The 226,461-nt window shown below is 42.4% G+C and overlaps 12 protein-coding genes and 2 non-coding genes across 21 annotated transcripts; 9 read left to right on the forward strand and 5 right to left on the reverse strand.

Moving 5' to 3' along the window:
• Positions 1 to 1,506: 1,506 nt before the first annotated feature.
• Positions 1,507 to 9,834, reverse strand: LOC139366390 (protein ATP1B4-like). Its single transcript, XM_071103829.1, has 9 exons — positions 9,659 to 9,834; positions 9,334 to 9,403; positions 8,274 to 8,499; positions 6,389 to 6,517; positions 6,149 to 6,256; positions 5,327 to 5,526; positions 4,403 to 4,459; positions 4,198 to 4,290; positions 1,507 to 4,079 (listed from the first exon to the last, which is right to left on the reverse strand). Exons 2-9 carry the CDS (start codon positions 9,397 to 9,399, stop codon positions 3,918 to 3,920), a joined length of 1,041 nt encoding a protein of 346 aa, XP_070959930.1. The 5' UTR covers positions 9,400 to 9,403; positions 9,659 to 9,834; the 3' UTR covers positions 1,507 to 3,917.
• A 1,308-nt stretch (positions 9,835 to 11,142) lies between these two features.
• Positions 11,143 to 32,044, forward strand: LOC139366391 (transmembrane protein 255A). 2 transcript variants are annotated; one of them, XM_071103830.1, is made up of 10 exons: positions 11,143 to 11,480; positions 15,036 to 15,178; positions 17,124 to 17,186; positions 26,425 to 26,514; positions 27,169 to 27,240; positions 27,437 to 27,525; positions 27,762 to 27,833; positions 28,276 to 28,438; positions 30,117 to 30,266; positions 30,503 to 32,044. In XM_071103830.1, exons 1-10 carry the CDS (start codon positions 11,426 to 11,428, stop codon positions 30,647 to 30,649), a joined length of 1,044 nt encoding a protein of 347 aa, XP_070959931.1. In that variant the 5' UTR covers positions 11,143 to 11,425; the 3' UTR covers positions 30,650 to 32,044. The 2 variants fall into 2 exon arrangements, with proteins under 2 accessions (XP_070959931.1, XP_070959932.1); XM_071103831.1 differs by lacking the exon at positions 27,762 to 27,833 and having other exon boundaries at positions 11,305 to 11,480; positions 30,503 to 30,842.
• A 7,009-nt stretch (positions 32,045 to 39,053) lies between these two features.
• LOC139366399 (zinc finger and BTB domain containing 33) lies at positions 39,054 to 43,586 on the reverse strand. Its single transcript, XM_071103846.1, has 2 exons — positions 42,929 to 43,586; positions 39,054 to 42,202 (listed from the first exon to the last, which is right to left on the reverse strand). The coding sequence occupies exon 2, from the start codon at positions 42,198 to 42,200 to the stop codon at positions 40,290 to 40,292; it is 1,911 nt and encodes a 636-aa protein (XP_070959947.1). The 5' UTR covers positions 42,201 to 42,202; positions 42,929 to 43,586; the 3' UTR covers positions 39,054 to 40,289.
• Positions 43,491 to 48,540, forward strand: LOC139366401 (NF-kappa-B-activating protein-like). Its single transcript, XM_071103849.1, has 4 exons — positions 43,491 to 43,723; positions 46,258 to 46,447; positions 46,931 to 47,057; positions 47,167 to 48,540. Exons 1-3 carry the CDS (start codon positions 43,614 to 43,616, stop codon positions 46,958 to 46,960), a joined length of 330 nt encoding a protein of 109 aa, XP_070959950.1. The 5' UTR covers positions 43,491 to 43,613; the 3' UTR covers positions 46,961 to 47,057; positions 47,167 to 48,540.
• A 1,480-nt stretch (positions 48,541 to 50,020) lies between these two features.
• Positions 50,021 to 50,845, reverse strand: LOC139366402 (NADH:ubiquinone oxidoreductase subunit A1). Its single transcript, XM_071103850.1, has 4 exons — positions 50,673 to 50,845; positions 50,460 to 50,563; positions 50,229 to 50,318; positions 50,021 to 50,117 (listed from the first exon to the last, which is right to left on the reverse strand). Exons 1-4 carry the CDS (start codon positions 50,689 to 50,691, stop codon positions 50,097 to 50,099), a joined length of 234 nt encoding a protein of 77 aa, XP_070959951.1. The 5' UTR covers positions 50,692 to 50,845; the 3' UTR covers positions 50,021 to 50,096.
• Positions 50,846 to 51,047: 202 nt separating this feature from the next.
• On the forward strand, positions 51,048 to 59,632 carry LOC139366400 (UPF3B regulator of nonsense mediated mRNA decay). The gene is made up of 10 exons (XM_071103848.1): positions 51,048 to 51,452; positions 52,533 to 52,639; positions 52,728 to 52,834; positions 53,412 to 53,510; positions 55,894 to 56,004; positions 56,158 to 56,201; positions 56,306 to 56,494; positions 56,620 to 56,783; positions 57,487 to 57,853; positions 58,061 to 59,632. Exons 1-10 carry the CDS (start codon positions 51,339 to 51,341, stop codon positions 58,196 to 58,198), a joined length of 1,440 nt encoding a protein of 479 aa, XP_070959949.1. The 5' UTR covers positions 51,048 to 51,338; the 3' UTR covers positions 58,199 to 59,632.
• Positions 59,633 to 59,733: 101 nt separating this feature from the next.
• Positions 59,734 to 61,270, forward strand: LOC139366395 (large ribosomal subunit protein eL39-like). The gene is made up of 3 exons (XM_071103841.1): positions 59,734 to 59,896; positions 60,313 to 60,416; positions 61,076 to 61,270. Exons 1-3 carry the CDS (start codon positions 59,765 to 59,767, stop codon positions 61,122 to 61,124), a joined length of 285 nt encoding a protein of 94 aa, XP_070959942.1. The 5' UTR covers positions 59,734 to 59,764; the 3' UTR covers positions 61,125 to 61,270.
• LOC139366615 (small nucleolar RNA SNORA69) lies at positions 60,479 to 60,607 on the forward strand. The gene has a single exon (XR_011626783.1). It is a non-coding gene; the product is annotated as a small nucleolar RNA SNORA69 (small nucleolar RNA).
• LOC139366394 (sosondowah ankyrin repeat domain family d) lies at positions 60,922 to 71,021 on the reverse strand. 3 transcript variants are annotated; one of them, XM_071103837.1, is made up of 2 exons: positions 63,898 to 64,177; positions 60,922 to 63,481 (listed from the first exon to the last, which is right to left on the reverse strand). In XM_071103837.1, the coding sequence occupies exon 2, from the start codon at positions 63,366 to 63,368 to the stop codon at positions 62,355 to 62,357; it is 1,014 nt and encodes a 337-aa protein (XP_070959938.1). In that variant the 5' UTR covers positions 63,369 to 63,481; positions 63,898 to 64,177; the 3' UTR covers positions 60,922 to 62,354. The 3 variants fall into 3 exon arrangements, with proteins under 3 accessions (XP_070959938.1, XP_070959941.1, XP_070959940.1); XM_071103840.1 differs by lacking the exon at positions 63,898 to 64,177 and adding an exon at positions 70,642 to 71,021 and having other exon boundaries at positions 61,764 to 63,481; XM_071103839.1 differs by lacking the exon at positions 63,898 to 64,177 and adding an exon at positions 70,378 to 70,626 and having other exon boundaries at positions 61,764 to 63,481.
• Positions 71,022 to 72,438: 1,417 nt separating this feature from the next.
• Positions 72,439 to 116,332, forward strand: LOC139366393 (septin-6-like). Of its 3 annotated transcripts, none has more exons than XM_071103835.1 (10): positions 72,439 to 72,498; positions 75,752 to 75,862; positions 89,974 to 90,170; positions 91,497 to 91,683; positions 96,766 to 96,927; positions 97,891 to 97,987; positions 98,895 to 99,063; positions 106,779 to 106,911; positions 107,099 to 107,289; positions 114,953 to 116,332. In XM_071103835.1, exons 2-10 carry the CDS (start codon positions 75,800 to 75,802, stop codon positions 114,960 to 114,962), a joined length of 1,209 nt encoding a protein of 402 aa, XP_070959936.1. In that variant the 5' UTR covers positions 72,439 to 72,498; positions 75,752 to 75,799; the 3' UTR covers positions 114,963 to 116,332. The 3 variants fall into 3 exon arrangements, with proteins under 3 accessions (XP_070959936.1, XP_070959935.1, XP_070959937.1); XM_071103834.1 differs by lacking the exon at positions 72,439 to 72,498 and adding an exon at positions 75,708 to 75,723 and having other exon boundaries at positions 75,772 to 75,862; positions 112,574 to 116,332; XM_071103836.1 differs by lacking the exons at positions 72,439 to 72,498; positions 75,752 to 75,862; positions 89,974 to 90,170 and adding an exon at positions 90,258 to 90,332 and having other exon boundaries at positions 112,574 to 116,332.
• A 786-nt stretch (positions 116,333 to 117,118) lies between these two features.
• On the forward strand, positions 117,119 to 122,219 carry LOC139366392 (NF-kappa-B-repressing factor-like). Its single transcript, XM_071103832.1, has 3 exons — positions 117,119 to 117,474; positions 119,024 to 119,148; positions 119,290 to 122,219. The coding sequence occupies exons 2-3, from the start codon at positions 119,058 to 119,060 to the stop codon at positions 121,530 to 121,532; spliced, it is 2,334 nt and encodes a 777-aa protein (XP_070959933.1). The 5' UTR covers positions 117,119 to 117,474; positions 119,024 to 119,057; the 3' UTR covers positions 121,533 to 122,219.
• A 139-nt stretch (positions 122,220 to 122,358) lies between these two features.
• On the reverse strand, positions 122,359 to 127,800 carry LOC139366396 (ubiquitin-conjugating enzyme E2 A). Its single transcript, XM_071103842.1, has 6 exons — positions 127,503 to 127,800; positions 127,096 to 127,176; positions 126,839 to 126,864; positions 123,814 to 123,903; positions 123,578 to 123,666; positions 122,359 to 123,403 (listed from the first exon to the last, which is right to left on the reverse strand). The coding sequence occupies exons 1-6, from the start codon at positions 127,544 to 127,546 to the stop codon at positions 123,275 to 123,277; spliced, it is 459 nt and encodes a 152-aa protein (XP_070959943.1). The 5' UTR covers positions 127,547 to 127,800; the 3' UTR covers positions 122,359 to 123,274.
• Positions 127,801 to 131,804: 4,004 nt separating this feature from the next.
• trnae-uuc (transfer RNA glutamic acid (anticodon UUC)) lies at positions 131,805 to 131,876 on the forward strand. Its single transcript has one exon. It is a non-coding gene; the product is annotated as a tRNA-Glu (tRNA).
• Positions 131,877 to 132,574: 698 nt separating this feature from the next.
• On the forward strand, positions 132,575 to 217,142 carry LOC139366398 (E74-like ETS transcription factor 1). 3 transcript variants are annotated; one of them, XM_071103845.1, is made up of 9 exons: positions 132,575 to 132,837; positions 189,637 to 190,030; positions 208,397 to 208,568; positions 208,759 to 208,863; positions 209,360 to 209,515; positions 212,834 to 212,917; positions 213,813 to 214,005; positions 215,145 to 215,510; positions 216,062 to 217,142. In XM_071103845.1, the coding sequence occupies exons 2-9, from the start codon at positions 189,959 to 189,961 to the stop codon at positions 216,849 to 216,851; spliced, it is 1,938 nt and encodes a 645-aa protein (XP_070959946.1). In that variant the 5' UTR covers positions 132,575 to 132,837; positions 189,637 to 189,958; the 3' UTR covers positions 216,852 to 217,142. The 3 variants fall into 3 exon arrangements, with proteins under 3 accessions (XP_070959946.1, XP_070959945.1, XP_070959944.1); XM_071103844.1 differs by lacking the exon at positions 132,575 to 132,837 and adding an exon at positions 155,115 to 155,402; XM_071103843.1 differs by lacking the exon at positions 132,575 to 132,837 and having other exon boundaries at positions 189,720 to 190,030; positions 208,756 to 208,863.
• Positions 217,143 to 226,461: the final 9,319 nt, after the last annotated feature.

The raw sequence follows: 226,461 nt of genomic DNA on the forward strand, positions 1-226,461 counted from the left end.
AATTGCTTAGCCAATTTTTCTGCAGTATTTAATGGCTTGTTGCAAACAGGATGCATGTTTTGGAATATTTGTATTCTGTAGAGGCTTCCTTATTTTCACTCTTTCAATTAGGTTAGTATTGTGGAGTAACTACAATGTTCTTAATCCATCCTCAGTTTTCTCCTATGAATACTTATTAACTCAAGACATTTCAGAGATTTCAAAAAGATTTCAAAAAACATAATTTCACTTTGAAATGGAGTGTTGTGTGTAGGCCAATGACCAACCAATCTCAATTTAATCCATTTTAAATTCAGACTGTAACACAACAAAATGTGGACAAAGTCAAGGGGTGTGAATACTTTATGAAGGAACTGTATTCTGTATAGGCCCTGTTCAAAAGTAGTGCACGATAAAGGGAATAGAGTGTCCATTATGGACGTCCCAGTGCTATGTTATGGGTGCAGTCATCACTGGTATATTAGTAGGTGCCCAAATTTTGTCTCCTTTTAAGGTCATATGAGCCTTTTTCTATGGAAGTTCAATGTGTTGCAGAGAACAATGGATAGATCTACAGTTAATCTCTCCAATGGATTGGTTGGATTCCCATATTGTTTAGTGTTTTGCGCATCAATAAGCCTCAAATTAACAATGTCATTTAATCTGACTTGATACGTTGTGGTTTTATACTTGATGTGTCAAATCATGTCATTTTTTTCAGGATTTTGTGTGAATTCCTTAATGTTTATAGTACATGACAGATACACATTGTTCAATTAGTCAATATAATTGAATGTTTATTGTTAACATTTGCTACAGTGGTTTTATTAAACAATATGGCATAACGCTCACCATTTTAATATTTCTTAGGCAGTTTTGATCATTGACTGTACCATATCAACATAATGAATAAAATTAATAAATCATTCTGCAATGCCTTTAAATATACACACCACTACTTATTTATTTGGATAGTGAAGCTAAAACTTTTAATGTGGCACTCTACTCCAGCATTTTGGATTTGAGATCAATTATTTGACATGAGGCGACAGTACAGAATGTCACCTTTTATTTGAGGGTATTTTCAAATCTGTTTTACCATTTAGAAATTAAAGCACTTTATTTATCTAGTCCCCATATTTCAATGTGTCATAAGCATTTGGACTAATTCACGTATAGAGTTGGTTTCCTGGAAACAGACTAAGTCTAGTACTAGACTAAAAAGCTTGTAGAGAATCTCCATTAAAATAGCTTTTTAGTACAAGACTAGGCTTAGTCTATTTCCCGGAAACCAACCCTTAGTGTATCACTTTTTGTCTAAAGTTTAGTATTTGGTCCCATATTCCTATCACGCAATGCGTGCATCAAACTTTTGACTCTTCACATTTGTTGGATGGCAATGGGTGCATTTGCAGTTTGTTTTGGTTGTGTTTCCTACCGTGATTACGGATAATCATGAATGAATCGTGAATAATGATGAGTGAGATGTTTTGCGCAATAGAAATGAATGGAAAATAATGTATTGTGTAATTTTGTAGCCACTTTTATTGTAAATAAGAATAGAATATGTTCCTGAACACTTCAACATTTAATGTGGCTGCTACCGTGATTACGGATAATGAATCGTGAATAATGATGAGTGAGAATTACAAAAGCATAAATAGCTTACATAGAGGCACAAGCTTGATGTAGTCATTGCGTGCTATGAATATGGGACCAAATACTTAACGTTTAACTAAATGTAATACACTATAAGTGAATTTATCCAAATACTTATGACACCATCGAATGGGGGGACTAGATACATAAAGTGCTTTAATTTCTAAATGGTAAAACCAATATATATATGAAAATACCCTCAAATAAAAGGTGACATTCTGTTCTGTCGCCTCATACAAAAAAAAACATTTGATCTCAAATCCAAAATGATTGAGAAATTTTAGGTTCACTGTCCAAATAAATACGTAGGGAAGTGTATATCTGGGCAAAGTAGACCTTCAGAGAATGATGGCTAAAGGATAGTCATTACTTCATCTTGTTTGTGCATGTGTAATAAGATATGTTTAATATACTGTGCTTGACAACCTTCAACGTAAGAAAAGAGTTGCATGTAAAAAATATATAATACATTCCTATGGGAAAAAAAGCATTGTTCTTATCAACATTGTATTTATTATAGTATATATCAGAATAAATACATGGATACCAGGTTTAGTAGAATCATAGCAAAGGTACAGTAACAAGGATTAATTATAGGCCTAAATCAAAATAGCCTGTTATTTCATGAAGAGTGTGCAAGACTGGCGTACAAGTTTAGCAACAATGTGACCTCTGTCGGTTTCCACAGTAGATCTTACTTTCCATCAGCTAATATAGAGATCAAAGTCAGCCTGCAGTATTACAGTCTCAGTAGCAGTCTTGTGTTCATACAAAATAAAACAAAATGGCAGCATACACTGAGTATACAAAACATTAAGAACACCGGCTCTTTCCACGACAGACTGACCAGGTAAATCCAGGTGAAAGCTATGATCCCTTGTTAAATCCACTTCAATCCGTGTAGATGAAGGGGATGAGACAGGTTAAATATGGATTTTTAAGCCTTGAGACAATTGAGACATGGATTGTGTATGTGTGCCATTCAAAGGGTGAATGGGCAAGACACAAGATTTCAGTGCCTTTGAACAGGGTATGGTAGTAGGTGCCAGGCACACCGGTTTGTGTCAAGAACTGCAACGCTGCTGGGTTTTTCACACTCAATAGTTTCCCATGTGTATCAACAATGGCCCACTACCTAAAGGACATCCAGCCAACTTGACACAATTGTGGGAAGCATTGGAGCAACATGGGCCAGCATCCCTGTGGAATGCTTTCGACACCTTGTAGAGCCCATGCCCCAACAAATTGAGGCTGTTATGAGAGCAAACGGGGGTGCAACTCAATATTAATGTTTTGTACACTCAATGTATATTATCAATAAATGTAGAATAAGGAGCTATCAAAAAACAATATAACCTGAAATGTAACCTAGTCATTTACTGTTTATCTTACTGAAATGTAACCTAGTCATTTACTGTTTATCTTACTGAAATGTAACCTAGTCATTTACTGTTAATCTTATTGAAATTTAACCTAGTCATTTACTGTTTATCTTACTGAAATGTAACCTAGTCATTTACTGTTTATCTTATTGAAATTTAACCTAGTCATTTACTGTTTATCTTACTGAAATGTAACCTAGTCATTTACTGTTTATCTTATTGAAATTTAACCTAGTCATTTACTGTTTATCTTATTGAAATTTAACCTAGTCATTTACTGTTTAGCTTACTATGTAAAACCTGAAATGTAACCTAGTCATTTACTGTTTATCTTACTGTGTAAGTAAAAGTGTCCTGCCTTCACCATTCTTCATATTGTAGCCCTTGGAGTCTACAAAACACAATAGATATGCTGTTGAAAAGTACAAACTCAAAAGAAATTAGTACACAATTTGATTTAAAATCAAAATGTGCTTAACATGTTCCTCTTATATCCTTATTGTACAGTGGGTATTTATGTCTATTAATAATGTCTTAAATTATAAATTGCATAGCTACAGAGACGAACTACCTGTGAGATGAGCCTTGTGTTTCATAAACCTAGCTAGTGGCATTAATCTAGCTAAGTATTCAATGGTAATATTCAGTTTCTATACTTAGCTTGTGCTCAAGACTATCGGTGAGGTGTCTGTCGTGTGTGTGTGTGCTTATGATCCATTAACATTCCAAATGATTGCTTTTTTCAGCAAAAGGCACAAGAGTACATGAGGAAATGGGAGAAGAGAGAAGCTGGTCAACTATTTTATGCAAAACAAGGATTCAACATAATGAGATTTTTTCCTATATTCTCTTGTCTCCTGGTTGTCATGGGGACAGCATTCAGCATGGGGAATACTACTATGCGCCCACATCGAAGGAGAAGGACACACTGCCTAGGAAGCGATCGGTAGGCGAATCATTGATGATGCCCTTGCCATTGAGTTTGCATTTTACAACAATGTGGGTGTCATACTGCAGCCCATTGAAACGCACGGCCACCACCGGTGCTGTGTAGTTCACCTGGGAGAAGGGATATGGGACACAAGCAACTTGAGTGGCTATTGTCACTATGATCATGCATATAATCTAGATCATGAGAGCAACAGTGGAAGTCATGATGCTGAAAATCCTCACTTACATGTCTCAGCTTCCCATAGTAAGGGTAGTACATCAGGTTGAAAATGCTTTTTGGGAAGAACTGAAGTTCTCCTAAGCTTTCTGGCGCACCTTTCTGAAAGAGTGAGAGGTCACCTAGTGAGTTATATTTTGGTGACTAAAGCAGTTATTATATTCAGTTACGAAGAGATGATGTTTGGAGGAAGGAATGCTGATCGTTACTGTACCTTGACTCCGCAGGTCACGTTTACAGGAGTGCCATGGCCAGGTAAATAGCCCAGTATCTACAGGGAAAGAAATGAGAGCAAAGAAATGACCCTTGTATTGTTATAACGTCATTTTGATGAGAAACCATGTAAATCTGTGCATATTTATAATTCACAGTGGTTATCTTCCGTTTTCTACCTAGCGATAATATTAATTTTGGATATCCCCACCAGGTTTCACTCTAAAACGTTAAAAATGGGGACAATAAAACTATATGCTACAGTATATAATGGTAACAATAACATTGATTTGATTCACAGGAATGCTGTAATCATATAACAAGACAGTTTTTATCTGCTCCTCACAATGGCCACAAGATGTCACTGAAATCTATCTATCTGAGATTACCTCAATGGCATCCTCCATTTCATCGATAAACTCTACTTTACGTCTATAACACAGATAACACTATCTGTTAGCAAACACTGATTATATATATGCAGCTTTAGGATGAAGTTCATGTTAGGTGACTGATGCTGTAGAGGGATAGTGTGGTCCTGGATCTGTTTGTGCTGGGAGAATGACTCCTGTGATCGTTGTCATGCCAAACGTGCTTGGCACGCTCATAGAAGTTGGCAAAGACAGTCCAAACAGATCTGGGATCAGGCTATCCCTCTATAGCATCATATTGTGGCCATTGTGAGGAGCAGATAAAAACGGTCTTGTGATATGATTACAGCGTTCCTGTGACTCTACTGTAGCATATAGTTTTATTGTCCCCATTATGAACTTTTTAATATTATCGCTAGGTAAAAAAATGAAGATAACCACTGTGAATTTTAAATATGCATAGATTTACAACATTGTTTCTCATCAAAATTATATTAAAACAATGGGTCCTCCATGGGGGAGATCTCTACGATCTGATCTGAGCTGTGTCTTACCCGGTTCATTCGGAGGAGGATGCAGGGTTTCCCCTGGGAGAATCCAAAGTGGGGGTCCTGGAGCCCCGAGCACTCGCCCAGCCAGGACCTCTTGAACTGGCACGCCTTCCTCTCTGCGCTTTCCCCTTGTTCATCCTGCATGAAGTACGCGTCCTGCGGACACTGGATGTTCCTCTGCTCCTGCACGGCGTCATTGTATGCTGAAAGAGATACATAAAAGAAAATGGTCCTTTTTTCATGGGGGGTTCATGGTTAGCACTGAAACACCATTGATAATTTAAAGAATGGTATATGCTACTGTATGTCAAGGAGTGTGACTGGTTGAAAAAATAGGGACATGAGGTGGATGGGGAGGGGTGGGCTCCCATAAATAAACCAATTGTTCCGCCAGGCCTCTGATTCAGGCAGCCTGACCAAAGCGGGGAACTGAAGAAGGGGGAAAATGTAGCAGAACTCAATGGATACGCTCTGCCCACAAAGAGGCTTCCCTTCCCAGCATGCAGTTCTGCCAGTGGCGGTTTGGGCATGGGACAAAGGTAGGGAAGGTGGGGAAGGTGGGGGGAGAGGATTAACTTACTGTGTGCCTGTTCTGCTTCAATATCATACCCCCAACATTCCCCAACATGTCCCCAACATTTGAATCCCATTGAACCCAACACAAACAAACACTATCCTCAGCTAACTTTCAGCCCACACTCCCGCATTTTTGTACAGCTAAAAGTAGCATTGGAATCAACATGGTAATGTCATGTTCACGGTGGAATTCATGTTTCTATTCAAGTTTGGCCAAATGCCAACTATTCCATCATGCATCTGACTCACGTCTTAGTTGTTCTTCCATTAGCTTTGCATACTTCTTCCAAGACTTGCGGTCAGATGCATTGAAGGCGATCTCATAGTGCCCATCCAGTTGTGGGGACATCGTCATACCTGCCAAAGGAAACCCATAGACAGTCAACTGTGCTTACGTTCAGATAGAATGGACAGATAGAAGGATGGAGGAGTGATAGAGGGATAGAATGACAGAGAAATAGGGAGTTGTGGGTTAGAGTTTATATTTACCTGGTGGCATCACCCTGTCGTTGTGGGTTGGATGGTAGGGGCTGATAGACAGCATGAGGCACCACATACAGGCACCAAACATGGCCGCCAGGAATGCATACAGTGCCGTGTAGAAGAGGATGATCAGAACTAGAAGGAGGTAACATGGATGGCAGATAAAGAGAATGAATTCAAACCAGTCATTATAACTCAATTTCATGGAGATGATGAGAAGAACGGCGAGGGTAACAGTGGTTATGGCTATCAGCGTGATTTGGAAAGACACAAGCACAGCATCAGAACAGAAAGTCATTGATTTGAATTGCCTATATAATGAAGTATAATGAATCCCCTGTTATTATGTTGGAAGTTGGAATTGTCTGGGCTGTCTAGACACTCCTAATGGCTTTGCTCAGGATGCTCACTATTGTGTTAATTAAACCAATACAAAAGAGTTGTCTCTCCAAGTCTGCAAATGGGAATCACTCCAATCAGTTTGTATTTTGTTACAAAATATATTTGTTAACAAACTCATTCACATTATCTGAACTATATGAAAAAAAGAAAACCCTGGGAACTGCCATTGTTCTCCCCCGATTGCAATTAACAGTCCATTAGCAACTAATCAAACCCAAACGTGCCCTAAACTAATGGCTTTTACTGCGCAGGCAATTTCACAGGAGACTAGTTGCAGCCAGCCTTGCGTCCCCTGAGCCCACAAAGGCCTTACTGTTTGAGCTCAGTGAGAATTCACCCAGCAGTCCTTTCACTCAGGAACACAGTGAACCTCCGGTTGCCATCGTAGTGACAGTCTTTTGCAGCCATAGAACCATGGCCAGCTCCAAGTAGCCCCAATCACCCCACTCTGTTAATGTGTCCCCCTCTCACACTCCTCTCACACAGGAGACACATCACAGACTTCAAACTCAGTCCCCTCTCCTTTCTTGCCAGGGGGCACATGGGGCCCCATTCCTTCACAAGTGTGCATACATTGCTTTCTGAAACTATCGCTCCTTTTCCTGAGCCTGGCCTTTTGTCTTCTGTATTACTGGGCACAATGATGAAAAAACAGCAAGTTTTCAGCTTCTGACGTTTTCAGGAGGAACATGCTCTTTCTTGAGACATTTTTCAAAGCTTGGCTCCTTGGACTGCTCTCGTATGGTAGAGTTCAAACCCAAACGCGTCACATAGCAACAAGGCTGTCGGATCAAGAGCCCTGCTCTATCATCACTGATTCAACAAGCCCCAGGAAACAGCCTCTGAAACCCCAGGAAACAGCCTCTGCCAAGAAAGTTTGTCTGACGACTGCGCCGAACAGTCACTTGTCTACTCCCTATGTGTTCGCCTGTGACCGTGAGGCCGCGAGCACGCTAGGGTCAAATGCAGAGTTCACGGGAGCTTTGGGAAAGAGGCAGTGGAAAGCCAGGTGAGGGGTATGAGGAATGTGATTCCTGGCCAGTGCGCTGCCCGGAACAGCGCACTCCCGCCGGGAATCCGTCCCCAGGCAGCCTTGTTTTTGTCCACATCGGGACAGAGTTGTCTGTGCACCTATGTAAACATGAAGCTCGGGGACACACACACTCACAGTCCAGTGAGCAGAGGCGAGGAACGAGCCCCCCCCCCCCCAGCTACAGCCCATCCCAGCCCATCATCCAAAAACAATAAGCCACGAAACGACCACTTTTGCTTCAACCATTGGCGATTAACATTGTAATGATTACAAATGAGAGAGGTTAATGGCTCTATAAAGAGGTTAAGTACCAATGTGTCAGTAGACCTAATGTTGCAGTTTTGAACACTGCATAATGTACACGCTTTAGCTGTTATCTTGGGGGTGGAATATTTTGTGTGATATGATATGTAAGCGCAACATGCAGTTCTGCTACTACTGAGCACTTCTACTTACACCAGCTATGCCCAGTGCGGCCCATGAACTCTCTGGTCTCTGCGTTCCATAGATATGTCTTCACATCGCCTGCTTTCTCGTGGAGCGTTCTCTTAGGTTTGGGCTTGGGCTTCCATTTCTCAAAGTTCAGATCTTCCTGCTCCAGAGGTTGATGTTCTATCAACTCCTCCTGCACCTCTTCCAAGGCCTCTGACACTGCGTGCTTTCCAGACGGCGCCTCTGCAGACTGGCACAAGGAATAAATAGAGGGAGAAAAGGAAGGTAAGAATCACCCCAGTCCGACTTTGCCTTGCCACGATGTTGTCAATCAATATATATTGGTTCTAACTCATTATAGAAAGCCATTTTTGGATTATTATAATCAGCCATGTTTTTTAGGTTAAGCGCCATGAATATTTTTACATAAAGACTATTATTCCCTATTTATCGAGTAAATGCAATTTTCCAAAACAGCATGACATCCGCTGTAGCAACGCTCCTCCGCGATGGTCCTGTCCCATCATGTTTCGTAGTCCTCTTTGGGAGGGCTCTCCTCCTCGAGATTGACCTTCCTGCTTGGAGCAACAGCTGCATCCGAGCTGGAGGGTCACGACGACAGCCAGATGTAAAACACTGATTCTCAGCATAGAGAGGCCACAGAAAGATCTCCAGTGGTCAGTGAAACCCCCTGGGGTTTTAAGAATGTCACTTTCTTAATGAAGTGGAGTTTTTAAGAACTTTTTCTATGGCTTTGTTGTAAGATCAAATGCACTTTTAAAAAAGCATCTTGTTATTTGCAGATGGATCAATTACTGGTAGGCCTTCTGGATGTTTAAAGAATCCAAATCAGAACTCGATCTGATATATGGCATGCAGGTTTGATGGGTTAACAGTTACAGGCAGATAGGGATTTAATTGTATTATATTCTGACATAAATGGGTAAGAACTGAATTAATTATTAATTAAATCCATGAGGTACGGTACCCCAATCCTCTTGCAAGGTGCACTTGTAGACAGCAGAATGAGTCCCAGAAATCAATTAGTTTTCATGTCATCCTCTGTTTTCTAAAGTGGACTTACTGGATTTGGTGAGTAGTTTCCATGGTGCTCTTCCTCAGCCCCTCCCGCCGTAGAAATGGGCTCCATGATTCTTCACAGAGAGAAAGGTACTTGTTAAACCAATCACATCTACTACCTTCTCCAAGGAATTAAAGCGGCACATCCTAACATCCTTGGAAAGTAATACAAATCCATTGCACCCACTGTTTCCGACATTTTTGCGTGAGGTCTACCAAATAACTTTGAAAAACCATTACAAATATTTTTATCCACAATTGATTTTGGCACAGCTCCAGGGTGTGATTTCCCAAAAAGATATATATGTTTTAAACGAATCTTGACATACCTGAGTTTTCTTTAGCAGGGAAAGTTCTTTGAGTGTCTTGAATCCCTCTTGACCCTAAGTAGAACGAATTCTAAATTGGTCAAAAATAAATTTGGGATTTCATTAGAAAGTTTTACGCACACAAGGGGAGCCGGGCACAAGAAGCTCCTCACAGCTAGGCGAGCATCATAGTGAATGAGTGCATACTGAAAAGAGGAACACGGGGGAGGGGGGGGGGGGGGGGGGGGGGGGCTCGGGGGAGGGGGGGGGGGGGGGGGGCTCGTGGGAGAGAGGGAGCAATGTCTTTTTTTAATCCCAGACGAACTTTTGGCAACAGTTTAGGGGCCGATGTACGGCATTCTGCACACGCACACCAGTCACATTGTCTGTTGAGCTGAACTGAGACTCAGGCATAGACGCAGCACCGAAAATACTATTTATATGTTATTCCCAACATGCTACTGTCTGTCAATCACTGTCGTGCTTAAAGCTGCATTAACTGGTTTTTTTAAATTAATAATGTATCTATTTTTGTGCTTTTTAAATGGCCACTGCTTGATGTAGGCTATGCTAAATGTAACGCAACGAGTAAATTCCAATAGTGTGATCCTCTGGGCCTAATATGGTAATCTATTCGTTCTTCCAGGTTTCCTCAAACTGCTCCCTTTCATTGTGATCTGCGCTAATAGGTCCTATATGCGTCATGATTAGGTTTATGCAGATAGCTCTTGATGACTAAGACTACTTGAACTTCACAGAACAACAGTTTTATGGCGAGCAGCCGATTGTGGTCGGTTGCAAACATGCACACGTTGGGTCTGTCACTGTCAGAGAGAGGTGCAGACTTCATTCACGATCAGACCCAACGTGTGCAAGTTTGCAACCGACCACCATCGGCTGCTTGCCATAAAACTGTTGTTCTGTGAAGTTCAAGTAGTCTTAGTCATCAAGAGCTATCTGCATAAACCTAATCATGACGCATATAGGACCTATTAGCGCAGATCACAATGAAAGGGAGCAGTTTAAGGAAACCTGGAAGAACGAATAGATTACTCAGAGGTTAGGCCATGAAGATTATAGCAGTTGATGGTAACAATTTTGAATGTTGACATTGGGTGGCGCTCGAACGTCTCCAAATTCCTAGCCTATGTAACGGATGTGAAACGGCTAGCTTAGTTAGCGGTGTGCGCTAAATAGCGTTTCAATCAGTGACGTCACTTGCTCTGAGCCCTTGAAGTAGTTGTTCCCCTTGCTCCACTCTTGCTTATTATGAGCCTTTTTATCAGCTAATGTCTCCCTGTCTGATCAAAATAACGGTTATATTCTAATGACAGTATATAACAATAATAAAGACGAATGCAAAAAAGCAGAAACTAAATACATATATATATTTTGGCTATAAGTAGGCTATATGAAAATGTTCAGCTAATAAATTGAGATAAAATAAGCCTACGATTATTTTGGACTGATTTAAATTAGTTAATGTCCTGAGTGTGACTGTGACTGAAGCGTGGTGCATGCGTAAAACTGTGCACCTATTGACGCTCCGCGGTTCACGACGGATGAAAACAGTAGAGAGTGGACATGTCAATAGACACTAATGTAAAAGAGACAGCCACGGACGTGGCGCGGGGAGGTCTGCTATTAGAGAATGCCACTAAAATCAAATGTCACGCGTGCATTAGCTCTTAGCAGTAAACACGTTTTTGTTCCGCTTGTTTTGTGTCTAGTTTTTAACCTTGAATCATAATTTTGGGCCTATATTCAGCTCCCGCGGTTAATTAGAAAATGCCTCTTGTACAGAATCAACAAGCCGGAATCATTTTGACAGAAACTCCTATAGGTACAGTATGTGCGAGGTCAACCGCATGGTTACAGCAAAAATGATAGGCTACTTGGTGCAATATATTTTTGTCTGTAGCCTACTCGCTAGTATGGCTAATGTAGGTTACATTGGACTGGCTGACTGTTTTTCTTTTTTGTGGGTTTGTCAAAATCCTGAAGAAAGGTACAATTTGTCACATTGTCAGGATAAATAGATAGGATGTAATACTAACTCTGTGGGAATTAAATGTGTTTGACACAAGCAGGGCAGTTCTTGATTAATATGGGAAAGCCGTTAGTTTACATTAGATAGAGACAGTACATTTCTGTTCTTTTTGCTCGGGCCACTGCAGGTGCAGCCATGCAGCATTAGATACAGCGATTAGGTATTTGTTACTTTGCCAACAACATTCACACACCCACGGCACGTTACATCGTATTTGTGATTCTTACAAAGTAGTTCTATAAGATGTTATTACCATGCAATTATTCATTAATTACACGGTTATAACAACACGTGCACCTGATTCGACATCAGACAATTCGAGCGCTTAGGACACATATACATTTTTTGTCGAAATTTAGTTCTTTAAATAGTCTTGTTATGTTCAATTCTCTAACTATATAGCATTCTAAATACCCCAAATCATGTTGTTAAAGACAAAATAATACTAGATAAAGCCAGTATTATCAAAAATGTATGCTACCGTGAATCGTCACATTGAATCGATAATGTTAATAATGAGAAACAAATTATCAATGTCTAGATGATAATATATTTTAACTACACATGCATGCATTTTGAATGGAATGGAGCAAGGGGAACGACATTGTTAGTTTAATCAAGGCTTTAGATTCCTTGGTTTATTACACAGCTAACCATAATACACTCCTATTGCTATTGCCCTATCAGTTGAAGAGGAGTGTAATTATGACTTACACAGGAATACTACTGTCAAAAACTATATTAGTACAATCCCCAAAAAGTGGTATATTGAGGGTACATACAGGTATATTGAGGGTATCTAGAGGTATATTGAGGCGATATAGAGGTTTGTTGAGGGTATATATAGGTACACTACATTACCAAAAGTATGTGGATACCTGCTCAACAAACATCTCATTCCAAAATCATGGGCATTAACATGGAGTTGGTCGCCCCTTTGCTGCTATAACAGCCTCCACACTTCTGGGAAAGCTTTCCACTAGATGTTGGAACATTGCTTCTGGGAGTTTCTTCCATTCAGTCACAAGAGCATTAGTGAGGTCGGGCACTGATGTTGGGCTTTTAGGCCTGGCTTGCAGTCAGCGTTCCAATTCATTCCCAAGGTGTTAGATGGAGTTGAGGTCAGGGCTCTGTGCAGGCCAGTCAAGTTCTTCCACACCAATCTCAACAAACCATTTCTGTCACTTTGTGCAAATGTAACAGTATAGACTTTACATCCGTCCCCTCGCCCCGAACCAGGGACGCTCTGCACACGTCAACAGTCACCCTCGAAGCATCGTTACCCATCGCTCCACAAAAGCCACGGCTCTTGCAGAGCAAGGGGAACCACTACTTCAAGGTCTCAGAGCAAGTGACGTCACCGATTGAAACGCCACTAGTGCGCACCACCGCTAACTAGCTAGCCATTTCACATCGGCTACACAAAGGGCATTGTCATGCTGAAACAGGAAAGGGCCTTCCTCAAACTGCCACTAAGTTGGAAGCACAGAAGCATCTAGAATGTATTGAATGCTGTAGCATTAATATTTCCCTTCACTGGAACTAAGGGGCCTAGCCCGTACCATGAAAAACAGTGTCAGACCATCATTCCTCTACCACCAAACTTTACAGTTGACACTGCATTCGGGCAGGTAGCGTTCTCCTGGCATCCGCCAAACCCAGATTAGTCCGTCGGACTACCAGATGGTGAAGTGTGACTCCAGGTAACGCGTTTCCACTGCTCCAGAGTCTAATGGCGCCGAGCTTTAAACCACTCCAGCCGACCCTTGGTATTGCTCAGGGTGGTCTTAGGCTTGTGTGCGGCTGCTCGGCCATTGAACCCCATTTCATGAAGCTCCCGACGAACAGTTCATGTGCTGACGTTGCTTCCAGAGGCAGTTTGGAACTCGATAGTGAATGTTGCAACCGAGGACAGAAGATTTTTACGAGCTATGCACTTCAGCCATCGGCGGTCCCATTCTACGAGCATGTGTGGCCTACCACTTCGCAGCTGAGCTGTTGTTGCTCCTGACGTTTCCACTTCACAATAACAGCACTTACAGTTGACGGGGGCAGCTCTAGCAGGGCAGAAATTTGACAAACTGACTTGTTGAAAAGGTGACATCCAATGACGGTGCCACATTGAAAGTCACTGAGCTCTTCAGTAAATCCATTCTACTGCCAATGTTTGTCTATGGAGATTGCATGTTTGTGTACTCAATTTATACATCTGTCAGCAACGGGTGTGGCTGAAATAGCCAAATCAACTAATTTGAAAGGGTGTCCATATAGTTTTGTATATATAGTGTGTATTGAGGGTATATATAGGTATAGTGAGGGTATATACAGGTATATTGGCGGTATATACAGATATATTGATGGTATATAGAGGTATATTGACAGTGTATACAGGTATATTGAGGGTATATAGAGGTATATTGAAGGTATATACAGGTATATTGTGGTTATATAGAGGTGTATATACAGGTATATTGAGGGTATATACAGGTACAGTGCATTCGGAAAGTATTAAGACCCCTTGTATTTTTCCATTTTTTTTTATATTACAGCCTTATTCTAAAAGTGATTAAATTAAAAAAATTCCTCATCAATGTACACACAAAGCCCCATAATGACAAAGACATTTTTGTAAATGTATAAAAACAAAAAAACAGAAATACATTATTTACGTAAGTATTCAGACCCTTTGCTACGAGACTCGAAATTGAGTTCAAGTGCATCCTGTTTCCATTGATCATCCTTGAGATGTTTCTACAACTTGATTGGACACCACCTGTGGTAAATTCAATTGATTGGACATGATTTGGAAAGGCACACACCTGTCTATACAAGGTCCCACATTTGACAGTAATAGCAAAAACAAAGTAATGAGGTCGAAGGAATTGTCCATAGAGCTCCGAGATAGGATTGTGTCAAGGCACAGATCTGGGGAAGGGTACCAATTATTATTGTTAATTAGATTTTTTTAGGTGGTGCTTTGTTTGTAAATTATGTCTGAGTGTTGGAGAGTGCCCCTAGCTATCCATAAATAAATCAAAAAGAAAACTGTGCCGTCTGGTTTGCTTAATATAAGGAATTTGAAATGATTTATTATTTTACTTTTGAACCTTAAGTATATTTTAGCATTTACATTTACTTTTGATACTTAAGTATATTTAAAACCAAATATTTTTAGACTTTTAGTAGTATTTTACTAGGTGACTTTCACTTTTACATGAGTCATTTTGTATTAAGGTATCTTTACTTTTACTCAAGTATGACAATTAGGTACTTTTTCCACCACTGTGTATTGATGGTATATACAGGTATATTGAGGGTATATTGTCTAACTCTGTGTTTGTCTTCCAGGATCATTCAAACAGAGGAAACGGAAGTCCATCATGGTCACTATGATGTTGCTCATTGTGTCTGTACTCATCCTTATCTTTGGACTGGCAGCCACCACCAGGACACAGAACATCACAGTCGGTGGCTACTACCCTGGAGTCATTGTAAGTAGGTCTAACAATTTACTGTCTTAGCGATATGTCATACCTCAACGAGAAGAGGGTAACACTATAATGCATCACAAGACTTGTCATGAGTATATGACCCTCTTGTAATGGCTTATCATCCTCTCGATCCTGACTAAATACCAGCCATTTTGAGAAAGTTGAAATGTTGTTACACAGAGCAAAATAACATATTAAAAGCTGGATTCTTATAATACATTATACATATTTTATACATGCTTATACATGCTTCTATAATAGCATTATTATTGTTATTGTTATTATTATTATTATAATAATTAGTGATAAACAAGAAATTCCGTCACAGATTTACTATTCTACTCTATTCTATACCATTGTATTCTATTATACTCTATTCTGTTCTACTCTATTCTTTTCTACTCTAAAGCGCGTTATGCCTGCAGACTTTAATTAACTTTAAGTGTTTCTGAAAAGAGTATACCATCCAGGGTAATATGCTCTGGCTGATGTAAGCTCTCTTTTAGCTGCTTTTGAGTGATCATTTATGATGGTCTCTCAGGGGGTGGCATTTCCCCCACATTCATTATTTAGCATGTTTGTCATTAGAGGAGGAAACATGTACTCATCATCCATAAATTGGCTTCATAATCCCCATCTATACAACCCTCAGCATTCTGCCTCAGAAGAAAGCAACAGTGGTGGTCCTATAGAGCTTATACTAATATATTGTAAGCCTTATTCTAAGCCATTATAAAAAGTCATACATGCTTTTAAAGAAGAAGCTTCCTAACAGTAAAAATACATGTCCTTTGTTCTATTCTATTCAGTGTGGATTATCAAGGCACAAGGCGAGGCCCAGATGCAGACACAGGAGGCAGATGGTTAGATTCTTTGATATTTATTGACAATCCAAAAGGGGTAGGCAAGAGAATGGTCGTGGTCAGGGAAAAGGTCAAAACCAGTTCAGAGTCCAGGAGATACAGAGTGACAGGTGGGCTCGAGGTCAGGGCAGGCAGAATGGTCAGGCAGGCGGGTATGAAGTCCAGAAAACAGGCAAGGGTCAAAACCGGGAGGACTAGCAAAAGAGAAAGCAGGAGCACGGGAAAACACGCTGGTTGACTTGAAAAACATACAAGACGATCTGGCACAGAGAGACAGGAATAACAGGATAAATACACTGGGGAAAATAAGCGACACCTGGAGGGGGTGGAGGCAAACACAAGAAACAGGTCAGGGCGTGACAGTGGATGTTGATTAGGCTGTCTATAAGAATAAATCAACTATGGTCATTCTTCTGAAGAAATACCAGTGAATCAAATTTCAGATACAATAATAAGCCAGATATTTAAGAACAGCATTGGCTAGGATAGATCAAGATAAATGTTATTGTGAACTTGTGTGAATAGAGCTGAGACTGGCTGTACTTTCACCAGATGTATCTTACTGAGTGATCAATGTCACGATCATAGATATGGGCCCTGTTCGAATACTTCAGAAATGCATCCTTCCTTACCTTCCTACCAGTGATGTTGTGGTAAAAAATAGGTGGGTAAACGCTGATCACCGATCGTGGTGAAAAAAGTAACGCACCCTATACTTTCAATGCCTTTTTCAGCAAAAGGTGGGTAAACTGTTACAGACCTGTGATTACTTCCATGAAGTAATCACAGATCTGAATTTGTTTGATTGATGAAAGTAATAAGGTGGTGATCTTGGACACTTATGCAATCATTTATAGATTTTGACTTACCTCAAGGAAACAAGGAAGGGAGGATGCATTTGTACAGTATTTGAACAGGGCCATTTGATTATTTCTCGGGAAAGGTCATTTGGGTGAACCGAATGGAAAGGCCATTTCCTGATCCTCAGGGAATCAGTGTTGTGTTGTAATTGCTGATTCAAATGAATTTCCTATTTATTCCAGTTCCACTGGCGCCCTATCAACAGTCTGCTCTTTTTTCAGCTGGGCTTTGGCTCCTTTCTGGGAATCATCGGAGCCCATCTGATAGAAAACAAGAGGCAGATGGTAAGAGGAATTATATTACGCCTGCACTTCCGTATCAGTTTCTATGCCACGGCTCTATATCTCTCTGCAGACATACACCACCAATAACCCAATCCTATTCTTTAAGCTGCATTCACTTGACACAGACTACATCCAAATTGCGGTCTTCATGTGGCATGGGCACACAACCACAGCTACCTTCTCTAGCAGAATGACACAGTTGGCTCACGGGGGTTTTAGCGTGGCTATCAGAAAATAGCTCCTAGCGCTTCTTGTGAGATGCACCCAGAAATAGATATGTGTAAGAGGAGGAGGACAGATGTCCACGCAGGAATGTACAGAAGGAACTGCAGATGAAGGGTGTTGCCAGGGGCATAGCCACTCTCCATAGCTCCCAAAATAAATAATGAGTGTGTAGCATGACAGCCTTAACGCACAGAAACTACAGACAGGCTGGATGAGGAGCAAATAGCAGTAAACAACTTACATCCAAAGCACCCTAGTGCATTCCTCCCACATAATACAGTGGAGCTGTTGCCACCCTAGTGCATTCCTCCCACATAATACAGTGGAGCTGTTGCCACCCTAGTGCATTCCTCCCACGTAATACAGTGGAGCTGTTGCCACCATAGTGCATTCCTCCCACATAATACAGTGGAGCTGTTGCCACCCTAGTGCATTCCTCCCACATAATACAATGGAGTTGTTGCCACCCTAGTGCATTTCTCCCACATAATACAGTGGAGTTGTTGCCTCCCTAGTGCATTCCTCCCACATAATACAGTGTAGTTGTATCCACCCTAGTGCATTCCTCCCACATAATACAGTGGAGCTGTTGCCACCCTAGTGCATTCCTCCCACATAATACAGTGGAGCTGTTGCCACCCTAGTGCATTCCTCCCACATAATACAGTGGAGCTGTTGCCACCCTAGTGCATTCCTCCCACATAATACAGTGGAGCTGTTGCCACCCTAGTGCATTCCTCCCACATAATACAGTGGAGCTGTTGCCACCCTAGTGCATTCCTCCCACATAATACAGTGGAGCTGTTGCCACCCTAGTGCATTCCTCCCACATAATACAGTGGAGCTGTTGCCACCCTAGTGCATTCCTCCCACGTAATACTGTGGAGCTGTTGCCACCCTAGTGCATTCCTCCCACGTAATACAGTGGAGCTGTTGCCACCCTAGTGCATTCCTCCCACGTAATACAGTGGAGCTGTTGCCACCCTAGTGCATTCCTCCCACGTAATACAGTGGAGCTGTTGCCACCCTAGTGCATTCCTCCCACATAATACAGTGGAGCTGTTGCCACCCTAGTGCATTCCTCCCACATAATACAGTGGAGTTATTGCCACCCTAGTGCATTCCTCCCACATAATACAGTGGAGCTGTTGCCACCCTAGTGCATTCCTCCCACATAATACAGTGGAGCTGTTGCCACCCTAGTGCATTCCTCCCACATAATACAGTGGAGCTGTTGCCACCCTAGTGCATTCCTCCCACGTAATACAGTGGAGCTGTTGCCACCCTAGTGCATTCCTCCCACGTAATACAGTGGATCTGTTGCCACCCTAGTGCATTCCTCCCACATAATACAATGGAGTTGTTGCCACCCTAGTGCATTTCTCCCACATAATACAGTGGAGTTGTTGCCTCCCTAGTGCATTCCTCCCACATAACACAGTGGAGCTGTTGCCACCCTAGTGCATTCCTTCCACATAATACAGTGGAGCTGTTGCCACCCTAGTGCATTCCTCCCACATAATACAGTGGAGCTGTTGCCACCCTAGTGCATTCCTCCCACATAATACAGTGGAGCTGTTGCCACCCTAGTGCATTCCTCCCACATAATACATTGGAGCTGTTGCCACCCTAGTGCATTCCTCCCACATAATACAGTGGAGCTGTTGCCACCCTAGTGCATTCCTCCCACATAATACAGTGGAGCTGTTGCCACCCTAGTGCATTCCTCCCACATAATACAGTGGAGCTGTTGCCACCCTAGTGCATTCCTCCCACATAATACAGTGGAGCTGTTGCCACCCTAGTGCTTTCCTCCCACATAATACAGTGGAGCTGTTAACACCCTAGTGCATTCCTCCCACATAATACAGTGGAGCTGTTGCCACCCTAGTGCATTCCTCCCACGTAATACTGTGGAGCTGTTGCCACCCTAGTGCATTCCTCCCACGTAATACAGTGGAGCTGTTGCCACCCTAGTGCATTCCTCCCACGTAATACAGTGGAGCTGTTGCCACCCTAGTGCATTCCTCCCACGTAATACAGTGGAGCTGTTGCCACCCTAGTGCATTCCTCCCACATAATACAGTGGAGCTGTTGCCACCCTAGTGCATTCCTCCCACATAATACAGTGGAGTTATTGCCACCCTAGTGCATTCCTCCCACATAATACAGTGGAGCTGTTGCCACCCTAGTGCATTCCTCCCACGTAATACAGTGGAGCTGCTGCCACCCTAGTGCATTCCTCCCACGTAATACAGTGGATCTGTTGCCACCCTAGTGCATTCCTCCCACATAATACAGTGGAGCTGTTGCCACCCTAGTGCATTCCTCCCACATAATACAGTGGAGCTGTTGCCACCCTAGTGCATTCCTCCCACATAATACAGTGGAGCTGTTGCCACCCTAGTAAATTCCTCCCACATAATACAGTGGAGCTGTTGCCACCCTAGTGCATTCCTCCCACATAATACAGTGGAGCTGTTGCCACCCTACTGCATTCCTCCCACATAATACAGTGGAGTTGTTGCCACCCTAGTGCATTCCTCCCACATAATACAGTGTAGTTGTATCCACCCTAGTGCATTCCTCCCACATAATACAGTGGAGCTGTTGCCACCCTAGTGCATTCCTCCCACATAATACAGTGGAGCTGTTGCCACCCTAGTGCATTCCTCCCACATAATACAGTGGAGCTGTTGCCACCCTAGTGCATTCCTCCCACATAATACAGTGGAGCTGTTGCCACCCTAGTGCATTCCTCCCACATAATACAGTGGAGCTGTTGCCACCCTAGTGCATTCCTCCCACATAATACAGTGGAGTTGTATCCACCCTAGTGCATTCCTCCCACATAATACAGTGGAGCTGTTGCCACCCTAGTGCATTCCTCCCACATAATACAGTGGAGCTGTTGCCACCCTAGTGCATTCCTCCCACATAATACAGTGGAGCTGTTGCCACCCTAGTGCATTCCTCCCACATAATACAGTGGAGCTGTTGCCACCCTAGTGCATTCCTCCCACATAATACAGTGGAGCTGTTGCCACCCTAGTGCATTCCTCCCACATAATACAGTGGAGTTGTTGCCACCCTAGTGCATTCCTCCCACATAATACAGTGGACAACATATGGATATATCCGGCACCATCCACACATGTATACATGATGTCAAAATGTGGAAATATTGTTGTTGTTGATGTTGCCAAACATAAATGGAATATATTCCCATGAAATGAATCTTGGCTCAGACCCAAGTCCCTACAGTTGCTGGTTGCTTTTGAATGTGTGTTGTCCCTGGCTACTGCTTCCTTCCTCTCCTCTCCTCCCAGGGAGGGCTGTAGAGTGTTGTAGAAAGGGTGGGGTGATGTGTCATTGAATACATGCTGTCTTTCTTTGAGCAGTAAAAGGACTTGAGGGTGAGGGTAGCGGTGCCTGAAAAGAGCTGGGCACTGTGCCACGTGGGGCGGGCACCGCTGGACCGAGGTGACAGTCAGAGCACTCTATCACAGTTGTCCTGTGCCCACTCCCAATATACACCCCCACCCCCTCTCCTCACCGGGAACATTCATACTCACGCACCCAATGTTGCATTCTCAGTGACTTGGTTTACACGTGTCCTCACACACTCATACAGTGGGGCAAAAAAGTATTTAGTCAGCCACCAATTGTGCAAGTTCTCCCACTTAAAAAGATGGGAGAGGCCTGTAATTTTCATCATAGGTACACTTCAACTATGACAGACAAAATGAGAAGAAAAATCACATTGTAGGATTTTTAATGAATTTATTTGCAAATTATGGTGGAAAATAATACTGTAGTAGATAATATTGTAGTAGATAATACTGTAGTAGATAATACTGTAGTAGATAATATTGTAGTAGATAATACTGTAGTAGATAATACATAATATAGTAGATAATACAAAATGTAGTAGATAATACATCATGTAGTAGATAATGCTGTTGTAGATGATACATAATGTAGTAGATAATACTGTAGTAGATAATATTGTAGTAGATAATACATAATGTAGTAGATAATACATATTGCAGTAGATGATACATAATGTAGTAGATAATACTGTAGTAGATAATATTGTAGTAGATAATACATAATGTAGTAGATAATACATATTGCAGTAGATGATACATAATGTAGTAGATAATACTGTAGTAGATAATATTGTAGTAGATAATACATAATGTAGTAGATAATACATAATACAGTAGATGATACATAATGTAGTAGATAACACTGTAGTAGATAATACATACTGTAGTAGATAATGCATAATGTAGTAGATCATTCATAATATAGTAGATCATTAATAATATAGTAAATAATACATAATGTTGTAGATAATACATCATGTAATAGATAATACATACTGTAGTAGATAATACATAATGTAGTAGATAATACATAATGTAATAGATAATACATAATGTAGTAGATAATACATAATGTAATAGATAATACATACTGTAGTAGATAATGCATACGGTAATGTAATAGATAATACATACTGTAGTAGATCATTCATAATGTAGTAGATAATACATAATGTAGTAGATAATGCATGATGTAGTAGATAATAATATAGTAGATAATACGTCATGTAATAGATAATACTGTAGTAGATAATACATAATGTAGTAGATAATACGTCATGTAATAGATAATACATACTGTAGTAGATAATAATATAGTAGATAATACGTCATGTAATAGATAATACTGTAGTAGATCATTCATAATGTAGTAGATAATACATAATGTAGTAGATAATGCATGATGTAGTAGATAATAATATAGTAGATAATACGTCATGTAATAGATAATACTGTAGTAGATAATACATAATGTAGTAGATAATACGTCATGTAATAGATAATACTGTAGTAGATCATTCATAATGTAGTAGATCATTCATAATGTAGTAGATAATACATAATGTAGTAGATAATAATATAGTAGATAATACGTCATGTAATAGATAATACTGTAGTAGATAATACATAATATGTAGTAGATAATCGAGAGCATCCAACATTGAGAGCATCACTGCCTGGTACGGCAATTGCTCGGCCTCTGACCGCAAGGTACTACAGAGGGTAGTGCGTATGGCCCAGTGCATCACTGGGGCTAAGCTGCCTGCCATCCAGGACCTCTACACCAGGCGGTGTCAGATGAAGGCCCTAAAAATTGTCAAAGACCCCAGCCACCCCAGTCATAGACTGTTCTCTCTACTACTGCATGGCAAGCGGTACCGGAGTGCCAAGTCTAGGACAAAAAGGCTTCTCAACAGTTTTTACCCCCAAGCCATAAGACTCCTGAACAGGTAATCAAATGGCTACCTGGACTATTTGCATTGTGTGCCCCCCCAACCCCTCTTTTTACGCAGCTGCTACCCTCTGTTTATCATATATGCATAGTCACTTTAACTATACATTCATGTACATACTACCTCAATTGGGCCTACCAACCAGTGCTCCCGCACATTGGTTAACTGGGCTATCTGTATTGTGTCCCGCCACCCACCACCCACTCTTTTACGCTACTGCAACTCTCTGTTCATCGTATATGCATAGTCACTTTAACCATATCTACATGTCCATACTACCTCAATCAGCCTAACAAACCGGTGTTTGTATATAGCCTCGCTACTTTTATAGCCTTGTCTACTGTATATAGCCTGTCTTTTTACTGTTGTTTTATTTCTTTACCTACCTATTGTTCACCTAATACCTTTTTTGCACTATTGGTTAGAGCCTGTAAGTAAGCATTTCACTGTAAGGTCTACACACCTGTTGTATTCAGCATTTCACTGTAAGGTCTACTACACCTGTTGTATTCAGCATTTCACTGTAATGTCTACTACACCTGTTGTATTCAGCATTTCACTGTAAGGTCTACTATACCTGTTGTATTCAGCATTTCACTGTAAGGTCTACTACACCTGTTGTATTCAGAATTTCACTGTAAGGTCTACTACACCTGTTGTATTCAGCATTTCACTGTAAGGTCTACTACACCTGTTGTATTCAGCATTTCACTATAAGGTCTACTACACCTGTTGTATTCAGCATTTCACTGTAAGGTCTACTACACCTGTTGTATTCAGCATTTCACTGTAATGTCTACTACACCTGTTGTATTCAGCATTTCACTGTAAGGTCTACTACACCTGTTGTGTTCAGCATTTCACTGTAAGGTCTACTACACCTGTTGTATTCAGCATTTCACTGTAATGTCTACTACACCTGTTGTATTCAGCATTTCACTGTAAGGTCTACTACACCTGTTGTATTCAGCATTTCACTGTAAGGTCTACTACACCTGTTGTATTCAGCATTTCACTGTAAGGTCTACTACACCTGTTGTATTCAGCATTTCACTGTAAGGTCTACTACACCTGTTGTATTCAGCATTTCACTGTAAGGTCTACTACACCTGTTGTATTCAGCATTTCACTGTAAGGTCTACTACACCTGTTGTATTCAGCATTTCACTGTAAGGTCTACTACACCTGTTGTATTCAGCATTTCACTGTAAGGTCTACTACACCTGTTGTATTCAGCATTTCACTGTAAGGTCTACTACACCTGTTGTATTCAGCATTTCACTGTAAGGTCTACTACACCTGTTGTAATCAGCATTTCACTGTAAGGTCTACTACACCTGTTGTATTCAGCATTTCACTGTAAGGTCTACTACACCTGTTGTATTCAGCATTTCACTGTAAGGTCTACTACACCTGTTGTATTCAGCATTTCACTGTAAGGTCTACTACACCTGTTGTATTCAGCATTTCACTGTAAGGTCTACTACACCTGTTGTATTCAGCATTTCACTGTAAGGTCTACTACACCTGTTGTATTCAGCATTTCACTGTAAGGTCTACTACACCTGTTGCACGTGACAAATACGATTTGATTTGAATACTGTAGTAGATAATACATCATGTGGTAGATAATACATAATGTAATAGATACATTTAAGCAATAAGGTGTGAGGGGGTGTGGTATATGGCCACGGCTAAGGGTTGTTCTTAGAACGACGCAACACGGAGTGCCTGGATACAGGCCTTAGCCATGGTATGTTGGCCTAATACCACAAATAAATGTCAATTGAAAAAAGGTCAAACGAAACAAAGTGCAACTAGTTTGCAGTCTTTCCAGCTTCAGTTTGAAGTGATTGTGTTAGCTGTGTTGTTGGCCAGCTCCTCTGAACAACAGTGTCCTGACAAGTGAGCACATTTTCTATGCCAGGCGAAATCTCGCCTCATTACCTCATTGTTATTGATGTATCCAAATAAATGTCACTAGAAAACAGCTTAAACAAATGCAAATGCAGCTTCTTTGCCATTATTCTGGCTGCACTTTTTGACGTGACTGTAAGTTAGCTGTAGTTGGCTAGCTAGCAAGCAAGGGATAAGAATGTTGCCAGTCAGTCTGGCAATGGAACATTTAGAACGACTGGGTCGCGTCCATAGCTAGGGTAGCAATCCTAGATTTGTGTCGAGACTATATCTTGTGGAAGGATGAAATAATATGAATAAACTTATCAAAATAACGTTTTTCATGAAAATATGTCAATCATTATTTGAATATGTTGGTAACCCGTAAAAGTGATAATGCCCTCAAAGCTGGTGTTTGGAGGATATACACCCATGCCAATATATCCTCCAAACACTGGCTTCTCAGGAATTATAATGTAGTAGATAATACATCATGTAGTAGATAATACATCATGTAGTGGATAATACATCATGTAGTAATACATCATGTAGTGGATAATACATCATGTAGTAGATAATACATCATGTAGTAGATAATACATCATGTAGTGGATAATACATCATGTAGTAGATAATACATCATGTAGTGGATAATACATCATGTAGTAGATAATACATCATGTAGTGGATAATACATCATGTAGTAGATAATACATCATGTAGTGGATAATACATCATGTAGTGGATAATACATCATGTAGTAGATAATACATCATGTAGTGGATAATACATCATGTAGTGGATAATACATCATGTAGTAGATAATACATCATGTAGTAGATAATACATCATGTAGTGGATAATACATCATGTAGTAGATAATACATCATGTAGTAGATAATACATCATGTAGTAGATAATATTGTAGTAGATAATACATCATGTAGTAGATAATATTGTAGTAGATAATACATCATGTAGTAGATAATATTGTAGTAGATAATACATCATGTAGTAGATAATATTGTAGTAGATAATACATCATGTAGTAGATAATATTGTAGTAGATAATACATCATGTAGTAGATAATACATCATGTAGTAGATAATACATCATGTAGTAGATAATACATCATGTAGTAGATAATACATCATGTAGTAGATAATACATCATGTAGTGGATAATACATCATGTAGTGGATAATACATCATGTAGTAGATAATACATCATGTAGTAGATAATACATCATGTAGTGGATAATACATCATGTAGTAGATAATACATCATGTAGTAGATAATACATCATGTAGTGGATAATACATCATGTAGTAGATAATACATCATGTAGTGGATAATACATCATGTAGTGGATAATACATCATGTAGTGGATAATACATCATGTAGTAGATAATACATCATGTAGTGGATAATACATCATGTAGTAGATAATACATCATGTAGTAGATAATACATCATGTAGTGGATAATACATCATGTAGTAGATAATACATCATGTAGTGGATAATACATCATGTAGTAGATAATACATCATGTAGTAGATAATACATCATGTAGTGGATAATACATCATGTAGTAGATAATACATCATGTAGTGGATAATACATCATGTCCAACATTAGATGCAGAACAACAAACACAATAATTTATTCATGGAATGAGAATATTTCCCCTGAGGTGATGGAAGGTAATAAGACTAAGGTCTGAGTGGATAACTCTTTGTTTCTCTCCTCACTCTTTGTTTCTCTTACAGCTGGTGGCGTCCATTGTGTTCATCAGTTTTGGAGTGGTGGCTGCCTTCTGCTGTGCCATTGTGGACGGGGTGTTTGCAGCCAGACACATAGTGAGTAGCAGTACCAAGCAGAGGCAATAAGCCAAGCTCTAATGCAGTTAACATGCAGTCATATGGAATATCAATGTTTTGGTGTTATTACACAGTAACCACACTAGTAACTGATTTCATATATAATATGACCATTGTCAATTATTTTCAATTATAAACTGTGTGGTTCAAGCCCTGAATGCTGATTGACTGACAGTCATGGTATATCAGACCTTATACCACAGGTATGACCAAAACATGTATTTTTACTCCTCTAATTACGTTGGTAACCAGTTTATAATAGCAATAAGGCACCTCAGGGGTTTGTGATATATGGCCGATATACCACGACTAAGGGCTGTGTACAGGCACTCCGCGTTGCATTGTGCTTAAGAACAGCCCTTAGCCATGGTATACTGGCTATATACCACACCCCCTCGTGCTTTATTGCTTAATTATATCATTGTTTTTGTACCTTTTCTGTATTTTCCATGAGAAAGTATTAATTACATACTGGTTACTTACATATAGAGTAACTAAAAGACATAAGTTAATTTGAATCTAGTGTTGTTGCAGTGTATCCTGCTGGTGTGGTTGATGCTGTTGTTTCTTCTCTAGTGATGTGTAAAACCTAAACAGTAGGATGAAATGTTTGTATGTTTTGTTACGCCCCAGGACCTTAGACCTTACTATGCCGGCCGCTGTGATTTCTACACCAATTCAAAATCTTCTGTGGATTATGAGGACGTAAGTGCACACTCATATCACCACTTTGTTGAAAGGTTGCCTTGAAGTTGTTTATATGTTGCCTTAAAGTTAAAAAGTTGCCTTAAAGTGGTTTAAACATTGCCTTAGAGTTGAAAATCCATCAGTTTCCCAATATAGAGAGCATGATCCATATGCTTTACTGTGTGATAACAGTGACTACCTGTGTGAAATCTAGGTTCACTGCCAGACAGCATCCCGTGCAACCTGTAACCTACGTGTGAAATCTAATACCTGCTACTGCTGTGACCTCTACAACTGTGGCAAGTGAGTTTCCCAAGCCTCTTTCACCAACTTCTGTCATCACAGGATTATTTTGATATTATCTTGCAGTCTGTGAGGCAGCTTAACTCATCTCAATTTGATTGTTTTCTTAGTTGGATTATTTCCTTGTTTACCTCATGTATTTACCCTTGTGCTGTTTTAGTGTATTTTTTGTTGCTGTAAGGTCAGCACCGGTAGAAAAATGAAATTGTAAAAACTTTTTTGGGCTTATGTTTCAGAGAACATCCTCTTTTGGGACATGCGAATAAAGATGTTTTGAAAAAGTTTAGGAAAACGTCCATGATTTGGAAGTAGGTCCCTTTCTTTTAGCCCCTTGAGACTCATTAACAACCCATTTTCTGTTGTTGTGGTTGATTTTAACAGTAGCTGTGTAGAAGTCTTCTTGCTTGGAACACACCATGGGAATGAGTGTATGAAGACCATGGGAATGAGTGTATCACTCCTGCATGAAGACCAGTCCACCTACCTGTCTCCCAGCTCTTACTCTCTAGTAGTTGTAGCTAGTTCCTCCATTTCTGCTCCATTTGACAGCCAAAGGCCAACTTATGTTCATGTATTTATATTCTGTTGTCATTTTCAATCAAATAATTAAATACACAGTGAATGTGGTACAAATGACACTTTTCTCTGTAGCCTTGCGTCTCAAGTAGGTGGTTCTTACTTACTTCTGTATGTATTTACTCTTTGTCCTTCCTGATCTCGTACACCCACCTCTCCCACACACTGGCCCAGCCGTGTGGAGCTGATGGGGGGCTACCACGAGTACACGGAGGTGGGGAGCTGCGAGGATGTGGTACACCTTTATCACCTGCTGTGGTCCGTCACCATCCTCAACATCATCGCTCTTTTCCTGGGCATCATCACCGCCGCCGTGCTGGGAGGCTTCAAGGACATGGTGAGATGAACAGCAGGACATATCTGGGTTGTATTATTTAGGGCACATCCTTGCATTAAGTTTTAAAGTGTTTTTCAACAGAAACCTAAAGAAAGTGGTTCTTATTGGACTAGTTCAGGTATTCCCTCCCAGTTTTAGTCCGCTTTCTTCCGTTTGGTGCCTAATGAATATGACCCTGGGACGTATATAGTGTACTTAGTTCAAGAAAGAAAGGGGGATACCTAGTCAGTTGTACAACTGAATGCATTCAACTGAACTGTGTCTTCCGCATTTAACCCAACCCCTCTGAATCAGAGAGGTGAGGACAGATGCCTTAATCGAAATCCACGGCGCCTGGGGAACAGTGTGTTAACGACAGATTTTTGCCTTGTCAGCTCGGGAATTCGATCCAGCAACCTTTCGCCAGGCTACCTGTCGCCCCTACCTAGTTATGTCAAATAGTTTGAAATACTTGAGCTGCGATTGATTGAGTTTAACGCGGTATAATGGAAGCAATGGAATAGTCCCAAATGTGCAAACCTCAAGCTGAATCAATTTAAATGGATTTATTGGATTTATTTGACCCAGAGATGGAGGAGCAGACATGATATAAGACACTGACCCAGAGATGGAGGAGGAGACATGATATAAGACACTGACCCAGAGATGGAGGAACAAACATGGTATAAGACACTGACCCAGAGATGGAGGAGCAGACATGATATAAGACACTGACCCAGAGATGGAGGAACAAACATGGTATAAGACACTGACCCAGAGATGGAGGAGCAGACATGATATAAGACACTGACCCGGAGATGGAGGAACAAACATGGTATAAGACACTGACCCAGAGATGGAGGAGCAGACATGATATAAGACACTGACCCGGAGATGGAGGAACAAACATGGTATAAGACACTGACCCAGAGATGGAGGAGGAGACATGATATAAGACACTGACCCAGAGATGGAGGAACAAACATGGTATAAGACACTGATCCAGAGATGGAGGAGCAGACATGATATAAGACACTGACCCAGAGATGGAGGAACAAACATGGTATAAGACACTGACCCAGAGATGGAGGAGGAGACATGATATAAGACACTGACCCAGAGATGGAGGAACAAACATGGTATAAGACACTGACCCGGAGATGGGAGGAGGAGACATGATATAAGACACTGACCCGGAGATGGAGGAACAAACATGGTATAAGACACTGACCCGGAGATGGAGGAGCAGACATGATATAAGACACTGACCCGGAGATGGAGGAACAAACATGGTATAGGACACTGACCCGGAGATGGAGGAACAAACATGGTATAAGACACTGACCCGGAGATGGAGGAGACATGATATAAGACACTGACCCAGAGATGGAGGAGACATAATATAAGACACTGACCCAGAGATGGAGGAGCAGACATGATATAAGATAGTAACCCGGTAGGCAGAAACTAACCATTCTTAAAAGGTTGAATGATGTTAATTAGGCATTTTAGGCATTTGATTTACTTAGGGTTTGCTCAAGATGAAAACTTAGCACCTCGGCCCTTAGTGTGACCCTTAGCGTGGCCCTTCGTCAATCATTGTTGTGTGTGTGCGCGTGTGTGTGCGTGAGAGTGTGTGTGCACACCATGAACCACAGGTATCAGTATTGCTCATTCTATCTGTATGTGTTTTGGACAGACGCCCATGCTGACCCCTGACTCGTGTGAGTCAGAGCCCCTCCCAGCAGCCCCTGTCTCCACAGAGCTTCCAGCTCCCAGCACCTCCTCCTTCAACTGCTACTACAGCAATGCCCCCTACCTGCCACCCTATACTGCCTACGACCTGCAGGTAATAAACTACTAATACCCATCATTCATTAGCCCCGAGAAAGCCACAACTAACAGGAATATTTCATTAGGACTGAAGATTCATTTAAACTATGTGTGGGTAGCTCAAACTCTTGAGGAGATCACGAGTTTATGTCAATGGTGTTATGATTCTGTCCTCACTGCTTGACCATAGGATGAGTACTGTACAAACTCAAGTCGCCTGTCTTGTTTTAACCCCGGCTCATGTCTCTTCAGGGCTCCAGTATGATGTTCCCAGACTCTTCTGGCCTGTCTGATGAGTCCCAGTCGGGGGCCAGCCACATGTGGTCCTCCCTGGTCCCCCCGTGCTACTCTCCACCTTACTGCCCACCCGATGAGAAGCCCCCGCCATACAGCCCCTAGGAGAGAGGCTGGAACTGGGAAAGAACAGGGGAGGACATACGGTATCGTCTCCTCTTTTGCCAGCTACATTGGCAACAAAGGGCAATGGGTATTGATGGGTGTTAGTGGACCTTGAATATTAACCTGTTTGAACGCGAGCTGCTGCTGCATCTGGTGCTCCAAACTGTTCCTGAGCAGCCAAGCCTGCCTGAGCTGTGTGGAATATAAAGATACAAGGAGTTAGTGGAAGAAAGAAAGATCATGAGTCACTGATGTGACTAGAAGCCAGTGCGGTGAGGTTTAATTCATCCCCCAGTAAGTATAGCCTGTTAGGATTCAGCCAAACCTGGATGGAGCGTATAGCAAGACCCTGCTTGGCCTACACCCCCTTTTCTCAGCAGACTCTCTCAGTTGGTGCTAGTTTGCTCCCTAACTCTTCCCCTTGGCCCTAACTCTTCCATGTCTGCATTTCTAAGGGGTCTGGATAACTATAAGCAGCATAGTGGGGGAGGCAACATCCTATCGTTTACACCTTACAGGTCTGCAAACATCAAAGGGTTATTTGATTTGATGTCATTAGGATCCCCATTAGCCGACACCAATGGTGACATCTAGTCTACCTGGGGTCTGATACACAACGAAAAAATACATTACAGACAAAAATACTATAATTTACATCTAAAAATATTAACACTAGCTCGGTTTCCATCCCATTGAGGACAGATTTTCATGCAAATATTCTAGAATCCGCATTAAGAAAACATGCGCATTTTCCCACCAGAGGTGTGTTTCCACCAAACAGACTTGTTGCCGATAAAAATCAGTGCGTGATGACAATTTACTTTTTCACATGAGTTTTCATGTACAGAATACATTTTTTAAGTTCAATGTGTTTCCATCGCATTTTTAACTTTACTTACTACTAACACTGTTGCGTTAATGTGCCTACTCTGGTCTTGGCAGTGTGCTCTAGCCAACAACTCACAGATACAGTGCGGGTAGGCTATGCAGGTAGTAAAAAATGATAAGATTATTATGGATAAGAGCAAGAATATTTTTATTTGTCAAATGGCAGTCAAGCATCGATCATCATGACACCAGAAAAGGACCCTCAATAGTTATTGGAAAGGAGCAACAAGATCACTTTGCACTTTCAGCACCCTGTGAAGTTCATCATAACATATTTCATCTGTAGCCTAATAAACTGCATGGTTTCCCGAGTTGTAGTGGGAGGATCACACACCATATCATCGCATGACTTCAAGTTTACTTTGATACATTTGCGCATAAAGGTGTTTCCACTGCCATTTCTTGCCTAATTAATTGTACAGACACAAAAAGATCCCACCATGTCGAACAAACAAATGATCTGTCGGCGTTTATAAAATTGTACTGAAACATCCTGTTTCCTTCACAGCTGTCATGATTGTTTTTTGTACGGTATGACTTTATCCGCATAAAAACTGTGGATGGAAACGTGGTTAGTGACATTACAGACTTAAATATAAACTACAACTAAGGACACATTTAATAAAACTTAAGAATAATAATGTGTGTGTGTGTGTGTGTGTGTGTGTGTGTGTGTGTGTGTGTGTGTGTGTGTGTGTGTGTGTGTGTGTGTGTGTGTGTGTGTGTGTGTGTGTGCGTGCGTGCGTGCGTGCGTGCGTGCGTGTGTGTGTGCGTGCATGTGCATCGATCAGTTACACATACATGTCAGTACATACACACAACAAGTAGGTCACATGGGGGAGAGGTGTTGCTTTATTTGTTTTTTGATATCAAGTTTGCGGTTCAATTTAGCAATATGAGAGGGAAGAGAGTTCCATGCAATCGTGGCTCTATATAATACTGTACGTTTCCTTGAATTTGTTCTGGACCTGGGAACTGTGAAGAGACCCCTGGTGGCATGTCTGGTGGGGTAAGTATTTCTGTCAGAGCTATATGTACGTTGATTATGCAGACAATTTAGGATTTTCAACACATTAATATTTCTGACAAAAACAAGAATTGATGCAGTCAATCTCTCCTCTATTTTGAGCAAAGAGAGACTGACGTGCATACTGTAGACAATTGCCCTCAGAGTACATTGAAGGGTAAGACGTGCTGCAGGGGCCAGCTGCAACTTTTCTAGGTTCTTCTTTGCAGCACTTGACCATATCACGGCGCAATAGTCAAAAGATTAGATAAAACTGGGCTTTTGGTTGACTGTGATGTTAATAATTCTGAGCATCTCTTTATCACAGACAGACCTCTCCCCATCTTTACAACAATTGAATCAATATGTCTTGACCATGACAATTTATAATCTAGGGCGACACCGAGAAGTTTAGTTTCCTCAACTTGTTCAACAGCCACATCATTCATTACCAGATTCAGCTGAGGTCTAGAACTTAGGGAATGATTTGCACCAAATATGTGTTATGGCTTTACATCCTATGGTAAAGAATGTAAAGCCATAACACATACGTTTATCCAACAACAGGCTATGGTCAATAATATTAAAGGTTGTTCTGAAGTCTAACAATACAGCTCCCACCATCTTTTTATTATCAATTTCATTCAGCCAATCATCAGTCATTTGTGTCAGTGCAGTACATGTTGAGTGCCCTTCTCTGTTGTTAATTAGATTACAGAGAAATAGCATTGTATTTGGTCAAACACCATTTTTTCCTGAAGTTTGCTAAGAGCTGGCAGAAAGCTTATTAGTCAGCTGTTAGAACCAGTAAAGACTGATTTACCATTCTTGGGTAGCGGAATGACTTTGGCTTCCCTCCAGACCTGAGGACAAACACATTTCTCCAGGCTCAGACTAAAGATATGACAGATAGGAGTGGCTATAGAGTCAGCTACCATCCTCAGTAGCTTTCCATCTAATTTGTCAATGCCAGGTGATTTCTCATTATTGATGGATAACAATTTTTCAACCATAAATATGATGGCTCACAGTTTGTTTTGGGCATGAGTTTGTCAACTTTGCCAATGAAATAGTCATTCAAATAATTGTAAATTTCAAAAGGTTACAGCCAAGGGGAAGGGGTAGGAGCGAATTGGGATTGGCTGTAGTGTATCAAAAACAAGCTGACCTTTCTTAAGATGCCTTATCCATATCTGTCAACTCAAGAGAAGCACTAGTTATCCTGGTTAGATGAGAAGCTCTCCTCAAACAATGTGCTCTCCACCTTGGACAATGTGGTGTCTTCCTTGGACAATGTGCTCTCCTCCTTGGACAATGTGCTCTCCTCCATGGACAATGTGCTCTCCTTGGACAATGTACTCTCCTCCTTGGACAATGTGCTCTCCTCCTTGGACAATGTGCTCTCCTGTGATGTACTCTACAACATCATTATCACCCCAGTACAAGATATATCAGCTGTAACGGTGCTTGGATTTATGTAAAGGTACACAATTTTCTCTAGTAGTGCAATTGAAAATTAAGGTATTGAAGAATCGATACTGAAGTTCACCCTATTAATCTAGCTCACAATATTGTTGTTATAGATGGGCCACAGTTCACCCTATTAATCTAGCTCACAATATTGTTGTTATAGATGGGCCACAGTTCACCCTATTAATCTAGCTCACAGTATTGTTGTTATAGATAGGTCACAGTTCACCCTATTAATCTAGCTCACACTATTGTTGTTATAGATAGGTCACAGTTCATCCTATTAATCTAGCTCACAATATTGTTGTTATAGATAGGTCACAGTTCATCCTATTAATCTAGCTCACAATATTGTTGTTATAGATAGGTCACAGTTCACCCTATTAATCTAGCTCACAGTATTGTTGTTATAGATAGTTCACCTTAATACTATACCTCGCATTATTGTTGTTATAGATTGTGAACAGGGTTATAGCAGAGCAAATAATGAGAACATACTCTAAGTCTGTTTGTTGTAAGGGGTGGATTAGGGGGAATCTGAAACATAAATTATCACTCCGAACGTTATGTAATGTATTTTATAAATTGCAAAGGGACTGGCTAAACACGAACCTATTCTGTTTCTTTCTAGGTGTGATATAACAGGCTTTTACACTTGAATATAGCAAAAAACAGCGTTGTGTGTTGTATCTTAATCACAATATGCATAGACCTCAGAGTAAAGAGCAGCGTCTTGAGATCATCGATTAAAGTAATCAGCTTTGTTTTTGCATAATTTTTTTGAACAACACTTTCTCAACAGCTGAAGATGTACTTCTGCTGACTGGAGTGGATTGATTGTCTCGCCATTAAAAATACTTTTTGTGAAAAAATGCATGTACAGTGTTACTTTCCATAGACAACGTACACTGATTATAGAAAACATTAGGAACACCTTCCTAATATTGAGTTGCACCCCCTTTTGCCCCCAGAACAGCCTCAATTCGTCGGGGCATGGTCTATACAAGGTATCGAAAGCGTTCCACAGGGATGCTGGCCCATGTTGACTCCAATGTTTCCCACAGTAGTGTCAAGTTGCCTGGATTTCCTTTGGATGGTAGACCATTCTTGATACACACGGGAAACTGTTGAGCATGAAATCACCAGCAGCATTGCAGTTCTTGACACGAACAGGGGAGCCTGGCACCGACTACTATACCTTGTTCAAAGGCACTTAAATATTTTGTATTGACAATTCACCCTTTGAATGGCACACTTACACAATCCATGTCTCAATTGCCTCAAGGCTTAAAAATAATTTTTTAACCTGTCTCCTACCCTTCTTCTACACTGATTTAGTGGATTTAACAAGTGACATCAATAAGGGGTGGATTTCACCTGGATTCACCTGGTCAGTCTGTCATTGGAAAGAGCAGACGTTCCTGATGTATTGTACAGTCAGTGTATACTATCAGTATAGGGTAAATAAAGTCAACAAACATCATACGGTGTTGAATACACAACTCACAAGGAGCATTGGATTTTAGTTTCTTTAAATAAAAGAATCAACTGGGGATGAGGGAATGCCAATGGAGGGGCCTTCATTAATATGAGAGTTAGGGCAACAACCATACAACAATATTTACCTTCCTTCATTACTATGGGTGTTAGAACAACTACCAGATTAATCCTCCTTAATTACTACGGTAGTCAGGACAACTACCAGATGTATCCTCCTTCAGTACTATAGGAGTTAGGACAACTACCAGATCTATCGTCATTTGTTTCTTTGGGAGTTAGGAAAACTACCAGATTCATTCTCCTTCATTACTACGAGAGTTAGGACCACTGTCATGTCTTTGGCTATGCCGGATTAAGTGATATGACATGCTATTCTATTCATTACTATGAGAGTTGGGACAACTACCAGATTAATTCTCCTCCATTACTATGGGAGTAAGGACAACTAACAGATATAACCTCCTCCATTACTATGGGAGTTAGGACAACTACCAGATTTATCCTCCTTCATTACTATGGGAGTCAGGAAAACTACCAGATTTATCCTCCTCCATTACTATGGGAGTCAGGACAACTACCAGATTTATCCTCCTTCATTACTATGGGAGTCAGGACAACTACCAGATTTATCCTCCTCCATTACTATGGGAGTCAGGACAACTACCAGATTTATCCTCCTCCATTACTATGGGAGTCAGGACAACTACCAGATGTATCCTCTTTCATTACTATGGGAGTTAGGACAACTACCAGATGTATCCTCTTTCATTACTATGGGAGTTAGGACAACTACCAGATTCATCTTCCTTCGTTACTACGGGAGTCAAGAAAACTACCAGATTCATCGTCCTGCATTACTATGAGAGTCAGGACAACTACCAGATTAATTCTCCTCCATTACTTTGGGAGTTAAGACAACTACCAGATGATTTATCCACCTACGTTACTATGGGAGTCAGGACAACTACCAGATTTATCCTCCGTCATCACCATGGGAATCAGGACAACTTCCAGATTCATTCTCCTCCATTACTATGGGAGTCAGGACAACTCCCAGAATGATCCTCCTTCATTTCTACGGGAGTTAAGACAACTACCAGATGTATCCTCCTTTGTTACTACGGGAGTCAGGACAACTACCAGATTAATTTTCCTCTATTACTATGGGAGTCAGGACAACTACTTGATGTATCCTCCTTCGTTACTACGGGAGTCATGACAACTACCAGATTCGTTGTCCTCCATTACTATGGGAGTTGGGACAACTACCAGATTTATCCTCCTTCATTACTACGGGAGTCAGGACCACTACCAGATGTATCCTCCTTCATTACTATGGGAATCAGGACAACTACCATATTCATTCTCCTCCAATACTATGGGAATCAGGACAACTACCAGATTCATTCTCCTCCAATACTATGGGAGTCAGGAAAACCATCAGATTCATCCTCCTCTATTACTATGGGAGTTAGGACAACTACCAGATTTATCCTCCTTCGTTACTACGGGAGTCAGGAAAACTACCAGATTCATTGTCCTGCATTACTACGGGAGTCAGGACAACTACCAGATTAATTTTCCTCCATTACTTTGGTAGTCAGGACAACTACCAGATGTATCTTCCTTCATTACTATGGGAGTCAGGACAACAACCAGAATTATCTTCTTTCATTACTATGGGAGTGAGGACAACAACCAGATGTATCTTCCTTCATTACTTTGGTAGTCAGGACAACTACCAGATGTATCTTCCTTCATTACTATGGGAGTCAGGACAACTACCAGATGTATCTTCCTTCATTACTATGGGAGTCAGGACAACTACCAGATGTATCTTCCTTCATTACTTTGGTAGTCAGGACAACTACCAGATGTATCTTCCTTCATTACTTTGGTAGTCAGGACAAGTACCAGATGTATCTTCCTTCATTACTTTGGTAGTCAGGACAACTACCAGATGTATCTTCCTTCATTACTATGGGAGTCAGGACAACTACCAGATGTATCTTCCTTCATTACTATGGGAGTCAGGACAACTACCAGATGTATCTTCCTTCATTACTATGGGAGTCAGGACAACTACCAGATGTATCTTCCTTCATTACTATGGGAGTCAGGACAACTACCAGATGTATCTTCCTTCATTACTATGGGAGTCAGGACAACTACCAGATGTATCTTCCTTCATTACTATGGGAGTGAGGACAACTACCAGATGTATCTTCCTTCATTACTATGGGAGTCAGGACAACTACCAGATTTATCTTCCTTCATTACTATGGGAGTCAGGACAACTACCAGATGTATCTTCCTTCATTACTATGGGAGTCAGGACAACTACCAGATGTATCTTCCTTCATTACTATGGGAGTCAGGACAACTACCAGATGTATCTTCCTTCATTACTATGGGAGTCAGGACAACTACCAGATGTATCTTCCTTCATTACTATGGGAGTCAGGACAACTACCAGATTTATCCTCCTCCATTACTATGGGAGTCAGGACAACTACCAGATGTATCTTCCTTCATTACTATGGGAGTCAGGACAACTACCAGATGTATCTTCCTTCATTACTATGGGAGTTAGGACAACTACCAGATGTATCTTCCTTCATTACTATGGGAGTCAGGACAACTACCAGATGTATCTTCCTTCATTACTATGGGAGTCAGGACAACTACCAGATGTATCTTCCTTCATTACTATGGGAGTCAGGACAACTACCAGATGTATCTTCCTTCATTACTATGGGAGTCAGGACAACTACCAGATGTATCTTCCTTCATTACTATGGGAGTCAGGACAACTACCAGATGTATCTTCCTTCATTACTATGGGAGTCAGGACAACTACCAGATGTATCTTCCTTCATTACTATGGGAGTCAGGACAACTACCAGATGTATCTTCCTTCATTACTATGGGAGTCAGGACAACTACCAGATGTATCTTCCTTCATTACTTTGGTAGTCAGGACAACTACCAGATGTATCTTCCTTCATTACTTTGGTAGTCAGGACAACTACCAGATGTATCTTCCTTCATTACTATGGGAGTCAGGACAACTACCAGATGTATCTTCCTTCATTACTTTGGTAGTCAGGACAACTACCAGATGTATCTTCCTTCATTACTATGGGAGTGAGGACAACTACCAGATGTATCTTCCTTCATTACTACGGGAGTGAGGACAACTACCAGATGTATCTTCCTTCATTACTACGGGAGTGAGGACAACTACCAGATGTATCTTCCTTCATTACTACGGGAGTGAGGACAACTACCAGATGTATCTTCCTTCATTACTACGGGAGTGAGGACAACTACCAGATGTATCTTCCTTCATTACTACGGGAGTGAGGACAACTACCAGATGTATCTTCCTTCATTACTATGGGAGTGAGGACAACTACCAGATGTATCTTCCTTCATTACTATGGGAGTGAGGACAACTACCAGAATTATCCTTCTTCATACAAAAAGGACAGTCATCTCAAGCTAAAGATTTCTTCCCTTCTGTGAAATGAGACACACTTTGGTTTTATTTACTTTATTAACAGTTGTTCAGCACTAAGACCTAATAAATACATTATTTAAACAAAGAACATTTTAAAATTAAAAAGGTGTTTAGCACAATTATGTAGAAGACACCACTGTTAATTTAGTAATTTTTGCTTTAAACCATAAAAGCTGGAAGTGCCCTTATTGAAGGACATACTGAAGCAGTATAAAATGTCAAGTTAGCTCTACAGTCCAACTCTATTCAACTACATACTGACAAGACAAGAATGGGAAGAAAAAGGAACATGATTCCAATGAGTTACATGAGTACTATGATACACTACATAGGCTAACTTTATACATACAGAGTAGCAGGCAGCTTCATCCTTGACAGAACATGACTTTTAGAAAGACTGCAAAATATATGGCCAGCATATGAAAATAAAAAAAAAGGACCCAACAAAATAGTAGACCATGTAAGGTAAGTCATGATCAAACCATTTGCAAGGACTTCAATATTTAATGGACATAATTAAATCTTAAATTATAGGTTTGTGCAACCAATTCAACTACTAAATAATTATTGCAATTGCGTTTCCCTTCAACGTTGGGCAGAAGTGTTATAATCAACCATTAATTAAACACAGCAAAACCAGTCATTTGTGCTCATTGCCTCTTCATTTGTGGCACAAAAATAATCCAATAGAAATTTGAACAATCCAGATTTTAATCAACACATATGGTATTTGAAGCAATGTATCCCATCAATGAGCTGGTATCTGAATCCCTGTGTGCAGAAAGAGCATTGTTTCAGTATCAATTAATTCCATCAATATCCCACATCCTGATCCAATATCTGTGGTTTGAAAATAAACTGTACATTATCTTCTCAAAGGCATAACATACTTTGCCTCTATAAAAAAAAAATCATAATAAAAATATGTACTAACAATAAATACATTTATATGACTAGATTGAGGGTCCTTCTGTTGAACAGCATGAGCACTCCAAAGTTCTTGGAAATATTTACCATTAAAAAGCGTCAGTAGAAATACAATGAGGCAATAGACAGTTCAATGACGAGCTTGATAAGAACAAAAAAGTCATACTACACTCCAGATGGGTTAGCTAGTGCACATAGGATCTTCCTACAGAACAACTGTTGAACATTTGAAAAAGACAACATGGATGATATTTGACATGGACCTAGGAAACATAATTCGAAAAGGGGACCCCACTGACAAGGCACAGATCGGTGAGCCACCCTGCTCAGTAGGTCTCTGGTATGACAAACTCAAACTCAGACGAGCCTGGGGGAGGTTGGATGGGGTGGCTCCCTGGTCGGTGGGCGTGCGCAGCTGGTCGAGGCTGTGCCTCAGGCGCCACAAATATGTCATCCCAGTTTAACATCTTGCCCTGGGTGGACCGTAACGGTAGTGGGTTGGGCTGCCCCCTTCCAGGGTTAATGTGCTGGACGCTCCCATCCTCTTGGATAATAGGGACCCCTCCTGGATCTGAACCGTCCGTCTCATATGAGTAGGTTTTGAACTGCACCGTTTTGCAAGGGAGCAGGCGGTACAAGTTGTTGTCGGTGTCATCCTTCTGTTTCCTCCCAGACGGGTCTTGGTTGTGGGCCTGTTTGCAGTGAGTTGACAGTAGCTGGTAGTTGATTAACATCTCGTTGCACAGTAGGCACTGGTACCTCCGCTCACCCGTGTGGTGGATCTCGTGTTTTGTCCGGTACTCAGCCAGGGCGAACACCTTGTCACAGTAGTGGCATGGGTACTTCTTCTCCCAAGAGTGGGTGTTGAAGTGGCGCCGGAGGCTCGTCAGGCACACGTAGGGACGCTTACAGACCACGCACACAAAGAAGGTCTTCCCGTCCATGATGAGCTCATAGTGATCTTCCTGCTCGCTTTTGGCCTTCTTCTTGCTCGAAGCACCCTGTGGCAGTTGAGAGGTGTTGAAAGGTTGAAGAGGTGTGGCCATCAGAGACCTCTTTGCCCCTCTACTGTTTTTAGAATCTCCCTCCCCGGGATCGTCCTTCATAGGGACAATGTCATATGTGTTCTCCCCGATATTGGCATACACCTTGCAGCCTGGTGAAAGTGAGCCGAGCTCTGAGGCCTTATCTAGTGTGATTGTCTTTTTTGCAGCTGCAGCCGCTTGGGGAATGCTAATGCCTGCCTCATTGATGAATCCGCCTGGTGACGTCACATCCGAGAGCTTGATTTTTAAGTTGCCCTTTCGAGCTAGTGTGACCTGCTTCTTATGGATCCCTATTATCTCTGGGGTTTCTGAGGGCAGGGAGGTGCTGTGGAGTTTGGGGATGAAAGTGCCAATTCTAGCTGGCGTTGTGGATGTGCTGCAAGACGAGGCTACAGCAGGTGAAGATGGAATATTGGAACTGGTGTCAGGGGACACCATAGGGATGTTCAGAGGACTGTGGTCTCGCAGGGTCTGAGAGGAGCTGTTAAGGTGCAGGGCTGCTTTGACCGTTTTCTCTTGGTCCTTAGTCAAAGCAGGGGGTCTGTCCTCTCCCGGTTGCTTTGTCACAGAGGCTTCCTCTGTTTCGGGTGCATCCAAATCAATGATTTCAGAGGGCTTGCATTTTTTGATGGCGTCCGTTTTGGACACAAACATAATGTCATCGTCTGAGTCCTGATCCGTACTTCGGTCAGTCTGGTTGAACTCCTCTGCAGACAGTGAAAAGGACTCGGTGATAATGGGCATCGTTGGCTCTGTACTGTTTTTGTCCACAGAGCTCACCTCATTGTTTTCCGTGTCTTTGGACAGGCCAGGTAGGCCCTTGACTTGTGAGAGCGGTACGCCTAGATTCGCAATGAACTTCACCCCCAACATCTGCCCAGCATTGATAAGCTCCTTGAGCATGTCAGAGCGAACGCGGACAATCTTGGAACTGTAAATGTAATTCAGGATTTCCTCAAAGATTTCCGCCTTTATGAAATTCAACTCAATCACCTGTCCAGCCACTGAGAAGAGTTGGTGGAAATAAGTACTCGACGCTGACAATATGTTTTTGTGCGCTCGAAATTTACGGTCCTGTATAATTATGGTGACGTCGCAGAACAATCCGTTATTTCGTTGTCTATTCATCGACTTCAGCACCGTTCCTGAATATCGGGTGTCAGTTGCAGAGATCAGCTTTAGGCCCGACATCCCTGTGGGGTGAAGACAAGAGCAGCGAATAAATGCATTCACTTGACAGTCTATTATATCAATATACAAAAATGTCCTCCATCCCAGGTCTTACAGTTCCTTTACTGCCCTATTAGCTGTAAATTGCAAATCACCTTTCACTTCTTGTTGGATGACCTCATCATGCATTCATAGTAACTCATTGTTTTAAAGGCAGAGGGCGTCAGCAAGCTACCCATTATGCTGGCTGTTGGGGGTGAATAAAATAGTTGGCAAACTAGCTACATTGCTAGCTAGCTAACGAGCTAAAGCCATAATTGATCAATAAAAGTCAAGGTCTGTACAAATATTGTTGGGGAGGAGAGAGCGAAAACCAATATGCATTGTTTGTAACTTGCCATCTAGCTAACGTTAGCTAGTTAGCCTAACACCATTCACAAATAGAAGGCCGGTCTACACAATAGTCTTGCATGCCAAAACATCTAATATATTTTTCAAATAAAAAGCTATTATGGTAGTGATTTAAGGTAGCCTTGTACAATGTATTATTTTACATTAGGGAAATACGGCTTCATATTGATTGATTATATGAAGAGGATCTAGTTTAGCTAGCTATTAACATAGGTACGGATGTTCCCTTCCTGGTTCGCGGCCTTTTGGTGAGAGTTGATCTTCCATCATTACAAATTTATTGTATGAGGCCAATATACGATGTTGGTTTCTACAAGTAGCTAACACTTGGTATTTACCTGCAACGCCAAGCCGTATGATTGATGTTCTTTCCAAACGAAGTATCGGTAGATGGTTGTAGACAACAAAACGTCAATCTCCTTGTTACCGTCGGTGTGACCTACTGCTAGTTCATGCATAGCCAACAGGAGTCGCAACAACTCTGTGTCAAAATAGTTCCATGTAGCGAGAGCACATTGGCTGCAGTTCAAACGTTTGAAACTAGATATGCTAAATGGCATTATTTGAGATAATTAATACAGACCAAAATTATTATTTTTTAAGCCAGCGACATTGCTTAAGCGACTGCTAAAAGTCAGTTCCAGTCTAATGTACTATGCGGAACAAAGAACATCGTGCTGCGTGTTTCAAGGGAGACCTGTTTACACTCGCACCCCATCATGTACTGTTTCTGAAGCTCGTATATAAACAACGCAGAATGACCAAAACAGCAGATTAGGTAGTCATTCTTGTTTATTCTTTACCAAGCTCTCTAATTTAGGATGTTAGCATAAAAAACGTTATTTAGGATGTTAGCATAAAGAACGCTGTCCGATCAAGACCAGAGAAGCCCCAGAAGACGACGGAACCGATCTGGCAGCGGCAGTCGATCTCGCGACTCCAGTCCAGTCTTTGGTCCCATGCCCAAGGCCCCCCAAAATGAAGAAGAGCATAAACCTCCTCGAATATTCGAGATAGAGAGAAATGACAAAGGGTTTCGTACGGAAAAAAAAAACCCGCGAGAGGTACAGCAATCAGCGATGTGGCGGCAGGAATGATGATCAACGCCAGAGACAAAACGCCTTCATCTCGGGGTAAATGTAGTTCGCTTGCGCAAGTTAATTAGTTACCACCTGGTCTCACAGCTGTGTTTACTCACAGCCAGCTAGTTAGCGTTATATGACTCGCACAATCTAACGACAAAATTGTTTCAGGGGTTTGTGAAGTCACTTGATCCCCTACATACTCAACTTTCGGGGGAGGTTCTCTTCTGCACTGTTCAACCAATCCAGTAAATGTGGAGGAGGAGTTAATTAATCTATAAGGCCTAATGGGGTGTGGTATATGGCCAATATACCATGGCTCGGGGCTGTTCTTATGTGCAGCGCAGAGTTCCTAGATTTTGGCCTTAACTACAAACCCTTGAGGTGCCTTATTGCTATTCTAAACTGGTTGCCAATGTAATTAAATACATGTTTTGTCACACCTGTGGTATACGGTCTGATATACCACAGCTGTCAGCCAATCAGCATCTCCTGATTACATGCCGTTACTTTTAGATTACTTTCCCCTTAGGAGGCATTAGACAAAGACACACATGTATGTTAACAATTGAACGAAATCTGTTACAGGATAAATCAATGTTAAAGTTTACATAGCTGGCCATATATGGGTGTTACATTTTACTTTATGGGTTGGTTATGTAGGCTTCTTCTCACCCATCTCAAAAGAAATGTTGTGCTCATGGAATGGCATGCTTTGAGCACTACTGAATAGCGCTATTTACATGTGAAAAATGAATGCCATATGCAGCATTTGCTGTAGGCCTATTGTTTAAATGTTTTGTTGGTGACACTTTGATATCTTGACAATCCACTTTTTTTGTAAAAAGCTGAGGGATGGGCCTGGAGAAATGTAACCACTCAGATTAATAGACAGAGCTATGGATGCAAGGACTGACCATCCATGATATCAACATTATTGTTTTAACCATGTTATGAGGATATACAGTGGTTGTTTACATTTACAATGTTTACAAACATTGGAGAAAAACAAGCTTATATTTTGGGTTCTCATGGAGTGTCACAGTTGAACTAAGCTCATGAGGCATTTATAAGTTATATTCTTCAAGAATCAATGGATATACAGTACGAGTCAAACATTTGGACAAAGCTACTCATTCAAGGGTTTATCTTAATTTTTAAACTTTTCTACATTGTAGAAAAGTAGTGAAGACATCAAAACTATGAAATAACATATGGAATCATGTAGTAACCAAAAAGTGTTAAACAAATCAAAATATATATTATATTTGAGAATCTTCAAATAGCCACCCTTTGCCTTGATGATAGCTTTGCACACTCTTGGAATTCTCTCAACCTGCTTCACCTGGAATGCTTTTCCAACAGCCTTGAAGGAGTTCCCACATATGCTAAGCACTTGCTTTTCCTTCACTCTGCGGTCCAACTCATCCCAAACCATCTCAATTGGGTTGAGGTCGGGTGATTGTGGAGGCCAGGTCATCTGTTGCAGCACTCCATCACTCTCCTTCTCAGTCAAATAGCCATAACACAACATGAAGGTGTGTTGGGTCATTGCCCTGTTGAAAAACAAATGATAGTCCCACTAAGCGCAAACCAGATGGGATGGCATATCGCTGCAGAATGCTGTAGTATTTAATTTTTTAATTTAACCTTTATTTAACTAGGCAAGTCAGTTAACTAGGCCTACCAAAAGGTTAAAAAAAACCTGCGAGGATGGGGGCTGGGATTAAAATAAATAAAAAAAAACATATAAATATAGGACAAAACACACATCACGACAAGAGAGACAACACAACACTACATAAAGAGAGACCTAAGACAACAACATTCCAAACCATCTCAATTGGGTTGAGGTCGGGTGATTTGTGGAGGCCAGGTAATCTGATGCAGCACTCCATCACTCTCCATGCTGGTTAAGTGTGCCTTGAATTCTAAATAAATCACTGACAGTGTCACCAGCAAAGCACCATCACACCTCCTCCATGCTTCACGGTGGGAACCACACATGCGCAGATCATCAGTTCACCTACTCTGCGTCTCACAAAGACACAACGGTTGGAACAAAAAATCTCAAATTTGGACTCATCAGACCAACTTGGATGACCTGAGGTCTGGGGCTATTCACCAAGAGTAATGGCGCCAGAGTAACTTATTCTTATGCATATTATTGAACTAATCAAGTACAAGATTATGAAGAGTTGGGCTATACACACCAACTATCAAATTATCTAAATTTAGATAATTTTGTGACCTTTTCCAATAAGCTCTGAGGACCATTCACCAGTTGAAGAGTATGTGGAAAACAGAGGCTCAGATTCAAGCTCATCGGGTGAGTGTGCTGAATTAGCTACTGTAGTAGTCTTTATAATAATTTTTCTATGAAAGTCTGCCCTGAGTTAGCCTATATCTGACTGAATGACATGCATCGACTAGTCAAGAACAAAGTGGAAACTGGGCATTCTATATTAGAGCAAAAAGTAAATGATTCTACAATCTACCTCTAGTCAACCGTCCATAACATAAATACATGACATACCTATACACTACAGCATTTTCCTTAACCGTGTTTTGTCTTCTCTTCACAGGTCAAAGAAGTTCAAGAAGAAGAAGACTATGAAGAACCGCAAGCAGTCAGCGAGCGACTCCAGAAGCGACGGGTCAGAGGAGGAGGACACCAACGGGGATCTGTGGGTGGAGAGGACCTGCATTGACAAACACATGGTGGGCCCAGAGGCCCCATTCACCCACCTGTCCCAGGACGACAAAGCCTCTCGAGTAAGTATGCATAGAGTAATCTTTCTTACATTTAATAATCTACCTTGTGCTGTGGCTGGGGTTATGCAATAGCAAAGTTATGGAAACATTTTGAAATTCCTCTCAGATGTTGTTATGAAATTATAATAACTTTATTACCACGTTTTATTATAACTTTAGAGATGTTAATAGCTTACTATTGTTAACATTATAAGGGAAACTCCACACTGTCTACAACTCTTGACAGTAGTTAATCACATTGTAATTATATGGCATTAAGTAGAAAACAAAGCCAGGGTCATATTTGTTAGTGCACACTGTAGCAAAATGTTTTGCACTTTGATAGAATAGTTTGCGATTGAAAACGAAAACCAGCATTTCTTATTGGACACATTCAAGTAGCCCAGTTTATTTCTTAGTGACTATGACCCAAGCGCCTTAATTTTAGTGTGCTACTATCATTTTTCTCTTTCCCCCTAATTTTGGTCATGCCCTGCTTGCCAGGTGAGGGTGCCGCTATGGCAGAATATGTGAAAGCAAGCAAGCGTATCCCAAGAAGAGGTGAAATCGGGTTGACTAGTGACGAAATCACAACCATTGAGATGTCTGGCTTCGTGATGAGCGGTAGCAGGTACATTACTACTCTTCTGTTTTCATTTGGACATTTCCAATATTTCATCATATTTTACACATTTGGTCGACTGCTTTGTAACGCTCATTGCAATTTTGTTACCCTCCAGACATCGTCGTATGGAGGCTGTGCGTCTAAGAAAGGAAAACCAGATCGACAGTGTGGATGAAAAGAGAGCCTTGGCATCATTCAACCAGGAGGAAAGAGGGAGAGCAAAATCCTCTCCAGCTTCAGAGAAATGGTGTACAGGAAAACTAAAGGCAAAGAGGACAAATTAGCCTTTTTGTTCCTCCCCTTTCGGGAACTTTCAGCTTCGGATAACTTTTTCTCCCAGCATTATCTTTCGTTGTTTTTTTTTCTCATCGTTTCATGATTTGAGAATGTTATTTCTTTCCTCTTTTTATTGGGAATTAGGCTTATATTACTTATATTTTAAAACCTCTCTGACACAGTGGACTATTTTGTTTATTTAGAAAGTAGTCAATTGAATATTGGAAAGTGCTTGTTTGTCACAAAGCAAACGTTTTCAAAGATGAGCACAAGACTGGACCATGCAGATGTATGGTGTATAGATTTGGAGACCCATCCGGAAAGCCATTTTGTATTGGGCTATTACAATACTGTGCATCTGTAACAGTATAACTTTAGACCGTCCCCTCGCCCATACCTGGGTGCGAACCAGGGACCCTCTGCACACATCAACAACAGTCACCCACGAAGCATCGTTACCCATCGCTCCACAAAAGCCACTTAGTCTACAAAACATTAGGAACACCTGCTCTTTCCATGACATAGACTGACCAGGTGAAGGCTATGATCACTTATTGATGTCACTTGTTAAATCCACTTCAATCAGTGTAGAGGAAGAGACCGGTTAAAGAAGGATTTTTAAGCCTTGAGAGAATTGAGTTATGGAATGTGTATGTGTGCCATTCAGAGGGTGTATTGGCAAGACAAAAGATTGCTGTGCCTTTGAACGGGGAATGGTAGTAGGTGCCAACCGCACTGGTTTTCGTGTCAAGAACTGCAACGCTGATGGGTTTTTCACACTCAACAGTGTATCAACACCCGTTGAATATGGCCGCCACCCAAAGGACATCCAGCCAACTTGACACAACTGTGGGAAGCATTGGAGTCAACATGGGCCAGCATCCCTGTGGTACGCGTTCGACACCTTGTAGAGTCCATGCCCCAATGAATTGAGGCTGTTCTTTGGGCAAATGGGGGCGCAACTCAATATGAGTAAGGTGTTCCTAATGTTTTGTACACTCATTGTAATTCAAATCCAATCCATCCAAGAACCTTCTACCTATGTAACGTTTAACGTAGGAAACGTGTATGTAATATCACATATTCAGAATGAATAAATAATTTAAAAATAGTGGGGCTTTATGCAATAGGTGAATTTAGTTGATGTTTAAAATTAGGTTGGATCTTTCTCTGGGAAATGTATTAAATACTGAACAAAAATATAAATGCAAAATGCAACAATTTCAACAGTTTTACTGAGTTACAGTTCATATAAGGATATTGAAATAAACTAATATGGGTGGGCATAGACCCACCCACTTGGGAGCCAGGCCCACCCAATCAGAATTAGTTTTTCCCACAAAAGGGCTTTATTACAGACAGAAATACTCCTGTTTCATCAGCTGTCCGGCTGGCTGGTCTGACGATCCTGCAGGTGAAGAAGCCAGATGTGGTGTTCCTGGGCTGGCGTGGTTACACATGGTCTGCGGTTGTAAGGCCGGTTGGACGTATTGCAAAATTCTCTAAAATGACGTTGGAGGTCAATACAAATAGTCTGTCTAGACTGGAAGAATTGTAATTCTTTGGCACGATGTGCTTGTGCAGCCTTATGATGTCCTTGAAATTCAATACCACCAGTCTCTTATGTACAGAGATGGCACAATGCTGAGTGTATGGTAGATTTGTAGATCAGTGAGTCTGTGGAGCAGGTTACTTAGGGTGAGTTTGTAAATTGAATCTGGAGTGCAAGATTGCAACTCAGAGTGCGCTCATAAATTCAGAGTGTTGTCAGATTGTCCGTTATTCAGAGCGTTTCACTCGGAGCGTTCAGAGTGTGCACTGGACGCTCTGGTGGAGGAGTAGGGTTGAGCCGAGCGTTCTGACCTCACAACAGCAGTCAAGCATCCAAGCTGTCTAGTTAGATAGCTACTTCCAGTCAAATTAGAGAAAATCTCACTGACCAGTTGACTACCCCTAGCAGAGCTGGTTAAGTTGTTTTTATGTTATCCAGAGCACTGGTGACTGTAACGGTGCTGCTGGCAACAATTTAATGCCGACGTTTACTGACGCCGGCCATATTCAACGGGTGTTGAGCGTTCGTAAATTAATCAGTTATTCTGTGCTCTAGCACACTCAAAAGCGCTCTGAAATCAGAGTAGATAGCCAGAGTGAATTTATGAACGCACCCTCAGGCCAATCCTTGAACGCAATGATAGGCTGTGTTCCAGGCCATCGTTGATGCAGTCTTGTTACACATATTTTCAGATATCATTATGCTCTGAGATTACTAAATGTGATTCGTTTCAAGTGTTTAACATCTCAGGAACCACATGATATATGTGCAGCATGACTGCAGTAAAGACGACCTGGTACGTGCCCAGTCAAGCAACTAGGGTCATCTAGAACCATACATCAGACAGACATAACATGTTATGAATATCAGTCACAGGAGGTTGGTGCACCTTAGTTGAGACTTGTGGTAATGGCTGGAGTGGAATGGTATCAAATACATGGTTTGCATGTGTTTGATGCCATTCGCTCCAGCCATTATTATTAGCTGTTCTCCCCTGATATCAGTGAATAGGAGCAATTCCTTAGGAGCCATAGAAAGTAGTTACAAATTGTCTATTGAATACATTCAAAACTCTGTAAACCTGACGTGTTATTTCATACGGTTTTCAACATAATCAGCAGTAACTACACAAAGAAACTGGTTAATTCAGACAATACATAACTTTTAATGTACAACGAATTCTTGACAGAAATCCATTCCATAGGTGAGATCTGGGATCAGTGGATATTCTCAAGTCCCTGTAAAGAAGAGAAAGATTTAGGTAGACCCAAGCAATGCCTGACAGACACTAGTAATATAACGTTACAGTACTTCGTTATTGCAAAAACGTGAATTCATTGCCTGTTTACCTTCGATTTGTAATACAAATCCACTCCTGACACACGTCTGTCTCTCTCCATCAGATACCACTGATATGGAACCCGGGCGATTCTCTTTTCCTAAAAGTCAAAGAGAAGAAGTGTTAGCATAGCTAATTTAGTATATAGAACTAGCTAATGGTATTACTTCAACCAGTTCAAAACTTTTAGCTAGCTAGCGATTGCTGTCATTCAACACATCGGTAAGCAAATATCTCTCACCTTCCCCCCGTTGGTGAGTTTGTGGATCTGTGCAGTGAAAACCCCAGGAAGGATGAGACAAACAGTCATGACTCCGAGACCGGGAAGAATTTCATACCACATAGCTGCAATGTGGGTGACGCAAGTGACAAAGGCGTTTATTTGTCAGACACGCGAAATGCGACAGTTTATTTTGCTAACTTGCTAAGAAAGGCTAACAAAATGTCGACCAACCTGAATAGTTCACGGTCATCCGTTCACTTCCGGAAGTTTCACATTGAGGAAGCGGAAGAGAGAGGCCCAACTCCGCGGATATCTGTCTCGCTCGAAGCAGGTGACGTTTTTTCGATGTTTCGCCCACCAACCAAGGAGTGTTTCAATGCAAGTCAATGAGTGTCGAATTTGCCCCCCCCCAAAAAAATAATAATAATAATAATGGTTTATTTGCTTCGTGAGGTTGATCGAATATAAGTTTCGTAATGCTTAAGTTGTTACGAGTGTACTGGTATAAGTAGGACACGTAACATCCAGGAAATTGAGAAAAACAATTTATATCAGAGATGTCTCAAAATGGCTATGCATATTCATGTCACGAGGTTAGTAGCATCGCATTTCAATTGAATACAGGCAGTTGACGTCAACAACCCTCGTCAAATATTAAAGCATGATTACAATAATGAGCTCTATCCACCAATCCAAAGAAAGGATAGGCGGGAGCTAGATAGCCCGTCGTGCAGCTTTGTGGACAACGGCTCCAATTGTTAGGGCGTAGAGAGATGTATCTCGTCCGTATATCCATAATCTTTGGTCTCCCAAAAGCCAATCAACAATCGTTAGCAAACAAGCAAGTAAAAAAAGTTGATACAGGGCTGTTGATTGCAACAGGTTTATAGCATAACGATGAAAGAGGACAAGGAAAACACTCGTCCGATTGAGAAAATGATGGAGATAAAATGCGAAAATACTGAAAAAACGGAGAAGCCAAAGCCGGAGAAGAAAGAAGCAATGACGAAGGTACGCCAGCTAACAACATTAGCTAGCTAAGCCAAATAGCTAACGTTAGCTAGCTACATGGATTTCACTAGGATAGCTACTCCTGTATTGCTGGCAAGCTAGCTAGCTAGTAGAGCAGGCGTGATTAACCTTTTATAATTGAACTTGGTTAACGTTAGCTAGCTTTTGAATGTTGCATATTGAAGAGATATATTTAAGTTATACTAAAAAAAAAGAAACGCAACAATGTAATTGATTTTCCTGAGTTACAGTTCATATGAGGAAATCGGTCAAGTTAAATGAATTCATTAGGCCCTAATGGATTGCACATGACTGGGAATATAGATATGTATTTGTTGGACACATACCTTATGGGCCTCGATCTCCCAACGGTATTTTGTGCATTAAGATTGCCATCAATAAAATGCAATTGTGTTTGTTGTCCGTAGCTTATGCCTGCCCATACCATAACCCCACCGCCATTATGGGGCACTATTAACAACGTTGACATGAAACCGATTGCCCACACAACGCCATACACGTGGTCTGCGGTTGTGAGGCTGGTTGGACATAAATGCCAAATTCTCTAAAACAACTTTGGAGGCAGCTTATGGTAGATAATTTAATATTCATTTATCTGTCAAAAGCTCTGGTGGACTTTCCTGCAGTCGCATGCCAATTGCATGCTCCCTCAATTTGAGAAATCTGTGGTGTTGTGACATCTGCACATTTTAGTGGCCTTTTGTCCCAAGCACAAGGTGCACCTGTGTAATGATCATGCTATTTAGTCAGTTTCTTGATATGCCACACCTGTCAGGTTGATGGATTATTTTGTCAAAGCAGAAATGCTCACTTAAAGGGATGTAAATACATTTGTGCGCAAACTTTGAGAGAAATGTTTTTTTTGTGTGTATGGACCATTTCTGGGATCTTTTTCAGCTCATGAAACATGATACCAACACTTTACGTGTTGCGTTTTATATTTTTGTTCAGTGTATTTAGCTAGTGAGACTTAACTAATACTTTTAACCATCTGGCTTTGAGGGCTCGGATATTCAATTGATAAGTTGGTTAACATTTGAGTGTCTTGTTTTTCGACAGATCATTATCCGACGTCTGCCTCCTAGCATAACCAAGGAGGAACTGGAGGATCAATTGCAGCCACTTCCAGAAGTGGACTACCTCGAATTTTTCTCCAATGACAGCAGGTGCATATAGTCTGTTGTTGATTACCATTGTCTGTCAGAATCACATATTTGGTACCCTGGTTACTTACTTAGCTTTTCTCTTGTACAGCATGTACCCCCACGTCTTCGCCAGAGCATACATCAACTTCAAGAATCAGGAAGATATTGTCCTTTTCAGAGACCGGTTTGATGGATATGTGTTCATTGATAATAGAGGTGTGATTCATTTCAGTTCATTAAAAGATTGACGGTTAAGGCCTCCCGAGTGGCGCTGTGTTCTAAGGTACTGCATCGCAGTGCCAGCTGTGCCACTAGAGATCCTGGTTCCAGTCCAGGCTCTGTCGCAGCCGGCCACGACCGGGAGACCCATGGGGCCCAGCATCGTCTGGGTTAGGGGAGGTGGAGGTTCTTGTCCCATCGCGCACTAGCGACTCCTGTGGCGGCCCGGGCGCAATGCACGCTGACACTGTCGCCAGGTGCACAGTGTTGCCATACAACACATTGGTGCGGCTGGCTTCTGGGTTAAGCGGGCACTGTGTCAAGAAGCAGTGCGGCTCTGCTGGGTTGTGTTTCGGTGGACGCGCGGCTCTCGACCTTCGACTCTCCCGAGTCTGTACGGGAGTTGCAGCGATGGGACAAGACTAACTACCAATTGGATACCACGAAATTGGGGAGAAAAGGGGGTAAAAAAATAAATAAGATTGACATCTAATAAGAACCACACAATATAAGCATACATTGCAGCAACTTCTGAGTGAATTGTGTATTAGTGTTGCCGCTTTGTTTTCAACAGGGCAGGAGTATCCAGCCATTGTTGAATTTGCTCCCTTTCAAAAGATTGCCAAAAAAAGGAGTAAGAAAAAGGATGCCAAAAGTGGAACAATCGACGAAGGTGAAAATGTTACATTAGTCATTATATGATTGGTTGCAATTGCACACCATGTACAATGCATTTGGATACAGACCCCTTGACTTTTGGCACATTTTGTTATGTTACAGCCTTATTCTAAAATGTGTTAAAATAAAAATATATAATCAACAACACACCATACCCATAATGACAAAGCGAAAGCAGGTTTTTAGTAATGTTTGCAAATACCTTATATACATAAGTATTCAGACCCTTTGCTATGAGACTTGAACTTGAGCTCAGGTGCATCCTGTTTCCATTGATCATCCTTGAGATGTTTTAACAACTTGATTGGAGTCCACCTGTGGTAAATTCAATTGATTGGACATGATTTAGAAAGGAACATACCTGTCTACATAATGTCCCACAGTTGGAAGTGCATGTCAGATCAAAAACCAAGCCATGAGGTTGAAGGATTTATCTGTAGAGCTCAGAGACAAGATTGTGTCGAGGCACAGATCTGGGGAAGGGTACAAAAATTCCTACAAAATTGAAGGTCCCCAAGAACACAGTGGCGTCCATCATTCTTAAATGGAAGAAATTTGGAACCATCAAGACTCTTCCTAGAGCAATCGTAGGAGAAGGGCCTTGGTCAGGGAGGTGACCAAAAACCCAATGGTTACTCTGACAGAGCTCTAGAGTTCCTCTGTGGCGATGGTTGTCCTTCTGGAAGGTTCTTCCGTCTCGGCAGCACTCCACCAATCAGGCCTTTATGGTGGAGTGGCCAGACAGAAGCCAGTAAAAGGCACATGACAGCCCGCTTGGAGTTTGCCAAAAGGCACCTAAAGGACTCTGACCATGAGAAACAAGATTCTCTGGTCTGATGAAACCAAGATTGTACTCTTTGGCCTAAATGCCAAGAATCATGTCTGGAGGAAACCTGGCACCATCCCTATGGTGGTGGCAGCATCATGCTGTGGGGATGTTTTTTGGGTGCAGAGAAAGATGAATGGAGCAAAGTACAGAGATCCTTGATGAAAACCTGCTCAGGATCTCAGAATGGGGCAAAGGTTCACCTTCCAACACAACGACCCTAAGCACACAGCGAAGACAATGCAGGCTTCGGGACAAGTCCTTGAGTGACCCAGCCAGAACCTGGACTTGAACCAGATGGAACATCTCTGGAGAGACCTGAAAATAGCTGTTCAACCTTAGAGCTTGAGAGGATCTGCAGAGAAGAATGGGAGCAACTCCCCAAATACAGATGTGCAAAGCCGCTGCCAAAGGTGCTTCAACAAAGTACTGAGTAAAGGTTCTGAATACTTATGTAAATGTGATATTTCTGTTTTATATTAATTTGATAAAATTTCTAGACATGTTTTTGGTGTGTCATTACGGGGTATTGTGTGTAGATTGGTGAGGAAAAAATGTATGTCATAAATTTTAGACTAAGGCTGTAACGTAACAAAATGTGGAAAAAGTCAAAGGGTCTAAATACTTTCCAAATGCACTGAACAAAAATATATATGTAAGGTGTTGTTCCCGTGTTTTTATGGGCTGAAATAAAAGATCCCAGAAATGTTCCGTACACGCACAAAATTTATTTCGCTCATATTTTGTGCACACATTTGTTTACATCCCCATTACTGAGCATTTCTCCTTTGCCAAGATAATCCATCCACCTGATGTGTAGCATATCAAGAAGCTAACCACGCCAGCCCATGCATGACCTTCACATCCGGTTTCTTCATCTGCGAGATCGTCTGAGACCAGCCACCCGGATAGATGATGAAACTGTGTTTGCACAACTGAAGAATTTCTGCACAAGTTGTCAAACTGTCTCAGGGAAGCTCATCTGTGTGCTCGTCATCCTCACCAGGGTCCTTAACTGACTGCAGCTCGGCATCGTAACCATCCGCAGTGGACAAATTCTCACCTTCAATGGCACGTTTGAGAAGTGTGATTTCATAGGAGAATCCTCAATGTCACCCATTGAGCATTTTTGGGATGCTCTGGATCGACGTGTACGACAGTGTGTTCCAGTTCCTGACAATATCTTGCAACTTCGCACAGCCATTGACGAGTGGTACAACATTCCACAGGCCACAATCAGCCTGATCAACTCTATGCAAAGGAGATGTGTCATGCAGCATGAGGCAAATGGTGGTCACACCAGATACTGACTGGTTTTCTGATCTACACCCCTACCGTTTTTTTTAAAGGTATCTGTGACCAACAGATGCGTATCTGTATTCCCAGTCATGTGAAAATCATAGATTATGGCCTAATGGATTTATTTCAATTCACTGATTTCCTTATGAACTGTAACTCAATTCAAATCTTTGAAATTGTTGCGTTTTAATATTTTTGTTCAGTGTAGATCCTCTAGCTGTAATGTCCCACTGAGACACTGTTTGTTCATTAGATGCTGACTACAAGAAATTCCTGGAGATTTATAATGGTGATGATGAAAAGTTTACATCCACTCCTGAGACTCTACTGGAGGAAATAGAGGCTAAAACAAAGGAACTAGTGGGTATGTAAACATGGCGATAAACATTTTCTGGTTCCATTTGGTTGAAACCCAAGTCAGTTGAAACACGCTAGATGAGTGTTAATGTGAGATGAATTAGTCTGCCAAAGGGGTATTTCAGTAATGGAGGATTTTGCTTATTTTCTCCGCCTTTAGCTAAGAAAACGACTCCCCTCTTGGACTTCTTGAAAAACAAACAGGTATGTATAGCCAGTTTGGAATCTATGTATTTTAGCTGTGCTTCTCTTGCATAGTATATGAGGCTGGACAGACTATTCATGTGGCGTTGACTGCTGATGGTCAGAGAATCCGTGAGGAAAAGAAAGAGGAGAGGAGGAGACGAGAGCTAGAACGGAAGCGCCAGCGGGATGAGGAACGTCGGAAGTGGAGGGAGGAGGACAGGAGGAAGCGCAAAGAAGCCGAGAAGTTTAAGAAAGGGGACAAAACTGCAGAGAAAGATAAAGACCAGGCAAAGGAGGAGCCAAAAATCAAGGTAAGGAAAGGAGGAATCCTTTCAAACTACTCAACTGCATGATGATACAGGGGATCCCAAAGCGATTGTAGCAGAATAACACAGACTGCTTTTTTCATGTTGGTAATGCGTTTGTCTCTGTTCAGCTCCTGAGAAAACCAGACCGGGGAGATGACGTGGATGTGGAAAAGCCTAAAGAGAAGTCAAAGAAACCTGAGAAGGACAAGATGAAAGACGACAGAGCTCCAGGGGGTTCTGATATGAAGAAGCGCCAAAACCATGAAAGCAGGGAGGATAGGGGATCACGGAAGTAAGTTGTCACTGCCATTTTTATTTTACAGATGTTACAGGTCTTTAAAACCTCTACAGGATAGCCCCCCCCACCACACAACGGTTGAGCTAATGTGATTAGCATGAGGTTGTAGGTAACAAAATACATTTCCAGGACGTAGACATATCTGATATGGGCAGAAAGATTAACAAGAATTTAAGCTAAAGGCACTGTCCAATTTACAGTAGCTATTACAGTGAAAGAATACCATGCTATTGTTTGAGAAGAGTGCACAATTATGAACTTAAATGTATTAGTTAACCTTTTAGGCACATTTTGGCAGTCATGATAAAACATTTTGAACAGATATCAAATGGTTCATTGGATCAGTCTAAAGCTTTTCACATACACTGCTTCCATCTAGTGGCCAAAATTGAAATTTCGCCTGTGCTGGAATAATACATTATGGCCTTTCTCTTGCATTTGAAAGATGGTACAAAGAAAACGCATGTTTGAATGATCTTTTACCAGATCTAATGTGTTATTCTCCTACATTAATTTCACATTTCCACAAACTTCAGTGTTTCCTTTCAAATGGAATCAAGAATATGCATATCCTTGCTTCAGGTCCGAAGCTACAGGCCGTTAGCCAAATCTATTTCATTTTAGGCAAAAATTGAAAAAAAGGGTACGATCCTTAAGGCTTATATTGTATTCATGTTAATGTGTTTGTCTTTCACAGAGCTGAGGAAGATGGACACAAAGAGGGACATAGAGATGGACACAAAGACTTCAGAGAGCGAGACATAGAAAGATACAGGGATCGCGAACGAGACAGGGAGAGGGAACGGCGGCAGAAAGAGAAGGAGCGCATCAGACGACAGGATGAGGATCGACGAAGGAGGAGGGAACGGCACGATGGAGAGAACTCGTACAGAAAGCGAGAGGACGAAGGGAAAAAGGAGAAAGGAGATCGTGTCTGGGAAAAGAGAAAGGGCGAGAATGCAGGAGACTCTGTAAGCCATACTTCAAGCCATACCGATAAGCCTAAAAAGTCAGAAGAAACCCTGAGGGAGGAGAAAGCTAAAAGAGATCGTTTAAGAAACAAGGTGAGAAGAGAAGACTTCAGTCTTTTTTGGAAAGTAGTCAAATATACATTTTTCTGTATCAATCAATTCTGTCCTGATGTTTTGACTTGGGGTAATCGGGATACTTTTTATTATATTTATAAAATGTTCTCCCGATCACATTCCTGAATACTTTTGTCAATTTTTTTTGTCTCTTAACCATAGTCATGTTGTTCCCTTGTGCATCAGGATCGGCCTGCCATTCAGCTTTACCAGCCAGGTGCTAGGAACCGAGGAGCTCGAGGTGGTGGAGGAGGAGAATCTCATGCTGGGGAGAGAAAGTCAGAGAGTGAGAGCAAGCGATCCCAAGAGAAGGGAGATGAATGATAAAAAAATGACCACAAATAAAGAATGATAAAACGAGTGAGGAGAGGGAGAGAGATTTGCTCTGAGCCAAGCAAACTGGTGCCAGAGAGGCGCCTACAATGATAATCTTGCAGAGCCACATCCCATCCTCCCACTCACAACCAGAGGCAGGGATGTGACCATGGTGCCCCCCTCAGTGCCTGAATGTGCCCCTCTTAGTTTTGTTTCTGAAGAAAATCAAGGGAAAATTAGCACTTCCTTTTAATGTTTGTGAGAGTTTGATTATAGGGTACAACGAGACAAAGCCAAAGCTTTCTAGGACCACATGAATTTTAAGTGACCTTACTACAGTATTGGTACACAGTCTGTGCTACACAGTTGCAAAGCACGGTTCTTATATTGAATAGGCTTTCACCCTGATTGGTTGTGTATTCTCTTTTTATCACATAAAATAGAACATTCTCTACTTTCGGAACAGTATAGGAGATTACTGATTTAAAGATATCCTGTTGCATCTATTAAAATCTATTTTGTTAACTTTTAGGCATATTTTAGGTTTATACTCTGTACATTTAAGGAGCGACTGCCTTTAAAAAGCAACAAATCCCTTTGAAGATGGCCAATGTGGCATCGATATGAGTCAAACTGCTATTCTAGTGTCAAAATGGACAAAGTGTAAATTGGATACATTTGGTCATAAAGTCAGTCTCGTCTATAACGGAGTTTGGAACATCCGTGCGTCACAACGGGTAAATTAAGGTTTGTGTTTTGATTTGACGATGACCATTTGCCCACTAACATGGGGTGAACAGCTGCAGTGATTGCGCTTTATCCAATAGCATCGACAGTGAGTCAGACCTGCCCAGCACCGCCGACGTTGTTTACGTAAGACAACACCTTGTGGATTTTGTTAGTTTTTTAAACTTGAGAAATACTACCAAACACCTTAGATGTAAAATCGCGCAACTAAAACATCCTCGGCAAAAACTCTGAAAATCTGTTATTAATTTAAGTTATGTTAGATTCATTCTGGGGATATTGAGGGAGTGAAATAGGCATCCGCGTCTACAGTCATGGGGACAAAACCAAACACGTATACAAGACTGATATCTAGTTTTTTAAATAAGCAACAGAAATAGTCTACAGGTAACAAAACAATAATACAATATTAAGTTATGTTATTTCACCGATTCGGGAGAATGAAATAGCCATTTAATTGAACATATTAAACTGAGCTATGCCTTGATTTGAGACTACATGTAACCCCAATGGGTGACTATTAACCTTAACTTGTGGCCTTCCCCGTCATACATATATGCATCTTCATACGTAAACAATGCTACTGTATGGTTAACAAAATTCTAATTGGAATAAACATTTTGTGTTTCTTTCATAATTGATGTAGCCTTGCTAAACAATGACAAATGACTGCAATAAATAATGTTTTGTTCTAAATTGTGTATGGGATTTATTCATTACTCCATATTGGTATGTACTGTAAATAGTTTCAAGAAAGAAAAAACATAACTCGAACTTTTTACAAGTGGTACACAGACATCATGATGCAATGCGGAAGGGATCCTCGTGATGGCGCTGTGGGCGCGTAGCGCAAGAATTTTCTCCACTCTGATTGGTTCGGATTGCATACATCACCACCGCTTCCCCTCCTTCTTTCTCTTCGGCCTCCGCCATTGTGGTGTAAGGACTGTACACGAAATGGTAAGTTGAAATCTTATAACATCCTTGTCCAGTTAAGTGAAATGCGTACTTGTTCATATCATTCGCAAAGTGTTTTTTTACGGCCACACCGAAAGCCTTTATATTGTCTCCGATAGTAGTATTCAGTCCTTAGAAAAGTACATTTTAGTATTGTGTAAACCAAGACGGTTTCTACTGAAAAATGACATGTTATGTAAGCAGAGCTGCCTACAGTAACAGTTGTCACACTAACAATATTTTCATAAATGTAATGTCAAAATTGTGACGTTTCTACTTACACTCGTCTACCGGTAACATAAGTGCAAAACACTAAGCTAGCTAGCAGGCTTAGCAAGAAAAACACGTCAGTTACGCCTGGCACGTGATTAAATAAATGCAGGTTTAGCTAGATAACATGGCTCATCTCTTCATTTCAGTCGTCCCACAAGACTTTCAGGATCAAACGCTTTCTCGCCAAGAAGCAGAAGCAGAACAGGCCAATTCCACAGTGGATCAGAATGAAGACTGGCAACAAGATCAGGTATGCTGCCTAGCCTCCCTCTGTACGGTGTAACTGGTGCTGAATGCACGATATGTCGGTCTAAAGCAGGTCTGCAATTGCAGTGCTTCCATTCAGTGGGAGTGGTGTCATTAATCCTGCTGAGAGTAATCTAATCTATATCAAATTGTATTTGTCACGTGCCAAATACAAAAGGTGTAGATCTTACAGTGAAATGCTTACTTACAAGCCCTTAACCAAAAAGTAGTTAATGATTAAATGTGCCATCCACTTTGGAGTTCACAGCACCTGTGACGTATTCTCTTTCAGTAGAGCAATGGAGAAGTATCATAGCTGTCTACTGAAGTAATGTGGTTCTTATCCATTAGTAAGGTTGAACGTCTTTCAATCATATTGTGGCTGACATCCCCATTGTGGATGTAATCTATTGGCCTACCTCAACCTCATTTCCTTGCTTTTGGGCATATGGAAATGACTAATTGGATGTCTGCCAAGTTATTGTATAGAAACATATAGAAACAAGCTAGTGTTAACAAGCCTAAGTACAACCTGTCTTAATACCAAGGAACGTTAATGATTTAAAAAAATATATATATATATATTTTTTTACTAACGCCACCATGGAGACTGCTTGGTAGTTCTTTTATCAGTCCAACTCATTCCTTGTTTCAATGTTCCAGGTACAACTCCAAGAGGAGACACTGGAGGAGGACCAAGTTGGGCTTGTAAATGCACAGGTCTTCAGATCTCCAGCATCTTCTACCTGCTGGGCCCTGATCTGGAGGGGAAGCCATACTATCTGGAACAGTGGTCTTTTTGTACAGATACTCTGGTTATGCTTGTGTTTGACAATTAAAGATTTGTGATAAATTAGATTTGGTTGTGCCATGTGAGTGTATTCAAAACTCAATAAATCAGTGTTTCCCAAACTGTCCTGCAGACCCCAAGGGGTGCACATATAGTTTTGTCATAGCACCAAACTGCTGACTCAAAGCTTCATGATTAGTTGGGACAAAAAAAACAAATTGTGCTCCATCGAGGGTCCTCGGGACTGAGTTTGGGGAAACTGCAATACATCCTTCACTCAGGAAATGCTTGTATGAAAATGTAGAAAGCTTCCAGTTAATGTCGCTTACCCAATATTTGCCAGCCATGTTTCATTGGTGTTATTTACTTTGATAGCGTGGGCATTAGTGCAAAGCTCTACATCTGATAAAGGCATTACACTCTAGGGTCACAGGGCATATGATAAGTTTACTAAATAACGGGCTTGTGACCCTGTCACTTCAGAATTGTTTGCTCAAACCAAAATGAAATATGGAATGGTAAGATTATTCTACTTTTAGCCACCAGGGGGAGAATGGTGCCCTTTCTGCCGGCGCAATGATGTTTGTCCACTAAAAAACCTACAAATGCACTACACTTAAATGAGGCTTATGCATCGATCAGTGATTCGGACTTGAACAGAAACATTACTATTGAAAGTTTATTTAGGAACGGGTTTACATGGGCGCAAGTCTAAAATGTTCAATCCAAATAAACCAGTGTGTAATTGAAGCGAAGACTAGTGTTCGTTTTTATAATGACCATAAAATCCTAAGCAGAATTGTTACTTTACAATTTTTAGAATGATAGGCTGTATTTGAGAATATAACATGTATCTGGTTCTGTAGCAATTGCTATACCTATGCTTACACAATTTGCAGGAAGTGTCAAAATTAGTGTTGACAACTCTTAGAAAACAAGAGCACGCGCGAATGCCTTCAAATAGAAGTGTATTTAATGTCAATATTGTTGAATACAGAACATTCTGAAGATTAACGTAAAACTGTTCCACTGCAACCCATAATCTTTTTTTCGCCAAGCCTTGGGGTGCGTAAAGGTCTTTACAAACGATGCTCAATGAGTCGTGATGAAAACGCTTGATTTCGCGTGGGAAAACATGTGGCCATCTGACCTTTAATTTTTGTTCACAAATGACAAGAATGGAGCCAACAACTTTTTAAATGAGCCGCGCCAGCTGCCATTCCTTCGAGTCCGATCAAAGTAGACTGGATCGTCTCTCTCCTCATCACTCAATTCTGACTTGGGCACTAGTGTGGCACTGTTGTTAGTGTTCTGCTGACCCACGCTACGGTGCTCATCATCCCAAGTGCCAAGAAGCTCCTTCATCTCCTCAGGAGCGTTGCCCTTCAGATATTGCCAAGCTTTCCTTCCATTGTAATCCATGGCATCGATATTGGCACCGAACGCACCGACTAGAATTTTAATTACCATGTATCGACTGTGCATAGCTGCTACGTGGAGTGGGGTGAGCCCCCCACTGCCCTTCAAATTCACGTTGACTGGAATCCCCTCCTTTTCAGCATGCCTTAGCAATTGTATTAGTGTCTCATCCTGGCCACTTTTGGCTAACCAGTGTAGCACTGTAAACCCACTGACAAAATCTTTCCTGGTTAGTAGACTAGAATCTTCGGAAAGAAAGTCCATGATGGTTTCATAGTTTCCATCTACAACAGACAACATCCATGCATGCTCCATGGGGCACAGAGCCCAACCTTCCACCACCTCCTCGCCAATCTCCCTTGAAGATGCACCGGAACCTGTCGAAGATCGAACACTTGCAAATCCACCGGACGAGTTCAAAAATAAGTCCTTCAAATATATTTTACGCATGGCGGGTGTGAGCGAGCCTCTCTCGGATGAGCTATTGTTGGTGTCACACACCACTGGCTGTCTCTGCAGTCTTGATCTGCGTGCCGAAGCATAAGTAGTGACACTGGCAGGGAATGCCCGTACACCAGCTCTAGACAAACGGTCCAAGACGTTGGCCTGTCCAGATTGCTTGACATGGGAATCTTGCCCATTATTAGTTTGTTCAGATCCAGACTCCAATGCGCCTTCGTCTTGCAGGGGTTGGAAATGTGTCACCGAGTTGTCTGTCGGCTCTCTGATGCTGGTGCCGTTATACATGTTGCCTGACTTAGTTGCCTTTTCTCGTTTCCTCAATTTAGATAAGTATTTTGGATAGCATTAAACAAGGAAATGCTTGTCTCCATTGCGCATTGGACCTTCAATACTTGTCTCTGAAAAAAACAACAAAATGTTTATTAGCCTATAGGCCACTCATTTTGTATTTTATTATTTAGTAAAAAAATACATGTTATAGGCTAAAACGTTTAATTCTATTCGGTCTTTGAAAATAAGAAAATGGTAGTGTAGACGTACTTCTCCCCAATAAAGTTATAGCATATAAGCCTACATTTTTGTGAAACTTAAACATGTTTTTTTTTTATTTATAATCCTTCATTGCTCGTTTAAAAACCAAATTAGACCTTTCCTTTCCTGTTTCCAGTAGCCCAATTACACAGGCTTGTAGACATTGGCTACATCGTGATAAGCAGACAGTTTAGTGACATCTCTTGTAGACTCACATGTAAACAAAGTAAAAAATGCTGTTTTTCTTTATATTGGATAGGTCATAAATAACAGTTCCGCTCACCTGTAGTCAGTCTACTTGGTGCCAAGAAGCATTTACGTATATCCTCTTAGCGCGAGTCATTTTAACTTTCCCTTTAACCAGCGATTCAAGCTTAAACCTATTTTGTCAACAGCAACCACCCCTCTACACCGATAGGCTCTCTGTAACTAATTTAAAGTTGAAGTTCGCCCTCCAAAAAAATGTTAAATCATTTTAACTTCCTAGTCTCTCCTCTCTCCCCTAGCCTCAACAGTAACTGACAAAGTTCAATTCTAATTCGTGATTAAACCAACAGCACTACAACCACAAGCACACGTGACCACTAGTGGACTTCTCAAAGGGAGGGAAGTAAAAACTGTTGACTCACTCCCAATTCATCACTTATTAATACACAGAGATAAGGAGTTACTGTTAGGTGTGGACTATACCATGTAGCCTACATGCAGGTAGAGAGTACATGCAATTACATTATCTAGCTTGTATTTTCATGCTGTCTCTGGAATCAGGTCTCCTGGCCCCAGATGTTTCTGCAGTCATGCCAACTCCTATGGCCATTGGGGCATTACAATTACCATATGAGTTGACAAGACAGCAGCACAGACAGGTCTTGGACCAGGCAAGGAATCACTGACAGCACTGCTCACACATATCCTAAAGGATTAGCCTTGATTAGGTATAGGCAACACTGACTTGTGAGACTACCAAGGGATCCTTTCAGCATGATCATATTGCAAGTGTCCTAGATTTCTGGCAGCCAATGTGACAAAAATAAAATTAAACTATAGAAAACTATTCAGGCTAAAACTTTATTCATAAAAAAAAAAACTATTATACAGATTAAGTTTTCAACTGTACAAAGCTATAGACTCATACATTCATCTCTGGGGGCAGGTCAATGGTCAGCTCGTTGCTAGTTTCAAGGAAGGCACCCAATTCCGTAGTGCAATTGTCAGAAAAAAAGGAGAGAAATTGAAATATGACTGACAATATACTGACAATCTCACAATGGAATTTAACCCCAAATCCTATGCAGGTTCTTCAATGGAGACAAACGTGTGTATGTCTCGAGCACTTCGAAGTCCTCTTCAGGCAAACATGGCATTTGTGGAAGATATACCAGTCCTGCCAGCACAAGATGACTCATAATGAGAACATTATGATCACTACACAGATATCAAATCAAATCAAATAAAATGTATTTATATAGCCCTTCGTACATCAGCTGATATCTCAAAGTGCTGTACAGAAACCCAGCCTAAAACCCCAAACAGCAAGCAATGCAGGTGTAGAAGCACGGTGGCTAGGAAAAACTCCCTAGAAAGGCCAAAACCTAGGAAGAAACCTAGAGAGGAACCAGGCTATGTGGGGTGGCCAGTCCTCTTCTGGCTGTGCCGGGTGGAGATTATAACAAAACATGGTCAAGATGTTCAAATGTTCATAAATGACCAGCATGGTCAAATTATAATAAGGCAGAATAGTTGAAACTGGAGCAGCAGCACAGTCAGGTGGACTGGGGACAGCAAGGAGTCATCATGTCAGGTATTCCTGGGGCATGGTCCTATGGCTCAGGTCAGTTGAAACTGGAGCAGCAGCACAGCCAGGTGGACTGGGGACAGCAAGGAGTCATCATGTCAGGTAGTCCTGGGGCATGGTCCTAGGGCTCAGGTCCTCCGAGAGAGAGAAAGAGAGAAGGAGAGAATTAGAGAACGCACACTTAGATTCACACAGGACACCGAATAGGACAGGAGAAGTACTCCAGATATAACAAACTGACCCTAGCCCCCCGACACATAAACTACTGCAGCATAAATACTGGAGGCTGAGACAGGAGGGGTCAGGAGACACTGTGGCCCCATCCGAGGACACCCCCGGACAGGGCCAAACAGGAAGGATATAACCCCACCCACTTTGCCAAAGCACAGCCCCCACAACACTAGAGGGATATCTTCAACCACCAACTTACCATCCTGAGACAAGGCTGAGTATAGCCCACAAAGACCTCCGCCACGGCACAACCCAAGGGGGGGGGTGCCAACCCAGACAGGATGACCACATCAGTGACTCAACCCACTCAGGTGACGCACCCCCTCCAGGGACGGCATGAGAGAGCCCCAGTAAAGCCAGTGACTCAGCCCCTGTAATAGGGTTAGAGGCAGAGAATCCCAGTGGAAAGAGGGGAACCGGCCAGGCAGAGACAGCAAGGGCGGTTCGTTGCTCCAGAGCCTTTCCGTTCACCCTCCCACTCCTGGGCCAGACTACACTCAATCATATGACCCACTGAAGAGATGAGTCTTCAGTAGAGACTTAAAGGTTGAGACCGAGTTTGCGTCTCTGACATGGGTAGGCAGACCGTTCCATAAAAATGGAGCTCTATAGGAGAAAGCCCTGCCTCCAGCTGTTTGCTTAAAAATTCTAGGGACAATTAGGAGGCCTGCGTCTTGTGACCGTAGCGTACGTGTAGGTATGTACGGCAGGACCAAATCAGAGAGATAGGTAGGAGCAAGCCCATGTAATGCTTTGTAGGTTAGCAGTAAAACCTTGAAATCAGCCCTTGCTTTGACAGGAAGCCAGTGTAGAGAGGCTAGCACTGGAGTAATATGATCAAATTTTTTGGTTCTAGTCAGGATTCTAGCAGCCGTATTTAGCACTAACTGAAGTTTATTTAGTGCTTTATCCGGGTAGCCGGAAAGTAGAGCATTGCAGTAGTCTAACCTGGAAGTGACAAAAGCATGGATTAATTTTTCTGCATCATTTTTGGACAGAAAGTTTCTGATTTTTGCAATGTTACGTAGATGGAAAAAAGCTGTCCTTGAAATGGTCTTGATATGTTCTTCAAAAGAGAGATCAGGGTCCAGAGTAACGCCGAGGTCCTTCACAGTTTTATTTGAGACGACTGTACAACCATTAAGATTAATTGTCAGATTCAACAGAAGATCTCTTTGTTTCTTGGGACCTAGAACAAGCATCTCTGTTTTGTCCGAGTTTAAAAGTAGAAAGTTTGCAGCCATCCACTTCCTTATGTCTGAAACACATTCTTCTAGCAAGGGCAATTTTGGGGCTTCACCATGTTTAATTGAAATGTACAGCTGTGTGTCATCCGCATAGCAGTGAAAGTTAACATTATGTTTTCGAATGACATCCCCAAGAGGTAAAATATATTGTGAAAACAATAGTGGTCCTAAAACGGAACCTTGAGGAACACCGAAATTTACAGTTGATTTGTCAGAGGACAAACCATTCACAGAGACAAACTGATATCTTTCCGACAGATAAGATCTAAACCAGGCCAGAACTTGTCCGTGTAGACCAATTTGGGTTTCCAATCTCTCCAAAAGAATGTGGTGATCGATGGTATCAAAAGCAGCACTAAGGTCTAGGAGCACGAGGACAGATGCAGAGCCTCGGTCCGATGCCATTAAAATGTCATTTACCACCTTCACAAGTGCCGTCTCAGTGCTATGATGGGGTCTAAAACCAGACTGAAGCATTTCGTATACATTGTTTGTCTTCAGGAAGGCAGTGAGTTGTTGCGCAACAGCCTTTTCTAAAATTTTTGAGAGGAATGGAAGATTCGATATAGGCCGATAGTTTTTTATATTTTCTGGGTCAAGGTTTGGCTTTTTCAAGAGAAGCTTTATTACTGCCACTTTTAGTGAGTTTGGTACACATCCGGTGGATAGAGAGCCGTTTATTATGTTCAACATAGGAGGGCCAAGCACAGGAAGCAGCTCTTTCAGTAGTTTAGTTGGAATAGGGTCCAGTATGCAGCTTGAAGGTTTAGAGGCCATGATTATTTTCATCATTGTGTCAAGAGATATAGTACTAAAACACTTGAGCGTCTCTCTTGATCCTAGGTCCTGGCAGAGTTGTGCAGACTCAGGACAACTGAGCTTTGAAGGAATACACAGATTTAAGGAGGAGTCCGTAATTTGCTTTCTAATAATCAAAATCTTTTCCTCAAAGAAGTTCATGAATTTATCACTGCTAAAGTGAAAGTCATCCTCTCTTGGGGAATGCTGCTTTTTAGTTAGCTTTGCGACAGTATCAAAAAGGAATTTCGGATTGTTCTTATTTTCCTCAATTAAGTTAGAAAAATAGGATGATCGAGCAGCAGTAAGGGCTCTTCGGTACTGCACAGTACTGTCTTTCCAAGCTAGTCGGAAGACTTCCAGTTTGGTGTGGCGCCATTTCCGTTCCAATTTTCTGGAAGCTTGCTTCAGAGCTCGGGTATTTTCTGTGTACCAGGGAGCTAGTTTCTTATGAGAAATGTTTTTAGTTTTTAGGGGTGCAACTGCATCAAGGGTATTGCGCAAGGTTAAGTTGAGTTCCTCAGTTAGGTGGTTAACTGATTTTTGTCCTCTGGCGTCCTTGGGTAGACAGAGGGAATCTGGAAGGACATCAAGGAATCTTTGTGTTGTCTGTGAATTTATAGCACGACTTTTGATGATCCTTGGTTGGGGTCTGAGCAGATTATTTGTTGCAATTGCAAACGTAATAAAATGGTGGTCCGATAGTCCAGGATTATGAGGAAAAACATTAAGATCCACAACATTTATTCCATGGGACAAAACTAGGTCCAGCGTATGACTGTGACAGTGAGTGGGTCCAGAGACATGTTGGACAAAACCCACTGAGTCGATGATGGCTCCGAAAGCCTTTTGGAGTGGGTCTGTGGACTTTTCCATGTGAATATTAAAGTCACCAAAGATTAGAATATTATCCGCTATGACTACAAGGTCCGATAGGAATTCAGGGAACTCAGTGAGGAACACTGTATATGGCCCAGGAGGCCTGTAAACAGTAGCTATAAAAAGTGATTGAGTAGGCTGCATAGATTTCATGACTAGAAGCTCAAAAGACGAAAACGTCATTTTTTTTTTGTAAATTGAAATTTGCTATCGTAAATGTTAGCAACACCTCCGCCTTTGTGGGATGCACGTGGGATATGGTCACTAGTGTAGCCAGGAGGTGAGGCCTCATTTAACACAGTAAATTCATCAGGCTTAAGCCATGTTTCAGTCAGGCCAATCACATCAAGATTATGATCAGTGATTAGTTCATTGACTATAATTGCCTTTGAAGTAAGGGATCTAACATTAAGTAGCCCTATTTTGAGATGTGAGGTATCATGATCTCTTTCAATAATGACAGGAATGGAGGTGGTCTTTATCCTAGTGAGATTGCTAAGGCGAACACCGCCATGTTTAGTTTTGCCCAACCCAGGTCGAGGCACAGACATGGTCTCAATGGTGATAGCTGAGCTGACTACACTGACTGTGCTAGTGGCAGACTCCACTATGCTGGCAGGCTGGCTAACAGCCTGCTGCCTGGCCTGCACCCTATTTCATTGTGGAGCTAGAGGAGTTAGAGCCCTGTCTATGTTGGTAGATAAAATGAGAGCACCCCTCCAGCTAGGATGGAGTCCGTCACTCCTCAGCAGGTCAGGCTTGGTCCTGTTTGTGGGTGAGTCCCAGAAAGAGGGCCAATTATCTACAAATTCTATCTTTTGGGAGGGGCAGAAAACAGTTTTCAACCAGCGATTGAGTTGTGAGACTCTGCTGTAGAGCTCATCACTCCCCCTAACTGGGAGGGGGCCAGAGACAATTACTCGATGCCGACACATCTTTCTAGCTGATTTACACGCAGAAGCTATGTTGCGCTTGGTGATCTCTGACTGTTTCATCCTAACATCGTTGGTGCCGACGTGGATAACAATATCTCTATACTCTCTACACTCGCCAGTTTTAGCTTTAGCCAGCACCATCTTCAGATTAGCCTTAACGTCGGTAGCCCTGCCCCCCGGTAAACAGTGTATGATCGCTGGATGATTCGTTTTAAGTCTAATACTGCGGGTAATGGAGTCGCCAATGACTAGAGTTTTCAATTTGTCAGAGCTAATGGTGGGAAGCTTCGGCGTCTCAGACCCCGTAACGGGAGGAGGAGAGACCAGAGAAGACTCGGCCTCTGACTCCGACCCGCTGCTTAATGGGGAAAACCGGTTGAAGGTTTCTGTCGGCTGAATGAGCGACACCGGTTGAGCGTTCCTACAGCATTTCCTTCCAGAAACCGTGAGAAAGTTGTCCGGCTGCGGGGACTGTGCCAGGGGATTTATACTACTATCTGTACTTACTGGTGGCACAGACGCGGTTTCATCCTTTCCTACACTGAAATTACCCTTGCCTAGCGATTGCGTCTGAAGCTGGGCTTGTAGCACAGCTATCCTCGCCGTAAGGCGAGTACAGCGACTGCAATTAGAAGGCATCATGTTAATGTTACTACTTAGCTTCGGCTGTTGGAGGTCCTGACGAACCGTGTCCAGATAAAGCGTCCGGAGTGAAAAAGTTGAGTAGGAAAAAACAAAAATATAAACGGTAATTAAAAAGTAAAAACCGTAAATTTGTCAGGTAGCAAAACAGGTTGGCAACAAAACGCACAGCAACTCAAAAACCAGATATAAGCACATCACCTGGCTAACATGATTTGTGAAATTGAGTTTCTGACCTGTGTCTCAAGGAGTTTATTTTGTCCATTTACAGTTGGAGTTGAGGTGATCTTGTTCACTACCCCCAAAGCCTTACGACCAGACTAAAGGAACATGCAACTTTTTTCCTGTCAGCAGAGTCTTCAAGAGGATGGTATAGTGCATGCGAGTTCTCATTGGAATTAACTCAACCAATGTAGGTTATGAAGCATCGCAGAGAACTCTAGTAAGGTAGACAAACAGGTCAATGATTGACAATTGTGAGTAGGTATAGGGCAGACTACCTGGAGCAGATATCAACCGCTGGCGCGTCTTTAGCACAGGTGTATGTATGTATGTAGGGTGGCATTTTCTCTCTCTGCGAAGATTATTGAAGCCATTTCCTGTTTGGGTAAAGTATTAGCTAATTAGTAAAATATTGTTACCTAGCTATCTCAGACAATTACCTAGGCTATGTATTGTAATGAAACAACAGGGAGCAGGTCTCGAACCCTCGAGCCCGAGGTCCGGCGCGCTATCGACTGTGCCGTAAAAGCATGCTCGTGCGGCAGACTCGATTTCCACGGTTATAAACCCAGGGTCGTCCTTTTCAAAGAGCGCGTCCTCGCGCTAGCTTGCTGCTCTACGTCTTACGCGCTCACCGGACAAGCACACGCACTGTCGTGGATGCAAGGTCCAACCACTTCTGACACCAATGTAATGAAACAGCAGGGAGCAGGTCACGTACCCTCGACCTTCGAGCCCGAGGTCCGGCGCGCTATCGACTGTGCCGCAAAAGCATGCTCGTGCGGCAGAGTCGATTTCCGCGCTTATAAAGCCAGGGTCGTTACAGTATTATCAACTACCAGGGTATCAAAATACGCTTGAGTTTTGTGACAACCCAGAAAACCCCGAGAGTAACATTTGTGAAGACAGGGTCCAAGTATGTTCAGAAAACCTTTGGTTTGGTTGGTGGCTAGCAGTTTCTTAACTTCACGATTTAACTACATTGCATCGATTTGCTACATTGCATCGTGAGAAACTCTGCTAGTTGGTGGCATGCTAACGTTGGCTAGAGCTAGTTAGCTACAGTCATGCATACTTTTGTTATGCAAAACTTAAGCGCCAGTTACCTTGCTTATAATGTGCTAAATTATACCGTGTCAAGGACTTGCCGTTTGGTGGCTAGTGGTCATATGAGTGCATTTTATCGTATTCGTGTCCGGTATCATGGGCTTGTCCGTTTGTTTTGATTTGTATAAGCAGAAACGTCTTCGCGGCTTCCTTTTCATCCCATTGCATTGGTTTACGTGCGCACGGGGGAGCCAGTCGCACGGTTAGTGCATTACGGGACCCTTGGGACATCCATACCCTAATAACCACAACCCTCACTTAACCGTATCTTCACCACGTCAACGGGGTAAAGTCTGAGTTGGAACGTCCCAAGGACCCCGAATAGCAAGGATAACAGTTAACTACCAAACACCAAACTTGCATTGTAACAATGACACTTCCATGACACTAGTGATTGTCATTCACCTCTACTGCAGACAGTGTGTTTAATGTGTTTTTTAGTTCTGATATTAAACTTGCTCTGTAATATCATAAATCAATTGTTCACTTTTTAAAACAGCTTGATGTTATCACTTATGTAAAATATTTGCACTGATATAAAATTCCCTCTCTCTTTTATTTGTTTCCCTCTTGATAAATCGTACTCTAAAGCTTATTATTTGATGGAAAGGCTATTGGCTTTGATAAAAATGGCACACGTATTTTACCATTTCAGCAAAAAGATGAGCATTTCATGGCATCTTACTGGTCCAGCCGGTCCAGCCTACTCAGAAGGTTCCAATAAAAATAGGGGTATACCATATAATTAAGGTGTATGTTATGTATGTAATTAATTGGTTATGCAAACGTTATTTTATCAGCTTAACATGGTGTATAATGATATGCTACCACCCGTTTTCAAAAGTTTATATTTTAATTAATGCTCTTACCATTTTGGATATTTTATTTTGTTTATATAAATATCTGCGGACAAGTGGTACATTCTCTCGTGTATGAAGCCAACTCTTCTCGTATGCAGCTTCCTGCATAAGGGTCTTCATCCCAAACAATAACCATGGCGGCCACTGAAATAGCTAGGCAAGCGGTGAGTACTATAATTAAGGATGCTTTTCCTGCTCTTTTGGCTAGGGCACCGATGTAACTTGCTAAAATTAATACATTTGAGTAATGGGTGAATTTAACTCAAACAGCATAGATACATGTAGGTGGAAAGCCCATCTCCCCATGGTTGTTGTACTGTTTTTACAAGCTAGCTCCATATCAAATTACCTCTTTATTACAACGTTAATATCGCATTGATACAATATATCTAGATAAATATCGCTCATTACGAAACCGCATGGTTTATGGGGGAAAAAATGATCGCGAACATTCAATTGTCTGATTTAGGCTATTGCCCGCGTGCGTTCCCTTACTTGGTTATCGTTGCGATCCAGTATCCTCATCCTTTCTCCATTTCGCAGTTAAAACTATTTATACATAACATTGATATGGTATTATTGATTTGATATCATGACTGTATTTATTTCTGGACATTGCAACTTGCATGCATATCCGCCGTCTCTCGTGAGTTCGATTATGTTAGTAGACTATCACATTGTTTCTGGTCCTCAGTCCCGTTACTTCGCTGGGCGTTGTCTGGTGTGCATAACGAATCATATAGGTTAACCGCTTGGGGATGATTCATATTATTGATATACAACTAAATAATAATGAGGCTAATAATGTGGATTCATCAAAAGGGATTTACTTAATTTCAGAATGTGTCAGCTTGAAAAATCACTGGGTGAAAGATTGGTAGGCTAAACTAAATAGGTTTTCCGGTTATGTTCACCTACATCAACGCTTTTTTGTGCAATTAATTCAACCCAAATGTCTCAAAAAATGGAAGTCAACAACATGCCTTATGTCATTGTGACCCCAAGTAGGCCTTGGGTTTGGGAATGCTGCACATGTAGGCCAGCTGAGGAGTGTGTTGAGTCAAGAAATACTGTCTGTTTAACCAAGAAATACTGTCTGTTTAACCAATAGCCTTTCAGCTTTTATAACCAATTCGAACTATCCAAATAATTGACAACTGTTTACCCAAGTCTGTGTAACTATTTTCAACCTCCCCTTTTAGCTGAGCGGATTTTGCTGTCTGCCTCAAAATATTTTAAAAGCACATTTTTGTTACATTTAGTCATTTTAGTGGTGGCGTTACAGTGTTTCAGTTGATTCACTATTGATGGCACACATGTCAGTTCCATGTCATCTAAATTCCTTGTTTTACTACCGACACCACCACCCTGTGCAGTTCTCGAAACAGGATGTCTGATGATGCTAGCTTTCTACTCTCTCTCTCACAGACACACACACACACATCCATATTAGGCCCTTATGGATTTGGGGTAAGGCCTACAACATTTCCTATTGGATTTGTAGGATCCATGTCCTCCTGTATCAAGTTGGGTCATCTGATATAATACATGTGTTACTCTCACATAACAATGCCCTTGTTCTACAGTACCCCTCAAAATGTAATGTTTTACCTGCCATATATGGACATTGTGATTTCAACAGTAGGCTGTGCTTTAAGCAAATATGTCAGCATACAGGAAACAGGAAGTGTATTACAACTAGAGCACAGATCAAATCAAACTTTATTTGTCACATGCGCCAAAACAAACAAGTGTAGACCTTACCGTGAAATGCTTACTTACAAGCCCTTAACCAACAGTGCAGTTCAAGAAGAGTTAAGAAAATATTTACCAAATAGACTAAAGTAAAAAATTGACACAATAAGAATAATAAGGCTATATACAGGGTGTACCGGTACCGAGTGAGTGTGCGGGGGTACAGGTTAGTTGAAGTAATTTGTACATGTAGGTAAGGGTGAAGTGACTATGCATAGATAATAAACAATGAGTAGCAGTAGTGTACAAAAGGGAGCGGGTGGGGGGGGGTCAATGTAAAGAGTCCAGTGGCGATTTTATTAATTGTTCAGCAGTTTAATGGCTTGTGGGTGGAAGTTGTTGAGGAGCCTTTTGGCCCTAGACTTGGCGCTCCAGTACCGCTTGCAGTGCGGTAGCAGAGAAAACAGTCTTTAACTTGGGTGACTGACATTTTATGGGCTTTCCTCTGACACCGCCTATTATATAGGTCCTGGATGGCAGGAAGTTTGGCTCCAGTAATGTACTGGGCCGTATGCACTACCCTCTGACCTCCTCCCTATAGGCCGTCTCATTGTTGTCGGTCAGCAAACTTAATGATGGTGTTGGAGTCGTGTTTGGCCATTCAGTCGTGGGTGAACAGGGAGGACAGGAGGGTACTAAGCACACACCCCTGAGGGGCCCCAGTGTTAAGGATCTGCGTGGCAGACGTGTTTTTGCCTACTCTTACAACTTGGGGGCAGCCCGTCAGGAAGTCCAGTTGCAGAGGGAGTTTCTTAACCTGAGAATTGAGCTGACATGCGTTATCTTGCTAGAATACAATGGAATGTGTGAAACTAGTCTGGCAAAAATACCGAAATTGTATCTTAAACCATAGATTGTAGCTGTGGTTAACACTTCAACAGTTTGAATTTAGAATTTACACCAGCAGTAGTTGTGGGAGGGAATGTTTGACATGTCATATTGCTGTGTAGTCATGTTCTACATGAAATGTGTAAACTGAGGTGAAATAAGAATGTTATTATGATCAGCCTTATGTTAACCTAAATTACGATAGCCTAATCCGTACCACCCCTGTTTCATATGTATCTGTGATTATACCTGGTGTTAATGATTAATTACACATCTTTACTCAGTGTTCCTAATCTCAAAATCATTCTCTTGTCTTTATATTGCTGTGTAGTCATTGTACACAGTGTTCAGAGCAGCATATATGAGATGAGTATGTAAACAAAGTGGCATGAAATCGATGATATAGAGTACAGTATATACGTATGCCTATGAGATGAATAATGTAGGGTAAGTAACATTATATAAGGTAGCATTGTTTAAAGTGGCTAGTGATATATTTACATCATTTCCCATCAATTCCCATTATTAAAGTGTAAATGCACCTGTACTGACCTCGCTGAGGTGAAATAAGAATGTTATTATGATCAGCCTTATGTTAACCTAAATTACGATAGCCTAATCCGTACCACCCCTGTTTCATATGTATCTGTGATTATACCTGGTGTTAATGATTAATTACACATCTTTACTCAGTGTTCCTAATCTCAAAATCATTCTCTTGTCTTTTTTCGTTGCAGGCCGTGTCAGTGGCACTGTATTGTCCTCAAAGCGGGCAAAAAAGTTATTTAGAGAAGGTGCTCGCGCCGTCCCGTTCTAATGAACTCGCACACCGAATCAGCGTATTCGTCAATGTTGTTGTCTCGCCGGCCATGTCGGTTTCGACAGCATGCCTGACCAGCTGGTCAACAAGTCTGTCAACCACGGCTTTTGCTTCAACATCCTCTGCATTAAATGGTTTCCAGTTTGCAAAGAGTCAAATAAAGTTCATTCAGAGCCAACGATGTGTCTGCTTGGGGGGGGATATATACGGCTGTGATTATAATCGAAGAGAATTCTCTTGGTAGATAATGCGGTCTACATTTGATTGTGAGGAATTCTAAATCAGGTGAACAGAAGGATTTGAGTTCCTGTATGTTTCTTTCATCACACCATGTCACGTTAGTCATAAGGCATGCCCCCGGAAAGATGTTTTTTCCTGTCTGCGCGATGCGTGGAGAAACCTGTTGGCTGCACCGCTTCGGATAGCGTCTCTCCAGTAAGCCACGTTTCCGTGAAGCAAAGAACGTTACAGTCTCTGATGTCCCTCTGGAATGCTACCCTTGCTCGGATTTCATCAACCTTGTTGTCAAGAGACTGGACATTGGCAAAAGAATGCCTAATTCATTCTGTCTTTGACCCACTTTGGTTGTTTCTCACTGGTCAATAGTAGGGCTGGGCGGTATACCGTATTTTACTATATACTGGTATTTATGCACAGACCGTTTTGGGTTTTTACTTTACCTTCTATAACGGTATTTTAATGTTTGGTTTGTTAAATGTGAAACGCCGTGTGTAACGTCCATTTTTATAGTTTACTCCGCTACTTTAGTCATCCCTCTCCGCTCTCTCTCTCTCCATGCTGCTTTCCACACAGACTTAGTTCCACCTCCTGTCACTCAAGGAGCGCATTTGTTGTTGCTTGACCACAAGACACTTTCGTTCAGTCTGCATGGTCAATGCAGCAAATGCAGTAATGTTGATGACAACGATGTTGTTTCCACTTTGATCTTAATATAATTCCACAAGTATTCTATAATTACACTATTAGTTTGTGTTTCTTACATCTGCAAACAGCTAGTTTGTATTTTCTTAGCAAGTTAAGCTAAATCGTTTTAGCCACTGATGTAAGGTGACCAGATTTCTGAAATGAAAACCGGGGACATTTCCAGCTCGGCAGTCAATATATCATTAAAATATCCAATGTTATTATCTATGAAATAAAAAATGGAGACAATTCCGGTTTCATGTATTTAGTCTAACAGGCCCACTGTGATAGAGAAAACAACTATATTACAGAAACACTACAGACAAGACAGAACTGTCAGATCTGAACAGTGGTCCTGGTAGTCTGGGTAGAATAAGAGCAGAAGAGAACATTAGCAAAATTGAGAAAACAGACAATAGTATATGTGAAATACTTAACAACATAATAAAGAAATAAGACGATGAGGTTGGTGCCTACATTGTATACTGATACCAACCATATCTGTATATTTCTCAGAAGAATGTATCTTCTTCAGGATTGCTCTGTCTTTGGCCAGCTTCTCCATGAACTCCTGGCAGGGGAGGTTGAAGTTTGTCTTCACAATAAGCATGGCCTTGATGGTAGGAACAGTGAACATATTTCTTGCTGCTGTCCATAGATCATTCATTTGGGAGAACACTCTCTCGACTGGTGCATTACTTCCAGGTAAGCACATGACAACAGACGCTAATCTAGCCAGGTTGTGTGGGATGTCGTTCTCTTCGAAGTGGGTAACCACCGTGCTCCATCTCTGACTAAGCTGTGTCTCAGATGTTTTCCATTCTTCAAGCGATCCCCCCTTTAGGAACTCTTGCAGGCCAGTAACCTCGTCAAACAATGCATCCTCATTGATGGTCACATTGGGGGATTTTTCCTGCAGTGTGCCTGCTGCCTTCAGGATCTCTTCACACTGAGGTTGCCTTTTTAAAAGGAGACAATGTAAATCTTTTAGATTATCTGTGTGCTTTCCCCATGCTTGCAAGTAGTTCCCAGCCGTAGTGAAGAATGATTGGGATGTTTTGAGAAAGCTCTCTTTAGACATGGCTCCATTATCCTCTAGCTCTCTCAGAAGTCCTCAAACCAAAACTGAAATGAAGTTGTCATCAGGTCTTGCAGTCAATTTTGCCTGAACGTTTCTCAGGATTGCAGAGGACTCCACAGCACAGCGGTCCTGGCCTTCAAGCATCTTGATCGTGTCACTGAATACGGTCAAGTTTCCATGGACAAATGACAGCCAAAGTTCAGTCAGTGGATCTTTGAACATTGTTCGCAGGACAACAGGGCATTTGTATTCAGAAATAAAAATGGATTTCAATGGCACATACATTTTCAGCACTCTTTCTAGAGCAGGGAGCATGGACAGCCAGCGAACATTGCTGTGTCCTAAAATGTTATGGTACTCCTGGCCAACAAAATCGCAAAAGCTCTTCAGTCTTTCTACTCTGACGGTGAAAATATGAAAATATACAAAATATCTTTGTGAGCAGGTACTCAACATCAAGGGGAATCATATCCGAAGCTGTTCTGGCAGTGTTATGAATGATGTGAGCAGGACAACCTAAGCCAATCACCTCCCGCTGCAGAGCATTTTTAACTTTGGTATGGACATTGACCCTCCCCAGCCTATTCAGTCCACCAAAGTTGGTATTTGTGTTGTCGGCAGAGAATGCCACGACTTTGTTTTCCAGGTTACATTTTTGGATGACCACCAGGACCTCAGCTGCAATTTCCTCTGCTGTTTTCTCCTTTCAATTCAACAAAATCAGGCAGTTTTGTTTCCACAGATGTGCTGCCATCATATATCTTACAATATCTGACTACTATTGGCAGCAGCTTTACATGTCCATGATTGGACGCATCAATGGACAGGGACACAAATTCAACCTGGTCTAGGTCCTGTGTTACCAATGTAGTTGCCCATGGTGCTAACACGTTACTCACTATGGCTTCACATTTTGTCCTAGCACATGTAAACTTTGGCTCATAAAGCTTCCGTGCGAGTTGTGCTGTGCAGTCCATAGATCTGTAACTATGATTGTGTCGCATAGTGTGGTATGCAAAGACACCCTCCTGCACAGCTAAATCATATTCTTCTTGGGAAGGCTCTACCTTCTTGAAGAATGTGGTGACAGAGGGCATACCAACACGGCCAATCAGACAAGCTTTATGCTTTTTCGTCTGTTGATGTTCTACCACTGCCGTTCTTCCCCCGCTGCCAATTGAAAAAGAGGAATTACAAAGGGTGCAGTTAACCATTCTATAGTCTTGACCTGAGCGTATAAATGGTCTACATTTAGAAAGTTTGCATAGAAAATAAATTAGACAGTTGCCTGCTACGGTGCATTTTCATTTAACTTCTATCGATAAATACAGCTGGACGTAATACGTAATGTCACACACAACAATGTCAATTAAGAACACATTCTTATTTACAATGACAACCTACCAAGAGGCAAAAGCCCTAGTGTGGGGACGGCTGGGGGCTGAGACACCACAACACTACATAAACAGAGACACCACAACACTACATAAACAGAGACACCACAACACTACATAAAGAGAGACACCACAACACTACATAAAGAGAGACACCACAACACTACATAAAGAGAGACACCACAACACTACATAAACAGAGACACCACATCACTACATAAACAGAGACACCACAACACTACATAAACAGAGACACCACAACACTACATAAACAGACACCACAACACTACATAAACAGACACCACAACACTACATAAAGAGATACACCACAACACTACATAAACAGAGACACCACAACACTACATAAACAGAGACACCACAACACTACATAAACCAGGGGTGTCAAAGTCAAATGGACGGAGGGCCAAATAAAAAAATCAGCTACAAGACGAGGGCCGGACTGTTCGAATGTTCATTGAAAATTTTTTAAATGACGCATATAGTCTAGTGAACCTAATTGAACCTACTGAAAACCTAACAAATATATTACAATATGATCAGATAAATAAAGCAATATTTTCTTATGGCTCTGTCAGTAATCTTTAATTTTCAACAGACACAAAAGACAAATTTCCTTTATATAAATATCCCCATAACATGAACATTAAATGAAAGAAACCGGTATTCAAGGCACCATCAGTAGACTATATTTTCTATTTTAGCAAAAGTGGGCTAAATTTACTTCAAAGAAAAAACAATAATAGCAATTTTCTATCATCCACTCAACTGAAATATTTTTAAAATATAATTGGATTGAAATACAAAAAAATAAAGTGCAAAAATCTATTAATCAAAAACAACACTTTGTTTAAGGAGAAGTAACATGCAGTGAAAACAAATATTAAATTTTAACTTTTAAACTTGAACTGAGTAAAAACTCTAAATATGTGATTGCACAGTAATGTTCACTTGTTTGAGGTTGAGGGTGATACTTGGTGGTGTCCCATCTTTTCCACAAGTTCATCAATGTTCGGGGTAAGGCTCTGAGCTGAAGAAATCCTCAGAATTGAGTGGAGGTGTTCAGCAGTAAGTCGACTTCTGTGTGATGTTTTGTTCAGGTTCATCAAAGAAAACAGTTGTTCACACAGGTATGTGCTGCCAAACATAGACAACGTTTGAGCAGCCTGGATGCGCAGCTGGGGCATTGTGCCGGGGAGGAAACGGGCGAACTCCGCAGCACCCACTGCCGCATATTTTGCCCTCAGTGCATCATTGCATTGGAGGTCAATCAACTCCATTTGGAGGTTTGGTGGTGAGCTTTCCACGTCAACAGCAAATGGGTTACCGAGCAGTTCCAACCTGCTTTTTTGTGCTTCAAAGTCAGCAAATCGGCGTCGAAAGTCAGCGGCAAGCATACCTATTTTATCAGCCAACTGTGTGCTCGGGAACGCACTGGTAGAGAGCTTCTCTTTCATGGTCTGGCAGCTGGGAAAGTGGCTCAAATTTTCTTTCCGCATCTGCGTCTCCCACAGAGTCAGTTTGGTTTTAAATGCCTTCACTGTACTGTACATATCAGAGATGACACGATCCCGACCCTGCAGCTGCAAGTTTATTGCATTCAGATGACTCGTAATGTCACACAGAAAAGCCATTTCACACAGAAACATTTCGTCTCGGAGTTGTGTTGTGTCTTTCCCTTTGCTGTCCAAGAACAGACAAATCTCCTCACGAAGCTCGAAACATCTTTGAAGCACCTTTCCCTGGCTTAGCCATCGCACCTCTGTGTGATAAGGCAAATCACCATGCTCCGTTTCTAACTCCGTCAGAAATGCCTTGAACTGGCGGTGATTCAAACCTTTGGCTCTGATAAAGTTAACTGTGCGCGTGATGATGCTCATTACATGCTCCATTTTCAAGGCTTTACCGCACAACGCTTCCTGGTGTATGATACAATGATAAGCTGTCAGCTCACCTGTCGCGTTTTCCTCTTGCATCTTTTCCCGTATCTTCGCCACCAGTCCGCTCCTGTGTCCACACATCGCAGGTGCTCCGTCGGTTGTCAAACCCACGAGTTTTTCCCAAGGCAGCTCCATCTCATTTACACATCTTGACACCTCTTCATACAAATCATGCCCCGTAGTTGTGCCATGCATAGGACGTAAAGCCAAAAACTCCTCTGTCACGCTTAGGTTGGAGTCCACTCCGCGGATGAAAATTGACAACTGGGCAATGTCAGAAATGTCGGTGCTCTCATCCACAGCCAAGGAATATGCAATAAAATCTTTTCCCTTTTTCACAAGCTGCTCTTTTAGATTGATGGACAACTGGTCTACTCTCTCGGCAATGGTGTTTCTGCTCAGACTCACATTTAAAAAGAGTTGCCTTTTTTCTGGGCAAACTTCGTCACAAACTTTAATCATGCAGTTTTTGATGAAATCCCCCTCCGTAAATGGCCGGGCTGATTTAGCGATCTCTTCTGCCAAAATAAAACTGGCCTTGACAGTTGCGTCCGCGTGTGTGTCCGCGTGTTTCGTTTCATAATGTCGTCTCAGATTATACTCTTTCAGTACCGCCACACTTTCTCCACACAGAAGACACACAGGTTTTCCAGCTACCTTCGTGAACATATACTCCGACTCCCACCTTGTTTGAAACCCCCGGTTCTCAGTATCCACCTTCCGTTTTGCCATTTTTGATGGGTATCTGAAAGTTAATTTTACTGTGATGCTGACGACTGCTGTGCCAATAAATATTGAAATGAAGCAGCCTACTGCTCGGTGCGTCACCTTTGCATTGTGGGAAATGTAGTATTGGTGCGTGTAAAAGATCTGCGGGCTGCCGGCTTGCTGCGGGCCGGTTCTAATAATAAATCAAGATCATCCCAGGGGCCGTAAAAAACCTTCTTGCGGGCCGGATGTGGCCCGCGGGCCTTGACTCTGACATATGTGACATAAACAGAGACACCACAACACTACATAAACAGAGACACCACACCACAACACTACATAAACAGAGACACCACAACACTACATAAACAGCGACACCACACCACAACACTACATAAAGAGAGACACCACAACACTACATAAAGAGAGACACCACAACACTACATAAACAGAGACACCACAACACCACATAAACAGAGACACCACAACACTACATAAACAGAGACACCACAACACTACATAAACAGAGACACCACAACACTACATAAAGAGATACACCACAACACTACATAAACAGAGACACCACAACACTACATAAACAGAGACACCACAACACTACATAAACAGAGACACCACAACACTACATAAACAGAGACACCACACCACAACACTACATAAACAGAGACACCACAACACTACATAAACAGCGACACCACACCACAACACTACATAAAGAGAGACACCACAACACTACATAAAGAGAGACACCACAACACTACATAAACAGAGACACCACAACACCACATAAACAGAGACACCACAACACTACATAAACAGAGACACCACAACACTACATAAACAGAGACACCACAACACTACATAAACAGAGACACCACAACACTACATAAACAGCAACACCACACCACAACACCACATAAAGAGAGACACCACAACACTATATAGAATTCCATTGTAGATTTTGCTTTATGTTTTGGATCATTGTCTTGTTGGAAGACAAATCTCCGTCCCAGTCTCAGGTCTTTTGCAGACTCCATCAGGTTTTCTTCCAGAATGGTCCTGTATTTGGCTCCATCCATCTTCCCATCAATTTTAACCATCTTCCCTGTCCCTGCTGAAGAAAAGCAGGCCCAAACCATGATGCTGCCACCACCATGTTTGACAGTGGGGATGGTGTGTTGCTTTTACGCCAAACATAACGTTTTGCATTGTTGCCAAAAAGTTCAATTTTGGTTTCATCTGACCAGAGCACCTTCTTCCACATGTTTGGTGTGTCTCCCAGGTGGCGTGTGGCAAACTTTAAACAACACTTTTTATGGATATCTTTAAGAAATGTCTTTCTTCTTGCCACTCTTCCATAAAGGCCAGATTTGTGCAATATACGACTGATTATTGTCCTATGGACAGAGTCTCCCACCTCAGCTGTAGATCTCTGCAGTTCATCCAGAGTGATCATGGGCCTCTTGGCTGCATCTCTGATCAGTCTTCTCCTTGTATGAGCTGAAAGTTTAGAGGGACGGCCAGGTCTTGGTAGATTTGCAGTGGTCTGATACTCCTTCCATTTCAATATTATCGCTTGCACAGTGCTCCTTGGGATGTTTAAAGCTTGGGAAATCTTTTTGTATCCAAATCCGGCTTTAAAACTTCTTCACAACAGTATCTCGGACCTGCCTGGTGTGTTCCTTGTTCTTCATGATGCTCTCTGCGCTTTTAACGGACCTCTGAGACTATCACAGTGCAGGTGCATTTATACGGAGGCTTGATTACGCATTTATACGGAGGCTTGATAATTTTGCACGCCCAATTTTTCAGTTTTTGATTTGTTAAAAAAGTTTGAAATATCCAATAAATGTCGTTCCACTTCATGATTGTGTCCCACTTGTTGTTGATTCTTCACAAAAAAATACAGTTTTATATCTTTATGTTTGAAGCCTGAAATGTGGCAAAAGGTCGCAAAGTTCAAGGGGGCCGAATACTTTCGCAAGGTACTGTACCTAGCAGCACAAATTCAGACTTAGTGGGGCCAGGAGAGAGCTTAGGGCAGGTAGGATACAGGTCAGTGTTGATGGTGGATGATAACACCCAGCAACAGTCAACAAAGAGCTATTTGCTTAATGCTTAAAACCAGCAAATCAAATTGTGGAGACAACTGAGCACTGACCGGGTTCCTTGGTAAAGATTGACGTTCCACCAGCTTTGGAAGATCTGTCTTGCCGAAAAAGGTAATAACTAGAAAGGTTAACATCCGTGTTCAGAATACTCTTTCTTAACCATGGCTCAGTAATGACCAACACATCTGGCTGGATAAGAGCTGTGAACCCACACTTTCAATTGATACATTTGAGGTAATAAGCTTCTAGTGTTATCGTGCAGAAAACCCAGGCTTTAATGAGAGCAGAAATCAGTGAAGTAGAAATCATCAGAGCACAAGTCAGAATTGGGCTAGCAACAGTAGACGGACCAGGGTGTACATGCACATTTCCAGATATCATCAGCAGTAATACAATCAGGGCATGGCAGAGGACAAAGAGAGCTCTGCAGTGTTGATTTGTTATGACATTTAAACGTGCATCAGATGGCAACAAGATCATATTGTACAGCAAAGCCGGCGAGAGAGGGTTAGATTAGGATGGGAGTCCAATAATCTTTGTAACCAATAGAGTCAGAGTCGCAAGTGTGGGAACCAACATTGTCTGTCCCACGGTCTGTTAAACAAGTAATTTTATAGTCAACAAAGTTCGCAGGAGTCATGGAAAGAGCACCACAAAGCACAAGAAGAAATGGGACTAGCCATTGTAAGTTCAAAGAGTCACTCTCCCCAACAAAATAACTTGAGAGAGTAGCTCTCTAAGAGTCCAGTAGGCTATACAAGTCTGAGATAAAATAAATAAATAGTATACTATACTAATTAATTAAAGCATTTCTGAGTAAAGCTCTCATAAGATTCACAAGTTAATTAGCCTGTGTGTGCGTCACAGGAGGTTGGTTGCACCTTAATTGGGGGGAGGCTCGTGGTAATGCCAGGAGCGGAATGAGTAGAATGGTATCAAATACATCAAACACAGTTTCCATGTGGTTGATGCCCTTCCATTCGCTCCATTCCAGCCGTAATTATGAGCCATCTTCCCCTCCTCCTCCGCTGCCTCCACGTGTGCCTGTGTGCCTGTGTGCCTCTGTGTCTTTGTCCCTGTGTCCCTGTGTTTTTCAAGATGAGTGATGAGAATGAATCGTCCAGCCCATTGGGTATCTCACTACAAGCCCATATGCCATGTCTTCAAATATGTAGACGGAAGGATTAAAAGTCATTTTACATATTTAAATTTTTTTCATGTGCTAACATTTCGCCACTGTCCGTGCCATGTTGAAACTTCCTACCTGCCCTAAGATCTCTCCTGGCCCCATACACTAAGTCTGAATTTGTTCTGCTAGATGACCTAAACTGGGACATGCTTAAACCACCTGACCAAGTCTTAAAGCAATGGGACTCCCTAAATCTTTCTTAGATTATTACCAAAAGCAATGGGACTCCCTAAATCTTTCTTAGATTATCACCAATCCCACAAGGTATGACTCCAAACACCCAGAAAAGGCTACTCTCCTCGATGTTATCCTCACAAATAATCCTGATAGGTATCAGTCTGGTGTTTTCTGTAATGACCTTAGTGATCACTGTTATACAGCCTGTGTTCGTAATGGCTGCTCCGTGAAATGACCTGTCCTGATTTGTCATAAATGCTTGCTAAAAAACGTTAATGAGCATGGTATAGAATCAGCTTGATACCCTCTATCGAAGATGCTTGGAACATTCTTTTTTAATATTTTCAGTGGTATTGTTAACAAACACGCCCCCATAAAGAAAATTTGAATTAAAAACAGGTTCAGCCCCTGGTTCAACCGTGATCTTGCAAAGTTACTCCATCTCAAGAATTGCATTTGGCGAAAGGCTCGGCACACGCATACTCAGGCTGACTGGCTCTCGTTCAGGCAAATGAGAAATAAGTACACTCAGGCAATCCGAAAGGCCAAAGTTAGTTACTTTAAGGAGCAGTTCTCTCTCTGTGGGTCTAACCCCAAGAAGTTCTGGAAAACGGTTAAAGACCTGGAGAATAAACCCTCCTCCTCACGGCTGCCCATGTCCCTCAATGTTGTTGATGTGGTTTTTACTGACAAGACAAGAAGCACATTGCTGAACTCTTTAATTACCACTTCATTAAGTCAGGATTCCTATTGGACTCAGCCATGCCTCCTTGCCCGTCCAACATTTCCTCATCTCTCACCCCTTCTAATGCGACGCTCCTCCCGCTTTTTCCCCTGCCCGCTACAAAGTTTCTCCCTGCAGGCGGTCACTGAGTCCGAGGTGCTAAAGGAGCTCCTTTAACTTGACCCCCAAAAAACATCTGGGTCAGACGGTTTAGACCCTTTCTTCTTTAAAGTTGCTGCCCCTATCATCGCCACGCCCATCTCCAACCTTTTTTTCTCTCCTCGCTGGGGAGTTCCCCATTGCTTGGAAGGCAGCCACGGTTCGTCCTTTATTTAAAGGGGGAGATCAAGCTGATCCTAACTGTTATAGGCCAATGTCTATTTAGCCCTGTTTATCAAAAGTGTTGGAAAAAGTTGTCAATAATCAACTGACTGGCTTTCTTGATGTCTATAGTATTCGCTCTGGTATGCAATCTGGTTTCCGCTAAGGTTATGGATGTGTCACTGCAACCTTAAAGGTCCTCAATGATGTCACCATTGCCCTTGATTCTAAGCAATGTTGTGCTGCTATTTTTATTGACTTGGCTAAAGCTTTAGATTCTGTAGACCATTCCATTCTTGTGGGCTGGCTAATGAGTATTGGTGTCTCTGAGGGGTCTTTGGCTTGGTTTGCTAACTAACGCTCTCAAAGAGTGCAGTGTATAAAGCCAGAAAATCTGCTGTCTCAGCCATTGCCTGTCACAAAGAGAGTACCCCAAGGCTTGATCCTAGGCCCCACGCTCTTCTAAATTTACATCAACAACATAGCTCAGGCAGCAGTAAGCTCACTCATCCATTTATATGCAGATGATGCCATTTTATACTCAGCTGGCCCCTCCCCAGATTTTGTGTTAAACACTCTACAACAAAGCTTTCTTAATATCCAGCAAGTTTTCTCTTTAACCTTATTCTGAACACCTCCAAAACAAAGGTCATGTGGTTGGGTAAGAAGAAGGACCCTCTCCCCATTGGTGTGATTACCTCCTCTGAGAGTTTAGAGCTTGAAGTAGTCACCTCAATATAAGTACTTGGGAGTATGGCTAGACGGTACACTGTCCTACTCTCAGCACATATCAAAGCTGCAGGTTAAAGTTAAATCTAGACTTGGTTTCCTCTATCGTAATGGCTCCTCTTTCATCCCAATTGCCAAACTAACCATGGTTCAGATGACCAACCTACCCATGCTAGATTACGGAGACTAAATGTATAGATCGTCAGGTAATGGTGCTCTCGAGCGGCTAGATGTCCTTTACCATTCGGCCATCAGATTTGCCACCAGTGCTCCTTATAGGACACATCTCTGCACTCCCCCCTATCTGAGATATATACTGCAGCCCTCATCCTCCACATACAACACCCGTTCTGCCAGTCACATTCTGTTAAAGGTCCCCGAAGCACACACATCCCTCGGTCGCTCGTCTATTCAGTTCGCTGCAGCTAGTGACTGGAACTAGCTGCAATAAACACTCAAACTGGACAGTTTTATCGCAATATCTTCATTCAAAGACTCAATCATGGACACTCTTACTGACAGTTGTGGCTGCTTTGCGTGATGTATTGTTGTCTCTATACCTTCTTGCCCATTGTGCTGTTGTCTGTGCCCAGTAATGTTAGTACAATGTTTTGTGCTGCTACCATGTCGTGCTGCTACCATATTGTTGTCATGTTGTGTTGCTACCATGCTGTGTTGTCATGTGTTGCTGACTGGCTATGTTGTCTTAGGTCTCTCTTTATGTAGTGTTGTGTTGTCTCTCTTGTCGTGATGTGTTTTGTCCTATATTTTTTATCCCATATCATTAACATGATATCCAAAAGGTCAGACTTCGTAACCTAATATATCCGGTAATGAGCACCAAGCTCTGTTTACAGAGCGGCGCAGCTTTCTCAAAAAAAAACGGGTTCGCAAAAATCTAAATTAGCATGATGAGCTGAATTGAATGTAAAAGACTGAAAATAAAGCGTTTCTGTAAGAAGTCTTCGGAAAAAGAACACAAACTTTGCTTTAATATGAACAGTGTATACTAAACTATGATAATGTCATGTCTCAAAATCGATATAGATCTTACCTCTATATTGTTTTATGTCATCCGGATTGGAGAAGAAAGATGTCAGTTAGCCTTAATTCTCACACTTTTTCTCTGGCCTCCGTTTATTTATTCGCCCTAATTTTGGCCATCCTACAAGGGTAAAACGGCCAATAAGTTTTGAACATATTTTGAAAGAGATGAGGTTTGGACCATGGGTTTTCTTAGAGTATTATCTACACAATGAACATATAATTTTCCTCATTGGTCAAAAGACGCGTTTTTGATTGGACAGCTGTTTCCATTACACATGTCGCAAACATTCTTTTGGTGACATTGCTTTTGTCTAAATAAACCTGGCTCAATGGAAACCTGCCTATTGACAGATATAGTTTTCATATATTAGCCTTATTTTAAAGCAAATGGTCAATTTTGTCAATTTTGTTGAATGTAGGAAACAGATAATATAATTCTCTCAATTTTCCATACTCTAAATTACTTGAAAGTTATCCGTGGCACTCAAAACATTCAAAAGCAATGGCAGAAGCCCTAGAACCTCTATTATTACAGTCTACTCTATGAAGTCTGGTGTGTGTGGATCCCAGAAAGCAAAGCTGTTGTAAAATTGCACAGGCCTGCCTACAGCTCAAGCCCCAGAAATGTGATCCGGAGGCATGTGGCAAGAACTTAATTGAGAGCAAAACATTTTGTCTTCACGAGACTTAGATTTCTTATGCTTTTTGCTGGTACATTCAAATGGAAACCTTTGGATGTCAGGGCCCCATCTTTAGCATGGGGTTCAGCTTGGGTCCCTGCCAAGCGAGATGCTTATCCAGCCCTGCCAAATTTCTATGAGGATGATGAGAGACCATGGAAACATCTTGACGATGACCTGAGGTGGACTTAACCTCAGATGCAGGAAATGGGAGGGGAGAATCTGGCACTGTGCTGTTCCATTCTAACCCCCCTCCCCCTACACTATTTAGTGTGCACTCAGAGTGAAAGCCTGATGCCTTGTGAAAGGAAGACTAATATATCGTTGGCAGTGTAGAGCTCTGCGTGCTCTGAGTGTAGATGTGGTGTCTGATGAACAGAAGTAAGCCTAGGGTAGCATCCCAAATGGCACCCTATTCCCTATATAGTACACTACTTAGTGAATACGGTGCCATTTGGGATGTACAACTAGATTTTCTTGCACTGGGAAAGGAAGGTGCCTTCACACTCGACTGACAGCTTTGAACAGTGTGAGTTTGTCAGAACGCATCAGGACATCCGTGACTCAGACCCATGCAGCCATTTTTATGATGGTCTGCTCTAGATATCAACTCTGGTGGACATAGGATTAGCTTGTTGTGCTGCGCCGCTGCAAGATGTCCCATTCAATGGAGTCCCTCCTAAAGGCACCCAACTTATTAGACATTTCTGCAGCGCATCTTTTTTATTCCATTAAAAAGCGCCTCCTGCCAAAAGCAGCGGAGGAGCCAGAGGGAGGGGCTCACATAGCTAAATGTATAGGGAAGTGACAAATGGGAAGAGTCCATATAATTAACATTCTGGTGGCATTAGAGAGATCTGCTCTGCAGCCCGAGTCCAAATTGTAAAACTGAAGTATTTTCAACAGGATGTACTAAATCCTGTAATGTACAGTATGGGAGAATATTTTAAGGCCACATTTATTCTGACAATGGCCCAATCTGGAATATTCCCTGCTGTTCAATGCTAATTTCCATTAATGATATACTGTAACCTATACCCATTGACTCTAGAAGAATATAGCTTATGAATGCCTAATGAGCTTAGTACAACTATCTCACACAAATCAAAACTCCAGATAGTAGAGTCCACAAATAAATTACACAATGGTGAATGAACTGAAAGGTATGTGTGTATTTTAGGGGAGACGGGCCTGGGCAAGTCCACTCTCATGGACACCCTGTTCAACACCAAGTTCGAGGGCGAACCCACCCAGCACAACCAGCCGGGCGTGCAGCTCAAGTCCAACACCTACGAGCTCCAGGAGAGCAATGTGCGCCTCAAGCTGACCGTGGTCAACACTGTGGGCTTTGGAGACCAGATCAACAAAGAGGACAGGTGAGAGACAATGATGTAGATAAACATGAATATACTGTATGTCTGTCTGTCTATCTGTCTGTTTTTGGGATTAGAGCCCCAGATTCCGCTTCATGTGTCTGAGATGCCCCCTATGAAGTGTGGACTTGAGGTCATCCCCTTTGGAGTCTGGTGGAACTTTAGGTACTACTCTTATGATGCCTCTCCCATACCTTATGAAAACAGTGAGTCACTGATAGATTTATTGTTAGACAATATGGATAACAGTAGTCTGACACTTGAGCATGAGTCTCAAGGGCTAAATTCTCCCTCCCTCCTGTCATGTGAACCTCATTCCTCGTCATGAGAGATCAGAGAGAGGATGGATGATGTCATGTGAGCACCAGGCAGCTCTCTCTAATCTCAGTCCTCAGTCTGTCCCAGACCTCTCTAGCTGCTCTGGTTAGGGCCCCGAGGGGGAGGCTGTGCTAGTTACAGGAACCCTCATGTAGGTCAGCGCTCCAGGTTCAAACTGCTTCACATCACTATCAAATGGTGGCTGGATGAGGGTGAGCTAAGGGCTAGCAGTTTACCTCGGATGAGTTTCTTATGAGGGGGAGTGGAGGTGGGAAGAGGTGTGTGGGAAGAGGTGTGTGTGTGTGTGTGTGTGTGTGTCTGTGCACTCACACGTGTGTGTGTGTTGAAGGGCAGAGGTAAAACCTGTGCTTAATCAGAGGTTCCTATCCGCCTTCGGCTGTGCGGTGAATCTTCCCCTTCCTTGGCGATGGTATGCCTCTCCTCTGCTCCCTGATCCGTGCGTTCCCACGTCTCTTCCCCACCGTGTTCTGCCTGATGACTCCCAGCTAATGAGACCCAGCTCAGCTGAATGATGGATCAGCAGATCACTATTATGGAGCTGAGCTGTACTCACTTAGCATCTAGCTACCTCCCACTGACAACACTCTGGGATTAAAGTACAAACTGGCTTAAATCTCTTACTTAAAGGGATACTTCTGGATTTTGGCATTGCAGCCCTTTATCTACTCCCCCAGAGTCAGATTAACCATGTGTGTGTCAGCTGGCATACTGGATGCAGAGACATAAAAATGGTATCCATAAGTTCGTCTGACTCTGGGGAAATAGGTAAAGGGCTTCATTGCCAAAATCTCTTTAAGAGAGGCTTTACAACACCCTCTCGTATTCTATGGTGGTGTAAAGGTAAAGGTATACCCTACCCGTAATCCTATATGACTATAGTAAGACACATTTTCTCTTTTTGGTGCACAGCAACATCTTCATTCCGGTTTCCTTATCAGCTGTTTATGGTGTGTTTATAACACCTTGAAACACATGCTTTTCTCTCCTCAGCTACAAGTCTATTGTGGAGTTTATCGACACCCAGTTTGAGGCCTATCTGCAGGAGGAGCTGAAAATCAAGCGCACGTTACACAGCTACCATGACACACGCATCCATGCCTGTCTGTACTTCATCGCGCCCACCGGACACTCCCTCAAGTCCCTGGACCTGGTCACTATGAAGAAACTGGACAGCAAGGTGGGCTGCAAGGCTAGCTAATGACACTATGATTCCAATGGTTCACTGAGTTCAAATCCTGCGTGGGACAGATATAGTACACTGAGTTGACCTATATGTGTCACTGTCAAGGTTGGCTTCTCTGTAAGCCGCTTTGGAAAAAGATATCTGCTAAATTACCATATTATGCAATTCATTCATTAAACTCTGCTGATTTGAAGTGCCACTTGAAAAGCAGCTTCCCTAGTATGATAACCTCGGGTTGAAGAGTTAAAATTTTTTCATAGCTATTTATAAAATGCAGGGGGAAAGCTCTCTAGCCTCAAGATAATGTCACCATGTAGATGCAGGGCATCATTGATGTCATCACAGAGCATCGTGGCTCATAAACTCTTCTACACCATTTGCACGCTCAAAGATGGGCTCCTGTCCCGTGACGGTGTAGGTCAGCCGTGAAACGGTCCTTGGTCGTCATGGTGACACTAGCTCTATTTTTCTAAGGCCAACCCAAAAGGCCCTATTTGCATAGAAACTTCCTGACTTTCGAGTGTTTGCCAGAGCAGCTGTACCCTAGCCACCTTCCAGCCTCTGTGATCCAAAGCCAAAGCCTCCCTGTGTAGGCAGGCAGCTACAATGAAACAAAGCCTGTTGCGTAGATAGGAGTGCAGTGTCTCTTGAGTTTATGGGTGAGAAGTGGTGGTGGGTGTTGTTTGACAAAGACTCCCCTGCATCCTCAGGCCTCCTCTTTCGTCCTATGCCTCCATTGAAGCAGATATTCCTGCATATCCCTTCCCTATCTCTTCATGTTCTGATTTTGACACCAAGCATGGGGGCTGGAGGATGTGTTTCTTCTAAACCAGCTGGATCAGTAGGCTCTCATCATTAACATTGTGTTTGGAGATTTCTTCACGAGATAGATCCTGCGTTAGAGATGAACTAGTACTACCCTCTCTGGTAAATGCTCTTACTGCTCTGCTGTCAATTTTTCTATCTTTGCTTCGTTCCAAGCTCTGATTATGGCGGAAATGCACATAGATATGCCCAAATCAAACATCCCTGAAGCTAGTAGAGGCTAGAGGTGTTCAGATATAAAAATACATGTTACATTTCTAGCTTTTGTATCCGTCTGCCTGATATCCCTGCTGTAGACCAAGGCACAAGGCATCCAGAGAAGCATAAGAAAGGGAGGTGTAGGCCCAGATCTCAAGGTCTATTTATATCCTGTCTTGGCCAGATGTTCCCCATTTGTCTCAGGGGGTTTAGCTAGCTAGCTGTGATGTAATGACCTGGCTGCATAGGAGATGCTCACATCATCCGGCCCCGCTCTGCTACCTTCCAGCTGAGGTCTCCCCAGCAAACACAGAACGTACCTGTAATGTTCCCAGAAGGTTCTCCTTTGGTTATTTTCTAGCTGGGTACACTCTCCAATCAGAACACCAGCTTGATGCTGCTGCACAATATAGGCTAAACCCAGCAGCTTGGGTACAACTTTGGTTTGATATGGGTTTAGTAGCCCATACAGAAAAAGTATATAATAACCTAGATTTTAACAACCAACATATATGTACATGTATTTAAGTGTATGTAAATTACAGATATAAATATATGTTTAAGCCATTAAAAAAAATTATGTTTTCATATATTTCTACATATGTTTCTGTATTTAAATATATACTGTGGAAATAGATTTTGACAGTATGCTGTGGTTGGTTGTAAAATATATTCGCAAATATATTTCAGAATTATAAACTGGGTGGTTTGCCGTGGTATATCAGACCGTATACCGTGGGTATGACTAAACATTTGTTTTTACTGCTCTAATTATGTTGGTAACTAGTTTATAATAGCAATGATGCACTTCTGGGTTTGTCATATATGGTCAATATACCACGGCTAAGGGCTGTGTCCTAGCAATGTGTTGCGTCGTGGATATGAACAGCTCTTAGCCGTGGTATATTGGCAATATACCACACCCCTCTCGGGCGTCATTGCTTAAATAGACACTGAGTGTACAAAACATTAGGACCCATTTCCATGACATAGACTGATCAGGTGAATCCAGGTGAAAGCTATGCTCCCTTAATGATGTCATTTGTTAAATATACTTCAATCAGTGTAGATGAAGGGGAGGAAACAGGTTAAAGAAGGCCTTGAGACATAGTTGTGTGGTTGTGTGCCATTCAGAAGGTGAATGGGCAAAATATTTAAGTGCCTTTGAACGGGGTATGGTAATATGTGTCAGACGCACCGGTTTGAGTGTGTCAAGAACTGCAACGCTGCTGGGTTTTTCACACTCAACAGTTTCCCGCGTGTATCAAGAATGGTCCACCACCCAAAGGACATCCAGCCAACTTGACACAACTGTAGGAAGCATTGGAGTCAACATGAACCTGTGGAACACTTTCGACACATTGTAGAGTCCATCCCCCGACGAATTGAGGCTATTCCGAGGGCAAAATGGGGTGCAACTCAATATTAGGAAGGTGTCCCTTATGTTTTGTACATTGAATGTTGCCATGTATTTTACGAATGGAACATTTAGCTTTTTATACCACGTACTGTAGCTAGCCTACATTAAAATTAAATGCATAGAACTACATAGTTCAGCACTAAATCACAACAGCATGCCCTAGGGAGTTTTTCCTAGCCACCGTGCTTCTACACCTGCATTGCTTGCTGTTTGGGGTTTTAGGCTGGGTTTCTGTACAGCACTTTGTGACATCAGCTGATGTAAGAAGGGCTTTATAAATAAATGTGATTGTATACTTTGAAAAGTTTGAATGACCAACTAAAAGAGTGCTTTCAAAATGTTTTTTGCTCAAATAACTTGGTCTATTGTTGAATTGTGGCATGGGAGTCACAGGTTGAATCTGAAACACAAAATATAATGTACAAATGACCACTTTGCACTTAACATCTTTATTTGAACATAATGTCTCTGAATATCAAATGTGGATTCCTTCATCTCCAATGTACATTTTCAGACTTACAAGTTGACAGTTACCCTGCGGATAATGCAGAGATGGAGTCGGCTAAAAAATTGCTGCACCCCCCAGCTTCAAACATCTTCCCGTGGCTATGGAGACAAAGTCATTGAAACAATCCCACACAAGATGAAGAATAAATTGCTCATGTTCATGAACACATTTTAATTTAATTGGGAACTAGCTAGCCCTTACACACCTCCAGGCTGTGTAAGGGCTATTTTACCTAGAAGGAGAGTGATGGAGTGCTGTATCAGATGACCTGGCCTCCAAAATCCCCTGACCTCAACCAAATTGAGATGGTTTGGGATGAGTCGGGCCGCAGAGTGAAGGAGAAGCAGCCAACAAGTGCTCAGCATATGTGGGAACTCCAGACCAACTCCAGACCAAAGGACACATTTTCACCAGTCTAATTGATCTTGTTTCTTGGCTCAAGTAAGTTTCTTCTTATTGGTGTCCTTTAGTAGTGGCTTCGTTACAGCAATTTGACCATGAAGGCCTGATTCACACAGTCTCCTCCTCTGAACAGTTAATGTTGACATGTGTCTGTTACTTGAACACTGTGATGCATTTATTTGGGCTGAAATTTATGAGGCTGGTAACTCTAATGAACTTGTCCTCTGCAGCAGAGGAGTCTTCCATTCCTTTGGTGGTCCTCATAAGAGCCAGTTTCATCATAGCGCTTGATGGTTTCTGCGACTGCACTTGAAGAAACTTTCAATGTTCTTGACATTTTCCTTATTGACTGGAAGATATGATATGAAGATGTCTTAAAGTAATGATGGACTGTCATTTCCCTTTGCTTATTTGAGCTGTTTTTGCCATAATATTGACTTGTTTTTTTACCAAATAGAGCTATCTTCTGTATACCCCCCAACTTGTCACAACACAACTGATTGGCTCAAGCACATTAAGAAGGAAATTCCGCAAATTAACTTTTAACAAGGCACACCTGTTAATTGAAATCCATTCCAGGTGACTACCTCATGAAGCTGGTTGAGAGAATGCCAAGCGTGTGCAAAGCTGTCATCAAGGCAAAGGGTGGCTATTTGAAGATTCTCAAATATAAAATATATAGTTTGATTTGTTTAACACTTTTTTGGTTACTACATGATTCCATATGTGTTATTTCATAGTTTTGATGTCTTCACTATTATTCTACAATATAGAAAATTGTAAGAATAAAGAAAAACCCTTGAATGAGAAGGTGTTCTAAAACTTTTGACCGGTAGTGTATATATTTTATTGAAATGTACTCCATTTTATTATTTTTCGTATGGGAGTGTTTTGTATGTGTTTATTATAGATTAAGTTTAGTCTTGTACTTACAAATTATCAATGCAGAAGCTCCAGGGAAAGGGCTTTTTAATCCAGGACTAGGCTTAATCTGTATCTGGGAAACAAACCCTTAATGTGTGGAGCGGAGAGGTTTTGGATCAAATGATTATAGGATTATCTTGATCTACATTGTTTTCGTGGGCTCTGATTTGAAAGTACAGCCAATTTAGTTTCAGTAGTTTTTTTTGTCCTGCTGAAAGCGGAGGGTTGTAAAATTGCATTTGACATGAGCCTCAAAGCTGTTCCTTATTTAGCTACATCCCAATTTGTGGGCATTATTTGTTCACACCTTGTCACTGTCAGCCCATCATAACAATCCTTCATCTGCTCTGCTCCCTAGCTGCTAGCATGCATTTTGTACTCAATATTGTAATCCTGATTTTAAAACTTGATGCAAGTCTGTAAAAAACAAACAAATCAATGCCTGTGTTTTAGTATGTATTTTGAATGACTGTTTTGTCTATGTGCCTGTGTAACCGATGTGAAATGGCTACCTAGTTAGCGGTGGTGCGCACTAATAGCGTTTCAATCGGCGACGTCACTCGCTCTGAGACCTGAAGTAGTTGTTCCCCAAGCTCTGCAAGGGCCGTGGCTTTTGTGGAGCGATGGGTAACGATGCTTTGTGGGTGACTGTTGTTGATGTGTGCAGAGGGTCCCTGGTTCGAGCCCGGGTCGGGCGAGGGGACGGAAGCTAATACTGTTACACCTGCACATATCTTTTCCTCATTAGCGGATAGCCTAATAACATTTTCTGATCTAATTTCATCTCCTCAAACAACAGGTCAACATCATCCCCATCATCGCCAAATCAGACGCCATCTCCAAAAGCGAGCTGACCAAGTTCAAGATCAAGATCACCAGTGAGCTGGTCAGCAACGGTGTTCTGATCTACCAATTCCCCATCGACGATGAGACGGTGGCAGAGATCAACTCCACCATGAACGTATGATAACCCTTCTATGATGCTGCTCATTTTAGTTCAGCAGAATTTCAGAAAGCATTTCAGAAAGTTATACAGACTTACTAGTTATAGTTGAGAAGTATGAGAGTGACTGACAAGGTTTGGTTAGGAAGAAATATCAAGTGAATACGATAGTTGATGTTTTCATGGATTTTTTTTTTTGTGAGGCCAAGTAATACAATATACGTACATCTACAGGAGTAGATGTAGTTGTGTATCTGTACCCCTCGAGTGAGTTTCCTTTCACTATGAGTTGTGAGTCATTTATTCTGTTCATTCTCAGAACATTGAAACAGCAGCACTAGAGCAGGATACGAGCACCATCTGTGTCCTCCTCCTCCACCAGTCAAGTACAGTGTATGACAATCAGCTAGCTCTTGCTACAGGAAGCTCTGTGTGGGAAAGGGCCCCTGGCCGCTGACTAACGGGCCGGGGTTAAATGAGTGGACCATGAGGAGTGACATAAGCGAGTGGAGAATGCCAATGCTTCTGACTGAGCAGAACCCAGCTGATTTGCGTTAGTCAATTAGCTCTCAAGACTCTCGCCCTCCGATCTCACGAAGACGCCACCACTCTGGCAGAAAGGCCGCCCACTCCCATCACTGCAGTCAGAAGCCCTTGCTGTTGGATGAATGGAACTTGTATTAACTTGCAATATAGACCTAACATGATTCACATCACTTGCAATTAACTTTGTGTTAGGTTCACTCTGCCAATTGTTTTGCCTGTCAAGAGATGTGCTCCAATTGATCCAAATCTAAACTAATAAATAATCAAGTTGTGTAATGGAGTGATAACATGGGATGATAATTGCAGGAAGTGTCAATAGTGTGTGTGCTTGCATGATGTGTGTGTATTTGTGTGTTGTGTTTGATAAAAAGAGAGAAAGGCAGAAAGATGGACTCAGGTGTCACTGCACTAACGAGAATCCCTTCTGCTCCGCAGGCCCATTTGCCGTTCGCCGTGGTGGGAAGCACGGAGGAAGTGAAGATCGGCAACAAGATGGTGAAAGCGCGGCAGTACCCCTGGGGGACGGTACAGGGTAAGCTAGGTCACGTACAACAGGGGAAATGAGAGGGGGGGTGTCCTTCCATTTTTGGCCAACATTTCCCTCCCACTCATTCCGCCCCAACTCCCTTAACAACTACATTCATACCGCCAAGAGGGAAGCTATCACTGCTGCTTATGTAATCTCATTCAAGTTTGTCTATTTAACAATGCATGCGCCCACTCTTCCATAACTGTATGAGCTACAGCAGCGGTTGCTTGAGTCATGTCACAAATGTCGGAGGTTTCTATGGGATTGATTTATTTCAAACGAGTCAATAATGCTTGAAAAGTGGTAGGTCATGAAACCTGTGAGCATTATCAGGGTAAGTCACTGATTTACCATAGGAATACAAATGTGAAACATCTCGTATTCTCAGTATATCAAATTACAAGATATTCAAATTATATAACACTTCCTCCGTATTCCCACACCTTATCACCTGTCAATTTGTTATTTGGCCATCTTACGTGGCCCTCCGCTAGATTCTAAAACCAGAAATGAACCCTCCATAGGGCATGAATGGAGCTGTGTACATTTGTTATTAGTGTTCACTGAGTATTACACATGCCTGCACATTTCAATCACACTTTAATCAGAAATGTGTTTAAAACAAGCAATTATGTGTGTTGTGAATGTGTGGTTCTGGTCTTTTACAATGGCTGTTGTTTGTTCAATCTGTAGTGGTTAATGGATTGACCCACGTTGTCAACCAGTGGTAGTGTTTTAATCAAACGCTGTTGAGTAGTAGCTGTCTGACGTGTGTGTGTGTGGTGTGTGTGGTGTGTGTGGTGTGTGTGGTGTGTGTGGTGTGTGTGGTGTGTGTGTGTGTGTGTGTGTGTGTGTGTGTGTGTGTGTGTGTGTGTGTGTGTGTGTGTGTGTGTGTGTGTGTCGTCGGCAGTGGAGAATGAAAACCACTGTGACTTTGTGAAGCTGAGAGAGATGCTAATCAGGGTGAACATGGAGGATCTTAGAGAGCAGACTCACACCAGACACTATGAGCTCTACCGTCGCTGCAAGCTGGAGGAGATGGGCTTCAAGGACACAGACCCCGACTGCAAACCCTTCAGGTGAAGCTGCTTCTCTTCATATTTCCTCCTTACTTCCTGTTTCCTCTTAACTCCCTACATCCCTCAGAGACTGCGTCCCGATTCTCCACCCTGCTGCACACTCCTTGTCGTGGATTTTACAATGGTGTAAACTGCCTCCACAGGGAAAACTTTTGTCTGGTTATTTATTTTCTTTAGCCACAAAACCCCTAGCAACAATAATTAGAGCTCATGGCTCAATCCGGGGCATAGAGATTGGTGGAGATCAACATGTGACATCATTGTATGCAGATTACATTTTACTTTATTGATCTGAACCAGAATATTCTCTGACATGCCTTTTATTACTGTTGGACACATGGTGCTGTGTCCATATTCAAAGTAAATTGGGAGAACTGAAATAATGCCCATTTGTAATCATGACTTTTCAAGCTTAGAAAATACATCTAAGTGGAAATAGACAAAGACATATGACATCCCTGGGTGTACTGATACCATGCAGTCTGGAGGAGGCATATAAAATCAATTACTCTCCTTTAATAGATAGGTTGAATCCGATGTTCAGAGATGGAGATCTCTCCCTTTCTCTATGATGCATAGGGTCAACATAATCAAAATGAATATATAGGTTGATGTATTTATTCCAGGCCCTGTCAGTTTCAATTCCATCCAACTTTTTAAAATAAAATGGCCTGCTCTCCAACTTTAATTGGAATGGAAAGACCTCAAGAGTCAAATTGACTGTTTAATACTTCCTCTAGAAAGCTGGAGGTCTTGGACTGCCTCATAGGAAGATGTATTACTGGGCTGTACAACTGCTTTCACTTAAACAATGGAAATCAGTCTATCCTCCTATCCATGGAGGACTATTGAAGCCGTACATGTAATACGTTGTGATCTAAAATATATTCACTACTAAAAACAGACAGTCCATGATTCTCAATGTCATTAATGTTTTGGAAAATGTACATTAATTCATGAGGTGGAAAGAACAAATATCGCCAGGCACCCCTATTTGGAATAACCTCACTTTACCTTAAGTCCTTGTTCCAAAGTGGCATTATGAATTTTGAACATGGATCTCTACTAATTCAATCAATTACAAGAAAGCCTTGGATTATCCAAGGCCGATTTCTTTTTAATTATTCCATTCAGAAAGCTTATTCAATCACTTCAACAGAATCTGGATGAACCGACGGCTTCTAGCATAGAAAAAATACGGAAAGAGGCTGCTACGCTAAAGAAGTTGATTGCCAAGTTATATCAAGGGTTGATTTAAACTCTACCAGATGGTTCAGAACCTAGATGGAAACCATGGGAAACAGATCTAAAGGAAGAAATTGAGGAGAACTATTGGTCACAGATATGTTCCAAGATGGCATAGCAGTCGGATGTCTATTTGTTCTGTCCCGTCCCATGTATATATAGTTTTCTTCGTATATATTTTTTATATTTTTAATCTCAATTTCCATCTACGGACTGAACATCCTCTCCTGCAACCCTCCTCACCCAATGTAGTACGGATCTGCAATTATTTTACACTTTGGAACTGGAACCTCCATTAGAAGCTAGCCAGCTAACTAGCTACTAGCTAGTAGTCAGTTAGCCAGTGCTAGCGGTCATCACCATTAACTCGGACATCAGCCAGCCTCAGCCCGGTCAATTCCTGCCAGTCTGCACAGCGCGATATCAACCCAGAGCATATCGGACTGCTTTTTCCATACCACATCTCTGGATTCCAGCAAGCTCTGAACCTTTACACCAGATTATCGCAGCTAGCTAGCTGCTACCCGAGTGCCTACTCCTGGCTAACGTCTCTGTCCCGAAGCAAGCACCAGTTAGCCTGGAGCTAGCCTTGAGCTAGGCCCATCTCCCGGCTAGCCAAAGAGGTCCTTCAGCCAATTCTTGGGTTACAATAACTATTTTGCCAATTGGCCTGGACCCTTTTACTGCCGACATGGAGCCCCACCGATCCATCACAACCGGTCTACCGACGTAACTGTCCGAGGGGGTCTCAACAGGCTATTCTGTTACGATGTCGCCGAAGAATTATCTACTAGCCCCGGCCCGCTAGCTTTTCTGAACGATGTGTCCCCTGCTCGCCTAGCGTAGTAGTGACTACAGAACTGCACCTGACTCACCTATTGCTGCTCCTTTGACCTTTTGACCCAATGATCACTCAGCTACACAGCTGATGCCCTCTGGACTGTTTCAATAACACGGTACCTCTTTTTGTTTACTTGTCGGCCCCAGCCTCAAACTCAGGTCCTGTATGTACCTAATTAACCCGCCTGCCCATTTATCGCCAATTACCCGTTGTTGTCTTAGCTCTCCTGATCAACACCTGTGTTTGCTTTATGTCTCTCTCTAATGTCAATATGCCTTGTCTACTGCTGCCTTGGCTAGTTCTTACTGTTTTATTTCACTGTAGAGCCCTCAGTCCCGCTCAAAATGCCTTAGAGAGCTCTTTTGTCCCACCACATGCACATGCGGAGACCTCACCTGGCTTAAAGGGTGCCTCCAGAGATGAAACCTCTCTAATTTTCACTCAATGCCTAGGTTTACCTCCACTATACTCACATCTTACCTTACCATTGTCTGTACTTTATGCCCTGAATCTATTCTACCATGCCCAGAAATCTTCTCCTTTTATTCTCTGTCCCCAACGCATTAGACAACCAGTTCTTATAGCCTTTAGCCTTACCCTTATCCTTATCTTTTCCTCTGGTGATGTAGAGGTTAACCCAGGCCCTGTTGTCCCCAGTTCCACTCCTATTCCCCAGGCGCTATCTTTTGTTGACTTCTGTAACTGTAAAAGCCTTGGTTTCATGCATGTTAACATTAGAAGCCTCCTCCCTAAGTTTGTTTTATTCACTGCTTTAGCACACTCCACCAACCCTGATGTCCTAGCCGTGTCTGAATCCTGGCCTAGGAAGGCCACCAAAAATTCTGAAATTTCCATTCCCAACTACAACATTTTCTGCCAAGATAGAACTGCAATCTACTGCAGAGATAGCCTGCAGAGTTCTGTCATGCTATCCAGGTCTGTGCCCAAACAGTTCGAGCTTCTACTTTTAAAAATCCACCTTTCCAGAAATAAGTCTCTCACTGTTGCCGCTTGTTATTGACCTCCCTCAGCCCCCAGCTGTGCCCTGGACACCATATGTGAATGATTTGCCCCCCATTAATCTTCAGAGTTTGTAATGTTACGTGACCTAAACTGGGATATGCTTAACACCCCGGCCTTCCTACAATCTAAGCTGGATGCCCTCAATCTCACACAAATAATCAAAGAACCTACCAGGTACAACCCTAAGTCCGTAAACACGGTCCGTAAACTCCGTAAGTCCGTAAACTCTTAGATATCATCCTGACCAACCTGCCCTCTAAATACACCTCTGCTGTCATCAACCAGGATCTCAGAGATCACTGCCTCGTTGCCTGCGTTCGCGGTCAAACGACCACCCTTCATCACTGTCAAACGCTCCCTAAAACACTTCAGCGAGCATTCCTTTCTAATCAACCTGGCCCGGGAATCCTGGAAGGATATTGACCTCATCCCATCAGTAGAGGATGCCTTTGTTATTCTTTAAAATTGCTTTCCTCACCATCTTAAATAAGCATTCCCCGTTCAAAAAATTTACAACTAAGAACAGATATAGCCCTTGGTTCACTCCAGACTTGACTGCCCTTGACCAGCACAAAAATATCCTGTGGCGTACTGCATTAGCATCGAATAGCCTCTGCGATATGTAACTTTTCAGGGAAGTTAGGAACCAATTTACACAGGCAGTTAGGAAAGCAAAGGCTAGCTTTTTCAAACAGAAATTTGCATCCTGTAGCACAAACTCCCAAAAGTTCTGGGACACTGTAAAGTCCATGGAGAATAAGAGCACCTCCTCCCAGCTGCCCACTGCACTGAGGATAGGAAACACTGTCACCACTGATAAATCTATGATAATCGATCATTTCAATAAGAATTTTTCAATGGCTGGCCTTGCTTTCCACCTGGCTACCCCTGCCCCGGTCAACAGCTCTGCACCCACCACAGCAACTTGCCCAAACCTACCCCATTTCTTCACCCAAATCCAGATAGCTGATGTTCTGAAAGAGCTGTATAATCTGGACCCCTACAAATCAGCTGGGCTAGACAATCTGGACCCTCTCTTTCTAAAAGTATCTGCCGCAATTGTTGCAATCCCTATTACAAGCCTGTTCAACCTCTCTTTTGTATCGTCTGAGATCCGTGGTCATCCCCCTCTTCAAAAGGGCGACACTCTAGGCCCAAACTGTTACAGTCTTACAATCTATCCTACCCTGCCTTTCTAAAGTCTTTGAAAGCCAAGTTAACAAACAGATCACCGACCATTTCGAATCCCACCGTACCTTTTCCGCTATGCAATCTGGTTTCCGAGCGGGTCATGGGTGCACCTCAGCCATGCTCAAGGTCCTAAACGATATCATAACCGCCATCAATGAAAGACAATACTGTGCAGCTGTCTTCCTCGACCTGGCCGAGGCTTTCGACTCTGTCAATCACCGCATTCTTATCGGCAGACTCAACAGCCTTGGTTTCTCAAATGACTGCCTCGCCTGGTTCACCAACTACTTCTCAGATAGAGTTCAGTGTGTCAAATCGGAGGGCCTGTTGTCCGGACCTCTGGCAGTCTCTATGGGGGTGCAACAGGGTTCAATTCTCGACTCTTTTCTCTGTATACATCAATGATGTCGCTCTTGCTGCTGATGATTCTCTGATCCACCTCTACGCAGACGACACCATTCTGTATAATTCTGGCCCTTCTTTGGACACTGTGTTAACTTCTTGCGGATCAGTGGAACGCTAGTGTCCCATTTCGAAAACTTACGGTGAAATTGCAGAGTGCCTAATTCAAATTAAATTACTACAAATATTAAACTTTCCTGAAATCACAAGTGCAATACATCAAAATAAAGCTAAACTTGTTGTTAATCCATCTGCCGTGTCAGATTTCAAAAAGGCTTTACGCTGAAAGCAAATCATGTGATTATCTGAGGACAGCGCCCAGCACACAAATGCATAACAAATCATTTTCAACCAGGGAGTTGCGACACGAAAGTCAGATATAATATATGCCTTATCTTTGAAGATCTTCTTCTGTTGGCACTCCAAAAGGTCCCAGTTACATTACAAATGGTCCTTTTGTTCGATAATGTCTTTCTTTATATCCATAAAAACTCAGTTTAGCTGGCACGCTTCAGTCAATGATCCACTCGGTTTCCTCCTTCAAAATGCATACAAAATGAATCCCAAGCGTTAGCAGTAAACTTAATAAACGTATCCAAACAAGTCAATCAATGTTTATAATCAAACCGTAGGTGCCCTAATACGCAAATAAACAATACAATTTAAGACAGAGAATCGTTATTGTCTTTACCGGAGAAAAATACCAAAGAACGCGCTCTCATTCACGCGACTGGAAACACTACAGCCAAAATGGGAGCCACCTAGAAAAACTACAATTTCTGGCTAATTTTTCCAAAAACCAGCCTGAAACCCTTTCTAAAGACTGTTGACATCAAGTGGAAGCCCTAGGAACTGCAATCAGGCACGATTTCACCCTATTATAAAAGTGCCAGCCATTGAAATCAGTGGGGGATGGTTTGTCCTCGGGGTGGGATGGTTTGTCCTCGGGGTTGTGCCTGCTATTTCAGTTCTGTTATACTCACAGGCATTATTTTAACAGTTTTAGAAACTATAGATGCATATCCTAGCTTCTGGGCCTGAGTAGCAGGCAGTTTACTTTGGGCACGCTTTTCATCAGGACGTCACAATACCGCCCCCTATCCCAAGGAAGTTAACAAACTTCTAGATGCGCTTCAATGCCATGCATCACTCCTTCCAAGGTCTCCAACTGCTCTTAAATGCAAGTAAAACTAAATGCATGCTCTTCAACCGATCGCTGCCCGCACCTGCCCGCCCATCCAGCATCACTGCTCTGGACGGTTCTGACTTAGAAGATGTGGACAACCTCGTAAAAGGTTGTCCACAAGGTTGTCCTTTACCCTCGTAAAACTGACTATCCTACCGAGCCCTGACATTCAGCGATGTCATTTACAAAATAGCCTCCAACACTCTACTCAGCAAATTGGATGTAGTCTATCACAGTGCCATCCGTTTTGTCACCAAAGCCCCATATACTACCCACCACTGCGACCTGTATGCTATCGTTAGCTAGCCCTCGCTTCATATTCGTCGCCAAACCCACTGGCTCCAGGTCATCTATAAGTCTTTGCTAGGTAAATTCCTGCCTTATCTCAGCTCACTGGTCACCATAGCAGCACCCACCTGTAGCACGCGCTCCAGCAGGTATATTTCACTGGTCATCCCCAAAGCCAACTCCTCCTTTGGCCACCTTTCCTTCCAGTTATCTGCTGCCAATGCAAAAATCACTGAAGCTGGAGACTCATATCTCCCTCACTAACTTTAAGCATCAGCTGTCAGAGCAGCTTACCGATCATTGCACCTGTACACAGCCCATCTGTAAATAGCCCACCCAACTACCTCATCCCTATATTGTAATTGTTTTTTTTGGCACCTTTGCACCCTAGTATCTCTACTTGCACATTCATCTTCTGCACATCTATCACTCCAGTGTTTAATTGCTAAATTGTAATTATTTCGCCACTATGGCCTATTTATTGCCTTACTTCCCTAATCCTACCTCATTTTCACACACTGTATATAGACTTTTCTATTGTGTTATTGACTGTACGTTTGTTTATTCCATGTGTAACTCTGTTGTTGTTTGTGTCGCATTGCTTTGCTTTATCTTGGCCAGGTTGCAGTTGTAAATGAGAACTTGTTCTCAACTAGCCTACCTGGTTAAATAAAGGTGAAATAAAAAATATTCTGTGAAATCGTTTATACCTGCTCCTACAACGGTAGACAGAAACTACTGCAATTTAATATAATTCATAGGACTTACTACACTCCTGCCAGAATGCATCTAATGCGCCCAGAAATGTCACATCTCTGTTGGAGATGCAAAAAGCACAAAGGAACCCTATTACATATGCTGTGGTCCTGTGGTAAATTGACAATGTATGTGCTATCGTTTCATTGTGTTTAGTCATTTATATCCATCCATCGCCAAGATTATGTCTGTTGGGAAATGTAAATATTGGTGATTAATATCAGAGGACGTTTTGTAATCTATGTCTAATTGCTGCAAAAAATGGAACCCCATCAATTGGAAAGCCTTATATTCACCTCCAATAACAAACAGGAGGACTGAACTATCTAGCTACAATCCCATAAGACTATATATTATAAAATGAAACATAAACCAGGCATGTTTGACCGAATTTGGAAAATATATGTTGACCACCTTAAAGAATGCTTTGTATAGTGTGCATTTTATTTTTGTGTTGTAGTCATGTAGAAAACCCTTTTTTAATTTTTTTAAAATAGTTTTAAAAAATAAAGGAACTCCCTTCAGTCAATTCCTAACATAATTCCAATGCTTTGAACTCCATGGCGAGGAGTGTGCCAGAGCACTCTTTAGGAGAAGGGTGAAGGAACGGTATGCACCACTTTCCACTTTCTACCACCCCCTTAGTTAATCACAACCACTTGTATCATTTTGATTTAAATGGCAGTCTGCTCTATTCCACTGTAATGATAGACATAGTACTAACATATATGACTCATTAGTATGACATAATTTATGTCTTTCCTCTTTCTGTGTGGACCCCAGTCTGCAGGAGACGTACGAGGCCAAGAGGAACGAGTTCATGGGAGAGCTGCAGAAGAAAGAGGAAGAGATGAGGCAGATGTTCGTCCAGAGAGTCAAGGAAAAGGAGGCTGAGCTGAAGGAGGCCGAGAAAGAGGTTTGTGTATGTGTGTATACAGGAAGGTATCTCTGTTACTAGTTAACGCTTTAATTCTGCCATCTCATCACCAATCCTACCAACCTAAGAAGAACTAGGGTTACATGTGCGACATCTCTGTTTGCTACAGATATCACACCTAAATTAGTTTCTATCTGAGATGTAAGTCTTCTCCCTCGCAACACAGCTGCACGAGAAGTTTGACCGGCTCAAGAAGCTGCACCAGGATGAGAAGAAGAAGCTGGAAGACAAGAAGAAATCCCTGGATGACGAGCTCAACGGGTTCAAGCAGAAAAAGATGGCCGCTGAGCTCCTCCAGTCCCAGGCTCTGCAGGCAGGGGGCTCCACCACACTCAAGAGGGACAAGGAGAGGAAAAAGTAAGTGTCTCCGGCGTTCACCTCCCTACTACTCACACAGCAGGCAGTGTTCAGGGTCGTGTTCATTAGGCACCCAGAACAGAATAGAACAGACTGAAACAGGGAGGGACTCCCTGGACCTGTCAAATGAGAAACGCTCATTTTCATGTTTAGTTCGAAACGCTTTAACATGGTTCATGTTGCCTGCCTTAATGAACACGACCCAGCTATACTTGAGGATTCCTTAGGGATACTAGACTGGAGCAGTCTGATCTAGGAGGATCAAATACCAACTGGATAAATTGTGACTATAGTGTTTCCCCTAGATTGTTTCCCAGGCTGAGCGCAAAGGCCCCCAAATCAACATTCAGGGCCTCAAACAAATGAGGGGTGCCCCGCCTATACAATAATAGGGGAACACTGGGTCATTCATTCCACTTAGAATAGGTGCCATCCAAAATGATGTAATACTGTCCTTCCCTATCCACGCATGTGTATTTGGTGATACAGAGAGTGGGATGGACTGATCAAAATAGAAATGTGATGTAATTCTGTGCTGTATGTATGTGGACCACTGTATGCTGTTGTTGCATCACTGCACCTCAGATATAAAGAAGTCTGGCACACACCACACCTAGAAAAACGACAAACTCCTTATCGAAGCTTTCATTTGCCTTGTGTCGATGCATTTCCAGGAACGCTTTGCCTGACCGTTAATGTCACTGAGCACTGAGTGGTTTCTCTCCACAGTCTAAGTGATAATCAACGGAACTGACTGATTACTTTGAAATGGAGGAGCAATAGATGTTGTGATGCTTAGCTTAACAGTCTAGCAAGCCTTTGCTCTTATTCCTTTATAACTATGGTATAGAGGTGGATCTGCTATTCTTCTACAGAGTAGAGTACTATATCTAGTAATATCCTAAACCAGATTCATCTAAATTAGACTTGGTATTACAGGAATCTGATTGTATTGACCCTAGACTAGGGACACTGCTGGTATAGGCCTATATCCCATAGGAATGTTGGTTGTCATTTTTACAGCTTGTTTTATCTGTAGTATAGGGCTGCAGTATTAGGGCCATGGTGACAGAGTTGTTGTCGTGGGTCCCTTCATGTTGGTAATCACTCCTGGTTGTGTATTCAAGCTGATGTGAGCCCTGTCACCGGCCCCGTTAGAAAGAAAGAAGACACTTGCACTGAGAAAGGTTTTTTTAAATTCTAAATGATTTTCTTTACAGTTCTTCTGTCCTTTCTCTCCACTATCTCTGAACTCTGGACTTTTCCCCCCTGCCAGGCAGCTGTTTTTCCACCTCACATGGTTCACTTTACTCTACTCCCCATTCACTTCATGTCTCTGGGTTACTGATCAAAACATTATTAGCCAGTTTCCTGGACACAGATTAAGGCTTGACCTAGACTAAAAAGCCTAGCTTAATCTTGTCTGAGAAACTGGTCGTATGAATGATAGTTAAATACTTCCTCGTTTGATAAACCTATGGATCCCAAACTTGGAGCCTTTCTATTTCCTTATCTAGTGCAAAATATAAGCCTGTAGATAGCTTATGCTACAAATTAATGTTTTGTTCAGGAACCAAAGGACATGAGCATGGCATGTTTTAGTGAGTGGTGTAGATGTGACATGTGTATGTGTTGCCGCGTTCAAAACAACTCGGAAACTGACATTTCCGACTTATAAACTGGTTGTAGAAAGATGAGGCCCAAGTTTCCCACTTTGAAAATATCTGAATCAGCCAATAGAAAGCTCTACACAAAAAAAACATATTTAACTCTGAGGTTCCTAGTTTCCAAGTTGTCTTGAATGCACCATATTTCTCCTGTGAGTGCATGTGTCACCTATGTTCATCCATGCTGTTTTACAGTTAACTCCTCCACTTGCTGCATGCTGCATGAGGCATCTTGTCCTGGTAAGGCTTGCATACTCAACTGTTCCCCTGGTAACCAATGACAAAAAGCACATAAATCAATGTTTAAATACATGTTAATCAGATGTGAGTTCTACACATATTTGAACTTAAATGAGAAGGGAGTCCTCAAATTATAATTAGAAATGTATTTCAATAAGTATTTTAACTTCTAGCAGCTGGTAGAAATGCAGGCAACAATATGTCTACTATCAACACCACAACAATCTGCATTTGTGGCCCAGCCACTACACAAAGAGACATTCAGAGTCCTGCAGAAACTGCAGGGTCACGCTAGTGCGCTGTTCAGCTATAGTGCCAATCCTTGTGTACAAGGATTTTCTATAGCAATGTTTTTGTTGTTGATCCTTCAGCTATTTGACACCCACCTCTTTGTTGATACAAAAGAAAAACCCACTGAGAGATACGCTATTCATACAGCCTCAGCCATACACTCATCAACAGAAAGGGTTCCAAAATAGTTATTCGGCTGTCCCCAACTGTGGTAGTCCATAAAGTAAGGAGCCTTGCACAAGCCCAAACGGCAGGAGCCTATCTCCTGTTTCTGTAGCGTTGGTCAGCTTGATGTACAAGTAAACCACCTGGACAACACTAGTCTATCACAGGACCTTACCCCCAATCCTTGATGCTGAATGCCAAGCAGAGACACATCAGGTCCCATTTTTATAGTCTTTGGTATGACCTGGCCGGGATGGAACTCCCAACCTTCCAATCCCAGGGCGGACACTCTAACCACAAGGCCACTGAGTTGGTGTGGTGTCTATTAGCATACCAAGTCAATTTAGTTTCAACAGATACTCTAAATCTCCCCACCCCCATTCACTCATAAGTCCTATAAACAGTAACAACCTAAGTGCATGTTCCTTTTAACATTACATTTTACCACTAACATGAAGAATGTGATTCTGTCATTTGATTAAAAAGTATGTCTATCACAGGAAGTTGGTGGCACCTTCATTGGCGAGGACAGGCTCGTGGTAATGGCTGGTTTCCATGTGTTTGATGCCATTCCATTAGTGCCGTTTCGGCCATTATTATGAGCCGTCCTCCCTTCAGCAGCCTCCTGTGGTATCTACCAGTGTTAGCGTTAACCCCTAGAAAGCAGTAATGGTCCTTCTCTCTCGTTTCCAGTTAAGGATTCCTGTAGGAATGATTTTTCACCCCATCCCTGGCAGTGCCATGCTGTTCTCTGTGCCCTCCAGCCCTCCCCCTCTCCCCCATTCCAAACCCCACACAGGCCGCTGCACTGTGGAAGATTCCAGCCATTACTGTGAATGGGAATCCTTGACTCAAACACATCCTTTTTGCGCTAAAGATGCTTGTTTTTGTACGTTCTTTTTGTTACGAGCCATCATCCTCTGTTTGCCTGTTTGCTTTCTGTTGGAAAGTAGATTTATTTTCTTGTTGTTTTTGTTGTTGACCTGTTCTGCATGACTGAGTGTGCTTTTTACTTTTACATGCACAACTACTGCACAACTACTGTTGTGACAGGCAGGAGTTTGTGGAGGCTAAGGTGAAATGTATATCAGCTGTGGTCTGACCAGGCCAGTGGAGTGGGTGTGTTTGTGTGTGTGTGGACACATGTTTACTATACTTGTAAGTACCAGAAGTCCTCTCAAGAATAGTAAACCAACTAAAATTCAGAGAAGTGAGGACATTTTGTTGGTCCTCACTTGTAATATGACTATTTTAGGGTTAGATTTTGGGTTAGAATTAGGGTTAGACGTTAAGATTAGGTTAAGAGTTGAGGTTAGGGAAAATTTGATTTTGAATGGAAATCAGTTGTTGGTCCCCCAAAAGACCTCACTAGTATAGTAAGACATAGCTGTCTGTGTGCGTGCTCATTAGCATCTTCCGGTCCATGTTTCAGACCACCACTATTCTACTCACTACCAGGGTATAATCAACCACTCCAATAGTATGACATTATGACGATGTGCGCTGATATCGTGTTGCAATATAATGTGTAATTATTGAAAATTAAGATACTATTATTGTATGTTTTGAATGAGGGCATGTTGTCCACCACCTATCAAGAGAGTAGCCTAGTTCCAGATCTGTTTGTGCTTTTTCCTGCTCGTAACATGGCATGAATAATGAGCGACAGGGAGTTGGCATGATAGCACAAACAGACTGGCACTCAGGCTACGGAGAGAGTGAGTGTTAGTCAACTGCTGATGTTATTTCATCTTAGCCTGGTGCATGTGCAAATATGAATGATTTCTTGTCATGTCTTTGCCCATTCCTCATTGTTTTTCATATACTGTACGCTATCTGCATACTTGTTAGCTTTTCACGTTTGCACATTTTACACACATGTGATTTTGTATATTTCCAGTGCAATTGTGACTTTTAGATTTTTTTCTACATATAACATCATATTTGAAGCCTTTTAACCAAATAACAATAATGTAGGGATCAGTATTGCACTTGTATCAGTGTTACACAAAAAATACTTCATCTCCAAGGGAAATAAAGAGGGAATTTCACCAAATATTTCAACTGTGGCCACGATTATTGTGTATGAAATATTTAATGAAGCAGTAACATAGTATGTAAGTGGGTTCTGCATGTGAGGATATTAGGGTTTCACATTCTGATTACAGTTGAAAACACTAGCTTTGGTCTACATATTTAACTCTCATTCAAGGGTTTTGAGATATCACACCATTGTTATTGTCAAAACAACTCTCCTTACAGAGCTTTTTACAGAGCAAAATTGTCTGCTAACCTGAATTCATAGGGCTGGATCCTAACTTGGGATATGCGCACGTAACTTGGAATTTCACATAAATCCTGAATTGAATTCAGTGGGAGACTTGCATGAGCATTTTAGCATTCAGCCTTATACTACTGCACTGCTTTTGTCTGAACAAACTGAGCCAGCAGTCATTCTCCCTCCCTCCTGGAGAAACAGGATAGGAACACTCCTTTATTTGGCAGATAAGTGTCAGTGCCAATGAGATTGTTGGGTTTTATTTTCTAATCCACTTCCTTCACATCTGTATCTTGAGGACAGGGTGTTGTTTATCAGAAAAACATTTCCACCCTCCAAAAACATGTCTGTGTGTCCTTGCTCAATATAATCATGTGGGATAGTTGGTCTGACGAGTGTCCACAGATGTAGGTATTTTGTTTCCATCTAAATGCATGGAAAAACATTCTTGTACAAGGGTGTAGTAGGTATGGTTTACAACTTCTCACAATCCCTTCTCAAGTTGCTCTTTGTCTCAACATTTCTGGGGAACTGTTGTCCTCAGCTCTTTGGGGTGGCAGGGTGTGCCTTGGTGTGTGGTGTCATTCACACCCTGTTTCAGTCCTGCTGTTCACTGCTCTATGTATTTACCTTTCCTTTGCAGTAATCCCTGGCTCTGCACTGAGTAGGTGCTTCCACCCTCAAGCTTTGCTAAGGGACCAGGCTTTGTGGGTAGCCGGTACCCCAAGGCTGAGGAGAGGCATTGTGGACCCTGGTTTAAAAAAACATGAATCTGCTCTATGTACTAACTAAAAGATACCCCTATACAGTTGAAGTCGGAAGTTTACATACACTTAGTTTGGAGTCATTAAAACTTGTTTTCAACCACTCCACAAATTTCTTGTTAACAAACTATAGTTTTGGCAAGTCGGTTAGCACATCTACTTTGTGCATGACACAATTCATTTTTCCAACAATTGTTTACAGACAGATTAGTTCACTGTATCACAATTCCAGTGGGTCAGAAGTTTACATACACTAAGTTGACTGTGCCTTTAAACAGCTTTGAAAATTCCAGAAAATGATGTCATGGCTTTAGAAGCTTCTGATAGGCTAATTGACATAATTTGAGTCAATTGGAGGTGTACCTGTGGATGTATTTCAAGGCCTACCTTCAAACTCAGTGCCTCTTTGCTTGACATCATGGGGAAATCAAAAGAAATCAGCCAAGACCTCAGATTTTTTTTTTTAGTCTGGTTCATCCTTGGGAGCAATTTCCAAACGCCTGAAGGTACCACGTTCATCTGTACAAACAATAGTACGCAAGTATAAACACCATGGGACCACGTAGCCGTCATATTGCTCAGGAAGGAGACGCATTCTGTCTCCTAGAGATGAATGTACTTTGGTGCGAAAAGTGCAAATCAATCCCAGAACAACAGCAAAGGACCTTGTGAAAATGCTGGAGGAAACAGGTACAAAAGTATCTATATCCACAGTAAAATGAGTCCTATATCAACATAACCTGAAAGGCTGCTCAGCAAGGAAGAAGCCACTGCTCAAAAACCGCCATAAAAAAGCCAGTCTACGGTTTGCAACTGCACATGGGGACAAAGATCGTACTTTTTGGAGAAATGTCCTCTGGTCTGATGAAACAAAAATGGCCATAATGACCGTCGTTATGTTTGGAGGAAAAAGGGGGAGGCTTGCAAGCCAAAGAACACCATCCCAACCGTGAAGCACGGGGGAGGCAGCATCATGTTGTGGGGGTGCTTTGCTGCAGGAGGGTCTGGTGCACTTCACAAAACAGATGTCATCATGAGGGAAGACAATTCTGTGGATATATTGAAGCAACATCTCAAGACATCAGTCAGGAAGTTAAAGTGGGTCTTCCAAATGGACAATGACCCCAAGCATACTTCCAAATGTGTTGCAAAATGGCTTAAGGACAACAAGTCAAGGTATTGGAGTGGCCATCGCAAAGCCCTGACCTCAATCCCATAGAACATTTGTGGGAAGAACTGAAAAAGCCTGTACAAGCAAGGAGGTCTACAAACCTGACTCAGTTACACCAGCTCTGTCAGGAGGAATAGGCCAAAATTCACCAAACTTATTGTGGGAAGCTTGTGGAAGCTACCTGAAACATTTGACCCAAGTTAAACCATTTTTAAAGGCAATGCTACCAAATACTTAATTGACTGTATGTAAACTTCTGACCCACTGGGAATGTGATGAAAGAAATAAAAGCTGAAATAAATCATTTTCTACTATTATTCTGCCATTTCACATTCTTAAAATAAAGTGGTGATCCTAACTGACCTAAGACAGGGAATTTTTACTATGATTAAATGTCAGGAATTGTGAAAAACTGAGTTTAAATGTATTTGGCTAAGGTGTATGTACACTTTCGACTTCAACTGTATGTATATCACTGCTGCTCTAACTATATGTGCTCACTATGTGGCTTAATCTTAATATCTTGTCTATGGCTATGCCTTTTGTCATGTCGTGTGTTTTTGCTGTGCTGACTTTGATGACTAATATCAGCATTTGCTCTTTGTTTCTGTAAGATTGACATTTCTGGACTATGTTGTTGTGCACGTCTTGGTAGTTTTTCCATCATATTAGGTTTATTAAAATTGTCCATGTTTGATTTATTAAATGACATTGAATACCCTTTTGGGATTTTCAGAGGACGTAATATCTGCTGCGAGCAGTTAATTAGACTTGTCTCGATGAAGGGATTAAGCTATTTATTAAATGTTTTAAATCAGTATTATGCTCAAATCGAATTAGTCAGCTATAGTATGGTATTATATTAGTAGTTTTTTTTACGACACTGGCCGTACATTTGTAATGTAGTTTGTGTAATTTGAAGTACAGTAGCAACTATACATGCCTTAGGAAAACCCAAATACTTTCTGTCTTTCCTCCCAAAATGTCAGTAATCCTTGTTTCTTATTTATCTTGAACCTTGCCTTCTGGTAAGCACTGTTGCCTGGGCCTCTCTTGTAACTTTGCATTTGTCTCTTCCTCTCTCTAGCTTCTTTTAATCTGTCTTGCCCACCTGTCTGAAGAGGGGATTGCAGCTTCAACGAGAACTAAGCACCCGTTTCCTCTTCCTGTCTTTTCTCTCTGCGTCAACCTTTTTTAACTTCTATCTCATCTGCTTTGTTGACCATGGCCTAATGTGGGCTTCACATGGTATTTTTTGGATAGTTTACGTTTTGTCACCTAATCAAGGTACACTTTGGCTAGTGGGAGTCCTTCACACTTAATATTTTGCAGCTCCGTCTTGGTGTATGAATGAACAAAGCTTTGCTCAGGTAGGATTCTAAACGCTTGTTCAAGAGAAACACATCTAATCAATAGTTTCATCCTACCAATTGTAACAGAGCCAAGGCTCTGGATTAATTTATATTTTTCACAAAACTATCTGAATTTCATTGACAGTTCATTTTAAGGAAGTCTTTATGTAATAACATTCAATCATATATTACATCCATTTTGAGAAGGGCTTATTCTGTTTGAAATAACCGATACTATTACAAATAACCTATATGATTAATGTGCTCCTCATTCAAAGGGGGAGTTAGTTTTGAATACAAATAGCATAACCCAGATCTCAATAAAACACTGATACAACCAAAATACATTCATTTGGTGATTGATAGAGCAAAGTGTGACATCTAACCTTACATGTGTGACTAGTAGATACTTTTGTCAGTTAAAAACCAAAAGACAACTGCGATCCAAAACAGTGTTCTTTATGTTCACTGCATAGGTTGTTTCATTGCAACTTAGAAGAGCCAGAGCCGTATTCATGTCAAGCACTTATTTAGTGAAAACACCTTTTCCGTTCTGAAATACCATGTAGGTCACATTTAATGCCCTTTACACATTGTGCTTTAACTACCATCACCCTATTCTGTATTTTGCATGTCTAATGCTCTTTTATTTCATCACTTCTGTGATCTTGACCTTTTGCTCCCATAGCTGTTTTCTCACCTAACAGTTCCGTCTTGCACTATTTCACATTTGGTGCTCTATATTGTTTGGATCAGTTTTATCTTGTGTATTACTCCTTGTTATACCCTTCTCCACAATTTTCAGCATCTATATTGCCAAATATTACAATGAGATGGAGTTGAATCCTAGGTACAGATGGAAATATTTGTATAATTTATAAGGATATATTTTGTGTATTGAAGTGGAGACCTGTTTATGAGATATGATCTTTGGATGTGACTCTTCTCTCTGTGTAGTTACATTTTGGTGTAAGAAATTGTCATACATTTTTCTAGCATCTGCCATAATCACCCCTCCTAGTGAATTATCTGTCCACGCCACAAAGTAATTATGAAATATTTTATTGTAGTTTGATTCCATTGATGTACTTTTTCAATAAAATTATGAAAATAAAGTGTGCATTTGTTTTGTTAAGCCAAATTACTTAGTTGTGCAAATAAACATTGGTGTTGTATAAATATTCACACATTGAAATTTGTTTTGTTATGCCAAATTACTTAGTTGTGCAAATAAACATTGGTGTTATAGAAATATTCACACATTGAAATAAGCCCACATTTTTGGTGCACTTTGAAAGTAAAGAGGAAGACTGACACCTTCTGGTTCTCAGGTGGAGCGCATGCATGCGGAAACATTCCAGACGCCATGATTTTAGATGGACTAGAAAATGGAGGGTTGTAAAAGCAAAGATTTTTATAACTAACCCCAGAAAGACCACCACACGTCATTTTCAATGGGAACAAATGAGGTAGTGGGCAGAAGATTCAAGTAGGGAGGCAGAGCCAAGCACCAGGCAACGATATCCTATTGGCGCGTTGTAGCATGTATTTGCATATTTCTGTTAGGGAACGCCTGCTTTGTAGAGTGCGCGTGTGCAATAGTTCAATTCGCCCTTGCACTCCTAAACAACCAACATTTTTTTTTACAACTTTGGCAAAGGGTAAAATCTACAAAACGCAGTCCACTCCGTTTGTATCATATAGTTTTGGGAGCAGAAAACGGTATTGAAATCAAATGTTTCATCGATGAGAAAATGTCCATAATGTTGGAAAAAATGAATCCGCTCAATATTCTCCCACTGTCGACTATTGGGCTTCCTCTCACCACCATATGTGGCAGTGAGTGGATACGCCAACCGAATGCTTCATACTTATACATTCGCTGAAATATCTGTCTCATTGTTCTATCTGTGGTTATATGGGACGTTGACGGGTTGTCACTAGTTACTACAGCTACAAAGTCAATATTGGCTATATCGTAAAAATGAATGAAAACAAAAAATAGCTTTTTGATCTTAATTTGGGGTTAGCAGTGTGGTTAAGATTAGGTTTAAAATCAGATTTTAAGGAAATAAATAGGCGATGTTGGTGTTTATCCATAATTATGACTTTGTGACTGTGATGACTACTGACGACCCCCCCCCGGATGTTATGGTGATGACCAAAGGCGAAGCCGCTCGCTAGACATTGAACTATGTTAGTGGAAGACTGACACTAAGGCCACAAAGAAACATCGGACTAATTACTTTGCATTGAGGTAAGTGGCTAATATATTAATTTGAGCTAAAAACAATTCGACAATTAGCTATCTGTCTCGTGCTCCATATCACATTCCCGTGCAAGATGATGCATCAATCTTTTTTCAATGAGCTAGCTAGCTAGCCATCTTTGCTCGTTTACTGCGTCACTTGTTTCGTCTGCTAAAATCTGGTTTACTTTAAAATAGATTGTTAGTTATACCATTTAATCTGTAGACAACTCAAATTAGCAAACGAAGACTTAATTGTGTGCGTCAATGATAACGTAGTTAGCTGTTATGCTAAAGTTAGCTAGCTAGTTGCTATGTAGCGTGCTAGTTAACTCGGTAATGTTATACCAAAGACAGTACAGTATGAAGATAGGCCAAAACTGCTTCTCCAATAGAAATCCCAGATCTCACTTGTTGGCGATGTCATGGCGACGTTGGCTAGTTAAGCTCATGCGTAGAAACACGTCATCGGTGCTAACGGTCGTCTCTTGCATAACTGCGCATGTACAGGCTGTTAAATTATAGGCTCTCCGTCAATGTAAAGTTGTTTTTGACGAAAATGAAATCGTGTCAGTTTGTCACTTTCACGAGGTTGGAGTAATAACATCTTCAACTGCTTAAGACATTGGCTTGAATCTAGGTTGTGTCTTTAGATTTTGAGAAAATTAACTAAGGAATAATTGTTCACTTCTCAAACCCTGGTCTGTTTCGCAAGCGTTCCGGCGATGTTGCCCCTCTGGGTTTAGAAATTCTGTGGTCATACTTCGTAGGAAATACGGTTTTGAGAAGTCGTGCACACAAAGGATTCATAATTAATCAGAAATGTAGTTAATGTTGCCATAAATAATAGCATTTTTATCCACATCAGTCTGCCTATTCTTAGCTAGTTATCTAACGTTAGCCACAACATTCATTCTTAGCGACTCATGATGGTGGCCTTTCTGTCAGCTGGGGCGTATTCATTATGCTGTCTCAGTTGCAAAACGTTTCTCAAACGAAATGGGGAGGGGCCTACTTGACTTTGTCCAATAGAAACATGTCTGGGTAATGATTGCACTCCTGGTAACGTTCGCTAATCTTCTTTGTTGCAGTCTGTAAACTGATCTTGTTAGCGAGCACTAGTTATTTTTTGCCATCATTCCAATAATGACCTTTACAGAGCCAAGTCACTGTCAATGCGTTTCGAAAGTGAGAAACGGTGGTTGGCCATAAAATAATTTATTGTGAAACAAATGCAAATTGAAAATTGAGCAGCCTCAGTAGTTCTCGTTGTTCATGTGGTGCAGGATGGTCTTCTCTGCCCACAAGGCCTTTCCTGACACCTGGATAAGGACATAGCATTGTCGGAATCATGGCCTAATATGAACCTGTGTTCATATGTAGCCTACAGATTTGTTTTTAGCCCTCAGTTTGATGTGGGAATTATGTGGGAACAAAGGTTCTTTCCCTAATAGAGTATTTCCTGTAGTAGAGCCACGTTAACTGTTTTACTGTGCTAGCATAGAAATACACATTATGCTTGTTTACCTTTTTTATATAGCTCTGTTTTCTTTTAAAGGTATGGCTCTGATCTGAGGTGAGAGGTGCTGGACATGGCTGAAAGGATTAACATTGGCGAAATGCCCTCCTTTGACCTGGTTCCAAGTGCTGAAGCAAAGAAGCGACCTAATTCATCAGATGGCAGTGAGTGATTTTGGTTCTTCAAATTGAACTCCTTGCCACTGTTTTAAAGTATTTTTCTAATTTACTGGAAGATGAAAAATTACTCATTGATTGTTATACGCTTGTCATTGATTGATTCACTGTTTTGTTCTTTAATGTTAGGAGAAGAGCCAATGAGGAAAATGCCGGTGTCCAAATTTGGTTCCAGACCACGATTTGAGCCTGTGCACTTTGTTAGTGGTGGCAGCAGTGGCAGGTCTGGCAATGATGAGAAGGAGAATGACAAGGAACGCCGTAGGAGTGAGGTGAACAGTGTGAGACAGTGGGACTCAGACTCTGACCGTCCCTCTTATGGCAGCAACCGAGCTCCAGACTCCTCTGCAGCTAGGCCTGTGTTCGACAGAGTTTCATCATATGGTTCTTCAGACTCTTGGCGGGATAGAGAAAGAGATAGAGACATACCCTCAGGTAGTACAAGTGGTTTAGGTCATGGAAGCCAAGGATCCACCTCAAATTATATGACTAAAATGCAGCAGGACTACTCGGCCAGATACGAGTTCCACAGCACTAGGCATCCGGACACATACGCTCAGGCCCCTAGATTTGATGGATATGGAGGGGGCAGTCGATCAGGGGGCTGGGGGGCTTCAGGACGCCAAGGCCTTGGCTTCAGGCAGCAGGACAGACCCACATCCAGCAGACCATTCAGCAGAGTCTACAGCAGCCCAGGGAGGAGCAGCCCCTCATCTGTCTCTGGGTCTTCTTCACAACCCATCCCCATATCTCAAGCCGTGCTGGATGAAAAGCAAAGGCTGATCAATAGTGTGGCATCCGCCATAGCTGTCACTTTAAGAGACCCTGCGTTCATGTGTGGAGCTGAATCTCCTAACTACAATTTCATGCTGAGCCGTAGCATCCAGGCCTGTAAAACCAATCCGGAGTATGTCTATGTCAACCTCAAGGATATCCCTCCAGCAGACCTACCCAAGAACAGGAAAGTACCGACTGATGGCTATGCCTGTGAGCTGAGATGCCAGTGTGTTTACCTTGCTACTGGCTACTCTGGCAGCAAAAACGGGGCCAGGGACCGTGCTTCTGAGCAGGCTATGAAGCTATTCTTTAAACTGGTGGAGGTCCGTGTAGTGCAGCGCAAATTCAAACACTCCTTGGTCAATGATATTGTGGTCTGCCAAACGCACTGCCCTACCCCTGCGTTTCTACCGGCACTGCGTAACCCAGAGGACAAGCCTACGCCTAGCTCCAAGGGTCAATATGAGCCTGACAAACGCAAGCACTGGACAGATTTTGTCGTTGTTGACAACGCTCATGATGCCATCTGCATTCTTAACAACTCTGCCGCCTTCAACCGCATGAAGATTGACTACAAGTTCGACGTGGTCCCCAACAGCAGTGCATGGCAATGTAGTGTGTACTTGCAGGATGCACTGGTGGCACAGGCCAGGGGAAGTAAGAAGACGTCTAAACATACAGCAGCTGAAGAGGCAGTGAGGAAACTACGCATGAACCAGGCAGCCCGGCAGCAGCAGCAACAACAACAACCACAGCAGTTCTCTCGAGGGAACCATCACTCTGACCCGTCGGGTGGTCGTTTTGGTAACCAGGGTGGTAGGAAGAAACACTTGAGCGAACTGGTCATCCTGGAGAACTCGGACAATGCCATCTGCATCATCAATGACACTGCCCAGTTCAACAAGGTATCTGCCGATTACAAGTTCACAGTGCTACCAGACCACCGCTGGAGGTGTGAGGTGTTCCTGGAGGGTCAATACGTAGCGGCAGGCATCGGACCCAAGAAAACGGTGAAGCACATTGCAGCAGAGGAGGCCCTGGCCACACTCCGGCAAACACAGGCTGTGGTGAAATCCAACCTCAGGAAGGAGGGTAATGCTGACGCCCTCTCTCGCCACCAGATTCTGACTCGCTCTGGTGAAGAGTCCTCGAGACAGGAGATCAAGGAGGACAATATCGGGAATCAGCTACTCCGCAAGATGGGCTGGAAGGGTGGCGGATTGGGCCGGGAAGGGGAGGGCATCTCTGAACCCATCAAGGTCAAAGAGCAATTCTCCAGAGAGGGACTGGGTATGGACATGGACAAGTCTGGGAATCAGCTCACCAAACGGAACATCGAGGACATCATCCGTAACTATGCCAGTTCAGACCGCCAGGACGACCTGCGCTTCTCCACTGAGCTCAACAATGATGAACGCAAGCAGATCCACCAGATATCCCAGAAGTATGGCCTGCGCAGTAAGTCATACGGCCAGGGCAGGCTGCGCTTCCTCATCGTCAGCCGCAAAGTGCACAAAGACCAGCTCATTGGCCAGCTCCTGCAGGAAGGGCAGGTGGGACGCTATGAGCTGGTGAAACCTCAGGCCTCACACTGACTGGATATGTCATAGCTCCAACAATACTTACCACAAAAAAAAATCACACCTGATCTGAGAAAAGTTTCTGAATGTAAAATGTTTCAATCTTCTAGGCTTGTCTTTCGGAGAAACACTTGTGGTTTCTGCATTCCTTTTCATACAATTGCATATTTTCTGACATTGTATCAACGCTTCTTGTGTCATTCCACTATTTTGTCTTCTGTCAGCTTCAAATTTGCACAATCTGCTAGTCTTGAACTGCTTTGTGCTGTTACGGTTGATTAGTGTTGTATCTTTTGACAGAAATCCTCAATTTCTAGCAAATGTTTTTCATGGCTACAGAAATAGCCTTAACCAGCAGAATGCCTGCCATTTCACCTTCACAAAAGTTTCATTAGAAATGTATATACTGTTGGCATCACCTCAGGTGATGACGGGTGTAAACATCTGTAACTATGTGCTGACATTGAAACATCCTTGTCACAATACTTGTAATGTCCCCCCCCCCTCAGATAGTTGAGAAGATTTACAAATAAACTGCTTCCATGACTTGAATTTGATCTTTGTCACATGGTAAAAGTGCAAGCTGTGATCCCTTTGGAATGTCAGATGTATAAGCCTGTGTGAATACAGTTCACTCGTCTGCTTGTTTTCACAGCTGTAATAACGCTAATTAATAAATTAAGTCTACTGTCTGGACTTCAATATGTGAGTTGACTGGTGTTATTACAAAAATGTTTTCTTAATTAACTGCTATATAACAGTGGCAATTTGAACCATACCCCTCCACTGTTTCCAGCTGGAAACTTAGTAAATCATGTCACTCCATCATCCCTCAAGAAAAGCATGTTGAATGTATCATTTTTATTTACAAGACAATGTACAGTTTGAATGGTGTTAAGGACACTGCAACATTCCCATGTGGTATTCGTAATTATGTAATGATACAAATAAATGAAACTCCAAGTAATTTGGGCATCTAAACCATAAGATTTGAGCATTAAGTACAGACAACCTTTGCCTTGATACATTGAGTTCTGTGCATGAGAAAACGTTTACCACAAATTCTCAGAGCAGGCAATTTGTCAATCATCATAAATATGCTTTTGCACTAGTGTTACAGGACTTGCATTTAAAAGTGCACCAAGTATGTGCCTTTCCAAAACACTTGAGTCCTGTTGGAGATATCATTCAAAGAGCCATTCAATTCATAAAACAAAGCCCCAACAAGAACATGGGTTGTGCATGTAAAAAGGTAGGGTTTTGAAATTGACATTGGTTGGAAAAAAGTCCATGACAGGTGTTCATCAAATTGTTTCTTAGTTGGAATACTATCATGCTATAGCTTCAAAAAGGCAACCATGTGAAAGCTAGAAACAAAAAAGTCAAACCACAGCGAAAACCCTCAAACTTCTGGACATACACAATTATCTGAATCAATACAGCAAAATCACACTACAAGCCAAAGACTTAAAACACTAAAATGACAAGAGTAACTCAACCCCCCCCCCCCACAGTACCTTTATGTGCCAGGATAATAATACAAAAAAATGGGGATAAATTACATTGTAAGTAACCTAGATATAACAAGGTACATTTACTTTGATGTGCTCTTGTCCAGGAGGAGCATTATGCATGAAGAGAAACAAACATACTGCGGAGAAAGATTCAAACCATGTGTATTTCATTTCCTTTGAGATATGTTTCTTCTGTTCTCTTTTTGACTTGAGGCTGGATATTGTTCATACTTTGTGAGGGGGTCAACAATCACGCCAACTCTGTTCCACGATGGCAGACACCCGCTTCTCGTACTCCCGCTTGTTCTCCTGATATAGCTGAGCCGCCTGGCTGTTGGCTGGGCTGTTGGGATTCGGCTCATCCAGTAAAGACTAAGACGATGAATAGTAGACACTTCAGTAGCAATAGTATTCTGGCACCCTTGACTAGATTTTTTAAATTCAAAGTTTATAACACTGTTATTTGAGAGAAAAAAATGTAAGCACAAAAGGAGCTTTATACAATTCAAGTATTTCATGACGATTCATGGTTAATGCTGTGTATACCTGTATTGAAGTTAGAATTGAAGAAACATCATAAGTTGGACTCCAGCGGTTCTGAAGAATGTCCAAGCATATACTACCATCTGCGTAGACTGCACAACACAGAACATACATTTACTCCATAACAAAGACTGGTGGATTGTCTTGTTGACAAATATTCAGCTGTTCCACTATAAAATGATCCTGTAAGCAATAAGCATGTTTCTAAAAAAATATATATATATATTTTTTAAACGTACCGTTTGGATGAAACATTTTGGAGACAAAACGCACAGTTGGAGGCTTATTAGGGTATTCCTCTGTGAATTCTATTGTGAGTTTGAAAGTTCCTGAAAATAAAGGATATGAGAATATTAATTATCAAGTGGCCACTAAAACAATCAATCACACAATGGTAACCGGTTAGCTTGACAATCACCACAAATGGATCTGGGACCAGGCCAAAACAGAATGGCTTAGAACAAATTCAAAGTTGTCTTGCTGCAAAATGTTTTGAGCAACCAAATAGCATATTGTAATTCGCCACTAAATTGTTACCATTTCAATAAAATAACATATACACATCCTAAAGCACAAATGTACATAAATGCAACTCAATTAGGGACATTTGCTAGAATGGAGGATTACTGGTGGGTCTGATATGCATATTCGTTGACAGATGATGTCAAACAGATACAATCCCCTGGTTTTGACCAACAGTTAACCCATATTTTACAGGATTCATTCACTTTCTGGCAGGCAGTAATCTCATCTCAGCAATTTAACAGGTCAGCTGGATTATTGTAGTAGTTCTGATAAGACACCACCTGGTCTACAATGTCAAATCAAAAAGGTTTATTGGTTGTGTACACAGTTTAGCAGTTGTTATAGTGGGTACAGCAAAATGTTTGCATTACTAGCTCCTAACAATGCAGTACAATGTCAAACAAGTACACAAATAATTAAAACAAATATTTAGAAAGAATCCAATCAAATTGTATTTGTCACATACACAAGGTTAGCAGATGTTAATGGGAGTGTAGCAAAATGCTTGTGCTTCTAGTTCCGATAGTGCAGTAATATCTAACAAGTAATCGAACAATTCCACAACAACTACCTAATACACACAAATCTAAAGGGGTGAATGAGAATATGTACATGTAAGTATATGGATGAACCATGGCCGAGCGGCATATGCAAGGTGCAATAGATGGTAAAAAAAATACATTGTATGTATTTTTATGTAAACACTATTAAAGTGGCATTATTTAGACTGCATTGTATAAAGTGACTACTGTTTGTGTCTCAATGTAGGCAGCAGCCTCTGAGTTAGTGACTGCCGTTTAGCAGTCTGATGGCCTTGAGACAGAAGCTGTTCTTCAGGCTCTTGGTCCCAGCTTTGATGCACTGACCTCGCCTTCTGGATGGTAGCAGTGTGAACAGGCAGTGGCTCGGGTGGTTGATGTCTTTGATATTTTTGGCCTTCCTGTGACATCGGGTGCTATAGGTGTCATGGAAGGCAGGTAATTTGCCCCCGGTGCTGCGTTGTGCAGACCACACCACCCTCTGGAAAGCCTTGCGGTTGAGGGTGGTGCAGTACCAAGCTGTAATACAGCCCGACAGGATGCTCTCAATTGTGCATCTGTAAAAGTTTGTGAGGGTTTTGGGTGACAAGACAAATTTCTTCAGCCTCCTGAGGTTGAAGAGGTGCTATTGCAGGAGCAAGATGACGTCGTTGTCGGATTTGCCGACGGGAGGGCGGGAGAGGGCTTTGTATGCATCACGGAAGTTAGAGTAGCAGTGGTCAAGGGTATTGCGCATGCGCAATCAATATGCTGATAGAATTTAGGTAGCCTTGTTCTTAAATTTGCTTTGTTAAAATCCCCAGCTACAATAAATGCAGCCTCAGGATGTATGGTTTCCAGTTTCCATATAGTGAAGTTCCTTGATGGCTGTCTTGGTGTCTGCTTGAGGGGGAATGTACACAGATGTGACTATAACTGACGAGAATTCTCTTGGTAGGTAAAATGGCCGGCACTTGATTGGAAGGAATTCTAGATCGGGTGAGCAGAAGGACTTGAGTTCCTGTATGTTGTTATGATTACACCATGAGTTGTTAATCATAAAGCATACACCCCACCCTTCCTTTTCCCAGATAAGTGTTTATCTCTGGGAGAAGCCCGATGGCTGAACTGATTCTGACAACATATCAAGAGAGAGCCATGTTTCCGTGAAACAGAGAATGTTAGTCTCTGATGTCTCTCTGGAAAGAAACCGTTGCTCGAATTTCATCTACCTTGTTGTCAAGAGACCGGACATTGGCGAGTACTATACTCGAGAGCAGTGTGCACGTCTGCGAAGCCTGGCCAGGTGGCCGCTTCGTCTGCGGCGTTGTTGTTTTGGATCGCCTACTGGAATTAGCACCATTGTCCTGGCTGGTGGTCCGAACAGAGGACCTGCGTCGGGAAAGTCCTATTCCTGGTCGTAATGTTGGTAAATTGATGTTGCTCTTAAATCCAATAGTGCTTCCCGGCTGTATGTAATAAAACTTAAGATTTCCTGGGGTAACAATGTAAGAAATAATACATAAAAATATATATACTGAATAGTTTCCTAAGAACTCAGTGCCATGCTGTACTGTCAGAACAAATCCAATTAATACTGTAAAAGTAATCCAACTGCAATCTATACATATACACTGGGTGAATTTAAACAAAATATATTTTAAAAAAATGGCACACACAGCAGTAGATATACAGTGAGCTATGTCAAGCATTCAGTATATAAATAAATGTGATGTGTATAAACAGTAACTAAAATGCAATGTACAGTAGTAGAAATATTAGTATAAACTGTCAAGAATACAGTATTTAAATACAGCAAAAGGCAACATTGATAAAATGCAGGAAATGAGCTTCCAGACTAGAGACCGGAATATAAATATATGTGAAGGGTGTGTACAGCCAGTATGGACAGTATATGAATAGAAAAGGTGTGTAAAAGCAGTAGTTATATAGGATGATCATGAGCCATGACTAGAATACAGAGTATACACAAAGTGAGTAAAACAGTATGTAAACATTAAAGTGACCAGTGTTCAATGGCTATGTACATATGGCAGTAGTACTAGTACTGCTACTCTACGTACTGTTCCAACTAACAGATCTCCCATGCAATTAAATAGTCCATATCATGGTACTGATCACTTCCGTTTGAGTTGTCAAACACATGCACAAGAATGTACCAGCTACAAAAAAGGAAACGCATAGCTAGCGAGCTATTTACCATCTTCAAAAGGTGTTCCCTCTGGGCTGGGGAAGAGAGAAAACAGTTCACTTTAGATATCAAACTAACATTAGTTTGATAACTTTAATATGCTAGAGACAAGAGGTTCAATGTTAATTTCTTGAAAATTAACAGATAATTCATTATACCCTACTTTGGATACATGTTACGACATGTCATTGATTTTGCGGGTAACGTTAATCATATATTTCTAGCTATCTAACGTTAGCTACTACTTTTATAGTCCAGTCACTTACCCAAAAATTACGGCATTCCATACCATTATATTGTTTTCCGACGGGGCTCCACTAACTCCTGCAGGAGGGTCCTCTTGAAGCCTGAGAAATAATATTATTTTCGATGCTTAATTAGTAAACGTTAGTAGTTCGCAAGTTAGGTAATTAAAATAGGCTAACGTTAGCAGTAGTAGCCAGGCCAGTTAACTACAACTTCCAAATATTCAACTGTAATGTTATCTTTACGTTAACAATCCATGTGTTAGTAACTTATTTATCACGTAGCTAGTAACTTATGCTATCCAGTAACTGTTAACAGATGTTTGATAACATTTCGCAACAAAAAAAACAATTCAGCTAGCTAGCAAGTCAGACAAACGCTTCACCTAGACTTCCAAGCGAGCTAGCAAGCTGCTCCTCACACATACCGCTTAAAATCTCTCATTAAACGTCGTCTTGCTGGAGTTGACATCTTATTCAGTTGAACTAAAACGTACGCATATGGTTGCAAGTCACACGTTTTGAAACAAACGATTTTCACAGTAATGATTATATTTCCCACGAGTCTTTCTCCCCCTCAGACAGGAGCTGGCTGGGCTAGCCACTACTAACATTACCACTCACAAGGAAAAGAGAGGTGAGTATTGGTATGGTTCTTTTTTTCTTTATTTGTTTCTTCTTCTTCTTCTTCTTCTTCTTCTTCTTCTTCTTCAAGATTTGTATGGCGGATCGGATCCAACTTTTAGGTGCATACACCGCCACCTACTGTACTGGTGTGGGAGGTAATTCACGGATTACCTACATTACATTCTTGATACGGTGATACAAATTGGGGAAAAGGAAAATTGCCAGTTTTGGAAAAAGTACCCACTTGTCATACTTGAGTAAAAGTAAATATACCTTAATAGAAAATTACTCAAGTAGAAGTGAAAGTCACCCAGTAAAATACTACTTGAGTAAAAGTATTTGGTTTAAAATATAGTTCATGTCATGGTTCCACCTGTCACCAGAGGGCGGCAGAGACCGTCCTAGAGACGGTTGTCCTTTGCAGAAGCTTGAATTGTTAACCATGTGCGTTTGTTTCCTGAGTGAGTTTTCGAGACTTAGTGTTTGTTGGTTTTTCAAGTTTACTGTGATCCTGTGGCTACCGTTTCTCAGTAAAGTATTATTTTTATCCTTAACCACTGATTCCTCGTCTGGTCTCTTCTCTGCACCTGGGTCCAATCTTACCACGTCACAGCAAGCTTCTGCCTCAACATGGACCCAGCAGAGATCACCCAAATCCAGAATGCTATAACCCAACAAGGAGCACTGCTGGGGCGGCAGCAAGAACAACTCACACAAATATCAGAGACCCTCCGGGCACTTACCGATTCCCTCCAACAATGGCCTAACCCAGGAAGAGCCAATGCCCAAGTCTCATCACCCAGTTTTACAAGCGTCGCCGTAGTTACCCCAGGGAACCTGCACCGAGAATCCAAGATCCCAGTCCCCGAGCGGCATGACGGCCACCCGGGAGGATACAAGGGGTTCCTCACTCAGTGCTCTCTGGTGTTCGAGCTACAGTCCTCCTCGTTTCACACCGATTGGGCCATGATCGCCTACATCTCTCTACGCTCGGGCAAGGCCCTAGTGTGGGCAACGGCACACCCAGTCTATGGACGAGAAGCGGCAAGCCATTTGTTCAACCTCTGCCAAGGGGCCAGACCAGTGGCTTCGTATTTGAGTTCCGCACCCTCGCCGCACAGAGTAGGTGGAACACTGAGGCACTGGTCACCGCTTTCCAGCAGGATCTGTTTAACTCCATCAAGGATGAACTAGCCGCTCTGGAAATGAGAGAGGACCTCGAGTCCCTGATAACTTTGGCCATCAATTTCGACAACCGCATCCGAGAATGTGTGAGACAGTGCTTTTCTCTCCAAGCGGTTCTCGCCAACGGAACGCAAATACGATGTAGGCAACCGGGAGCTCTTGGCAGTTAAGTGGGCCCTTGGGGGGTGGAGACACTGGTTGGAGAGAGCACCTCATCCTTTTCGTGAAATGGACAAACCATAAGAATTTGGTCTCCATTCAAGAAGCCAAGAAGTTGAACGCTCGCCAGGCTAGGTGGGCTGTGATCTTTAATAGGTTCAACTTCACACTAGCCTATCGCTCGAGATCCAAGAATCAGAAAGCAGACACCCTGTCCTGCCAACATGATGTCTCTAACAAGGAGAGGGTGTCACGCCCTGACCTTAGAGAGCCGTTTTATTTCTCTATTTGGTTAGGTCAGGGTGTGATATGGGGGTGGGCATTCTATGTTTTGTATTTCTATGTTTTGGCCGGGTATGGTTCTCAATCAGGGACAGCTGTCTATCGTTGTCTCTGATTGGGAATCATACTTAGGCAGACTGTTTTTCCACCTTAGTTGTGGCTAGTTGTCTTTGTTAGTGGCCTGTATAGACGAAGTAAGCTTCACAGTCGTTTCCTTATTCTTTGTTTTGTTGGCAACATTTTTATAATAAAAATAAATGTACGCTCACCATGCTGCACCTTGGTCTGGTCATTTCCACCTTGACGACGGTCGTGACAGAGGGACTCAAAGCCCATCATCCCCAGCTCCCGCATTGTGGCCCCCGTGATATGGATTATTGAGACCACAGTCCGACAAACCCAGACCCGAGAACCTGACCCCGGCAGGGGTCCCACTAACAGACTTTATGTTCCGCGATCAGCCCGTTCCTGAGTACTACACTCCTCTAAATTAACTGGGTATCCAGGGGTTAATCGGACACTGGAGTTCCTGAGACGGAAATTCTGGTGGCCCAACATGATTAAAGATGTGAGATCCTTTGTTACGGCCTGCTCCACCTGTGTCCAAAGCAAGTCCTCACGACTGTGACTGGCTGGGTTACTCCAACCCCTGCCCATCCCCAGCCAGCCCTGGTCCCACCTGTCTGTAAACTTTATCACAGGGTTACCCACATCCCAAGGGCTTACCACTATACTGGTGGTCAACAATCGGTTTTCCAAGTTGCCCTCAGCGAAGGAGACCGCTGATCTCATGATTACCCATGTCTTTCGACTATACAGACTTCCCCAATACATTGTCTAGGATTGTTGGCCCCAGTTCGTCGCACGATATTGGAAAGCCTTGTCGGTGAGTCTCTCCTTGGGGTCGAATCCAAACCCACAGTCGAATGGGCAAACGGAGTGGGCCAACCAGGAGTTGTAGGAGTTTCTCCTCTGTTTTGTCTCCATCCCAGGCCAGCAACTGGAGCAAGTTCCTCGTCTGGGCAGAGTATGCTCACAACACACTGCCGAACTCGTCCACTGGACTGTTCGCCGCTCAAGTGTCAGTTCTGGTTCGACCCCGCCTCCCTATTTCCTGAATAAATAGGCCGAAGCGGGGGTGCCATCAGCCGAGGCGTTCATTAGACAATAGCGCGATCCTCCTTGCTCCACTCCTCTGCCCGAGACCAAGGCAAACCGTTACCGAAGGCCTTTTCGGGCTCCTCTGACCGGGGCAACGGGTGTGGCTGTCCACCCGTGATCTTCCCTTACAGGTGGACTCACGGAAGCTCGCTCCACGCTACATAGGACCATTCAAGATCCTGAGTCGCATCAACCCTATCGTCTCCAGCTTCCCAGGTCTATGAGGGTCTGTCCATCCTTCCATGTCTCCCGTTTCAAGCTGGTAAGGACCAGTCCCTTCTCTCCCCCCACAACTGCACCTCCGCCTGCTCGACTTGTTGATGGTCCCCCGGCCTACACGGTCCGGCGTCTGTTGGAGGCTGGTCGGGTCCAAGAAACCCTGCAGTACCTGAATTTGTTCTTAACTGACTTGCCTAGTTAAATAAAGGTAAAATAAAAAAACTGGGAGGGCTACAGCCCTGATGGGTGGGTGGGTGTGGGTGCGGGTGCCTGCCCGGGACATCCTGGAGGAAGGAATGATTTTTAAAATGGACCACCCTTGGCCGGAAATTCGTCACTCCTTCATCATGCCATGATTGTGTTTTCAGCCACCGGTAACTTGTGGGTGCTTCATATGCACTACAGTCAATTATGATTGCATGTCTACATATATTAAAAATATAATTATTAATAGATGCCTACTGTATGATAGCTAGCAAATTAATTAGCTAACTAATGTTAGCCTTCCTAGCTGGAACGTCTGAATAAGGAAAATGTTTTATTTCTACAATTTCCAAAAGATAACCAAACAAAAACATTTACTTAGACCGCTGCGCTACTCGGGAGCCCATATAAAGTGTTTTTTTCTCATCGTTTCCGGGATGTTACGTGTCCTACTTATAGTTACTTAAATTCGACACTCATTGACCTCCATACAACAACAACTCGTTTGGTGATCGAAAAAACGCAACCTGCAGGAGAAGACAGATGTTGGGCTCCCTCTTTCTTCGCCTCTTCCTCTCTGTTTATAGCTACTGTTTTTTAGTACTTGGCACAAGTTACATGAAGTCGACACTAGGTGGGGTTGAATTGACATGGATAGCAGAAATGTGGAGATGTGTTAAATTCAGACTTTTTTAAAACAAGGTTACCTACAGGCTACCTATCTGTAATAATCTAGAACATTATAATGGTAGAACTCTTTATACAATGACCCTAAGGGGCTATGTAGGCCAGTTTAGGAGAGTCAGCTAACTATAACTGACGTATTTACAAGTATTACTATTCCTCTACAGGTCAGATATAAATCTATACGTTTGCCTTTATGACGTATCTATTCCCATATGGTCTAGCGGTTAGGATTCCTGGTTTTCACCCAGGCGGCCCGGGTTCGACTCCCGGTATGGGAATTAATTGTTTTTAATATGGTCTCGTTCATGAAAAGCAACATGTAGTTGTTTCACAATAAATTGTAAAACTCCTCACAGAGAGCAGGACCAGTGTTTTTATCAGTAATATGCTAAACACTCTGCAACAACATCTGAAGTCTGGAATGTATATTTTTCAACTGGACAACACAGTTGTTTATAAGATTAAGTACATTCCCGAAGAAGGAAATGTACCGAAAATGCGATCCCGCTGAAGTGGGCGTGATTCAAAATGTACTGTTATTTTGATATTCTAAGGGACAGTGTGCATTTATCTGTTTCAATGTATCAATCTGAGCCACATGCTAGGCGTTCTATATTTAATGTTTTTTTAATAGGCATGGAATTCCATAATGTTCGCGATTGTAAATCTAGTTGGTGATAACACAATCTGCTATAGAGAATAATTCAAATTATAAAAACGAAGTGTCTATATCATTTTCAGTTCAGTTGAAATTCAGATAGGCCTAGTTTATTCTAGTCTATACCGGTAAGTTTTTAGTCTTCTCAATAAGAGTAACCAACATAACATTATGTTTTCATAACGTCCTGTTTCTCCATAGTTTTTAATGCTAAACAATCATGTTTTATGGTTTCTTTTACGCCTGTTACGTCAGGTTAGGGAAAATGTGACCGGTAGGAATTCCCCACGCATCAGCTTTCCGTAAGAAAAAAATAAGAAAAAAAACTGTGTAACCTTTCGTCAAGCACGAGAAAGTAGTGAAACTGGAGTTGCCTCAGTCGTTGTACTGTACCGATGATGTCGAGCTTTTATCTCACATTTGAAGAATTACATATTTTTTGGGGAATATTACCAAGATGTTGATAAGTGCCTAATGAAGATATTTGGCTACTGTCCGATGTTGATGAAGCCATCATTCATGAGGCGTAAGACATTGGAATTTTAAACGTCTGACTCTAGGCTATAAGATAAGGACTAAAGGTGAGTCTTCGCTACTCGAATAGCTAATGATGTACTTCTGTTTTTTTAACGCTGTCTTGACGATTAGTCTGGAATGTGTATTAATCTAACAGTTGTGTTACCATCTCCCAAGCAGTCCCTGCCAAGCAGTCCCTTATTTTCTAGAACCCTCCCTTTCAATACGTTTATGAGAGTTATTTAGTAACGTGTTATATTTATTAAATTTATTTTCATATAGCATACATCAGGTATTTATTTATGTAAATCCACAACAAAGTAAATAAGAAGTTTATACTGTAGTTTATACTGTATATTCACCTAGGCTACTACAGATATGGACTACTTTAATTTCTCAACTTCAAGATTTCTATTAAACCAATGTTCTGCCACTGACCCCACATTTGATGTGAAAAGCCTCCAGTCTGAATGACCTACTGTTTTGCTTTATTAACCCTCCTCTTACGGAGAAGCTGTGTCATTGTGCCACTACCATGCCTGCCTTGTGACAGGGGTGCTGTGTGGTAAATGTGTGAAGCTGTTGTGTGCTGCTGACAGAGCTAGCCTGTCTCCAGTGTCTCCTGGGTCCAGTGGCCATTTGTGCTTCATGTGAGTGTGAGGGATCAATTATACAGTCCTGAAAGAAATGGATTGTTAATGTTTTCTCTGTTATGTAAAGAGGAGTTCAACTACACCCTATTGTTGCCATCAGAAGTATTAGACATCACATTAATAAGCATAACCAATAGCTCTTCAGACTCTGAATTTACTATTGGAGAATAGTCTGTCATTGCACCAGTGCTTCTAATTTCCTCTGATTATTAGAAATGGCATGCGGTACCATTAACAATGTTCCACTACTCTATCTTGAAGTTTGTCATTCAGTTCAAGAGATTGAGAAAGACCCCCTCTTTCTGGGGCAATTGTCTGAACCATGTCTGCTCATCATGGTCATCTAACATGTTCATGCTTATTTTCATGTAATAAACGACCTTCACCCTCCAAAAAATGTGATGCTTGGATCTCCACTAAACCGTGTTTTCTCAAATGACTTGAGCTCCTCAACATATCTGTGGCCAATATAAATGTTTGCCAGATGTTTACATTTTTCGGTTAAGATGCTGGCCTCAGGGACATTGCAAGCTGAGAAATCTCATTGGCCTTCCGTGCCTGCTGTTGTCTGGAGAAAGGGAGGGGCGAGACAGGGGAATACTTGTGCTCTTGTTATCCGGTGGGGGGGTGGGTGGGGGGGGGGTTCTTGTGGTTCTCAGCTCAGCCCGTCAGCAACAGATATCAGCTGGTCCCTCTGACCCCACCTCTCCTCCACTGCCACCCCCCCTCCCTGCAACACAGCCAGCCTATCCCAGAGGCCTGGCAGATAATTGGAAATCTCAGTCTTCTGAAACCAATTATCTCCAACAAGAGCTCCTAAATATGCTTGTCTGCAGTGTAGTGGTCTCTAGCATATGTTGCATGCACAGACTTTATGAATAGTTTTTTAAAAATCCCATGGTGCCTGCCTCACTCCACACTCCTCACTCCCACCCTCTTTCCCTTCTTCCCTCTCTCTCTCGGCCTTGATAGTCATGTGCATCAATGACCCTGCCTTCTCTGCCTTTGAACTTTGTTGCTGAAGGGATTTCTCCCGCACAACGGGACTTTGAGGGACTAACTTCCCTCACCTTTCATGAGACAGTGCTTGGATTAACCTGATGAGAACAGGCCAGGCATCAGGTTGCAGTTGATAGTGTGTTTATACACACTGACTTGGAACACTAGCCTCTGTGACTGCCTGGCTGGGGAAAATGGTATCCCTGGTACTTATGGTGTGACCGTTATGTCACCATCAGCAGGGCACAGAAGCCCTAGCCGCTGAGGAGTGACTGGGTGACGATGACTCCAGACAATGGGTGAGCTGTGCTCCTTTGTACTCCATACTATTGAGGGTTCCTGTCATTGTCCCGGCCTCAGTCTTGAGGTTTTTCTTAACCGGCAGAGAGCTGCCCTAATGGGCTCCTGGATATCGATCTTACCAGCTCACTTGTATCAGACTTTTATGCTGTGTCTGAAGCACCACTATAGCCTCACAAAGGACAGATACCTTACATAGTGGCCTTGACAGAGACAGGTGAGTGAATGAAATTACTCTTGTGTTTGTCATATCCTTTTTGGTCAGTGTTCAAGTCAGATGATGTGGGAAACATATGCTCTATCGCATCCTCTGAAAAAGCTTTAGATTAGAAGCCCCTGTAATGTCTCTTGAGATGCCTGGTTTGATGTCTTCTTTCCAATCAAGTCCAGTGATCAGTCTCTCTGAGGTAAATTAGTGTCATTTGACACCTCTCAAGTAACCACAAGGTGGCAATGTTTATATGTTTCTCAGTCTATGTAAACAAGTATGTAAGTTGACCAAAATGTGAAGTGACTCACTCAAATAAAGGAACCAAATTTACACAGAAAACCTGAAACAAAATCGTCATACTTCCCTATTTCACACCGAAGATATCCAACTGTGGCCGCCCGTTTCTGTTGAAAGACAGTGGGGGAACTTGCTTTGTAAAGTTCCTTATTTCACAGTGATTTGGTTTCAACAGCTCTGTCACCTGAGTTCTTCGTCCTCTGATATCTCAGTAGGCAGCGCTACAGCCAAGCGGCAGAAGTGACGTCAAAGAGAAATGGGAGCCAGGGGAAATTCCACCTGTAACCCCATCCAGCCTGCATGTTGCCTCACACAATATGAAGCATTTGACTCCATTCCAGACAATAAAAATGGACTCCATATCTCCATATGTACTGTCATCAGGTTAACCTCAGTGTTGATGTCTTGTAAACTACATAACGTGTCTTGTTTGGCCAAGATATACTGATGTTAGAGGTCATATATGTTAACCAGCTCCAAAATAACAATGCAATGTCTCAGCAGTAGCTTTAATTAAGACTTGGTAAACTTTGCTATGACCAGAATATATAGCTTTTCTTCCCATGAAACATATAGGCTATTACCAAAGAAGGTACAGCATGAAGATAAGCAGAAACTGCTTCTCCAATTGAAATCCCCGATCATACTTGTAGGCAATGTCATAGCGACATTGGCTAGCTAAGCTCATGCATAAAAACACGCCATCGGGTCTCATGCCAAACTGCGCATGTGCAGGCTGTCAAATCAATGTGAAGTTATTTTTGATGAAAATGTAAACGTGTCAATTTGTCAGTTTCACGAGGCTGAAGTAATAAGATGTTCAACTACTCAAGGCATTGGTTCGAATTTAGGTTGTGTTGTGCCTTATATATTTCAAAAACTAATGAAGAATGTTTCACTTCTCTCATTGACTTCTCAAACCCCTGTTTCGCAAGCGTTCCCAGCGCCTCTGGGTTTAGAAACTGTGCCATTACTCAGTTATTACTCTGTTAAAACATTATGGTGGCAAAAGATGACCAACCACAATAGTGATTGACAATCAGTCTGGACTGATGCAGAGGTTTTTCTGCTGTCTCGTTTCTGGCACGTCATCGTCTGTTGGCACCATCTGATTGGTGCAAATTCAAGGTTGCACCTCTCAGTCCGGGTACTTTTTGTTGAGACTGTTGTGTATGTATCTTGGGTATTTTTAGTCAGCACGCTATGTATCCGATGCTTGATTAAATTGGGCGGGGGTGGCTGGGTTGTGGTTTGACTACTAGTGTGATGCTCAAACAATAGCCAGCTAAGCTAACCACATACATAGCAGCCTATCACCACAAGGAGCATCACGTTCTCTCTCTCTCTCTCTCTCTGCTTACACTGTCATTTGAATTGGTGCTTTGTGTTGTTGCCATGTGTTAGGATGCATGTCGGTCAGTGGAGTGCTACTAATGTCTGTCATGAAAGCTTGTGCAAAGTCATGTCAGTGTGTGCCTGTGACCATGTGTCTGATGATCTCACCTCGTTCAGCTGATCCACAGCGTCAAACAAGTTCACGTGTGAAATGCAACGGCGTCTTAAAGAGTGAGCTGGACAACATGTGTTAGCCAGTTAGCAGCTCGTCACGTACACAGAGAAGCCGTTACTATCCTATATCGGCCACCACATTATATAGGCTAAATGACTGTCCTATATCTGTCACCACATTATATAGGCTAAGTTACTGTCCTATATCTGTCACCACATTATATAGGCTAAGTTACTGTCCTATATCTGTCACCACACTATATAGGCTAAGTTACTGTCCTATATCTGTCACCACATTATATAGGCTAAGTTACTGTCCTTTATCTGTCACCACACTATATAGGCTATGCAGAACGTTTTTTTCTGAGGGGAGTTCTATAGTGACAGACTGTCCCTCGTTCATGCCTGATATTTGAATTATTTAATAACTACATTCTACTATTGGGTGTTCATTCAACAGTACGCTTCCAAAGCCCGTGGACATTATATACACTGCATGTGAACAAAATACTTTGTTATGAAATGGCAAAGCTGTATACTAGACCAAACTTGAGTCCTTTCAGCTGTTGTGTTAGCAGCTCTTAAGCCATTAAAAAGGAGAGTTCTTCCACAGACACAAAGTCAGTCAATTAGCCTCGGTGGTGGTAGCTCTGGTCTTTGTCCAGACTGCAGGTAAGCGCATACTGTTCACAGAGGTTTGATGCGGACTGTCTGGAATGTTGGCCTTGCCGTGTGTGTTTAATGTTTAATGGGATGCATTTTATGTGAAGGGTGTGTGTTTGTGTGGCTCGGCTGGAAGGCTCCTCCTTCCTGCCGAATATTCTGCTCTTAACTACTGAAAATATGCCCAGCTATAAACTGCAGGTTTAGTTGAGTGCTCGCATTATTTGTGTAAGGATGTACTACCACACAAAATGGGCTGCAGTCTTACAAAATAACATATAATCATCACCAGGAAGTTCCAGGACGTGTTAAATGTTATCACATGAGCGGAATATTCGGATGCCGCAATAACCTGGATACTTATAACCTATTCTGTGCTGTGCTGTACTGTACTGAACTATACTGTACTGTGCGCTCAATTTCTATCCTGGTTGAGATTTAACTTAATCTGCATCCAGGTGCAATGGTTGTCATGTCAGGTTAGTAGTTGAAACATGAAACCATCTGCAGATTATAATCCAGTGCATCATCCCATGGTCAGTGCATCATCCCATGGTCAGTGCATCATCCCATGGTCAGCGCATCATCACCTCATTTGGCAGATCTATGAGAGTGACTCAGCTGTAGGCAATGTGCATTGGATGCATTTCCATTCAGCTATACGCCTACACCTCTCTCTTTGTTAGTTCTGTGTGGCTGCAGTCAATGCAGTCATCCACAGTCATTGCTGTGAGTCAGAGTTGTGGGCAATTCCAAACGGAATTGCGCTGAGACTCAGATTTTTTACTTAAAATGTATGCCAAACAAGAATATAGTAGAGTTCAGTCGAGTTTAGTACAGTAGAGTAGAGTACTGTAGAGTAGAGTACAGTAGAGTTCAGTAGAGTACAGTACAGTAGAGTAAAGTTCAGTAGAGTAAAGTTCAGTAGAGTTCAGTAGAGTACAGTAGAGTTCAGTACAGTAGAGTACAGTAGAGTACAGTATATTCAGTAGTCAGTTATTGTTCAGTGCAGTACAGTACATTATAGTGTACTCAACTTTAGTGTGTTCTCCTGTGGACTGTACTGAACTACTACTCTACTTTTCTTTACTGTACTGTACTCTCCTGTGCTGTGCTCTACTGTACTGTACTGAACTATACTGTACTGTACTATTCTGTGCCGTGCTGTGCTGTACTGAACTATACTGTGCTGTGTACTATTCTGTGCCATGCTGTGCTGTACTGAACTATACTGTACTGTACTATTCTGTGCCGTGCTGTGCTGTACTGAACTATACTGTACTGTGCTGTCCAAACTTGTGAACCCAACTGTGGTTTGTGATTACTATGAATTCCCATTGTAGCCAATTCAAGTGCAGAAATTCTGTTACTGATTTTTCAGCAATTCCATGATATAAACAACATTTATATCTGTAAAAACACTATAACTAATTAATAGGTCTACCTTTACTCGTGAAATTAAATTATCCTCCCTCCTCATGGGGGGGAGAAATTAGAAAATATCTTAAAGATTGGGCGGCAGGGTAGCCTAGTGGTTAGAGCGTTGGACTAGTAACCGGAAGGTTGCAAGTTCATATCCCCAAGCTAACAAGGAACAAATCTGTCTTTCTGCCCCTGAACAGGCAGTTAACCCACTGTTCCTAGGCCATCATTGAAAATAAGAAATTGTTCTTAACTGACTTGCCTAGTTAAATAAAGGTAAATAAATAAAAAAAGATATGTGGGTTTTTGGTAAAGGAATGCACAAGGCAATATTTCTTTAACTGGCAGAATTATATGTCCCAAAGTAAATATAAGTGTTGATATTAGTTGGCAGGGGTCTTTACTTCAACATTATGTAAGGGATAATCAATGGGGGGCTATGCGTTCTATGGAAATGAATGAACAACGTGGAAGGTGTGTTTCACCACACGCTAGCGGAGTGGAACTAACCTTCCCTGGAGTCACACTGTTTTACAGAGAACGCATAGGTGATTATCCCTTTCATACCATGGCTATCACTTTATAATTTGCAGGTAGAAATGTGTTCAACATCCACTGAAGCTGGTAGCAAGTTTACCAGACAGCTAAAGTAGTTGCCTTGGTAACCAAACCAACAGAGTTGCTAGTTTAGCTAACCAAACCATCAGTCCTAGCCTGCTATTATGAAAATCGAATTCAACAATGCCAATGTTTTCAATTTGACTATTGCTTTCAATAGCAGCTCAAACCAATAATATGTAAGAATTAGCTATAGCCTATGAATTCTACCTTGCTGATATACTATGCGTTCTAGGGAAATAATGCACGCTCTAGAATGCCTTTCAAGCCAATCAGAAACGAGTATTCAACAATTACATGGTCTAATGTGTTTTCATGTATTTCTAATATCTTTTTTTTTTTTTACATTCTGGTTGATGATTTCAATGACCCCTTTTCCATCTGTTTGACCAGAAATCATAGCCTTTGCTTATTTCACATTTTTAGGATGGAAAATGGTTGAAAAATTAATATATGCCTTAATACATATATATATTTGAAATCTGACCTTTCATATGACACCCAATTTGACATGCTCCTATGAACTTCACATGTTGAAGCTTATGGGTCCTTCTACATTGAAATAACCTTGACCAATTCCTCAGTCCTGCTGGTCACAGTCACGTAACATAACACTGACCAAAGCGGCATAATCTTCCTGACCATTCATTGTCTGCCAATTAACTAAAGGTTGAAAGGGTTTGAGTTAGTGAACTAGAAAATATTTTCTCCCCTAAGGATCATTGAAATAAACTATGTTGGCCTTTTTATTTTATCACCCATTGTTCGAAGTAAGTCTGCCCTGAGTAACATTGACAAGTTTTCCATTGTCATTTCAAAGTGTTTCATGGTGTTTAGTTGTACCTCTTTGTCCATATCAGTGGGGCTCATTAGAATGCCTCGCTGACCCTTTCTCCCGCTTCACCCCAATCTGCATGAGGGATGCTATTGGCCCAGTTAGCCCTGGCTGAGGACTTTCCTTGGTTGCGTCCCAAATAGCACTATTCCTTATGTAGTGCACTACTTTTGACCAGGGCCCATAGGGGACGCACACCTCTAGCTCTGAGTCACTCAGGGAACAGCCATCAGCTGACCTTGGAGCTGCACAAACAGCACTGCCTGTCCTTCACAAGGCTCCACATCTCATGCCCTCAAGGTTTGTCTTATTTAGGGAGTGAACGTTATTTATAATAAGGGTTACATGGAGAAAATCGGACCTCTCCCAAATGAAAATGGATGGCCCTCCCTTCAGCAAAATATATTTTAGGCAAACCCTCCCTGTACCCAAAATAATAATGAAAACAAAGTGGATATTAGAGAGCATGTCTACCATTTACCCTCACTTCTTGGAGAGATCAGAGCCTTAAATATGCAGTTTTAGAAACTGTTATTCGTCCTGTAAGCATTACATGGCAATGCAGGAATTTTGATAGCGGGCAGGGCTGCGGGCCAGAAGGTTTTTGGTTCACAGGTCACCATGGACAAGAGTAGGGGTGGAAAGATCTCCTTTATAGTAAAAGCATTGAATTAATCATCATCGTATTTGCAGGTCTGAAAAAAAATAGCCTTTTATAAACATTTCATGCAGTTCTACTTCACTTTACATATTTTGTTTATTTTTTAATTTTTAATTTCACCTTTATTTAACCAGGTAGGCAAGTTGAGAACAAGTTCTCATTTACAATTGCGACTTGGCCAAGATAAAGCAAAGCAGTTCGACACATACAACGACACAGAGTTACACATGGAGTGAAACAAACATACAGTCAATAATACAGTAGAAACAAATCTATATACGATGTGAGCAAATGAGGTGAGATAAGGGAGGTAAAGGCAAAAAAAGGCCATGGTGGCAAAGTAAATACAATATAGCAAGTAAAACACTGAAATGGTAGATTTGCAGTGGAAGAATGTGCAAAGTATAAATAAAAATAATGGGGTGCAATGGAGCAAAATAAATAAATAAAATAAAATAAATTCAGTAGGGAAAGAGGTAGTTGTTTGGGCTAAATTATAGGTGGGCTATGTACAGGTGCAGTAATCTGTGAGCTGCTCTGACAGCTGGTGCTTAAAGCTAGTGAGGGAGATAAGTGTTTCCAGTTTCAGAGATTTTTGTAGTTCGTTCCAGTCATTGGCAGCAGAGAACTGGAAGGAGAGGCGGCCAAAGAAAGAATTGGTTTTGGGGGTGACCAGAGAGATATACCTGCTGGAGCGCGTGCTACAGGTGGGTGATGCTATGGTGACCATAGAGCTGAGATAAGGGGGGACTTTACCTAGCAGGGTCTTGTAGATGACATGGAGCCAGTAGGTTTGGCGACGAGTATGAAGCGAGAGCCAGCCAACGAGAGTGTACAGGTTGCAATGGTGGGTAGTATATGGGGCTTTAGTGACAAAACGGATGGCACTGTGATAGACTGCATCCAATTTGTTGAGTAGGGTATTGGAGGCTATTTTGTAAATGACATCTCCGAAGTCGACGATTGGTAGGATGGTCAGTTTTACAAGGGTATGTTTGGCAGCATGAGTGAAGGATGCTTTGTTGCGAAATAGGATGCCAATTCTAGATTTAACTTTGGATTGGAGATGTTTGATGTGTGTCTGGAAGGAGAGTTTACAGTCTAACCAGACACCTAGGTATTTGTAGTTGTCCACGTATTCTAAGTCAGAGTCGTCCAGAGTAGTGATGTTGGACAGGCAGGCAGGTGCAGGCAGCGATCGGTTGAAGAGCATGTATTTAGTTTTATTTGTATTTAAGAGCAATTGGAGACCATGGAAGGAGAGTTGTATGGCATTGAAGCTTGCCTGGAGGGTTGTTAACACAGTGTCCAAAGAAGGGCCAGAAGTATACAGAATGGTGTCGTCTGCGTAGAGGTGGATCAGAGACTCACCAGCAGCAAGAGCGACATCATTGATGTATACAGAGAAGAGAGTCGGTCCAAGAATTGAACCCTGTGGCACCCCCATAGAAACTGCCAGAGGTCCGGACAGCAGACCCTCCGATTTGACACACTGAACTCTATCAGAGAAGTGGTTGGTGAACCAGGCGAGGCAATCATTTGAGAAACCAAGGCTGTCGAGTCTGCCGATGAGGATGTGGTGATTGACAGAGTCGAAAGCCTTGGCCAGATCAATGAATACGGCTGCACAGTAATGTTTCTTATCGATGGCGGTTAAGATATCGTTTAGGACCTTGAGCGTGGCTGAGGTGCACCCATGACCAGCTCTGAAACCAGATTCCATAGCAGAGAGGGTATGGTGAGATTCGAAATGGTCGGTAATCTGTTTGTTGACTTGGCTTTCGAAGACCTTAGAAAGGATGGATATAGGTCTGTAGCAGTTTGGGTCAAGAGTGTCCCCCCCTTTGAAGAGGGGGATGACCGCAGCTGCTTTCCAATCTTTGGGAATCTCAGACGACACGAAAGAGAGGTTGAACAGGCTAGTAATAGGGGTGGCAACAATTTCTGCAGCAAATTTTAGAAAGAAAGGGTCCAGATTGTCTAGCCCGGCTGATTTGTAGGGGTCCAGATTTTGTAGCTCTTTCAGAACATCAGCTGACTATTTGGGAGAAGGAGAAATGGGGAAGGCTTGGGCGAGTTGCTGTGGAGTGTGCAGTGCTGTTGACCGTGGTAGGGGTAGCCAGGTAGAAGCATGGCCAGCCGTAGAAAAATGCTTATTGAAATTCTCAATTATAGTGGATTTATCAGTGGTGACAGTGTTTCCTGTCTTCAGTGTAGTGGGCAGCTGGGAGGAGGTGTTCTTGTTCTCCATGGACTTTACAGTGTCCCAGAACTTTTTTGAGTTAGTGTTGCAGGAGGCAAATTTCTGCTTGAAAAAGCTAGCCTTGGCTTTTCTAACTGCCTGTGTGTAATGGTTTCTAGCTTCCCTGAAAAGCTGCATATCGCGGGGGCTTTTCGATGCTAATGCAGAACGCCATAGGATGTTTTTGTGTTGGTTAAGGGGAGAACCAAGGGCTATATCTGTTCCTGGTTCTAAATTTCTTGAATGGGGCATGCTTATTTAAGATGGTTACGAAGGCATTTAAAAAAAATAACCAGGCATCCTCTACTGACGGGATGAGATCAATATCCTTCCAGGATACCCCGGCCAGGTCGATTAGAAAGGCCTGCTCGCTGAAGTGTTTCAGGGAGCGTTTGACAGTGATGAGTGGTGGCCGTTTGACCGCTGACCCATTACGGATGCAGGCAATGAGGCAGTGATCGCTGAGATCTTGGTTGAAGACAGCAGAGGTGTTTTTAGAGGGCAAGTTGGTTAGGATGATATCTATGAGGGTGCCCGTGTTTACGGCTTTGGGGAGGTACCTGGTAGATTCATTGATAATTTGTGTGAGATTGAGGGCATCAAGCTTAGATTGTAGGATGGCTGGGGTGTTAAGCATGTTCCAGTTTAGGTCGCCTAGCAGCACGAGCTCTGAAGATAGATGGGGGGCAATCAGTTCACATATGGTGTCCAGAGCACAGCTGGGGGCAGAGGGTGGTCTATAGCAGGCGGCAACGGTGAGAGACTTGTTTTTAGAGAGGTGGATTTTTAAAAGTAGTCGGTTATTGTTATTATGTCCGTTGGTCCTGTGAGTACCTGTGTTTCGGCTTTCGTGCTGCGTGTCCTGTGCAATTGTTATTACGGGTCCTCGTGCCTTTCATGGCATGTTGTGTAAATTGGGTGGAGTATTAAAAAACCCTATTACGGATTCCTGTGCCTGTCTCCGATCCTTATACAACGTGACAAACATTTTTGTTTTTAATAAAATCTATTCTAGTAGTAGCAAGCTATCAAAGTTGACATCCGGTCCTCATCTTCACGCGCTCCTTCTCAAACTGAACAGAACACAGGCTATAGGCTAGTCCACTCGCAAGATAGTGAATTTTTGGGACTAGGCCTAATCAACAATTATTTTCTGAAGAAGCCTACGCAGCACAGCCATTGGTTAGGCAGCACACAATAGTTTTGGATCAGCAAGAGCAGAGCAGGCCGGGGCTCAAGGTTGGAATATCCAGTTTTTTTTTTCATGGGACCTCCAATGTGTGCACATTTTTTTAAATGGGTTTTTATAGTAAAATGTATTACATTTCAATGTGGCATAAACACCAGTCATGATACTTTCATCTGATTCCCAAACAAATCACTCAATAGGTGATGCGCGAGTTTCAAGTTTGGGGAAGCTTACAATTTAAAACCATTTATGCCGATCTGTGTGCCAGTTATGATTTTCATATGCATATTTTCGTGGAACAGTTTCATTTCAAAACTAACATATTATTTTCTCAATCGTTGTCATTCACTTAATAGTAAAAGTCTGAATTAAAATGCTAAAAATCTAAAAGGTAAAATTCAACTAATGCCATATGGACACATTGATACATCGTGATCCATTGGCAGTTCAAGACTCAGATTGCCTATAGGCCAATGCAGGAGTAGGCCTATCACTTTTATTGTCAACTAAGTAAAAATACATAAAGTTGACAAATATCCTGATGAAAATTCAGGTTCTTGTAATCGCATTCATCTCTATACTCCACCTGTCTGCCTCCCTTTCTATAGGTCTTGAACTATCGTGCACATGGTATCAAATCAATCAACTGGGTCTGACCTGAAGTTGCTGCTAGTGAACCTGCAACATTGTATCAACTAGCCTATTCCAGGCCCTACCCTGAGAGTTTCCCATGTCAGTGAGCTTGGGACAGACAGCTGTTTTGGGGAAAAGTTTTCAGGTATTTTACTATGTTTCCACTTGATATATGGGATAATCAGATCATGATATTTTGCTCATTCACTCCGAGGCTTGGTGATTATTGAGGGGGAGAGTGTTGGAAAGATTTTGAATATAGGATTGAGGAACTAGTATAGTATGCAATGGATGTTAATAAAACAGACTTCGTTGACTTACTGTGTGAGGTGAAGAAAAAATTACTGAGAAATTCAGCTTATTAGTGGTGGATGCGGATGAGCAGGGACCCTGACAAAAAGAACCCAGCCATCCCTAAATGGGCACTTTCCTACATTTGCGTGCAGCAGGCCAGGTACTTCTATGCGTGCTCAGGTGCGCATGCTCCCAGGACAGAGAAATATGCTCATTGCTCACATGGACCACTCCAAACAACACAAAAATGTAAAAATTGACAAAACTCGTAAATGATGGTCATGAAATGAACCAAAACTTGTTTGTCGCAAGTGTAGCAGGTTTTGAAGTCTACTCTGAGAATTAGAACGGTAAATGACTAAAATGAATATATGTATTTACAGAAATTAATGTAACCAAATTATGGAGATTAACGGTACATTTACTACTGTTCACATATGTAATGGGGAATTGATCAAAATAAACAAAGGGCAATCAATTCACACATTGAAACAATGAATGTGCAAGAATTGGTGCGAGACAGCTGAGTCATTCTGGAGAGCTGAGCACATGCATTCTGAAGAGAGACACACCCATATCTTCGCCACACCCCTCTTCTTGAGTCAACATTTTTTATTATACTCAAGACCAGTGGCGTCCCATCATTCAGGGCAGAGCCTCACCTGTGTTGAGCCACACATTTTTAGCCCCCCCCCCCAAAAAAGATATATATATATATTTATTTATTTATTTATTTATATACTACTGTTCAAAAGGTTGGAGTCACAATTTCCTCGTTTTTGAAAGAAAAGTACATTTTTTTGTCCATTAAAATAATATAAAATACAGTGTAGACATTGTTAATGTTGTAAATGATGATTGTAGCTGAAAACAGCTGATTTATTTTATAGAATATCTACAGGCGTACAGAGGCCCATTATCAGCAACCATCACTTCTGTGTTCCAATGGCACGTTGTGTTAGCTAATCCAAGTTTATCATTTTAGAAGGCTAATTGATCATTAAAAAACCCTTTTGCAATTATGTTAGCACAGCTGAAAACTGCTGTACTGATTAAAGATGCAAAAAAACTGGCCTTCTTTAGATTAGTTGAGTATCTGGAGCATAAACATTTGTGGGTTTGATTATAGGCTCAAAATGTCTAGAAACAAATAACTTTCTTCTGAAACTCATCAGTCTATTATTGTTCTGAGAAATGAAGGCTATTCCATGTGAGAAATTGCCAAGAAACTGAAGATCTTGTACAACGCTGTGTCCTACTCCTTTCACAGAACAGCGCAAACTGTCTCTAATCAAAATAGAAAGAGGAGTGTGAGGCCCTGGTGCACAACTGAGCAAGAGGACAAGTACATTAGAGTGTCTAGTTTGAGAAACAGACTCCTCACAAGTCCTCAACTGCTTCATTAAATAGTACCCGCAAAACACCAGTCTCAACGTCAACAGTGAAGAGGCGGCTCCGGGATGCTGGCCTTCTAGGCAGAGTTCTTCTGTCCAGTGTCTGTGTTCTTTTGCCCATCTTAATCTTTTCTTTTTATTGGTCAGTCTGAGATATGGCTTTTTCTTTGCAACTTTGCCTAGAAGGCCAGCATCCCGAGGCTGAATGAACTGTTTCGCTGCCAGACAAGGCTCCGCTGATAGCCAGGTGTAGCAGTGGTAAGGTGTTGGGACTGCTGTTGGGACTCTGCTGTTGGGACAGCTTTATCTAGGCTCTAATAGTCTGCGGGCACTGTTTGTCACCATTATAGTGCAATTAATGTATTTTTGTTTGTATTTTTGTTGTGTAGTGGCTTTTCTGGCATGCATCGCACATTTATTTTTTTGCCCAACCAAAATTTACAAACTAAAATCTCCACTGCTCAAGACACATTATCTTCACACATATTTTAGATGCTTTTCACTGACAGCAGCAAACTCAATAATCAGCTGGGCCTATTCCCACGTTCTGCCCAAATTGCAGGCTTCCCAAATCGGAATAGGCCTATGCACTTGTGTTTGAAACAATCCACAGCAAACATTTTTAGAAGCCAATGATCCTCTGCGGATAAGTCATGCTCTCTGGTGAAGTATTTCAATGATTTTATTTAGACAGGAGTAATTATATAATTTGGGCAAAATATAATTTTACTTTAGGGGAAGCCAGTATCCGCCAACCTTCCTTTCCAATTCACAAGTAGCTGAAACCAGACATCTGTATATAATGACGAGATGCTCATGTCAACTGTAAGCGGGCTGTCATGTTCCTTTCACTGAGGAGTGACTTCCGTCTGGCCACTCTACCATAATAAAGGCGTGATTGGTGGAGTGCTGCAGAGATGGTTGTCCTTCTGGAAGATTCTCCCATCTCCACAGAGGAACTCTGGAGCTCTGTCAGAATGACCATCGGGTTGTTTGTCACCTCCCTGACCAAGGCCCTTCTCCCCCGATTGCTCAGTTTGGCTTGGCAGCCAGCTCTAGGAAGAGTCTTGGTGGATCCACACTTCTTCCATTTAAGAATGATGAAGGCCTTGGGAACCTTCAATGCTGCAGAAATGTTTTGGTACCCTTCCCTAGATCTGTGCCTCAACACAATCTTGTCTCTGAGATTTACGGACAATTCCTTCGACCTCATGACTTGGTTTTTGCTCTTTAGAACCTTATATAGACAGGTGTGTGCCTTTCCAAATCATGTCCAATCAATTGAATTTACCACAGGTGTACTCCAATCAAGTTGTAGAAACATCTCAAGGATGATCAATGGAAACAGGATGCACCTGAGCTCAATTTCAAGCCTCATAGCAACAGGTCTGAATACTTATGTAAATAAGGTATTTATTTTTTAAATTGTAAATACATTTGCAAAAATGTCTAAAAACCTATTTTTTCTTTGTCATTATGGGGCATTGTGTGTGGATTGATGAGGGAAGAAAACAATGTAATACATTTTTGAATAAGTCTGTAACGTAACAAAATGTCTACAAAGTCAAGGGGTCTGAATACTTTCCGAATGCACTCTATATGACTCTTAGCTGTCTTTATTTTTAGGCTATAAAGTAAAGGTGTGTCTCTTCACTTAGTCAGCGAGGTCACATGGTTGAGTTCTGCAAACATCAAGGTTGCAGCTCTCTCTCTAACCCTCCACAAGGGTAGGGTGTGAGAGAGCCCTTTTCTGTCTTGACTTGATGGCCGTTTTGGCTTACTTTTACCCCAAAATAGTTTCTTTGGACTTTGAAACTTTTTATTTAATTTGTAGCTTTTCTGTTTGTCGCTTTTCCCCTATGGCCTTTCTGTTTCTGTATCTATTTCAAGTCCTTTATTAAATGATTGTGCTCGTTTAGCCACTTAAATATAAAATATGGCACACATCTCTTTCACACGCTAATAAGATAACAAACACTCACAGGCTTGATATTGTGGCCCCATATCAACCTTTGATACTTTTCTCCCCTCCAAGGCGAAAGTACAGGCAGATCCTAGATTTGGTCCATGTAATAATGGCCTACAGCTGAACATTGAGGAAAATAACCACCAGAGACAGTGACAGCGACCCATAAGTCCTCTAAGTTGTAGAGATGGAATGTCATAGTTTCTGAGGCCTATATCCGCCGAGCTGTCATCTTATTCCCTCTGCAGATAAAAGGGACTGCAGTGGGGGATGAGGTGGTCTTCAGCATGGGCACTGGCAGAAAGTGGAACAAAATGTGCTCCTTAGTATTCCTTAATGAAACAGCTGGAGAGGATAATGGAGTGCTGCTATCTGTGTCAACCACAAGTGTCTATTGAACCTGCCCTCTCATCTGTTTGCTTTTCTCTCCTTTTGACATTTTTGTCAGCAAAGTCAATGATCCTGCCACCCGTTACTAGTGTGTTGATTTGTTTTTTGCAAATGACTGCAATTAACAGCCGATTAAAAGTCGAGGCAATTTTCTGCTCTCTGAACTGGGGTCTTTGTTGGGGGGCTGTTAATAGGAAACGGAGAGCTGGGACTCCCAGAAGTACTTCAGATACCAATCAAAGCTGTAGTATCAAGCCCCAGGAAAAGCGATGTTGCCATCAAAAAGCCTCATTGAAAAGGTTCTTGTGGACCCGTGGGAGAAAAAAAATCTTAATTGACATGATTACACTGGCCATGTGGTCTGAATATACTGCCATTCTGCCTCTCCTCACCAGAAAGAGCCACACAACCAGGCTCTGAGAAGAAAAAAACATGCACCACCACACACTATTTAGGAGTAAATAATCAGCACATCCACACTATTTACAGGTCAATAATCAGCACATCCACACTATTTACAGGTAAATAATCAGCACATCCACACTATTTACAGGTCAATAGTCAGCACATCCACACTATTTACTGGTCAATAGTCAGCACATCCACACTATTTAACTGGTCAATAATCAGCACATCCACACTATTTACAGGTCAATAATCAGCACATCCACACTATTTACCTGGTCAATAATCAGCACATCCACACTATTTAGGACTAAATAATCAGCACATCCACACTATTTAGGAGTAAATAATCAGCACATCCACACTATTTACAGGTCAATAATCAGCACATCCACAATAGGATCAGCACATCCACACTATTTAGGAGTAAATAATCAGCACATCCACACTATTTAGGAGTAAATAATCAGCACATCCACACTATTTAGGAGTAAATAATCAGCACATCCACACTATTTAGGAGTAAATAATCAGCACATCCACACTATTTAGGAGTAAATAATCAGCACATCCACACTATTTACAGGTCAATAATCAGCACATCCACACTATTTAGGACTAAATAATAAGCACATCCACACTATTTAGGAGTAAATAATCAGCACATCCACACTATTTACAGTCAATAATCAGCACATCCACACTATTTAGGAGTAAATAATCAGCACATCCACACTATTTAGCACATCCACACTATTTACAGGTCAATAATCAGGGTCAATAATCAGCACATCCACACTATTTACCTGGTCAATAATCAACACATCCACACTATTTACAGGTCAATAATCAGCACATCCACACTATTTAGGAGTAAATAATCAGCACATCCACACTATTTACAGGTCAATAATCAACACATCCACACTATTTACTGGTCAATAATCAGGGAGTAAATAATCAATAATCAATAATCAGCACATCCACACTATTTCCACACTATTTACAGGTCAATAATCAGCACATCCACACTATTTACAGGTCAATAATCAGCACATCCACACTATTTACTGGTCAATAATCAGCACATCCAAACTATTTACAGGTCAATAATCAGCACATCCACACTATTTACAGGTCAATAATCAGCACATCCACACTATTTACAGGTCAATAATCAGCACATCCACACTATTTAGGAGTAAATAATCAGCACATCCACACTATTTACTGGTCAATAGTCAGCACATCCACACTATTTAACTGGTCAATCCACACTATTTACAGGGCACATCAATAGTCAGCACATCCACACTATTTACTGGTCAATAATCAGCACATCCACACTATTTACAGGTCAATAATCAACACATCCACACTATTTACTGGTCAATAGCACATCCACACTATTTACAGGTCACATCCACACTATTTACTGGTCAATAATCAGCACATCCACACTATTTACTGGTCAATAAATCCAAACTATTTACAGCAATATCCACACACTATTTAGGAGTAAATAATCAGCACATCCACACTATTTAGGAGTAAATAATCAGCACATACACACTATTTACAGGTCAATAATCAGCACATCCAATAATCAACACATCCACACTATTTACAGGTCAATAATCAGCACATCCACACTATTTAGGAGTAAATAGTCTGCACATCCACACTATTTACTGGTCAATAACAGCACATCCAAACTATTTACAGGTCAATAATCAGCACATCCACACTATTTACAGGTCAATAATCAGCACATCCACACTATTTACAGGTCAATAATCAGCACATCCACACTATTTAGGAGTAAATAATCAGCACATCCACACTATTTACTGGTCAATAGTCAGCACATCCACACTATTTACAGGTCAATAATCAGCACATCCACACTATTTACAGGTCAATAGTCAGCACATTCACACTATTTACTGGTCAATAGTCAGCACATCCACACTATTTACTGGTCAATAGTCTGCACATCCACACTATTTACTGGTCAATAGTCAGCACATCCACACTATTTAGGAGTAAATAATCAGCACATCCACACTATTTACTGGTCAATAATCAGCACATCCACACTATTTACAGGTCAATAATCAGCACATCCACACTATTTACAGGTCAATAATCAGCACATCCAAACTATTTACAGGTCAATAATCAGCACATCCACACTATTTACTGGTCAATAATCAGCACATCCACACTATTTACTGGTCAATAATCAGCACATCCACACTATTTACAGGTCAATAGTCAGCACATCCACACTATTTACTGGTCAATAATCAGCACATCCACACTATTTACAGGTCAATAATCAGCACATCCACACTATTTACAGGTCAATAATCAGCACATCCACACTATTTACTGGTCAATAATCAGCACATCCACACTATTTACTGGTCAATAATCAGCACATCCACACTATTTACTGGTCAATAATCAGCACATCCACACTATTGACTGGTCAATAATCAGCACATCCACACTATTTACAGGTCAATAGTCAGCACATCCACACTATTTACTGGTCAATAATCAGCACATCCACACTATTTACAGGTCAATAATCAACACATCCACACTATTTACTGGTAAATAGTCTGCACATCCACACTATTTACTGGTCAATAATCAGCACATCCACACTATTTACTGGTCAATAATCAGCACATCCACACTATTTACTGGTCAATAATCAGCACATCCACACTATTTACAGGTCAATAGTCAGCACATCCACACTATTTACAGGTCAATAGTCAGCACATCCACACTATTTACTGGTCAATAATCAGCACATCCACACTATTTACAGGTCAATAGTCAGCACATCCACACTATTTACAGGTCAATAGTCAGCACATCCACACTATTTACTGGTCAATAATCAGCACATCCACACTATTTACAGGTCAATAATCAGCACATCCACACTATTTACAGGTCAATAGTCAGCACATCCACAGTATTTAATGGTCAATATTCAGCACATCCACACTATTTACTGGTCAATAATCAGCACATCCACACTATTTACAGGTCAATAGTCAGCACATCCACACTATTTACAGGTCAATAATCAGCACATCCACACTATTTACTGGTCAATAATCAGCACATCCACACTATTTACAGGTCAATAATCAGCACATCCACACTATTTACAGGTCAATAATCAGCACATCCACACTATTTACAGGTCAATAGTCAGCACATCCACACTATTTACTGGTCAATAGTCTGCACATCCACACTATTTACAGGTCAATAATCAGCACATCCACACTATTTACTGGTCAATAATCAGCACATCCACACTATTTACTGGTCAATAGTCTGCAGATCCACACTATTTACAGGTCAATAATCAACACATCCACACTATTTACTGGTCAATAATCAGCACATCCACACTATTTACAGGTCAATAATCAACACATCCACGCTATTTACTGGTCAATAGTCAGCACATTCACACTATTTACTGGTCAATAGTCAGCACATCCACACTTTTTACTGGTCAATAATCAGCACATCCACACTATTTACTGGTCAATAATCAGCACATCCACACTATTTACTGGTAAATAATCAGCACATCCACACTATTTACTGGTCAATAATCAGCACATCCACACTATTTACTGGTCAATAATCAACACATCCACACTATTTACTGGTCAATAATCAGCACATCCACGCTATTTACTGGTCAATAGTCTGCACATCCACACTATTTACAGGTTAATAATCAGCTCATCCACACTATGAATGAGTTACCAGTGTGTGTGTGTGTGTGTGTGTATGTGCGTACGTGTGCGTGTGTGTGTATGTGTGTGGTCTTGTGTGTGACTTGGTGTGTACAAATCTCTCACCATCTAACAACCCTGGGTCTTTAAGACTGGAGTCAGACGGTGTAGAGGACTAGAGGGCTGCTTGGACTTCTCCTGAATGCGTCTGATCTGGGGCTGTGTAGTGGACACGCAGTATTTCCAGGGGTGGTGATAAATGGGGGTTGTTTGGTTTACTTGCTCTGTTCGAAGCAATTTCTCTCTTCTGTGCCGAAGTGGTCCTAACCTGGGCCAGCCTGAGTAAAAACTGCCATTCGTGATTGGTCTCAGATTGGGGTTAGTGAAAAGGTGACCACATCAAATGCAACTCCTTTTACTGAAAATGTAGCTGAGATGTCACACACAAACACACACACACACACACACACACACACACACACACACACACACACACACACACACACACACACATACACATACACATACACACCAGTGGAGGCTGGTGGGAGGAGCTTTAGGACTATAGGCTCATTGTAACGGCTGGAATGGAATAAATGAAACGGTATCAAACAGATAAAACATATGGAAACCACATTTGACTCCATTCCATTTACTCCATTCCAGCCATTACAATGAGCCTGTACTCCTATAGCTCCTCCCACCAGCCTTCACTGACACACACACACACACACAGCTACGCCACAGAACTACTCAGCTTCCTGTTTGTCAGTCGAATTGTGTCGATAAAGATGCTATCTAAAGACACGTGATGTAACAGCCCTGAACACAGGATGAGGTGGGGGATGGTGCTGCCCCAGTGGCAGATTTACATTAATTGGCTCTTCAGGCCTTTTCAGCTGAATGGGCAGGAATGGGCAGGTGTGTGTGTGTCTTTGTCTCTGTCTGTGTGTGAATATGCACATTATCAGGCAAACAGGAGAAGCTAACATGGATAATCCTGCTCTTGGAATAGTAATACATCCAGTGTTGGCTGTGACAGCTGTACACCTGTTAGCTCGTGTTTGATTGAGTTGGTTGCTTATGGGGGAGCATGTGATGAGAGCTGCAGACAGTATGGCCACTAATATACATCAGCGGTATATCATCCAGGTGGGGTTTAGGGGGAGGAGGGGGGTCTATAGAAACACCTGTGCTGAGGCATTAGCTAAGACCAGTAGCCTGCCTTTGATGTCAAAGTGCGGTCAGGTGAGACTGCTTTGTCTTTATAGCCCACTATGCTGGTACCTCCCACTGAAGTCACATATAAAAGCTGGTTTTATGGGGCTTCTATTGGCTCAAGAGCCACTCCTCTGGATTTACCTCTGACTGTCTCCTTTGCTTTACCTAAATGACCTCACACCTCACAACCCTCTAATGAACACTTAATGATGAAAATGCCCCTGTATTCTTCTGACACATTTTTACAACCCAGTGTTTCTCAGGTCTTCCATTTACTGATTTTAACCACCAAGACGAGACTGCTCTATAGTGCTCGGTCAAAGTCCAAGTGTCCTCAACCTATGGTAAACTGAACTATGCATTTACAGCACCCAACTCCCTCCCCAGCACTCCTCCGCAGAAGAAACCAGTCTGTTGTCTTTCACATTGCTCAAGGTGTGGCCTGCTGGTTGATACGTCCCGCTCTCCCCTCCCCACGTCTGACCCACAGCCAATCCCCAACACCTGCCGCGACTCACCTGAAAGGATTTGCATACAGGGCCCACCCTGGTTCGTGATTGGCCAGGTGCAGCCACACTGCCTGAGGACTCCCCCACCAATGGCTGTCCTGCTGTGTGACTCACAGGGAGAGCCAGGGCAAGTTGCTTCACTACACTTCTCCTTTTTTTTTTTTTTTACATTTTCAACAGCAGCCATTGCCTCGCTTTCTCTTCTTCTCCTTTTCAGTTTAGTTTTATCGCTGTGAGTGGGAGAGGTAAAGGGCAGGTCAGTGTTCCACACCTCCTGTACCGCGCTGGGTCCCGCTGCTCTCTGGAGGCACACCCTTACTTGGATTATTTTTCTTTCATTGCAGTTGTCTTGGTTTCCCCCTGTGTTTTTAAGTCATTCAGATCTGTCACTTGTTCCACTGTTAACATGGAGTCCGACACATAAGCCCTGTGTCTTTGAGGTTAGTGACTGCAGTATTTTTGTTTCTTTATGGGTAAATAGTTGGTTCAAACCAAATAGAGTTGTTTATATGGGTCATGTATTTAACATTGTATGTGTTCCTCATTTGTTTTCTATATTTGCGAATGTGTCACGAGAAAAGCAGAAGTACGACTTGCACAAATATAAATCGAGAAACAAAAAAGTTCATGTTGATACAATTAAATATATTCTCCAGTACTTTTGTATACTTTATAGCCAGTAGTTCTGAAAGTATCTCCCATGAGCCAAAAGTGCTCCACGAAAATGGTGTACTACGTGATATGTGCACCACGTCATCTCTCTCTCTCTCTGGTGAGGGGCTGAAGCTCATTGGCTGAAACTAATTGCTAGTTAGTTTATCATTGTCACTTGTCATCGTTGTTGTTTTGCTTAAGAGTCATTGCCATATATGGCGTGCTTTAGCAAGGGAGGGTACTGTAACCAAGCCCCCTGCCCCCTAGTCCAAGCCCCGTAACCAAGCCCCCTGATCCTGAGACCAAGCCCCCTGACCTCGAGACCAAGCCCCCTGACCCCGAGACCAAGTCCCCTGATCCCGAGACCAACCCCACTGACCCGGAGACCAAGCCCCCTGATCTAGCCCACCTGACCCTGAGACCAAGCCCCCTGACCACGAGACCAAGCCCCCTGACCAAGCCCACGTGAGCGTTTACAGTTGGTCATGGTGTAGAAATACTTGTAATTCTCTTTCATGGGAACTCTCAGTAGACCATAGGCCATAAATTTGAAAAGGTTATACATTTTTGCTAACTCTGCTTTGGCCCGGCGCTAGCCTACCTCTAAAATAATAAGTAATTAATTAAATAGTATCTAGATTCTAGAATGTGCTTCTCCCCACACCCTGTTGCACGGTCAGGTAAGGTTCTGTTTGATTTCAGGCTTGCTTATCATGTTGAATGTTGATCTTCCTGTAAGGCAGAGGAGGATCAGCAGGTATTCGTTGCGACTCATAGTGGATGACAAACAAACTGGTGTTGTGCTACCATTATCTCCTAAGCAGTTCACATCTCAACATGCTATTCTCACATGAATGGTTTTTGTAGAGTTACCTTTGGCGTGCCTAGTTGTGGTAGGTTTCGGTTGCTAAAAGTTGCAGCAGAGATAAAATCATGGTTCCTGTTTCACCAGAAACATGCTCTGCACTGACAAACTTTATTGAGGTTGGCAGTTAAAAATGTATCTGAAAACTCTCAAAACAAAGTGACCCCATAGTTTTTGTTGTAGAGATCCATCAGACCTCGAAAGACCCAAAATAAAGCACTTTCACTCAATGTTGGCTCAATGATCTCCTCACATATCATTGGAGAAGCTTACACTCTGTCTCGTAAACCTAGTGATACTGTATCAAATCAGCCCTCTGTGGTTGTTAGTTATGAGGTCACTGTTTAGGTCAGCAGGGCCTACACCTGGAAAATGTTGCATTCAACCAATGCTTTACACACTTTTAATATCATGAGTCAATAACCCGGTTTTAACATTGGTGAATTGCTAAATTGTACCCCAAAGCTATTCCCAGTTTGCATCTGAGCTAACTTTGTAATCATGCTTTGTGCCCACCCTGGCCTCTTGATTTGGCTTGTAAATGAGGCACAGTACCTGAGGTTTGGCCATGAAGTGAGAGAAACACAACACTCCCATTGTTGACCTATTGAGTGGCTGTAGAGAGGGGCCTAGTTTCTGTCACAAGGGAGGGAGTGGCAGAGAGGTGAAGAGAGGGAGGAACGGAGGGAGGGCAGGCAGTAGTATCAGGTTGGCTCCTCACACAATACAGAGTCAACAAGTCTTAGCCTGTAATTAGATCATTTGGCCTGGCTGAGGAAGAGGAGTAGGGCTGGATTTAATCAGCCCAGGCTTGACATGCCCTCATATGGAACAGTACAGGGTTGGGTCTGTTCTGGCTCACATTTTCTCCCTTCACAATCCAGCCTGTAGTTGACATTGAATGACAGAGGGCGGCAGTTTGTTCAAGCTGTTTCGCAGTTGATGGGTAAATAAGCAGATTCTGTGGCCTGCTGGCTTGTCGGTCTTGTTGCTATGACACGTTAACAAAAAAAAGTTCTCATGTAGATGGTGCTTTCAAGACAACTGTGAACTCGGGGGGGGGGGGGGGAAATGTGGTAAAATCATGACGTCAGTAATCTTCAGTCAGAGCTCTAGAAAGATGCCCGAGTTCCCGACTTGGAATTCTGAGTTGGATGACCGTTCCAAATGATTTTTCCCAGTCGGTGCTCGTTTCTTTCCCCAGAGTTCCCAGTTGTCTTGAACCCACTGAAGTCGGAAGTCAGAGATTTCCCGAGTTTTCAGTTTTTTTTTTACACGGCATGTGTCTCAGGCGACCTCTGGTAACGGGTGACATGATCTCAGGTAACGGCAGTGACAGGAACCTGTTTGGGTGGGTAATTCTAGGTTGGGTTGTGGTCCCTTCTTTCTTTTGTTGTTAGGGGCTTTCACACACATCTGAGGCCTGAGTGATGGGAAAATTGGCTGTAACAAGTCACAATGTGCTCGAGGTGATCTGAATTCTACACCTCTGGTTTGAAACTCTGCCCCTCCTTTATTGTGGGGGATGCTGCAGGCTCAAGCTAGCCAGAGACCGATGGAGACATACATGGACCCATTCAATATCAATAGCCTTCATGTTGATGGAAAAAATGGTATACAGTAACTACGTGTTTGACTGTTCATTCTAAAAGTGCAGGGATCCCGAGTGGCGCTGCAGTCTAAGGCACTGCATCTAAGTTCAAGAGGTGTCACTACAGTCCCTGGTTCAAATCCAGGCTATATCTCATCTGGACATGATTGGGAGTCCCAGCATTGTCCGGGTTTGGCCGGGGTAGGCCGTTATTGTAAATAAGAATTTGTTCTTAACTGACTTGCCTAGTTAAATAAAGGTAAAATAACAAAATGGTGGACATTGGTCACATTTAAAAGATCTAGTGCGCTGTGTTGCCTGGCTGTGTTGATCCAGAGGTGGATTTGCATTGCGTTTCCATACTTGTCTCTCCATTTCCATTGAGTAAAGCACAGCTCTCCCAATGTTGCAACTGTCTGAGACTCACACAAACAAGTTGACACTTGCAAACCATTGTTCTGAGGTACAGGGGGAACCAGAAATACAAGCTGGGTGTCTCAATACTGGAAGCAGAAACATAGGGCAAGATTTCTGCTCACACCAGAATCAGAAAACCTGAGAAAGGAGATGATGATGCTGATGTGATCTTGTTAGGTCACTGCTCAATGTGAGCTATCTCTAAAGCTCAAAATGGAACTGTGCAAAGTTGTCATCAAGGCAAAGGGTAGCTACTTTGAAGAAACTCAAATATAAAATCTATTTTGTTTTGTTTAACACTCTTTTGGTTACTACATGATTCCATATGTGTTATTTCATAGTTTTGATGTATTCATTATTATTCTACAATGTAGAAAATAGTAAAAAATAAAGAAAAACCCTGGAATGAGTAGGTGTGTCTGGTACTGTATGTCTCTGATGAGTTCCATCTGGTTAACATTCAGCTCCACATTACTAATTATTTAAACTTGCACAGGCCATTCAGTATTTGGATTCAAGTCACTGGTACTTTGGTGACTGAGAAAGTATTTTTTAAACTTTCAACTTTGGGCTGGATGTGTCAATGTGTAGTTCATACATGCATAATCTATGAGCAGAATGACTGTCTTACTTCAATTAGCCAATTTTCCTGAAGCTTTGCCATGCCATTTTCCCTACATTTCCCCCCACGCGGGCCAGCCCCCTAGCAATTCGAGTTCTAGCCAATGAGCTTTAGCCCCTCGCATTTGAGTGACCGTTAGCAAGAGGCCTGCCCAGCGTTATCCAATGAGGTTGCAGAGCGGGCATAACGGCTCAGTGGACACAGAAAAAAGAGAGAGGCACCACGTCATTGCTATATCTGTACATATGCAACGTAGTAAGTTATTTTCGGGGACCACTTTTGGCTTGTGTGTGCTACTTTCAGAAATACTGGCTAAAAAGTATACAAATGTACCGGCAAATCTTTTTAATATCTGCATGATTATCATCCTTATTTCAAGTGACTTACAAAGAATCAAGCTAGTCAGTCTCTCAGGCTGGTTTGGTTTGTGAACCAGGGAGACCAAGACCATGTGACCACACATCTTAATCATGTTTGGGGGACACGCTCCCGTCTACCTCCCTAAGTCTCTTTGTCCTCAGCCTCACTGGATCATTAGCCAGCTCTATTATCTCCCCCCTATCCCTCCCTCCTTCCTTCCCACACTAGCCTTGTGGAGTGGGCAGTTGTGCCCGACTCTCACCACCATGCCCCCCAGGCAGCTTGTTGTGGTAATAAAATAAGTCATTTTCCGGGGGAAGAGAGAGTCGTTTGTGGTCACACCTTCCTATTGATAACGTTCCCGGTTATTCAACATCAGGACTGTGAGCTGAGGGGGCGGAATCTTTCCAACTCTGTGAGTAGGGTTGGTAGTGTCAATCAAATATCATATAAAATGGTATTTGTCACATGCTTCGTAAACAACAGGTGTAGACTAACAGTGATATGCAGAGGTAAAGATTAAACAAATCATTTGGAAATAGTGACACAAGGAATAAATACACAGTGAATAATGAATAACAATAACGAGTAAAAAATAACATGGCTATATACAGGGAGTACCAGTACCGAGTCGATGTGCAGGGGACGAAGTAATTGAGGTAGCTATGTACATATACAGCAACAGGGTGCCTTGGGTAATAGGAGTCATAGCAAGGCTAGTTACTGATATACCATGGAATTTCAACGGGATCCATCGTCTTGAAAAATAGTCAGTCAATATTAGGATTCTTTCTTAGAAAGGACATCTGGTGAAGTGAGTCAGCAGGATACTGCAGGAGTATGTTGCTTGTCTTTACAGATCAACCGTAACCCACTTCCCATTAAAACCTCAATGATTCAGTAGCACCTCTTGCTATCTGTCTTGCTATGATATCTATCATGGAAACATCACATGTACGTGGGCGGCAAAAGACGGATTGTTTTTCTGAAATGTATAGGTTCAGTAATTGATGGCTTACTCATACAGACAACATGGCTTTTCTTGTTTAGTGAAGAGATGGTAGGTGGAATATTGACATTTCCACCAACTGACATCTCCAAAGAGGACAGTATTGTTCTGTGGCCTCTGCACATGAATATACAGCATTATGTTTCCAGCTGCGTTTGTCCGGTCCCACCGTTCATGAGGTAACATGCCTCAAAAATACATAATACTGCTTCAACTGCAGGACACATCAAGCCCAATACTACCACCTTCAAATGTCTGACCATCATCCAGTCATTATAATCCAACTTCTTCTTCTTCTCCCTATGTAGTATCGCTATCATTTCATTTCAGCCATTCTAACTTAGGCACCAGTAGAAAATGTTCATATTTTTCATGTGGTTTTCGGATATTTGGCTCCCAGACGCCACAGCTGCATTGGTGTCTATGGCTGGTCGGGAGTGGGGTGGGCCTCTGCACTCAGTGGTGTGGAAAACTGGGCCCTGCCTTTTTAAGCCTTCCATGACTCCAGGAACACAGACTTCTCCTGTGTCTGCTATGCTCTGAGTCCTCAGTCAGACACATGCAAGGGCCCACAGTTACAAAGACTAGCTCAAAGCCTTGTCCGTCAACCGAAAAACTGCCCATGCCTTCCATAACTGCCCATGCCTTCCATAACTGCCCATGTCATCCATAACTGCCCATGCCTTCCATAACTGCCCATGTCATCCATAACTGCCCATGCCATCCATAACTGCCCATGCCTTCCATAACTGCCCATGCCTTCCATAACTGCCCATGTCATCCATAACTGCCCATGTCATCCATAACTGCCCATGTCATCCATAACTGCCCATGCCTTCCATAACTGCCCATGCCTTCCATAACTGCCCATGCCTTCCATAACTGCCCATGCCATCCATAACTGCCCATGCCATCCATAACTGCCCATGCCTTCCATAACTGCCCATGCCTTCCATAACTGCCCATGTCATCCATAACTGCCCATGTCATCCATAACTGCCCATGCCTTCCATAACTGCCCATGCCTTCCATAACTGCCCATGCCATCCATAACTGCCCATGCCATCCATAACTGCCCATGCCTTCCATAACTGCCCATGTCATCCATAACTGCCCATGCCTTCCATAACTGCCCATGCCTTCCATAACTGCCCATGTCATCCATAACTGCCCATGTCATCCATAACTGCCCATGCCATCCATAACTGCCCATGCCATCCATAACTGCCCATGCCTTCCATAACTGCCCATGCCATCCATAACTGCCCATGCCTTCCATAACTGCCCATGCCATCCATAACTGCCCATGCCTTCCATAACTGCCCATGCCTTCCATAACTGCCCATGCCTTCCATAACTGCCCATGCCTTCCATAACTGCCCATGCCTTCCATAACTGCCCATGCCTTCCATAACTGCCCATGCCTTCCATAACTGCCCATGCCATCCATAACTGCCCATGCCTTCCATAACTGCCCATGCCTTCCATAACTGCCCATGCCTTCCATAACTGCCCATGCCTTCCATAACTGCCCATGCCGACCCCCCCCCCCCAACACTGTATTTCGATACAGTATTGACTATCTGTTGATAAGCAACTGCTTGCTAAGGTTACAGTTAGGGTAAGGTTTAGAATAAGAGTTAGAGCTAGGCTTAGGATTAATAGATAGTTTGTTGATATGTTACTGATTGTCCATCTGTTGATGCTCTTCAGACTATCCAAATAAAGTGTTAAGGGGGATCGATACAGTTACGTATCGCAATATTTGTATTTATTTATTTTGCTAGGTAGTGTTAGCTAGCACTAGTCGACTGTACCTGTGGAACAACTCTGGTATTTGTCATCCTATATCTTGTTCTCCATCTTCTTTTTAAATAGTGAGCCAACTTGTTTTCAGCACTTTTATTTCACACCAAAGAGACACCCTCAGAACTTCTATCAAATTCAAAGCCTAGTTCAAAATAATTTGACAGTTGTGAAGAGCATGAGAACAGTGTGAAGTAACAGACACAGGGTGGCTGCTGGACTGATGTTGTGAGAAAACAATGTACCACCATGAAATGAAGCTATTTCCTGCATACAGATTGGTCTGTAATGGCCAGGTTGATAACTAACAAAACGTGGGTCCTAAAAGGTTGCAGCCAAGGATGTCACAGATACATTTTTACCTTGATAGTTCTATAGAATGTAACAGTGGAAAATATGTTGATAAGTATGTACTCACAATGCTGTTAATTCATTTAGGAACTCCCACTGTACCCAACATTGACATAGAAAACATGGCTAAAAATAATATGATGACCTAAGAAGCCTGCTCATATTTCTGTCTGAGAAGAGAAGCTAGAACTGCTCCTAAAATGATTCCCGCTGCCCTGGCCATATCAAAGCTCAATGTTAATGCAGTCAGAAAATTGCATCAGAGGCTGGCTGGGAATGGCTTCCAGGGGAAGAGTGTGAGTTTCCAGGCATTAAGCTCTCCCAAAGCAGCAACACTAATACAGTAATGCAGCAGAGATCAGTCTGAATCGATACAGACTGATCTGAGAGGAGAGGGAGGATGACAGGGAGTGAATGTTGTCTGTGGTTTGGAGCATGATGTACTACAGTACCCATAATGTCTGTCACCTTACCAATACGTGGTTTAACTGTATCTAGGACAGGTTAGTACATGCACACATATTGTTATTCCTTAAATAACGCGCATTGGGATTGCCATGTGTGTTTTCAACAGTATGCATGTTTTATTGAGTTTATTTAAGCATTCTGGACTGTTTGGATGACAAATTGGGTTAGAGTCACTTAGGCTGCGTTTGCACAGGCCGGCCATTTCTGATCATATTGGCAAAGGAGCTGATCTGATTGGTCAAAAGACCAATTAGTGGAAAAAGAGCTCAGAATTGGGCTGCCTGTGTAAACTCAGCCTTAGACGCTCGGTGAAAGTGAAATCCGTCAAGTTTTTGAGCGTCACTTCAAAACCAATGTGATCATTTTTTTTCCCTTGGCAAATTGGCAATCAACTTCCACATGGTTTGAAACTTAGAGTGGCTTTGTCCTGTTTGACCTTGATCACTGTCTGCTCTCTCAGGTGCTGCTCCTTAGTTACATAGCCTTCGGAAAGAATTCAGACTGTATTGACTTTTTACACATTTGGTTACGTTGCAGCCTTTTTCTAAAATGGATGAAATAAAACAAACTCATCTACCCACAATACCCCATAATGACAAAGTGAAAACATTTTTTTATTATTTTTTTAGCAAATATATTTTTTAAAAGAAAGAAAATAAATACCTTATTTACAATAAGTATTCAGACCCTATGAGACTCGAAATTGAGCTCAGGTGCATCCTGTTTCCATTGATCATCCTTGAGATGTTTCTACAACTTGATTGGAGTCCACCTGTGGTAAATTCAATTGATTGGACATGATTTGGAAAGGCACACCTGTCTATATAAGGTCCCACAGTTGACAGTGCATGCCAGAGCAAAAACCAAATGATGAGGTCAAAGGAATTCTCCATAGAGCTCAGAGACAGGATAGTGTCGAGGCACAGATCTGGGGAAGGGTACTAAATGATTTCTGCAGCATTGAAGGTCCATAAGAACACAGTGGCCTTCATCATTCTTAAATGGAAGAAGTGTGGAACCACCAAGACTTTTCCTAGAGCTGGCCGCCCAGCCAAACTGAGAAATCGGGGGAGAAGGGCCTTGGTCAGGGAGGTGACCAAGAACCCGATGGTCACCCTGACAGAGCTTTAGAGTTCCTCTGTGGAGATGGGAGAACCTTCCGGAAGGACAGCCATCTCTGCAGCACTCCACCAATCAGGCACATGACAGCCCGCTTGGTGTTTTCCAAAAGACACCTAAAGGACTCTCAGACCATGAGAAACAAGATTCTCCGGTCTGATGAAACTAAGATTGAACTCTTTGGCCTAAATGCCAAGCATCACTTCTGGAGGAAACTTGGCACCATCCCTATGGTGAAGCATGGTGGAGGCAGCATCATGCTGTGGGGATGTTCTTCAGCGGCAGGGACTGGGAGACTTGTCAGGATCGAGGCAAAGATGAATGGAGCAAAGTACAGAGAGATCCTTGATGAAAACCTGCTCCAGAGCACTCAGGGCCTCAGACTGGGTCGAAAGTTCACCTTCAAGCAGGACAACGACCCTAATCACAGCCAAGACAACGCAAGAGTGGCTTTGGGACATGTCTCTGAATGTCCTTGAGTTGACCAGCCAGAGCCTGGACTTGAACCCGATCGATCGAACACCTCTGGAGAGACATGAAAATAGCTGTGCAGCAACACTGTGCCAAGCTTGTAGCTTGTAGCGTCATACCCTGTGCCAAACTTGTAGCTTGTAGCGTCATACCCTGTGCCAAACTTGTACCATCATACCCAAGAAGACCCAAGGCTGTAATCGCTGCCAAAGGTGCTTCGACAAAGTGAAGGGTCTGAATGTGATATTTCCTTAATTTGATTTATTTATTATTAGCAAACATTTCTAAAATCCTGTTTTTGCTTTGTCATTATGTGGTATTGTGTGCAGATTGATGAGGGGGGGGGGGACATTTAACCAATTTTAGAATAAGTCTGTAACCTAACAAAATGTGGAAAAAGTTAAGGGGTCTGAATACTTTCCGAAGGCATCGTATGTTCCATTGACGGCTTCAAATTGTTAAATTGAGTGTCTGAGCTCCCATCACTGTGAAGGATGACATCATTTACATCATTATCCTCCACTCTCAGAAAGATTTGGTTTAAAAATTCATGCCAGTTAATTGATGCTTGGAAGTAGTGTGTACACTTCAGTTCATAATTTATTCCCTACCCACTCTGCTTAGTTCCTCACGTAGAGTAGGTCTTTGAGGGTTGTGTGACTGAAAGACTCATTCACTGCACTGTCATTGTGTGTGTGTGTGTTTGTCAGGCTTGGGATGCAGTCTGTGTCTTCTCAAACACACAACCCCTGCCAGTGACACACAACCCCCCCCCCCCTCTCTCTCTTATCACAGAGCCTGCTCTACAAACCTTCTCCCTCTGCTCGTTCCTAAGCAACAGCCACTCCTTGTTTACCTATGCATTTTTGCATTGTGATTCTCATCAGGAGAAGTCACAGGCACCCAGAGATGGTTGTCTGTTCCCTTTATTCAAAGTAGTGAAGGCTACCTTGTTTGTTAGACCCTACATGTATGTTGTGTGCGGATAGTGTAATATGTTTTCCACCTAGTATCATATACATGATCACTCAGCTTTAAAGTAGGCCTACTACATTACTTTCACCTTCTATGGTTGAATAACAACAGGTCACCATTCAACCCCTCTTATACAACAATGCTTGTCTGTCTCTATGGACATGTGGTTTATTGTCCTCCTCATCTCCTGCATCAATGCTGCACCTTCCCCTCTGCTATCATAAACAAACGACCTGCTTTATAAAGTCTGGCCGGCGCTGCTTCACAAATATTGACCTGTACTGGCTCGGCTCCCTCTCTCCCACCTACACCCAACCTCACACAATACAATACACTGCAGTGAAAACCAAATTACAACATGGTCAAATGTGGAATTGAATTAATAGAACATGAAAAACCACAGCAATTTGATGTCTATTCTATGATTTTGAGCAGAATCGGTGAATCCCAAACTACCCCCTCGCTCGGTGGGCCCTCAGTTGTTATGTGTTGCTGATGAAACTCAGAGGGTGACTTCCAGAGTAGCGAAGGGATCAGTAAACCCATCAACTTCGGGTCACACTCCTGACTTGAATGATGCAATTCATGTTCCCGTTTTAAATAGTTAAACGAGAATGAAATTCAAATCGCCTGTCGTTTTACCTCAGTAACTGTTAAACATTTAATTTGAGACGTATTCCGTCTGTTTTATGTGTCAAGTCTCTAAATCAGACACAAACACACGTGTGATATATTTAGGAACGTATCTAAATTATTTTGTAGGAAATTGTGCAAACTCCAAACATGTTGGGGTGTGTGTTGGGATAGCACTTCGCTCTGGAGCCTGCATCCTTGCTGGCTTGGTCGAAATGGTTATTGGAGGGCCTAATTAGCACGTACACCCTTGATCATTTTCACTCCCTCAGTTTTGGGACACTTGTGCATATGGCGGCGGCGTGGGAAAGGTGTGATTTGGGATTCAGCCTTTGACTGCTCCTGATGTCACTGAATGCATAATGTGAACAAATTTGACATCATAAGTGGTGATTTCGTAACATGTTTTATGTGAAAGTCTTTCAAGGATGAAAAGCTTAATCATAACCTATACAATGACAGTGGCTCGCCTTCAAGCAACATTGTCCCGGAGCTCTTTCCTTCTCTTAACCCTTCCCCCAACGTCCGTCAGTTCTGACAACATGTGACAAGGAAAGGCCAAGTGCAGAGACTACTCTCTACTACCACTGTAACATCTCAGGCATGCAATACCATACCAAACGCCACAGATGAATGAATGCGGAGGGAATTTTTGGGGGGCTGGTTAGTTTAGTAACTAAATATTTTTTTCCGGTGATGTAAAGTACTAAAGTAAAAATACTTTAGTACTACTTCAGTAGTTTTTGGGGGTATCTGTACTTTACTATTTATATTTTTGACAACTTTTACTTTTATTTCACTACATTCCTATAGAAAATATTGTACATTTAACTCCAAAGGTAATTGTTACATTTTCAGTGCTTAGCAAGACCAGATATTTGTGAAATTCACACACTTATCAAGAGAACATGTGTTCATCCCTACCGCCTATGGTCTGGTAGACTCACTAAACATAAATGCATCTTTTGTAAATAATGTCTGAGTGTTGGAGTGTGCTCCTGGCTATCCATCAATTTTAAAAACATGAAATTGGTGCTGTCTGCTTTGTATAATATAAGGAATTTTAAATAGTTTATACTTTTACATCTACCATTGATACTTAAGTATATTTGAGAAATTACATTTACTTTTGATACTTAAGTATATTTTAAACCAAATACTTTTAGACTTTTACTCAAGTAGTATTTTACAGGGTGACTTTCACTTTTACTTTTAGGAATGGGTACTCTTTCCACCACTGATTTTCCCCCCATGTTCCTCTGGGATGTGTCTGCTTGACATCATGGAGGAATGACTCACTCTTACAAACTTCTCATATTGAGACTGGGGTTGACTTGACACACACACTTTTACAGGCTCTAAGATTAGATATCTAATACTCTGGTAACCTGGCATTTCATTGTCTGGAGTCAAATAAACTCATTAAGAAGAGGTGGTGTTCTCTCAGTTGTCTAGGGTGAGAGTGGTCCTGGCTTTAGAGGGTATCAGAATGTAAGAGCTGATTTGCTGGTTGTTTAGCTGTTTACCGACAGCTCACTCTTAGTCTTAATCTTTAAATCTCTGCTAAAGCTGCAAATAGTAATTCCACCACTTATTTGTGTGATTTCTAACTGAAGTGACTCACCCACAGGAATTATGCACAAAATGTTAGTACCTCATGAGCTTTCTCAATGCAGTACTATAGATGCATGCAAGTGATTTGTTTGAAGGGGCACTGAAGATCAAATGCAATGTCTTTTGAATTGATTATGTTTCAAATAAATACAATAAATCTTGTGTATTTTCTCCTAAAAATGTATCAAATTAAGGGGACATAGGACATGTGCTCACTTCAGTTTCCCCCTGTTCTCAGTTTCATTGCCTCTGGATGCATGCAAAAAAGCACCCAAAGACACCCAAAGACAAGTAGCTTTTTTATAGCATTTGACCCCAAAGCTGGTGAGAAGATTGAGGCCAAAGAAGCAGAGTTAAGCTCCTCTTTCTTTAGGCATGCTGACTGTGTGTGTTGCTGACTTGCAGCATGCCTGCCGATGGGTGGACACACCAGCCTGCTTGTGTCCAAACCTGTTTTGGTATGTACCGCTCTGAGCAGCCAGGCCCCCACCCCCATAAGGAGCCAAAGCCTCAGTGTTCTGATAGTGCTAAACGATTTGAGGACACTATCTCAGTACAGACTTGGTATGCTATAATTTCTGCCTCAAGCAACTACTGGAGAAACAAAAGTATCTTGACTGCATTTTCCTCCTCATTTTTACAACAGCTGCCTATGGAACCATGGTTCTTAGGGTAAGCCTTGCAAACTGGCATGTCTGAAGTATTATCTGTTGGAATATGCAAAGCAAAGTTTCAAGGTGTCTGGTGAGGTGAAAAAGCAGGAATCTCACGGTCAACTTTCTTTTCATTCAAGGTTGTTGCTGCATGATTTAGTGTGCGCACTGTGAAGTATGGTGGGTGTGCGAACTGTGAAGCATGGTGGGTGTGCGCACTGTGAAGCATTGTGGGTGTGCGCACTGTGAAGCATGGTGGGTGTGCGCACTGTGAAGCATGGTGGGTGTGTGAACTGTGAAGCATGGTGGGTATGTGAACTGTGAAGCATGGTGGGTGTGTGAACTGTGAAGCGTGGTGTGTGTGTGTGAACTGTGAAGCAAAACAAATTAGAAATCAGTGGGTGTGTGAACTGTGAAGCATGGTGTGTGTGTGAACTGTGAAGCATGGTGGGTGTGTGTTCTGTGAAGCATGGTGGGTGTGTGTACTGTGAATCATGGTGGGTGTGTGTACTATGAAGCATGGTGGGTGTGTGTACTGTGAATCATTGTTGGTGTGTGTACTGTGAATCATGGCGGGTGTGTGTACTGTGAAGCATGGTGGGTGTGTGAACTGTGAATCATGGTGGGTGTGTGTACTGTGAAGCATGGTGGGTGTGTTTACTGTGAAGCATGGTGGGTGTGTGTACTGTGAAGCATGGTGGGTGTGTGTACTGTGAAGCATGGTGGGTGTGTGTACTGTGAAGCATGGTGCTGCTGGTATATTTTTCCGTTTTCTTTTGTATCCTCCTGCCGACCTGTGCTGTGACATGTCGGTATTGGTATGAATGTAAACAGATCAGGGGTGGGCGTTTGTTTGTGTGTGTGTGTGTGTGTGTGTGTGTGTGTGTGAGACAGAGAGTTGACGGGGGCGGTGGTATTTCACAATCACACATCTGCTACCATGGAGCAGAGTTAAAAAAAAGTCCATCTGAGGGCCATTGGACTTGGAATTAGCTTCACAGGGCCATGTCTTAGCAGTAGTTTCCACTTAATTTTGACTTAAAGGGGTACTATGTTAGCGTTTAGGCAGCTGTTGCTTAGGAGATAGAGGGAGGTTTCTGTGCAACTTTGGGATGCTGGATGGAGCTGAAAGTTCCAGTCTGGTCATGTACCAAATTGTTACCTCACAGCAGCCAAAACAACAGGAGAGTCTTCAAAACAAAGCAATTCAAATATTTCTGAGAGAGAAGAATTGTCAATGCACAGTAAGAGGCAGCTGAGCTGAGGCAGAGAGATGCATACTTTCATTGTCTCTGTCTTTTCCATTTCAACCCATTGTGTCACCCAAACACATAAGGTCCTAAAAGCCCAGAGAGAGACTTAACCGAAAAACCACCCAGGCTCATATGACATATGTCAAAACCATTAGATATACAATTAACTTCATACATAAACCTCAAACTTTCTTTTGATGTGTCTCGAGAAGCAGGGAACTAATTCTTGGACCAAGGACAAGTGTAAAGATTCTTCAACAACAGAGTCATCCGTCTACACCCACATTTTGCAATCATGTTAGTTCACAACTGGATCCTGTTAATAGCTAATCATTTCACCTCAGTGTGCATGAACCAGATTGGAGATGGGGTCAATGTTGATGAACAAACAACCATCTCCCATGTGAGATTTGCATCGCTGCTCTTCAATATCATTCTTTGTTTTTGATCACAGATGACCAATAGGCACCTTTCCAGTTTCTGGATTCTAATCATTCTTGCTATTCTGTGAACAGGTAAAATGGCCGAATTTACATTTTAATGAGTAGCCACCTGTAGCACTCATGTAGCTGCTAGCTTTACTCAAGATATAAGGGGGCAGATGTATTTTTTTGCCCCTTTCTGCAATTTCCTGTCCTGTTTTCACAAGTCAAATGGCTCTTCCTATCTGTGGCGTGTGGCCTGTTGCCACATAATAGAAACAGATTGCTGGTGGTGGGGTAGTTCTGAAAATGTTCTCAAGACCACACCATGACTATCATTCAGAATCCATGCTTTGGACGGTGGGCTATTTACCTCAGGTAAGATAGAAAATATTATGTTTGACCAATGCTTTACTGGCAGAACATAGTGTGACAGGAGCTTGGTTCTTCTTAGAATTGGCGTAAAACCTCACAAACACACAGGGAAGGAAGGAAGGAAGGAACGGAAAGGGGTTACCTAGTCAGGTTTCTGTCTGTGTCTATATGTTAGATGTAAGTGTGAGTTTTGGAAGGGAAGGTATAGCATATCTAGGTTAACAAGAAGAGGCTCACTGTCACGCTGTGCAATCACTAGAGGTCGACCGATTAATCGGAATGGCCGATTAATTAGGGCCGATTTCAAGTTTTCATAACAATCGGAAATCTGTATTTTTGGGCGCCGATGTGCTGGTTTGATGTATTTTCATTTTATTTTTATACCTTTATTTAACTAGGCAAGTCAGTTAAGAACACATTCTTATTTTCAATGACGGCCTAGGAACGGTGGGTTAACTGCCTCGTTCAAGGGCAGAACGACAGATTTTCACCTTGTCAGCTCGGGGGATCCAATCTTGCAACCTTACAGTTAACTAGTCCAACGCAATAACGACCTGCCTCTCTCTCGTTGCACTCCACAAGGAGACTGTTACGCAAATGCAGTAAGCCAAGGTAAGTTGCTAGCTAGCATTAAACTTATCTTATAAAAAACAATCAATCATAATCACTAGTTAGCTACACATGGTTGATGATATTACTAGATATTATCTAGCGTGTCCTGCGTTGCATATAATCTGACTGAGCATACAAGTATATAAGAATCTGACTGAGCGGTGGTAGGCAGAAGCAGGCGCGTAAACATTCATTCAAAACAGCACTTTCGTGCGTTTTGCCAGCAGCTCTTCCTTGTGCGTCAAGCATTGCACTGTTTATGACTTCAAGCCTATCAACTCCCGAGATGAGGCTGGTGTAACCGAAGTGAAATGGCTAGCTAGTTAGCACGCGCTAATAGAGTTTCAAACGTCACTCGCTCTGAGCCTTCTAGTAGTTGTTCCCCTTGCTCTGCATTGGTAACGCTGCTTCGATGGTGGCTGTTGTCGTTGTGTTGCTGGTTCGAGCCCAGGGAGGAGCGAGGAGAGGGACGGAAGCTATACTGTTACACTGGCAATACTAAAGTGCCTATAAGAACATCCAATAGTCAAAGGTTAATGAAATACAAATGGTATAGAGGGAAATAGTCCTATAATAACTACAACCTAAAACTTCTTACCTGGGAATATTGAAGACTGATGTTAAAAGGAACCACCAGCTTTCATATATTCACATGTTTAATTGATTAAGGAACTGAAACGTTAGCTTTCTTACATAGCACATATTGCACTTTTACGTTCTTCTCCAACACTTTGTTTGCATTATGTAAACCAAATTGAACATGTTTCATTATTTACTTGAGGCTAAATTGATTTTTATTGATGTATTATATTAAGTTAAAATAAGTGTTCATTCAGTATTGTTGTAATTGTCATTATAACAAATAAATAAATAAAAAAATCGGCCGATTTAATCGGTATCTGCTTTTTGGCCCCCCAATAATCGGTATCGGCGTTGAAAAATCATAATCGGTCGACCTCTAGCAATCACACTGTTTTCCGTATTTACAATTGAATACGGGCATTTTTAATACACTACCATTCAAAAGTTTGGGGTCACTTAGAAATTCCCTGCAAACACCAGTCTCAACGCCAACAGTGAAGAGGCGACTCCGGGATGCTGGCCGTCCAGGCAGAGTTGCAAAGAAAAAGCCATATCTCCAGTGTCTGTGTTCTTTTGCCCATCTTAATCTTTTCTTTTTATTGGTCAGTCTGAGATGTGGCTTTTTCTTTGCAGCTCTGCCTAGAAGGCCAGCATCCCGGGGGGTCGCATCTTCACTGTTGATGTTGAGACTGGTGTTTTGCGGGTACTATTTAATGAAGCTGTCAGTTGAGGACTTGTCTTCTTGCTCAGTTGTGCACCGGGGTCTCCCACTCCTATTTCTATTCTGGTTGGAGACAGTTTGCAATGTTCTGTGAAAGGAGTAGGACACAGCATTGTACAAGATCTTCAGTTTCTTGGCAATTTCTCACATGGAATAGCCTTCATTTCTCGGAACAAGAATAGACTGACGAGTTTCAGAAGAAAGGTCTTTGTTTCTGGACATTTTGAACCTGTAATCGAACCCACAAATTCTGATGCTCCAGATACTCAACTAGTCTAAAGAAGGCCAGTTTTATTGCTTCTTTAATCAGTACAGCAGTTTTCAGCTGTGCTAACATAATTGCAAAAGGGTTTTCTAATGATCAATTAGCCTTCTAAAATGATCAACTTGGATTAGCTAACACAACATGCCTTTGGAACACAGGAGTGATGGTTGCTGATAATGGGCCTCTGTACGTCTCTGTAGATATTCCATTAAAAATCAGCCGTTTCCAGCTACAATCATCATTTACAACATTAACAATGTCTACACTGTATTTCTGATCAAGTGACCCAAAACTTTTGAACGGTAGTGTACATAGAGTGGGGTCTGAAATTGTTGATAAAGATGAGCAATAAGGACTGTATAAACGAAATAATCCTGAATGAATCATGAATAAAGATGAGTGGGAAAGTTACAGAGGGTCAAAGATCATACCCCAAAGACATGCTAACATCCCGTTATTGTAATGGTAAGAGGTTAGAATGTCTTGGGGGTATGATCTTTGACCCTCACTCAATCATTATTCACGATTTATTCAGGATTATCCATAGTCATGGTAACATCCACATTAATGTAGAAGTGTTTATAAACCTATTCTATTCTTATTTACAATAAAATGATACAATACATTACTTACCATTTCTATTGGGCACAAAATTATCTTAAACACAACCAAAACTAACTGAAAATGCATCCAAAAGTTTGTAGCGTCACAAGTTTGATGTAATCATTTTCTGCTCGGAATATGGGAACAAATACAAAACTTTTGACTACTTTATTTATAGGAATCTTTAAGAATTGTTTTTATTACTTGTTAAACTATATCTCTTTCTCTGCGCAATTGTGTTAGAAAATAATATAATTTCCCCTCCAAAATGTTGTATACAATATAGCATAAAATATTATTTATTTTATACAGTCATTATTGCTCATCTTGATCAAGGTTGTCAATAATTTCAAACCCCACAGTTCCTGAGTTTTGGACTTTCTAAGGCCACAGAGGAAGGGTAGAAACACGTCAAAGACCCAATGAATTAGTTAGAAGCGAGTAGGGGTAGTTGTGCAAAATAACATTAGACTCTTGCACTGAGAGAGGGTTTCTACTGAATGTGGTTTAACAGACAGGAAGTCGCTGAAACCCAGTGATGCATTTCCTGTCAGCGCAAGCTTCACAGGTCAGTTTGTCACTGCTGTTTGTTTCTCTTCTCTCAATTATATTTTGCACCTCTATTTTCAGTTTTCTACTCCCTCTTCTCTCTGTCCTCATGCATGGTATGCTCTGCCATGATAGGGAGGTGTGTGTGTCAATATATTTCCAAAGCATTAGGATACTTGTGTAGGCTACAAGTAAGCTACAATTAGTAATACAACAAAAAACATTCCTAGAATTGAATGATTTAACTCTCCCACATCCGTATGAAGACTCAATGCAGAAGTCATGTGAATTTTGATAATCTATGATCAATAAATTAGATTATCATGCTCTAGACTCTACACACACAGCTGATCTGTCTGCTAATAAAACATAGTAAATTACCATGCAAATGATCATGGTACTCGTGTGGCTCTATGAGCTGTGAGGTAGCACTATGAGCTGTGTTGTCACACCAGAGGGCTAGCTATAGCTCTTCAGATTTAACCTTAGCGAGTTAGCACTAGCAGCACCGGTCTGTATTGCCACACACCACAGAATGCTATAGCTCTTCAGATTTAACCTTAGCGAGTTAGCACTAGAAGCACCAGTCTGTATTGCCACACACCACAGAATGCTGTAGCTCTTTGGGGTTGGCCTTAGAAAGTTAGCACTAGCAGCAGTTGTCTGGGTGAGGGTGCTGCTGCCTGCGACCTTGTCCATATTAGACCTTCTCTCACTCAGAGCCTGGGGCTGCAGTGGAATAGTACAAGGTTTAAGAGATATCAGATTAAATGCCATCTCTCCCACTGAAAACCCTGTACTGGAGGTGACCTTTTTCTCTCCATCTTCATTTGGTCGTAGCACACCAGCCCACCTCCCTGTGCATTACTACAACAGACAGACATCACTGTTGGTTTGGATGCAGGTGTTTTGTTTAGAATGACGGGTCCATTATCAACTCGATGTTGTTTATTATCAAACTCAACTGACTCATACACAACAGCGTAATCAATCCCATATACCAAACGTCAGACATAACCAAACAGTAACAGCACTGTAGAACTGTGTGTTAATGTAACTCTCAATGCAGCACTGTAGAACTCAGACATATCAGTCCACCCTCGCAATAACATCTGCTTTCCATGTGTATATGACCAATAACATTTGTTTTGATTTGAGACATAGCGGCATGTTTTGTTGTTTCGCTTTACCGGCCGCACTCGCCAGCTCAAATCAAGTCTAATCAAATTGTATTTGTCACATGCTTCCTAAACAACAGGTGCAGACTAACAGTGCAGTGCTTACTTATGGGCCCTTTCCAACAATGCAGTGAGAAAAATTGAGACTGTGAGCGTTGTACACTACCATGGCCCATGCATGAACATGTGCCGAGCAAAGCAGCGAAAACTACTGCCAGTTTTTACACACACTGCTGTAGGTTGCTGTGGTGGTGAAAGGACATTGTCTGTGTACACTGTTCTCTGGTGCCGAGGCAGCAGCCTCCTTAATTGCGGAGGACTGTGACCTTTTCTGCTATGTATAATTCCCAAACAACTGGGTTAGTTTGCCTTGGAAGGCTGTCAATGCTTTGTTCCACTAACATGACATCCACTGACATGGTGTGAGATGTCTCAAAAGTTTTTAGCAACTTGCATGTCTAAAAGACTTGATGTTAAATTGTCTGTGACTTATGTCAGAAGAGTGGTTAGTTCATTGTCTCCCTCAGTAGGGTTTTGCTGTTGTTGTTAAATTAAGTACATTTCTTAGCCTCTGGTCTGCTGACACCATGTGTTTTATGTCCCTGTTGATGTGCATGAGGCCAGAATCCTCTCAGGCCCGGCACTGGCTATCACAGAGCTCCAGGATTGACTTGACACCAGCCTAATACCACTGAGTCATTTCCCCAACAGGAACCCAGATGATTCCTGCAAAACAGCACTTCTCTGCTGACCACACTTGATGAGCACAAAAATGTGGTGTTGTCCTCTGTTTTTCTGGGGTTTTCTGACAACTTGTACATTGGTATTTTGCTTTGCTCTCAGGTCAGATCTACACTACCAATCAAAAGTTTTAGAACACCTACTCATTCAAGGTTTTTCTTTATTTTTACTATCTTCTACATTGTAGAATAATAATGAATACATCAAAACTATTAAATTACGCATATGGAATCATGTAGTAACCAAAAATGTGTTTAACAAACAAATCAAAATATTAAATGTTTGAGATTCTTAAAATAGCCAGCCTTTGCCTTGATGACAGCTTTGCACACTCTTGGCATTCTCTCAACCAGCTTCACCAGGAATGCTTTTCCAACAGTCTTGAAGGAGTTTCCACATATACTGAACACTTGGCTACTTTTCCTTCACTCTGTGGTCCGACTCATCCCAAACCATCTCAATTTGGTTGAGGTCGGGGAACTGCCAAAGGGGGCGGAGTTGCAATCTACTGCAGAGTCAGCCTGCAGAGTTCTGTCATAATATCCAGGTCTGTGCCCAAACAATTCGAGCTTCTACTTCTAAAAATCCACCTTTCCAGAAACAAGTCTCTCACCGTTGCCGCTTCTTATAGACCACCTTCAGCCCCCAGCTTGCCCCCCCATCTATCTTTAGAGCCTGTACTGTTAGGTGACCTAAACTGGGATATGCTTAACACCCCGGCCGTCCTACAATCTAAACTAGATGCCTTCAATCTCACACAAATTATCAATGAACCTACACACCCGTCCAGCATAACTACTGTGGACGGTTCTGACTTAGAAGATGTGGACAACTACAAATACCTAGGTGTCTGGTTAGACTGTAAACTCTCCTTCCAGACTCACATTAAGCATCTCCAATCCCAATCAAGAATCGGTTTCCTATTTCACAACAAGGCACTCATCCTGTCAAACATACCCTAGTAAAACTGACTATCCTACCAAGCCTTGACTTTGGCGATGTCATTTACAAAATAGCCTCCAACACTCTACTCAGCAAATTGTATGCAGTCTATCTCAGTGCCATCCGTTTTGTTACCAAAGCCCCATGTACTACCCACCACTGCGACCTGTGTGCTCTCGTTGGCTGGCCCTCGCTTCATATTCGTCGCCAAACCCACTGGCTCCAGATCATCTATAAGTCGTTGCTAGGTAAAGCCCAGCCTTATCTCAGCTCACTGGTCACCTTAGCAGCACCACCCGCAGCACGCGCTCCAGCAGGTATATCTTACTGGTCACCCCCAAAGCCAATTCCTCCTTCGGCCGCCTTTCCTTTCAGTTCTCTGCTGCCAATGACTGGTACGAACTGCAAAAATCACTGAAGATGTAGACTCATATCTCCCTCACTAGCTATAAGCACCAGCTGTCAGAGCAGCTCACAGATCACTGCACCTGTACATAGCCAATCTTTAAACAGCCCATCCAACTACCTCATCACCATATTGTCATTTATTTGATTTATTTTGCTCCTTTGCACCCCAGTATCACTACTTGCACACTCATCTTCTACACACTACACTTCTACACTTCCACTATGGCCTATTTATTGCCTCACCCCCCCTTATCCTACCTCAATTGCACACACTGTATATAGACTTTCTCTATTGTATTATTGACTGTATGTTTGTTTATTCCATGTGTAATTTTGTGTTGTTGTTTGTGTCGCACTGCTTTGCTTTATCTTGACCAAGTTGCAGTTGTAAATGAGAACTTATTCTCAACTAGCCTACCTGGTTAAATAAAGGTGAAATAAAAGAAATCTCAGCTCACTGGTCATCATAGCAGCACCCATGTGCTCCAGCAGGTATATTTCACTGGTCACCCCCAAAGCCTATTCCTCATTTGGCTGCCTTTCCTTCCAGTTCTCTGCTGCCAATGACTGGAACGAATGACTAAAATCAATAAAGCTGGAGACTCATATCTCCCTCACTAACTTTAAGCATCAGCTGTCAGAGCAGCTCACAGATCATTGCACCTGTACATAGCTCATCTGTCAATAGCCCATCTAACTACCTCATCCCCATATTGTTATTATTATTTTTTTGCACCCTAGTATCTCTACTTGCACATTCATCTTCTGCACATCTATCACTCCAGTGTTTACTTGCTAAATTGTAATTACTTCGCCACTACAGCCTATTTATTGCCTTACCTCCCTAATCTCATCTCATTTGCACACACTGTATATAGATTTTTTTCTATTGTGTTATTGGACTGTACATTTGTTTATCCCATGTGTTGTATCCCATCCTATGTTGTTGTTTGTGTCGCACTGCTTTGATTTATCTTGGCCAGGTTGCAGTTGTAAATGAGAACTTGTTCTCAACTGGCCTACCTGGTTAAATAAAGGTGAAATAAAACAATTGTGGAGGCCAGGTCATCTGATGCAGCACTCCATCTCTCTCCTTCTTGGTAAAATAGCCCTTACACAGCCAGGAGGTGTGTTGAGTCACTGTCCTGTTGAAAAACAAATGAGAGTCCCACTAAGCCCTAACCAGATGGGATGACGTATCGCTGCAGAATGCTGTGGTAGCCATGCTGATTAAGTGTGCCTTGAATTCTAAATAAATCACAGACAGTGTCACCAGTAAAGCATCCCCACACCATAACACCACCTCCTCCATGATTTACGGTGGGAAATTCACATGCAGAGATCATCCGTTCAGCCTCACCGCGTCTCACAAAGACACGTCGGTTGGAACCAAAAATCTCCAATTTGGACTCCAGACCAAAGGACAGATTTCCACCGGTCTAATGTCCATTGCTCGTGTTTCTTGACCCAAGCAAGTCTCTTCTTCTTATTGGTGTCTTTTAGGAGTGGTTTCTTTGCAGTAATTTTACCATGAAGGCTCCTTCATGGTAACTGTTCATGGTAACTGTTCTCCTTTGAACAGTTTATGTTGAGATGTGTCTGTTACTTGAACTCTGTGAAGCATTTATTTGGGCTGAAATTTCTGAGGCTGGTAACTAATGAACTTATCCTCTGCAGCAGAGGTAACTCTGGGTCTTCCTGTGGCGGTCTTCATGAGAGCCAATTTTATCATAGCGCTTGATGGTTTTTGCGACAGCACTTGAAAAAATGTTCAATGTTCTTGTAATTTTCCGTATTGACTGACCTTCATGTCTTAAAGTAATGATGGACTGTCATTTCTCTTTGCTTATCTGAGCTGTTCTTGCCATAGTGTGGGCTTGGTCTTTTAAAAATAAAATGTATCTTTATTTATGTAGTCAGTTAAGAACAAATTCTTATTTTCAATTACGGCCTAGGAACAGTGGGTTAACTGCCTTGTTCAGGGGCAGAATGACAGATGTTTACCTTGTCAGCTCAGGGATTCAATCTTGCAATCTTTCGGTTACCAGTCCAAAGCTCTAACCACTAGGTTACCTGTTTTACCCTACCTTGCCACAACACAATGCATTAAAAAGGTCAAACGCATTAAGAAGGAAAGAAATTCCGCAAATTAACTTTTAAGAAGGCACACCTGTTAATTGAAATGCATTCCAGGGGACAACCTCATGAAGCTGGTTGAGAGAATGCCAAGGGTGTCCATTGCTCGTGCAAGTCTCTTCTTATTATTGGTGACCTTTTAGTAGTGGTTTCTTTGCAGAAAAGCTGTCATCAAGGCAAAGGGTGGCTATTTGAAGAATCTGTTTAACACTTTTTTGGTTACAACATTATTCCATATGTGTTATTTTATAGTTGTGAATTCTTCACTATTATTCTGCAATTTAGATAATAGTAAAAAATAAAGAAAAACCCTTGATTGAGTAGGTGTTTTAAAACTTTTGATTGGTAGTGTATGAAAATGTAGCTGCTTTGGTTTCAAATCAAATTGTATTTGTCACATGCGCCTAATACAACAGGTGTAGGTTATCTATTATCTATTCCTTACCGTGAAATGCTTTCTTGCAAGCCCTTAACCAACAATGCAGTTAAAGATATAGAGTTAAGAAAATATTTACTAAATAAACTAAAGTGTCAATGTAAATTGTCCAGGTGGCCATTTGATTCATTGTCTTATGGCTTGTGGGTAGAAGCTGTTTAAGGAGCCTTTTGGTCCTAAACTTGGCGCCCACGGTACCGCTTGCCGTGAGGTAGCAGAGAGAACAGTCTATGACTTGGGTGACTGGAGTCTTTGACAAAACATTTTGGGGGCCTTCCTCTGACACCGCCTAATATATAGGTCCTGAATATCAGGAAGATTGGCCCCAGTGATGTACTGGGCCATACGCACTACCCTCTGTAGCGCCTTATGGTCAGATGCTGAGCAGTTGCCATACCAGGTGGTGATGCAACCGGTCAGGGTGCTCTCGATGGTGCAGCTGTAGAACTGATTGAGGATCTGGGGACACATGCAAAATCTTTTCAGTCTCCCGAGGGGGAATAGGTGTTGTTGTGCCCTCTTCACAACTGTCTTGGTGTGTTTGGACCATGATAGTTTGTTGGTGATGTGAACACCAAGGAACTTGAAATTCTTCACCCGCTCCATTTCAGCCCCATCGACGTTAATGGGGGGCCCGTTTGGCCCACCTTTTCCTATAGTCCACGATCAGCTCCTTTCTAGACAGAAAGGTATGCCTACCAAATTGAGCCTACGCTACCCACTGAGCACAGACTGCAGTTCAACGTTTCGTTTTTACCTTCAATGTAGTGTCACTTTTGCCAGGCTAATAGCTAGCAGTTTCTGGGAACGAGACCATGCTCTAGAGATGTATTTGAGGCTAAGCTTTTCTGTTTGTCTCTCTGACTGAGACTGAACTCCTCAAGTAGAGGGCTATATTCCGTCACTGGGATGTGATGAGCTGTTGTAATTGACTGCAGTGGGTCAGTTTTCCTAAACTTTGCGGTGTTCAGTGAAGAGAGAAGTGTGATCAAATCAAATGTTTATTTGTCACATACACATGGTTAGCAGATGTTAATGCGAGTGTAGCGAAATGCTTGTGCTTCTAGCTCTGACAATGCAGTAATAACCAACGAGTAATCTAACCTAACAATTCCACAACTTCTACCTTATACACACAAGTGTAAAGGGATAAAGAATATGTACATAAAGATATATGAATGAGTGATGGTACAGAACGGCATAGCAAGATGCAGTAGATGGTATAGAGTACAGTATATACATTTGAGATGAGTATTGTAGGATATTTAAACATTATATTAAGTGGCTAGTGATACATTTTTTTACATACATTTACATCTATTTCCATTATTAAAGTGGCTGGAGTTGAGTCAGTATGTTGGCAGCAGCCACTCAATGTTAGTGGTGGCTGTTTAACAGTCTGATGGCCTTGAGATAGAAGCTGTTTTTCAGTCTCTCGGTCCCTGCTTTGATGCACCTGTACTGACCTCGCCTTCTGGATGATAGCGGGGTGAACAGGCAGTGGCTCGGGTGGTTGTTGTCCTTGATGATCTTTATGGCCTTCATGTGACATCGGGTGGTGTAGGTTTCCTGGAGGGCAGGTAATTTGCCCCCGGTGATGCGTTGTGCAGACCTCACTACCCTCTGGAGAGCCTTACGGTTGTGGGCATAGCAGTTGCCGTACCAGGCGGTGATACAGCCCGACAGGATGCTCTCGATTGTGCGTCTGTAGAAGTTTGTGAGTGCTTTTGGTGACAAGCCGAATTTCTTCAGCCTCCTGAGGTTGAAGAGGCGCTGCTGCGCCTTCTTGACAACGCTGTCTGCGTGGGTGGACCAATTCAGTTTGTCCGTGATGTGTATGCCGAGGAACTTAAAACTTACTACCCTCTCCACTACTGTCCCGTCGATGTGGATAGGGGGGTGCTCCCTCTGCTGTTTCCTGAAGTCCACAATCATCTCCTTTGTTTTGTTGACGTTGAGTGTGAGGTTATTTTCCTGACACCACACTTCGAGGGCCCTCACCTCCTCCCTGTAGGCCGTCTCATCGTTGTTGGTAATCAAGCCTACCACTGTAGTGTCGTCTGCAAACTTGATGATTGAGTTGGAGGCGTGCATGGCCACGCAGTCTTGGGTGAACAGGGAGTACAGGAGAGGGCTCAGAACGCACCCTTGTGGGGCCCCAGTGTTGAGGATCAGCGGGGTGGAGATGTTGCTACCTACCCTCACCACCTGGGGGCGGCCCGTCAGGAAATCCAGTACCCAGTTGCACAGGGCGGGGTCGAGACCCAGGGTACTATGGTGTTAAATGCTGAGCTGTAGTTGATGAACAACATTCTCACATAGGTATTCCTCTTGTCCAGATGGGTTAGGGCAGTGTGCAGTGTGGTTGCGATTGCGTCGTCTGTGAACCTATTGGGGCGGTAAGCAAATTGGAGTGTGTCTAGGGTGTCAAGTAGGGATGAGGTGATGTGGTCCTTGACTAGTCTCTCAAAGCACTTCCTGAGGACGGAAGTGAGTGCTAAAAAAAAATGTACGCTTTCAGTTTCGCGCAAATGCTGCCATCAATCCACGGTTTCTGGTTTGGAAATGTTTTAATCATTACTGTGGGTATAACATCACCGATGCACTTTCTAATGAACTCGCTCACCGAATCAGCGTATTCGTCAATGTTGTTGGACGCAATGCGGAACATATCCCAATCCATGTGATCGAAGCAGTCTTGAAGCGTTTAATCAGATTGGTCGGACCAGCGTTGAACAGACCTGAGCGCGGGACCTTCTTGTTTTAGTCTCTGTCTGTAGGCTGGAAGCAACAAAATGGAGTCGTGGTCAGCTTTTCCGAAAGGAGGGCGGGGGAGGGCCTTATATGCATCACGGAAGTTAGAATAACAATGATCCAGGGTTTTACCAGCCCTGGTAGCACAATCGATATGTTGATAGAATTTAGGGAGTCTTGTTTTCAGATTAGCCTTGTTAAAATCCCCAGCTACAATGAATGCAGCCTCAGGATATGTGGTTTCCAGTTTACATAGAGTCAAATGAAGTTCGTTCAGGGCCATTAATGTGTCTGCTTGGGGGGGTGGGGGGGGGGAATATATATGGCTGTGATTATAATCAAAGAGAATTCCCTTGGTAGATAATGCGGTCGACATTTGATTGTGAGGAATTCTAAGTCAGGTGAACAGAAGGACTTGAGTTCCTGTATGTTGTTATGATCACACCACGTCTCGTTAATCATAAGGCATACCCCTCCGCCCCTCTTCTTGCTTCTGTCGGCGCGATGCGTGAAGAAACCAGCTGGCTGCACCGACTCCGTTAGCATCTCTCGAGTGAGCCATGTTTCCGTGAAGCAAAGAACGTTACAGTCTCTGATGTCTCTCTGGAATGCTACCCTTGCTCGGATTTCATCAACCTTGTTGTCAAGAGACTGGACATTGGCGAGTAGTATGCTAGGGAGCGGTGCGCGATGTGCCCGTCTCCGGAGCCTGACCAAAAGACCGCTTCGTTTGCCCCTTTTACGGCCTCGTTGTTTTGGGTCGCCGGCTGGGATCTGATCCATTGTCCTGGGCGGAAGGCAAAACACAGGATCCGCTTCGGGAGAGACATATTCCTGGTCGTAATGATGATGAGTTGACGTTGCTCTTATATTCAATAGTTCCTCCCGACTGTATGTAATGAAATCTAAGATTACCTGGGGTACCAATGTAAGAAATAACACGTAAAAAAAACAAAATACTGCATAGTTTCCTAGGAACGCGAAGCGAGGCGTCCATCTCTGTCGGCGCCGGAAGTAGAATGAATTATGCCCACTCTCTTGTCTATCCTCTCCATCCACCCTGAAATGCCAGTGATAGTCAGTTTCCCCGCTATCACCAAGCAGGAAAGAACTCCACACTCTCCCTGTCTTCCCTCTAACTTTCTCCCCTTTCCACCCCAAAAGCGCTCATTAGATCAGGAGCTATTCTGAGACTCTTGAGCTGACAGCATTGAGGCCATGATCTTACACTCTCAATACAGGGCTAGTGAGTGTTAGAGCAAGCAGCACCACCCATAATACTACCGCCCATCACATAGTTATACCAGAACCATCGGAGCATTCTCCAACCACCCTATAACAACGTCACCTCTTTTGAACATTGAACATCTCACATTTTGTAATTCGAGCAAGTAACCGGGGTCGATAAGAATAGTTTGTTCTTGGTCGGTTTTCTTGTTTCCCACAATGTTTGCGTGGTTGCCACATGCAGGCTGACTCATTGCCTAGTCATTCAATTGACTTAAATTACCTCCTTTCATGGTCAACAATGAGCTCAGCTGTGGAGAGCGAAGAGGAGGGAAGCATGGCCTGCTGGGAGCTGTGCGTTTGTTACACGGGTGTATTACATTTCGTGAAACGTTCAGAACATTGCAGATATAAAGGTAGGCCTAACAAGTTGAGCCTATGCTACCCACTGAGCACAGACTGCAGTTCAACATTTTATATACATTTGATTGAGTTGTCAACTAACGTGAATTCAAAACAAAATCATTTAGGTAAAAATTTACGTTGATTACTTTTTGCAAATCCAGTCAGTTTTCCAAGTTGATTCAACATCATCAGATAGATTTTTTGGGGTCGAAATGACATGAAAACAACATTGATTCCAACCAGTTTTTGCCCAGTGGGTAATCTCTATTTCACCTAACAGACAGTCATATCCACTGTTTTTTGCCCAGTGGGTAATCTCTATTCCACATAACAGACAGTCATATCCACTGTTTTTTGCCCAGTGGGTAATCTCTATTCCACATAACAGACAGTCATATCCACTGTTTTTTTGCCCAGTGGGTAATCTCTATTTCACATAACAGACAGTCATATCCACTGTTTTTTGCCCAGTGGGTAATCTCTATTCCACATAACAGATAGTCATATCAACTGTTTTTTGCCCAGTTGGTAATCTCTATTCCACCTGACAGACAGTCATATCTGTTCTACACAATACAACGCTCTGTAACATCGCTCCCTTTTGAACAGACCCCAGGCCTCTAATTGGTTGTTATTGCGACTGCTAGTTACTTTGGGAGAGGGAGAGCAGTCTTCTGCTGTCTGTTCTCAGCTAGCTCCTCCTCCTCCTACAGCACATAGAGCTGAGGATACGCTACAACAGATAGCCATGTTTGAGGGAGGGAGTGTGTGGAGCAAGTCAACCATCAGTCACGTGACGTGAGCCACAGTGGAGTGGTAATTACTTCTACTAACTCCTGCAGTCTGAGGCTGGTCTAGAGTGGCCCCACCCAGCCTAAAGTCACACTGCTTTATTTGCTCTGTGGAGGCTTGTGAAATTGAGGAACACTTTAACAGAGCAAGAGAGCATTCCTCCCTTCTGTTTTGCTTTGCTTGTTTCTCCTCTCCTCTGGCTGAGAGTGATCTCAGTCTCCCTCTGCCTGTGCAGACAAGGCAGCTGTTGTCATGTGCTCTGGAATACTGTGCAGGTCTCTCTAATGACTGACTGTAGTATCTCTGTCTGCCCTCAGCACTGGGCCACCCAAATCAATGATTCAGTAACAGGAGGGATATAGAGTACATGCATGTGCGCACACACACTCTCACACACACACTCTCACACATTTACATTGTTCACATTTAACCCATCATATAGAAAAGCCAGGCCCTTCCACCTTGATATTTCTATTGATCTGATAACAGGCTTTTGGCTAGCATCAGATAACCCACTTGTGATTGGACGGTGCGAATGATTCATTCAGTCACAAGCTTATCTCAAAACTCTCGGACTAAGATAACATAATAGTTTGGTTGATCATGGCACTTTCAAGTTCTAACAGACAGTCATGGTGGATGGCATGCTGAATAGGAGAAAAGGGAAATTGAACAGAGAAGTGAGACAGGATTGTAGGGGTCATATCATATTCTGGCCTCTCTAAAAGGGACAGTTAATTTAAAAATCTAAATTTCTCAAGGCCCGTATTCACAAAACACTCATACATTTCATACACTCATACACTCCAGTCACCCACGTCATAGACTGTTCTCTCTGCTAGCGCACGGCAGCGGTACCGGAGTGCCAAGTCTAGGTCCAAAAGGCTCCTTAACAGCTTCTACCCCCAAGCCATAAGACTGCTGAACAATTCATCAGATTGCCACCCAGACTAGAGGTCAACCGATTAATCGGCATGGTCATAACAATCGGTAATCAGCATTTTTGGACGCCGATTACATTGCAATCCACGAGGAGACTGCGTGGCAGGCTGACCACCTGTTAGTCGAGTGCAGCAAGGAGCCAAGATAAGTTGCTAGCTAGCATTAAATGTATCTTATAAAAAAACAATCAATCTTAACATAATCACTAGTTAACTACACATGGTTGATGATATTACTAGTTTAACTAGCTTACTAGCTTATAGTTGCATATAATCAATGCGCTGCCTGCTAATTTATCATCGAATCACAGCCCACTTCGCCAAACGTGTAATGATTTACCAAGAACGCATTCGTGAAAAAAGCACAATAGTTGCACCAATGTACCTAACTATAAAAATCAATGCCTTTCTTAAAATCAATTCACAAGTCTATTTTTTTAAACCTGCATATTTAGTTAAGAGAAATTCATGTTAGCAGGCAATATTAACTAGGGAAATTGTGTCACTTCTCTTGCATTCAGTGTTTTATTTTTATGTAATTTTTTTTTAACCTTTATTTAACTAGGCAAGTCAGTTAAGAACAAATTCTTATTTTCAATGACGGCCTAGGAACAGTGGGTTAACTGCCTGTTCAGGGGCAGAATGACAGATTTTTACCTTGTCAGCTCAGGGATTTGAACTTGCAACCTTTTGGTTACTAGTCCAACTCTCTAACCCACTGGTAAGTGTTCATCCTTTTAATAAACTGAACTGAACACTAAATAAAAAGTAACAAAAGAGAACAAATGAAACAGCTCCGTCAGGTGCAACAGACACAAACAGAAAACAATCACCCACAACTCAAAATTGAAACCCGGCTACCTAAGTATGGTTCTCAATCAGGGACAACGATTGACAGCTACCTCTAATTGAGAACCATACCAGGCCAAACACAGAAATCCCAAATCATAGAAAAAAGAACATAGACAACCCACCCAACTCACGCCCTGACCATACTAAACAAAGACATAACAAAAGAACTAAGGACAGAACGTGACATCTATGATTTGATAGAGCAGTCTGACTGAGCGGTGGTAGGCAGCAGTAGGCTCGTAAGCATTCATTCAAACAGCACTTTCCTACGTTTGCCAGCAGCTCTTTCGCAATGCTTGAAGCACAGCGCTGTTTATGACTTCAAGCCTATCAACTCCCGAGATTAGGCTGGCAATACTATAGTGCCTATAAGAACATCCAATAGTCAAAGATATATGAAATACAAATGGTATGGAGAGACATAATCCTATAAATTCCTATAATAACTACAACCTAAAACTTCTTACCTGGGAATATTGAAGACTCATGTTAAAAGGAGCCACCAGCTTTCATATGTTCTGAGCAAGGAACTTTAAATGTTAGCTTTTTTACATGGCACATAATTGCACTTTTACCTACTTCTCCAACACTGTGTTTTTGCATTATTTAAACCAACATGTTTCATTTATCTGAGACTAAATTGATTTTATTTATGTATTATAAGGTCCACACCTGTTGTATTCGGCGCATGTGACAAATAAAATTTGATTTGATTTACATTTTAAGCGATTGATTTTGACTTTGAAGTGAACTGTCCCTTTAAGTCTAGAAGGGAGCATTGGAGTTGGGCAGTACCAATGATGTCATAGACTGTATCCTGCATAGAATGAAATGTGCCTAAAATAAATATACTTTATCTCTATGCAGCCAGGACTGGGCTCCCATATGAACATGACCTGTAGATGCCTACGTTCTTCACTGGGCTCCCATATGAACTTGACCTGTAGATGTTTACATTGTTCCCAGAGAAGCAGAGAGAGGAGATTCTGCCTAGTCCAGGTTTATGTGTGCTGTCTGCTCCGTGTGTGGTCCCTATCCTGTCTCACTGCTTTTTGCGCAGAGTCACCTAGCAGACCGAGCTGTCAGAGTTGTCACTGTGCCCACTGAGAGGGGTTAATGTGGTGCCTGGAATGGAAGCACCCCCCCATTTACCCACACCAGGAGGTCCATTCCCCTAGGAGGGGGCAAGTGTCCCCTCACCCCCTTGTCCCATTATTCCTTTCCACTCCCCCTTTCTCTCATCTGAGCTTTATGTTATGAGCAGACTGGGAAGAAACAAGCAACTTTTAATCACAAATTTGGGAAACGAACACTGGGTATGTACATAGTCAATGGTAGGCTTCGATGGGACTCCTATGGTAGGTACATATATAGCTCATCTCTTGGCAGTAGTACTGTAGACTACTTTATCACTGACCTCAACCCAGAGTCTCTTAGAGCGTTCAGTCATGAGGCATCAAAGCCAAAGGAACTGAATAATATTAAGAAATGCTACAGTATTCCTCTCCTCTCCTAATTTGAACCCCACACATCTTCCCTCTCTCACCCCCCTCTCAGAGACACAATTGGACCAGGAATGCACTTGGTCAGACATTTCAAGGCAAACAGGCCCCACCCTGCAACAGTAGAGAAAGAAAGGGAGGGGGGGGGGGCTTTCTAAGTACTGGGGGGGGGGGGTTCAATGTAAATAGTCTGGGTTAGAGGTCGACCGATTATGATTATGAGGTCGACCACTTCTGAGTTTATGTAAAAACATTGGCTTCTGTCATGATTCCTGAAATCATGTTTGTTATCCGTCATGAGATTCTGCAACCTGATCTAAGTACATGAAATGGTTGTAGAATTGAACAGTAATATGTTTGTCATTGTGCGAAGGAAATGTGTTTTCCAGACAGCAGAAACACACCCAACACATTTTGGGAAAAGCACAGGGTCTAACGCAGTGCAACGCCCCTGGCTGGAATTATATAGTGGTTATTATGTAGGGGTTATTCTCTAGGGGTTATTATGTAGGGATTGTTATGTAGGGGTTGTTATGTAGGGGTTGTTATGTAGGGATTGTTATTTAGGGGTTATTATTTAGGGGTTATTATTTAGGGGTTATTATTTAGGGGTTAAGTGCCTTGCTCAAGGACACAACATTGCTGGATGGTAGTTATGATCTGACACCAGCAGAAATGGTGGTCGTGACACTTTACATAATGTTGAACATCGTACTGGTATAACCTATAGGAGGCAGGCAGATATAATCACACACATTTAACATGAATATAGGTACTCATCAAGGAGACAGGCAGCTATAATCACACACAGTTTCAAGGGAGTGCAAGAGTGACAATGTGAAGCCGGGTGATGCATGTATTGGAAAGCGTGGTGCATTTTTCAGTCTGCTCAGTGCTACTCTTGATTGTACTTTGGAAGACTGTGAGAGGACCTGTTAAGCAGGCAGGCGGTTGGGGCCCTTTGAGCCAAGCAGGCAGGCGGTTGGGGCCCTCTGAGCCAAGCAGGCAGGCGGTTGGGGCCCTCAGAGCCAAGCAGGCAGGCGGTTGGGGCCCTCTGAGCCAAGCAGGCAGGCGGTTGGGGCCCTCTGAGCCAAGCAGGCAGGCGGTTGGGGCCCTCTGAGCCAAGCAGGCAGGCGGTTGGGGCCCTCTGAGCCAACAAGGAACCAAGGATCTGAATGATCCACTGGAACCAGCAGTCTTGTCATGGGAGCAAGCAGAGAGTCAGGCCCATGGCTGTCTCCTAGATCCTTTTCACACTTTGGTGCTGACACGAACAGTACTGTGCTGGCTGGGATATTTTTCTTACACACACACACACTTGGCTCCTAATGACTGTTTACTGACATGTTCCTCTCTCTCCTCTCTCTCAGGCAGGCGTAGATGCTCCAGACGCAGCAGGCCCCAGGAAGAGGCTGCCTCCATCCATCTGTGCGGCTCTTCTCTGATTCCTGGGTCTCTCAGTCTCACTTTGCACCACACCTTAACAGGGACCACAGAGAAAAGAAACAGGAGTGAGGAGGCCACTGGATATTCTCAAGAAGGGAAGCCATTTTGTTTTAACCCTCAGTATCACGGACCTTTCAACCTTTGGTTCAATCTCGTGGTTTCCTTGTGATTGGACACTCCCTAGAGGGGTAGGAAATCACCCTCCCCGTCTGTCCGTCTGCGTCCTACCTTCGGACCTCCATCACTATGGCGACCTCGGTGCAGCCCAACGAGTTGGTGTTTGAGTTCGCTAGCAATGGGATGGATGAGATAAACCAGGTACCTATCATTACATTGGGGTTTAGTAGTAGTCGATATCAGTAGTGTTATCATGATGTACCACAACCAACAATATAGAAAACTTCAAGATGGAATTTGCAGTAGGGGGAAACGACACCACTGGCCACCTCACCACCATTGTTATAGTTTTTGCTGCTGAGCTGAGGTGCATCACGCAACATGGTAAAAAAAAAACTTGCACTACATATTGTGCTCTTCTAACACGCGTGCAATAATGTCTGAGGGGGGAAAACGGTGTTCGTTGTTTGCAGTAACTTCTTTGTTGTTGTAATATCGCATCGGATGTGCCTGATTCACCATGAAGGATTCCTGCACGTCACTCTAAGTAACATAATACAAATTTATTTTTGGACTGTCTTTTATTTACATTTATGAATGTGTTATTCAGTGCATTTCTATGGGCTATAGAAGTAAAGGCCAAATTCAATATTTTTTCAACTAATTGTAAATGTAAAGGGGTATAACATTTTAAAATCAAATAGCTAAATGATCCATGGTATGATCATCTTGAAATAATTCCAAATGTTCACTTAGTATGGAGAGATGGAGAGAAGGAGTGGAGTATGAAGGGATGGCAAGGAGAGGGCTGGGATATGGAGTGTGGGCTGTTGGGAGGACAGAGTCGGAAAGTGTGAGAGACCTGGAGTTGTGACTCTTTTAGTGTGCGTGGGAGGAGAGGGTTGGTCTTTGCCAGGACCCAGTCAATTTACAGCACAAAATGTACGGTTTGTATGTGTAAGTGCACTTCAGTGCCCAGGTGTGTTTATCTTACCTCCACATCTTTGTCTGAATTCTGTGGAACAGGTTTGTGTGTGTGTGTGTGCCCGATGTTTGTGCCGTGTGTGTGTGTCTGCGTTTTGTATTTGTGTAGATGTGGATGGATGAGTTGTCGCTGGATACTCTTGCCTGAATGTCCTGGTTCATGCCTAACCAGACATACCTGTTGTGTGGAAATAACACAGGCCTCCTCTAGGGTTTCTCCCTGCTCAGAGGATTACATTGCCTGTCCACCTGGTAGCTTGAAAAAAGCTCTTAAACGTAACTTATATATATTTAGTGCTAACACTAATGAAGGTGTCCATTTTGTTTTTGCCGGAGCTAGCTAGTCTGAAGGATTTATCTTTCCATATGGGGGCTGTTGGAATCGGAGAAAGCAACAGCTAGCCTAGCTTGCTGGACAGTAATGACTAGCCTTCTTATATTGGATTTCACAGTCAATAAGTAGCTCCCTGAATCAGAGCCACAGTGTAATGATTTCATAATGATGTTTAGCTCAGTTTAGTGTCTGAAAGCTGCTATTAGAGTTCTATGGCAGCCTGCTATTAGAGTTATATGGCAGCTTGCTGTGAGAGTTCTATGGCAGCCTGCTATGAGAGTTCTACGGCAGCCTGCTAGTAGAGTTCTATGGCAGCCTGCTAGTAGTGTTCTATGGCAGCCTGCTGTGGTCATACACTTACATTATTTACACCCACTCTCGCATTTAACTGAACAGTCATTCAAGTACAGAACTCCATAAGGTCTAGTCTCTCAAAAACACACCCCGTTTTAATTATTTCAGTTATCTGTGGTGTGGCAATGTTTGCCATTCACTTCCTCTATCAGCCCCATTAGGGGATGTTGAAAATAGGTAGGTGGGGCTAACAACGGCGTCATAGGCAGGTAAAGCAGAACCGAGTTGATTATAGGGGAACCTCTCACACACAGGGGCTTGCGTTCATAGCCGAAACTGGGAACTTGGAGATGAAAATCACCTAGTGATCGTTATCTCTCTGGTTTCCCTAGAGGCAGCCATTATGGCTCTTGTGTAATTAGTTCTAAATTACATACTCTGTTTTACACCTTTAATTAGCTTAGAGTGTCTCTTGACTCCTTCTGTTCAACATGATACTGGTCCACCATGTTTTCGTGATACCGGGCCGCCATGCTTTCATGATACTGGGCCCCCATGCTTTCATGGTACTGGGCCGCCACGTTTTCATGGTACTGGGCTGCCACGTTTTCATGGTACTGGGCCGTCACGCCTTCATGGTACTGGGTCGCCACGCTTTCATGGTACTGGGCCGCCACGTTTTCATGGTACTGGGCCGTTTCTTTTTCTTGATACTGGGCGGCCATGTTTTCATGGTACTGGGTCGCCACGTTTTCATGGTACTGGGCGGCCACACTTTCATGGTACTGGGTCGCCACGGCTTCATGGTACTGGGCCGCCACGCTTTCATGGTACTGGGCCACTATGTTTTCATGATACCGGGCCGTTTCTTTTTCTTAATAGTGGGCGGCCATGTTTTGATACTAGGCCGCCATGTTTTCATTTGTGGGGTGTATCACAACGGAGATTCACTAAGTTAGCCATTCTACAGATATAGCTCTTTTGCTACGAAACTGGAGCTGACATGGGTTATTGAGAATATCAAGTGCATCTTGTTTCCATTGATCATCCTTGAGATGTTTATACTAGAGGTCGACCGATTATGATTTTTCAACACTGATACTGATTATTTGAGGACCAAAAACGCTGATACCGATTAATCGGCCGATTAAAAAAACTAATGCATTTGTAATAATAACAATTACAACAATACTGAATTAACACTTATTTTAACTTAATATAATAAATCAATATAATCAATTTAGTCTCAAGTAGATAATGAAACATGTTCAATTTGGTTTAAATAATGCAAAAACAAAGTGTTGGAGAAGAACGTAAAAGTGCAATATGTGCTATGTAAGAAAGCTAACGTTTCAGTTCCTTGCTCAGAACATGAGAACATATGAAAGCTGGTGGTTCCTTTTAACATGAGTCTTCAATATTCCCAGGTTGTCATGTACTGTCATGTTGTCTTGTCTCTGTCCTTTCCCTTCACCCTGTCTCCCTCTGCTGGTCGTGTTAGGTTACCTTTTCTCCCCCGCTTTCCCCCAGCTGTCCCTTGTCTCCTCTAACTACCCATTCACCCCGTTCCCCACCTGTTCCCTTTTTCCCTCTGATTAGGTCCCTATATCTCTCTCTGTTTCTGCTCCTGTCCTTGTCGGATTCTTGTTTGTTTGTGTCATTCATGCCTGAACCAGACTGTCGTCATGTTTGCTGTAACCTTGTCCTGTCCTGTCGGAATCTGCCGGTCCATCTGAGCCTACCTATGTTTGGTAATTAAAGAAGCTCTGTTTAAGTTGATTCGCTTTTGGGTCCTCATTCACGCACCGTAACAGAAGAATCCGACCAAGAATGGACCCAGCGACTTCGGATCCTCTCCACTCAGCCGTCGAGATCCAGGGAGCGATGCTAGGCAGACACAAGCAGGAATTGTCTGCTGCTCGACATGCCGTTGAGACCCTGGCCACCCAAGTCTCCAACCTCACAGAACAGGTTCACCATCTCCGCCTCGATCCACCGGCCACTTCCAGGGCTTTCGAATCTCCGGAGCCCAGAATCAATAACCCGCCGTGTTACTCTGGGGAGCCCACTGAATGCCGCTCGTTCCTCACCCAGTGTGATATTGTGTTTTCTCTCCAGCCCAACACTTACTCCAGGAGCACTGCTCGTGTCGCCTACGTCATATCTCTCCTTATTGGACGGGCTCGTGAGTGGGGCACGGCAATCTGGGAGGCAAGGGCTGAGTGTACTAACCAGTATCAAGACTTTAAGGAGGAGATGATACGGGTTTTTGATCGATCTGTTTTTGGGGAGGAGGCTTCCAGGGCCCTGTCTTCCCTATGTCAAGGCAATCGATCCATAACAGACTACTCTATTGAGTTTCGCACTCTTGCTGTCTCCAGTGGCTGGAACGAGCCGGCCTTGCTCGCTCGTCTTCTGGAGGGTTTCCGCGCAGAGGTAAAGGATGAGATTCTCTCCCGGGAGGTTCCTTCCAGCGTGGATTCCTTGATTGAACTCGCTATTCGCATTGAGCGACGGGTTGATCTTCGTCACCGAGCTCGTGGAAAGGAGCTCGCGCTCTCCGTCGCCTCCCTCTCCGCATCACTACCATCTTCCTCTGCCGGCTCGGGTGCTGAGTCCATGCAGCTGGGAGGTGTCCGCATCTCGACTGAGGAGAGGGAACGGAGAATCACCAACCGCCTCTGTCTCTATTGCGGTTCCGCTGGTCATTTTGTCACTTCATGTCCAGTAAAAGGCCAGAGCTCGTCAGTAAGCGGAGGGCTACTGGTGAGCGCTACTACTCCTGTCTCTCCTTCAAGATCCTGCACTACCTTGTCGGTCCATCTACGCTGGACCGGTTCGTCAGCTTCCTGCAGTGCCTTAATAGACTCTGGGGCGGAGGGCTGTTTTATGGACGAGACCTGGGCTCGGGAACATGACATTCCTCTCAGACAGTTAAAGGAGCCCACGGCCTTGTTCGCCCTGGATGGTAGTCCTCTCCCCAGGATTCAGCGTGAGACGCTACCTTTAACCCTCACTGTTTCTGGTAATCATAGTGAAACCATTTCTTTTTTAATTTTTCGTTCACCTTTTACACCTGTTGTTTTGGGCCATCCCTGGCTAGTTTGTCATAATCCTTCCATTAATTGGTCTAGTAATTCTATCCTCTCCTGGAACGTCTCTTGTCATGTGAAATGTTTAATGTCTGCTATCCCTCCTGTTTCCTCTGTCTCTTCTTCACAGGAGGAGCCTGGTGATTTGACAGGGGTGCCGGAGGAATATCACGATCTGCGCACGGTGTTCAGTCGGTCCAGGGCCACCTCTCTTCCTCCACACCGGTCGTATGATTGTAGTATTGATCTCCTTCCGGGAACCACCCCCCCCCGGGGTAGACTATACTCTCTGTCGGCTCCCGAACGTAAGGCTCTCGAAGATTATTTGTCTGTAGCTCTTGACGCCGGTACCATAGTCCCCTCCTCCTCTCCCGCCGGAGCGGGGTTTTTTTTTGTCAAGAAGAAGGACGGGTCTCTGCGCCCCTGCATAGATTATCGAGGGCTGAATGACATAACAGTGAAGAATCGTTATCCGCTTCCTCTTATGTCTTCAGCCTTCGAGATCCTGCAGGGAGCCAGGTTTTTCACTAAGTTGGACCTTCGTAACGCTTACCATCTCGTGCGCATCAGGGAGGGGGACGAGTGGAAGACGGCGTTTAACACTCCGTTAGGGCACTTTGAATACCGGGTTCTTCCTTTCGGCCTCGCTAACGCTCCAGCTGTCTTTCAGGCATTAGTCAATGATGTCCTGAGAGACATGCTGAACATCTTTGTTTTCGTTTACCTTGACGATATCCTGATTTTTTCACCGTCACTCCAGATTCATGTTCAGCACGTTCGACGTGTCCTCCAGCGCCTTTTAGAGAATTGTCTTTTTGTGAAGGCTGAGAAGTGCACTTTTCATGCCTCCTCCGTCACATTTCTCGGTTCTGTTATTTCCGCTGAAGGCATTAAGATGGATCCCGCTAAGGTCCAAGCTGTCATTGATTGGCCCGTCCCTAAGTCACGCGTCGAGCTGCAGCGCTTTCTCGGCTTCGCGAACTTCTATCGTCGTTTCATCCGTAATTTCGGTCAGGTGGCAGCTCCTCTCACAGCCCTTACTTCTGTCAAGACGTGCTTTAAGTGGTCCGTTTCCGCCCAGGGAGCTTTTGATCTCCTCAAGAATCGTTTTACATCCGCTCCTATCCTTGTTACACCTGACGTCTCTAGACAGTTCGTTGTCGAGGTTGACGCGTCAGAGGTGGGAGTGGGAGCCATCCTTTCTCAGCGCTCCCTCTCTGACGACAAGGTCCACCCATGCGCGTATTTTTCTCATCGCCTGTCGCCGTCGGAACGTAACTATGATGTGGGTAACCGCGAACTGCTCGCCATCCGGTTAGCCCTAGGCGAATGGCGACAGTGGTTGGAGGGGGCGACCGTTCCTTTTGTCGTTTGGACTGACCATAGGAACCTTGAGTACATCCGTTCTGCCAAACGACTTAATGCGCGTCAGGCGCGTTGGGCGCTGTTTTTCGCTCGTTTCGAGTTCGTGATTTCTTATCGTCCGGGCTCTAAGAACACCAAGCCTGATGCTTTGTCTCGTCTCTTCAGTTCTTCAGTAGCCTCCACTGACCCCGAGGGGATTCTCCCTGAGGGGCGTGTTGTCGGGTTGACTGTCTGGGGAATTGAGAGGCAGGTAAAGCAAGCACTCACTCAAACTCCGTCGCCGCGCGCTTGTCCTAGGAACCTTCTTTTCGTTCCCGTTCCTACTCGTCTGGCCGTTCTTCAGTGGGCTCACTCTGCCAAGTTAGCCGGCCACCCTGGCGTTCGGGGTACGCTTGCTTCCATTCGCCAGCGTTTCTGGTGGCCCACCCGGGAGCATGACACGCGTCGTTTCGTGGCTGCTTGTTCGGTCTGCGCGCAGACTAAGTCCGGTAACTCTCCTCCTGCCGGCCGTCTCAGGCCGCTTCCTATTCCCTCTCGACCGTGGTCTCACATCGCCTTAGATTTTGTCACCGGACTGCCTTCGTCAGCGGGGAAGACTGTTATTCTTACGGTTGTCGATAGGTTCTCTAAGGCGGCTCATTTCATTCCCCTTGCTAAGCTTCCTTCTGCTAAAGAGACGGCACAAATCATCATCGAGAATGTTTTCAGAATTCATGGCCTTCCGTCAGACGTCGTTTCGGACAGAGGTCCGCAATTCACGTCTCAATTTTGGAGGGAGTTTTGCCGTTTGATTGGGGCTTCCGTCAGTCTCTCTTCCGGCTTTCACCCCCAGTCTAACGGTCAAGCAGAACGGGCCAATCAGACTATTGGTCGCATCTTACGCAGTCTTTCTTTTCGCAACCCTGCGTCTTGGTCAGAACAGCTCCCCTGGGCAGAATACGCCCACAACTCGCTTCCTTCGTCTGCGACCGGGCTATCTCCTTTTCAGAGTAGCCTCGGGTACCAGCCTCCGTTGTTCTCATCTCAGTTCGCCGAGTCCAGCGTCCCCTCCGCTCAGGCTTTTGTCCAACGTTGCGAGCGCACCTGGAAGAGGGTCAGGTCTGCACTTTGCCGTTATAGGGCGCAGACTGTGAGAGCTGCTAATAAGCGTAGAACTAAGAGCCCTAGATATTGTCGCGGTCAGAGAGTTTGGCTCTCCACTCAGAACCTTCCCCTTAAGACGGCTTCTCGCAAGTTGACCCCGCGGTTCATTGGTCCATTCCGTATCTCTCAGGTCATTAATCCTGTCGCAGTGCGACTTCTTCTTCCGCGATATCTTCGTCGCGTCCACCCGGTCTTCCATGTCTCCTGTGTTAAGCCCGTTCTTCGCGCCCCCGCTCGTCTTCCCCCCCCCCCCCCCCATCCTTGTCGAGGGCGCACCTATCTACAGGGTCCGTAAGATCTTGGACATGCGTCCTCGGGGCCGTGGTCATCAGTACCTAGTTGACTGGGAGGGGTACGGTCCTGAGGAGAGGAGTTGGGTTCCCTCTCGGGACGTGCTGGACCGTGCGCTGATTGATGATTTCCTCCGTTGCCGCCAGGTTTCCTCCTCGAGTGCGCCAGGAGGCGCTCGGTGAGTGGGGGGGTACTGTCATGTACTGTCATGTTGTCTTGTCTCTGTCCTTTCCCTTCACCCTGTCTCCCTCTGCTGGTCGTGTTAGGTTACCTTTTCTCCCCCGCTTTCCCCCAGCTGTCCCTTGTCTCCTCTAACTACCCATTCACCCCGTTCCCCACCTGTTCCCTTTTTCCCTCTGATTAGGTCCCTATATCTCTCTCTGTTTCTGCTCCTGTCCTTGTCGGATTCTTGTTTGTTTGTGTCATTCATGCCTGAACCAGACTGTCGTCATGTTTGCTGTAACCTTGTCCTGTCCTGTCGGAATCTGCCGGTCCATCTGAGCCTACCTATGTTTGGTAATTAAAGAAGCTCTGTTTAAGTTGATTCGCTTTTGGGTCCTCATTCACGCACCGTAACACAGGTAAGAAGTTTTAGGTTGTAGTTATTATAGGACTATTTCCCTCTATACCATTTGTATTTCATTAACCTTTGACTATTGGATGTTCTTATAGGCACTTTAGTATTGCCAGTGTAACAGTATAGCCTCCGTCCCTCTCCTCGCTCCTCCCTGGGCTCGAACCAGCAACACAAGGACAACAGCCACGACATCGAAGCAGCGCTACCCATGCAGAGCAAGGGGAACAACCACTCCAAGGCTCAGAGCGAGTGAAGTTTGAAACGCTATTAACGCGCGCTAACTAGTCAACCATTTCACTTCGGTCACACCAGCCTCATCTCGGGAGTTGATAGGTTTGAAGTCATAAACTGCGCAATGCTTGATGCACAAGGAAGAGCTGCTGGCAAAACACACGAAAGTGCTGTTTGAATGAATGTTTACTCGCCTGCTTCTGCCTACCACCGCTCAGTCAGATACTTAGATGCTTGTATGCTCAGTCAGATTATATTATATGGTTATATCTAGTAATATCATCAACCATGTGCAGTTACTGTAACTAGTGATTATGATTGATTGTTTTTTAAAAGATAAGTTTAATGCTAGCTAGCAACTTACCTTGGTTTACTGCATTTGCGTAACAGGCAATCTCCTTGTGGAGTGCAACGAGAGAGAGGCAGGTCGTTATTGCGTTGGACTAGTTAACTGTAAGATTGCAAGATTGAATCCCCCGAGCTGACAAGGTGAAAATCTGTCGTTCTGCCCCTGAACGAGCCAGTTAACCCACCGTTCCTAGGCCGTCATTGAAAATAAGTATGTTCTTAACTGACTTGTCTAGTTAAATAAAGATTGAATAAAGGTGTAAAAATAAAAAATAAATGATAAATGGGCGCCCAAAAGTACCGATTTCCGATTGTTATGAAAACTTGAAATCGGCCCTAATTAATCGGCCATTCCGATTAATCGGTCGACCTCTAGTTTATACTACTTGATTGGAGTCCACCTGTGGACAACTCAGTTGACGGGACATGATTTGGAAGGGCACACACCTGTCTATATAAGGTCCCACAGTTGACAATGCATGTCAGAACCAAACCAAGCCATGAGGTCGAAGGAATTGTCTGTAGAGCTCCGAGACAGGATTGTGTCAAGGCACAGATCTGGGGAAGGGTACCAAAACATTTCTGCAGCATTGAAGGTGGCCTCCATCATTCTTAATAATTAAGAATGATGGAGGCCACCTTCAATGCTGCAGAAATGTTTTGGTACCCTTCCCCAGATCTGTGCCTTGACACAATCCTGTCTCGGAGCTCTACAGACAATTCCTTCGACCTCATGGCTTGGTTTGGTTCTGACATGCATTGTCAACTGTGGGACCTTATATAGACAGGTGTGTGCCCTTCCAAATCATGTCCCGTCAACTGAGTTGTCCACAGGTGGACTCCAATCAAGTAGTATAAACTAGAGGTCGACCGATTAATCGGAATGGCCGATTAATTAGGGCCGATTTCAAGTTTTCATAACAATCGGAAATCGGTACTTTTGGGCGCCCATTTATCATTTATTTTTTATTTTTACACCTTTATTCAATCTTTATTTAACTAGACAAGTCAGTTAAGAACATACTTATTTTCAATGACGGCCTAGGAACGGTGGGTTAACTGGCTCGTTCAGGGGCAGAACGACAGATTTTCACCTTGTCAGCTCGGGGGATTCAATCTTGCAATCTTACAGTTAACTAGTCCAACGCAATAACGACCTGCCTCTCTCTCGTTGCACTCCACAAGGAGATTGCCTGTTACGCAAATGCAGTAAACCAAGGTAAGTTGCTAGCTAGCATTAAACTTATCTTTTAAAAAACAATCAATCATAATCACTAGTTACAGTAACTGCACATGGTTGATGATATTACTAGATATAACCATATAATATAATCTGACTGAGCATACAAGCATCTAAGTATCTGACTGAGCGGTGGTAGGCAGAAGCAGGCGAGTAAACATTCATTCAAACAGCACTTTCGTGTGTTTTGCCAGCAGCTCTTCTCTCTCTCTCTCGATCCTGACAAGTCTCCCAGTCCCTGCTACTGAAAAACATCCCCACAGCATGATGCTGCCACCATGCTTCACTGTAGGGATGGTGCCAGCTATCCTCCAGACGTGACACTTGACATTCAGGCCAAAGAGTTCAATCTTGGTTTCATCAGACCAGAGAATCTTGTTTCTCATGGTCTGAGAGTCCTTTAGGTGCCTTTTAGCAAACTCCAAGTGGGCCTTTTACTGAGGAGTGGCTTCTGTCTGGCCACTCTACCATAAAGGCCTGATTGGTGGAATGCTGCAGAGATGGTTGTCCTTCTGGAAGGTTATCACATCTCCACAGAGGAACTCTGGAGCTCTGTCAGAGTGACCATCGGGTTCTTGGTCACCTCCCTGACCAAGGCCATTTTCCCCCAATTGCTCAGTTTGGCCGGGTGGACAGCTCTAGGAAGAGTCTTGGTGGTTCCAAACTTATTCCATTTAGTATTTTATTTGAATCTGGCGCTCTGCATTTTCCCTGGCAATTGGCCAGTTGAGACATTTGCATCCCGCCTATCCCTAAGAGGTTATATCCTCTTAGGGATAGGCGGGATGCAAATGTCTCAACTGGCCAATTGCCAGGGAAAATGCAGAGCGCCAGATTCAAATAAAATACTAAATGGAATAAGTTTGGAACCACCAAGACTCTTCCTAGAGCTGTCCACCCGGCCAAACTGAGCAATTGGGGGAAAATGGCCTTGGTCAGGGAGGTGACCAAGAACCCGATGGTCACTCTGACAGAGCTCCAGAGTTCCTCTGTGGAGATGTGATAACCTTCCAGAAGGACAACCATCTCTGCAGCATTCCACCAATCAGGCCTTTATGGTAGAGTGGCCAGACAGAAGCCACTCCTCAGTAAAAGGCCCACTTGGAGTTTGCTAAAAGGCACCTAAAGGACTCTCAGACCATGAGAAACAAGATTCTCTGGTCTGATGAAACCAAGATTGAACTCTTTGGCCTGAATGTCAAGTGTCACGTCTGGAGGATAGCTGGCACCATCCCTACAGTGAAGCATGGTGGCAGCATCATGCTGTGGGGATGTTTTTCAGTAGCAGGGACTGGGAGACTTGTCAGGATCGAGAGAGAGAGAGAGAGAGATGAACAGAGCAAAGTACAAAGAGATCCTTGATGAAAATCTGATCCAGAGCGCTCAGAATCTCAGACTGGGGTGAAGGTTCACCTTCAAATAAGACAATGACCTTAAGCACATAGCCAACACAACACAGGAGTGGCTTCGGGACAAGCCTCTGAATGGCCTTGAATGGCCCAGCCAGAGCCCGGACTTGAACCCGATCAAACATCTCTGGAGAGACCTGAAAATAGCTGTGCAGCGACGTTCCCTGTCCAACCTGACAGAGCTTGAGAGGATCTGCAGAGAAGAATGGGAAAAACTCCCCAAATACAGGTGGCCCAAGCTTGTAGTGTCTTACCCAAGAAGACTAGAGGCAGTAATCGCTGCCAATGGTGATTCAACAAAGTACTGAGTGAAGGGTCTTATGTAAATGTGATATTACAGTTGTAATTTTTTTATACATTTGCAAAAATGTTTTTGCTTTGTCATTATGGGGTATTGTGTGTAGATTGATGAGGGGGAAATAATTTAATTAATTTTAGAATAAAGCTGTAACATAATAAAATGTGGAACAAGTGAAGGGGTCTGAATAATTCTGAATGCACTGTATGCACAAAAGCTATCTCGCTGGCTAACTATTTGATCCTGCTTTGTGACAAACCCTCCAGGTGCAACTGAGCCCCATTATGTCAAAACAACAACAGTAGACAGACACAGACATCTTCTGCCCCGTCAGCAGATTCTGTGTGGGATTCGGTCTGTCATGTTCTGGTCCTGCTATGGAGTGGAGACAGTGTGGGGTTTAATACACTGCAGTGAACTCAGCAGACTCACTGGTGCTCTCTCACATCAGTGAACCCAGATGGGACTCCCTACTGACTGAGATGCTACTATAGTCTGAGACCATTACGTCAATGACATTTCATCTTTTATAGTCAAGCGCACACAACAACAGCATCCTTTATTTTATACTTCCCAAGTGGTCTCGTGGCCAACTGTTGATCGTTAGTGCTGACATCATGGAAAATAATGTAAGTGAAGTTACTAGAACAGTCGCTGAACTCATAGCTATGTTTACATAGTTTAATTGTATGGTAATGACCTATAGAGGATTAATGATTCAACATAATGCAGTTGTGTGTGGCATTGTGCTGTTAGTGTACTGTTAGTTATCTGGTTAAAGTGTAGCATTGAGTGGATGTAGCCTTGGACTCCCTAGTCCCTCCGTGGGCTCAAGGCTCAAAGCTTAGACACCTGGAGTTCCCGGGGTTCAACCACAACAATGGAAACTTGTGCTTTAGAGGAGAGAGAGAAAGAGAGAGAGACCATAGAAATATAATTACTAAAATGGACAAGAATTACCAAAAAAGCAGAACGCTTATAATGTTCCACAACATAACAAAGACTATCTCAAGGGATTGGAAAGGTAAAGCCCTACAACTCTGCACGTTGTTAGGCTATTCCATTAAAACCATTTTGGAAGTTTAAGTCAAAATGTTGTTACTGCCTTTCAGTATGGCTAAGTATTTGGCCACTAATTGTTTTCTAATGATTGAGAACTTGCATGAACTGTTTGGGCAGGACAAAGCATCATAGATCATATGATAATCAGGCAATGAGCTGTAGTCTGCTGCCATCTCTTGGTTATTTTCAGAAACTGACACTGAATTAATTTGTTTCTTCTGGCTATGAGTGTAATCAGGCTATAATACTTTGCACCATTTCATTAGAGCATTTTTGTTTGTTTGATATTTCGAATAGCTTAAACTGAAGTAAAATACCTGCAAGCTAGGAGTCCTGCCTGCTCCATGTTTTTTTTCAAGCCGGGACTGGAGCTTTTAGGGCATGGGCCATGCCACAAATTCCTTGCCTTTTGAGATTTGTGACTTGGTGAAAAAAAACATTTCATTTTATCTAATTTTAACATTCTGTCATAAAGAGCACATGTTCAACCTAATAAAATACATATTCCCATTTCATAGTAAGTGCCTATTTAGTGCCAAATAAAGTAACAGGGTTGACGATGTCATCTTAAATCAGCCATGAATCACCTTGTGACAGGGGCAATGGAAGGTTGTTGTGTGCAGCAGGGATGGGCAATTGAATGCAAGCTGAAGCTTCACAATAAAAAAATTACATTTCCACCACAAAACACCAGAAAATGTACAAATAGAGTAGAACCAGCTCACCTGCTTTTACACCATGATTTGGCTATTAGATGTTCAATATTTATTTTGAAAATAGTATTTAAAAGGGAATATTTTCATCATATTAAAAACGAGAGTTCAGTTCAGGTTAACCTTAAAATGAGAGACAAAAGAAAACTTTAAATGAATCACTAATCACATTAAATAAATAATCATCTTTAGAAATGTTACAATGATGATAAAAATGTGGAGACATTCTGGGGTTAAGTGGGTTAAAATTCCTGGAAGTCACAGAAGTGCATGGAGGGACATTTTGGCACTTAAGTCTTTATTCATATGCATTTATTTGTATTTTATTTATTGAATTCTCAATGTGGTCTGTATTGAAGGGCACATTATTGAATATAACACGCTTTTCAATATGTGTTAAGATATCAAAGGGACGCAAAAGACACTCATTTCGTGGAACCACCCACGTAATGGGAAAAAAACAACGGAAAGAGGTGCCATCCACACTGCTTCATGCTATGGTACTGTTGAAGACAGCAAAATAACTGTGCTGAAGGAAAATAAAACTGTTTGTTTACTCCACAAGGACCTCACACAATGAGAAATGAGAGAAGCTTGTTGTGTCCACATGTCCTGTCTGGATAACTGCCACATGTCCTGTCAGGATAACTGCCATGTCACATGGGTAGGTCAACTGTAGACAGTGTTTCCCCTACCATTGTATAGGGCGATATGTATTTAAATAGACCCTGGATGTTTGCATGCAACCTGCCTGGAAAATAAGCTAGGAGAAACACTGGTAGAAGCGGTCAGTGTTCAAAGGGTTGCCAGGTGGGCTTGGTTGTCATACACTACAGTTTCTTACACACTGAGCATACCAAACATTAAGAACACCTCCCTAATATTTAGTTGCTCCCCCCCATTTGCCCCTCAGAACAGCCTCAATTCGTTGAGGCATGGACTCTACAAGGTGTCGAAAGCTATCCACAGGGATGCTGGCCCGTGTTGACTCCAATGAGTCCCACAGTTGGGCTCCCGAGTGGCGCAGCGGTCTAAGGCGTTGCATCTCAGTGCTAGAGGCGTCACTACAGACCCTGGTTTGATCCCGGGCTGTATCACAACTGGCCGTGATCGGGAGACCCATAGGGCGGCGCACAATTGACCCAGCGTCGTCCGGGTTGGGGGAGGGTTTGGCCAGGGTAGGCCGTCATTGTAAAATAAGAATTTGTTCTTAACTGACTTTTCAAGTTAAATAAAGGTTAAATAAAATAAAAAAGTTGGCTGGATGTCCTTTGGGTGTTGGACCATTCTTGATACACACGGGAAACTATTGAGCATGAAAAACCCAGCAGCATTGCAGTCCTTGACACAAACCGGCGCGCCTGTCACCTAGTACCATACCACATTCAAAGGCACTTAAATATTTTGTCTTGCTGATTCACACTCTGAATGGCACACATGCACAATCCATTTCTCAATTGTCTCAAGGCTTAAAAATCCTTCTTTAACCTGTCTCCTCCCCTTCATCTACATGAATTGAAGTGGATTTAACAAGTTACATCAATAAGGGATCATAGCATTCACCTGGTCAGTCTATGTCGTGGAAAGAGCAGGTGTTCTTAATGTTTTTTTATACTCAAGTGTACTCAGTTTGGCCAGAGCTCTGGTAATTTCTTCTTCCCATGTTCAGAAATGTTGTGCTGGAAATGGGGGAGCGTGTCTGGAATCCCCAGCAAAAAGACACAGGTATGAGGTATGAAAGGAGTGAATGGGTTGACAGTATTCAGGAGGTATGAAAGGAGTGAATGGGTTGACAGTGTTCATGAGGTATGATACTGTAGGAGTGAATGGGTTAACAGTGTTAATTTATTTAATTATATATATTTTTACATTTCACCTTTATTTAACCATGTAGACCAGTTGAGAACAAGTTCTCATTTACAACTGCGACCTGGCCTAGATAAATAAAAAAAAAGTTACACATGGGATAAACAAACGTACAGTCAATAACACAATAGAAAGTATGGATAAACAGTGTGTGCAGATGTAGTATGATTAGGGAGGTAAGGCAATAAATAGGCCATAGTGGCGAAATAATTACAATTGAGCAATTAAAAACTGGAGTGATAGATGTGCAGAAGATGAATGTGCAAGTAGAGATTCTGAGGTGCAAAGGAGCAAAAAATAAATAACAATATGGGGATGAGGTAGTTGGGTGGGCTATTTACAGATGGGCTGTGTACAGGTGCAATGATCGGTAAGCTGCTCTGACAGCTGATGCTTAAAGTCAGTGAGGGAGATATGAGACTCCAGCTTGAGTGATTTTTGCAATTCGTTCCAGTCATTGGCAGCAGAGAACTGGAAGAAAAGGCGGCCAAAGTAGGAGTTGGCTTTGGGGATGACCAGTGTAGGGATGATTTGTAGGGATCCAGATTTTGGATTTTGGTGAAGGAGAAGCAGGGCGGGGCTTGAGCTGTTGGCCATGGTAGGTGTAGCCAGGTGGAAAGCATGGCCAGCCATAGAAAAATGCTTATTGAAATGATCTATTATCATAGATTTATCGGCGGTAACAGTGTTTCCTAGCCTCAGTGCAGTGGGCAGCTGGGAGGAGGTGCTCTTATTCTCCATGGACTTTACAGTGTCCCCAAACGTTTTGGAATTAGTGCTACAGGATGCAAATTTATTTTTGAAAAAGCTAGCCTTAGCTTTCCTAACTGACTGAGTATATTGGTTCCTAACTTCCCTGAAAAGTTGCATATCGCGGGGGCTATTCGATGCTAATGCAGAAGCCACAGGAAGTTTTTGTGCTGGTCAAGGGCAGTCAAGTCTGGGATGAACCAAGGGCTATATCTGTTCTTAGTTCTACATTTTTTGAATGGGGCATGCTTATTTAAGATGGTGAGGAAAGCACTTTTAAAGAGCAACCAGGCATCCTCTACTGACGGGATGAGGTCAATATCCTTCCAGGACACCCGGGCCAGGTCATGGTCGTTTGACCTCAAACCCATTACGCACGCAGGCAATGAGGCAGTGATCACTGAGATCCTGCTTGAAGACAGAGGTGTATTTAGAGGGCAGGTTGGTCAGGATGATATCTAAGAGGGGGGTGCCCATGGTTACGGATTTAGGGTTGTACCTGGTAGGTTCCTTGATAATTTGTGTGAGATTGAGGGCATCTAGCTTAAATTGTAGGACATCCGGGGTGTTAAGCATGTCCCAGTTTAGGTCACCTAACAGTACGAACTCTGAAGATAGATGGGGGGCAATCAATTCACATATGGTGTCCAGGGCACAGCTGGGGGCTGAAGGTGGTCTATAAGAAGCGGGAACGATGAGAGACTTGTTTCTGGAAAGGTGGATTTTTAGAAGTAGAAACTCATTGTTTGGGCACAGATCTGGATAGTAATGACAGAACTCTGCGGGCTATCTCTGCAGTAGATTGCAACTACTACCCTGTTGTAGTTACGGATTAAAATTTCAGGATTTGGTGGACTTCCTAAGCCATGATTCAGACATGGCTAGGACATCAGGGTTGGTGGAGTGTGCTAAAGCAGTGAATAAAACAAACTTAGGGAGGAGGCTTTTGATGTTAACGTGCATGAAACCAAGGTTTTTACGGTTACAGAAGTCAACAAATGAGAGCGCCTGGGGAATGGGAGTGGTGCTGGGGGCTGCAGGGCCTGGGTTAACCTCTACATCACCAGAGGAACAGAGGATAAGTAGGATAAGGGTACGGCTAAAGGGTATAAGAACTGGTCGTATAGTGCGTTCGGAACAGAGATTAAAAGGAGCAGATTTCTGAGTGTCGGAAGAATAGATTCAAGGCATAATGTACAGACAACAGTATGGTAGGATGTGAGTACAGTGGAGGTAAACCTAGGCATTGATTGAGTGACGATGAGAGAGGTTTTGTTTCTAGAGGCACCAGTTAAGCCAGGTGAGGTCACCACATGTGTGGGGGGTGGAAAGAAAAGGGCTTGCTAAGGCATATTGAGCAGGGCTGGGGGCTCTATAGTGAAATAAGACAATAATCACTAACCAAAACAGCAACAGACAAGGCATATTGACATTAGGGAGAGGCATAGGGTCCAATGAGTAGCACTAGATGAGTCAGGGAGCCAATTCAGTAGTTGCTACTATGCTAGGTGAGCTGGAGACACGGCGATTCAGTCCGCTAGCGGGCCAGGGATAGCAGATGAGCCTCAGGTGACGTCGCAATGGAAGAGCCTGTTGAATCCACCTCGGATGGTTACGTCGGTAGACCAGTCGTGATGGATCGGTGGGGCTCCGTGTCGGCAGCAAAAGGTCCAGTCCAATTGACAAAAGAGGTATTGTAGTCCAAGAATTGGCTGGTGGACCTCTTTGGCTAGCCAGGAGATGGGCCTAGCTCAGGGCTAGCTCCAGGCTAACTGGTGCTTGTTTCGGGACAGAGACGTTAGCCAGGAGTAGCCACCCGGATAGCAGATAGCTAGCTGCGATGATTCGGTGTAATGGTTCAGAGCTTGCGGTTGGAATCCGGAGATGTGGTAGGGAAAAAGCATTCTGATATTCTTTAAAAATATATATGTAGCATTTTTGCCAGCAGTTTTTCAATTCTTGTTAGGATGAGGCCATGTTGGTCACATGAGAAATGTGGGTTTATGTAGATATGTCTAGCTCTCGCTCTCTCTGTCTGTCTGTCTGTCTGTCTGTCTGTCTGTCTGTCTGTCTCTCTCTCTCTCTCTCTCTTTGTCTTTCTGCCTCTCTCTGTCTCTCTCTCTTTCTCTCTGTGTAAGTAGTTCATTTTGTTCAGCTGCATGGGGATCAAGCCAATGTGTGATATATACCAGAGCAACTGTAAAAGCACAGTGTATAAGTCTACATTAACTTTACAAAGGCTGTAGTACTTAAAGGATATAAGATAAAAAACCAAGCAAAAGACATGTCATTCTGTGGTCTAACGTCTGTGGTCTAACGCCTGTGGTCTAACGCCTGTGTTCTAACGTCTGTGGCCTAACGACTGTGGTCTAACGCCTGTGGTCTAACGCCTGTGGTCTAACGTCTGTGGACTAACGACTGTGGTCTGTGGTCTAACGTTTGTGGTCTAACGTCTGTGGTCTAACGTCTGTGGTCTAAAGTCTGTGGACTAACGACTGTGGTCTGTGGTCTAACATCTGTGGTCTAACAACTGTGGTCTCTGTCTTCTGTTGGACTCTCTGTGTGTCCAGCTGGATGATCCGTCCGTGTTCCCAGCAGTCATCGTGGAACAGGTGCCCGCTGCTGACCTCATGCAGGTCTACTCGGGCATGGAGTCGGACGAGGTGACCAACGGCATTATGGTGGACAACACTGTACATGTGATGGAGGAGCCCATTATGGTCGGAGACGTGGGCCTCACAGGTGAGGGGGAGGAGGGCATGATATGCATGCATGCCTAGGGGGTAGGAGCTAGGAGTTGATTCCTGACAGGGCCTGGTACTATCTAAATTACCTAGAATTCACCCTTATTGATTGTAATATCCTTTCAAGTTTGTCTCTAAAGCTGTCTGTTTCTTGTTCTGATGACAATCCCTGTCTGATTGGCCAGTAGAAAGGACGGTATCGGGTACAGAAGATAACATGGAGACCAATGAGGCTGCGGCAGCCCTTCTTAACATGGAGTCACCAAACAACATTCTGGATGAGAAACGCATGAGTACGAATTCTGTTCTGTTGTTGCTACTCTCTAGGAGGTTAGGGGAAGGAGTATTTTTTGTAATGTTGGTACCACATGTGTATTAACTGAATCCAACTTCTACCCCAGAGCATTTATCTTGTGGGTTTTATTTTATCTGACCTAGTATTGATTCCGTGTTCTTTTCAAGATTCTATTCTGGATTTTCAATTTCTTTACCTTTGATATTGAATACTGCATTGTTGAGGAAGAGCTTGTAAAGAAGCATTTTACCATACCGTTTACACACGTTTTATCCCGTGGAGGTGATAATTACATTTTGATTTGATTTATCACTTTGTTAAAACCTGCACATTTTTGATGAAGGTATGCAGTTTAATTTGTATGCGGTTTCATTTGTAGTATTTCCACTAACTCCTGTCATTATCTCTGACTGTTGCTTTAGTTCAGTCTCACAATAATATTACAGAACTAGGAGTCATATTGAGTGTACTACGGTTTTCTCTTGTTGTTGTAGTTCATACGTACGGGACCATGTTGGAGTCTGACTACACCTACATCCACCTGCGGCCGGAGCCCAACGGCTGCATGGATGTATCGCTGGACGATGAAACATCCTCCATGGACGAGATCCCTCAGAAGAGCGTGTCCAAACCACAGAGGAAAACCAAAAGTACTGCAGGGGTTCTACTGGAATCTAGGGAGCAGTGTTACAACACATGATTTAGGCTTGTTTTTAATCTTCTATATGAAGATGTTCCACTTACTCTCATGTTTCGAAGATATATGCTTTTAAGAGTTACACAGGAGTACCTTGGAAAATATATTTGCCTATAGCCTTATTAACCATAGCTTATAGCCTTATTAACCACAGCTTATAGCCTTATTAACCATAGCTTATAGCCTTATTAACCACCGTTTATAGCCTTATTAACCACCATTTATAGCCTTATTAACCATAGCTTATAGCCTTATTAACCACAGCTTATAGCCTTATTAACCACAGCTTATAGCCTTATTAACCACAGCTTATAGCCTTATTAAACATAGCTTATAGCCTTATTAACCACAGCTTATAGCCTTATTAACCACAGCTTATAGCCTTATTAACCACCGTTTATAGCCTTATTAACCACCATTTATAGCCTTATTAACCATAGCTTATAGCCTAATTAACCATAGCTTATAGCCTTTTTAACCACAGTTTAAAGCCTTATTAACCATAGCTTACAGCATTATTAACTATAGTTTATAGCCTTATTAACCATAGCTTATAGCCTTATTAAACATAGCTTACAGCCTTATTAACCGTAGTTTACAGCCTAATTAACCATAGAGTATGGCCTTATTAACCATAGCTTATAGCCTTATTAACCATAGTTTAAAGCCTTATTAACCATAGCTTCTAGCCTTATTAAACATAGCTTACAGCCTTATTAACCATAGCTTCTAGCCTTATTAACCATAGCTTATAGCCTTATTAACCACAGCTTATAGCCTTATTAACCACAGCTTATAGCCTTATTAACCACCATTTATAGCCTTATTAACCATAGCTTATAGCCTAATTAACCATAGCTTATAGCCTTATTAACCATAGCTTACAGCCTTATTAACCGTAGTTTACAGCCTAATTAACCATAGAGTATGGCCTTATTAACCATAGCTTATAGCCTTATTAACCATAGTTTAAAGCCTTATTAACCATAGCTTACAGCCTTATTAACCATAGCTTATAGCCTTATTAACCATAGTTTAAAGCCTTATTAACCATAGCTTCTAGCCTTATTAAACATAGCTTACAGCCTTATTAACCATAGCTTCTAGCCTTATTAACCATAGCTTAAAGCCTTATTAACCATAGCTTCTAGCCTTATTAACCATAGCTTAAAGCCTTATTAACCATAGCGTATAGCCTTATTAACCATAGCTTACAGCCTTATTAACCATAGCTTAGAGCCTTATTAACCATAGCTTAAAGCCTTATTAACCATAGCTTAAAGCCTTATTAACCATAGCTTACAGCCTTATTAACCATAGCTTATAGCCTTATTAACCATAGCTTAAAGCCTTATTAACCATAGCTTATAGCCTTATTAACCATAGCTTATAGCCTTATTAACCATAGCTTAAAGCCTTATTAACCATAGCTTATAGCCTTATTAACCATAGCTTATAGCCTTATTAACCATAGCTTACAGCCTTATTAACCATAGCTTATAGCCTTATTAACCATAGCTTACAGCCTTATTAACCATAGTTTGTAGCCTTATTAACCTTAGCTTATAGCCTTATTAACCATAGCTTACAGCCTTATTAACCATAGCTTACAGCCTTATTAACCATAGCTTAGAGCCTTATTAACCATAGCTTAAAGCCTTATTAACCATAGCTTATAGCCTTATTAACCATAGCTTATAGCCTTATTAACCATAGCTTACAGCCTTATTAACCATAGCTTATAGCCTTATTAACCATAGCTTACAGCCTTATTAACCATAGTTTGTAGCCTTATTAACCTTAGTTTATAGCCTTATTAACCATAGCTTACAGCCTTATTAACCATAGCTTACAGCCTTATTAACCATAGCTTAGAGCCTTATTAACCATAGCTTATAGCCTTATTAACCACAGCTTATAGCCTTATTAACCACCATATAGTTTAACCATAGCTTATAGCCTAATTATTAACCATTAACCATAGCTTACAGCCTTATTAACCATAGTTTGTAGCCTTATTAACCTTAGCAGCCTTATTAACCATAGCTTACAGCCTTATTAACCATAGCTTACAGCCTTATTAACCATAGCTTATAGCCTTATTAACCACAGCTTATAGCCTTATTAACCACAGCTTATAGCCTTATTAACCACCATTTATAGCCTTATTAACCATAGCTTATAGCCTAATTAACCATAGCTTATAGCCTTATTAACCATAGCTTACAGCCTTATTAACCGTAGTTTACAGCCTAATTAACCATAGAGTATGGCCTTATTAACCATAGCTTATAGCCTTATTAACCATAGTTTAAAGCCTTATTAACCATAGCTTACAGCCTTATTAACCATAGCTTATAGCCTTATTAACCATAGTTTAAAGCCTTATTAACCATAGCTTCTAGCCTTATTAAACATAGCTTACAGCCTTATTAACCATAGCTTCTAGCCTTATTAACCATAGCTTAAAGCCTTATTAACCATAGCTTCTAGCCTTATTAACCATAGCTTAAAGCCTTATTAACCATAGCGTATAGCCTTATTAACCATAGCTTACAGCCTTATTAACCATAGCTTAGAGCCTTATTAACCATAGCTTAAAGCCTTATTAACCATAGCTTAAAGCCTTATTAACCATAGCTTACAGCCTTATTAACCATAGCTTATAGCCTTATTAACCATAGCTTAAAGCCTTATTAACCATAGCTTATAGCCTTATTAACCATAGCTTATAGCCTTATTAACCATAGCTTAAAGCCTTATTAACCATAGCTTATAGCCTTATTAACCATAGCTTATAGCCTTATTAACCATAGCTTACAGCCTTATTAACCATAGCTTATAGCCTTATTAACCATAGCTTACAGCCTTATTAACCATAGTTTGTAGCCTTATTAACCTTAGCTTATAGCCTTATTAACCATAGCTTACAGCCTTATTAACCATAGCTTACAGCCTTATTAACCATAGCTTAGAGCCTTATTAACCATAGCTTAAAGCCTTATTAACCATAGCTTATAGCCTTATTAACCATAGCTTATAGCCTTATTAACCATAGCTTACAGCCTTATTAACCATAGCTTATAGCCTTATTAACCATAGCTTACAGCCTTATTAACCATAGTTTGTAGCCTTATTAACCTTAGCTTATAGCATTAATATTAGCAAATTGTTCATAATACAGTGCTGACATTTTTATTTATTTAGTCAATAACAGGGATGTGGTTAATTGGGTGTCACAGTGTTGACCTTTACCCTTTTCCTGTCTTAGTGCGCAAGCCTCGGCCGGTGCGCCCCTGCTCCCCCATTACCACTCCCAACCTACCACTCAAGAAGAAGAGCAAGGAGGGCAAAGGTGAGCGTTCATCTCAACCAGTTCACCTCTCAAAAAAAAGCCAATCAAAATCAAGGTCTCCCCTGGGCCCTTCTCAATCAGCTTGCTTCTTGAAAAAATAGCCAATCGAAATCAAGTTCTCTCCTGGGCCCTTCTCAATCAGTTTGTTTATTGAAAAAACAGGCAATTGAAATCAAGGTCTCTCCTGGTTCCTTCTGTAAGCTACTGTGCATGTTTCTGCTTGTAGAGTGGTGCAATCAGCAACCGGCAACCAGCAGCCCAGCCCCTGTAGTCCAGTTGGGTTGGACCTCAGCTTGCTAATTGACGAGCTGCTCTCAACGTGCTGTGTTTCACAGGGAAATAAGTGATTGCGCGCTGGAGGGTACATTGATGAACTACCGATAAAACCCTTTTCCCCTCTCCTTGTGTGTGTCCCCTTCCACGTCACATAGAGATAGGGAGAGGGGGTTGGTTCAGCCGCACACATATACATTATGTTGTCACGGTGGCTGCTGGAGGGGTTGCTGTTTTTAACTAATTCTGGCCTAACTGTTTCTCAAACAAGAGTCATCTACTGCCAGAGCCCCATCCAATGCATTTATTTTCCAAGCCTAGGTACACACTGTACATAGCAGACGAGTACAGCACATTTATTTATTTAGGTTATGAGGAGGGAAAACTGCAATTACATCTCTGCCTTCCGTTTAAGTAAAATCTGCAGTGCTAAATGAGTTATGGACAGGTGTAGCAGAACTACACGCTCACATATACTGTATTAGACTCATATGTACTGTATTAGACTGACATTTACTGTATTAGACTGACATGTACTGTATTATACTCACACGTACTCTATTAGACTGACATTTACTGTATTAGTTCAAACTGTGAATTGCTCCTTTCTCCCCCTATGTAGGGAACACCATCTACCTATGGGAGTTTCTCCTGGCCCTGTTGCAGGACAAGAACACCTGTCCCAAGTACATCAAGTGGACACAGAGGGAGAAGGGCATCTTTAAGCTGGTGGACTCCAAGGCCGTGTCCAAACTGTGGGGCAAACACAAGAACAAACCTGACATGAACTATGAAACCATGGGCAGGGCACTCAGGTGAGAGGAAGGACACACATGGCGTTGGCCTACATCACAGACATCTCAGACATCACAGACATACAGTTACGAAGGCTATCATGCTAAAATGTCTGTGGCCCTGTTGCAGTAAAGAGCTAAATGTCTGTGGCCCTGTTGCAGTAAATAGTTAAATGTCTGTGGCCCTGTTGCAGTAAATAGCTAAATGTCTGTGGCCCTGTTGCAGTAAATAGTTAAATGTCTGTGGCCCTGTTGCAGTAAATAGTTAAATGTCTGTGGCCCTGTTGCAGTAAATAGTTAAATGTCTGTGGCCCTGTTGCAGTAAATAGTTAAATGTCTGTGGCCCTGTTGCAGTAAATAGTTAAATGTCTGTGGCCCTGTTGCAGTAAATAGTTAAATGTCTGTGGCCCTGTTGCAGTAAAGAGCTAAATGTCTGTGGCCCTGTTGCAGTAAATAGTTAAATGTCTGTGGCCCTGTTGCAGTAAATAGCTAAATGTCTGTGGCCCTGTTGCAGTAAATAGTTAAATGTCTGTGGCCCTGTTGCAGTAAATAGCTAAATGTCTGTGGCCCTGTTGCAGTAAATAGCTACATGTCTGTGGCCCTGTTGCAGTAAATAGCTAAATGTCTGTGGCCCTGTTGCAGTAAATAGCTAAATATCTGTGGCCCTGTTGCAGTAAATAGCTAAATGGAAAGTGGAGTAGGTGCTTCTAGATGGCATAGACAACAAACTGCAGTATGTTGTGTTGTACCGACATAATACAATCATATCTCATCTGCATCCCCTTCTCCTCTTGAAGGCAGTATTATAACATCAGTGTCTGTTATGAAACATAACTGAGAAAAATATTGAATACAGCGAGCAAGGCACTCAGACCCCAGACATCCTTTGTACCAGGAGTTTAAGTCACGTCTCGCAGGTCAACATTATCAAGGACCAAGGCATAAAATAAATATTCACTGACACTTTATTCAAAGTGGACCTTATTCAAGCCACGGTCATGATCATTCAAAACGCAGGCTAGCAGGGTAGAAAGGAAAGTTCTCCATTGAAGTCAATGGTGAAAAGTGCTGAAACTTTCCTCAAGTCTCTTTCTGTTTGTAATGTTACTTCATGTTTATTCAATGCCACAAACATCTTACCTTACCTGTCCCTACCTAAGGTATTACTACCAGCGTGGTATCCTGGCTAAGGTGGAGGGTCAGCGGCTGGTCTACCAGTTTAAAGACATGCCTCCCGACCTAGTGGTGATTGACGACGAGGACCCATGCCCCGACCTCACCTCTGGCTACGGGGGCCAGCGCCCCAGCCACCACGGCCGGGGAGGCTCCAGAGGGGGGCAGGGTAAAATCCATGCCCATGGGCACCGTCCTATATCGGTAAAACAAGTGAAGAGAGAGCCCATTGATATGGATGGAGGGCTGTACCATGAGGTCAATGGTAAACAGGCAGAACACATGATCCAGACGGTCCACGTGCTGCAGCCCAACCAGAGGGCGGCTGTGCCGGCCTCCACACACACTTTGAGGTGAGAGATAGATGGCAACCTGGCATATGTACACACACGCACATTCATACATGCACATGCATATCCATACACACACAGATTTTGAAAGCTCATATATAATGCCAATATGAAACATAAAGCTACTTTTATGCCTGAAGATATGTTCTATACTATATTATAAACTGGGTGGTTTGAGCCCTGAATGCTGATTGCCTGAAAGCCATGGTATATCAGACTGAATACCACGGGTATGACAAAACATTTATTTTTACTCTTCTAATTACGTTGTTAACCAGTTTATAATAGCAATAAGGCACCTCAGGGGTTGGTGGTATATGGCAATATAACACAGCTAAGGGCTGTATCCAGGCACGCCGCGTTGCATATTGGCCATATACAACACCCCCTCTGGCTTTATTGCTTAACTATATCATACTAGGATAGTGTTCTATTAAAAGTGTGTGTCTGAACCTGACTGTAAAGCACTTTGTGTCAACTGCTGATATAGAAAGGGTTTTATAAAATACATTTAATTGGTTGATTGATTGATCTGATCTCCTCTCTCTCCTCAGGACCATCAACATGCCTAACTCCGTCCCCATGGTCCTGACGTCTTCTGGCCAGCTGCAACCCCTCCTGTCCAACGGTGACTCGTCCAGCCACTCCTCCCAGCCCAGGGTCATCCTCCACACCGTCCCTTCTACCACGGCGGGGGGCAAGGATGTCCTCACCATCCAGACGGCCTCCTTGGCCACTGGGATGGGCAGCCTCCAGGATCACCACCAGCACCCCCAGTTCCTTGTCACCAGCCTGGGCTCCACTACCACCACAGGGGTCCTCAGCTCCACCACTGCCTCCCTCAACGGCCTTCCCCGCATGGTCACTCTCAACACGGCCACCGGTCAGACCATGGTGGCCCAGCAGCCGGGGACCGTCATTGCTACGGTCCTCAAGTCCTCCAGCGGTGGCGAGCTCCTCCATGGCCTGCACGGCATCAAGGAGGAGATGCTGGACCCCTACTACCTGCAGTCATTGGTTAATGGAGACCCGTCGTTTGGCAAGGAGGAGATGGAGGCAGGGGAAGCAGAGCTCACCTACAGGACTGTGATCATTGGGAAGAACCAAAGCCTTGGACCGAACCAGGGGGAGACTGGAAGCGAGTCTCCAGTGAACGGATACTTTTCCCAGGGAAGCAGCCCCAGTGAGGGCCTGACCCCCGTGGAGGAGTTAGAGGTGCGCGGGGAGATGGCCCTGCAACCGGAGCACATGGTGGGGGTCAAGGGGCTCCAGGAGCTGCCAGAGATCACTGTCCACCTCCCAGCCTCCTTCATCCAGATCAAGGCAGAACCCACAGAGGTCTAGTAGACCATAAGCTGACCTTTATTGTCACGAGTCTTGTCCTGGAGGCAGAACTGAGTGATTTCCACTAGATGGTCCAGCTGAAAAGTCAAAATTGTCTCTATCGTAAAAATTAAGGAAGACAAAAATGAGCTTTTTGATCTTAATTTAGGGTTAGGCATTAGGATTAGCAGTGTGGTTAAGATTAGGTTTTTTATTTTACCTTTATTTGAACAGGGAGTCACCATTGAGACCAGGGTTTCTTTCACAAGGGAGCCATGCACATACTATTCATAAGACAACATTTAATTGAAATCAGATACAATGTAAAACAAACTAAAATACAGCACAACACAAATATTCTTACATTCCTTAGTAAGAAGTTCACCAATTAGTATTTGCAATTGCCTGAGCGGCAGTACAACATCCAATTGTAATGTATTGTAAAATTGGTTCCAGCAATGAGGTGAATTAAAACTAAAAGAGGATTTACTTAGTTCTGTGGAGACCACAAGGAACCTCAAGAGTTTGGTATCTCCTGATTTTATACTTTATATCATGTTTTATACTTTAACAACAAAGTGAGATAAGTTGGAAGCTTGTGTAGTAGAGCTTTGAAAAACAATACGGGAGTAATGAAGTGATATATGGGACGTTAATGAGGACCAGACAACCTTTTGATACAGGATGCAGTGATGAGAAATAAAACTGTCACCTATGGAGAACCATCCAATGGATAACTGTAGTCCATCAGGTTAAGGTTAGGTTTAAAATCTGATTTTACGACTTTGTGGCTGTTCCAGCTAGTGCCCACTCTGCAGAGCTGCCTCCAGGGCAAGATTCATGACAATAAATGCCAACCTGCTAATAGGCCTGGACTCTCCATCAAAGTTGGACTATGAAATCAACATAAAGAAAGACTACCCAAAGGGCAATTCCACCACTTTTCAACCTCATTTTCATTGTCTCCAGCACAATACCATTGTCTACATATGTGAAAATGGCGCATTTGTACGTTTTGTCGAAACATATATAAAGTTAAAAAGTTCTACCGAACATCATCAAAAGTTAACACATTTAGGACCTTTCTTCTTATCTTTTTAACCACAGATCATAGAAACACGCTGTTTTCACATATGTAGACACTGGTATGGTGTTGGAGATAATGGATATGAGGTTGAAAAGTGGTGGAATTGCTTTTTAACAAAGTTTCCTTGTTCTTATCCAGTTGATAATCTTATTTTGAAAAGCGATGGATTTTTAAATGTGGAGCGACAGAGACCAAACGTTGGCCCCCGCAGGATGTTTTTGCTTACTCACTGTTGTGATCCCGTGCCCAAATTTCAACATCAAGGGATTGTTTTGTGATGTGTTGTTGAAGGCTCCATAGTTCGAAAGGCCCTCACTCGGATCAATCTACCTACCTACCTTGCTACTGTCAGTAGACCCGCCCCCTTCCCAAACCTGTCCCCGCCAGGAGAACAGCCATTGGATAACCAGGGATCTACCCCACCACATGTGCCAGTTAGATTAGTAAATGTTCTACCTACCAGTACATCTCATCAGACTTGTGTCAATGCTAACAGACAAAAACAGCAAACCAAAAACAGGAGATGGGAACTCGTGTGGGAGAATGCAATGAAATCAGACTTGATGAGCAGAAAATGTGTCATTTCTACATGCCGTCTCCATTTTTTTTTAAGGAAGAATGACGGAAACGCACCTTACTGACCTTTAATGGAAGAGTGCCTTATAGGTAAAGGTAAAACAGTTCAAACTCTTGACTGGAAAAGTCTGAGGGGGGGGAAAATGACGGTTCAGATTGTTTTGACTCAAACGATTGTGACTTATCCGGAGTTTCCTCCATATCCCCCCATATTATAAGTTGTCGATAAGGTGTGCTTTCCCCTCCATTACTCATCGCCTTACAGCAATGTGTTACTATGGAAATGGGCATTTCCTGTCCCCTTGGACAGTCCAATCACAAACCTGTTTGTATATAGCTGCAGACTTGATGCAGGGAGAGAGAGAGAGAGAGAGAGAGAGAGCGAGAGAAAATACGGAGGAAAAATAAAATAGATTTTACTAGCCTCCTATCTTCCCATTAAGGCCTTTAATCCTGTTTATATGAAATGGAATATATATAAATATATATAAAGTAATAATATACTATTGAGATTCAATTTAAGGCCACAAATGTATTTATTTTGTGAATTTCTAAATTCTGTATAAAAAGGCACATTTGTTTGTTATTTACATATGGAAAACACGAGGGATAATATACAAAGTATATGAATTTAAATAACAGGAAGCTCATATGTCGGTGAATTTTTTTTCCAAAAAGCTGATATGTTTTTTTTTAAGCATTCCTTATAATCAGCGCAGCATTGATGATGATACTTCCTCTGTTTTGGACTCAAAGTGGTTTTCCCCGACGCAAATGATGGTCTCTATAAACATCTCTGTCCTGTGTCATTTAAACATTGTGTTGTATGTGCTTTGGTTCTTCTTCCCTTTGTACAGCGGACACAACCTCTAGTCTTATTCAACAGTCAAGCAGTAGAGATCAGTTGGATAGATTCACACACCCCTGTCCAGTTAATTTGGTAATTTGGTCTCAATCAGGTCCTCTGTGACCTCTCCTATTTTGTGACGCAAATTGTGGCTCAACACTGGTGCATTCCTCCCTACTTCTATGCATTTACAATTCTGGTGCTCCGCTCCTAGCTCTTGGTCTTTGGTCAGACTGGTGTCTGTGCTCTTTTTATTGGGTGTCCCAGTTTTGTTAGGGACCTGAGACGTCAGGGTCTCTGAATGGCCATGATAGCCTGCAGATGCTAGTGTAAGTAAACCAATATTTATCTTGAGCGCTACCATGGCTAAATTACTTGTATTTTTTTCACTTGAGCTGGAGTGAGCAACAGACCATCTGAACTCTTGCTCAGCATCTGAGGACAAGCTTTAATGCTAATTTCAGGAGAAATGGAGAGTCTGGGACGTGACTTCCGCTTTTGGACATTAACACGGTGACACTCCATCTTAACTCCTCCACATTTACGGATTTGTGTCAACAGTGCAGAAGAGAACCTCCCATCATTTTTTCCCTCCTCAACAGGTCCAGAAAGAAACGTCGCTCAGGCATTTATTTTACGCCTGCTTCATTAGGTTATGCTACTTTAGGTTATGCTACTTTTTAGAACTTGTGCCCAGGCATCAGTCTTATGTCAACCAAAGGGCTCTCTGTGTTGACAATCTGAATGTTGTACAGTACAAAGTTATGAAAAGTTGTGACAATCAATGCTCTAGGGTTACAAAAAGTACCAAAACAGTCTTTGGTGTTGATAATTGACTGCAATGAACTCTGTGGGTGGGGTTGACTGGATTTTCCTGCCTACAGACGCTTATGTTGTATATACAGGTATTTTCCTTTTTAAGCACTGTTGTATGTGAGATGTTGGCGTCTGTCCGCGCTGTCTGTCCGATCATTACGTTTTCCTTTGTCTTGGGTTTTCTGTGGTTTCCTCCTATGCTGAAACTAGATTAGATTTTTTTTAAGAAAGAATATTTAGGCCCAGTGCAGTCAAAGCGTTATTTTCCTGTGTTTTATATATATTTCCACACTATGTGGTTGGAATAATACTGTGAAATTTTGAAAATTATGATAATGCCCTTTTAGTGTAAGAGCTGTTTGAAAAGACCACCTGAAATTTCACCCTGTTTTGGTGGGATAGAGTTTCAGCCTGCCTGATAACATCACCAGACAGTAAATTAGTTAATAGACCAATAAGCAAGAGTTCCAATCCTCTGCCAATAACAGCTAGTTTTCAGTTTTCCCCTCCCCACTCAGGACACTCCCAGACAGTCCTATCAAAATTCTTGCTTGAGAAATTGCTCTTTGCTAAGAATCTATTTCTATTTCTTTTTGACCATTGTAATTGAAAACAATCCCAGTAAGGTACTTAAATGTTACCCAGAAATGATTTGATGTTGAGATGAAAACGGCTGCAATGGACCTTTTTAATAATAAAACACATTTTGCTTATATTCCGCTTCAGTGTTTATTCAATATACACTGAGTATACTAAACATTAGGAACACCTTCCTAATTGAGTTGCACCCCCCCCTCCCCCTTTCCCCTCAGAACAGTCTCAATTCATCGGGGCATGGACTCTACAAGGTGTCAAAAGTGTTCCACTGGGATGCTGGCCCATGTTGACTGCAATGCTTCCCACAGTTGTGTCAAGTTGGCTGGAAGTCCTTTGGGTGGTGGACCATTCTTGATTCACACGGGAAATTGTTGAGTGTGAAAAACCCAGCAGCATTGCAGTTCTTGACAGAAGTTGGTGTGCCTGGCACGTACTACCATACCCCGTTCAAAGGCACTTAAATCTTTTGTCTTGCCCATTCACCCTCTGAATGGCACTCATACACAATCCATGTCTCTTTTTAAAATGATTCTTTAACCTTTCTCCACCCCTTTATCTACACTGATCGAATTGGATTTAACAAATGACATCAATAAGGGATCATAGCTTTCACCTGGATTCACCTGGTTAGTCTATGTCATGGAAAGAGTAATGTTTTGTATACTCAGTGTAATAGCCTGGAATCCAAACTGATTCCGCTACTTTTAACATCAGTCCGGCATTCAGTCTGGTTTAACCAGGCTATCAATATGACATGAAACAATATTATAGCTTTGCATTCAAACTGATGCACATGTTTTTTTCAGTCTGGTTTAACCAGGTTGTCAATATGATATAAGACCATTAAAATAGTGTGGGCAGGCTGTTTTGAAAACTGGGACTGACTGATAAAATAATTATACTTTTACCTTGTCTCCTCTTTGATGAGCGTATTAACACACTCTTTCACACAAGATCAAATCAAACAGATGTCGGTGTGCTGCTCTCAGTATATCTTCCTCCACGGTCTGTCCCCATGCCAGGCTCAAACCAGTGATCCTCTGCTCACAAACACACATAACCGTCCTCCCTGACAACATACCAACCGATTGAGCTATACCAAAGGTACCAATTGGATAGGTCCATCGGCTATAGTTCAAGCTCTAGTCCTTTACTCCGTAACACATCGTGCCTAAAGAGGGCTCTGATGAGGATCAGGATGTTTCCAGCCATATGTCCCTCTTCCACGTCTGTTGCTGTAAAAACAACAGAAAACTGTGGGCCTGCTAGTCCTACTTCAGCGGGGAAAAAACGACAGCAACGACTACAATATGTCTACATGAAACAAACTGGCAACAATTGAGATTTGAGCAAGAATAAGCTGTTCATTGGTGCAACTGACGCTACGAATCGTGCTCAGGAGACAGACAGACAAACCAGTCTGTTCTAGATAATAGCAGAAGCAGCTGTGCTGCTGGTTTCTAAAGGGCTACTTATGGGCTTTTATTGTACACATAATGGTATTGAAGTAGCTCCAAGCTTTGAAGTTAGAGAGCAATATTGCTGTGTACAATCTGCAACATGGGATTTGAAGAACAGGAGAAGAAAAGGCATTTCTACTGGAATGAAGCCTTTAGCAGGCCAAAGAGACTGATTGGACCGTACCTCGGAGTCGTCTTCCAGTTGCCGTAGGCAGATGAATACATTAGTCCAGTCGTGCTGGGGGACAGTGGAGGCTGTTGTCACTGCTGTGACCTACTGTACGGAGCAGCCTGAGCAGTGGGTTGAGAGTAGGGGAGAAGGGAAGGGAGGGAAGGGGGGGGGTGTACATTGGCTGGGATTGAGTGAGCCTCGGGTGGGGGTCTGCTGAGAGAGCTGACAGATGGGTTTGGCTGCTGTACACAACCCCCCCCCCTCCCCCAACACTCCATGCACGACACCCACCCCTCTCCCCACACAGCTGCGGACCACACACTCCTGCAACGCCATAGGGTTACCACACCAAACAACACAGAAAAACTGACACAATACCACTTCCTGTCACCAACAATGACTGCATAAGCCTTCGCCGATGGACCATTGTCCTTGTCCATATCGATGTAATATTTCAAAACCGTCTCCATTTTAGTTTCATGCTGTATCACGCAGTGAGATGCTAACTACCTTTTCACTCCACCTGAATAGACCTGTGGTGTCTGGACTTCAAAGCCAGCAAGATGCTAGTGGGATTATAAAGCTAATGAAAGACGAGCTTCTGTGTGTGCGTGTGTGTGCGTGCGTGTGCGTGCGTGCGCGGCAGTGAGTCAGAGAGCCCGGAGAGAAAGCCAGGCAGCCCAGTCCATCCGGAACCTGGGAGGGGAGAGGTCTATTTCCTGCTTCGCCTGCAGCCAGTGACACAGTGTGAGACGACCTAGCTCGCGCTAGTGAGTGTTTACTGCCGTGCCGCTCCACATGCCTCTCTCACGCGGAGCGAGGAGCTGTTGAAGGATGACGGCTGACACGGTAGAGCCTCCAGCCTGTGTCGGGAACCATGGCGGAGAGATTATTCAAACATCAGGCCTTCAGTGCATCATGGACCATGTACACTGACCCCACAACACAGCCCAAGTATAATAGCGTTTGTCTGTTGTCTCATGGCCTAGCAGTACTACTGCCATGAACTGTGCTCTGCCTAGCAACCCACCTCAACTGTAATTTGGCCATCTGAGTGACCACTGGGCTCTGAATATATGAACAGATTTTCAAAAAAGAGGCTCTCTCCATAGATGTTGATATGTGCTGTTATTTGAATTTGACAGATGTTTCAAAGTTTGAGTTAGAAATAGCAAAGAAAGGCATTTACGTACTCAAGCTGACAAGTTAAACCTTAAAGCATAGGGCCCCTGCAGGTAATCATAACGCGACACTGGTGGAGATCAGTCTCAAAATGGACATTCTGTCATGAGACCACAAGATGGCACTAGCAATACATCTGTAACACTATCCACCTGACAAGCCAAATATGTCTCTCCCCTCACTCATAGAAGGGTAAATGACACTGCAGTTTTGATGTGGTAACAAAAGTGAATTCACAAGTGTACACTACCGGTCAAAAGTTTTTGAACACCTACTCATTCAAGGGTTTTTCTTTATATATATTTTTTTACTGTTTTCTACATTGTAGAATTATAGTGAAGACATCACAACTATAAAATAACACATATGGAATCATGTAGTAACCAAAAAAAGTTAAACAAATCAAAATATATCTTATATTTGAGATTCTTCTTATAGCCACCCTTTGCCTTGATGACAGCTTTGCACACTCTTGGCGTTCTCTCAACCAGCTTCATGAGGTGACAGATGTGCCTTCATAAAAGTTCATGTATTTGAGCCAATCAGTTGTGTTGTGAAATAGTAAGGGGGTATACAGAAGATAGTCCTATTTGGCAAAAGACTGTCCATATTATGGCAAGAACAGCTCAAATAAGCAAAGAGAAATGACAGTCCATCATTACTTTAAGACATGAAGGTCAGTCAATACGGAAAACTTCAAGAACTTTTAGCGTTTCTTCAAGTGCACTCGCAAAAACCATCAAGCGCTATGATGAAACTGGCTCTCATGAGGACAGCCACAGGAAAGGAAGACCCAGAGTTACCTCTGCTGTAGAGGATAAGTTCATTAGAGTTACGAGCCTCAGAAATTGCAGCCCAAATAAATGCTTCACAGAGTTCAAGTAACAGACACATCTCAACATCAACTGTTCAGAGGAGACTGCGTGAATCAGGCCTTCATGGTCCAATTGCTGCAGTATGGATCCTGCAGCACTGTTTCTCTTTTGCACGTCTGCTCTGCTCAACACAATGCTTCCAGGGATTTTTTCCTAGATGCTGAATAATTTACATGAGGAACGTGGACATGAGGGCTTTACCTTTGAAACTACAGATTCTGGTGTTTACTCTGAGTGGAGTCATAGATACAGATTTGAATGTGTAGCTTGTAGTCATCTGGATAGGGTATGTTGAGGAAAGATACACCTACTCACAAATTGGACAATTCACATTTCAACATCCACACAACGATTGTCCTCAGTCTCCTAACTATAAAAAAAAAAAGGAATTACTCACGAATCGAGTACTAATCAGAATCTATTGCTCTCATGGCATTACAGATGGAGAACAATTGAGATTTAATTCATGGCAAATTTGACAGTTATGGGCCAACTTGATATTGATACACCCACCAATCATTAGTGGGGAAATCGTATCAAATCATTGTCTAACAGAACAACTTTCGCCTGTCTCCTTTTACCTTCAGAAATCCTCTATTATGAGGGGAGGGGAACAACAGTAGAATACATTATCAGGTGGATATTATACAGATTGACTTCCTTCGTCTCTACTCACTGGCCATGACTCTCAAGAAGGCGTGAAATGTTCTCAGTAACACAATTGCTGTAAAATCTGTATCACATTCCACCGTCGGAGTGAGGTGGAAATTCAAAATTCAAAATGACTCTCAAGGCTCCCATGGGCAATTTACTCTCACAACCACACAATAGCCAAGCCTGAATCTCCTGGGAAACCTTGTAGGATTGACAATGCATGAGACCGCTGGTTATCAAACATAATATCCTAATAAGATCAAACATAATACTAGTGCTCAGATAACCTAACCCTTTTTATACACAGTCAGTCCATCGTCTGTTTGACTTTCTCTGTCTCTCTGTCTCCCTCTCCTGCTCCCTCTCTCCCTCCCATTCTCTTTCCATCGTTTGCCATGTCTGTTGCTACAGTATACTGATTGTGTCAGTTTCAATGCACACAGCAGCATGACGTGATAAGGGAAAAATACAGGCAGAACAAAATACATATCAACACAAATTGTATATTATTTTCAGAACCGCCTTGGGGCATGGCGGAGCTGCCTGTCGGCACATTTGAAGTATGTTTGCAATTATTGCATTTGTTAAAGCCTGACAATATTTTTACTCGACATGTTGCCCTTGGCCATTGACATTATTGATTTGAAAATACAATGTGTTTGCAGCTTGAACTTCAGTTCTTTACTTCCGCCTGTTAATTAATACATTAACATAAGTAATGAAGTTGAGTTTAGACTTAAGACAGACACAGTCAATTTGCTTATTTTCGCGAAATGTTTGACCTTTTTGAGGTCGATTGTTTTTTTAACCTTCTCTTCTTCTTCTAAATGTAGAGAACCTACCGTATGTTTCATGCAACATTAATGGGAGGGTACATCACTTGGAGGGAGGGTACAGAGAAATTGGATGTACTTCAAACCAGCATGAATCAAAGTGAAACCGGCTCTATCTTTTCTCATCTGTCTTTTTACCTCTTTTGTTGCTTTGGTTAAAGAGCATCTATTTAGGTTTCTTTTCGTGGAAGGATATTAGTAACACTTCTTATGAACAACCTATATAATACATAATAACAACATCTGTTCTAATAACCGTGCTCATAAACATCTATAACTACTTTCATAGAGCATTATGAACAGGGTGTATAATGTCTTTTGAAGCAAAGTGGCATATGACTTAATCAATACATTTTGGAGTCAGGACATGTCATAGATTGACCCTCAAAGGTTAATAGATGTGTGAACTGCAGCATTGGACCATTTGAATGTATGGTATTGGACTATTTTCCACCAATGTTGGAATTTCAGCCCGTAGAAACCTGAATATGGCATCCATATTAGGAAGTTCCTCAGTTGTCAGGTGAAACCA

This window comes from Oncorhynchus clarkii, chromosome 14, assembly GCF_045791955.1.
Source record: "Oncorhynchus clarkii lewisi isolate Uvic-CL-2024 chromosome 14, UVic_Ocla_1.0, whole genome shotgun sequence".
Classification (NCBI taxonomy): domain Eukaryota; kingdom Metazoa; phylum Chordata; class Actinopteri; order Salmoniformes; family Salmonidae; genus Oncorhynchus; species Oncorhynchus clarkii.

What these genes read in the sequence shown, in the direction of transcription:
- LOC139366390 (XM_071103829.1), bottom strand. Translation starts at nt 9,399, where the DNA reads ATGGAGCCCATTTCTACGGCGGGAGGGGCTGAGGAAGAGCACCATGGA. An exon ending in CCGCACTGGGCATAGCTGGT is followed by an intron (nt 6,518 to 8,273) that starts GTAAGTAGAAGT and finishes ACCTCCTTCTAG; the next exon opens with TTCTGATCATCCTCTTCTAC. An exon ending in CGACAGGGTGATGCCACCAG is followed by an intron (nt 6,257 to 6,388) that starts GTAAATATAAAC and finishes TTCCTTTGGCAG; the next exon opens with GTATGACGATGTCCCCACAA.
- LOC139366391 (XM_071103830.1), top strand. Translation starts at nt 11,426, where the DNA reads ATGCCTCTTGTACAGAATCAACAAGCCGGAATCATTTTGACAGAAACT. An exon ending in TAGAAAACAAGAGGCAGATG is followed by an intron (nt 17,187 to 26,424) that starts GTAAGAGGAATT and finishes TTTCTCTTACAG; the next exon opens with CTGGTGGCGTCCATTGTGTT. An exon ending in AAAACGTCCATGATTTGGAA is followed by an intron (nt 27,834 to 28,275) that starts GTAGGTCCCTTT and finishes ACACTGGCCCAG; the next exon opens with CCGTGTGGAGCTGATGGGGG.
- LOC139366399 (XM_071103846.1), bottom strand. Translation starts at nt 42,200, where the DNA reads ATGTCGGGCCTAAAGCTGATCTCTGCAACTGACACCCGATATTCAGGA.
- LOC139366401 (XM_071103849.1), top strand. Translation starts at nt 43,614, where the DNA reads ATGACAAAGGGTTTCGTACGGAAAAAAAAAACCCGCGAGAGGTACAGC. An exon ending in CAAAACGCCTTCATCTCGGG is followed by an intron (nt 43,724 to 46,257) that starts GTAAATGTAGTT and finishes TTCTCTTCACAG; the next exon opens with GTCAAAGAAGTTCAAGAAGA. An exon ending in AGGACGACAAAGCCTCTCGA is followed by an intron (nt 46,448 to 46,930) that starts GTAAGTATGCAT and finishes CCTGCTTGCCAG; the next exon opens with GTGAGGGTGCCGCTATGGCA.
- LOC139366402 (XM_071103850.1), bottom strand. An exon ending in AACTCACCAACGGGGGGAAG is followed by an intron (nt 50,319 to 50,459) that starts GTGAGAGATATT and finishes TTTGACTTTTAG; the next exon opens with GAAAAGAGAATCGCCCGGGT. An exon ending in ATTTGTATTACAAATCGAAG is followed by an intron (nt 50,118 to 50,228) that starts GTAAACAGGCAA and finishes TCTTCTTTACAG; the next exon opens with GGACTTGAGAATATCCACTG.
- LOC139366400 (XM_071103848.1), top strand. Translation starts at nt 51,339, where the DNA reads ATGAAAGAGGACAAGGAAAACACTCGTCCGATTGAGAAAATGATGGAG. An exon ending in GAGGATAGGGGATCACGGAA is followed by an intron (nt 56,784 to 57,486) that starts GTAAGTTGTCAC and finishes TGTCTTTCACAG; the next exon opens with AGCTGAGGAAGATGGACACA. An exon ending in GAGATCGTTTAAGAAACAAG is followed by an intron (nt 57,854 to 58,060) that starts GTGAGAAGAGAA and finishes CTTGTGCATCAG; the next exon opens with GATCGGCCTGCCATTCAGCT.
- LOC139366395 (XM_071103841.1), top strand. Translation starts at nt 59,765, where the DNA reads ATGGCGCTGTGGGCGCGTAGCGCAAGAATTTTCTCCACTCTGATTGGT. An exon ending in TAAGGACTGTACACGAAATG is followed by an intron (nt 59,897 to 60,312) that starts GTAAGTTGAAAT and finishes TCTTCATTTCAG; the next exon opens with TCGTCCCACAAGACTTTCAG. An exon ending in AAGACTGGCAACAAGATCAG is followed by an intron (nt 60,417 to 61,075) that starts GTATGCTGCCTA and finishes TCAATGTTCCAG; the next exon opens with GTACAACTCCAAGAGGAGAC.
- LOC139366394 (XM_071103837.1), bottom strand. Translation starts at nt 63,368, where the DNA reads ATGTATAACGGCACCAGCATCAGAGAGCCGACAGACAACTCGGTGACA.
- LOC139366393 (XM_071103834.1), top strand. Translation starts at nt 75,800, where the DNA reads ATGCCTGACCAGCTGGTCAACAAGTCTGTCAACCACGGCTTTTGCTTC. An exon ending in CAGATCAACAAAGAGGACAG is followed by an intron (nt 90,171 to 91,496) that starts GTGAGAGACAAT and finishes TTCTCTCCTCAG; the next exon opens with CTACAAGTCTATTGTGGAGT. An exon ending in CCCGACTGCAAACCCTTCAG is followed by an intron (nt 99,064 to 106,778) that starts GTGAAGCTGCTT and finishes TGTGGACCCCAG; the next exon opens with TCTGCAGGAGACGTACGAGG.
- LOC139366392 (XM_071103832.1), top strand. Translation starts at nt 119,058, where the DNA reads ATGGCTGAAAGGATTAACATTGGCGAAATGCCCTCCTTTGACCTGGTT. An exon ending in ACCTAATTCATCAGATGGCA is followed by an intron (nt 119,149 to 119,289) that starts GTGAGTGATTTT and finishes CTTTAATGTTAG; the next exon opens with GAGAAGAGCCAATGAGGAAA.
- LOC139366396 (XM_071103842.1), bottom strand. Translation starts at nt 127,546, where the DNA reads ATGTCAACTCCAGCAAGACGACGTTTAATGAGAGATTTTAAGCG. An exon ending in TTAATGAGAGATTTTAAGCG is followed by an intron (nt 127,177 to 127,502) that starts GTATGTGTGAGG and finishes ATTATTTCTCAG; the next exon opens with GCTTCAAGAGGACCCTCCTG. An exon ending in TGGAATGCCGTAATTTTTGG is followed by an intron (nt 126,865 to 127,095) that starts GTAAGTGACTGG and finishes TCTCTTCCCCAG; the next exon opens with CCCAGAGGGAACACCTTTTG.
- LOC139366398 (XM_071103843.1), top strand. Translation starts at nt 189,959, where the DNA reads ATGGCGACCTCGGTGCAGCCCAACGAGTTGGTGTTTGAGTTCGCTAGC. An exon ending in GGATGGATGAGATAAACCAG is followed by an intron (nt 190,031 to 208,396) that starts GTACCTATCATT and finishes CTGTGTGTCCAG; the next exon opens with CTGGATGATCCGTCCGTGTT. An exon ending in CGGAGACGTGGGCCTCACAG is followed by an intron (nt 208,569 to 208,755) that starts GTGAGGGGGAGG and finishes CTGATTGGCCAG; the next exon opens with TAGAAAGGACGGTATCGGGT.